The 288,358-nt window shown below is 39.7% G+C and overlaps 2 protein-coding genes across 5 annotated transcripts; both read right to left on the bottom strand.

Annotated features, from left to right (window-relative positions):
- Positions 1 to 6,271: 6,271 nt before the first annotated feature.
- Positions 6,272 to 104,423, bottom strand: SMC5 (structural maintenance of chromosomes 5). Of its 3 annotated transcripts, none has more exons than XM_040250799.1 (25): positions 104,111 to 104,423; positions 98,790 to 98,931; positions 86,687 to 86,739; positions 71,360 to 71,522; positions 70,145 to 70,279; positions 68,529 to 68,669; positions 65,313 to 65,474; positions 64,437 to 64,508; positions 41,105 to 41,360; positions 39,190 to 39,344; positions 36,084 to 36,197; positions 29,224 to 29,318; positions 28,502 to 28,634; positions 25,846 to 26,019; positions 24,424 to 24,593; positions 21,951 to 22,074; positions 21,546 to 21,668; positions 17,473 to 17,598; positions 15,528 to 15,572; positions 14,985 to 15,080; positions 14,450 to 14,554; positions 14,137 to 14,256; positions 12,797 to 12,976; positions 12,622 to 12,717; positions 6,272 to 11,598 (listed from the first exon to the last, which is right to left on the bottom strand). In XM_040250799.1, the coding sequence occupies exons 1-25, from the start codon at positions 104,299 to 104,301 to the stop codon at positions 11,455 to 11,457; spliced, it is 3,315 nt and encodes a 1,104-aa protein (XP_040106733.1). In that variant the 5' UTR covers positions 104,302 to 104,423; the 3' UTR covers positions 6,272 to 11,454. The 3 variants fall into 3 exon arrangements, with proteins under 3 accessions (XP_040106733.1, XP_040106900.1, XP_040106818.1); XM_040250966.1 differs by having other exon boundaries at positions 65,409 to 65,474; positions 104,111 to 104,421; XM_040250884.1 differs by lacking the exon at positions 15,528 to 15,572 and having other exon boundaries at positions 9,500 to 11,598.
- A 12,277-nt stretch (positions 104,424 to 116,700) lies between these two features.
- On the bottom strand, positions 116,701 to 277,527 carry MAMDC2 (MAM domain containing 2). Of its 2 annotated transcripts, XM_040251101.1 has the most exons (14): positions 277,274 to 277,527; positions 276,824 to 276,937; positions 209,495 to 209,766; positions 207,714 to 207,798; positions 204,457 to 204,594; positions 186,288 to 186,544; positions 182,530 to 182,623; positions 173,294 to 173,437; positions 169,692 to 169,957; positions 140,950 to 141,043; positions 139,329 to 139,481; positions 124,582 to 124,841; positions 117,841 to 117,925; positions 116,701 to 117,701 (listed from the first exon to the last, which is right to left on the bottom strand). In XM_040251101.1, exons 1-14 carry the CDS (start codon positions 277,305 to 277,307, stop codon positions 117,637 to 117,639), a joined length of 2,061 nt encoding a protein of 686 aa, XP_040107035.1. In that variant the 5' UTR covers positions 277,308 to 277,527; the 3' UTR covers positions 116,701 to 117,636. The 2 variants fall into 2 exon arrangements, with proteins under 2 accessions (XP_040107035.1, XP_040107120.1); XM_040251186.1 differs by lacking the exons at positions 116,701 to 117,701; positions 117,841 to 117,925 and having other exon boundaries at positions 124,584 to 124,841; positions 139,333 to 139,481.
- Between the last annotated feature and the right edge of the window lie 10,831 nt (positions 277,528 to 288,358).

Here is a 288,358-nt window from a genome sequence, read left to right as displayed (position 1 = left end):
TGTTGTCAGTGCTCCCACCCCTGTGGTGAGCCCCTGCTGACCCAAGCCTCCACGGGGACCCTCCAACACTAGTAAGCTAGTAGTTTTGGTTCAGTCTCTTGTGCAGTCACTGCTCCTTTCCTCTGAGCCTTGGTGTACACAAGGTTTTGTTTGTGCCCTCTAAGACTGGAGTCTGTCTTTCCCAGTCCTGTGGAAGCCTTGTAATCAAATCTGTTGGCCTTCAAGGTCAGAGTCACTGTCTCTTTGTTGCGTCCCCAGGCTGGGAAGCCTGATGTGGGGTTCTGAAACTTCACAACAGTTTGAGAACTTCTTTGGTATTATTGTTCTCCACTTTGGTATTATTTGATCTCCATTTGGTGGGTATTGGATTTGATTTTATTGTGATTGTGCCCCTCCTACTGTCTTGCTGTGGCTTCTACTTTGTCTTTGGACATGAGGTATCTTTTTTTCATCAGTTCCAGCGTCATCCTGTCAATGATTATTCAACAGCTAGTTGTGATTTTGGTGCTCTTGCAGGAGGAAATGAGCCCATGTCCTTTTACTCTGCCATCTTTGAAGGTTGAGTTTTAAGCCAGCTTTTTCACTCTTCCTCTTTCTCCTTCATCAAGAGACTCTTTTAATTCCTCTTTGTTTTCTGCCAAGAGTGATATCATCTGCATATCTGAGATTATTAATATTTCTCCTAGCAATCTTGATTCCAGGTTGTGCTTCATCTAGCCTGGCATTTTGCATGATGTCTTCTGCATATAAATTAAATAAACAGGGTGACACTATACAGCCTTGATTTACTCTTTCCCCAGTTTTGAACCAGTTTCTTATTCCATGTCTGGTTCTAACTGTTGCTTCTTGACCTACATACAGGTTTCTCAGTGGGCAGGTAAGATAGTCTAATATTCCCATCTCTTTCAGAATTTTCCACAGTTTGTTGTGATGCACAGTCAGAGGTTTTAGCATAGTCAATGAAGCAGAGTAGATGTTTTTTCTGGAATTCCCTTTTTCTATGATCCAGCAGATGTTGGCAATTTGATCTCTGGTTTCTCTGCCTTTTCTAAATGCTATTTGTACATCTGGAAATTCTTGATTCATGTACTGCTAAATCCTAGCTTTTGAAGGATTTTAAGCAAAACCTTGCTAGCATGTGAAATAAGTGCAGTTTTGTGGTAGTTTGAACATTCTTTGGCATTGCTCTTCTTTGGGATTAGAATGGAAACTGACCTTTTCCAGTCCAGTGGCCACTGCTGAGTTTTCCAAATTTGCTTGCATAATGAGTGCAGCACTTTAACAGCATCATTTTTTAGGATTAGAAATAGTTCAGCTGGAATTCCATCACCTCCACTAGCTTTGTTTGTACTAATGCTTCCTAAGGCCCACTCAACTTCACATTCCAGGATGTCTGGCTCTTGGATGGATGGCCACACCATCATTGTTATCCTGGTCATTAAGATCTTTTTTGTGTAATTCTTCTATTCTTGCCACCTCTTCTTAATGTCTTCTGTGTCTGTTAGTTCCTTACCATTTGTGTCCTTTATTGTTCTCATCTTTGCATGAAATGTTCCCTTGGTATCTCTAATTTTCTCAGAGATCTCTCTGGTCTTTCCCATTGTATTGTTTTCCTCTATTTCTTTGGATTGTTCACTTAAGGCTTTCTTATCTCTCCTTGCTATTCAGTTGTGTAGATCTTTTTCTTTCTCCTTTGCCCTTTGCTTCTCTTCTTTTTCTCAGGTGTTAGTAAGGCTTCCTCAGACAACCATTTTCCTTCTTGCATTTCTTTTTCTTGGGGACGGTTTCCATCACCACCTCCTGTATAATGATATGAACCTCCGTCCATAGTTCTTCAGGCACTGTCTACCAGATATAGTCCCTTGAACCTTATTTGTCACCTCCACTATATAATCATATGGGATTTGATTTAGGTCATATCTGAATGGCCTAGTGGTTTCTCCCTACTATCTTCAATTTAAGCCCGAAGTTTGCAGTAAGGAGCTGATGATCTGAGCCAGTCAGCTCCAGGTCTTGTTTTTGCTGATTATATAGAGCTTCTCCATCATAATCCATCTGATTTCGGTATTGACCATCTGGTGATGTCCACATGAAAAGTTATCTTGTGTTGTTGGAAAAGAGTGTTTGCTATCACCAGTGCATTCTCTTGGCAAAACTGTGTTAGTCTTTTCCCTGTTTCATTTTGCACTCCACGGCCAAACTTGCCTGTTACTCCAGGTATCTCTTGACTTCCTACTTTTGCATTCCAGTCCCCTATGTTGAAAAAGACATCTTTTTTTTTTTTTTTTTGGTGTTAATTCTAGGAGGTCTTTTACGTCTTCAGAGAATCATTTGACTCCAGCTTCTTCAGCATTAGTTGTTGGGGCATAGATTTGGATAACCATAGTGTTGAATGGTTTGCCTTAGAAACAAACCAAGATCATTCTGTCATTTTTGAGATTGCACCCAAGTACTACATTTTGGACTCTTTGGTTGACTGTGAGGGCTACTCCATTCCTTCTAAGGGATTCTTGCCCATAGTAGTAGATATAATGGTCGTCTAAATTAAATTTGCTCATTCCCATCCATTTTAGTTCACTGATTCCTAAAGCACTGTCTTGCTATCTCTTGCTTGACCACATCCAATTTCCCTTGATTGATGAACCTAACATTCCAGGTTCCTATGCAATACTGTTTTTTTTTTTTTTTACAGCATCAGAGTTTACTTTCATCACCAGACACCCACAACTGGGCTTTATTTCTGCTTTGGCACAATCTCGTCATTCTTTCTAGAGCTGTTTCTCCGCTCTTCCCCAGTAGCATATTGGACACGTACCAACCTAGGGAGCTCATCTTTCAGTGTAGGATCTTTTTGCCTTTTCATATTGTTCGTGGAGTTCTCAAGGCAAGAATACTGGTTTGCCATTCTCTTCTCCAGTGGACCACATCTTGTCAAGCCCTGACTAGCAGGGATATCTGCTTCAGCTGCTCCACATAGCTGGATGACATGCCCGGTGCCCTAGTTGTCCCACTGCTGGTCCTCATTAAGTGTGTAAACCTTCACCAGCCATTCATTGGATGTTGGTCATTGTGCTGTTCTGGTGCTGAGGCAGAAGCCCTGCAGGGGTCGTTGGGAAGGGGGTCCGGCTAAGGCTGGAGTTGATGGTGGATGATGCCCAGGAGCAGAGGGTGCCCCAGCTTTTCTACTGCCGTTGCCCACCCTGGGACCAATCTGCTTGCCCAGGAGCGGAGGGCAGCCTGTGGTTATCCAGGTCATTAAGAACTTCTTTGTACAGTTCTTCTGTGTATTCTTGCCACCTCCTGTTAATCTCTTCTGCTTCTGTTAGGTCCTTGCTGTCTTTTTCTTTATTGTGCCCATCTTTTCATGAAATGTTCCCTGGGTATCTCTAGTGTTTTTGAAGAGATCTCTAGTTTTGCCCGTTCTATTGTTTTCCTCTATTTCTTTGCATTGATCACTGAGAAGGCTTTCTTATCTCTCCTTGCTATTCTTTGGAACTCTGCATTCAGATGGGTATATCTTTCTTTCCCTTTCTCCTTTGCCTTTCAATTCTCTTCTTTTCTTGGGTATTTGTAAGGCCTCCTCAATCACTCTGCCTTGTAATTTCTTTTCTTTGGGATAATTTTGGTCAGCACTTCCTGAATATTATGAACCTCTATCTATAGTTCTTTAGGCACTCTTATCAGATCTAATCCCTTGAATCTGTCACTTCCACTGTATAATCATGGATGTGACTTAGGTCATACCTGAATGGCCTAGTGGTTTTCCCTACTTTCTTCAATTTGAGCCTGAAATTTTCAATAAGGAGCTGATGATCTGAGCCACCCACAGTCAGCTCCAGGTCTTGTTTTTTGCTGACTGTATAGAGTTACTCCATCTTTGGGTGCAAAGAATATAAACAGCCTGATTTCAGTATTGACCATCTGGTGATGTCCATGTATAGAGTCATCTCTTGCATTGCTGGAAGAGGGTGTTATCTATGACTGGTGCATTCTCTTAGCAAAACTGTTAGCCTTTGCCCTGCTTTACTTTGTACTCCATGGCCAAACTTACCTGTTAATCCAGGTATCTCTCCATGGCCAAACTTGCCTGTTAATCCAGGTATCTCTTGACTTATTACTTTTGCACTCCTGTCCCCTATGATGAAAAGGACATCTTTTATTTGGGGGGGGGGTTCTATTTAGATAGTTGCTTTTGGTAGCCTCTTAATGTCTTTTGTATTTCTGCGATGTTGGTAATAACCTTTTTTAATTTCAGAATTTTAATGATTTGGACCCTTTTCTGTTTATTCTTGGTAAGTCTGGCTAAAACTGCATCTTCTTTGGAAAAATGTCTATTCAGATCCTTCATCCACTTTTAAATAGGCAGACTTATTTTTTCATATGAAGCTATATGAGTTCTTTATATACTTTGGATGTTAATCCTTTATACCAGATATATTTGCAGATATTGTCTCCCATTCAGTAGGTTGCCCTTTCATTTTGTTACTAGTTTCCTTTCCTGTGCAGAAGCTTTTTAGTTTGTTGTCCAATCTGTTTACTTTTCCAATGTCATTTCTTAAAGAGATTGCCCCTTCCCCGCTGTATATTCTTAACTCTTTTGTCATAAATTAATTGATCACATACGTGTAGATTTATTTCTAAGCTCTCATTTCTGTTCCATTGATCTGTGTAATTGTTTCTATGCCAATAAAGTTATATATATACACACACACAATAATTTTGTAATGTTAAGTGGACCCTTACAACATCGGTTTTATCTGCATGGATTCACTTATACCTGAAATTTTCACTGAATACATACTACTGTACTACACAATCATTGAATCCTTGGGTATGGTACTGCAAATATGGAGGGCTGGCTGTTACGTTATACACACAGATGACTGTGAGGAAGGTTGGTCCCCTTAACCCCTCCATTGTTGAAGGGCCATCTGTAGTTTGAAAGGAGGGTGTGTGATGCCTCCAGCTTTCTCAAGAATGCTTTGGCTATTCAGTGTCTCTTTTGGTTCTGTATGAATTTTAGAATTGTTGGTTCTATTTCTGTGAAAAATGCCACTGGAATTTTGTTAGGAATTGCACTGAATTAGATTGCTTTGGGTAGTTTGGACATTTTAACAAAATCTTCCCATTAGCAGAGGGTTATCTTTTTATTCAATTTCTGTGATTAATATCTTGTACTTTTCAATATACAGGCCTTTCACCTCCTTGGTTAATTCATTTCTAAGTATTTTATTCTTTTTTATATAACTGCAAAAAGATTTTTATTAGCATATAAAAATGCAAGATTTTTTTGCATTGATCCTATATCCTGAAACATTACTGAATTCATTTATTGTAAGTTTTTTTTTTTTTTTAGAGTCTTAAGGGGTTTCTGTATCATATCATCTATAACTAGTGACAGTTTTATTTTTTTCTTGCCAATCTGGATGCCTTTTATTCATTTTTCTTGGTTAATTCCTCATTAGGGCTTTCAGTACTCTGTTGAATGTAAGTGGTGAAAGTAGGCATCCTTGTCTTATTCCTGCTGTTCAGAGGAAAAGCTTTCAGCAATATACTGTTAAATATGATCATATATGGCCTTTGTTATGTTGAGGTATGTTACTTCTGTCCCTACTTTTGAGTGTTTTATTATGAATTGATGTTAAAGTCTAGATGTCAGATATTTTCTTGCATCTAATGAGATGCATATGATTTATATTCTTCACTTTGTTAATTCTTGCATCCCTGGAATAAATCCCACTTGATCTTGGTGTATGTATGGCCCGCTTATTAATATATTGTTGAATTCGGATTGCTAATATTTAGGTGAGGATTTTTACATTTGTGTTCACTAGGGATACTGGTCTGAAGATTTCTTGTGGCATCTTTGTCTGGTTTTGGTATCAGGATAATGCTGGCCCTGTAGATTGAGTTTGGAAGAGTTTCCTTTTTTTTTTTTTTTTTTAAATTTTGGAAGAGTTTGAAAAGGTTTGGTGTTAATTCTCCTTAGAATGTTTGGTTGAATTCACCAATGAAGCCACTTAATTCTGAACTTTGTCTGTTGGGGAGTTTCTGATTACCAAATACAGTCTCATTATCAGTAATCAGTCTGTTCAGATGTTTCACAACTGACTTGATAGGCTATGTCTCCAGGAATTTGTCCATTTCTTCTAGATCGTCTAGTCCCTTGGCGTATTATTCATATTGGTCTTTTATGATCCTTTGTATTTCTGTGGTACCAATTATAAAATATCTTCTTTCATTTCTGATTTTATGAGTCCTCCTTTTTTTCCTTGCCTCAGGATGCTGTTTCCTTACCTAGTTTAGGGAAGCTTTGAGCCATTTATCTTCAAATATTTTCTTTGCCCATTTCTGTCTTCTGGGAGCCCTAAAATGTGAATGTTAGCCTTACTTGATAATTTCCCACAAAACCGTTACCCTTTTTTTCATTTTTTTTCCCCTCTTGCTGCTCTGATTGGGTGAATTTCACTGCCTTGTCTTCGACTTGGTGATTAATTGTTTAGTCTCCTGGTGAACTTTTCAATTTCATAGTGTACTTTTCACATTCAATTATTATTTTTCAGCTCTGTTATTTATATTTAGTACTTTGTCTTCCAACTCTTCATTGAAATTTTCACTGTATTCATTTATTCTACTCGTTTGGTGAGCATCTTCATAATCATTTCTTTGAACATAAATTACTTATCTCCATTTTATTAAGTTTGCCTCTGCCCCAACCCCTGGAGCTTTTATCTTATTATTTATCTTACTGTTTATTCCTCTCTCTCTTCTTGACTCCCTGTGTTGGTTTCTTGCAGTAGGTAAAACAATGACCTCTCTGTCTAAAAAGAATGGCTTTTTGTGGATGAAACTTGTTCAACCCTGCCCTAGCCTCTTGTTGTCTCTCAAACTTTTGTGATTGTCCAAACAGCCTATCATATTGTTAACAGCTCCTAGTAGTTGAGGGTGTGCCTAGGGAGGTTCTCATTACCTAGATTCAGGCTGATTAGAAGTCAGATCCTCAGGCAGCAACTTTTAAAAGTATGGCAGTCCTATGGGACTGCAAGCATAAACCTTGTTGGCCACGAGAGTCAGGAAATTTGGAGGTGTGCCTGGGTGGCAGTCAAAAAAGTTATGCCTCCAGACACATGTATAAGCTCTTTTCTGGGAAATACCAGCGATCTGGAGCAAGGCAGGAGTGCCAGGATGGCATCTGTAGCCTATATGCCCTGAGAATAACTTTGGAGGCCTCAAAGTGTATGCCAGACCTGAAGCCTGCTTCTCCAGGACAGATAGAAGCTACATCACAGAAAGACTAGGGTGAGGGGTTGCTTCAGTCTGCTCTCTGTGGCCATGCTCTGCCAAGAACCATCTCTATGATAATCACAGTCCTGTGGGACCCAGGAATGTAAGCCCCCTGGCCATCACAGCCAGGCAATCAAGGGGCATCCCCTGCTAGGCAGAAGCTGCAGAGTAAGGACTGGGTGGGAAAACCAGGATACCAAACATGTAAAGCTCCTCTCTGGGAGGCACTGGCACTCTGGAGCATGGCAAAGGGAGAGCCTGAAGATGGTACCCCTCTCCCAGACTTCTGCAAAATATTCAGACAGCCCCAGATGAGTGATTAATTGGAAGACTGTCCCTCAGGCTGCAGACATGATTTTTAATAGGCCCTCATTCTTCATAAAGACTGAGCTCCTGGGTCCAGTGCCTCTTGCTGTGCTCTGGAGATGGTAGCTATTTAAGAACTTTTTCTCCATTCACTACTGTTCATGGGACCCGTTGTCATAAGCCCCATGGTTACCAGAACCAGGGAGTATAGAGGTGCCCACTGGCAGCAGCCACAAAAATCAGAACACAGATTTTTCTGGTGACAGATTGTTATAGTCCCAAGGGTCCAGGAACATAAGCTCTCCTGACCTCCAGAGCTAGGTGGTCCAGAGGCGTCCTCTGGGCAGTAGCCAGCAAAACCAGGGCATCAGATGTGAACCGTCTTGTCCAGGAGATAATTGTGCTCTGGGACATGGGCATGAAAACAGCACCTGCCTGTTCTCTGTCCCCGCCAACTAACTCCTACACGTATATGTCAGAGTAGATGCCTTCTCAGGCAGACTGATGCTTCAGTTTAAGCAGGTGAGCCTCCTTCACTTTATGTCTGGGTGTGATCTGTTGCTTCTGAGCTGGGCCCTGGGTAGGAGAGTCTGAGCAGACCAGCCTCTGAAGAATCACTTCTCAGATCACTAGTTTGGGTCTCAGGACACAAGCCTCAATGGTTATCAAAATCAGATGGGGGCTTCTCTTCCAGGTGCAAGTCTTAAAAGTTGGAGCACCTGATGTGGGGTTCAAACTCCTCATTTCTCATCAAGAAGCTCTGGGTTTTCAGTTCTCTTCCAATTTGGGACCCACTGGGGGTGGGGGTTTTGGGGAGTTTGTTCCAGCCTCTTCAACCTGCTTGCTTGATGTGTGGTTGTCACTCAGCCAGTGATGAGGAATTTTCTATTATATAACTCTAGACACAGTGTGTCTGTGGAAAAGGTAAGTTCAGGATCTTCAGAATGGGGTTTGACATCTTGAACTGGAATCACCACCCTGAACTAAGTTTCTTGACAGTGCAGGCTGTATTTTTTATTCTTCAAAATATACATCATTGTGTTTTGCCAGTGATATATATTAGTGGCTTAGGGATTTTAGATGAGGGCAGCAGGGGGAGATACATAGAAGTCTTGAAGGCTGTGACAACTGGATTTTTATGAGTGTGATGAAAGCCTACCAAGTCTTTTCTCTGAAAACATTGTCAGCAAACCACAGGGTGACTCTCTGGATCATGGCAGAGATGCCTCTTTGTCTCCACTATTCACCCTCTCCCTTTTGAGTAACACAGTGGCTGAAATTTAACTAAGTACACAGCCATATAGGTAAAGATGCCATATTCAAGGCTCTCTTCAGGCCATCTAAGGTTTCAACCTAAAAATATTTATATTTACCTTGTAACTGGTTTCTTTAGATGATTTAAATACTTTTCCTGGAATTTATGGCTTTATTTAGACTAAGATTGCCTTGCAGTGAGACAAGGGACTCAATTTTCTATCCTTTTGAACACAGACTTCCAAACAGTATTCTGTAAATGGCAGGCATTCAATAGACTTTTTAGCAAATCTGAAAACCAAAATGACTCTTACAAAGATTCAAAGTATATAAAAAACAGTGCTCATTTAAAAAGACATACACTAAAAGAACATGAAAATACACATTTATTACCAACAAAGTAGCATTTCCCACAAAGTTTTTTTCCAGTTACACCTGCAGATACATAGTAACAGGACAAAATTACGCCTTTTTTTTTTTGGCCATGCTGCACAGCTTGCAGGATCTTAGTTCCCCGACCAGGGACTGAACCTGGGCCCTTGGCAGTGAAAGCACGAAGTCCTAACCACTGGACCACCAGGATTTCCCCCAAATTACATATTTTTAGACACTACAGATTCATACTCCAAAGAAAATAAACACACGTCCAAAAGACAATTAGAAAGCAGCAAGAAATCTTTCCTTTTAATGCAAAAACCTTAGGCAAATCAATTAAGATTTTGTCATTACAAATAATTGCTTGTCACCTTTTAGGGTTTTAAATATTTTATTCATCAAATAAGACTATTATATGAAGTTTTTACAATTTTTAATTAAAATCAACTTTTTCAGAAAATGTGAAGTTTCAAGTGGCTGAGTTATTGTGCAGGACTTACTATTTTATTAATGTTAAAATACATAATTTATTCTTCGTAGCTCAACTTTCAGTGTAAAACCAAGTATTTGTCCACTAAAGATACAAATGCTTATAAACAAGGTTTGGAATAATTATTGGCATATGTAAACTGAAAAAATCTTCAAACTTTTTTTCACATTGATGATCATTTTGTAGAAATAAGATGACTGGCACTTAGACAATAAATGAACTACACCAAGCACATATTAGTAAAGGTAATTTGATGGAAAACAAAGTATTTAACAACAAAACATTGGTAACAACATTCATTTACTAACATGTTACCAACATTTTCAATGTTTACATGAGTTGTTTGCACTAGTAAAAATGTTATTTTAAAATATTTTCATAGTACATGCATTAGACTTAATTTAAGAGGGGAAGGTTATTTTAAATTTTTTATAAAGAAAAAAATAGCTTTTTAAAGAGAAAATGTCCAAATAAGAGGATGTAGACTTTCATTATTTTTGACTTAACAAGAATATAAATTTCAGTAGCTATTTAAGAACATATAAAACCCAAACTGAATGCAATTCTTCAATTTAGTCAAGCTACCAAGTCAAAAAAATAATTGTCATTACCTCTACAGATCCAATGCACCGTTTAAAGATATGTCCTTGCTCCAGTTCTTTATTTTACAAGATTTTAAAGAATAGAATGTTTTGGCACTGTTAATTAGTATAACTCAGAGATAAACAAATGATTTTCTAATCTGATTCTTCCATGTTCCAAGAACAGTTTAAATTAGATTTTCTAAGATACTGGGCTAGGATCAACACTGTAAATTAAAAGGACCTACATAAGCTTAAAGTCTAAAAATATTATGGTTTTAAACAGATCAATGCTTTTGCTCACTCTATGTAACACTGAGAAATTTCAAATATAAACTGTAGAAACCAGTATAAGAAATGTTAAGAAAAATTTTACTAAAAATAATTATAAAAATGCTTTAGAAATTTAAGATGTAAAAATTGACTTTAAATTAAAAAAAGAAAACAAAAATGATTAAGCCTAAAAAGACCCACCCACATTTTATAGGGTTATTCTTTAAAAATTCTTGCCACTTATTTCTCTGTCAATCTTTTGGTTGCATTTTGCATCATCTAGTGGCCATCTTGTGGCATTTCAAAGAAGTCCTGCTCCCAGTACTTTCCCCTCCTTTGAGATACCAATACAATTACAGTATCAAGTTTCATAAAACTTTTTTTTAAAGGGTCCCTAAAATCCCATTTCCTAGTGGAGTTAAGGTAATCTTTTTAATAGGAAGAAATGAATAGATTTGTCACAAATCATTACTATACATTAGACATTTCCATACCAAATTTTAAATTGTAACACTGGGAGAAACTAGGACTTAAGCTATAGAGGCATCTTTAGACTCTAAAAGTAGTTAAAATTACTTTGCAAGTAAAGCTCAGGGTTCCCATGTCAACTAAACTTCTTGTAACTGATAATCCCTTCCACTGTAGTTCTGATTTGAGTAGCAAATACTGTAAAAGTCAGAGTGCTAAGGACACAATATTTAAATTTTACTACCAGATGATGTTCCACAGAAAGAAGTTATTATGGTCTCTCTTCATCAACCCATTTGTATCTAATAGCAGGTTTCAAAAGTAACTGATCCTTTAGTCTTAATGAATCTAACTTTTATTCAGTTGAGCCACACTTACATATAGGATTTAACAGAAAAGTCCCAAAGTTCCAGCCCTTCACTTTCATTGAGAAGGCTGAGTGAATGTAATACGGCGCCGCCGCCTTTGGAAAGCTTTTAAATTCCATCTGTTTGGTTCCAGCATATGAGGACCATTGTAGACAAACAATACTGTCATCTTTTCAGAATAAGGAAGATTTTGAAGGAGCTGTGAAGTGTTAAAACAAACTGTCATAGAATGCTATATATTAAGCACAACTTTCTGAACTTGCATGTGTAGAGTCAAATATATTTTATTTGTAAAATTAATGAAACTCTTAATGAAGTTCTCAACATACACCCTGCCAGATGGTGATTTTTACTTGTGCTACCATATCTGAAACCTGGCCTAAGGATTCGTCAACATATCTTGGGAGCCCTCTATATTCACAGGCCAAGGGGGTCACACTGCTTCCTAGGTTGACCCTGGAAAAGTATATCGTCCAGAACTTTCCTAGGATACTTTCACTCTTTTATCCACAAAACACCTTTCAAGCAACTTCTATAGTCAGGTACTGTAACAGATTGGTAGCCTGAAAAGTGTATTAACAGGGTGGTTTGATTTATAGGCCAACTAACAGATCTAGCTATTCTACAGAGTATCTGCTGGAATAAGAAGAGATTATACTATTTGATAAAAACTGAATTTAAGATAGGATCTCCAATGAAATTTCTTTTAGAAAATCTGATTACATTAATAAAAACATCTTTGATTACTATACAGCAGTTTCATAATTGACCCATAGCACAAGAGGTAACAAAAGAAAATTTCCCACTGTAATGGTTCTGTAAAGGTAAGTCTGTTTTTTTATGTGAACAGAAGATTTTGAGGATACTTAGGATTTCCTCTGAGCCAGGACAGAGCAAAACAGGCCTTTCTGAGGAAATGAGGAGGACCAGTGCTTTCTGTCATTTTTCAGTGCTAAGAGAGGAAATTCCCTAGAGGAAGAATAAATGCCAAAAAAGTAGAGGAACTCTCAGCTCTGGAACATAATGCTATGCCTACTACTTTCTTCCTTTAATGATAAGGTTTCTGATTAAGTATGTTATTGGAACTTGTCCCCCTTTATTATAATCTATCTTGGGACTGTTCCTGCTCATATTTACACATACTGGGCCAAAATCTGCTACATGTTTTAGCCATAAGGGACTTCCAAGTAAGGTGAGTATTTTTAGATTCCTTATTACCTACCTTTGGTGTAATAAAGAAGTACTGAGATGTGTTTTCTTTACAAGCAGTATTTACAACCATTTCAAACACTCTTCGTTCATTAATTGGGTCCATTCCCTAAAGAAAGACAATAATAATGATTAGATTTAAATCTATTAAAAGATACAGTGAAACCCAATAAAAGAATATCCAATACCTGATTGATTTCATCAACTACTCGAAATGGACATCTATTAAGCTCCTGAAGTGCCATCAAATATAACATAGTAGAAACACTTCTTTCACCTCCACTTTGATGATGAGGAGTTAATTCATGCAGTTGAGTACTACTGCGAAATTTAACTCTAATTCGAATTCCGTATTTATCATAGTCTTCCTACAAAACATTTAAAAAGTTGACGAAAGGTGAGAGTTTTCTCTGGCAATTTTATACTGTTTTTTGAAAATAAATTGAAATTTTTTACTCTTATAATTGACTTATTCATGATATCAGTTTTATCTAAATGGATCTTTGGAGACCTCTAGAGCTTATAGAGAGCAAGTGGTTCTAATATTGTTTCAGTTTATTTATAAAATAGTCAATAAAAAGTACCTGCTTTATAGAATGGTTCTGAAGATTAAAGAAGATAACCTAGAAATGCTTGGCACAGTTTCTGGCACAAAGGAAATATATTATAAATTACAAGTTATTACAATACATTTCTTCCTTCTAGCGAGCCCAGAATATGTAGATGACAATTCTCTTGGCAGGTCTGATATCTTACTAAAACTTACAGTTACATGATGTTTCATAATAAACAGATAAAGGAGTAACGGGACAAAATTCCTAAGGAGAAATAAAGGCACTACCTTGCTTCACATTTCTTCCTCCTTAAAAGAAATGCTGTATTAGGGGAAAATTTCAACATTTACAAAATTAGAACTCCCAAATAAGCTCAATCAACTGGTCTCAACTGTGATCCATACATGACCAATCTTGCTTCATCTATAGCTCTACCCACTCTTCTTTCCCAATTATTTTGAAGGACATCCTTGTTCATCTCTTCATATAGTTCTTAATGGAAATCTTATTTTACCCACAATTGCAATGCATGAAACGTATATAGTTCAAGAAATCAGTATCAAATTTTTAAAGTATTTTTGTTCTTATGAACTCAAATTCTTGATCAAAAGGAAACCACTGATACTATTCTATATTTCAGTTATGTTTGCCAATTTGTATATGACTCTTCAAACTTGAGGAGTAGTGATTGCAAAAAGCAATGCATTTGTTCATCACAACTGAATAACCATTACTTAGGCTGGATATGGAAAGAGTCTATATAGATTAGTGGCTAATCTCAGATGTCACCAAGAACATCCTCAAAACAACAAGGGACCCTGATGGAATCCTATATACGGTCTCTCCTTTCCTTTGGACATTTTTTTTAATAAGAACAATTTTCAGATATAACTTTAGAGTAAATAAACAATTTACACATACTTTTAGCATATAAGTAAAATTCTTGTCAGGAAACATATCAAATGCAATTTTACCTCATTTTCTGTATGGAGGTCAACTTCACCAGCACACTGCATAGAACTAAAAAAATAGCTAAATTTTTCATTAATTTTTTCTACCAGCTCTTTTAAAGGATTAAGCCACCTTTCTTTTACCTGTAAGTAAAAGCAATATAAAAATACAAAGTAAAAGAAGTGTTATTACATTGATATAAAACTTTATATAAAAAAATTATATCAATCTAGTCCTGAGAACATACATTTTTTTCTTAGAAATGTTATCATTTCATTTTGCATTATTCTACATTCCCATATTATTAATGCACATGAGAAAAAGTTCAATAATTACCTGTGAAATGTTTTCTCTATATTTATCCAGTTCAACTTTCTTTATCTTTAGTTCCTCAGTTAATTGCTCTATTTCTTCTTCTCTTTTTGTGTATTCCTCAACAACCTGGCAGAAAAAAAATCTTTAAGAATAATCTACCAAAGGATAAAGGTACAAAAAATTTTGCATCAATTAAAACATTAATTGAAAATGCCACTGTTTGTATGCAGTTAATTTATGTTCTTGCAACATACTAAAGAGTTATTTTTTTATTTTAAAAAACAAAAGACATCTCAGTATTTCAGGTTAGCCCAAGTATTCTTTTTATAATAAAAAGGAACAGAACACTGTGTTCCTTAGGAAGAATCTATTTAAAATTCTAATAGATTCAGAATCTGGCATTTAAAAGTACATTGTACTAGAGTTCTTGGTAATAATAAGCTAGACAGCAGGAACAGAGTGGGAGGCAAGTACTGGAGGGAACTCTGTGTGTGGGGGGTGGGGGCAGTTGTGCTGGTGGTGGCGACTGCCGGAGGCATTAGGGAAAGAAGCATACTGTAGGATTGAGTCCTGTGAAGCAAGACGCTCTTGATCTTTCCTCAGTTAATAAAGCATCAATTTCATCCAAGGTGTTCGGAAGATCTTGGAAAGCCTGAAGAATGAAAAAACTGTCCATTATTATACGTACTACAGTGAAAACAGTTCAATTTAAATAATTAAAACGAAAATATTCTGTTGAGTGTCTGGTATATGTTGAACAGCATGCTAGCACAACACAGTAAGGAATCAAAGGAATTACAAACATGGCTTTTTGCTTTCAAAAAGGGGTTTATACTTTAGAAGAAAACAAAATGTATATACTTAATAACATGAGCTAACACCTTAAGGCAATGTATTGATGTTGAGTATTAAAATAAGCAGTACACATCATACCGGTTATGGAATTTGGAGAAAGGAATTATCAGTTCATGCTACAGGAGCTACAAGAAACAGAATTCAGAGGCCTAGAATTCATCTCTGGGCCTTAAAGCAAACAGCGAGGGAAAAGTAAGGCAGAGGAGAGATAGGAGCTTGGAGAAAAAGAAAGAGCACTGCATACCATGGGGGGTGAGGAGTTGTGTCCATTTGGAATGGTGGGTACTTGCTGAATTGGTAGAATGGGTCCAGAATATGTGGGGCATTGAAAGAGAGCAAGAAATTAGAACTTTATACTGTACTTGTGAAGAACTACAAAAGCATCCTAAGAATCCAATTACTTTGACAGTAGAATTTCACCACAGTACTATTTTCTGAGACCATACCATAGCAACAAATTAGAGCAGTGTGGGGGCAGGCAAGCAGTACAACATTTTGTCGGCACAACTTGCAAAAGTTTATGTACTACAATGTACAAAATGAATCTTAAAACTCTGAAAAAGATCCTAACATGCTACATTAATTCTTAACCTGTCTTTTTTCCCTGTCTGGAAAGCAGTTCAGCTTCTATAAGCTTTCAGATATTTATAGTTTATTTTGTTGAATCTGACTTGTCCTTTGAGCTTTGAACTCATGTGCCACACACTTATTTCGTATCTTCATTTGATTCTAATAGACAAATTTAAGATGGTGAAACAAATCTGCAACTTACCCACCTTCCCCACCAATTTGAGCAAACCTATCTGTCCTTCGATCTTTCCCATCTCAGTAATTCGCAAAATTTAGGGATTCTCTCTCTACCCTTCAATTCAAAACCATTAGTAAGTCCTGCTGGTTCTGTCATTAAAAGATACCTCAAGTCTGTAAACTGCTCTATCTTTTGTGCTTCCACCCTAATCCACACCACAAGAGTCTCTTGCCTGGTCCAAAGCAATTATCCCCTAAATGGTCATCTTCCATTCTTGTATCCCTACTTTATTCTCCAGATTGCAGCTGGAGTGCTCTACAAACGGTTGTCCTACCTCTATCGATCTTCTGTTTAAAACTCTCCAGTGGACTTCATCTCAAAGTAAAGCCCAAATTCCTTCTATGGTCTATAAGGCCCTACAGGATCTGACTTCTGCCCTCCCTGGATAGTAAATTTTAGCCTAAGATTCTTTCTATTCTGAAACAAGCCAAACATACTTCTGCCTCAAGAGCTTTGAATGAGCTGTTTTCTCTACCTGGAATGCTTTTCCCTCAAACCTTCACTTGACTGATTTCTTCTGTTCATTCAGGACTCATCTAAAATAGTATCTTCTCAAAGGGGCCTTCTCTGACACTGGCCTCTTACCTTGTCTTCTTCTTCTTCTTAGCACCTCCTGCTATTCCCAACATAATCTATTTGCTTTTTGATTTGTTTTCCCCACCTTCCAGACTAGAATATAAATTTCAAGACAGAACAAAGGATGTGTTTTGTTCAATGTGTGACAGAAGGTAATCAAGGCATTACCCCTACCTGTCAGATAAAGCTTCAGGTCAAGGGGCTACCTACTCAATGTAGAACTGGCAGGAAAGGGCAGTATCTTCTCATTTTACTAACTAAATGATATGTCAGAATATAAAGTACACATAATGAGAAGAAGGAAAGGCTCTTTTCTTTACCAACAGATGTTAGTCATAAAGAATCCACTCCCAAAGAACCCTAAATAAACACCCTGATTTCCAGGAAAACATTTTCATTTTGTCTTTGTTTTTCTATCACCTCTATGTACTGTTTCTTATATATCAATTACTAGTACTACATTTCCAGGAAAAACTATATCCCATCTCCCAAACCTCTCCTAAAAAGGTGCTTGGAGAAAAAAGCTTTTTATTGGATGAATGTTTTGGTAGAAATAATTTTGCAAAATGATATGCATTATCTGAATAACTTCAGTACTAAGCAATAAGACTAAATGGTGTCCATTTGAGTATCATGAAGAACAAATTTGTTGAGCAAAATTGTTTAAAAATGGCGGCGGGGGGAACTCTCACTTTTTTTGGCAGATCATGTTTTACATGGCCCTGTACAATGCCTAACACACTTTAAGCTTAAAAATACTGTGTTAAATATGTTAACTTGTAGCATTATATATTTTTATACTTACTGTCTGATATTCTTGAGGAACAGTCTGCTCTGCACCCAGGTTACATACTTGCCTGGCTCTCTTCATAAGTTCCTTGCATTTCTGCAATAATCTCTGTCTATTTTCATCCAACTCAATGAAATGTTGCTATTTTAAGAAAAAAGTATTTTGAAAATTTGTATGTTACTGTTAAATCAGAGGGTTCTTTTATGAATAAATATCACCACACTATATCACATGTATTACTGAATTTTGATAATAGTAAGCAAATCATCCAAAAACCATATCTCAAATTATGACTGATTTTATTGCTAAAATTTGAACTTAAACTTCAAAATATATTAGGACATTAATATGGCATTCTTGAATCCCTAAAAGCTTTGAAATTTAAACTTAATTGCCTTTTTATGAAAGTTTAACCTATGTATAATTATACTCTAGTAAAACAATATATATAATACGTAGGCTTCCTATCAGAAAACTCAGCAGAACCTTTCAATGATGTTTGTTTTCCAAGTGCCTTTCATGTAGATCATTTATTCATGGACCCATTCATTCCTTTACCAAATAATTACTGAGAACCTATTAAATATCAGTATTTTATCATGTATTAAGCATAGAAAGTTGAATAATAAGATGCACAGTCATTTTCATAAAGACACAGTACAGCAACATTATCCTTTGTATTTTTGGAGATCAAATAAAAAACAAACTAAACTTGTGTAATCTTATTCACATCCATCATGCAGTGTGTGTCTGGTCCTTCCTCCCTCCATTCCTTGTCAAATTTGGAGTTCAGACATCAGTGGTCTTCACAACATTTAATATACAAGCTTGCAAATTCTATTTCAATCAATCAAATAGTAAACAATAGTAGTGGAAATAATACTGTTTACTTGATAAAGGTCCCCCACCAACCGCGAAATACATATATATCATCTCAATCGAAAAAAAAAAGTCTTTCCTAAAGTTCAGTTTTTGTGGGAGAGTAGCAAACAGGTAGGTTAAGAACATTAGATGAAAGCATAATTTCTAAATTTGACAGTAGGGTAAAAAATAAATTTAACAACTTCCAATCTTTACAACATGAATCTTGATGTAAATCCATACATGTTTCATGCTAGGGAGCACCCTAAGCATCTTGATGTATTATTAAACTTACTATCACAATAGCCCTGCAACTTAGGTATTGTAATATCTGTGGCTGAAGACAACAGGCTTGGAGTGGTCAAGAAACCTGTTCAAAGTAAAAAACTAAGTAACATGTTCATCCATCTGTCTACCTCCATATCTGGATTTATGTGTAGTCAGCTTATTAACTTGTAAAAATATTCCAGATGATAGTGACATACCTCTGGAAATGTTTAGTGGGTTTGGATCCCTTTCCCACTATTTGCCCTCCAATAATTTGAGGAAGTTATTAAACTCAATGGTGTTTCATTACCCCTAAGTTCCTTCATGAACACAACTCTACTAAAATTTTGTGTCAATCTTTTGTGTGTGTGCATTTGTTTTTCATGATCAGGGTAAAAGACAAACCCCAAAGTGGGGTGATGGGAAGAAAAGAAGGAAGGAAATGATCTCCCTTTGTTTCAAATGAAGACCAGCAAGAGAATAGCTAAGAGCAAGCGTGGGTAAGTGACAGAAAACGTGAGAAGGAAAAAGAGCAAATGAAAGGCAAAATGAACTACTATAGACTTACTCTTCTCTGTATCTCTCACTCGTGATTCTTGACTATTTAAAATGCATAGTTGGTGACTATGATCAGTTAGTAACAAGCACTTACCAAAACACAGTGCAAGAAAGAAAAGAGCCCTACAAAAGGGTTGGTAAGACAATTATAACTAAAAAGCATTTAATAACTTTCAGATTAACATATAAAAAAAGAGAAACAATGATATAAAATATTGCCAAGGAAACAGAAAATAAAGTCAAGAAGATCAGTAATGGAAAAACCTGTCAGGGAGTTTGTGTATATGTCCAGGTGAGAAAACCTAGTGTGACAAGTAGCTAATGAGATTATTTCCCTGGATAGTATAATTAAGAACCTTTCTACTCTCCAGAGTAATCAGCTCAACTCAAAAATATTACTGCTTCTGCTGCTACTAACAATATGGGTAGGAGACTCCCCTGTCAGGTTAGGGAAGGCAGCAGGTGTAGAAGTCTTTATTCTGATTATGTATGTATGCTAAACATCCTGCCATTTTTATTTGAAAGATTATTTATGCACAAGTATCTTATATCCTTGTGGCCTGAGTATCTTTGACATACTCAGTTCAGTTCTACTATAAACAGTATTGAAATTCTCCCTCATTTCCCTCTCCCAAAGCATCTAACCTGAGGTAGTATCCTTTTATTTCCTAATAGTACCTACAGGACAGTCAGCAAATACACTGTTTTACTTACTTGTCTCCCTTCTTCTGTGTTTAAGTGTTGTGCCTTTAGCTACCGTGTCAGCCTTCTGACCACATAACACATGCTTGCTGTCTCCTTAGCCTGCCCAGTAGTTCTAGTTTTCCTCAGTAAGCAACTTTGTTCTGCAAGGCAGTTTCATGTGAGGTGCTAATTCATAGGACCTGAATCACCCCAGCACCACCTGAACTTTCTGGAATCTGAAAGTCACCTCCCAGTTTCAGCTGCTCTGAAATTGGTCTGCTGAGCTTTCTACACCAAATGGGGCCTCTCTTGTTAAAAGATGAGAACCTGCTGGTGACTTAATTTTTGGATTCTTTGAGCTTTCCCTCGGTTTCTTACCACATACTTTCTAATACCATACCAGTCTTGCTGCTGCTGCTGATTATCTTACCTACCTATATTCTGGGGTTCATGGGTGTTGTAAAACACAGAACTTGACTGATGTTTGTCCCTGGTTCTTGGGAGGAAGACTCTAAAATCCTAAGAATTTTCTGAGTGATAAGAGTATCTGAGTTTATGCTAAGGAGTGACTCAGGATGGCAGAAGTCAATGCCAGAAAGACAAATCATGTGACTAAAGGGTTGGGGCCCTGAGTCTTATTACTCCCACCCAGTCTCTTAAACCGCAGAGAGAAGGGCTAAAGGCCGAGTTTAACCATATGGCCAATGATCCAGTCAGTCATGCCTAGATAATGCAACCCGGTAAAAATTCTAAACACCGATGTGGTAGGAGAGCAACAAATTATTTCACCAGAAAAGGGCATAGAAACTGTGTGCAGGACCCTCCCCGCCCGATAAGCCTTTTGACCAGTAGGGATTTGTATTGTTTATAAAATGAAACTGTAATTGTTGAGAACAGCCTTTTCTTCAGTTCCGTGAGCCACTCCAATTAATTAATGAACTTGGGGGAGCCATGAGAACCCTTGAATCAGTCACCAGTTGGTCAGAAGTGCAGATAGCATCTGAAGGGCAGTTTCATTAAGGACTAAGCCCTTAACCTAGCCTCATGCTAATCCTGGGCGATGAGTGTGAGAATATTCTGCAGTACACCTACAGGGACAACTTTAAGCTGAGTCTGTTGTATATATTGTCTGTGGGCTTGCTGTTACATCATCATAGTATCCCAGTTGCTCTTCTATTTTGGGGAAAGGATTTGAAAGACTCAAAAACTATGTCACTCTTACGACCTCATTTTGTTGTTTTTTCTTCTTTGGAATTTATGTTAACTTAGTACATCACCCCCTGTCCTCCCCCATTTCAATATTTATCATTAACAGAAGATTAAATCACCGGGATCACACACTAAGGCCATTCTTAGTGTTGACTAGAACTCATCTGTAGTTTAGGAAGTAATATTTGAAGCCCTTTGTGTACATTTTTTATTATTACCACCCTCCCCCAATTAAATAACAAAAAGAGTACCTGATTTAGTCATTTGAAAACCAAAATCTTACCATGTCTGCTTTCTTAGCTGATACAAATTATAGTTAGTACTATTGCCAAGAAGCAACTAGTAGCTTTTATTGCAGTTTGTGTCCCCTAATCAGCAAAGTACATGAAATCTATAAATGAAACAGCATACCCAAAACTGCACACTTCAAGGCATGATATATACATACACGTGTATATATAGTTTTCAAACTGAAGTCCCAAAATAAAAAATAAAAGCAATAATTTTACCTCTGTGATACGTAGCTGTGATGAGGTTGCTATATAATCTGATTCCAATTTGTTCTTCTCAGAGATCACTGTAGTATTTTGAAGAATTAAATCTACTTTTTGTATATGTAAAGCAGTACAATTCTAGGAATAAAAACCTCTATATGAGTTTTATTTTACAACAATATAGTTTCTTAACATTTTTCTAATGTGATTGATACTTCTTTCCAATCTTAAATAGTTCAGCCCTTTGAGTCATTCTAATAAACCAATTTAGCTTAATGAGTACTTTTAATCAATTTACTGATCTATAAAGAGAAATGTCAAACAGAGAAAGCTGAAATTACCTATAAAAATCTCTTGCTACGATTTTACTATCGACTTGCAACAACAAAAAAATGACTAAAATGAAAACGTCTTATTTACCTTTATCAGGTTTGTTAATTCAGTAACAAGTTTTGCTTTTTGAACATTTATTTCTTTGATTTTGGTACTTGCTTTTCGTTCTTCCTCTTCAAGATTGCAAGTATCCTGTTCCATCAGCTTTAAGCTGTATGAAAAGCATAATGATGTAGAAATCAGAGAAAACACAAGGATTGAGCCCAAATTCTCAGGTTTCTTGCTGCTTTATGGTCTATGTAGCAATACTATTCACATGTTAACTGATAGCTTCCTGATTAAATAATCATTTTATGCAACCACTCAGGATCGAAAACTATTTTTTGAGATGTATCAAGTGCCATAGGATCTAGAGTCAGAAACTTGGGTTTAAAATTCCTCTTTGCCACCAAAGAGCAGTATAACTGAACAAGCTATTCTTCTAAGCTTTGATTTCCTCATCTATACACTATAAATAATAATGGTACTTCTGCAGGGCTTTGGTGAAGACTAAAAGAAGGCAAATTATGCAACACACTTAGTATAGTGTCTGGTCCATAAGTGATAAGCACTGTTTATAAAAACAGTCCCTTCCCTTAAGGAGCTTAACTGTGGCAATCTAATAGGTAAAATAATAATGATGAAAAGACAATACAACATTTCTAAAAGTTAATACTTTGCTTTTTAATATGGAGACACTAAGGCTGTAGAAGTTTACTTACGTTACCTAACATTACATATACTAAGTTGTAAGATGTGTTTGACATCAAGGGCCAAGTTCTTTCCACTACAGGGAAAAATCAAAGATGGAAGCAATAAAAACAAGAATAAACAAGTTCAGTGGACGTTGTAGAGAGTGGACTGAATGGTGAGTGAAGAGTGTGTCGGGACAGAGAGGGAGGAAATTAGAATGTGTGGAGTGCAAGATTCTGAAAAACGTGAAGGACAATCTAAAGGAAAGCAGTATTTAAATTTCATACAGTAAAGGTAGGGAGCCACCACAGATATCTTGAAGGGGGCAGGAACATGAAAAGATGATAAACTTGATGACAGTATTCTGTATGCCCTGAATGGAGGAGATGAGTCATGGAGAGACCACCAACCATGTCACCACTGCAGTGTTCCAGAGTAACTGTAGATATGAGTCAGCCAGGATGACAATGGATATGAAAGGATATTTCACTACAAAATTCAACATTACCACGAAAAAGTTTAGTTTCAGACAATGAGTTCAATACAGCAGTCCAACAGTAAAAGGTTGACTTGTGGATGACTGAAGATAAAAGTGAAGGGTTTATATAGAAAAGAATTCTAGGCAGTTAAGACTCAGCAGATATATCTTCTTTTAAGCAACCAAGGTACATACGCTACTGACTTTTAAAAGTTAACAGGCAATTTGCTTTATAAAAAAAAAAAAAAATTTTTTTAAAAGCATTTAAAATATTCAACTTATGTGTTTAGAAACACTATTAAATCAAGGTAAATTTATACTGTACTCAAGGCAATGAGCTGTCATTTATTATGTCTTTAATACCTATACCTTTATTCTATAGCAAAGAAGTATAAAAGAACAATCACCAAAAAAGGTCTGCACTGTGTCCTGAAATGGGCATGGAAAAACTCTGAAACTGGAAATCACTTTCCTCTCCCCTAGACTGAACACCCTAACAGCTTTTATCTGATCTTATATATCAGATATATAAGTTTCTACAAAACATCTAAATTCAAAATAAAACTTACAGTCAGTTCCGAGAACAATTGCCTGGGATCTCACAGTAAGCTAGCATAATGTAACAAAATCATTCATGGGTAAAAGATGTACTTATGGTAATGTAAGAGTATATTCCTTCACTAATGATTTCAGATTCCATGTTGCAGTTAAACGTTAACAAACCACACTTTGGCAAGTTTTGATGTGACATTAAAGAATACATATGCTGACAAGTCTATTAAAGCAGGCTTCCCTTTTCCAGTTACATATATATGTGGGGCAAGATTTTCTTCATATACTTCAACCAAAACTTCTCACAACCAAGTGAATGCAGAAGCACTTAACGAAAAAACAACTAACTTCATCTAAAGAGATTTACAAATATAAAAATAATGTCCCTCTTCTTGCTAAATGTATTTTGTTTGGAAAATTGTTTCTCATAAATATTTTTTGTTAACATATAATGAACTTATCATTTTAATGTACTATTTAATTTCTAATTTGGTAAATAGCAATAGATATAATCCATATAAACAAAACTTCCTCAAGGTCCTCAATAGTTTTTAAGAACAGAATGGGTTCCAGGGATGAAAACAGCTGATCAAGGAACAGAAAAATTCACAATACTTAAGACTCCCCCTGCTTTGTCCTGTGTTTTGGGTAGAAGGGTTTGAGTTTGAGAGAGAAACTCTACACAGCATGCTGGTGGGAACTGTGTTGTCATGACAAGGTACATATAACTAATAATATCCTTATAGTACATTTGTATCGCCCTCCCAACCCCCCAGCCCAGAATGGGCTGAAAGTTACCTTCCTAGTTTGGAACTAATTTTTTGTTCCAGTTGTCTTTTCTTGGTTTTCCTTTCAAGAAGCTCCTTCTTCTTTTGTCTAAGTTCATTATCTTTGTGTTCCAGATGCTTGTTTGTCTCACGTAAGGCAATCAATCCTGATTCTACTGCTTGCAATTTTCTGTTAATTTCCTATGGAATATGCAACATTGTTAATAGATTTAAAAGACTAGTTAAAGTATTATAAACTGAGTTAAATTCTTTTTAAATACTCAAGTCAAAATAACCAATCTTTAACTTCAATAGAAGATGTAACACCATAATTCTCTGACATGAATCATACCAATGTTTTCTTAAGTCAATCTCCCAAGACAACAAAAAAACTACAAATGGACTTAATCAAACTTACAAGTTTTACACAGTAAAGGAAACCATAAACAGACAACCTATGGACTGGGAAAAAATATTTGCAAAGGATATGACGGACAAGGACTTAATTTCCAAAGTATACAAAACAGCTCAGTAACATAAATACAAACAATCCAAACACTAAATGAGCAGAAGACTTAAATAGATATTTCTCCAAAGAAGAGAAACAAATGGCCAATAGGCACATGAAAAGATGCTCCACATTGCTAGTAATATTAAGAGAAATGCAAATCGAAACCACAACAGAGTACCACCTCATACCACTCAGAATGGCCAACATTTTAAAAAGTAAACAAATAATAAATGCGGAGAGGGTGTACAGAAAGGGGAACCCTCCTACACTGTTGGTGAGAATGTGAATTGGTTCAGCCATCATGGAAAATAGTATGGTGGTTCCTCAAAAAACTAAAAATAGTTACCATATGGTCCAGCAATCCCACTCCTGGGCATATATCCAGACAAAACTATAATTTGAAAAGATACATGTACCCCAATGTTCACAGCAGCACTATTTACAACAGCCAAGACATGGATACACTCTAAATGTCCATCAACAGATGAATGGATAAAGAACGGTACATTCAGTGTACCTTTGGTATATTCAATGAATGGTATATTCAATGAAATAATACTTAGCCATAAAAGAATGAAGTAATGCTATCTACAACAATATACTAGGTTAAGTAAGTCAGCAAAAACAAATACCATATCACTTATATGTACAATCTAAAATGTGACACAAATTTCTTAATAAAACAGACTTGGATGCAGAGAACAGATTTGTAGTTGCCAAGGGAAAGGGTGAGGTGGGGTCAAATGGATTAGGGTTTGGGATTAACAGATGCAAACTATTATATACAGAATAGATATATAACAAGGTCATACTGTATAGCACAGGGAATATTCAATATCCTGGATCAAACCACAATGAAAAAGAATATAACTGACTCAGTTTGCTGTATACCAGAAACTAACACAACACTGTAGATCAACTGTAAAATAAAAAATGACCAACCTTCAGCTGTTCTTCTAAGTGTCGTCTTTGCTCTAGATCCACGGTGACTGTGAGAAACTGAGCTACTTTTAGGGATGTGTTACTTGAAATGACTTTGTTTGAATAAATAGAAGTTTTCACCACATACTTTTCTTCTGCTGTATAAAGTTGTTTTAATCGGGTTTCCTGTATTACCTATAATGTAAAATAAACACTTAGTAGACATTTAAGAATTATCGGATGGGGCTTCCCCAGTGGCTCAGCTGTAAAGAATCCACTTGCACTGTGGGAGACCTGGGTTTGATCCCTGGGTTGGGAAGATCTCCCGGAGAAGGGCATGGCAACCCACTCCAGTATTCTTGCCTGGAGAATCCCCATGAGAAGCCTAGTGAGTTACAGTACATGGAGTCGCAAAGAGTCAGACATGACTGAGGGACTAAGCACAAGAATAATTATAACATTTAAAAAAAAGGACTAAAGAAATAAAAATACAGATCAAGTGAAATACAGATCAAAATATATTAGATTTATTTTCATTCTTTAAATGTAACACAACATCTCTAAAAAGGTGACTGATAAATTTCAGGTTATTATTTTGGAAAACAACACTAAGGAAGAGAACTGGGAGAAAACCGAAACAACTACCAAAGTTGGCTATACTTCTACTTCACTATACAACCTCTCCCAAGTAGGTGTACTTTTGGGGAGTCAGCTGCCCAGAAGAATGAAGTCTGTTATCTCAACTAATACATTTACTCTCCCTTCCCCTTAGTTATATTGTTCAAAGATACATAATCTTATATTTAATTCCTATATATTTGGGGAATACTTAATGCACATACTTTTCAAGGATTTCAAAAACTTCTTTTTGCATTTTTGGGGAGAGTTGTTCTCTCAAGAATTTATTAAGGAGTTTCATAAACTAAGCACATTCTAAACACCACAACATTGTTGGATCTGTTTCTGCATAACGAATAGGCTGCTGTAATGTATTTTTTTCCAGTCTCTAAAGGTTTATTACCAGTATTCTTGTGGCTTGTTTCTCTGCAGAAGTTTACAGTCTAAGTGATGAGATATGACATATTTGAGTATACTTAGCTTAACAGGGTATAAACTGGCATCCACAAATGCTCAGTAATTTGAAATGAAAGGAGAGCCCACATGACGTTAGCCTACCCACCACGTGTCATGAAAATAATCATTTACAGAGTCTAAAATGTCAGAATTTGATAATAAAGCAAAACTTACACTAAAGAATGTTATTTTTTCCTAAGGGAGAAAATATGACCATTGTTGTCAGGAGGCAGACATGAAATGTTTAGATAGTAAACTTCCTCAGTGCACGTTTGTATTTTCTGAAAGATGGCCAAGACAATGTTAAGGGCTTTACTAGGTGTCTGACTTTGCTTTTCTATATACCATGTTCTTTTTTCTAGTAGAGACAGTAGAGTTAAAGCTCTCTAGGTGACCTAAACAGAATGTTAAAAAGTAAAGCACATAAAAATATTTCAACTTGAAGAACTGTTCAAAAAGTGAAAGGATTTTCCAAGTGCAGTACTATCCCTTTTTGCACCAGAATAAAGCTATGAAAGCCCTTAGCAAATTTTCTAGTCTTTCTGCAATAGTAAAAAGAATGCCTACTATCCTAACCTTAAGAGGCAGCACCCTACCTAGCCCTGAAGCTATGACAGAAACTGGAAGGTCTGTGCATATTGTCTTCCTTTTTTAAACTCCATCAATGAGTATTAAAGAGAGGTACACACACATGGAGAGTTCTATTTTTTTGGTTTCCCCAAATGATCACCATAGTATGATATGCAACTTAATAATTTGCTTGTCTTCACAAAATGGGTTAGTAATGAGGCCCCATTTCTATCTTCTGTTAATGAGGTATACAAAAGCACCAGACTACAAATGAATATCCTAGGGATACTTGTGACTGGCTGTTAAAAACTTAAAACACATTCTCTAATAAATTCAGTATTATAAATAGCAGTTAGGTCTGTAAATGCACACCAACAGTATTAACACGGTAACTTAGTATTATAGAAAAATCTGTTCTAGAAAGACTTCTTCGCTGTTTCTGCCTATGATGAAAGCACTGAAGGTGGTTTGGAGTCTTGGAGACTATTGTAAGGAAAAGAAAACTCGAAGCAGCATCAGCAGAACACAGGAACCTATGAGTTTATGTGGCTCTGTCAGATAAGAAAAGGAGATCCTCCTAAGAGTGGTCATTCACTTATGAGATAACCTTAAATGGAACTTTAAGGGGAGGGCTTACCAGAACAGTTCTATATCCTAGCCTACCATCCTAAAGTATAATCTGTCTGAAAAATAATCTAGAATACAAGAATTTAAATGAATAAACCATAATGTTTGAACAAATGTTTGTCAAGCAAAGCAGAATTCAGTAAGAGAGTCAGGTGTCTCTTTTCAGGCTTTAATTTAGTTACCCTACAGGTATTAAGTATTTATTTAGGTAACTCCACATCCTACTGTCATGAAGTATTAGTCAACATTCATTGTCCTATGTAATAGAAATGTAAAATATCAAGGTAATTCCTGTTTAGTTAAAAACAATGACACGTTTCTTTAAATTTCTCACAAGTTTTCCTTGCCTTTAAGAAGTTTTAACAAAACTACATTTTTGGTACTGATTGATTCAGTGTTTTCTTACCCGTTCAATTTTTTCTCTGGTTCTTTCAGTTCCTACAGGAACTTCATGAATGTGATAATGGCAGCAAAGGTAACTCATGACAGGGTCAGGGGCATCAAACAACTCTCGCAAATAAGAGAAAAATCCATATTGTCTGAAATGAAAAGCACCTTTTAGGATTTTCTTCTTAAAACAGCATTAAAAAAAAATCTCATAGTTGACAAGTGAATAAACAATAAATAAAATATAAGGAGGTTAGTCACTTAAGTGATTTTATTTCCTGATCAGAAAAGTTTAATATTTATAATTACAAACTATTAATCTCTTCTTTTGTGGTTTCTACCACTGCTTTTATACAGAGTTAAGACTTTATTTACTTGTAGTAGTTTTATAATTGTAGTATTTCCATTTGATCCTTCTGGAAATTACTTTTACATTATGAAGTGATTTATCCTTCTATTTCCCCAATAACTAACCAACTATTTTAGGAGCTCACTAAATAGTCCAATATTATTCCAATGATTTGAAAAATCACTATCATATACTAAGAAATGCCACAGTCTGTTCCTGGGCCTAGATTTTGCTTTTTTAGACTTAAGAAGAGATCCTAAAAGGGAATAATACAGCCTATAACAAATATATTTGTGTGACAAAGAGATAATTTAAATGTATTTAAGACATAAATGATGATTCAATATTCAAAAAAACAGCTTAGTTCTAATACTAGAATTTTCAAGACTTACTTCAGGTCATTCAAAGATCTTGAAGGCGCTTTGTCTGCATATGAATTCTTAGGAGCAATAACAGCATTTACTCTTAATTTTTTATTGTCATGAACCTTAATATAAGGAAAATAAAATACTACTTTAATTACCATATACTTTCAATGAAGATTTTTAAAATTATGATATTATTCTTACTGGCATTCTTGGGATGATCAAAAAATTGAACACTGACTAGATATTTAATGGTACTCATAAAAAAACTTTTTAGTGTGGTGATATTAATAGCTATGTGTTTTCACAGAAAGTACATTTCTTTTATTATTTTCACTGATAAAGTCTATCAAACAGATAAGGAAACAGTGACACCAAGACTCCTTTTCAGAACACAGAAGGACGGGACACTTCCCAAGTCATTTTATGATTCCAGTATAATTCTAACAAAAACATTACAATATCCCTCCTGAACACATATACAAAAATCCTTAACAAAGTATTAGTAAACAGAATCTAGCAATATATAAACACTATACATGACCCAGTCAAGTTTATCCCAGGAATATGAGACTGGTTGACTTTGAATGCTACATCAGTCTAACTTACTGCACTGTCAGAATAAAGTACAAAAGCCGTAAGATTATCTCAGAATTTTCAGCTAACTAGGAACAGAAGGAAAATTCCTCAATGTGATAAAGGGCATCTATGATAAGCATATAGCAGACATAGTACTTAATTGTGGATTATTAAGTGCTTCCCCGCTAGGCTTGGGAACAAGTAGAGATATCAAATCTTACCACTTTTTTTCAGCATTGTCCTAGAAGAGCTAGACAATGTAGTGAAGCACAATAAAGAGGTAAAAGATTGAAAAAGAACAAGTAAAAAGATCTGTCAACTATTCTTCTGTTTGTAATTATGTATGTGGAGAGATTTTAAAAATATTCTGTTGTTCATGGAACTACCTAATAGGTTTAAGAACCATTAATGATTCTAATTGCTCTTTCTGTATTTATTAGTTGGTAGTCTACTATATGAGGAAGTGCTTTTTCTTCTTCATTTATCTGGACTTCACTGGTAGTTCATATGGTAAAGAATCTGCCTGCAATTCAGAAGACCCAGGTTCGATCTCTGGGTCAGGAAGATCCCCTGGAGAAAGGAATGGCAACCCACTCCAGTATCCTTACCTGGAGAATTCCGTGGACAGACCATGGCATTGCAAAGAGTCAGACACGACTGAGCAACTGACACTATGTAAGTCATGACTGGTGGGGCTGTGTTCCCTCCCTGTATTGTGGCCTGAGGCCAAACTATGGTAGGGGTAATGGCAGTAATGGCAACCTCCTTCAAAAGGACTTATGCCAGCATGCCCTGCCTCCCAGAACTTTGCAGTCAGAGGCCCCAACCTGGTGGTAGGCCACCACTGACCCACGTCTCTGCCAGGCTCCCAAACACACATAGGTTAAGTCTGCCTCAGTCTCTTGTGGCGTCACCACTCCTTTTTCCTGGGTCCTGGTATGCACAAGATTTTGCTTGTCCTCCAAGTGTTTCTGTTTCCCAGTCCTATGGAAGTCTGTAATCAAATCCCACTGTCCTTCAAAGTCAAATTCCCTGGGGGTTCTCAGTCCCTTTGCTGGATCCCCAGGTTGGGAAGTCTGTTGTGGGGCCTAGAATTTTTGCAACAGTGACTCAGAACTTCTTTGGAATAGTTGTTCTCCAGTTTGGAGAAGAGGAGAGGAAGGAATGAAGAAGCTGAGCCAACGTGGAAACAATACCCGGTTGTGGATGTGTCTAGTGGTGAAAGCAAAGTCCACTGCTCTAAAGAACAGTATAACATAGAAACCTGCAATGTTAGATCCATGAATCAAGGTAAGTTGGAAGTGGTCAAACAGAAGATGGCAAGAATGAACATCAACATTTTAGAAATCTGAACTAAAATGGACAGGAACGGGCAAATTTAATTCAGATGACCATTATATCTACTACTGTGAGCAAGAATCCCTTAGAAAGAACGGAGTGGCCCTCACAGTCAAAAAAAGAGACTGAAATGCAGTAATTGGGTGCAATCTCAAAAATGACAAAATGACCTGTTTTTCTGCAAGGCAAACCATTGAATACCACAGTAATCCAAGTCTATGCCCCAACCACTAATGCCAAAGAAGCCTAAGCTGAAGATCTACAAGACCTTCTAGAACTAACACCAAAAAAAAAAAAAAAGATGTCCTTTTCATCACAGGGGACTGGAATGCAAAAGTAGGAAGTCAAGAGATACCTGGAGTCACAGCAAGTTTGGTCCTGGAGGACAAAATGAAGCAGGGCAAAAGCTAACAGTTTTACCAAGAGAACACACTGGTCATAGCAAACACCCTCTTCTAACAACACAAGAGAAGAACCTATACATGGACATCACCAGACGGTCAATATAGAAATCAGACTGTTTATATTCTTTGCGGCCAAAGATGGAGAAGCTCTATATCGTCAGCAAAAACAAAACAAGGAGCTAACTGTGGCTCACATCATGAACTCCTTATTGCAAAATTCAGACTTAAACTGAAGAACATAGGGAAACCACTAGACTACTCAGGTATTTCCTAAATCAAATTCCTTATGATTATAGAGTAGAAGTGACAAACAGATTGAAGGGATTAGATCTTCAGGCAGGCAGTCTCCTGCCTGAAGAACTATAGATGGAGGTTCGTCACACTGTACAGAGGTGGTGACCAAAACCATCCCCAAGAAAAAGAAATGCAAGAAGGCAAATGGCTGTCTGAGGAGGCCTTACAAACAGCTGAGTAAAGGAGAGAAGTGAAAGGCAAAGGAGAAAGGCAAAGATATAACCATCTGAATGCAGAGTTCCAAAGAATAGTAAAGAGAGATAAGAAAGGCTTTTAAGTGAACAATGCAAAGAAACAGAGGAAAACAATAGAATGGGAAAGATTAGAGATCTCTTCAAGAAAATCAGAGATACCAAGGGAACATTTCATGCAAAGATGGGCTCAATAAAGGACAGAAACAGTATAGACCTAACAGAAGCAGAAGATATTAAGAAGAGGTGGCAAGAACACGGGCTTCCCTTGTGGTTCAGCTGGTAAAGAATCTACTTGCAATGTGGGTAACCTGGGAAGATCCCTTGGAGAAGGGAACAGCTACCCACTCCAGTATTCTGGACTGGAGAATTCCATGGACTGTATAGTCCATGAGGTTGCAGAGTCAGACACACAGACAAGAGTACAAACAAAAACTGTACAAAAAAGATCTTCATGACCCAGATAACCACGATGGTGTGATTATTCACCTAGAGCTAGACATCCTGGAGTGCGAAGTCAAATGTGCTTTAGGAAGCATCATTACGAACAAAGCCAGTGGAGGTATGGAATGCCAGCTGCTGCTGCTGCTAAGTTGCTTCAGTCGTGTCCGACTCTGTGCGACCCCAGAGACGGCAGCCTACCAGGCTCCTCCGTCCCTGGGATTCTCCAGGCAAGAACACTGGAGTGGGTTGCCATTTCCTTCTCCAATGCATGAAAGTGAAAAGTGAAAGTGAAGTCGCTCAGTCATGCCTGACTCTTAGTGACTCCATGGACTGCAGCCTACCAGGGTCCTTCGTCCATGGGATTTTCCAGGCAAGAGTACTGGAGTGGGTTGCTATTGCCTTCTCGGGCAATTCCAGCTAAGCTATTTCAAATCCTAAAGGATGATGCTGTTAAAGTGCTGCACTCAATATGCCAGTAAATCTGGAAAACTCAACAGTGGCCACAGGACTAGAAAAGGTCAGTTTTCATTCCTATCCCCCAAAAAGACAATGTTCAAACTACTGCACAATTGCACTCATTTCACATGCTTGCAAGGTAATGCTCAAAATCCTTCAAGCTAGGCTTCATGTGAACCAAGAACTTCCAGATGTACAACAAGCTGGATTTAGAAAAAGAGAAACCAGAGATCAAACTGCCAACATCCACTGGATCATAGACAAAGCAAGAGAGTTCCAGAAAAATATCTACTGCTTCACCAACTATGCTGAAGCCTTTGACTGTGTGGATCACAACAAACTGGAAAATTTTTCAGGAGATGGGAATACCAGACCGCCTTGCCTGACCCCTGTGAAACCTGTATGCAGGTCAAGCAATAGTGAGAACCAGATATGGAACAACAGAATGGTTCAAAATTGGGAAAGGAGCACATCAAGGCTGTATACAGTCACCCCCACTTATCTAACTCCTATGCAGAGTACATGATGCAAAACGTCAGACTGTGTGAAACATAACCTGAAATCAAGATTGCTGGGAGAAATATCAATAAAGATATGAAGATGACACAACCTTAATGGCAGATAGCGAAGAGGAATTAAAGAGCCTCTTGATGAAGGTGAAAGAGGAGAATGAAAAAGCTGGCTTAAAATTCAACATTCAAAAAACTAAGATCATGGCATCCAGTACCATGGCAAATAGATGGGGAAACAACAAAAACAGAGACAGACTTTATTTTCTTGGGCTCCAAAATCACTGAAAATGGTGACTGCAGCCATGAAATTAAAAGACACTTGCTCCTTGGTAGAAAAGCTATGACAAAGCTAGACAGTATACTAAAAAGCAAAGACATTACTTTAATGACAAAGGTCCATATAGTCAAAGCTCTGGTTTTTCCAGTAGCCATGTACAGATGTGAGAGCTGGACAATAAAAAAGGCTGAATGCCCAACTGCCTTTGAACTGTGGTGTTGGAGAAGACTCTTGAGAGTCCCTTGGACTGCAAGATCAAACCAGACAATCCTAAAGGAAATCAGTCCTGAACATTCACTGGAAGGACTGATGCTGAAGCTGAAACTCCAATACTCTGGCCACCTGATAGAAGAGCTGACTCATTGGAAAAACCCTGATGCTGGGAAAGATTGAAAGCAGTAGGAGAAAGGGACCACAGAGGATGCCATGGCTGGATGGCATCACTGACTCAATGGACATGGGTTTAAGCAAACTCTGGGAAATAGTGAAGGACGTGGAAGCCTGGCCTATTGCAGTTCATGGGGTCACAAAGAGTCTGACACAACTGAGTGACTGAACAACAACACAGTTGAGCAACTGGTTTGTAAGTTACCAAAGGATGGGAAATGGTATTCTAGAAGACATAATTACAGGAAGAGATTACATACAATAAACTTCATAATTTAAAATATACACCCAAAAAAATCACACATGCAAGCAGTTCTAGTCTTAATAATGAGATGCAATGGATAGTTCTCATAATAGAAGAAAAATAAAAGGTCAAATTTCCTGGAACCTATGTCGTATTATTGGGGCTTCCCTGGTGGTTCAGTGGTAAAAGAATCTGCCTGCCGATGCAGGAGACAAGGTTTGATCCCTTGGTTGGGAAGATCCCCTAGAAAAGGGAATGGCAACCTACTCCAGTATTCTTGCCTGGGAAATCCCATGAACAGAGGAGCCTGGTGGCTACAGTCATGGGGTCACAAAAGAGGTGGACATGACTTAGTGACTAAACAACAAATGTCTTCTTATATGGTTCAAATTCTTAGCACAGAGGAAGCATGAGTTTTTGAGGCAGATCCAGTTACTCAGTGTAGGCTAAGCTGGTGATTTACAAAACAGAAATCATCTAATTACACCTGACTCTAGGCCCTTCACACTGTGCCATGTTTCACAGACTTGTAAACCAAGTAAACTACTTTTTCAGTGACATCAGGTCAAGAACCCAACTGTTTAGACTTAAATAGCTCTAACTACACAAATGCTTAACCTTTTGGAGTCCATTTTATACTTCTGTAGATTCAGCCTTTTTATCTGGTCATCATATATTCATATTCCCTGCCAACTCCCAAACCAGAAGGAGGTCAATATAGTGAAAGTCAAAGAAAGTAAAGATTTTTTCCAGTAACTTGTATACCAGAGAAACAGAGGACCACTTAAGCTGATTCAGGGTCCTGTCCTTACTTAGACTTACTAGAAAAAGTTAAACCAAAACAAAATCTAAACTTCATCTTTCCAGGGTTTTTTAAAAAATAGAAGGCATATTGCAAAAGGAAAAAGAAATCTTACTGACAAGATAGTAACATACATAGCTCACAATATATATTATTATACAGTGAAAACTACAGTACTTAACACTGCTCTTAACTTTTCCATTTGATAATTTAACCATCATGACCATATTTTGAAGTAGATATTATCTCCATTTTATAGTGAAGAAATTAAGATACAAAGCATTGAGTTTTTGAAAACAGCAGCAAAGCCAGAATTCAAAGTCTGGTAGCCTGTCTGTTGAGTCTATGCTCTTAACTAAGTCATGCTGGTTTCTAGTGGCCTAGATTCTTGGTCAGTGGTGTTTTTCTAGTCAGACATAGGATTCTCACTCTTTTTAAAGTTTTATTTACTTGGCTGCACCATGCAGCCCATGGGACCTCAATTCGCCAACCAGAGACTGAACCTGTACTCCCCGCACTGGAAGTGCAGCCTTATCCACTGGACCATCAGGGAAGTGCAGATGTTTTATTTATAAGAAGAAGCAATATTATATTATTTCCCTCTCCAAAGAAAAACTGAGTTCATTCTAATACATTTCTAAAAAGGATGTCCAAGACCAAAGGCTCATCATCAAGATGTTTCTTTTTCTTAATGTGACAGAATTACTTCATATTAATTCCAAATCATAATTTCAAAATATGTTACAGATGGAATTATGGGCTGTTTGTCCTCTTGTAAAACAAATTCAATCCTCAATAATGGCACAAAAAAGAAATTAGTGAATTTGAATGATTTTACACAAGAGTTATTGCTGATAAAATAGGTCATCATCACCTTTTGCTCCAGATTGAAGTTAAAAACTCAAGCACTGGAAAGTAAGTGTGAAGTAAGTTAAAATATTATGCTGGTTAGTACTTGCCTCTTTGAGGAAAACCTCCATATCTTCTTGATTTTCAAACACAAAAGCTCTCAGGTCATTTGATGGAATATGATTTTCAATATATTTGGCATTTTTATTATCTTTCATATTTATCTAAACAAAACAAAAAGAAAAGCTGATTTTCATGAAACCCAAACTGATTACTAGAATGTAACTATATCTAAGTTAGATTTATTTAATTAGGTTAAATTCAATCCTTGAGAAAAAAGATTATAAAAAGAAGTTTGGTATTGAAGAGTCAACATCTGGAAACATCTGTTTAATTTACTGTCCATACATAGTAAAGCAAAAGCTAAGACTTTAACAGCACCTAATGCATACTGTCTTTAAGAGAAATTCATACTGTCCATTGCAAACACTAATTAGTATGAAAACACAAAGGCCTAAATAAAATTTTGAGACTAATGAAAAAAACTGGCTATGGATTAATTGTAACTCTGCCTACAATGCAGGAGACCTGGGTTCAATCCCTGGGTCGGGAAGATCTTCTGGAGAAGGAAACGGCACCCCACTCCAGTATTCTTGCCTGGAAAATCCCATGGACGGAGGAGCCTAGAAGGCTACAGTCCATGGGGTTGCAAAGAGTCAGACACGACTGAGTGACTTCATTCATTCACTCATTAGTGCTTTCAAGAGAAACCTTAGGTTTACACTACAAGTGCATAAACTTAACCACTTATTTCAAAAATATTGACTAATAGACATTTCTGCATGTGAGGCTCAATGCTATGGAAAATACTAAGATATCAGTAGTTCAAGAGCCAGGGTTCTAGGATCCAACAGATGTCACTTCAATTCCTATCCTGATCTTGATCAAGTACCATCTAAATCTCTGAAAGCTTTAGTTACTTTATCTGTAAAATGGGTAGAGTAAAACAGTTTATATTTCATGGGACTAAAAGTGGATTAAAAGAAATAATATTTAAAAATTAGTACAGTGTTTGTCACATAAATTGTTGGTCAGTATTACTTGAAATGACAGAATATCAATCAGTATAGAAACATGGGAAAACTGATACACAAGCAAACAGAAAAAAAAATCACAGCCATATAAAATATTATTACACAGACATAAATGCCAGAGACATTAGATGTCTACTGTTCCACAAACTTTTTGGTATCAAACTACTCTGTTGGAAGGAATGGAACAAATGAAAAAACATAAAGTGGATAAAGTAACCCCAATATCACCAAAGGAAATTTTTTTTTTAAATTGATAAGCCAACCTAGGACTTAGCTCTCATTATCATTCTCCCCCAGGATACACTTATTAGAGATTTTCTGCCATATCAGACTCTGGGGCCCACACATTCTGTAAATTGCTTACATGGACATCTAACTCTTGGATGAATTTCACCTGCTTGTTTAGGTAATGAATCTCAAAGAAGCCACATAAGTAGGGGTCATTTTTGTCACTGGTCAGTTTCTGCATTTCCTGTAGTAATTGACAATTTTTTCCAAGTGTATACACACTCCATTGCTGATATCCTGAAGGAAGATTTGGCCACCCTGTTGGTTTTGCACCTTGATCAGCTTTTTAGTGAGCTCTTATTCCTTATGAGATTGGTGAAGGAAATATTTGGAAAAGTTCTTCAAAGCAACATCTTCACAAAGTACTAAGACATAGACAGGTACCCAAAGAAGGTGTAGCACTCCAAGATGTTCTGGTAGTTAATGGCAGACTCCTGTTTTGCTATTTTTAAAAGTGAAACCTTTCTAGTATCTATCCTGTAATCTGTTTTAAAATTCATGAATGTATCATAAATGCCCCCTTATATTAGTAAACAGAGAACTGTGGCAACACTTTAAGGCCTTTGAAGGTACAGTTAAGTGTGGGCAGGATACTGCTGGAAGGAGGTGGTAGGAAAGGTAAAAGGTTGTTCCAGGAAAAGGATAAAATAACAAGAGTATCTCCCTTTATCTCAGACTCAAATGTAATTTAAAAAGTAAATACATGCCAGCTAGTAATCTGACTTGGTGACTGACTACTATCAGGAAATCAAGTGACAAGAAGATGACAGTATTTTGAGGTTGGCATTTTAATAAAAAATCTGTTGAAAATAACACTTGCATTATAATTTATTATACTAAGAGTCACGAATTTTTTTCTTGTGTTTTCTTTCAATCCTTACTAGATTAATAAAAACAATGATGTCTGCATCCAAAAGAGGTATTCCCTTCCTGATCTGGCAAAAATATTCTAATAATACATATTTGAGCAAAAAGAGAACACAGTATTATGCCTACTAATTTTGCAATACAATGCACGCTCTAATAAAAGACAAAGAACTATATGAAATGATTTTGAATAAAGTGTATCATAAATAGGAGTTACAGAAAACAGAACTTGTCATGAATCCTGTAAGAATCTACAATGAATTCTTTCCTAAAGTTAAGAAAGAATCATCTAGTAAAAATGATTCTTTTATCGTTTTGGGGTAAGTTTTAATGTCTGACATATCGTTAGCAAAGAATGGTGTTTTTTTATTTTTTCATTCCTTCTCATAGCCCAACTTACTATTTTAAATATTTTAGATGGAAATCTTCCTATTAAATCCACACCCACATTTGATTATTTACCAAATACAGCTTGCCCTATTCTTGATGACCCATAGTCACCAATAAGACCTATCAAATGTTTATGAGGTCAATAAATTGTTGGTTTTGACTCTCAGAATCCTCAGAATGCTTCATTTCTGTAGCAGATGATTTTCTTGTTTGTCCTGTCAGATATCCCCTTATCAGTAGCCCATATTTACAGAAATTTTCTACCCCTTTGGCAGAATTTACTATATTGCCTATTATAACCAAAAAATAGCAACTGCCAAAGGAACCAGATAACCAAGTCTATACATGATTCTTGGTCAATAAGCTGCCAGTTTCATACTTTTGTCAAGAAACAGTTCATAGGTTTATTATCAAAGACCCTTTAAAAGGGTACAGATTCAGCAGCATACCAGATGCCACAAGTCTACTAATAGAAAACTAGGGTGTTAATAAGACTAAGAATTCTTAAAACAACAAAATCTACAATGATTATAATAATAAAACTAACAGATATTACTAAGGTTAACAAATTTCTTACCGTGAGCATTATGGGCTCACAGACTCTTTGCTTAAATTTGTCTCTGTTATTTCTTAGCCATAAAACAGCATCATAGGTATCACGATATCTCTGTCTCAGTTTATCTTCTTTTTGATTCATAAGATTGTCAAAACGTATAATATGATCATCTACACCTAAAATTGGGGGAAAAAAACAAAAGCATTATTTCTCTGAAAACTTTTAATTAGTAAAATAACCTATTAATAATACAAAAGAATATCTTAGATCTAAAAGCTATAAATACCACTCAGCAAGTATCCAGCACAGTGAAAAAGACCTACTGTGGACAAATCATTCTCAAATTTCCAAACATCGGGGATAAAAGATGATCTTCAAGCTATCAAAAATAAACAGGTCATGTACAAAACAATGAGAAAACACTAGACTTCCTATCAAAAAACAATCACAATAGGTGTTTAAAATTCTGAGAAAAATTGTTTTCAAGCTAGATTTTTATATACAACAAAAAAGGGAGGTAACAAAGTAAAGATTTTTCAGGGATGCAAAGACTCAATTCTCAAGTATCTCTTCCTAGGAGGTTACCTGAAGATGTACTCTTAGAAAATAAGGAATTAAAAAAAAAATGAAGACACAGAATTCAGCAATAGCTATTTATGCAACACAGAAAAAGTGTGAGACAAGTCCTAGGTATCATTTCATGTAACAGACCTTGAGAACAATCAGTTTAGATGGGAGGGGGAGGATGGAAGTTTTCAGAACTTGAAGATAATTTTTTTCCCAATTAAGGAAATGCCAAACTAAATGGCATTTCTAAAAAATGGTAAATTAAAATCTTAAAAAAAAAAATTATCAATGAATGGAAATAAGGTCATAATATACTACTTGGCTCTGCTGTGAACAAGTTTTACTGTTGTAATAACATAAATAATATTTAGTATTTCTAGCTGTTTGAATTAACCCATAAACAGAACATATAACATTTAATTATGGTTCTCAATAAAATATATTTCAGCCTTTAAACTATAAAAACCAGAGTACACATTACAGATTTAGATTATGAGAAAGGAGGAAAGTAAAAAGAAAGGCTAGGAGTACCAATATTTTTAGCTTATAACTATGCATTCAAGCATTATCAACAAATGCTAAATGACAAAAAAAGAGTAAGAATATTTACAGTAAGTCACATTAATATATGTTATGATTACTAATATTAAAAATAATAATCCCACTTGAGAATTACAACAATAGGTAAGGGAGGTGTCATGAGTTGAAATCCACATCTAAAGTAACAAACTATTAAAAGATGATATCTAAAGTTGATTAACCAAGACATGGAGAAACAAAAATATGATTAAGATATACGAAAAACCATTAGAAAAAAAGTTGCTGAAATAGTTAAAGAGTGCTTACTCTTGACAGTGGATCAGGAAGTTGTCTCATCTAGTTTTGTCTTCTCTTAAAACCATACACCTAGGATTTTGCTAAATACTTTTAAAAATGTTTTTTAACTGATCTTAGTCATATATACTGAGAAGACAGACTGTAAGATCTCCTCTGTCTGAATAATGATCTAGCCATATAATCTACAGGAAAAAAAAATAATTATGAAACTGGAGAGGCTTCAAGGAATAAAGCTAATAGAAGGTTATGAAAGCTAGAATAAAGAGCTTAAATTTGACCTGAGAAGTAACAGAAAACTGAGTGACTGTACAGAAAACAAAGTATTTTTAGGGAATTAAATCAACTTAATCTGACCTAAGACAATGGTCTGCTAGTGGCAAATCATTACACAACAGATACAGGTATTAAATGAGCTTCCTCAACAAGCAGAGCTGAACATTTAGACATGATCAGGGAAAGAAGAAAGTCCATCAACAGAGACATATCTCCCATTTTATAAACATGTCTTCACCCTAAGTTTAATAAAACTTACTCCTCTTCTCCTTCTCTAGAGTTTCCCTCTCTCTTCGCTTATCAATTATCTCGCTTTCGCATAACGCCTTTTCATCTTGAACTCGTCTCAGATCATTTGTAATGGCATCAATTTGGGGTTGGAGGTTCTCACAGTTTTCTGTGGTCTTCAGTTCATTTTGCAGATCTTCTATCATTTTGCGGGTGTTACTTATTCTCCTCTGTCGGTCATGCTCTTCATTTTGTTTTACTGTTAAAGCCTGCTGAAGCTCCTCAATCTAATAAAACAAAAGCAGATTAGTATTAGAGATCGTTTTTTCTCCTGGTTTATAAGGTTTTTACAGTGATAATAGTTTTTAAAATGCAAACACTTCTAAGAATATGGGTTTTTTTTCCTCACTAAAAGGTATCCTGCTAGAATTAGACTGCTACTCCTACCAGACTACTTGTCTCTTTATTTGTTCAGTAATACATACCAAGTATCTAGGGCAGTGCTTAGTATATAGTAGCAGTCATTATATATTTGCTGAATAAGCAAAATATTTATAAAGCCAATCAGCAGATCTCTAAATATTTACAGGAAGATTTCACATACATCATAAAGCTGAAAATAGTTATATGGTACAACAGACATTCAGTAAAGCAGTAATAATAGAAGCGATGATCAAGATTATATCCTACTACTTTTAAACCAAAATAAACCATTTTCTTTCAGTTACTTTCTGCTAGCAATTCAAATTAATATTTTAAGATTTCAATCCTCAATCTATATGCTTATATTCAGGGTACATGCGTGCTAAGTTGCTTCAGTTGTGTCCTACTCTTTGCAACCTTATGGATTGCAGCCTGTCAGGCTCTTTTGTCCACAGGATTCTCCAGGCAAGAATACTGGAGTGGGTTGCTGTGAACTTCTCCAGGGGATCTTTGGAAATTTCGGTTGGTATCAGTTTTCTTTTTTAAAAGTTTAGCTTTGACAGTATCAGACAATGAACTGAATATATGCCAAAATTCGCTCTCCTACAAAAACACACAAAAGTGAAGAAAAAATATTTGAAAAAAATAAGACATATGTATGTGTGTGTCTATGTGACTGAAAATTAACGATGTTCAATGGGCCTGAAAGAAGGAAGCAGACAAGAAGCCATAGTGTTCAGCCAGGAAACCCATGTTTTAGGAGACTAAACTGGCAGGTCATGGGAGACAAGGATGGAATTAAGAATACACCAAACACATGAGGAATTCCAAGTCAATCAAAAAGGGACAAGAAATTTAACAAATATAACTTTTGCAATTCCAACAAAAGAGACCACCAACCTACCAAAAATCACTGAGCTGCTGAAACAATTTTACACCAAGAAGTCTCCTGACACTGACCTGAGAAACTGAAAAGCAGCCAGATGGTACCCTGTCCTTCTAGCTCAGTTTTGAGTTCTGTCTTTAACTCATTCAACACCTTTTCCAACAAACTCCCATAACTGACTAATTCTGTACACCCAAGTTCAGCTCAGGCACAGTAAGTCCAAGCCTCTTAGATAATCCATGTTTGCTAGGATACTATCCACATTCTGAATGTCCTCTCTTCTTGTTCTAAGTAAAATTTGGTGATTGCTGGAAGACACTTCTCCCTGGAGCCCTTTCAAACGGTGACCTTTTCCTGCCATAATCCTTCAGGACACTTCAGGACTCAGGTGGGGAAGGTGTCCTCATTAATCTCCACTGTACTACTTTCTCCGTCAACTGAGCCCCACTTCAGATCTTTTGAAGACCATGTGATCAGACATTACCACCCATTATCTTTGTGATGTTAACTGCCTCCCTCAAAATCTTTCCTCACATCCTTCATTCAATCATGACTTTAGCACCCGACTACGACTATCTTTTCTCTCCATCATTATGCTGGCCATCATGGTATTTCAACATACACACAGAAAACCAGTTTAAGTCTTTGGGCTCTGTGTTCCTTGACATCTTCAACTTCAACCATCTTTTCCTAAACACCACCTCGGCCAACCTCTCCTATGGTTATATTTAATGATATCTATTCACCAAAAAAATCATACCACGTCTGAAAACTGTATTTCCACAATCCTACTCTTTGATCACCCCCTTTCTTCCCTTCCATTTTACTTCCATGGTATTACAACTGTTGTTTGACTATAGAGTCCTGCAAACCACAGAGCCTACTATCTTTTCAACATCAACCACCCCCCTTCTCACTTCTTTCCTTCATCCGCTGAGGTTCCACAACTCAGCATGAGAGTCACTCCCATGCAAAGACCTCCTGACCCCGCACTATTCCTAATTTACATTAGCAAGGGAAAAGGTCAGTCCTTATTAAACCTAAATATATACCTTCTATTTATCTGGATCTAAACAACTGAACTAATTGGAGAAAATTTTGAAAACAGGTCTTACTTCAAATTTATGGCCACATAACTTAAACAGGCACTCAGAACTCCCCCCAAAAACTACTACGTTTGTCTAGTTAATCTATGCTCTCATTCTGAGATGAATTCACATCTTCTCCTCCTTCCTCAATCCAATACTGCTAAAGGCCATCTACTCACTCAGTTAATATGAGACTCTGTCTCAGATCTCATTAACAGCAGTGGTAAAAGCAGACTACTCTGACCAGAGTACTTTCCTCCTTTTAAAACCATCATCCTACCTCCAAGTGTAATCACTCTGCTTTATCTTATACAATATAAGAAGAGTTCTTATAGCTACCTGAATCTAACCCTCCAAGGCTACTCTAAGCAATGTTTCTCAAGTTATTCATGGTGAAAGAACAGTAAAAAAATTCTTAGCAACCACAAGTCACTTTTATCAATTGTTGTTCAGACGCTAAATTATGTCTAACTCTTTGTGACACCATGGATAGCACTCCAGGCTTCCTTGTTCTTCACCATATCCTAGAGTTTGCTCAAACTCATGTCCACTGAGTCCGTGATGCCATCCAATCATCTCATTCTCTATCATCCCCTTCTTCTCCTGCCTTCAATCTTTCCCAGCATCAGGGTCTTTTCCAATGAGTCAGTTCTTTACATCAGGTGGCCAAAGTATTGGAACTTCAGCTTCAGCATCAGTCATTACAATGAATACTCAGGACTGATTTCCTTTAGGATTGACTGGTTTAATCTCCTTGTTGTCCAAGGGATTCTCAAGAGTCTTCTCCAACACCACAGTTAGAAAGCATCAACTTTTAGGTGATCAGCCTTCTTTATGGTCCAACTCTCACATCTGTACATGACTACTGGAAAAACCATAGCTTTAACTATACAGACCTTTGACAGCAAAGTAATGTCTCTGCTCTTTTGTACGCTGTCCAGGTCTGTCACAGCTTTTCCTCCAAGGAGCAAGCCATCTTTTAATTTCATAGCTGCAGTTACCATCCACAGTGATTTTGGACTGCCAAAAAATAAAGTCACTGTTTCCATTGTTTCCCCTTCTATTTGCCATGAAGTGTTGGGACTAGATGACACGATCTTAGTTTTTTGAATGTTGATTTTCAACCCAACATTTTCACTCTCCTCTCACTTTCATCAAGAGGCTCTTTAGTTCCTCTTTCACTTTCTGCCATAAGGGTGGTATCATCTGAATATCTCAGGTTATCGATATTTCTTGTGGCAATCTTGATTCCAGCTTCTGTTTCATCGAGCCTAGAGTTTCACATGATGTACTCTGCGTATAAGTTAAATAAGCAGGGTGACAAAATACAGCCTTGACGTACTCCTTTCCCTTCTGAAACAAGTGCGTTGTTCCATGTACAGTTCTAATTATTGCTTCTTGACCTGCATACAGGTTTCTCGGGAGGCAGGTAAGATGGTCTGTTATTCCCATCTCTTTAAGAAGTTTCCACAGTTTGTTATGATCCATACAGTCAAAGGCTTTAGCATAGTCAATGAAGCAGAAGTAGATGTTTTTCTGGAATTCTCTTCCTTTCTCTATGATCCACTGGATGTCGGCAATTTGATTCTGATTCTTACGTCTTTTCTAAATCCAGCTTGTACATCTGGAAGTTTTCGGTTCACATACTGCTGAAGTCTAGCTTGAAGGATTTTGACGATTACTTTGCTAGCATGTGAAATATAAGAAACTGTGCATTAGTGTGAACATTCTTTGGCATTGCCCTTCTTTAGGATGGGAATGAAAACTGACTTTTTCCAGGTCAAAACACTGTGGGCACCAGGTCCCAGGATAAACAAGCAGTGACCCCACAAGAGACTAAGCCTGACTTGCCTGTGAGTCTTCAGAAGTCTCTGGTGGAGGCGTGGTCAACAGTGGCCTGCAGCAGGGTCAGGGGCACTGACTGCAGCAGTCCTGGGAGGTGTGGCAAGCTGGCATAAGTCCTTTTGGGAAGGTTGCCATTACCCCTACCATAGTTTGCCCTTTGGTCAAACTACAGGGAGGGAACATAGCTCCATCAGTTAGCAGAAAATCGGATTAAAGATTTACTGAGAACAGCCTTGCCCATCAGTTCAGCTCAGTCAGTCAGTCATATTCGAACCCTCTGCGACCCCATAGACTGCAGCATGCCAGGCCTCCCAGTCCATCACCAACTCCTGGAGCTTGCTCAAACTCATGTTCATTGAGTCGGTGATGCCATCCAACCATCTCATCCTCTGTTGTCCCCTTCTCCCCTGCCCTCAATCTTTCCCAGCAACAGGGTCTTTTCCAATGAGTCACTTCTTCACATCAGGTGGCCAAAGTACTGGAGCTTCAGCTTTAGCATCATTCCTTCCAAGGAAATCCCAGGGCTGATCTCCTTCAGAATGGACTGTTTGGATTTCCTTGCAGTCCAAGGGACTCTCAAGAGTCTTCTCCAACACCACACTTCAGAAGCATCAATTCTTCGGCACTCAGCTTTCTTTATAGTCCAACTCTCATATCCATACATGACTACTGAAAAAACGATAGCTTTGACTAGACAGACCTTAGTCGGCAAAGTAATGTCTCTGCTTTTTAATATGCTGTCTAGGTTGGTTATAACTTTTCTTCCAAGGAGCGGAAAAAAAAAAAAAAGACAAAACAACAACTCACTGCCCACCAGAGTAAGATGCAGTTTTCCCCACAGCCAGTCCCTCCTATCAGGAAGCTTCCACAAGCCTCTTATCCTCACTCATCAGAGGACAGATAGAATGAAAACCACAATCACATAAAACTAACCAAATTGATCACATGGATTACAGCCTTGTCTAACTCTATGAAACTATGAGCCATGTGATGTAGGGCCAGCCAAGAAAGATCATCTGCATATCTGAGGTTGTTGGTTTTTCTCCCAACAACACTGATTCAAGTTTGTGATTCATCCAGCCTGGCATTTTGCATGACATATTCTGCATGTAATTTAAATAAGCAGGGTGACGGTATATAGCCTTGATGTACTCCTTTCCCAATCTGGAACAAGTGAGTTGTTCCATGTCTGTTTCTAACTGCTGCTTCTTGACCCACATACAGGTTTCTCAGGAAACAGGTGCAGTGGTCTGGTACTTGCATGTTGTTAAGAATTTTCCTCAGTTTGGGGAGACAGAAAAAGATGGCAGAGGAGTAAGACGGTGAGATCACCAGCCTCCCCACAAATACATCAAAATCTCATCAAGATACAGAACAATTCTTACAAAGAACCTCTAGGTGACAGCCATTACTATGGCTCAGAGGAAAAAGCATCTGCTTGCAATGCAGGAGACCCAGGTTCGATCCCTGGGTTGGGAAGATCCCCTGGAGAAGGAAATGGCAACCCACTCCAGTATTCTTGCCTGGAGAATCCCACAGACAGAGGAGCCTGGCAGGCCACAGTCCATGGGGTCACAAAGAGTCAGACACAACTGAGTGACTTCACACACACACACACACACAGGTGACAGCAGAAGACCCCAGGCCTCTAGGAGGCAGGCTAAGCTCCCTGGAATGAGATAAGAGAGAATATGGGGACACAAAAAGGGAAGAGACAGAAAACTTCTGGATCGGAGGGAGGGAGGGAACAGTGAAGGAGGAACAGTTTCCAAGCACAGGAACTCACAGGTGAGCCCAAGGGGAGCTGCGGAATCTTGGAAAGCCGGGCAAAGCAGGGACCTAGAGGCAGAAAACAGAGAAAGCTGCTGCACTCCTCAGCTCATAAACAGCTCATGGACTGTGGTCCCAACTAGACAGTGTGCTTGGGGAACCCAGAGAAGCCCACAGAAGCCCTGCAGGGAAAAGGGTGCTGAGAGAGGCGCAGCATACAAACCTCCGAAGTGCAGACAAACCTTGCGGTGTAGAGGGTGAGGGGGACGTGGTGTGAGAGGCACAGTGGCACATACAAACCTCTGTAGGGCACACAAACCTTGTGGCACAGAGGGTGAGCTCAGAGAGCTGAGGAAAACCCACACAACTCTCCACGATGCAGAGGGCAGGGGTGGGGAGCCAAATATGATCCACACAAGTCCCTACCTAGAAAGCTCTGGCCTGTGGGGTGCGACTGGGGATGGAAGCACTGGCAATGATTCCAGGAACAGGTAGGGGGCTGGTGGCAGTAAAGAGATGCTGAGAAGGCCACTTCGAGGTGGCTGAAGAAACAGATGTATCTAACACTGCCAAGCCAGAAGGGCTGCCCAAAGACATACCGAACCCAGAGACACCGGAAACCTACTACTGGACACCATGCTGCCCTTCAGAGACAAGACCCAGTTTGATCAACCAGAACACAGGCACAAGCTCCCCAACCATGAAAATATCAGAGGACACTAACCCAACCCCATCCATGGGGGCAGACGCCACAACCAACTATGATCTTGAGAACTTTGTCTTCTTTTTAAAATCATACTGTTTATTCCCCCTACACATTTCTACTTTTAATTAGACTTGTGGTGCTAGGGAGTTTTCCTCTTTTTCTTGTTAAAAAAAAAAAAAGAAAGAAAAAAAAATTTTTTCACCTTTGAGTGATTTTTCTGATTTTGTTTTTTTATATATTTGTTTATATATATAATATATATGTTTTTATGTATATATTAAAATATATAAAAAGTATTTTATATAGTTTTATATATTTGATTGCTTTCTTATAGTTCTTTACCAGCTGTAGCCATTCCTGTATATAAAACTTTTTCACATATGTCTATTTATTTTTGTTTTTCTATTTTTCTCTCCTTTCTCCTTTTTCGTTTTCTTAGCCTTCAACCTTTCTTTTCACCAATTAAACTGTTGTGCTCTCCTGGCTGTACTCCTCAGTTGGCACTCTGCTCAGCCTCAGTTTTCCAGATTGAGCATTAGTTAGCTCTGCTTTTAATTGGCTGATACCTTAGAATACTTTGGTTATAACTGTGCATGGAAGTGTGTGTATATGTCCTATTATTTCTGTAATCTTGATTTTGTATTTACCATCCATCTGGGTTCATCTTTTATTTCATGTCATGTTTTACTTTTTGTCTTGGTGTGTTTGCTGTAGCTCCCTTTAATCCCATAACAAGTGACTTATGGAGGCCCAATCCACTGACCAAGGATTACACCTGAACCAGTGAGGTGGGAACATTGAGTCCAAAATCCCAGAGGCCAGAGAACTCCTAACCCCGGGGGTATTAACTACTGAGAACTTTGACACCTGTACACAAAGCCTAGTATCATCCAGCTGTTGACAGCATCCACCCAGGACACTTTACCGAAACAACAAGCAAGAAAAAAAACACAAAAACAATCATCAACAGACAGGAGTCCCACAGGCACTCCAAAATATACCACCTCACACAGCCCTTCCCATTGGGGGCGGTGCGGGGGGGAACCTCCCCTCTTCCCACTAGAACGCAGACACAAGTTGCCCCTAATAAGTCAACACAAACCACTAAACCAACCTCTATTGGACAAAAACCAAAAGCAAAAAGGTATACAACCCTACAGGCTGGAAAAAGGAGACCTCAATCAGAGCACATTAGAAAAAAATAAAAGGACAGAGAAATACAGCACAAATGAAAGAACAAAGGAGAAACTCACAACACCAAGTAAAGAGGAAATAAGCAATCTATCTGAAAGAGAATTCAGAATGATGGTAGTAAAGATGTTCCAAAGACTTGAAAATAGAATGGAGAAAATGCAAGAAACAATTAATACAGTTGCCAAGGACATAGAAGAAATAAAGAATTAGCAAACTGAGATGAATAACACAATTACTGAAATTAAAAATACTCTAGAAGGAACCAACAGCACAATAACTGAGGCAGAAGAATGGTCAAGTGAGCTGGAAGATAGAATGGTGGAAATAACTGTTGAAGAGCACAATAAAGGAAAAGAATGAGAAGAACTGAGGATAGCCTCAGAGACCTCTGGGACAATATTAAACACACCAACATTCGAGTTACAGGGGTCCCAGAGAAAGAGGAAAAAAGAAAGGCACTGAGAACATGCTGAAGAAATTATAGTTGATAACTTCCCCAACATGGAAAGAAAACAGTCCATCAAGTCCAAGAAGCACAGAGAATCCCTGACAGGATAAAACCAAGGAGAAACACATCAAGACTCATATTAATCAAGCTAAAAGAGATTAAACAGAAAGAAAGAATATTAAAAGCAGCAAGGGAAAAGCAACAAGTACCATAAAAGGGAAAACCCATATGATTAACAACAGATCTTTCAGCAAAAACTCTGTAGGCCAGAAGGGAATGGCAGGATATATTTAAAGCACTGAAAGAAAAAATTCTACAACCAAGATTATTATACATGGCAAAGATCTCATTCAAAATTGATGGAGAAAATCAAATGCTTTATAGACAAATAAAAGTTAAGAGAATTTAGCACCACTAAACCAGCCTTACAACAAATATTAAAGGGACTTACATAGCCAGTAAACACAAGAGAAAGGAAAGATTACAAAAACAAACCCAAAACAATTAAGAAAAAGCCAATAGGAACATATATATCAATCATTTCTTTAAATGCAAATGGATTAACTGAACCAACCAAAAGATACAGACTAACTGAATGGATACAAAAATAAGACCCATTACATGTTGCCTACCAGAGACCCAAGAGACCTAGAGACACATACAGACTGAAAGTAAAAGGATGGACAGATATTCCATGCAAATGCAACCCAAGAGAAGCCAGAGAGGCAATCTTTATTGCAGACAAAATAGATTTTTCAATAAATAACATTACAAGAGATAAAGAAGGGCACTACATAATGATCAAGGGGTCAATCCAAGAAGACACAGCAATTGTAACTATTTATGCACCCAACTCTCATATGTTAGTGTTTATACAATGCAAACACTAACAGGCATAAAAGGGAAAATCACAGTAACACAATAATAGTAGGGCACTTTAAAACTGTACTTGCACCAAGGGACAGATCATCGAAACAGAGAATCAATAAGGAAACACCAGCTTAAATGAAACATAAGATCAAACGGATCTAATTGTTATATTCAGGACTTTCCATACAAATACAGAAAAACACAACTTCTTTTCAAGTGCACATGGAACATTCTCCAGGAGAGACTACATCTTGGGCCACAAGTCAAGCCTCAGTAAATTTAAGAAAACTGAAATAGTATCAAATATCTTCTCTGACCACAAAGCTATGAGACTACAGGAAAAAAAAAAAGCAAAAAACACAAACCCATGGAGATTAAACAATACATTACTAAATAACAAAGAGGTTACTTAAATAAGGAGGGAAATAAAAAAATTCCTTGAAACAAATGGCAATGAAAATACAGCAACCCAAGACCTATGGGATTCAGCAAAAGCAGTTCTAAGAGGGAATATTATATAGCAATACAATCCTACCTCAAGAAACAAGAAAAACATCAAATAGATAACCTAACTCCACATCTAAAGCAGCTGGAAAAATAAGAACAAAAATCCCCAGAGTCAGCAGAAGGAAATAAATCATAGAGATCAAAGCAGAAATAAATGAAAAAAGAAATGAAGGAAACAATAGAAAAGATGAATAAAACCAAGAAAGCCGGTTCTTTGAGAAGATAAACAAAACTGACAAACTACTAGCCAGACCATCAAGAAAAAAAAAAGGGAAGAAAAATCAACAAAATTAGAAATTAAAAAGGAAAGGTTACAACAAACACAGAAATACAAACGACCATAAGAGAAGTAACTATATGCTAATAAAATGGACAACCTAGAGGAAATGGACAGATTCTTAGAAAAGTTCAACCTCCCATGACTGAACCAGGAAGAAAGAGAAATTATGAACAAGACAATTGCAAACACTGAAACTGTGATCAAAAATCTCCCAAAAAACAAAAAGCCCAGGGTCAGATGGCATCACAGGGCAATTCTATCAAACATTTGGAGAAGAGCTAATGCCTACTTTTCTGAAACTCTTCCAAAAAACTGCAGAGGAAGGCACACCTCTAAACTCATTCTACAAGGCCACAATCACCCTGATAGGAAAACCAGGCAAAGACAACACAAGAATAGAAAATTACAGGTCAATATCACTGATGAACATAGATGCAAAAATCCTCAACAAAATTCAAGCAAACAGAATTCAACAACACATTAAAAAGCTCACACACCAGTGATAGCTTATGGTAAACAGTGTTAGATTCGAGATTTCCAAAGGAGAGAACTTTGCTTTGGGACCAAAGACACGGCTGCAGTTACTCAAGACCTTCGTGAGGCAGAAGTTTCATTAAAGTGGAAATGGACAGAGACAGCTGACAAAGACACCAGAAGAGGCTGAGAGGTGCCACTCACTAGGTTTATCAAGATCTTACACACTTTTTCAACTGGTTATTACCAATAGAAACGTCTTACCAGACCCACTCCCACAACATACATCTTTAGATAACAGGATTAGTCAGAAGTTTCTTAAGGAGAAAATGTCCTTCAGCAAGATACATTGTTGTTACATAATCATTAGTACAGAGTTTAAGGAAAAACATACACTTGAGCAACATGAGTTGCTTTGCTGACCATTAGCTCTCGCTTAAAGAAAGTTAAGTCTTAGAAGAAATAGATTGTTGCCATAACAACTCAGGCTTCCCTGGTGGCTCAGAGGGTAAAGTGTATCTGCCCGCAGAGCAGGAGACCCAGGTTTGATCTCTGGGTTGGGAAGATCCCCTAGAGAAGGAAATGGCAACCCCCTCCAGTACTCTTGCCTGGAAAATTCCATGGACTGAGAGGCTCCTCAGAGCCTGGTAGGGTACAGTCCATGGGGTCGCAAAGAGTCGGACACGACTGAGCGACTTCACTTTACTATAACAACTCAGAGCTTAAGAAAAAAATGTCTTAGGTGCTAAGACAAAGGAATGTAGGGAAAAAAAGTCTGTCCCTTTCTCTTCCTCCAGGGTCCAGGACCCCTTTCTCCTTGAGGGCCCCAGACTCCTTATCAACCTACCTAAGAATTAACTCCCTCACCACGACCAAGTCAGGTTTATTTCAGGGATGCAAGGATTCCTCAATATACGCAAATCAATCAATGCGAAACACCATATTAACAAATTGAAAGATAAAAAACATACGATCATCTTAATACACACAGAAAAAACCTTTGACAAAACTCAGCACCCCTTTATGATAGAAACACTTCAAAAAAATGGGCATAGAAGGAAACTATCACAACACAGTGCAGGCCATATATGATAAGCTCACAGCAAACATTATTCTCAATGGTGAAAAACTGAAAGCATTCTCTCTAATATGAGGAACAAGACAAGGGTGTCTATTCTCACCACAATTATTCAACATAGTTTTGGAAGTCTTCACTATGGCAAGTAGAGAAGAAAAAGAAATAAAAGGAATCCAGATAGGCAAAAAAGAAGTAAAACTCTCACTGTCTGCAGATGACATGATACTATACACAGAAAACCAAAAAGAAACTATCAGAAAATTATTATAGCTAATGAGTGAATTTAGCATAGAAGCAAGATATAAAGTCAATACACAGAAATCACTTGCAGTCCTATGTACTAACAATGAAAAATCAGAAAGAGAAATTAAGGAAACAATCTCACTCACCACTGCAACAAAAAGAATAAAATATCTAGGAATAACCCTACCTAAGGAACAAACCTACCTAAGGAGACAAAAGAACTGTATATGGAAAATTATAAGACACTGCTGAAAGAAATCAAAGATAACATAAACAGATGGAGAGAGATTCCATGTTCCTGGGTAGGAAGAATCAATATTGAGAAAATGAGTATACTAGCAAATGCAATCTACAGATTCAATGTGATCCCTATCAAATTACCAATGGCATTTTTCACAGAACTAGAACAAAAAATTTCACAATTCATATGGAAACACAAAGACCCCTGAACAGCCAAAGCAGTCTTAAGAAAGAAGAATGGAGCTGGAGGAATTAACCTTCCTGATTTTGGACTACAAAATACTACCAAAGCTACAGTCATCAAAACAGTATGGTACTGGCACAAAAAACAGACCAATGGAACAAGATAGAGAGCCCAGAGATAAACCCACACACCTACGGATGTCTTATTTTTGACAAAGGAGGCAAGAATACACAATGGGGCAAAGATAGCCTCTTTAATAAGTGGTGCTGGGAAAACTAGACAGCTCCATGTAAAAAAGGAAATTAGAACACTTCCTAAAGCCATACACAAAATAAGCTCAAAATGGTTAAAGACCTAAATGTAAGATAAGAGACTATAAAATTCTTGGAGGAAAACACAGGCAAAACACTGGATGAAATAAATCAAACCAAGATCCTCTATGACCCACTTTCTAGAGTAAAAGAAATAAAGCCAAAAATAAACCAGTGGGACCTAATTAAACTTAAAAGCTTTTACACAGCAATGTGATATGGATGTGAAGTCGCTCAGTCTTGTCTGACTCTTTGCAACCCCATGGATTGTAGCCTACCAGGCTCTTCCACCCATGGGATTTTCCAGGCAAGAATACTGGAGTGGGTTGCCATTTCTTTCTTTACACAGCAAAGGAAACTACAGACAAGTTGAAAAGATAATCCTCAGAATAGGAGAAAATAATCACAAAGGAAATAACTAGTAAAGAATTTCCAAAATTTGCAAGCAGCTCAAGATCAGAAAAATAAACAACCCAATCAAAGTGAGGAAAAAGACCTAAACAGACATTTCTCCGAAGACATACAGATGGCTTACAAAAACTGAAAAGATGCTCAACATCACTGATTATTAGAGAAATGCTAATCAAAACTACAATGAGATACCACCTCACACCAGTCAGAATGGGCATCATCAAGTAGTCTACAAACATTAAATGCTGCAGAGAGTGTGGAGAAAAGGGACCCCTCCTGCATTGCTGGTTGGAATGTAAACTGTCACAGCCACAATGGAAGATGGTACGGAGATTCCTAAAAAAACTAGAAATAAAAGCCCCCATATGACCCAGCAATCCCACTCTTAGGCATATAACCTGAGGAAACCAAAATTGAAAAAGACACATGTACATTGTTCTTTGTACACTGAACCCCAATGTTCACTGTAGCACTATTTACAACAGCTAGAACATGGAAGCAACCTAGATGTCGATTGAAAGATGAATGGATAAAGAAGCTGTGGTACATATATGATGGAATATTACTCAGCCAGAAGAAGGAACACATTTGAGTCAGTTCTAAAGAGGTGGACAAACCTAGAGTCTATCATACAGAGTGAAGTAAGTCAGAAATATGGAAATCTTTTTAAAAAGACAGTACTGATGACAGGGCAGCAAAGGAGAAACAGACATACAAAACAGACTATGGACATGGAGGGAGAGGAGGAGGGAGAAGGTGAGATGTACGGAGAGAATAACATGGAAACTTACAATACCATATGTAAAATAGACAGCCAATGGGAATTTGCTGTATGATTCAGGAAACTCAAACAGGGGCTCTGTAACAATCTAGAGTGGTGGGATGGGGAGGGAGATGGGAAGAAGGTTTAAGAGGGAGGGGACATATGTATACCTATGATTGATTCTTGTTGATGTTTGATAGAAAACAACAAAATTCTGTAAAGCAATTATCCTTCAATTAAAAAAATAAATTAAAAAAAAAAACTTTTCAGTTTGCTGTGATCCACACAGTCAAAGGCTTTAGCATAGTCAATGAAACAATTAAAACAACAAAAAATTGTTAATAATCATTTTGGAAAACAGTTTGGCAAATCCTTCGAAAGTTACATGTATACCTATGATAGCTTACTTATAGGAAATTATCCAAAAGAAATGAAAGCACATCTTGTATTACATAAGAACTTCACAACAGTTTTAGTACTAGCACCAAACCAGAAACAAACTAAACATCTGTGAACAGATAAATGGATAAACAAATTGTGATCTCAAGAAAAGTGGAAAATAAAACCTGAACAAAAATAATACAACATATCAAAATCTGTGGGACACAGGTACAGCAGTGATGAGAAGAAAACATAGCATTAAGTGCATATACACAAGAAAAGGAGAAAATTCTCAAATCAATAATCTGAGCATCAACCTCAGGAACCTAGAAAAAGAGCAAAACAAACCAACATCAAGCAGAAGAAAGGAAGTGATAAAAATATGAACAAACTTCAATGAAATCAGAAAAATAACAGAGAAAAGTCAGTGAAACAGAGCTAGTTCATTGCAAAAAACAATAAAATTAACATACCTCTACCAAGACTGACCCCATCTTCACAATCCACCAAAAGAAAAAAAAAAGTAAGACACAAATTACCAATATCAGGAATCAAACAGGGATATCAATTATCACTACAGAACCCACTGAAATCAAAAGAATAGTAAGAAAATTTATGAATAGATAAATTTAACAACTTAGATAAAATGGACCAATGGGGGAGGGAATCACTAGCACAAGTAAACCAACTGAAAGATTATTTGAACTGCCCTATAACTTTACTAAATTATAATTTTAAAACTCTAAAAACAAATCACCAGACCCAGATAAGTGTTATTTGAGAATTATTAAGAATATTTAAAGAATTAACTCAAATTCTACAGTCTCTTCCAAAACTGGGGAAGAGAACACTTCTGAATTCATTTTAAAAAACTAGTTATTATCCTGTTATCAAAAGCAGACAAGCATGAAAAGAAAACCAGAGTATGTGCCTCATGAATATAGATACAAAAATCCTTTAAATGTTATTTAACAGAATTTAACAGTGTGTAAAAGGAATTATAAATTTATATACCATAACCAAGCAGGGTTTACTTCAGAAATGTAAGGTTGATTTGATATTCAATAATCAATGAAATGCATAAATTTCGATTCATCAAGCTAAAATTGAACATGTGCATGACCGTATCAATAGATATGCAGAAAAAGCATCTGACAAAATCCAGCACTCACTCATGATATTCTCAGAAACACAGAAATAGAGAACTTCCTGATCTATAAAAAATCTACATCTAGTGTTATACTCCACAGTGAAAAAATGAATCCTTTCCTCCTAAGACCAGGAATAAGGCAAGGATGTCCACTCTTACCATCTTTAGTCAACACAATGCTGGAATTTCTAGCCAGTGAAGTAAGGCAAGAAAGGAAATAAAGAGCATAAAAATCAGAAAGGAAGAAATAAAGTTGCCTCCATTTGTAGATGACAAGCTTGCCTCTGAAAAAAAATCCAAGTAAATTATTTTAAAAAAAGAGAAAAAAGAAAATCAAAGGAAAAATTTAGGTGTAATCTAACAAACAGAGAACTTATATGCTGAAAACTATGTAATGCTGATGGGAAAAAATCAAAGATCTAAATAAATGGTGACACGCTGTGTTCGTAGATTAGAAGATTCAACATGGTATTTTCTATTTTCCCCCAAACTGATATATATGTTTAATGCAGGTCCTATTAAAATCCTAGCAATGTTTTTCTGTAGATACAGAAAAGATTTGGATGTCAACAAGATGACAAAGTAAGGAACTCTGAAAATCCTTTCCTCCAAAAAATTAATGAAAACGTTAGCAAAAACTGTCAAAAAATCAACTCTTTCAGAACTCTGGAATTACTCTGCATGTAAGTTAAATAAGCAGAGAGTTAATAGAGCCTAGACACACTCTCCCAATTTGGAACCAGTCCATTGTCCATGTCCGGTTCTAACTGTTGCTTCTTGACCTGCACACAGATTTCTCAAGATATAAGTAAGGTGGTCTGATGTTCCCATCTCTTCAAGAATTTTCCAGTTTGTTGTGATCCACACAGTTAAAGGCTTTAGCGTAGTCAATGAAGCAGAAGTAGATGTTTTTCTTTTCTGGAATTCTCCTGCTTTTTCGATAATCCAATGGATGTTGGCAATTTGATCTCTGGTTCCTATGCCTTTTCTAAATCCAGTGTGAACATCTGGAAGTTCTCGGTTCCTGTAATGTTGAAGGCTAGCTTGGAGAATTTAGAGCATTACTTTACTAGCATGTGAAATGAGTGCAACTGTACAGTAGTTTGAACATTCTTTGGCATCACCTTTCTTTGGGATTGGAATGAAAACTGACCTTTTCCAGTCCTGTGGCCACTGCTGAGTGTTCCAAATTTGCTGGCATATTGAGTGCAGCACTTTCACAGTATCATCTTTTAGGATCTGATATAGCTCAGCTGGAATTCCATCACCTCCACTAGCTTTGTTCGTAGTGATGATTGTTCCATTTCCATTTCCAACTGTTGCTTCTTGACTTGCACACAGGTTTCTCAGGAGGCAGGTAAGGTGGTCCATTACTCCCATCTCTTTAAGAACTTTCCAGTTTATTATGATCCATACAGTGAAAAGGTAACTTGTCAGGGACTTTATATGGCTTCAGGATAGACTGAGTGCCCGAAGAAACAACCACATGATTAAAAGCTGGATTACAATTTTCAGTCCAACTCCATGCCCTCCAGGAGGTGAAAGAGGCTGGAGACTGACTTCAATCACCAACAGCCAATAATTTAATCAATCATACCCAGTTAATGAAATTTCAATAAAATCTCTTGAACAACATGGCTATTGAGCTTCTGGGTTAGTGAGCGTGTCCATATGCCAGGAAGGTGATGCACCCAGAAAGGGAATACAAACTTTGCACCAAGCTACCTTGTCCTATGCACCTCTTTCATTTGGCTGTTCCTGAGTTGTATCCTTTATAGTAAACCCATAATTGTTATGTATAATGTTTTCCTGAGTTCTATGAGTCATTCTAGCACATACTGAACCTGAAGGCACAGGTAGTTGTGGGAACCTCTGAATTTGTACCCAAGTCAGAGAGAAGAGTAGGAAAACTGAGATCTGGGGACTTGAGACTGGCATGAAGCCAGGGCTGTCTTGTGGGACTAAACCATGAATCTGTAGAATCTACTTAAATTCTAAACAGTATCAGAACTGAACTGAATTGTATAGAACAGAGTTGGTGTCAAAGAATCAATAACTGCCACAAAAAATGAAACTTCATAAAGAAATAATTATAAAACTATTTTGACACGCTTATAATGCTTAAAAATGCTGGTATGACAATAACAGCACAAAGGAAGGAGAAGGGAATAGAGGAGGAAAGTTTTCTATACTACATAGGAGGAAAGTTTTCTATACTACTCAAGTACATATTTATATTAACTAGACTATTGTAAATTAAGATGTTATTTATATTTCTAAAGGCAGCCACTAAGAAAATAATTCAAAAAAATATTTTAAAAAATGACATGGGGATTAAAATGGTACATTAAAAAACAATACAAAAGAAGGCAATATTGGAGAAAAAGAGGAGCAACAAAGTCCTAAGACATATGAAAACAAATCACAAAATGACTTAACAGTAATTACATCAAATGCAAATGGTTTAAACACTCCAATTAAAAGGTAGATATAGGCAGAATGGATTAAAAAACCATCATGACCAACTAAATACAGTTTTTAAGAAACACACTTTAGATTTGAGGATAGAAACAGGTATAAAGTAAAAAGATAGAACTCTTCTACAGTCAAATAGAATTCTTTATTTTTCCTCTCGTGGTGGTGGTTTAGTCACTAAGTCAAGTCTGACTCTTTGCAACCCCATGGACTATGTAGCCTGCCAGGCTCCTCTGTCCATGAACTCTCCAGGCAAGAATACTGGAGTGGGTTGCCATTTCCTTCTCCATTTCCCTCTCCTAGCAAATTTCATTTCAGTAAAAGGCACCACTATCAAAGGTCAAAAGGTTAGATCTGATCCTCAATTCTTTCACAATGTATTCTTATATCCACTTCCTGAGCAAATACTGTTGGTTCAATTTTCTAAATTATCAACTGCTACCACCTTAGATGAAACCACTATTATCTCTTGCCTTTATTACTGCAATGGCCTCCTAAATGAAACTCCCACGTGTGGGGCAAAAATGGACTATAGCCTATCTTCCATAATGCAGTCCAAAGTATTTTAACATGTATGATATACTGTTTCTCTATGGCTTAAAAACTTTCAAACCAAAGTTTTCTTACAGTTTCTCACTGTAAGAAAGATTGTATAGTTCATTTACAATCGAGTTCAATTTGCTTTTTCTTCAAAGGTCTACCTAATAGGGTCTCTGTCTACCTCTCATATCTGCTACTTCTTAGGAACAATACATTTGTCTCCTGGCATCCTTGGGGGATTTGTTCCAGCACCTCGCCATCCCTCCCCACCTGCTACAGCTACCAATATCCATAGATGCTTAAGTCCCTTATATAAAATGACTTAGTATTTGCATATAACCTACACACATCATTATTATGGGGTGCAAAAGTACATCATTATTGTAATTTAAATGTTGTCCACAAGACACACCTTGATTTTATGTTTTTACTAAATGATCTATTCTTTATCCCAAAGCAAACATGGATAAAATTAAATGTTAAATATATATATCATCTGTAGTACAAACTAAATGCTATGAATAGTTTCTGGTATACAACAAATTCAAGTTTTGCTTTTTGGAATTTTCTGGAATATTTTTTCCCAAATATTTTTGCTCCATCTTTGGTTGAATCCACAAATACAGAATCCACAGACGTGGCAGGTCAACCATATTAGACCCAGGAAGACACTGAGACAGACTGCCAAAGTCCTAAGGAAAAACAATTTGTAATTTAGAATTCAACATCCAGCCATTTTAATATTCCATAGTGACTGCAAAAAAGATATTTCCTAACATACAAGGACTCAAAAAATTTATCACCCAAAGAAGCTCTCTAAAACACCTACAGAAGAGAGACAGTATGAAAAAAAAAACCTAAATTTCTATCTCTTCAAACGAAGGAGTGACAAAAAATGTGATGTAAGCAGTAACATGATCAAATAAGCCAATAAAATATATTAAAATATATTAAAACATCTAAATATATTAAAACATTAATATATAGTAAATATTAGTTAAGTATTAACAAATATTAATATATCAAATATATTAATATATTAAAATATCTAAAATACAGACAGTAGAAAATAATACCTTAAATAACAGACAAGTAAAATTTCTAATGACACTGGCACAGAGTGGAGGAAGAGGAAATAAAAGTTTGCTAGGATTCTGATCTTTCTCAAATAGAAGAATAAAAATACTAATTAACTTTTTCTACTAAGAAAAATATGTTATTTAAACTTTTTAAGGGTAAGTAGAAAGCAGTGGTAAATGTGAACTGGTTAAACTCCTTTACTGTATGAGCAAGTGTCTCATACCAAATTTTAAAAATTACAAAGCAAAACCCAGTGTATGTTAGTTATAGCAGATAAAGAACAAACAATAAAGCCTTAATATCTAGAAAGCAAAAATACAATTACACGAAAAACAGGAAAGTCTACATTCAAAGAAAAAGGAACTGGCACTTTAAAGTGGATAAATCAGGGTAGTAAGAAAAAAAAAAAAAAAGAGTAGAACGTTTGTATAATATAATTATAGTAAAAGTCCAAAAGAGGTTTCCAAAAATTTTAATATAAAATCATAAAGGTCACATCTATTAACTGTAAAGCAATATAACTGGGACTAAACTTTTTTTATAAAGATTAAAAATTCCATATCCAAGTAAACTGAAATAGTAAGAACTCCTATATAAACTTAAATGAAAACATGTGAATGAGAATTATAAAATCTTACCCAAAACAATACAAGCACATACCACACATGTTAAGATGTAACCAAATGATAATCAGAAAAAATTTATATGCTATAATGAATTATATTAAAAATTAAGAAAATCTAAAAATTCAAGAACTTACAGAAGTGATAAACTGACACAGGAAAAAAAAAGGAAAACACTGGTTCTACGAGAACTACTTAAATGTTGGCTTAACACTGAAATAAATCAGTCAAGGATGGAACAAAAGAAAATTTTAGGTCAATCTTAGATGGTACAAAAAATGGTAAAGACAGGATTTTCTATTTGAATCCACCAATGTATTAAAATACTAAGTGAGATTTATGTCAGAATGCAAGCTGTTCAGCTGCTCAGTCGGGTCCAACTATCTGCAACCCCATAGACTGCAGCACACCAGGATTCCCTGTCCTTCACCATCTCCCTGCTGCTGCTACTGCTGCTGCTAAGTCGCTTCAGTCGTGTCCAACTACGTGCGACCCCAGAGACAGCAGCCCACCAGGCTCCCCCGTCCCTGGGATTCTCCAGGCAAGAACACTGGAGTGGGTTGCCATTTCCTTCTCCAATGCATTAAAGTGAAAAGTGAAAGTAAAGTCGCTCAGTCGTGCCCAACTCTTAGTAACCCCATGGACTGCAGCCTACCAGCCTCCTTTGTCCAAGGGATTTTCCAGGCAAGAGTACTGGACTGGTTTGCCATTGCCTTCTCCCACCATCTCCCTGAGCTTGCTCAAACTCATGTCCATTAGTTAGTGATGCCATCCAACCATCTCATCCTCTGTTGAACCCTTCTGCTTTTGCCTTCAATCTTTCCCAGCATCAGGGTCTTTTCCAATGAGTTGGCTCTTCCCATCAGGTTGCCAAAATATTGGAATTTCAGCTTCAGCATCAGTTCTTCCGATGAACATTCAGAATTGATTTCCTTTGGGAATGACTGGTTTGATTTCCTTGATGTCCCAGGTATGCTCAAGTCTTCTCCAACGCCACAGTTAGAAAGCATTAATTCTTCGACAACCAGCCTTCTTTATGATCCAAATCTCACATTCATACATGACTACTAGAAAAACCGTATCTTTGACTAGATGGGCCTTTATTGGCAAAGTAATGTCTCTGCTTTTTTATATGTTGTCTAGGTTGCTCATAGCTTTTCTTCCAAGGAGCAAGCGCCTTTTAATCTCAAGGCTGCAGTCAATATCTGCAGTGATTTTGGAACCCAAAATAATAAAGTCTCACTGTTTCCAATGTTTCCCCATCTGTTTGCCATGAAGTGATGGGACTGGATGCCATGATCTTAGCTTTTTGAATGTCGAGTTTTAAGCCAGCATTTTCACTCTCCTCTTTCACTTTCATCAAGAGGCTCTTTATTTCTTCGCTTTCTGCCATAAGGGTGGTGTAACCTGCATTATCCGAGGTTACTGATATTTCTCCCAGCAATTTTGACTCCTGGGCTTCACCCAGTCAGGCGTTTTTCATGATGTACTCTGCATATAAGTTAAATAAGCTGGGTGACAATATACAGCCTTGACCTACTCCTTTCCCAATTTGGAACCAGGCTGTTGTTCCTTGTCCAGTTCTAACTCTTGCTTCTTGACCTGCATACAGATTTCTCAGGAGGCAGTAAGGTGGCCTGGTATTCCCATCTCTTTCAGAATTTTTCAGTTTGTTGTGATCCACACAGTCAAAGACCTTAGGCACAGTCAATCAAACAGAAGTAGATCTTTTTCAGGAATTCTCTTGCTTTGCTATGATCCAAGGAATATTGGCAATTTGATCTCTGGTTCCTCTGACTTTTTAAAATCCAGCTAAATGTTAGACAACCTATCAACCTAGCAGTTCCTGTTTGGGGTTTTAAAGATGAATCTTTACGCCTTTTCCCTTCTAAACTCTAAATAAATAAAACAAATGGAGCTAAAAGGGCTCGGTTCCACAAGGACAAAAGGAATAAAGGAACAACTGGAGAATTCAATAAATATTCAGAAGAGTAAAAGTAGTAGAAGGACAATTAATTTAGCACCCTATTATAGGAACCACAGTATAAGGAGTGAATGAAAGAGAAAAAAACAAGAACTGACTCTTCCTAAAGGAAAAAAAAAAAATCGTAGAAGATTCTTACAACTAGGAAATGTCAGGTATAAAGACCTCATATATTAAGTAATATTTTTGCGGAAATTTTTATTTTATACTGTGGAAAATAAAGTGCAGCACTCGGAGCCACTTCTGAGTTCTCTAAGTCATTTAATTTTGTTGAGCCACTATTTCTCCACCAGGTATTTGGATATCATAGTGATTGCCCTGTGCATGCTTTAAAGAGATTTAGAGAAAGGAAATGATTGCTGAGTCTTCCAAAATGTAAAACAACAACAACAACAACAACAACACAGAGAGACATCACATAGAAGAGACTGATTCCTACCTACCCCACCTGGCTTTCCAGGTGGCACAGTGGTAAAGAATCTGCTTCCCAGTACAGGAGACAGAAGAGACGTGGGTTCAATCCCTGGATCAGGAAGATCCCCTGGAGAAGGAAATGGCAACCCATCCAGTCTTCTTGCCTGGAAAATTCCATGGACAGAGGAGCCCAGCAGACTACAGTCCATGGCATTGCAAAGAGTCGGACACAACTGAGCAACTGCACATACACACCACCCTACCTTTTTACTACAATACATCCACAATCCCCTGCACACACCTTGAGCACTACTGCTATCAAGCAAGCTTCTGTCAAGAAAATGTAAGGTTTATCCTCTGGAGAAGTTAAATGAGAGAGGACTAGAATTTGAAGATAAAGATATAGGAAAAGGGATGAGGTTGAAAATGGACAGATTTAACACAAAGCTTTAAACACCAGAAATGCTTCAAGATGTGCATCCCTCTCTAAGAAAGGTAATTCAAGCTCTAGTTTCTGAATGGTCCTGGAGAACAGAACCCCCAAAATATCTGGGGATCTCTCTGAGCCACCAGAGCTACAGCATCTAAAAAGCCCACTTTCTTGCACAATTATCCTAAAATAATTTTGCTATCAAGCTCCATCCATGCACAATGAATTTATAATCAGCTCTGAAATATCCAACTCTTTAATATAAAGAAACAACAGAATCAATCCTTTGCAATTTAATTGCTGCTACGAAGACAACTAAATCCCATTTTACTATCACCCTATTAAATGCATATCTATGAGTACTTTTGAGCCATTCCCCCCAATTATCCTCTGTGCAACTGCTATACTTCCAAATTTTAGTTCTCCTCACAGATTAAGACAAGAAATAGAGAATAAGGAGGATCTCAGGAAATTCAAAAACAAGAAACTCTCTCATAACCCACACCTGAACACAAAAGTTAGGGTAAATTAACATAAAAATTTCATATTCAATGCAAGATCTTACTTGTTTATCTTTTCTTTCTATAACGTCTTGCTTATGTTTGCATTTTTGAGATGTCTCCGTAATAGCTGATGCCTGCAAGATTGAATCAGAAGAAGGGAAGTTAGTTTAAAAAAAAGCAAGGCAATTATGTGACCCTGCTCATCCAAACATAAAATTGCTCTGTAAGTTTACCCACAATGCTCTTCTATGACTTCTTTCAAAGTAAATTCATTATCACCCAAAATATAATTACTTGAAAATTTATGAAAGATTATTTCCTGCAGATATTAAAAGTAGTTGCAGCTATATGCATACATATGTTTCTACATTTCTTCACATTTATTTCCTCATGTTATTTTATCCTAAAAGCAATCATACACAACAGCAGGGTCCATAGTTTAAAACAGTCTCAAAATAATTACGTGACTCCAAAATCTTCCCTAAAGGTTAAAAGCTATGATTGCAAAATTTTTTAGTTACGTTTTCAAGGTATAGAGAATATTCCATATGCCATTATATTATTTATTCTAAAAAACATGAGGTTTTTTACATTATGTTCCTACAAAAGGGAATGTAATTATATAACATGTATAAGAAATTCATAAAAGGAGATCAATGTTTCTGGGAATATTGCTCTGTAATATCCTCCTGTAATTAGAACAATCACATTTCATTTTTTCTCTTTTCATATCTTGGAATTTCTATAGAGTAGCAAGTTTCTATAAAGTAGCAAGTGATGATTAGGATCTTGAAAGATCTGTGGTAGTAGAATTCCTAATAAAAGAACTTAAAGAACTAAAGTTACAAGTAAATCCACAAATTTAAAAACCTACAAAATATTTTTTGTATTTGCTAAAATAAATGACAAGAAACCCAAAACTGAGCCAGAAATATAACCTTCTCTTTGATTCGAGCTTCCAAACTGCGACGCTGCCTTTCCATTTCTTCAATGCGTTCTGTTATAGGAATCTGACTTTCTTTAAGTTTTCTGACCTCTTCCTTTGCTTGGTCCCGAGCTAGTTTTACTTCTTCATATTCCTGACGAACATTTTCATATTCCTTACAATGAATTCAAGAAAGAAAAGTTAATATACTCTTCACTTAAAGTAACACACATACTAAAATCAAGCTACAGGCAGAAACCAAATCTATGAAAAAGACAATTTTGAATCCCTTTAGGAGGTCTATTAATAAAAAAAATTTGCCCTTTGAAACAACTTCAGAAATAGTAAATATCAAATAATGATGAACTCAGTGATACTACACACTTATATCATTAGGCCAGATTCTGTCTTCCATCCCTTCCTGTTTCTGAGACATATATCCTAATGACTACTACAGGGAGGATCTCCTCTAATCTCTCAATAATGAAGGGATTCAAAAACATGTAAAAAACCAAAAGAAACTCACTCATGAAAAATTTTTAAAAGCAAAAAAAGAAAATGGTCCAACAGAAAAACAAAATGAATCATCCAGGTGAAAATGATGCTTGTCACATCATAAGAATAAATAAATATTTGCTAAAAGAAAAAAAAAGTGCTAAGAAAGCATATAGTAAGAATGAATGGGATGAAGAAAGCTTAAAAAAAAAAAAAAGAATACAAATGAACATTACAAATAACTGAGAAAACAAGAGCAGTAAGAGGCAAAGGAAAAAAGGAAAGATATACCCATCTGAATGCAGAGTTCCAAAGAATAGCAAGAAGTAAGAAAGCTTTAAGTGAACAATGCAAAGAAATACAGAAAAACAACAAAATGGGAAAAACTAGAGATTTCGTCAAGAAAATTAGAAATACCAAGTGAACATTTCATGCAAAGATGGGCACAATAAAAGGGCAGAAAAAGTATGGACCTAACAGAAGTAGAAATATTAAGAGGTAGCAAGAATACAAAAAACTATACAAAAAAGGTCTTAATGACCCAGACAACCAAGACAGTGTGATCACTCACCTAGCGTCAGAAATCTTGGAATGTGAAGTCAAATGGGCCTTAGGAAGCATTACTAGGAACAAAGTTATTGGAGGTGATGCAATTTCACTGAGCTATTTCAAATCCTAAAAGATGATGCTGTTAAAGAGCTGCATTCAATATGTCAGCAAATTTGGAAAACTCAGCAGTGGCCACAGGACTGGAAAAGGTCAGTTTTCATTCCAATCCCTAAGAAGGACAAGCCAAAGAATGTTCAAACTACCGCACAATTGCACTCATTTCACATGCTAGCAAGGTAATGATCAAAATCCTTCAAACTAGGCTTCAACAATATGTGAACTGAGAACTTCCAGATGTACAAGCTGGATTTAGAAAAGGCAAAAGAAACAACATCAAATCGCCAACATCTGCTGGATCACAGAAAAAGCAAGGGAATTTCAGAAAGACATCTATCTATTTCTGCTTCATTGTCCATGCTAAAGCCTTTGACTGTGTGGATCACAACAAACTGGAAAATTCTGAGAGAAGGGAATACCAGACCACCTTACTTATATCCTGAGAAATCTGTATGCAGGTCAAAAAGCAACAGTTAGAAACGGACATGGACAACGGACTGGTTCCAAATTGGGAGTACATCAAAGCTGTATATTGTCACCCTGCTTATTTAACTTATATGCAGAGTACATCATGTAAAATGTCAGGCTGGATGAAGCACAAGCTGGAATCAAGATTGCCAGGAGAAATATCAATAACCTCAGATATGCAGGTGACAGCACCTTTATGGCAGAAAGAGAAGAGGAACTAAAAAGCTCCTTGATGAAGGTGAAAGAGGAAAGTGATACAGCTGTCTTAAAACTCACTGTTCAGAATACTAAAGATCATGGCATCCGGTCTTCATGGCAAAGAGATGAGGAAAAAATGGAAACAGTGACAGAGTTTATTTTCTTGGGCTCCAAAATCACTGTGGACAGTGACTGCAGCCATGAAATTAAAAGATGCTTGCTCCTTTGAAGAAAAGCTATGACAAACCTAGAAAGCGTATTAAAGAGCAGACACACCACTTTGCCACAAAGGTTCATAAAGTCATAGCTATGATTTTTTCACTAGGCATCTGGATGTAAGAGTTGGACTTAATGCTGAAGCTTCAATACTTTGGCCACCTGAGGCAAAGAGTCAACTCACTGGAAAAGACCCGGATGCTATGAAAGATCAAAGATAGTAGAAGGGGACAACAGAGGATGAGATGGTTGAATGGCATTACTGATTCAATGGAGATGAGTTTGAGCAAACTCTGGGAGACAGTGATAGACAGGGAAGCCTGGCATGCTGCAGTCCATGGGATCACAAAGAGTCGAACATAACTAAGAGACTGAACAATAGTAAACATTATAGGAAATCAAAAAAGGAAATACTGAAAAATCATTAAACTCAATCTTTAAAGAGAGAAATCAAAAGACTTCAAGATACAAAGATAAAGCAGGTGTCAGAATAATAATAAACAGGAAAAAATTATGAAATTGAGCTGAAAAAAAGAAAAAGTTTAAGAAAAATGGAATTACGGAAAAAGATAGGGTGAAACGGGTGGGACAGGCTGAATAAAGTCACAAATACAGCCACACATTTTTCCAATCTAATAATTATTTCCATTCTGGCATTAAAAGTATTATTAAACTTCCTTATTTTGTTCCACCCACTGAAAAATAATGTACTGAGGGAAATGAATTTTTGGCCCAAACTGTGGTTCCAAATCGTATACATCACAGTGATTAAAAGAGTAAACTCAGTAAACTTATGAACCATAATGAGTAGATTACAGTTAATATCCTTCAGCTCTGTCTGTAGCTGGAGCTGATACTAGTAGCCCACTGCAAGTAAATATTCAGTGACCCGAGGACATTTCATTCTTACATATGTAAATATTTTTAGCTCATTAATATTTTATAAAACAAAACTATCTGTTGACTCAATTCTGGAAGAATTAAGGACACAGACTAAATCAACTGTTACCTGTTATCCAATAACAATAACATAGCACACAGTTGCAAAATAACACAGAGACAGATAAATATTACTATGCACGATATACAAAGCAAAAATGAATAGCACCTAATTTTAGTATTTAGTGTCTCCTATATAATTTTCCTGATATTTAATCACTATTTTACTTTAGTAACTCAGACTTACCACCCATGGCCTTTTTGCTTCAAGCATCTCAATCAAATCTAAATGTCGCTTACGTTCATAGAACCTGTCCACATCTTGTTTATATCTTTCATTCCTCTGAATCATTTTCTCTAGATATTCAGTTTTCTGTTTGCATGAGGTCTAAAATAAATATTCATTTAACAATTAACTTAATCAAAGAAAGACAAAAGGTCAAATCTTTTTATAATGAAAAATGTATTGTGCTAGCAAAATTTCACGATAGGAGTTCTTAAGAACTGTGTAAAAGCACACCTAACTTCTGGTCTAGGCTCTACTATTTATCAATTATGGGACCATGAGGAAGCCTTGCCACATCTTTAAGCTTGGACTCTTCTTGCCTAAAGAGAAGAGAGATATCTGCCCCATTCACTTCACTGGAAGAAGGTACTCAACTACTACAGATGAAAGCTCAAAAGCTGTAACATGACATACAGAAAAGTGGTATTAGTAGTAGTATGTTATGAATACCCATGCCTGAAGGATTTAGAAATGAGATAAAGGAAAGCTAAAATCTAGCCTTTATCTTGTGAATTAACAAACACGTAAATTGTACTCAGAACCTAGAAGAACATGTGCTTGTGTTCTTTCAGAAGTTGGTAGGTAGTTACAGTCTTTCAGAGGGGAGTATAAGACGATTTGATGTGGGGAAAAATAAAAGGACTGACAGGGGTATCTAAAGAAGGATTAAAATAATTACAACTTCTTTCTTCATTCACTCTGAATAAGTATAACAATAACAATAGCATTAAATCAGAACCTATCACATTATCAAGTACAGATAGTTACAGTTTGTGTGTGTGCTTAGTCAGTTGTGTACAACTCTCTGCAATCCCATGGACTGCAGCCCACCAGTCCCCTCTGTCCATAGGATTTTTCAGGCGAGAATACTGGGGTGGGGTGCCATGCCCTCCTCCAGGGGATCTTTCCAACCCAGGGATCAAACCTGCACCTCCTGCACTGCAGGTAGATTCCTTACTACTGAGCCACCTGGGAAGTGCCAGTTACAGTTTAAAATAAAGCATTAGTTTACTAGATTTCTCATTACAAAAATTTACTGAATTGTAGCTGCTGAATTATGAAAAATGATTCATTAAATAAACATCTTTTAATGTGATATACTATAAAAGGACATTTAAATTTATTAAGGGTGAAGATAAAAATTAAACACTGCAACTAAATGTACAGTTCTTTTATAAAGTCTATCCTCACACAACTGAATAAAATATAAGAATGGGCTTTAACAGAGACACTGACTAAATGCTATATATATGCTGTATTACCCAAAATCCTATACAGTGCCTGAAATAGCACAGGTGTTTAGAAAATACTCAATGAATAAAAGCATAACATTGAAACTTCCTCAGAGAAAGAAGTACTTTGTAATACTATTAATTGGCTCTTTAGAAATTCAATTAATAACACATATTTGATGACATGATAGTCAAAACTTTATATCAAACCCATTCTTACTTTTTAGTAACCTAATTACTGAAAATCCTTGCTGAAAAAAAAAATCACAAATATATGAATTTACTCAATGAACTTATTATTCACTGGCCAATGAAAGACAATAAAATGAGTTGACTATAAATTACCTCTAGTTGTTTTTCTTTCTCCCTGAAGTTTTTCAGTTCACAGTGGTATTTGTGCATTTCTGGAGGACCAACTGACTTCTCGGTAGCTTCAAGGAGTTCAATTTTACTGAGTTTAGCAAACTCTCCAACTTTATCCTAGAGCACAAAACTTAAATATCAACGAATATTATCATTTACAAATATCTTCAAAACATTTTTCACTCGATACTTGTCAAGAAGAAACTCATTCAAAAGAAAAAAAAAAAAACCTTTGAGATATGAATCTTAAAATAAATCCTGTCCTTTGATATTATTCTTTAAACTAATAAACTTAGGGTATAAACTACCATATTTTTGAGAACTTTAAAAAAATTTCAATGTCAATATTTCCAGGTTGAAACTTTTATATACATTTAACACAGTTTGGAAATAAAAAATACTGCCCTGGATTGCAATGATCATTACCACATGTCAATTGGAATGAAATTATTAGAACCTTAAAAAAGAAAAGAAGGATGGCAATTTCAAACAACTATTAGTATTTCTGGAGACAGCTTTAAATCAGCTGATAAATGCTTTCAAATTTTAACTTTTACTTAACTTGGACACAGTAATCAAATCACCATTGTTTCTGAAGAAAAAAACTAATTCAGTCACTAGAAGAACATCCAAAGACAACTCTAAAAGATATTTGACTTTAATATTTAACATGGAGTATCAAGATGTTTTATCTTTTTTGAACAAACTTAAAATATAAAATGGTTCTAGAAGGCATATACATAGATTTAAGAGTCTTGGTATATAAAGCATTTTATACAAATACACTGATTAAGAAGTTGTTTATTAACACAATTTTAAGAGCCTATAAATTAAAGCACAGAGCTACTCAAGCTACTTTCTGTACTTATAAATAATATCTTTATTATTTATAAGGAAATAAAGGAGATAATACCTTTATTTCCTTATTAACTGAGTATTTCCAAATTACTAAAAAGTAGTAAGATTTTACTATAAGAGATTGAGATGAGATATTACCTTTTACAATACAAAGAACTGTTAACTATTAAGAGATGAGATATTACCTTTTACAATACAAAGAACTGTTAACTATTAAGACCACTATGCTCCTTTTAAATACTAACAATATCTCTCAAAAAGTATTTATATTCTTATATAACTTAAAGAGGAAACATTATATAGAAATTTTTCCCACTTTTATATTTAATTCTCTCATACCTGAGGTAGAAATTGGCAAAGATTGCCCACTTGAATATTTAAGGCTGCAACTTGCTCTTCTACTATTTTTTGGTTTGCAGATTTTTTGTTGATGAACCAAAGGGACTGATTTTTTGCCACATCAATCTCGCGAGTGATTACAAGATTTCCAGAAGTCCTGAACCTATTTAAAATTTAAAAATCTTTATACTCAAAATACATACATTATTTAAAAAATTAAATTTCTAAAATTCTCTTGCACCAAAGGTTTCCACATAGGATTATTATGATAATTTTTATTTCTTTTAACACTATAGCCCCTCCAAAGAAGGAAAGCCTCGCATTTTCTTAGTGGTAATACATAACTGACCACAAATAAGTTACTTCTTTCAACATCTGAAATTTAAACCGTTAAAATAAAATTAAAACACACTGATATTAACTCCCAAACATTGCCTGAGGATTCACATATCTGGAGTTATTTATCCTTTAATCATTATGCTATTCTCTAATCACATGTGCTCACTGGAATTCAAATTGGGTTGATATATGACAGCATGAAGAGCTCAACCTTGAAACTCTCTCTACTTGGAAAATGTACAAATGCAAACCAACAACTGTGTATGTATTTCCAGATATCAAGTGGAAATGCATACAGGTGGCCCATGGCTTCCTCATCTTATACTCCACCACTGAATTCAGAAGAAACTGTATCACATAACTATCAAAGAACACTGAACAAAAGAAAACTCATCTGAAAGAAGGGTATTTACCTTTTGCTTTTAGAAGCACTACTGTGCCACACCTCCTACCTATTCACCCATCTTCTTCACTGAAAATCAGCAGCATGTGGCATAAAGATAACTTATTGATATCCAATGGCAAAATGACAATGTAAATACTGTATATATCTAGATTATACTGTAATCAGAACACTCCAAACCAAAAGATTTTAGGATGTTAAACAAGGTTATTCTAAACTTTCATTTCCAGGAGCATAACTAGCAAAGTATTTTCTGATTCTCTTACTGAACAACTGCTAAAAAAAACTGGTCAAGTATCTTTATAAATGTATTTATAGGTTAGCATGAAAGTAAGGAATTCTGGCCAAAATACCAGTGCAGATGGGAAACCAGCAGTGGAAAAAAGAAATTGCCTTTTATTCTGAGGGCATTTGGCCAGCCAGGTAACCTGGTGTATTTATTTTTATGATCCCCTGAGAGAGGGGTGTTGAGGACAAAGCCCAGAGTTCTGCAAGGTAGAAACCATCCCAAGGATCGGATCAAGAAGGCAGAAGAGTAGGACATGGGGAACACATTCTCAGACAAATACATCAAAAATACATCTACATGCAGAATTATTTACATAGAACATCTACTGAACATTGGAAGAAGACGTCAGACTTTCTAAAGGGCAAGAAAATCTTCATGTAACTAAGTAGGACAAAAGAAGAGAGGGAAAAAGAGAGAGAGGAACTGGGATGGAATCTGAGTCCCTGGAAGCAAGCTGTGAAAGAGGAAAGGTTTCTGCACACTGCGAAGCTCCCTCATTGGTAGTGAGATCAACTGGGACAAAGGGGTAACTTTGGAGCCTCAGAGGAGAGTGCAGCAACTGCTTTGTGAGGGCAAAGTGGAAAGATACCTTCAGACAGTAGGTGCCACCTGGCAGACCCCAGCCTGAGACACTCATCTGCTGGGGCAGTTAGAGTGAGGCTTGGGCTTTGGAGGTTAGACCCCAGGAGAGGACCAGAGCTGGCTGTGTAGAGACAGTCTGAGGTGGGTAGGGTGTGGTGCGCCACAACAGAGCGAGTATGGGAAGAAGCCTGGGACTGATAAGAGAGGCAAGGCACCACTGTGGGTGGCACGTGAGACGAGCAGCAAGACCATCAGGAAAACTTCCTTCTCTGAGTTCATGCTCTTAGGCAGCAGAGCACTGCCTACACAGGGTCCAAGGATGGGCATGGGCTGCCACCGTCATCCTGGACTCCAGAGATGGGCATGAGCTGCTGAGGGTCCTGTGAGAGGCGGCTGCTTGTGGCCCCCACTTCCTGGGAGCATGTGTGGGCAGCACACTTGCACACTGCCTATCAATATCCAGTATACACTGAGGGAAGATATGACAAGCATCCAAACCAAAAGCAGCCCTCACACCAAAAAATATTAAAGACACACAAGCTATGCAAGGACGCTCCCACATATTAAAAGCCCTCCGAGAGAGGAGAGTGAAAAAGCTGGCTTAAAACACAACATTCAAAAAACTTAAATCATGGCATCCGTTCCCACCACTTCATGGCAAAATAGATGGGGAAAACAGTGGAAACAGTGACAGACTTTATTTTCTTGGGCTAAAAAAAAAAAATCACTGCAAATGGTGACTGCAGCCATGAAACTAAAAGATGCTTGCTCCTTGGAAGAAAAGCTATGGCCAACCTAGACAGTATTTAAAAGCAGAGACATCACTTTGCCAACAAAGATACACAGAGTTAAAGCTATGGTTTTTCTGGTAGTCATGTATGGATATGAGAGCTGGACCATAAAGAAGGCTGATCGCTAAAGAATTGATTCTATGGTCTGTGGTGTTGGAGAAGACTCTTGAGAGTCCCTTGGACAGCAAGGAGATCCAACCAGTCCATCCTAAAGGAAATCAGTCCTGAATATTCACTGGAAGGACTGATTCTGAAGCTGAAGCTCCAATACTTTGGCCACCAGATGAGAAGAGCCAACTCATTACGAAAGACCCTGATGCTGGGAAAAACTGAAGTCAGGAGAAGAAGGGGATGACAGCGGACGAGATGTTTGGATGGCATCACTGACTCAATGGACATAAGTTTGAGCAAGCTCCAGGAGATGGTGAAGGACAGGGAAGCCTGGTGTGCTGCAGTCCACAGGATCGCAAAGAGTTGGACATGACTGACGACTGAACAACAACAATAATATATTCCAGGATGGCGGAATGCTGTTTCCCCCAAAAAAGAATGCTGTAACCCTCAATGTACTAAAATATATTTGAAACATGACTGCATAAATGCATTTCAGAGAGCATTTATTCTACCCACCATTCCTTTTAATGAATATATGACCAGTTATTGCCTCCATTCAATAGCAATGACAGTTTTGACGCCTGATAGCAGCCATTTTGGGCTTGGTATTCTCAAAGCCACAAGGACCCTAACTGAACAAAAGAGCACAACATAACCATGTTGAGTATATGGAAAGGAAATCTTCCCTTGTGTTAGACCTGGTAACAGAACTCTGGTTAACAGTCACTGGTTAGATTATTAGAGCAAGTAGCTACTGAACACCAGAATAGTTAACCTCTTTAGATAACAAGAAGACAGCAGGGCTTTGATGACTCAGAGTAAAAAGTCAGGAGTGCTTAAGACCTACAGCCCTCCTTAATGGACTTCTGAAACTTAAATGTTAATATTCCCTCTGTGTTTTATAAATATACTTAGTTTAGTATACTTTTACAGTTTTGGTATCTAGGAAACCATCATGATCAGTGCTAACCTAGAATTATCTTTGCAATTACAGTCATATCTCAGATACATTGCAGGTTTGGTTCCAAACACTGCAATAAAATAAACATTGCAATAAAGTGTACTGCATCAGTTTTTTGGTTTCCCCTTACAAATGAAAGTTATGTTTATACTATACTGTAGTCTTATAAGTGTGCAAAAGCATTACATCTAAAAAAATAACCTACCTTAGTAAAAAATATTTTATTTCTAAAAAAACGCTAACCATCATTTGACAATGTAGGGTTGCCTCAAAACTTTAATTTGTATAAACACATCTGCAAAGCACAATGAAACGAGGTATGCCTTGTTTTTTAAACTGAGATATAATTCACAAATCATAAAATCCACTATTTTAATGTGTACAATTAATGTGTTTTTTTTTTAAAGATGATAAAATTTACTATTTTAGCCATTTTTAGGTGTCACTTAAGGGTGTGTATCAACAGGGGTTAAGTACATTCACAAAGTTATGCAACCATCACCATCATCTAATTACAGAATATTTTTATCACTCAAAAGAAGAGCCCATACCTGTTAAAACCAGTCACTCCTCATTCTTTCCTCCACTCAAACCCCAGCAACCACTAATCTATTTTCTGTCTCATGAATTTACTTATCCTGGACATTTCATAGAAATGGAATCATGCAATATGCAATCTTTTGTGTCTAGTTTCTTCACCAAGCATAATCTTTGCAAGGTTTACCCATGTTACAGGATCTATCAGTACTTCAGTCCTTTGTATGGCTCAATAATGTGTTATGGTATGGATATATCATAATTTGTTTAGCCATTTTTCAGGCAATGGACACCTGAGTTATTCATAATTTTCATCATTATAATTAGGAAAAAGCTACATTATGCCAGTGAGCAATCATTCTCTAGAACAGTGACTGAACCAAAGAATACTTATTATTTAAAATTTAACATATACTGCAGAATAGGATATAGTGCCTATACTCCCATAATAGTGCATGACAGGATTCTCTTTTCTGTAACTTCATATGATTGAACTTTATTTTAAATTTTTCTGAGAGGAAAACAATCTTCATCTTGATTTCCTTTGTAACTAGTAAGATGTAGTCTTTTTTTTAAATACTTGTCATTTATATTACTTTGTATTAAACTTCTTTGCTTATTTCCTATTAAGTTGTATATAATTTTTACTGACTTAATGAGATATTAAAATCTTAGTCATTTTAAGACATGTACATATTATCTGTGCTGAAAACGTTTCCTCCCATCAGTCACTCATTTTTAACTATGGCGCCATTATTTTGGGCTGAATTTTTATGGAGCCTAAATTTCCTATCTTTTTTTTCTTTTCCAGGCAAGGTTTTACAGAGCTCATGCTGCAGCATGAAGAAGTAAAAACTTGAGTCTGGTACCCATGCTTACTCCAAAAGAGAAGCTGTTTGGGTCCAGGTAACAACAGGGGCAGATTATGTGGGTTGGGCAGGAGGTATAGCTTAGACAATCTCCTCGCCACCCTGCCCACCACCTTGGTGGTGCTGTGTGCAAGAATCACACACAGTGCCCTGCTTTTGCTACTGATTTATGGCTTTTTCTGTATCTTACTGTTCATAATTGTACCAACTTCCATGTGTGTAATTATTTTCAGTCCCTTACAGTTTCTCTGTATTCTGTTGTTTCAGGGGATATTTGTCCATGTTCAAGTATTCTGAGAAACAGTCCCAGGTCCCAGCCTATCTTAAGTGAAGACCAGCTATCCTCAGCCTACCTTTCCACATGGTTGGGCAGAGGCCAAGCAGTTCCGGGCATCAGAACAGCCTTCTCTTCCTTCGAGTTCCTTCCATCTTGCTTTATATGGTCATTGGCTATCCTGTTTTACTGAGTAAGGTCTTTCCCTCTCCTGAGATTTAAAAAATATTCTACACCATTTTTCTGTTCTTTTTAAACTTATATATTTTTTCACTCAGTCTAAAGACTTTTAAAATCAAGATTTTACTTATGTACAGGATTACCTGATAAAGTTATAAATTTATCTGTTTTAAACAACTAACAGCCAATTATTTCAACTCAGTTCGAGTAATTCATTTGCTAAGCCATGTCCAACAGACTCTTTGTGAACCCACAGACTGCAGCCTGCCAGGCTCCTCTGTCCATGGAATTTTCCAGGCAAGAATACTGGAGTGGTTTGCCATTTCCTTCCTCAGGGGATCTTCCTAACTGAAGAACTGAACCCGCATCTCTTTCATCTCCTGCCCTGGCAGGTGGATTCTTTACTACTCTGCCACTTGGGAAAGGGAACCTGAAATGTTAGGTCCAGATATCAAGGTAAATTAGAAGTGGTCAAACAGGAGATGGCAAGAGTGAACATCAACATTTTAGGAATCAGTGAACTAAAGTGGACTGGAATGGGTGAATTTAACTGAGATGACCATTATATCTAGTACTGTGCATAAGAATCCCTTAGAATACATGGAGTAGCCATCATAGTCAACAAGAGTCCAAAATGCAGTACTTGGACGTGATCTCAAAAACGGGAGAATGAGCTCTGTTCATTTCCAAGGCAAACCATTCAATATCACAGCAATCCAAGTCTATGCCCCAACCAGTAATGCTGAAGAAGCTAAAGTTGAATGGTTCTAATAAAGACCTACAAGACCTTCTAGAACTAACACCCAAAAAAGATTCCTTTTCATTTTAGGGGACTGGAATGCAAAAGTAGGAAGTTAAGAGGTACCTGGAGTAACAGGCAAATTCAGCCTTGGAGTACAAAATGTAGCAAGGCAAAGGCAACAGTTTTGCCAAGAGAACCCACTAGTCACAGCAAATGCCCTCTTCCAATAGCACAAGAGAAGACTCTACACACAGACATCACCAGGTGGTCAATACCAAAATCAGACTGCTTATATTCTTTGCAGCCAAAATTGGAGAAGCACTGTACAATCAGCAAAAATAAGACCGGGCGTTGACTGTGGCTCACTCAGATCATGAACTCCTTATTGCCAAATTCAGACCTAAATTGAAGAAAGTAGGGAAAACCACTAGACCATTCAGGTTATGACCTAAATGAAATCCCTTACGATTATACAGTGGAAGCAACAAGTAAATTGAAGATTAGATCTGATAGACAAAGGGCCTGAAGAACTATGGATGGAGGTTTGTGACACTGTACAGGAGGCAGTGATCCAGACCATCCCAAAGAAAAAGAAATGCAAAAAGGCAAAATGGTTGTCTGAGGAGGCTGAGAAAAGAAGAGATGCTAAAGGCAAAGGAGAAAAGGAAAGATAATTCCATTTGAATGCAGAGTTCCAAAGAACAGCATGGAGAGAGAAGAAAGCCTTCCTCAGTGAGCAATGCAAAGAAATAGAGGGAAAAAAATAGAACAGGAAAGACTAGAGATCTCTTCAAGAAAATTGGAGATACCAAGGGAACACTTCATGCAAAGATGGGCACAATAAAGGACAGAAATGGTATGGACCTAAGAGAAGCAGAAGATATTAAGAAGAGGTGGCAAGAAAACTCAAAAGAACTGTACAAAAATACTCTTCATGACCCAGATAACCATGATGGTGTGATCACAAACCTAGAGCCACACATCCTGGAATGCGAAGTCAAGCGGGCCTTAGAAAGCATCACTACGAACAAAACTACTGGAGGAGATGGAACGCCACTTGAACTATTTGAAATCCTAAAAGATGGTTCTGTTAAAACCATATGTATTCAATATGTATTCAATATGCCAGCAAATTTGGAAAACTCAGCAGTGGCCACAGGACTGGAAAAGGTCAGTTTTCATTCCAATCCCAAAGAAAGGCAATGCCAAAAAATGTTCAAACTACTGCACAATTGCACTCATCTCACACGCTAGCAAAGTAATGCTCAAAATTCTCCAAGCCAGGCTTCAACAATACGTGAACCGTGAACTTGCAGATGTTCAAGCTGGATTTAGAAAAGGCAGAGGAACCAGAGATCAAATTGCCAACATCCACTGGATCATCAAAAAAGAAAGAGAATTCCAGAACATCTACTTCTGCTTTACTGATTACGCCAAAGTCTTTGACTGTGTAGATCACAACAAATTGTGGAAAATTCTTGACTAGATGGGAATACTAAACCACCTTACCTGCCTCCTGAGAAATCTGTATGCAGGTCAAGAAGCAACAGTTAAAACCAGACATGAAACAATAGACTTGGTTCAAAATTGGGAAAGGAGTACGTCAAGGCTGTATATTGTCACACTGCTTATTTAACTTACATGCAGAGTTTATCATGTGAAATGCCAGGCTGGATGAAGCACAAGCTGGAATTAAGATTTTCAGTAGAAGTATCAATAACCTCAAATACGTGGATGACATTTATGGCAGAAAGCGAAGAACTAAAAAGCCTCTTGATGAAAGTGAAAAAGGAGAGTGAAAAAGCTGTCTTAAAACTCAGCATTCAAAACAGTAAGATCATGGCATCTGGTCCCATCACTTCACGGCAAATAATTGAGGAAACAATGGAAACAGTGACATACTTTATTTTATTGGGCTCCAAAATCACTGCAGATGGTTAACTGCAGTCATGAAATTAAAAGATGCTTACTCCTTGGAAGAAAAGCTATGACCAACCTAGACAGCATATTAAAAAGCAGAGACATACTTTGATGACAAAGGTCCATCTAGTCCAAGCTATGGTTTTTCCAGTAGTCATGTATGGATGTGAGAGCTGGACAACAAAAAAGGCTGAGTGCCAAAGAACTGATGCCTTTGAACTGTGGTGCTGGAGAAGACTCCTGAGAGTCTCCTGGACTGCAAGGAGATCCAACCAGTGAATCCTAAAGGGAATCAGTCCTGAATATTCATTGGAAGGATGATGCTGAAGCTGAAACTCCAATCCTTTGGCCACCTGATGTGAAGAAGTGACTCACTGGAAAAGACCCTGATGCTGGGGAAGATTGAAGGCAGGAAGAGAAGGGGACGACAGAGGATGAGATGGTTGGATGGCATCACCAACTCAACTAATAACGTGAGTTGAGCAAGCTCCAGGAGTTGCTGATGGACAGAGAAGCCTGGTGTACTGCGTTCCATGGGGTTGGCAAGAGTCAGACGTGACTGAGCAACTGAACTTAACTAAAACCTGGGAGAGTGAAAGTCACTCAGCTGGGTCCTCCTCTTTGTGACTCCATGGAGTATACAGTCTATGGAATTCTCCAGGCCAGGATACTGGAATAGGGAGCCATTCCCTTCTCCAGGGGATCTTCCCAACCCAGGGGTCGAACCCAGGTCTCCCGCATTGCAGGTGGATTCTTTCCCAGCTGAGCCACCTGGGAAGCCTGCAGTAATTTATACCCCATGCTTATACAGCCACCTTTATATACCTTTACATAGCCACCTTACATACCACCTCTCATAAATTAAACTCTTATATGCATTTAGAACTGTTACTATTTTCTTCATTCTGTTCCTCTAATTTTTCTGTACTAATACCATACTATTAACAGCTTTATTAACTTGACAGCTACATGTAAAAAAATGAAATCAGAACATTCTCTAACACCACTCAAAAAATAAACTCAAAATGGATTAAAGACCTGAATGTAAGGCTGAATACTATAAAATAAAACTCTTAGAGGAAAGGAAAACATAGGCAGAACACCCTTTGACATAAACCACAGCATTTCTTTTTGAACTGATCTACAGTAATAAAAATTTAAAAATGGGACCTACTTAACTTGAAAGCTTCTGCACAGCAAAGTAAACTATAAACAAGACAAAAAGACAGTCCTCAGAACGGGAGAAACTATTTGCAAATTAAGTAGCTGACAAGGGATTAACTTTCAAAATATACATTCATGCAGCTCAATATAAAAAACAAACAACCCAATCAAACAGGCAGAAGACTTAGACATTTCTCTAAAGAAGGCATATAGATGATCTCAACAAACACATTTGAAAAGATGCTCAACATCACTTATTAGAAATGCAAATCAAAACTATAATGAGGTATCATTTCACACTACTCAGAATGGCCATCATCAAAAAACTCTACCAACAATAAATGCTAGAGAGGTGTGGAGAAAAGGAAACACTCCTATACTGCTGGTGGGAATGCAAAATGGTACAGCCACTACAAAAAACAGTATGGAGAGTCCCTAAGAAACTAAACACAGAATTACCATATGATTTACACTATTTAGAAGAGCCAAGAAATGGAAGCAACCTAAATGTCCATCAACAGAGAAATGGATAAAGAAGATGTGGTACATATATACAATGGAATATTACTCAGCCATTAGAAAGAATGAAATAATGTCATCTGTAGCAACATGAATGGACCTAGAAATGATCATACTAAGTGAAGTAACTCAGGGAAAAATAAATATCATATGGTAACACGTATGTGTGTAATCTTAAAAAAAAAAAAAAAGTGATACAAACGAACTTATCTGCAAAACAGACTCAGATTTCCAAAGCAGATTTGTGGTCACCAGGTGAGGGCATGTGGGGGAAAGGGATAAATTAGGAGTTTAGGATTAACATATATACACTACTATACATAAAATAGATAATCAACAGAGATGTATTTGCACAGGAAACTTTACTCAATATTCTGCAATAACCTATACAGGAGAAGAATCTGAAAATGAATAGATATATGTATAACTGAATCACTTAGCTATACAGTGATGGAACTAACACAACACTAAATCAACTATACTCCTATGTAAAATAAAAATTAAATTTAAAAAAAGCTTTACTGTTCACTTTAACATCTGTTACACAAATGTCTTATTCATAATTGTGCTTTTTCAAAACCTCTTGGGTTTCTGGCACATTTATTCTTCCAGACGAACTTTATAATCAACTTATAAACTGTTGAGACTCTCACTGGAATTTTATCAGATTTATGCATTAGTGTGGAAATGACTGACATGCTGATGATGATTGCAATTTTATATTTTTAGAACATAATAAGCTTCCCCATTTATTCAGGCCTTAGTTTTATATCCTTCAGTAAAATACTATTATATTTTAGTAAGTTGAACATAATCTCTTAACTGTTTCCTTCTATGTGGGCCTCTTTCTCATCTCTACGTAAGTTTTAAAAATTTCCAACAATTTTTGAATAAAAAGACCATTTCTTTATATCCCATAAAATGACAGGGCTATTAGGTATTTTTTAAGAGCTATTTCAGCTATGAAAATTCAATAACTCTATAAACATTCCAAAAAATGATCCAAAAATCATCTATAGAGTGCACATATTGTGCACATGTTTTTTATGTATAAAAAACAAAGTATATACATGAAGGATATACTGCTTTCATCTTGCAGAGGAACTCTCATCCATCAGAAACTGCTGCCAAGAGCAGTAGACTTGGAATATCTAGTTAAGGGAAAAGAATACTATAATGAATTATTGATTTCTGCCATAAGGGAGGGAATAGAAAATGGTGATATAAATGCCAAGTTTTTGCCATACATGAAATTGACCAAACTACTAACAAAGGTTGTTTCTAGAAGTGGAATTGTCAAGAGGGCCTTCATTTTCATCTTTTTACAACCCTAGATTAAGTTGTTTTTTTTTTTCCTAACAATCAAGTATTTTGCTTTCAAAAATCAGGAAAAAAAAAAAAAATTTCCCTGCTGGTCCAGTGGTTAAAAATTTGCCTTCCAATGCAGGGGATGCAAGTTTGATTCCTGGTCAGGGGACTAAGAACCCATATGTTGCAGAGCAACTAAGCCAGTGCACAACTAGGGAGCTGGAGCCACAAATAGAGAGACTGTGTATCACAGTTACTGAGTCTGCATGCTCTAGAGACTGCATGCCACAACTAGAAAGAAGCCTGCACGCCTTAACCTTGATCCTGTGTATGCGACTGAGATGCAGCCAAATAAATATTTCTGAAAGATAAAAAAAGCGCTTAAGTTTGTAAAAATACTGCAACTTCTTAATGAATAATGAATATCTAATAGTGGTATGGAGATACCATACCACTAGGATATGGTGGTATGAAATAATACTCACATATCTCCCATAAATTTCATTATTTCATTATCTCCCATAAATTTCTGATTTCTTATGAATTTTTCCAGAAAAAAGTCCTTACAATTCAGGATTTAAAAGATGCATTAAAGAAAAAAGAAACTTAGTTTTCTGGATGAAGTATTCCTTAAATATTATTTCTAATATTAATGTCATAATATAGTATTATACCACTGATGCTGAAGAAGCTGAAGTTGAACAATTCTATTAAGACCTCTAAGACTTTCTAGAACTAACCAAAAAAAGATGCCCTTTTCATCGTAGGGTACTAGAATGCAAGAGTAGGAAGTCAAGAGATACCTAGAGTAATAGGCAAGTTTGGCCTTGGAGTACAAAATGAAGCAGGGCAAAGGCTAACAGAGTTTTATCAAGAGAACACACTGGACATAGCAAACAACCTCTTACAACAACACAAGAGATGACCCTACACACACACATAACGACATATGACTGATTATATTCTTTGCAGTCAAAGATGGTGAAACTCTATACAGTCAGCAAAACCAAGACCTGGAGCTGTGGCTCAGATAATCACCTCCTCATTGCAAAACTCAGGCTTAACTTGAAGAAAGTGGGGAAAACCACTAGGCCATTCAGGTATGACTTAATTCAAATCCCTTACAATCATACAGTAGAGGTGATGAATAGATTCTACCAGATTAGATCTGGTAGCCAGAGTTATGAAGAACTATGGACAGAGGTTCATAACCTTGTATACAGGAGGCAGTGACCAAAACCACCCCAAAGGAAAAGAAATGCAAGAAGGCAAAATGGTTGTGTAAGGAGGCTTTATACATAGCTGAGAAAAGAAAAAAAGCAAAAAGCAAGGGCAAAAGGGAAAGATATACCCAACTGAACACAGAGTTCCAGAAAATAGAAGAGATAAGAAGTTCTTCTTAAATGAACAGTGCAAAGAAGTAGAGGAAAACTTTTCAAGAAAAATGGAGATATCAGGGGAACATTTCACACAAGAATGAGCATGATAAAGGACAGAAACAGTAAGGACCTAACAGAAGCAGAAGAGATTAAAAAGAGGTGGAAAGAATACACAGAAGAATTATATAAAAAAGGTCTTAATGATCCAGATAACCAAGATGGTGTGGTCACTGACCTAGAGCTTGACATTCTAGAGTGAAGTCAAGTAGGCCTCAGGAAGCTGTACTACAAACAAGGTTAATGAAGGTGATGGAATTCCAGCTGAGCTATTTAAAATCCTAAAAGATGATGCTGTACAAGTGCTGCACTCAGTATGTCAGCAAATTTGGAAAATTCAGCAGTGGTCAGAGGACTGAAAAAGGTCAGTTTTCATTCCAACCCCAGAGAAGGGCAGTGTCAAAGAATCTACAAACTATTGTATGATTACGCACATTTTGCACGCTAGTAAGGGTATACTGAAAATTCTTCAAGCTTGGCTTCAACAGTATATGAAGTAAGAACTTCCAGATGGGTTTAGAGAAGGCAGAGGAAACAGAGTTCAAATCGCCAACATTCATTGGATCAGAGAGAAACCAAAGCAATTCCAGAAAAACATCTACTTCTGTTTCATTGACTATGGTAAAGCCTTTCAATGTGTGGATCACAACAAACTGGAAAAATCTTAAAGAGATGGGAATACCAGACCACCTTACCTGCCTAAGAAACCTGTATGCTGGTCAAGAAGCAACCTTTAGAACCAGTTAGAACCTTTCATGGACTGGTTAAAACTTGTAAAATGAGTACCACAAGGCTGTGTACTGTCAGAGATCAAATTGCCAACATCCGTTGGATCATCAAAAAAGCAAGAGAGTTCCAGAAAAACATCTATTTCTGCTTTATTGACTATGCCAAAGCCTTTGACTGTGTGGATCACCACAAACTGTGGAAAATTCTGAAAGAGATGGGAATACCAGACCACTTGACCTGCCTCTTGAGAAACCTGTATGCAGGTCAGGAAGCAACAGTTAGAACCGGACATGGAACAACAGACTGGTTCCAAATAGGAAAAGGAGTACGTCAAGGCTGTTTATTGTCACTCTGCTTATTATGGGCATAGTACATCATGAGAAATGCTGGGCTAGAAGAAACACAAGCTGGAATCAAGATTGCCGGGAGAAATATCAATAACCTCAGATATGCAAATGACACCACCCTTATGGCAGAAAGTGAAGAGGAACTAAAAAGCCTCTTGATGAAAGTGAGAGGAGAGTGAAAAAGTTGGCTTAAAGCTCAACATGCAGAAAACGAAGATCATGGCATCTGGTCCCATCACTTCATGGGAAATAGATGGGAAAACAATGGAAACAGTGTCAGACTATTTTTGGGGGCTCCAAAATCACTGCAGATGGTGACTGCAGCCATGAAATTAAAAGATGCTTACGCCTTGGAAGGAAAGTTATGACCAACCTAGATAGCATATTCAAAAGCAGAGACATTACTTTGCCAACAAAGATCCGTCTAGTCAAGGCTATGGTTTTTCCTGTGGTCATGTATGGATGTGAGAGTTGGACTGTGAAGAAAGCTGAGTGCCGAAGAATTGATGCTTTTGAACTGTGGTGTTGGAAAACTCTTGAGAGTCCCTTGGACTGCAAGGAGGTCCAACCAGCCCATTCTAAAGGAGATCAGTTCTGGGTGTTCATTGGAAGGACTGATGCTAAAGCTGAAACTCCAGTACTTTGGCCACCTCATGCGAAGAGTTGACTCGTTGGAAAAGACTCTGATGCTGGGAGGGATTGGAGGCAGGAGAAGGCGACGACAGAGGATGAGATGGCTAGATGGCATCACCGACTCAATGGACATGAGTCTGAGTAAACTCCAGGAGTGGGTGATGGACAGGGAGGCCTGGCGTGCTGCGATTCATAGGGTCGCAAAGAGTCAGACACGACTGAGTGACTGAACTGAACTGATACAGAGTACATTATGAAAAATGCTGGGCTGGATGAATCACAAGCTGGAATCAAGACTGACAGGAGAAACAGCAACAATCTCAGACATGCAGATGATATCACTCTAATGGCAGAAAGTGAAGAGAAACTAAAGAGCCTCTTGATGAGGATGAAAGAGTGAAAAAGTTGGCTTAAAACTCAACATTCAAAAAACTTAAGATCATGGCATCCAGTCACATCCTTTCATGGCAAATAGACGGGAAAAGTGGAAGCAGACTTTATTTTCTTGGGCTTCAAAATTACTGCAGACCGTGACTGCAGCCACAAAATTAAAAGACACTTGCTCCTTAGAAGGAAATCTATGACAAACCTAGACAGCGTATTAAGAAGCAAAGATATCACTTTGCCAACCAAAGTCCATATAGTCAAAGCTACAGTTTTTCCAGTAGTCATGTATGAATGTGAGAGTTGGAAAATAAAGAAGGCTGAGCACTGAAGAACCGATGCCATAGAACTGTGGTGCTGGAGATGACTCTTGACATTCCCTTGGACAGCAAGGAGATCAAACTAGTCAATCTTAAAAGGGAATCAACCCTGAATGTTCATTGGAAGAACTGATGCTGAAGCTCCCATATTTTGGCATCTGACATCAACAGCCAACTCATTGAAAAATACCCTGATGCTAGGAAAGACTAAAGGCAAAAGGAGAAGGCAGTGTCAGAGGATGAGATGGTTAGATAGCATCATTGACTAATTAGATGTGAATCTGAGCAAACTCCAGGAGATAGTGAAGGACAGGGAAGCCTGGAGTGCTGCAGTCCATGGGGCTGCAAACAGTCAGACATGACTTAGCGACTGAACAACAACAATAAACACCGTATTATTACTCTTGACTAAAGTTATCAGGAATGCATGAACATAAACTAAGAAATTATGCAGAAAAAAGTGGTTTCAGTACTTTTAACACTTACAATTCAATTTCAACCATGCCTTTGGAACATCCTCTCTTCACAAAAAAGCCAACCTAAGATATAAAAAAAGACAAAGTGAGTTATGTGGTGACATTCCCAGGTGAGATATAGCAAAGTCATTATTATTTGTCAGATCAAGATTCTTTCAATAACTATTCTGTACGTTCATTCCCTTCACTTTCTAACTGTACCCTTTCCAGATTTAGGCTCCTCCACTGTTTCCACTCACAGATGATAATATTCTAAGCTACCAGTATTTTAATATTCTAAGAGTTATTGATCTTTCTATGTGTCTAAGAGCCTCTTACAAAGTTCATGACAAAGCTAGTAACAGTAAGTAGTGCAGAGCAAAAATCTGAGCCCAAGTTATCAAGCTCCAGACCCAGTACTTCTATGGAACTGCACACATTAAATATTATTAGTAATCACTCTAATAGTACCCATCTTGCTATTAATTAGTATACACTTATCACCAAGCACTTTTTAAATAGTCCAATAAATATAGTAAATATGATTTAAGTGAGTACAATTTATATCATAAAATAGATGTATTTAAGCTGCTTTCTATATGTATATGAGTGTAAAGTATGAAAAAAGACCCTGGACCTAAAAAAATCAGATTGGATCTTAAATCAGGCTATAATTAAGTAATACTCAAAAAAGGTGGGAAATACACCTTGCAAATAATTGTTTTTTAATAACGGTAATGACAATGATGATGACAATTATAACCACAACAGTTAACATTTATTAAGCATTACTATGTTTATGTTCTAAGCACCTGATATACAATTTTCTCATTTAATATTCATGAGCAAATTTATGAGATATGTATTATATCCATTTTATAGATGATGAAACTGAGAACCAGAAAGATGAAAAAGAAAGTCTGTTCCTGTAACAAGAAAGTACAGTTTAATGATCAAGAGTACAGGCTTCAACATAGACCATGTCCAGTTCAAATCTCAGCTCTGCCATATACAAACTGTTTCACCTCAACCAGGTTACTTAATATTTCTGTTTCAGTCTGTTCATAAATAAGGAAAACAATGGCATCTTTTTAGGAGTGGGGCATCTGCTCATTAGGTTGCAATAATTAAAATACTTGGTACCAAATGGAAGAAATGAAAAAATCAGAAGGCAGTTCTTATTATAAAGTATTTGTAAAAGTGGTGCAGAACATGCTTATACTAAATTTTTATATTGCATTTAAATAGAACATTAAAAATTTTTTTGCTAAGAATTTGGACATCCCCTGAACACATCTGTGGATATACAAATGTTTGCAAGCTGTCACCTAAGAAAACCGCACTTCACAGCCTCCTTTAAAAAGCCTACCACTTAAGGGTGAGGACAGATGTATCTTCATGACAAAAATAAATAAGAAGGTTGGTGAAAATTGTTATAGCCCAATCCATTCTGACTATGGCAGCCCTTGGAATAAAATCCAGCAGACCATTACAGAGAGATAGCGATTTAATAAACAATTTCTGACAATTTAAAAAAGTACATATAGGGAATTCCCTTGCAGTCCAGCGGCTAGAATTGGCACTTTCACTGCCAAAGGCCTGCATTAGATTCCTGGTTGGGGAACTAAAATCCCACAAGCCGTGCAGTGTAGCCAAAAAACCAAACACAACACAATATTAATAAAAATCTGAGTATGTCCTTGGAAATTATCTACTCCAACCCCTGTTCTCTGAAATAAAAACTGAATTCCAGACAACTGACTCAGGTTACAAAATTAATCATTAATAAAGCAGTATCTTTTCTATCTCATAAATGCCTCCCTTATGGCATTAAAAATTTTGTTTTGAATAGGTTATTTATAATGTTAAGGGGCATACAAATCAATCTTGTAATCTACATTAAATTTTGCTGTTGTTTATTGGCTAAGTTGTGTCTGACTTTTTTGCACGCCATGGACTATAGCCAGCCTGGCTCCTTCTGTTCATGAGATTCTCCAGGCAAGCATACTGGATTGGGTTGTCATTTTCTTCTACAGAAGATTTTTCTGACCCAGGGATTGAACCTGCATCCCCTGCGTTGGCAGGTAGATTCTTTATCATGGAGACACCAGATAAGCCAGCACATTAAATATTAAGCCTTGCTTAAAAACCTGTAATATCACTTTGATTATATTATATTTACAATAGTTTTAAAAAAATAAAAAGAATCAAGTTTTAAAAATATTTTACAGTGAAGTAACTCAACTTTTAGACTTTCTTTTTAAAACATGTTTTCATGTGAAATATATACCAACAGTATATACAAACTTCATCAACTGTTTAGAAATAATAAAACAACTATATATCTACCAGTTTAAGGAACTGATCACTACTGGTGTATCTGACATTCCTTAATTTATGCTAATTGCATCCTTTTTCTCTCAACTAATGGGGAAGAAAGAGGGAAAGGAATAGTTAGGAGTCTGGGATCAACATGTATACACTGTTATATATTTTAAATAGATAACCAATAAGGTCCTACTGTATAGCACAGGGAACTCTACTCAATGTTATTTGGCAGCCTGGATGGAAGGGGAGTTTAGGAGAGAATGGATACATGTATATGCATGGCTGAGTACCTTTGCTGTCCAGCTGAAAGGTGATCACAACGTTGTTAATCAGCTAAACTCCAATATAAAATAAAAAGTTAAAAAAATGAAACAACAAATGTAATCTCTAAACTGATTTAATTATCTCTAAACTGATAATTCTTTTGTTTTTTACTGTATGAGACTCCAAATGTTTTTGACTGTTCTAGAAACAAAGTCACATGTATTTTTCCAAGATGGCATTTCTCCTTAAAATTATGTTTTTGATATTTAACCAATGAGCCAAAGTTTGTTTTTATTGTCATATAATATTCAATTGTATTTGACTATTCCAGAATTCACTGCAAACAATACTTCTATAAGTATTTCCATGATTTCACCTAGTATAAATGCACAAAAGCTGACTAGCATACCTAGAAAGCAGAATTTTTGAGGCACTGGATATAAGCATTTACAGATTTACTAGGTAATACCATAGCACTTTCCAAGGGGGTTGTACAAATTCATATTCCCACCAAGAATGCATCAGAGTTTCCACTGCTTTATATCCTCATAAGCACATGGCACCAACAGAATTCTGGTAGGTCTAACAGATATACCTTGCCAAGGCTAATGTGCGTTTCTCTAATAATTAATGAAGTTGAGCATCTTTTCATATCTATAGGAATGTACTGGTTGTCTGGGTTGCCTCTTGACTGTGAGACATTTAAGCGGATCTTTTACTCACATGTCTTATGAGTTGTCATTATTTTGCTTATTATATAGTCTGTATATCAATCTTATTATATGTGCTATATATACATGCTCCCAATTTGTGACTAGTCTTTTCTCTACAAGGTGTCTTTTAGATGAACAGAAGTTCCTTAGTTTTATTATAGTTGAAATTATTAACTTTTCCTTTTGGGTCTATACTTTAAGACATTTTCTTAACCCGAAGTCACAAAAATATTCTCTTCTACTACAGATCTCTTCTAAAAACTTCCTGGTCAATCACATTTAGGTATTTAATCCACCAGGAACTAATTTTTGTTAAAGTATGAGGAAAGGACTCAATTTCATCTTTTCCTATACCAATAACCAGTTGTCTCAGTACCATTTATCCATATCTTCCTCACTCACCTACAATGTCAGTTCTGTCATAAATCAAGTTTTTACTAAGCTTTGTATCTTGGCTCTTCATTCTGTCACATCACACTAGTCTACCCTACATCAACACCACAATGTCTTAATTTACCATAATTTTGTATCATCTTGATATCCGGTAGACAAGTTTTTCCACTTTATCCTATTTCTTTAGAAGGAGGTTAGCTATTTTTGGCCCTTTGTTTTCTCATCTAAATTTTAGAACCAGCTTGTAATTTTTATAGACAGTAACAGAATTCTGACTGGAATGACACTTAACATGACATGCATCAAACATTAACATTTTAAAATAAAAACTATAATCTCTGCATACATACCTTTTATTTGCAGCTATGTAACTTATACATTTGTTGCTATAATATCCATTTTAATTGCATTCAATTGCATTTACTGTTCACTGTTAGTGAAAACAGAAATGCAACTGATTTTTGTTAATCAACTTTTTTAGGGGGTTCTCAGTTCTTATTTCTAAACTGCTAATCATTTCTAAGTTTATTATTAATTCTAATCAATAGATATAACTCACAGAAAAGGTTTTGGAATCCTTAGTAAGAATGAAAAAGGTCCTTGCCTTAGTCTGGGATTTTTAACAAAAGTCCCACAGAGTGGATGGCTTAAACATACATTTCTCAGATATCTGAAGGTTAGGATATGCAAGATCAATGCATTCACAGATTCAACATCAGTGTCACACTATCTTACATTTCAGTTCAGTTGCCCAGCCATGTCTGACTCTGCGACACCATGCACTACAGCACACCAGGCTTCCCTGTCCGTCACCAACTCCCGGAGTTTACTCACACTCATGCCCACTGAGTCTGCGAAGCCACCCAACCATCTCCCCCTCTGTCGTCCCCTTTTCCTCCAGCCTTCAATCTTTCCTACCATCAGGGTCTTTTCAAATGAGTCAGTTCTTCACATCAGGTGGCCAAAGTACTGAAGTTTCAGCTACAACATTAGTCCTTCCAATGAATATTCAGGACTGATGTCCCTTAGGATGGACTGGTTCGATCTCCTTGAAGTCCAAGGGACTCTCAAGACTCTTCTCCAACACCACAATACAAAGGCATCAATTTTTGGGGACCTAGCTTTCTTTATATTCCAACTCTCACATCCATACTTGCCTAATGGAAAAACCATAGTTTTGACTATGACTAGATCGACCTTTGTCATCAAAGTAATATCTCTGGTTTTTTAATATGCTGACTAGGTTGGTCATAGCTTTTCTTTCAAAGATCAAGTGTTTTTCGATTGCATGGCTGCAGGAATGTAAAGTCAAGTGGGCCTTAGGAAGCATCACCATGAACAAAGCTAGCAGAGGTGATGGAATTCCAGTTGAGCTATTTCAAATTCTAAAAGATGATGCTGTGAAAGCACTGCACTAATTATGTCAGCAAATTTGGAAAACTCAGCCACAGGACTGGAAAATGGAAAAGGTCACTTTTCATTCCAATCCCAAAGAAAGGCAATGCCAAAAAATGCTCAAATTACCACACAACTGCACTCATTTCACATGCTAGTAAAGAAATGCTCAAAATTCTCCAAGCCAGGCTTCAGCAATACATGAACCGTGAGCTTCCAGATGTTCAAGCTGGATTTCGAAAAGGCAGAGGAACCAGAAATCAAATTGCCAACATCCCCTGGATGATCGAAAAAGCAAGAGTTTCAGAAAAACATCTATTTCTGCTTTATTGACTATGCCAAAGCCTTTGACTGTGTGGAGCACAGCAAACTGTGGAAAATTCTGAAGGAGATGGGGATACCAGACCACCTGACCTGCCTCTTGGGAAACCTGCATGCAGGTCAGGAAGCAACAGTTAGAACTGGACATGGAACAAGAGACTGGTTCCAAATAGGAAAAGGAGTACGTCAAGGCTGTATATTGTCACCCTGCTTATTTAACTTCTATGCAGAGTACATCATGAGAAACGCTGGGCTGGAGGAAGCACAAGCTGGAATCAAGATTGCCGGGAGAAATATTAATAACCTCATATATGCAGATGACACCACCCTTATGGCAGAAAATGAAGAACTAAAGAGCCTCTTGATGAAAGTCAAAGAGGAGAGTGAAAAAGTTGGCTTAAAACTCAACATTCAGAAAACTAAGATCATGACATCCAGTCCCAGTACTTCATGGCAAATAGATGGGGAAACAATGGAAACAGTGGCAGACTTTATTTTTTTGGGTTCCAAAATCACTGGAGATGGTGACTGCAGCCATGAAATTAAAAGACGCTTACTCCTTGGAAGGAAAGTTATGACCAACCTAGACAGCATATTAAAAAGCAGAGACAATACTTTGCCAACAACGGTCCATCTGGTCAAGGCTATGGTTTTTCCAGTGGTCATGTATGAATGTGAGAGTTGCACTATAAAGAAAGTTGAGAGTCAAAGAATTGATGCTTTTGAACTGTGGTGTTGGAAAAGACTCTTGAGAGCCTCTAGGATCACAAAGAGATCCAAGCAGTCCATCCTAAAGGAGATCAGTCCTGGGTGTTCATTGGAAGGACTGATATTGAAGCTGAAGCTCCAATACTTTGGCCACCTGATGTGACGAGCTGACTCATTTGAAAAGACCCTGATGCTGGGAAAGACTGAGGGCAGGAGGAGAAGGGGACGACAAGGATGAGATGGTTGGATGGCATCACAAACTCAATGGACATGGGTTTGGGTAGACTCCAGCAGTTGGTTATGGACAGGGAGGCCTGGCGTGCTGCAGTTCATGGGGTAGCAAAGAGTCAGACACGACTGAGCGACTGAACTGAACTGACTCACCAACTGCAGTGATTTTGGAGCCCCCCAAAATAAAGTCTCTCACTGTTTCCATTGTTTCCCCATCTATCGGCCATGAAGTGACCAGATCAGATGTCATGATGCTAGTTTCCTGAATGCTGAGTTTTAAGTCAAGTTTTTCACTTTCCTCTTTCACTTTCATCAGAAGGCTCTTTAGTACTTCTTCACTTTCTGCTGTAAGGGTGGTATCATCTGCATATATGAGGTTACTGGTATTTCTCCCAGCAACCTTGATTCCAGTTTGTGCTTCATCCAGCCCAGCATTTCACATGATGAACTCCGAATATAAGTTAAATAAGTGGGGTGACAATATACAGCCTTGACATACTTCTTTCCTGATTTGGCACCAGTCTGTTGTTCTGTGTCCAGTTCTCAATGTTGCTTCTTGACCTGCACACAGGTTTCTCAGGAGGCAGGTAAGTGGTCTGGTGTTCCCATCTCAAAGAATTTTCCATAGTTTATTGCGATCCACAGTCAAAGGCTTTGGCATAGTCAATAAAGCAGAAATAAGATGTTTTTCTGGAACTCTCTTGCTTTTCCAATGATCCAGCAGATGCTGGCAATTTGATCTCTGGTTCCTCTGCCTTTTCTAAATCCAGTTTGTACTTATGAAAGTTCACAATTCATGTACTATTGAAGCCTGGCTTGGAGAATTTTGAGCATTACTTTGCTAGCATGTGAGATGAGCGCAATTGTGTGGTAGTTTGAGTATTCTTTGGCATTGCCTTTCTTTGGGACTGGAATGAAAACTGACCTTTTTTAGTCCTGTGGCCACTGCTGAGTTTTCCAAATTTGCTGACATAATGAGTGGAGCACTTTCACAGCATCATCTTTTAGAATTTGAAATAGCTCAACTGAAGCTCCATTACCTCCACTAGCTTTGTTCATAGTGATGCTTCCCCTAAGGCCCACTTGACTTCACATTCCAAGATGTCTGGCTTTAGGTGAGTGAGCACACCATCATGATTATCTGGGTCATGAAGATCTTTTTTGTACAGTTCTTCTGTGTATTCTTGCCACCTCTTACTAATATCTTCTACTTCTGTTAGGTCCATACCATTTCTGTCCTTTATTAGACCCATCTTTGCATGAAATGTTCCCTTGGTATGTCTAATTTTCTTGAAGGGATATCTAGTCTTTCCCATTCTATTGTTTTCCTCTATTTCTTTACACTAATCATTGAGGAAGGCTTTCTTCTCTCTCCTTGCTGTTCTTTGGAACTCTGCATTCAAATGGAATTATCTTTCCTTTTCTCCTTTGCCTTTTAGTTCTCTTCTCAGCTATTTGTAAGGCCTCCTCAAACAACCACTTTGCCTTTTTGCATTTCTTTTTCTTTGGGATGATCTTGATCACTGCCTCCTGTACAGTGTCACGAACTTCCGTCCATAGTTCTTCAGGCACTCTGTCTATCAGATTTAGTCCCTTAAATCTATTTCTCACTCCCACTGTATAGCCGTAGGGATTTGATTTAGGTCATAACCTGAGTGATATAGTGGTTTTCCCTACTTTCTTCAATTTAAGTCTGAACTTGGCAATATTTATTTTCATGATCTGAGCCACAGTCAGCTCCCGGTCTTGTTTTTGCTGACTGTATAGAGCTTCTCCATCTTTGGTTGCAAAGAATATAAGCAGTCTGATTTCGGTACTGACCATCTGGTGACGTCCATGTGTAGAGTCTTCTCTTGTGTTGTTGGAAGAGGGCATTTGCTATGACCAGTGCGTTCTCTTGGCAAAACTGTTAGCCTTTGCCTCACTACGTTCTATACTCCAAGGCCAAATCTGCCTGTTATTCCAGCTATTTCTTGAGTTCCTACTTCTGCTTTCCAGTCCCCTAAAATGAAATGGATTCTTTTTTGGGTGTTAGTTCTAGAAGGTTTTGGAGGTCTTCATAGAATCATTCAACTTCAGCTTCTTCAGCATTACCGGTCGGGGGACAGACTTGGATTACTGTGATATTGAATGGTTTGCCTTGGAAACAAACAGAGATCATTTGTCGTTTCTGAGATTGCATCCAAGTACTACATTTCAGACTCTTCTGTTGACTATGATGGCTACTCCATGTCTTCTAAGGGATTCTTGCCCACAGTACTAGTAGATATAATGGTCATCTGAGTTAAATTCACCCATTCCAGTCCATTTTAGTTTGCTGATTCCTAAAATGTTGATGTTCACTCTTGCCATCTCCTGTTTGGTCACTTCCAATTTGCCTTGATTCACAGACCTAACATTCCAGGTTCCTCTGCAATATTGCTCTTTAAAGCATCTGACTTTACTTCCATTATCAGTCACATCCACAACTGAGTGTTGTTATTGCTTTGGCTACATCTCTTCATTCTTTCTGGAGTTATTTCTCCACTGATCTCCCATAGCACATTGGGCACCAACCGACCTGGGGAGTTCTCCTATGTTTTTGTCTTTTCATACTGTTCATGGGGTTCTCAAGGAAAGAATACTGAAGTGGTTTGCCATTCCCTTCTCCAGTGGACGTTTTGTCAGAACTCTCCACCATGACCCGTCTGTCTTGGGTGGTCCTACATGGCACGGCTCACAGTTTTATTGAGTTAGACAAGGCTGTGGTCCATGTGAGCAGATTGGTTAATTTTTTGTGATTGTGGTTTTCAGTCTGTCTGCCCCATAATGGAGAAGGATAAGAGGCTTATGGAAGCTTCCTGATGGGAGAGACTGACTGAGGGAGAAACTGGGTCTTGTTCTGGGGCCATGCTCAGTAAATCTTTAATCCAATTTTCTGTTGATAGGTGATTTAACCCTATTAAATTTGCATATTAATCCATCAGGAGGCTCAGCTAGAATTTCTTTATGGTTTTTAAGCAGACATTCCTACAATCTGTGATTGAGAGTTTTCTTTCTTTTCAACACCTATCTTTTCTCTTCTACCTAGAACTTCCAACAGAATGTTCAATAGTAACGATAGTAGGTTAACATTGACATGTACATTTTCACAGATATCTCCCAAAATTAAGAAAGGTCCATTCTATTCCTAGTTTACTACGAGTTTTTAATCATAAATTACTGTGGAATTTAACTGACTGCTTTTTATCTGTTGAGAAATTATTGAGTTCTACTTCTTTAAAATATGGTTTATTATGTTAATTTTTTCCTAATAATCAGTCTCTCATTCCTTGAATAACTTCGATTTGGTCACAGTGTATTATATATTATTAAATTCAACATGCTAAAGTTCCTTTTTTGTGTGTGGTTTTTGCCTCCAGATTCATGAGTGAAAGGAGCTTGTTATTTTCTCATGCTATCCTTGATTCATTTGGGTACCTAAAGTCACATTTCCCTGTGTAAACAGCAACTTTTGCTGTTAGGACTAATCCACATTTTGTTTTTGTATGGTGTTCTCTATGAGAAATAACTTACCAGCTAATTTATCTTCTCTACTTAGAGTTAGTTTTGATAATTTAAATAACTGTAGAAATATATACAGTCACAACTTTTAAAATATTTATGCTTTAGTGGAATGATTCTCATAATATTCTTATATTATGAATATATAAACCTCTGCTGCATTCTTGTAATGCCCTGGTGGCAGTCATAATTATTGTGAAATGTATTGTGCATGGATTTCCACTCTTTTTATGTTTTCTAATGATGTCCTTTTTCACATTTCTGTTTCTTTTCTCTTTCTCCTTTCTCAAGACTCCTTCTGGATTGTTTGGGCAGTGGTTATTTTTCCTCTACTTCGCTCCTCCTACTTTAATCTTTCCTGTTTGGAAGTTACATATTTTGACTTCTTTTTTTTTTTTTTTTAAACTGGTTTACTCTACAAACTTTAAAATGCATATTTAACTTAATAAACTCTTAAGCTAACCAATTAACTTTCTCCCAACAATACAGGGAATACTTTAACTCTGATCACAGCTTTGACAACATTTAGTTCTATCTTCTTTGATTTAAAAAATTGACAAATGAGACATCAGTATTATTTTACACAGTTTACACAGAACTTTACTACATGTTTAATAGGCTTCACTGGTAAGATGGTGAAGAATCTGCATGCAATGTGGGAGACCCGGGTTCGATCCCTGGGTTGGGAAGTTCCCTCAGAGAAGGGAATGGCAACCTACTCCAGTATTCTTGACTGCAGAATTCCATGGACATAGGAGCCTGGTGGGCTACAGTCCACAGGATTGCAAATAGTTGGACACAATTGAGCAACTAACACTATGTGTTTACCATTTCATTGCTCACATCTTCTTTTTAGCACTCAGACTTTCTTCTGAGATAATTTTCCTTCTTCCTAAATTAAACACTTTCAAAGTTCCTTTATGAGGATCTCAGACTGTTCTTTCAACCCCTTCGCATTCTGAGACCATATGACTAGCATGTTTGGTATTCTAAAATTTACTACAATGTGTCTATTTTTGTATTTCTTTCTTTTACACCATCTGGAATATATTTAGGTTCAATGGATCTGAGGATTCAAGTTTTTCAACACTTCTGGAAAATTCTTACTCATTCTTTCTTTGAATATTGCCTCTTCCTTAGTCTATTATTTTCCTTCAACTATCAGGTCTCAATCATGATCTCATACTTTTAATTTTTTCACTTTAGCTCTATATTTCATGTTTAGAAAAACTGTCAAGTATTTTGGTTCACATATTCTCAAATATGTCTGCTTTGTTGTTTTACCTGTCCATCAAGTTTCTCTCCCATGTATTTTTATTTATATTCTCACTGATCCTTTTCCAAATTTACCTTATCTTTTTGTTACTTACTCCTTTGCAACCTTCTTTCAGTTCCTAAATAAACCAAATATTCCTAGTTTACATTCTATATATACAAGCTCTATAGGTCAGATGGTATGGCCTGTTGTTTTTATTAGCTCTCATTTTTGGTGTTTCATCTCCTCCTATGCTTTATGATTTTGGGGGGTATGGATTCATGAATTTGTTGGAACTTTACATTAGGTTTCTTTTGAGGACTGTATTGAAGGCATTTTCCTTCAGAGCATTTCATTTGCTTCTGCCAGAGATATTACTAAGTGAGGCCACTTTAAACTAAAATTACAATGTATGTGTTGAGGCTTGTTTGAAAGACTTTTTTTCTTTTTCCTTCTACTACTGTATTCAGAGATAACATTGAGGTAAGTAGCCCCACTTTGCGATTTTTTGTTTTTCCTGCTACAGACAGTACTCATAGTTTTATCTTTTAACTCTTCTTCACCCTCAGGACCCCCAACTCTATGCAACGAATTCAAAACCAGGTTTCAGGGCACAAGGTAAGCAAATAACTCTGGGAAAACAACTTCAGAGCTTGCAGAAATCTTCGGATCCAAATTACTTTGTTTGTGCCCTTTGGAAACTTACTTCTCCTTTTCACAAGTCCATCCATACATTTAAACAGCTGTATCTTACACTATTTCTAAGGCTGAAGGTATTACACACTTGGAGAATTCTCTAGGTATATAGCAAACTACTTCTGGAAATGGAGATCTTCCCTCAGTGTCTCTACCTGCCAACTTCATTATTTATATTCAAGCACAACACATTTGCCATACCCAAGGAATTAAGATGTAGAAATTGATTTGTTACCAAAAGTGATTCATGGTTTTGAATTTTGTTAAAAGTACCTATGTTAACTTACCTTATCTGCCCGTCCCATGAAAGCAGGTTTGCCTGCTAATCCAAGGCAAATGGCACACACGATGCTGGACTTCCCTGTTCCATTAGCTCCAATAATCATATTCAAGTGGGGCCCAGGAGATACTTCACAGACATCATATGTCCTAAATTATAAAGAGGTGAGATTACTACGTAGAAACAAGAAGTGAAGAATATTTTCCTACTAAAGCACTTTTTCTTGCTTTACCCTTATCATTAACTATAGGTTTCCTCAAATTCTTTAAAAACCAACTAACCTTATAAATTTTAATGTAATATTAGTTTATAGGTTGTTAATAATTTAGAGGGAAAAAAATCTGTCAGTGAGAGAAATGAAAAAGTGACAAAGTATATCTAAAATTAGAACATTCATGGGAAAATAAAACTTCACGTAATTTTTCTCAAATATTAAGTCTGCTGAATAGAGTGAAGTTTGATATAATTTATCCTTTAGTAATTCTAATACATGAGCAAGTCCATCAAAGCTACTGTACAAATGGTTTTTAAACAAATTATATGTAAATGAAGTGATGGCTCATTCTAAATTTGTGTATTTTACATTTATATTTCTCTTGAATTAAAATGCTTACTAGTAACTTATCATAGTCACCGAATTACTATTATAATTAGAAAACTGAAGATATATCAACTCAACAGTTTATTACTTTTTTAAAATAACATGAATTTCCTTTAATATGCTGTCAGACATTCACCAAAGGATCTATTTGTAGTACAAATTAAATTTTATTCCTATGGGAGGAAACAAGAGTGCATCATCACCAAGCACTCATACTAGAAAGCAGCATGCTGTCCTGCTCTCTACCTGCAACAGGAGCATCTAACCCATATTAGTCTTCAGGGAGAGCTATGGCAAGATGTGAAGGAAACTGACTCAGTATCTTTGTACCATGTCCTTGAATATCTGGAACTGGACCCCATAAGTAATGTCCTGTGCCCAGAGTTTCAGTTGGCTACCAACTAATTCCCCAAGAGTAAAAGCTTAGCCTATTACTAACTTGCTAAGTATTTAAATAATTTAACCAAGCACACTTCAACTTTAATACTCCAAGAAATTAATAATTCTGAAATTCCAAGTTGTAATAAAATAAATACAGGTGGTAAATAAAAGTATTTTCTGGTAGGTTTCCAACCCCACTTCTCCGCAGAGCATCCACCTGTCTTCAGAAGCTTTATTCTAGTAACAGCAGAGTCTTGAAACAACCCTTTACAACAGTTAAAATAAAACTTAACATATTCAAAACTATTACACTGGTGCAAAACTAACTGGTTTTGCATTGTTGAACTTTGCTGTTTGATATTGGAACAGATTTTTAAATACATCATTTTAATGCACATTTTTTGCTTCTTTTTGCTAATGACTTATTACTCATTGTGTATATTTATTTTAGACTAGGGAAATGATGTTAGACAAAATGCAAATTCGAGCAATTTTCTTATTTGAGTTCAAACTGGGTTCAAAATGGGTTGTAAGGCAGCAGAGATAACTCACAACACCAACCACGCATTTGGCCCAGGAACTGCTAATGAAACTGCACTGGCTCAAGAAGTTTTGCAAAGGAGATGAGAGCCTTGAAGATGAGCAGCACAGTGGCTGACCACTGGAAGCTGACAACAGCCAACCGAGAGGATTATCAATGCTGAACCTCTTATAACTTCACCGGAAGTTGCCCAAGAACTCAATGTCAATCCTTCTATGGTCATTCAGCATTTGAAGCAAATTGGAAAGGTGGAAAAGCTCGATAAGTGGGTACCTCATGAATAGACCAAGAAAAAAAAAAATCGTTGTTTTGAAGTGTCATCTTCTCTTATTGTATGCAACAACAAACCATGTGACGAAAAGTGGATTTTATATGACAACCAGTGATAACCTGCTCAGTGGTGGAACCACGAAAAAACTCCAAAGCCAAACTTGCACCATAAAAAGGTCATGGTCACTCTCTTGGTGGTCTGCTGCCCATCTGATATACTACAGCTTTCTGAATCCTGGTGCAAAGAAACCATTATATCTGAGAAGTATGCTCAGCAAATCGATGAGATGGACAGAAACTGCAATGCCTGCAGCCAGCACTGGCCAACAGAATGGGCCCAATTCATCTCCGTAACAACGCCTGACCATATATCATAAAACCAACTCTTCAAAAGTTGAAAGAATTGGGCTACGAAGTTTTGCCTCAACAGCCATATAACCTATCACCAACCAATTACCACTTTTTCAAGCATCTCAACGTTTTGCAGGCAAATCACTTCCACAACCAGCATGAGACAGAAAATGCTTTCCAAGAGTTCGTCGAATCCTGAAGGACAGATTTTTACGCTACAAGAATAAACAAACTTATTTCTTGTTGGCAAAAATGTGTTGATTTTAATGGTTGCTATTTTGATCAATAAAGATGTGTTTGAGCCTAGCTATAATAATTTAAAATTCACAGTCCAAAACCGGAATTACTTTTTCATAAGCCTTAAAAAAAAAAAAAAAAATCTAAAACCACTCTTGTAGTCTCTTAGTAAAGGATATCATTATTCATTCCTCTGCCCACAGCAGAAACCTCGGCATCATCTTTGATTCTTTTCACCTCCTTCACCTCTGTTCACACTACCCACCCACTCATCATTCCATTTATCACCAAATAATGTTGGTAAACAAGAAAATCTGACATAGCTTACTTTTAAAAAAAGAAACAAATAGGACCCTTCAAGATTTAGGTCTAGATCATCTTTTTCTACGTTCTATCTCCTTTCCCTATTCTCTAATTAGACCTCTAAAGTTTACCTATAAGGAATTTCTTTCAGTTTCTTGACTATCTTATGCTTCCTTCTTTCTCAAAGCCTTTGCATATGCTATTACTTCTACGTAGAAATCTCTTCCCTCTACTCTCAATCCCAATGGACTTGATTAACTCACAGGAATCTTTCCCTTGACTACTCTCTTCCAGGCCCTTTTAGTTCTCTAGGCCTACTCTTCCTACTGCATTCCTAAAACTCAAAGTCCTCTCATAAAAATAAACAAAATCTTACTTAGTTCTGCACTTTCCAGCTACCTTCTCTTTCTCCTCTTCACATCCAAGCTTTACTTCATCACACTTTCATTCTTCTATGACTGCAAAGTTTTCCACTTCCCCGACCTCAAAGCGCCAAAGATTTCCTGACTGCTAAATGCAGCAGGTTCTTTTCTGTACTGTTATCTGACTTCACTGTATCATATGATGTTTTTGAAGCACTCTTTTTCCTTGGGTTCTCTGATAATACTCTCCCACGGTTCTCCCCTTACTTCCCTGAACAGTTTCTTCTCAATCTGTGAGTTCTTCTGCTTACCCTTAAATGTTGGCATTCCTCTGGAACTCTGTACTTGGACTTCTATTTATATTCCCTTCGAGGCAATTTCAACCATTTCTGCAATTTCAACAATCACCTATATGCATGATACTTAAGTCTCTCATGTTAACATTTTCCTATAAGCTCTGAACCCTTATAAATACTGCCCATAGAAGACCTTTTAGATGTCCCACAGGAAACTTCAATACACAAGATACAAAAGGCATTTATTACTACCCTCCCAGAATTACCTCTTCTTTGGCACAGCTCTGTACGAATTAGCCGAGAGAGAGACTTGAGAAAAAATACTCCACCTCTCCTTTACCCCGATGCCTCGCAATTAATCTGCAGACAAAATCCTGTCAAATCTATTCTTTCTGCTCCTACTTCCCACTGCGAGAGACTCAAATCCCGATCATCTCTGCCTTCATACTGTAAAAGCCTTCTTGCCTCCAATCTTGCACCCTTTCTAAATCATCCTTCACACTGCTTCCAAAGTAATATAAACCACATGAGGGTGCACGCGTGTGCGCTATTTCAGTTGTGTCCAACTCTTTGTGACCCTATGGATGTAGCCCACCAGGCTACTCTGTCCATGGGATTCTCCAGGCAAGAATACTGGAGTGAGTTGTCATGCCGCCCTCCAGGAGATCCATCCCCTGTCTCCTAACCCTCCTGCACTGGCAAGCAGGTTATTTACCACTAGCACCACCTGAGAAACCCAAGCCACATATGATGCCCTACTCAAAATGCATCCTGGCTACCTATAGGATACAGTTGCAATTTCTCAGCACAGGAAACGCAGACCCTCAATAATGCTATATATCATCAATATCACTCTATCCATACACTCACTCACATCCTATGTCCTAATCCTACTAGGATACTGGAAACTTAACCAAGTACAGCAAACTGTTTCAGGCAGTTCCATGCTCTTCCCTTAAGACTTTCATATCCTCCAGTACAAGGCCCTTCTCACAACTGTGGAGGAAATTAATCATTTCATCCTTTGCGCCCCCAGGGCATCCTGATACACACACATATATATATATAATTATGGTAGGTACTTCATTTGATTATATTTATCTTTCCTGATTTGAACTAAAACAACAATTCAGCTACTTGTCAGCTGAGTAAACCTGGGCAAATCAACCTCTCTGAGCTTAACAGTGGAGATGCTATAAAGAGTTATGAAGAATGAATGAGGGTACTGTGTAAAGTACCTATTTCTATACCTTGCACAGGATAGATGCTTTTAAAAAACGTCGTTATTGTTACTGTAATTATTTCCCTTAGGCCACTGTGCAAGCTTAAAATATAATAGACAAATGAACTGCAAGGTGCTGGACGGATACACGGTAGTTGTGTTACAACATCCTTACTAAATTCTAAAGCGAATACTATGATTAGTTGTCTGAAGGGTGAGAAAGCAACCAAGGAAGAAAGTCAGATTTGAAGAAGTCAAGGCTCTGCTGGGTAGCGCAACAATTGAGAGCAGGACTTAATTTTCTGGTACATTTCAGGAAATGTCTCCATCCATGACAACCATCACCATCTTTGTCCACCTGGCAACTGCCATCTCTTCACGAAATGTGCCACAGCGTCACTGTCGCACTGATTTAACCGTTGCTTTTTGACTTCCCAGGACCATAGTTTTGTGAATTACAGATTATGTCTACAGGCCGAGACTCCCCGCAGGAGGCTACGTCCACTGCCCGCCATTTGACGCCTTCAAACAACTTTAGCATTAAGAGTTTAAAAACCTGCAATACACAAGGCACACACCTACCACATCAACAAAGACGTCAGTCTCCACGGCCCACAAGTAAATATCCTCACAGCAATCCCCGGACGAATTTACCAAAAGCCAGGCACACCTCGACCGACCCGCCCCCCGCATGCACGCAGCTTGCGGCCCTCGTGTGCCGGCCGCTGGCCTCCCACGCCGCGGCAGGGCCTCCGGTCACTCACAGGAAGTTCTCCATCGCGATGCGGACGATAGAGCCTTCCACGAAAGGCCCGGACGACGGCAGTGGCGCTGGCGCAGCCGGTGGGACCGAACTCTTTTTCTTGCTCGGGACTTCCGACGAGGGATCACTCACGAGAGCTCTCTTGGAGGCCAGGGGGCTTTGAGTGGACGTTTTCCTGCTCGGTGTCGCCATCCTGGCGGTCTCTCTTCCCGGCTGTGGCTTCCGTTCCCACCTACCTACAGCCCCAGCGCGCCGCCATCCCACTCCCGCGCGAACAGCACGGCGCGCGACTGCGCGAGAGCCCGCCCCGGCGCCTGCGCAGTCCCTGCCTGGTAGCGTCACAGGGTAGGCCCCACCCCTCCACCCCACCGCTCCTTGTGGGTCCTGGGAGACCCGAGCTGGCGGGAATCGGACGGGGTGGCACACGGGACGCAGCGGGAAGCGGCCACGGGACTGGTCTGTACGTTTCTGCATTTTGCCAGTTTTTTTTTTTAACTCAGAAAAAACTGTCAGCTGCATTTAATGTTTTGGAAGCCTTTTCAGCGCTCAAGGAAACATCCACGAGGGGAGGGAGCGCGGGACCTCTTCATCTTCTGACTGTGCTTTTAATCAGGTCCCCGTGTCAAAACAAAAACAAAAACCCCAACAGTGCAAGCTTTCAAATGACTCTAGGCCAGCTCTTCCCTTAAAACATAGCGCTTGTGTCTGTTGCGCTCTCCAACAGGTGTAAAGATTGCACCGCACAGGTTTTCTTCACTACCTCCACCACCACCCCCGCTCCCTAGTTCCCTAGTAAGAATTCCTCCTTCGAGCTTTCTAGACATGCCCCAGCGAGCACGCTAGCATCGCTGAGAGGATGCTTCCACTTAAACCTAGTCACGTTCATCTAGTTAACTCCCTTATTAAAGATGAGGTTCACTGAGGCCTCTGCAGGTCTTTACTCCCTCTAATAATGTCTGACCTACAGTAGGCTAGGCTGAGGCAGTGAGGGAGCCAGGCAAGCAGGTCTCAGAGCTTACGTTCTGGTGTGGAAGACAGGAAAAGAACAAGATAACCTACATAGGATCAAGATAATTTCAGGCGGTGATAGGTGTCATGAAGGAAAAAACAGAATGAATGTAAGAAGCAGGGAAGGCCTGTCAGAGAAAGTGATACTTGAGCCAAATCCTGGAGAAGAGAAGGAGCTAGCGGAGGAAATGAGAAAAGAGCATTCCAGGCAAGGACAGAGGCTCTGAGGTGGAAACCAGCAGAATGAGGAACAAAGGGAAGGCAGGCTAGGCTGTACTGACGTGAGCAAGTTTGCTTAGGGGGGCATTGCCCATCATGCATTTTCTTTTAAAAGCAATGGGAAGCCATTGGATGGTTTTAAGCAGGAGAGAGACAAGATCTGATTAAAGTTTTTAAATGGGGCACTCTGGTTGCTGATTCCTCAGAGTCAAGCATGGAAGTTGAGAGGCCATTTAGAAAGCTATCACAGAAAACCCTGATTCCCCACTCCAGGATAAATGCTCCTTTCCCAAGCCCCTGCTTCTTCTCACACAACTGAAACCTGTACTCTTTAAAAGTTGTAACCGAAGAAAGAATAAAATTTTTTTTAAAAATGTAAACATGTCTTGGTTGTTAGAAAATTTTTAGTTTTTTAGCAAATTAAATAATACCTTTAAAATTGTTCAAAAGGCAGGAAATAATCTTTTTAAAAATAGGGCTTAGGAGGGTACTATACCCTCATTTGCTACATTGCTAGTACAAACTTTTTGAGAAGTGACTTGGTAACCTGCTTCAAGAGCTTAGAAGAGTCCAGTTCTTTGAAGAAATCATTACATTTAGGGAAACCTAATGGTAAAATGGCACCCCACTCCAGTACTCTTGCCTGGAAAATCCCATGGATGGAGGAGCCTGGTAGGCTGCAGTCCATGCTAAGGGTCAGACACGACTGAACGACTTCCCTTTCACTTTTCACTTTCATGCATTGGAGAAGGAAATGGCAACCCACTCCAGTGTTCTTGCCTGGAGAATCCCAGGGACAGGGGAGCCTAGTGGGCTGCCGTCTATGGGGTCGCACAGAGTTGGACACGACTGAAGTGACTTACTTAGCAGCAATGGTAAAATAATACATGCAGTGGTAATGAGGGTTGAGAGCAGGAAACCAATCTAATCATTTTATACTCTCATTAGATCTTCAGTGAACCACTCAAATTGTGCTTATAAAGTTGAGTTGGGAAATGTGTGTGTGTGTGTTTATGCTCAGTCATGTCCAATTGTTTGTGACCCCATGGACTGTAGGCCACCAGGCTCCTCTGTCCCTGGGATTTTTCAGGCGAGAGTACTGGAGTAGGGTGCCAGTTTCTCCTCCAGGGCATCTTCCCGACCCAAGAATCTAACGCATATCTCCTGTGTCTCCTGCCTTGCAGGTGGAATCTAACCAGTGAGCTATCGGGAAATGACACCACATATTATGCATACAGATAGTGAGTTCTTGTCTAGACTGTCAGTCAGTCATGCTCTACCGTCATCCTTTGAAAAGAAAAATGTTACTGGTTTTACTTCTAACCACAAGCACAATGTGTTAAATGCAGAAATTTAGGAAACACAGAGAAAAACAAACATACACAAGGGGAAAATTACTCATAATTCCTCTACCCAGACTAATTACTGTTAAGATTTTGGTGTATGTTTTAATATCTTTTTTCTTTGTGTATGCATGTTATGGTCCTTTTGTTGAAAAAAGTAGAATTATGCTGCACAACTTATATATACTGTTATTTAACCCTCTTTTTCTCACTTAATATATTCAGTTCAGGTCAGTTGCTCAGTCGTGTCTGACTCTTTATGACCCCATGGACCGCAGCATGCCAGGCCTCCCTGTCCATCACCAACTTACGGAGTCCACCCAAACTCATGTCCATTGAGTCGGTGATGCCATCCAACCGTCTCATCCTCTGTCGTTCCCTTCTCCTCCTGCCTTCAATCTTTCCCAGCATCAGGGTCTTTTCCAATGAGTCAGTTCTTCGCATCAGGTGGCCAAAGTATTGGAGCTTCAGCCTCAACATCAGTCATTCCAATGAACACTCAGGACTGATGTCCTTTAGGATGGACTGGTTGGATCTCCTTGCAGTCCAAGGGACTCTCAAGAGTCTTCTCCAACACCACAGTTCAAAAGCATTGATTCTTCAGTGTTCAGCTTTCTTTATAGTCCAACTCTCACATCCATACATGACTACTGGAAAAACCATAGCTGTGACTAGACATACCTTTGCTGGCAATGTAATGTCTTTGCTTTTTAATATGCCATCTAGGTTGGTCATAACTTTCCTTCCAATGAGTAAGTGTCTTTTAATTTCATGGCTGCAATCACTATCTGCAGTGATTTTGGAGCCCCCAAAAACAAAGTCTGTCACTGTTTCCACTGTTTCCACATCTACTTGCCATGAAGTGATGGGACCGGATGCCATGATCTTAGTTTTCTGAATGTTGAGCTTTAAGCCAACTTTTTCACTCTCCTCTTTCACTTTCATCAAGAGGCTCTTTAGTTCTTCTTCACTTTCTGCCATAAGGGTGGTGTCATCTGCATATCTGAGGTTATTGATAATTTCTCCCAGCAGTCTTGAATCCGGCTTGTGCTTCCTCCAACCCAGCGTCTCTCATGATGTACTCTGCATATAAGTTAAATAAGCAGGGTGGCAATATACAGCCTTGACATACTCCTTTTCCTATTTGGAACCAGTATGTTGTTCCATGTCCAGTTCTAACTGTTGCTTCCTGACCTGCATACAGATTTCTCAAGAGGCAGGTAAGTTGGTCTGGTATTCCTATCTCTTTCAGAATTTTCCAGTTTACTATGCTCCACACAGTCAAAGGCTTTGGAATAGTCAATAAAGCAGAAATAGATGAATATCTTTTTATGCCATTAAGTATTTTTCTCGGTGAGAAGGAGGTTCAAGAGGAACAGCGTATGTATATACTTAATGGCTAATTCACACTGATGTATAGCAGAAACTAACACAACATTGTAAAGCAATTACCCTCCCATTAAAAATAAATAATAAAAAATATTTTTCTGTAACATGGTTTTAAGTAACTATATAGCATTCCATCAAACAGATGTACTGTAATTTATCTAAATACTTGTTGGGCTCTGTATGACTGGAAGGTAGCATGAACCAGACAGATGCTGGCAGGTTATACGAGCTTGTGCATGCTCAGTCTCTACGACCTATCTGACTCCTTGCAGCACCATTGACCGTAGCCCGCCAGACTTCTCTGTCCATGGGATTTCCCAGGCAAGCATACTGGAGTGAGTTGACATTTCCTCCTTTAAGGGATCTTCCCAACCCAGGGATCAACCGTCTCTTACAGTGGCAGGCAGATCCTTTACCACTGCGCTACCTGGGAAGCACAGTGCTTCCTGCTGCTAAGTCGCTTCAGTCGTGTCCGACTCTGCAACCCCATAGACGGCAGCCCACCAGGCTCTGCTGTCCCTGGGATTCTCCAGGCAAGAACACTGGACTGGGTTGCCATTTCCTTCTCCAATGCATGAAAGTGAAAAGTGAAAGTGAAGTCGCTCAGTCCTGTCTGACTCGTAGCGACCCCATGGGCTGCAGCCCACAGGCTCCTCCATCCATGGGATTTTCCAGGCAAGAGGACTGGAGTGGGCTGCCATTGCCTTCTCTGCCAGTGCTTCCTAGTATTCTTCAAAATTTTCATACACTCATAAATGTATAGACATGTATTTATTAACCAACCACATCTGGTTTCTTTAAGTGCACTGGTGAAAACTGTTGAAAAGGGTAGTATTAAAAAGTAGAAGGAGGTCTTTAGAAATGGAATATCAATTAACCAGAATCTGATGCTAATGAATGAGTAAACCAAAATGGTTAATCCTACACATCCACGATTTAAAGTGCAGTCATCAGTTGAATTCCTTGTGCCGTCCTTGCTAGCTAATAGACATAACTTTCTATTGACCAAGGAATAAGTGAGCAGGGGGAATTTTAGTGATGGCTTTCCAATTCTGCAGAAGCTTTAAAACGGACACAAACAAAAAGCTGGCAGACAGGGTAGGGTCAAGGATTATAAATATATTTCACCTCACCATCAGAATGCCATCTTTTGTTTCTTGGCTTCACTCCAAGCCGTGGATAATGATGCCACGGTAGCAGGAAGGTGGGGGCAAGAGCCATGGAGCAGGACTCCACTGAGCCATCTCTGACTGAGATAGTTTTCTCTTCCAGTTCTAACAAGAACCCTCACAGGTTAACAGGAATATTCTCCTCTGGTTTATATACCAAGTGACAGGGAATATTCCTTTTGCTTTTGGTAAATTCGTAAAGTAGAAGAGTGAAACCTCAGGGCTTGAGGAGGGAGGGAAGTCAGATGCTAAAACCTAAGTCACACACACACAGACACACACACACACAGACACACACACACACACATTTTCTCTCTCTCTCTCATCAACTTAGTGAAGGAACTGATCTGGAGGGCTAAAGATCGCCTTTCTCACAGAGAGCTAAAACCACAGACAAATTCTGCTAGAGGTAAAAATATCTTATCTCTGCAGTTCTTAATTTTTTAAAATTGGCTTCTAACATCATACTAAAGTTGAAAACAATCGAAATATCTGCTGCTTCTTGGTATAGCTACATTAGTATTGGAATGGACTGTAGTAATATCTAACACTAACAGCATTTACCATATACAAGTTGCTGCTCTAAGCACTTTTTCATAACTCATTTTTATATTCTGGATCAATGTCTCAAAAGATTTGTGTCATTCTCGAATTTTCATTTCTTGAATACAAAATCCAACTGAAAGATTCAAGAAATTGTTAGAAATTAATGTCAGGTTTCAAGTGTTCTTTGTGATATGTCATGATAGGAAGCCTAGAGCTAAATGGGCCTTCATTTCTTTGGAGGATATCAACTGGAAAAAACAATATTAAATTACTCCAGAAGGAATTTACCCTCAATTTCAAATCTAAGGGGAGAGTAAGCATTCTCCCTCACACCCTATAGAAAAGAAAATTGGTAATTGTCAGCACTGTTCTAAATCTGTTGATATCAGCTTCATAAATTATAAAATAAGTGAATTTTTTGGTATTAGGAACTGAGAGTGACATTTCATCTCATTATCTCTACAAGCTGGGATGCTGAACTCTCCCATAAGCTTGTTGGTTTTAAGTTCAAAAACAAACTCACAGGAAAAAAAATCAGATTTGTGGTTACCAGAGGCAGAGGGTGGGGAGAGGGGAAAATTAGATGAAGGTGATCAAAAGGTATAAACTTCTGGTTGTAAGAATAATATAAAACTTGATAAATATAAGTAAAACTGCTATGTGTTACATATGAAAGTTTTAAGAGAAATTTTTCGCTCTTAAATTTTATATTTATATGAGATGATGGATATTCACTAAACTTATTGTGATAATCATTTCACGATGTATATAGGTCAATCATTATGCTCTACACCTTAAGCTTAGTGCTATGTGTTAATTATATCTTAATAAAACTGGAAAGAAAAAAAGGAATTAACCCTGAACAATTGGCATAATTTAACTGTCTTTTTAAATCTATTTAAAAAGTTACATGTGAAATAACATGAATACATTCTACTCTTAAAAATTAGAATACAGATAAAATTGTGTGCATTCGACATTTTTTTCTTCAGTCTTGTTGCTGCACTCCTTATCTTCCAGAGTTAACTACTCTTACACTTGTTCAGTGTGTAATGTAATGTCTTTTAAGGCTGTTTCAATATTTATATGCATTCTATCTACAGAAAATATGTAATCATATTTTGAGTGTGAAGCATTATGTAAATGCACTATTATATAAACAATGTATTATGTGCATACGTATCTAAATGTATTAACATAAAAATATGGTATGAATAGTTATGCAACTTCTTTTTTTGTTCAAAAATATATTTTTGTGATGTATCCATGTTGGCAGATATATTGGTAAGTCTGGCTCCCTTTTACCTGCTATAGAGTTTTTGTATGAAAATATCACACTTTACCATCTTTCTAAATTCCATATATATGTGTTAGTATACTATATTGGTGTTTGGGGTTCATGTTTGGGAACTCATGTACACCCGTGGTGGAGTCATGTCAATGTATGGCAAAACCAATACAGTATTGTAAAGTAAAATAAAGTAAAAATAAAAATAAAAAATCACACTTTATCCACTACTTGAATGATTTGACAAGTAGATTGCTTCCAATTTTTCATTTTTACAAGCACTACTCAGGGAATATCCTCAGACCTGTCTTTATGTATATGTACTAACATTTCTCTAGGATAGGTATCAAGAATTAAAACTGCTAGATCATGTACCACAGTAATTACTTTGCTTCAGTTTCTTGAAATTGTTGCTTACGGCCAATTTCTTAGTAACTGTGATTATTTGAAAATTATGTCTAAAAACAAAATTTCTCTCTTCCGCCCATCCCCCTTTCTAGCACTGAGTGACTCAATGATTTCTCTCTCCCCCTCCCCTACCGACACACACACAAACCCTTCCCCTCTATATAGTGCCCTCTTTTTCTCCCATGACGTCCAGGTTCTATGGGGCCTGAAACTTATATAAGTTTTTAAGCCTTCTCTGAAAAAAAAAATGTATTACAAATACAAAATGAGAAGAGTGATTATTACTTCAGAATGAAAAAATAAATCACAGTCTCAGCACCACTGACCATTGACAATTTGGGTAAGGTAAAGTTGTTTGCTGGCGGAAAAGGAGGCAGCTGTCCTGTGTATTGCAGGATAGTCAGCAGCATTGTTGGCCTCTACTCACTAGATGCAAGTAACACCTCCCCAGTTAACCGAAAAGTTCTCCAGACTTTGACAAATGTCTCCTAAAGGATAAAAGTACCCCCAGTTGAGAGCCACTGCTCTAATCCTACCCACTTTTTCAGAGAATAGAAAAAGAAGAAAGATTTTTTCATTCAGCTCCGCTTATGAGTCTAACCTTGTCTAAATCCCCTAATTTCTAAAGAAATTAAAGATAATTCTCTGTCAATCTTACTCATGAACATATTTGCACACATGTAGCAGTGTTTAAAAAAGTAAATATGTCATTACCTAGATGGGCTTATTACAGAATTTGAGGGTGATTAACTAGTCAAATCAAATCAATTAATATGATTCTTCATATTAAAAGACTGCAGGAGAGAGATTGGAACAGGAAAAATCATTTAATTATTTTCAACACACATTGATGGTTAAAGTTTATAGGAAACTATGAGTAGAAAAAAACTTCATATAACCAATAAAGGCAATACCAGAAAACTTCAGCTAATTTATATTCAATGATGAAATGTTTAGAAATATTCTCAAGTACTGGAAAGATGATACCATCACTACTTCTTTTGAGCACTATATTGGATGTCTTAGCCTGCCAGATAAGTTATGAAAATAAAGCAAATAGAGTTGAAAAGGAAAAACCAAAATTGGCCTTTTAAAGAGACCTGACAAAATAGCAAACAAAAACTGTGGTAGGCAGAGCAATGGCTCCCCAAAGATGCCCACATCCTAATCCCTGGAGTTTGTGAATATAATACCTCCCATGGTAAAAGGGAATTTGCAGATGTGATTAAAGATCTTGAAATGGTGTGATTATATTGAACCATTCAGGTAGGCCCAATATAATCACAAAGGTCCTTATAAGAGGGAGGGAGGCAGAGGAGATATGATAATGAAAGCAAATGTTGGAGTGATGACACAGCTGGAAGGGGGCCGTGACATCTTGGGGATCTCATTCTGCTGTTTGTTGACATCTGATTTGTGCTTCTAGTGAATTGTTTCACTAGATGTGTTGTGCTTTTGTATTGTGAGCCCTTCCATGCGGGTTAATATGTAGGAAACTGGTACAGCCTGGGTTGTGTGTAGCCTTCCAAAGAGTCTTTATATTTGTTTCTACCAGGTGCCCCAACTGGCCAGGGACATATTTTTAAGTTAAACTTTTAGTGCATGGATTTCCAGACCATGAAATTTTGATAACCAAAGAGAATCCTTATATCCTTCATGAATCAACATATGTATTTGTACTAAACTAAATGCCTTTATTGAGAACTTGTTTATTTACTTCACCAATAATATTTGTTGAATATGATAGGCAGAGTGGGTACATAACTGAATATGCAACCAGCTTGAGGAGATGGATGTAAAAGCAAGAATTTAGGTTTAGCATGATAAATCTTGTGAGGGGTATGAATACAGGTAAGCAGCACAATGGCTGGAGTAGGAAGAGCAAAGTGGAAGGCATTGCCCACATGCTGAATAAAATGAGCCTTGAATTGCAAATAATAAAAAAAAGATGAAAAATGACAAGAGCATATGGTTGCTTTATCCTTAAGATGGCACTATAAACTCACAATTCCTTTGTAGAGAAATGCTATATAAAAATAACTGTGATATATCCAAAAATCTCAATCAACCCTTATAAACTAGAAATGCTTTTGTGTGTCAGATACTAAGGACTCATATGTATCACCTTCATTTAAATTAATCTTTACAGCACCCTTACAAAGTAGAGATAAGTATTTTGCTGCCCCGTTTTGCAGACTAGGAATAGGAGTCAGAGATGGTAGAAGTGACTTGCTTTCAGTCACAAATCCTGTTAAGTGGCAAAGCCAGGATTTAAACTGAGACAGCCTGAATCTGGAAACCGTGCACTTAATCATTGTATTTCATCTCTTTATAGTAATCCACGTGTTGAAAATACCATAATATTAGAATGGTCAGTTACAAAAATTCTCCCCACTCCCCTGTTCTGGTTAAATCACACTGGAGAACACGTCCCTTGCATGAGAAGTCCAAGAGCCCATGCGTTAGCCCCCAGAGTGAACGAAGACATCCAGACACCAGAACACTGTGTTAGTGTTGGTTCTCTCTGCTCTGCGCAGACAAGCTGGTGGCTTAGCCTGCCCTCCCTCTCAGATGCCCTTCCTAAGCACTCCCTGGGAATATGGTTTCTCCAGTTTGGCACTCTCCTTATGGTAACAGGTTTAGATCTCTATTTTCCTTGCTGACATGTGAGGACTTTTGTGATCTCCATGCTTAGTATAATACCTGGAGCATAGATTTCTTAATAAATCTTTGTTAAACATTTTCTTCTTCCTCATTTAACCAGACCTTGCACCAGAGCCCTATTTTCGTTAGATTCTCCTTTGCTCCCTTCTAAATAATTTCCAACACAAACAGCAAATTATAGGAGAAAAGGCAATCTGTGTGAAAAAGTAGTTTCCATCTGAAGCACTTGTGTGTTTAGGTGAGAACTGGAATAAATGCTAACACTGGGTTTAAATGGTTAAGCAGTAATTATTAGCTAGTATGCCTTTCTCGGGGGCATTTCTAAACCTGAGAAAACTATACTGTGCTTACAATACTTTGCAAATTTTCATCCAGGTGAAATATAGTTAAAATAAAGGCCAAGGGCAACCTGGAAAAGGAAGAGTGGCATCCAATCAGTGAAACATGCAAAGGGGGCATTAGTGAGAGAGGATAAGTAAATCCGCTCACCTTCTATCTCCTCTCTTCGCTTCTATGAACTTCACGTTGTTTTTCAGCAACAAATGGTAATAGTTACTTCCTTTCTTTCTGCCCTAAGTCAATAATTAGCCCCCAACTCCTACCCCCTCTACTTCCCACCCCTACTGTTAGGGGAAGCACACTGATTGAAACCAGCACACCCCCCCACCCCAGCCAGGCACCATAGTAACCATTTGCATGAGTTGTTTTATGACAGGAGGTCCTGGTAAGGAACAGGGGACTAATAAGCCTCCACCAACCAGAAGAGTTCGGGAAAGGTCAAAAGGAGACACCACCTGTCTGACCACCTCCCAGAATCCTTCTCTCTGGCATCCATCTTGACTGAACAAGGTGTGTACCACCAGGAAGGACTCTGAGTCAGAATGATTGACTAAAGACAACCCGGAAACTAATCCCATCACCATAAAGCCCGAGACTGCAAGCCATGTGACAGAGCTGTTTTCCTGGATTCCCTTAGCCTACTGTTCTCCACCCGGGTGCCCTTTCCCAATAAAATCTCTTGCTTTGTTAGCAGATGTGTCTCCTCGGACAGTTCATTTCCGAGTGTTAGAAAAGAGCCCAGTTTCGGGCCCTGGAAGGGGTGCCCTTTCCTGCAACACTACCACCATCAACCCCACCCCCACCCCACCCCCCTTCCAAAGCTGCTATCCCAAGTAGTATTTCTGGTTTGGCAACCTCCAGGGTAGCCAATAAATCCTCCTACCTGTGGGAAACTTGGAACCTTAGGTATTGGGAATGGAGTTGGTAGGGGAGCTGGGAGGTTCAGGAGGAGTTTTGTGAGGATTAGAACACAGGTTTGGCAATGTTGAGTAAAAATTCAACCAAGTCGACTGTAATGATATAATGGCTTTACTGAACAATTCATGAATTGGGCAGCATCCCAACTAGTGAGCAGAGAAGAGTTCCAAGGATTTCTACAAAATGGAAGGTTTTTATAGACAGGAGGGGAAAGGGAAAAGGAGAGAATGGACTACTTCATCTTCCTTTTAGGGATGGGAAGGGCCTATGTGGCTGATTACCTCACTGCTGCTGACCAGAAAATTCCAGACTGATCTGTTAAGACTGCAATCCTAGGGAAGGTTATAACTGCAGTTAGGTTAGCTATTAAGAATTGGTCTGCTGATGTGGGACTTAGTACAAGTAACTACATTTGGGGCCTGTCATTTCTTTTTTAAAGAACAGTGAAACCAAGGTTCAACGCCAAGCCCTACACTAGTTGCTGAACTTGAACAGATTTAGTTTCCTACTTACAAAATGTAACAACCATCACTAGCTCTACCTTATGGATTGTTATAGGATTAAATGAGCAAATTCATGTAAAGCTCTTTGGACAATGTCTGATGATAATAAATATGCAATACATATTAGCGATGTTTATTACCACTTGTGCATGTGCAGTTGCTCAGTTGTGTCCGACTTTTTGCAACGCCATGGACTGTAGTCTACTGGGCTCCTCTGTCCCTGGAATTTCCCAGGCAAGAAAATTGGAGTGGGTTGCCATTTCCTTCTTTAGGGATCTTCCCGACCCAGGAATCAAACCCTCATCTCCTGCGTCTCCTGTGCTAGCAGGCAGATTCTTTACCACTGCTTCACCTGGGAAGCTGATTATTACCATGGGTTTATGTAATCTGTAAGCAGAGTCTGGTGAATGACTTCATTCATTTATGGAATCATTGTCTTCACAGAGTTTACATTCTAATAAGATACAGTTTTGGAGAAAATTGAGATCACTTATGTGAAATGAAACACTTTTTAAAAATTAATTATGGTATCTATGTTTGCAGTGCTTATGCCACTAACAAAAAGGATTAAGAAGCATTTAATTGTAGCAGAGTAGAGATTCAAATTAGAATCAGCAGTTATACAGTGAAGACATTCATTCAAAAAAATATATTGGGACTTCCCTGACAGTCTGGTGGTTAACACTTTGTGCTGATCCCTCATCAGGGAACCACCCATGTGTTACTCAGCCAAAGAATAAAAATAGAAATTTTTTAAAAACAGAGAGAAAAAGATGTTGAAGAAGGTTAATTGCTAGTGAGAGATTTTCAAATTATTTTTTATTAGGTAATCACAATTTCATAATAGCTGTTTGAATATATAAACATGTCTATATAATTTTCTAAACATGTAAATAAAAGATAGTAGTTTACTACATCTGTTTTAATTCATGTAACTCAAAACATTATCAAAATATTTATTTTAAAAACCGGTAAAATTGTTTAACACACTAGAAAAATTTAGGGGTGTGTGTACATAAACATTTTCAAGCTTACTTTACAAAAAAAAAGCGTGCAATTTCTATCCAAGTGTTCAGAATGACTTTCAAAAATAGAAAAAAGAAGGTAGCACTGCTTTGTAATACAGCATTAATTAATACTTATCCCGGAACACTGATGAAAGATCCTTTGTTATCACATATGGTAAACATATTTAAAAATTAATACTCCATTTCTATGAATAAAACATAGAAAAAAGACTTTATTTTCTTAGAATAACTTGTTACCGTGAAAAACTGCATTCATTCTGCAGATATTACTGACATCACACATTATTACTTTTAAAATATTTATGATACTTGAACTTCAAAAGGAAACCCACAAAACCTATTCTCCTCCCAGTACATTCACTGAATGCAGATTTAAGTGAGCACATCTCATTTGATTGTGCCCTTTATTTGTATACTTTAAAATGACTACAATATAGTACATTTGTATTTTTAACTGGTACCAAAGTTAAGATGTATGATCTAGGTAAAACCAGCAGCCTGTACTTGTAGTAACAGTTGTCATACGCAAAAAGAAAAAAAATAAAAAGCCCTGAGTCAGTATTTTTTGCAAAAGTAATGAAAAAGAGTGCTCTGAATTCATTTTATAACTTATGAAATGGTTAAGACTGTCCAGTATTATTTTGTTTTCATTTTGATTGAAGAGAGGTATGGCTTTTGTTTAGTTAATCCGATTCAGATCATTGCTTAATACTCAATTTCATTTAAGTCCTCAGAATATCCTGATGATTGCTGACTTTCATCTTCCATTTCTGTCAGGAAAGACAAATAGACAATAATAGTTTTCTCTATTTTTAATGTAGAAAATACTGAATTTGCATTCTTATGATTTGAAACTACTGCAAATTGTCTTTTCAGTCAAACTTAAATAATCTGGAAAACTATTGTTACCTTCACAGGATCCTGCTTGAAATGTAATATCATCAATGGCAATATCACTTCTTACTGACACTCCCCGAATGGCTTCAAAAATTATCTGAAAAATAATGAAATACGAATTTAGAAATAGAGTCATCCTGCTAAAACAATGCTTGTCAGAGGCAGATCTAGGCTGTGTGGGTTTGGAAGCTTAGATTATTCTCAGGGGCCCACTTTCAGGAAAAGAATACAAAATCACCAATTCAAATTTAGGTACAAAAGGGAATTCTTATTTGGAATGTAAAGAAATTCACAACAAATTACTGGAGCCTTGGAAATTCAAGTTCCTTTCTTCTGAGACCTCTTTAGGCAATTTCCCAGGAATGTCCACCAAGAAATGCCTCTAGGTGGTGACCTGTTTTCCCTTGCTACCTAGAATATTCTACTCCTGTCACTCACAGGCCCTGTGAAAGTGAAGGGCCCGGAAGCTTAAGCTTCCATAGTCTCTCCCTAAATCTACCTTTGTACTAGTTCTAGGTGGGAGAATTAAAACAACAGATGAGACCCAAGTATGAACAGCACTGTATAATAGTTAAATTTACCAAAAAGACAATGGTTCACTGATCATGTTAAATACCATAACATCCAAGACACAGCCCAGGAAAAAGAGGAAACCAGTTTCATGACTTTAGATCCTAGAAGAAAATAACTGATCAAATATTCAGTTCTAGGGAAAATATATTATCAGCTCTAAAAACACTAATAATAGCTAATAAACCATGGAATACTCCAGGGAGGCTTGTGGGTAATGAAAATTGTCTAGAAGACACACTTGCTCTACTAATTTTATGAGCAAATTACTCCCATTGGACTAGTTCATGATTTAAATTAAATAAACAATATAAAGTGGATAATTAATAAGCATATGAAACTATCTTGAATTTAATGACTCAAAGAAGCTTTAAGAACAGAAATGTGGCAAGATAACATTAATAGAAATTCTAAAGATATAACCCTATACAAGAATTCAAATAAATGGTAAGAGGAGGAAAAAGTGTCCTAATACATCTAGATAGGAGGATATATGAATGTAGTTAATAACTGTTTTGGTTTTCTGGACAGCAATGAAATCTGTTTTTTGACCTCCAACTCTGCAGTGGAAGTACAACAGAAAAATCACCTGATGGAATTATATTCTGAATAGTCTTTTGTCAGGCCAAAACCTTGATTTCATACAACCCTCTCCTTTGAATTTCCTAAATATTTGAGTGATAACCATTTTATAGCATTATGATTTCCCCTTTGTATTATTCCCCTATTTGTATTTGTAAAAATCCTATTAAATAATTGCGGTTATTTTAGAATTAGATAAAAATGTAACTTTTTCTTTCAGTTTAAGTGTATTTTATTTTCAAATGGTTACTAAGTCATTGTGCATGCATGCTAAGTCGCTTCAGTCGTGTCTGACTCTGTGCAACCCTATAGACTGTAGCCTGCCAGGCTCCTCTGTCCATTGGATTCTCCAGGCAAGAATGCTGGAGTGTGTTGCCATGCCTTCTCCAGGGAATCTTCCCAAGCCAGGGATCAAACCTGCATCTCTATCTCTTGCATTGGCAGGCGGGGTTCTTTACCACTAGCGCCACCTGGGAAGCTCAAGTCATTAGGACATAAATACTTACAGTTTTGACTCAACTACTTGATAAAGGGAACATTAACTATCTTTTGGTCCAGGGGCACCAGGAAAAAATTATTGAGATTAAGGGCATCATAAGCAAGAAAATTTGAAGACCTGGTCTTAGTTCAGTACCAGCACATAATAATTTCTACTAAATGTCAGACAGTATAATGAACAATATGAATGACAGAAATATTTCACTGAGCTGGGAATTTGTCTAACAGTCTCTTTCAATGACATCAAAAGATAAGAAATCAGGAGGAAAACACCTGAGAGCAGAGGAGGAAAGGTAAGCAAGAATTCAAAGGAAATAAAATCATTCTGTGTTTTTGATCAACAGTGAGTCAGGTTCTGCTTAGCACTTTAATAAATCCCTTAGGAAAGGACATGATTAAAATTTTGCTACTTCATACATTTTTTTCTACAAAGAAAATCTGATGACTGGAATATCATCCAGAGGCCACCCACATACTTCTCCTATATTGGGGGTCTACAGCGTCCAAGCAGCAGACTAGTACCTCCTTTTTTTTTTTTAATTTATTTAATGGGAGGCTCATTACTTTACAATATTGTAGTTGTTTTTGCCATACATTGATATGAATCAGCTGTAGGTGTACATGTGTTCCCCATCCTGAACTCCCCTCCCACCTCCCTCCCCAACCCATCCCTCAGGGTCATCCCAGTGCACCAGCCCTGAGCACCCTGTCTCATGCATCAAACCTGGACTGGCGATCTGTTTCACATATGATAATATACATGTTTCAATGCTGGCAGATCAGTGGTGGCATTACATTAGAAATAAAGTGCACAATAAATGAGCTTGAATCATCCAAAATTATCCCCTGCCCCCCTATCTGTGAAAAGAAATTTCTTCCATAAAATTGGTCCCTGGTATCAAAAAGGTTGGGGACTGCTGCCCTACAAGATAAATCACAAATGGCAGCAGTACCACAGTATTTTAAAAATCAATACCTGCCCACTCTCTCTGGTGATGTACAGATTGACTTGACTTCTCTAGTTCTCTGCATTTTCCTGATCGCCTGACTCAGCCCACTATTCATTCGACATACCCACTTTGGATGTCTGCTACTGCTGCTGCTGCTGCTGCTAAGTCGCTTCAATCGTGTCTGACTCTGTGCGACCCCACTGACGGCAGCCCACCAGGCTCCCCCATCCCTGGGATTCTCCAGGCAAGAACACTGGAGTAGGTTGCCATTTCCTTCTCCAATGCATGAAAGTGAAAAGTGAAAGTGAAGCCGCTCAGTCATGTCCGACTCCTAGCGACCCCTTGGACTGCAGCCTACCAGGCTCTTCCGTCCATGGGATTTTCCAGGCAAGAGTACTGGAGTGGGGTGTCATTGGATGTCTAGTAAGATCAAAAACTATGTGTGTTAAAAACAAAAGTAACTGTTAATTTGCCTCTTGCATCAGCTGCCTTCCTTCTTCCAGGTCTGCTCCACCTAAGGTCTTCCTCATCTCGATAAACAGCAACTCCATTCTAGCAGTTGCTCAGGCCAAAACTTTGGAGTCATCCTGGCTCCTCTCTTTCCCTCAAACCCCACTTTCTACAAGGAAGGAAGTCCTATGGGCTTTCTGACGACATCTCACCGCTGCTGCACAGCCCCACCCACCATTTCTGTTGCCAGGCCCACTGCTGCTGCTGCTGCTAAGTGTCCGACTCTGTGCGACCCCATAGACAGCAGCCCACCAGGCTCCCCCGTCCCTGGGATTCTCCAGGCAAGAACACTGGAGTGGGTAGCCATTGCCTTCTCCAAGGCCCACTGCAGTAGCTCCCAAAGTCTCCTCACCCACCAGCCCCACCACCATAGTCTATGTAGTAAGTAGCTCCAGGTAGTAGCTAGAATGATCATTTAAAAGTATAAATCAGAACATATTACCTTAAAAGCCTCTAATGGTTTCTTATTGCTCTTGAAATAAATTTCAAACTGTACCATGTCATCCAAGGCCTTTCATGAGTATTTCCTGACACTTCTTTGACCTCATTACCTGATCAGCCTGACTTACTCTTTTTCATAGCACTTACTATCACTTGATGTTACATTATATATTTTTGTTTCACATTTTCTACCTCTCCCCTGCCACTAGAACGCAAACTTAAGAAGTGTAAGAACTGTATGCTATGTTCATTGCAGTATTCTCAGCACTTACAAAGAGTAAATGGTCAATAAATACTTACTGAAAAGAGATATTTTGGCCTGAGCTCCTATAGTAGCTCAGTCTGATAACTGATATAGCTATTGAGTATACCAGGTCTGCCATGGTTATAAAGATCAGAAAGATTTGGGAAAGAATATATTTTTAGAAACAATTATCTTTTTTATAGTTTGGTACTTTAAAGTTTATAAAACCCTTTTACAAACATAATCTCATTTGACTGTCACTTTAGTGATGTCAGCATGGCAGGCATTATTACCCCATTTTGAAAATGTATTAACAGACTTCCCTGGTGGCTCAGATGGTAAAGAATCTGCTGGCAATGTAAGAGACCAGGGTTCAATCCCTGGGATGGGAAGATACCCAGGAGAAGGGAATGCCTACCACTCCAGTATTCTCGCCTGGAGAATTTCATGGACAGAGGAGCCTGGCAGGCTGCAGCCCAAGAGGTTGCAAAGAGTTGGACATGAATTAGCAACTAACACAAACAGTCTCAGAGAGACTGACGTTTCTCCAAGATCACCCAGTGCTTGTGACATCCAGGGCAATGAGTATATGTTGGGACATCTATGGCAGGAGAGAGTGTAAAACAGGGACTTAGGGATGCAAACATTGGAACCAGTTAGATCTGGGACTGAGTTCTCACTCTGCCACTTACCAGCTGGACATTTAGTTTTCCCCATCTTTAAAGAAGAGCTACAAGGTCAACTGGAAGAACTTATGCACAGCTCTTAGCACTGTGAGTGCTTGGCACACAGAAGATGGCCATTTGCACATGGGTGTCTCTGTGTTTTATTAGACACTAGGATGTTTTGGAGAAACTAGTTCATCCTGGTCTCCAGATAGTCATTTGGGATTCCTGAGGGAATCACAAAATCAAGAAGAACATTCCTCATGGCAGATTCATATCTGTTCCACTCTAAGCCTAAAGGAATGATCTGGAATCTTTTTTCCCAAATTAGGAGCCAAAAATCTCTCAGGTCATTCTTTACCCTTTGAGCTTAAATATCCCAAGATGCCACCCCAGGTGCCTCACTACTTTGTGCTCAAAAAAATTTTCAGACAAGAAGTCACCTGGCAAGTCTAGTATATGCAAGGACCTATACCCAGGGCTCAGATGCTGTGAAGTCACCTAATCCACAGATCTCAAGTCCTAGAGCTCTTGTGCATCAGCACCATTTGGGGGTTTTAGAAAACATCAAGGCTCAGGCTCTGCCTGAGAGAATCAGATTTGTTTCATCTGTGACACAAATTCTCCATCTTTAGAATGCTCCAGAATCACCACAATTCTTGTTAAGACAGATTGTAGGGCCCTACGCCCCATAGTTTCTGGTTCAGTAGTTCTGAAGCAGGGCCTGGGAGTGTGCATTGCAGGTGTTTCCTTTTAGATGAATATACATTTCAGGTGTTGCTGCTGGTGTCAGGATCACACCTTGAGGACCTTTGAATAGTGTGAGTGCCCTGATAACCTAAAAAAATTAATCCATCATCTCTGAATGATGATCAGTGATATAAGGAAGTTTATGAGTGATCCATTTTCTTTCTGTAAGCAGGCATTAAATCACTATCAAAATTATTCCTGGGGCTATATGTTTTCCTTTACTAAATGTTTAGATAGTTTTATCCACACCAAGATAATGGGCCATCCTTGAATAATGGTGCATCTTCCCTCTGTTATTTGTTCTTAGCAATAGCAACCTAGATGGCACTGCAACCTGGCCGTTCCTATTTAGATCTGTAGAAAATCAATTTTGGTTAAGGGGTGGCATAAAATAATGTCTTTATTTTGGATACTTCTTCCTAGGAAGACTTGCTTAAGCCAAGCAGGCAGTGGTTAACATTAAGGGGTACTCTGGTCCAGAAGCAAGGATGAGGAGGAAGTAGGGCTTTTTTTTTTTTTCTTTTTGGAAGTAGGGCTTTTAGCTAAAGGTCACTCCTGGAATTCTATACAGCAATTTCAGCAATAGTCAAGGGTCTAATGTTATATGCCCAGAACTTTCTGGAGCTTTGACTCGTGGTAGGCAGGTAAAGGCTTCCTTCCTAGTTCAGTGGTAAAGAACCTGTCTGCCAATGCAGGAGACACAGGTTCCATTCCTGAGTTGGGAAAATCCCCTGGAGAATGAATGACAACCCACTCCTGATTCTTGTCTGGAAAATCCCATAGACAGAGGAACCTGGCAGGCTACAGGCCATGGGGGTCACGAAAGAGTCAAGCATGACTTAGTGACTAAAGAAAAACAACAGGCAGGTAGTCACAGGCTTATTAGGAGGCTTCTGGTGATTTCTAGGCTAATTGGCTGCTTGATCTCACCCACTGGAATTGAAAAGCCTCCTCCTTATTGCTGCTCAGATTTCGTTATAATTGGGATCCTGCAGGAAGGAAGTCTTCTACTGCCTGTGAGCAGACTCAAGGGAGGCCCAGGACATAGGATCAAGATTCAGTTTCTTTTGCATCAGTGCAGACAGAGGCTTAAAAATTTACTCTGGATCATGTACTCTGTTAAATAGAAGCCTACAACAGCAGCCCTTGCATATGGCTAATGATGAATGAAAGAAGCAGCTGCAGCAACTAATTAGGTAATACCAGGTTTAGAAAAAAAGAGAAGCTCTGTTTTAGAGGTTTTCAGGACACAGACTATAACTGACACTCAAAATGTACCAAGATGAAAATAGCTACAGTTTCACTATTGAGTTACAAAAATTACTCTCTGTATAAATACCCAAAGCTTTCTCTTTCTAATTTCCCTTTCATTGCTTAAGTTCAATCAATATAGACTAATTATGTTTGCTCTTAAACAAGTACTGCCTCTATCTTTGACCCTGAAAAAGAACAAAACATTCTTGATGGTAGCAAGAAAAAGAAAGAGCATCAGAAGAGTATAGGCACATTTCCCATCATTTGATTCTTGTCTCTCTTGGCTTACCTGGTGCTGCCTCTCACAGCTATATTCAATCAGCGCCCGTAGCCAGGAGATGCTCTGTTCACCTCTTCTTCTCCACAAGAGAGACTCTTCACTGTCGCCTTCCTTTTTCAAATAAACATTCAGGAGGCCAGTCCCTGCTCCATACATGTGGTAGAAAAAGGTCAAGCAGTGTTTCCCAGTGACTCCTCGTAGAGGCCTGGACGAGAGTCTTGCTTTTTGTCCATATACCAAGTGGGAAGCCTCGATGTACATGTAGTAGCCTTGAGAGCAATGGAACATCAGGTATTGTTAAAAAGGACACATCATATTCTCTTCTAACATATATATATGCAGATTATTTTCCATTATAGATTGTTACAATATATTAAATACTGTTCCCTGTGTTATACAGTAAATCCCTGTTGCTTATCTATTCTATGTATAGCAGTTTGTATCTGTTAACCCCATGCTGCTGCTGCTGCTAAGTTGCTTCAGTCGTGTCTGACTCTGTGCAACCCCATAGATGGCAGCCCACCAGGCTCCCCCATCCCTGGGATTCTCCAGGCAAGAACACTGGAGTGGGTTGCCATTTCCTCCTCCAATGCATGAAAGTGGAAAGTGAAAGTGAAGTCGCTCAGTCGAGTCCGACTCTTAGCGACCCCAGGGACTGCAGCCTACCACGCTCCTCCATCCATGGGATTTTCCAGGCAAGAGTACTGGAGTGGGATGCCATTGCCTTCTCCAGTTAACCCCATACTCCGAATTTATTCTGCCCCTCATTTCTCTTCTGAGTACTGTTCCTGGAAACAAATTAGAGTCAATGAACGACTTGACTACAGTACTGATAAAGGAGCTCATAATTTTGGAGAATGTGTATAATCCAAGAAAGATAAATATGCTACAAGATTTTAACCATCAAAATAAGTGTCTTCATGTAATAATTTATAATTCAGTTGAATATACAGGAAGTAATTAATATACTAGTATTGTGCCACTGAGGTGGTAATTAACATGAGGATTTATCCTACTAATCCATGGACAATATTTTGAGCTTCCATCATTGGTTTAGGGGAATAGTCAGGTAGATGAGGTTCAAGTCTTGGTTCTAATAGTTATTGTCTGTGTGACTGTGATCTAATGGATTATCTGGTCTGAACCTATGTTCAGTTTAAAAATTTGTTGTTCAGTTTAAAAATTTGTTGTTCAGTTGCTAGGTTGTGTCTGACTCTTTGCAACCCCATGAACTGCAGCACTCCAGGCTTCCCTGTTCTTCACTATCTCCCTGAGTTTAAAAATAATGGTTAATAAACCTGTGCTACAGAGTTATGAGAATTAAATAATGTGTGACATATGTCCACATGTAACATGTATTCAAATATGTTTTCCGCTCTGCTTTCCTGATATTTTTCTGTGACACTTCTTGAAAATATAATTGTACAATATTTCAGTTCAATTCAGTTGCTCTCATGGACTGTAGCACACCAGGCTTCCCTGTCCTTCACCAACTCCCAAAGCTTGCTCAAACTCATGTCTATCAAGTAGGTGATGCCATTCAACCATCTCATCCTCTGTCATTCCCTTCTCCTCCTGCCTTCAATCTTTCTCAGCATCAGGGTCTTTTCCAATGAGTCAGTTCTTCGTATCAAGTGGCCAAAGAATTGGAGGTTCAGCTTCAGCATCACTCCTTCCAATGAATATTCAGGATTGACTGGTTGGATCTCCTTGCACTCCAAGGACTCTCAAGAGTCTCCTCCAACACTACAGTTCAAAACCATCAATTCTTTGGCACTCAGCTTTCTTTACAGTCCAACTCTCATTTCCATACATGACTACTGGAAAAATCAGAGCTTTGACTAAACGGACCTTTGTTGGCAAAGTAATGTCTCTACTTTTCAAGATGTTGTCTAGGTTTGTCATAGCTTTTCTTCCAAGGAGCAAGATCTTTTAATTTCATGGCTGCAGTCACCATTTGCAGTGATTTTGGAGCCCCCCAAAATAAAGTCTCTCACTGTTTCCATTGTTTCCCCATCTATTTGCCATGAAGTGATGGGATCATATGCCATGATCTTAGTTTTCTGAATGTTGAGCTTTAAGCCAACTTTTTCACTCTCCTCTTTCACTTTCATCAAGAGGCTCTTTAGTTCTTCTTCACTTTCTGCCATAAGTGTGGTGTCACCTGAGTATCTGAGGTTATTGACATTTCTCCCGGCAATCTTGATTCCAGATTGTGCTTCATCTAGCCTGGCATTTTGCATGATGTACTCTGCATATAAGTTAAATAAGCAGGGTGACAATATATACCCTTGACGTACTCCTTTCCTGATTTGGAACCAGTATGTTGTTCCATGTCCAGTTTTAACTGTTGCTTCCTGACCTGCATACAGATTGCTCAGGAGGCAGGTAAGGTGGTCTAGTAGTCCCATCTCTTTAAGAATTTTCCACAGTTTATTGTGATCCACACAGTCTACAATATTTAATATAATTATTTGTGACATTTAACATATTTATATCTTATACTTTATACATCATACACTACATACTATATGTTAATTATATAACACTTTACATTTCCATTTTCCTTTCCTAATTTTAGTTTATTTTTTTTGTAATTTGCTTGTTTTAGGCAGAGGCAGGATTAATCTGCACGTAAATAATGCAGTGGTGTGTTGGAACCTGTTTCCACTGGCTCCAACAGTCAATTATGTGAGTTCTGTTGGTAGGTCCAAATGGCTTCACTTTGGTAGTTTGAAATGGTCTACAATGGAAGTATTCATACTACAGAAATGGGACATAACTACAAGTCAGCCCCCCGCCATAAAAAAGAGGTGGTTGGTGTTAAAAAATTACCATGGAGCCACTAAAATAAGCAACATAATAATAGTAATTTTCAGAATAATACACCCATAATATAAGTCTAGGTACCTGTGGCTCATTTTTTAAAAAAGCCATGGACTCTATATAAATAGTTCTTAACCTTTCCTCATTTGATGAAAAGCTTATGTCTCTTCAACCTGAAAAAATAGGCACAAATTTTTATATCCACTTGCATCATCTTCTTTGCCAATATTGATTTTTTTACATACATGATGTAAAAATTTTTACATAGTGTTATCTATTATTTCACAAGGAAATTAACGGCTGCACTGAGGGAAAAAAAGAGTTCCCAAATATTGCATACAAATGAAATGGCTTCTAGAGCATCTTTAAAGTTTCAAGTTTAGTCAATGAAGTCCATTCATTTCTCAAAAGGCAATGCTTGAGACACCCAAACCAGAATTGATCAGAGGCTCCATCCTTGCTCCTTCAAGGCATTCCTCCTTTTCCTTTCCCTCATTTCCACAGATCTGAGAATCCAATGGGCTATTATAAGAGTGGGAGAAAAAGTCCTGCCCCATTTGGTCTTATCAGATCTTGTGCTGTGCAAGCCCTCCCTCAGTGTTTCACTCAGTAAAGTTACCACCTGCAAAACTGGGCAATCAGTCATGGGCTTTGTCAACCAGTCATCCGCATGATCTACTCTAAACTACTGGGATACTGTCGTGTGCCTGCTGTGCTCGCCAATGACACCCTCATTACTAAAACCAAGGGTCAGTTTTCAGCTCTGGTCGTTCTTGTCATTAGTAGCACTGGACACAGTCGATCACTCCTGCCTCCTAGAAGGACTTTCTCATTTTGGTTTGCAGGATGCTGACCTCTCCTGGTTTTTCTCCCACTTCACTGGTCACTCCTTTGCTAGTTCACCTTTTCTTCTCTGACCTCTTGATCTTGGAGTGCTCCAAGACCCAGTGTTTGAATCTCTCCGTTCTCGCTCACTTCTTTGGTGATCTCATTTCATGGCTTGAAATACTATATGTGTTGTTACATCTCAAATTTTAATTTCCAACCTCTTTCCTAAAATCCAGGCTTGTTATTGAAAGTAATCTCCTCTTATTGTCAAGTAGATATCTCAAACTGAACATGGTCAAAACTACACTCGTAACAGCCTCACTCTAAAGCTTACCCCACCCTTTTTAGTTGTCCAGGCCCCAAACCTGGCCATTCTTTATATCTTTTCACTCTTCACATCCAGATGGTCAGGAATTTCTGTTGGTCCTACCTTCAGAATATGTCCAGAATCCAATCACTTCTCTTCTTACCACCTCCACTGCTACCTCCCAATCTGAGCCAGTATTATTTCTGACTTGGATTAATCCAACAAGTCTGCCTGCTTTTACCCTAGTTCTCTGCAATCTAATCTAAACATAGCATCCATAGTAAACTTTCTAAAGCAATAGCTAAATTTTACCATTCCTCTGTTCAAAAACCTCCGCTAGCTTAGCATTTCACTCCGAGTAAGAGCTGAAAGCCTGACCACATATAAGGCTTACATAACTCCTGCTCATTCTCTTACCTCTCTGATTCCTACTGCCTTTCTCCTCACTCACTCTGAGTCTCGAGGACACACTTGAGTTCTATACCTTTCCTGGAATGGAGTAAGTTTGCTACCACCCCAGGTCCTTTGAATGTGCTAATCTCTGCCTACAGTGGCTTTTCTTTCAGATAATCTCACATCTCACTCTCTCACCTCTAAGTCTTTGCCCAGATATTACCTTTTCTATTAGGCCTATTCTGACTACACTGTTTCAAATAGCAATCGCCCCTCCTCTGGTACTCCTTTTTCTCTATACCCTAATTTATTATTTTCCATCTCATTTAATTGCCTCTTGTTGCTGCTGCTGCTAAGTCACTTCAGTTGTGTCTGACTCTGTGCGACCCCATAGATGGCAGCCAACCAAGCTCCCCTATCCCTGGGATTCTCCAGGCAAGAATACTGGAGTGGGTTGCCATTGCCTTCTCCGAATTGCCCCTTAACATACTATATAACATTCCTATTTTTAAGTTTGTCTGTCTCCTTCCTCTAGAACACTCAAAGGCAGAGATATTTCCTTGTTTACTTTACTGCTATGCCCCCAGGTCCTAGAGCAGTGTCTGGAACATAGCAGATGCTCAATAAATATTTGTTTAATGAACAAAAACCACAGACCAGTCTGACCATTTCCAGAGCACATGGCCCTACCAAGGTTACTCCAGTTGTGTGAAGATCTTGGCAACGAGACATGTACTTGACGAGGATGCTCCAAAGCAAACTGGAACAAGTCCAAGTTTTGATAAAGTCACATTTTAAAGAAAATGTTCTCAACCTAGTTATATACCATCTGACTTTTTTTTTTAGCCAAACACATATTCTTTAACTTCATTACCTTCATTCTTTCATTGGCAAGAAAATTGCTACACAAGAAGCACTGGGGTTTTCACACTTTCAGCAACGAAAGAAAATCTTACTGTTCTTTTCTTTAATACTTTCTAACTTAAGCTAGGCTGGATGTAAACAAATACTGATTCACAAAACTCTAACAAAAGGGTATATTTAATTTAACCCCATGGAAAATAAAGTCAAAACGTGAACATGGTTTATCACCTACTATGCACAACGGTGTTATGTACTATCCTATACATAAATTAGTACAGCACAACGAACTGAAACTCTACCTTAATACATGTTTAAACTAAAAAATATTTCCTCCAAAAATAATTCTTAAAGAAATAAGAAGAAAGTCAAAGAAAAATAACTTTGGTGCCTGCCTTTGGGACTCTCAAAAGGTCCACTTGAATCCCAAGAAAAGGACCTTAGCTAAAGACAAAACACTTAATGGGAGGGGGAGGATAGGGGACAGGAAGGCTCCTCCCAAAGATGCTGTCACTGGGAAACTGGAAAGAAAAGACTATTGTGGGCCTACAACAGGAAGTCTTTTCAGAATGGAAAGAAAGCAATGCGTCCATTTTAAGTGAGAGATGACGCAAGAAGTATCTTCCATCTAGTGATGATAGTATGTAACCCCAGTGATGACCTATGCTGTGCTGTGCTTAGTCGCTCAGTCATGTCTGACTCTTTGTGACCCCATGACTGTAGCCCACCAGACTCCTCTGTCCATGGGGATTCTCCAGGCAAGAATACTGGAGTGGGTTGCTATTTCCTTCTCCTGGTGATCTTCTCAACCCAGGGATCGAACCCAGGTCTCTCGCATCACAGGTGGATTCTTTACTATCTAAGCTGGACCAGGGAAGCCCAAGTCCTGGCCAAAATCATCTGAGGTCCTGCTAGAGGGGTAAACTTCCAGTATTTTCCAACTGAATTCTTCCTTGTGTGAGTACAGTGCACTAATCAGTCAGTCTCAACTGGGTGAAGCATTACTCTGGTAATGCTTTCCTTTCACAAGTCTCTGGGTCTTGGGTATCAAGCTAAAGCCATTACCTAAGGTTTCTAGTTCCAGAGATCATTGTGTTTAGTACCATGAAATATGAAAGGAAAGCTCCTGAACTGTTTGACATGTGTAACTGCTGCTTTTGGAAGAGACAGGGAACAGCCAGGGGAACATTAGTATAATTACACCTTTCTGGGGCACAGGCACTAATCTACTTTTGTTGAGTTTTGACCTTTCTTGAGTTTTGACCTTTCTAAAACTCCTTCAGGATATAGTTTCTGTTTTAAGCCCATACATATATATCCCTTCGGAGAAGGCAATGGCACCCCACTCCAGTACTCTTGCCTGGAAAATCCCATGGATGGAGGAGCCTGGTGAGCTGCAGTCTATGGCGTTGCTGGGAGTCGGACACGACTGAGCAACTTCATTTTCACTTTTCACTTTCATGCATTGGAGAAGGAAATGGCAACCCACTCCAGTGTTCTTGCCTGGAGAATCCCAGGGATGGCGGAGCCTGGTGGGCTGCCGTCTATGGGGTCGCACAGAGTCGGACACGACTGAAGTGACTTAGCAGTAGTAGTAGTAGTATATATATCCCTTAAGGCTATACTGATTTAGACTAATCTAGACCAACATCTATACCTAAAAACAATTGTCACATATTTGTCAACCAATCAGAATCTGTCTGATGCCCAGACCAATTATTCCTCTTGATTCCAAACATGTTTTTCTTCTTGACTTGCACGTGACATTTCCTTTCCCCAGAAAAGATCAGAGCTTCGTGGAGAGACAGTCGGCCTCACATGTGTTTGGAAAGCAGAGAAAAGCCCTGTGTGTTGACAAGCTTTGCCACATTCCAACTCCAAATGCTGTCTGTCTCAGCAAACAAAAGCTCTCTGGGAGCCAGGAGCCCCAGCGATGAAACCTCAGACTGGCTCATGTGTCCCTGCGCATGAAGGATTCCAGTCTGTGGAAGGGTTATTAACTGGAGAAGACAAATTACTCTCTTTCTGTGGATCACTGTTTAACATTCAAGATAGGGGTTCCAGTGGGTCTACTGGGAGATCAGGGTCCCATCTGTTCTTGTTCAGCAACTGTGATGTGTTGAGACACAGCATATTTGTAATTGGGAGCAGTGAAGCAGCTGTTCCTCTAGTCTTGCGGCCCTCTCACACCAGGGCTGGAGTGGGAGGCCATGTGGAATGAACAGCTAGCTGCTTCATTACGCTGGAAGATGATTCTTAACAGTCAGGGGGGAAAGATATCAATGTTTTCGGAAGAACAACTGCTAAATATGTCTCTCTCTAAAATTATTGTTCTTTATTATATCTTTTAAATGATTTTTAAAGTGTGTCATAAATGAGTGGTTATTAACTTATTGGGGACAGAATTTCAACTTGGGAAAACTTTTAACAGTTCTGGGGTGGTGATGGTTACAAAAAAGGTATATGTACTTAATACCACTGAATTATGTACATAAAAATGACTAAAATGGTAAATTTTATGTTCTGTAAATTTTACCACTATTTTAAAAAAAGCTTGTCATAGAAGTCTTCTCTTGGGTAAGTAGGGTCCAACAATACCAGAAATTAGTGTGATAAGATAAATTATGAAAAAACTGAGAAGACTGGAGATTTTAATATTCTAGAGCTAATTGCCCTTATAGTTTCAGACTAATTGAGTAGCATTGTTACATGTCTGGATATCAGCTACCAAAATTCTTAAAAGACAAGGACTTGAATGAGACTGCTATTAAATTTCAGCTATTAATATATAACCAACACATTAAATATATAGTTGTGATTTTCTTTTGTGTCAACAGTACAATTTATAAGTAAATGTCATTATTTGGTATTTTAATGTATCACTCATATTTCTACTATACAAGAAGGTTCATATAAGACTCCTACCTTTATTTAGCAGTGTGTTGAAGAGAATTTAATTGCCAGAAGTACAGAAGATGTACTGAAACACTGAACAGTACCACAGAAGAAATTGATGGTGTCTATTTGGAAATTATTATTTTTTAAAATGATGAATAGCTACTTTTCTAGGACATAGCTGTGGGAAAGAGATAGGGAAAACTGGATGACTTTTCATCTATTCACTGGTGGACTCAGTGAGCTAGGAAGTGGTACAGTTGAAGGCATTTTCTCACTAAACTGGAGTTATCTGTTGATTTATTTATTCTACTACCTCTTGGTCACAAAACCCATGTAAACTCCAGGACAACTAAAACAATTATTTCAGAAGAATTTTGACAGCATGGCATCACATTAATAATATAATATTATTATATAAATATAATCATATATTAAAATTGTAATAACCAATAAAACCCTTAGGACTTTGTTAAGATTTGTCTTTACTGTCTTGCAAAAGAAATAGCATCAGTGTCAAGGAACTTTCTGATTCTGCCAGGATAGAGCTATTCAAATAGATGGTGACAAGAAATGGATAAACAGGTCCTGCAGAGTCCATTTCAGCTCAGTGCAAGTCAAGACTTATCTGTCACAAGTACTTTTATTATTTTATCAAACAGGGAGCCAAATAGTTGAGCTACAATATTGTCTCTGTTGTTGTTCTAGTAGAATGACATGTTCTATTAGAAGACTGACAAACATTGGAAATGTTTCCCCAACTTTAGCCACACAAATACCACTATATATATATTACTTATCCACATAGTACCTGTACTATTACTCATTTGATATATTTCTTTAAATATATTTCACGTTTTACTCCTTAAATCCATTATTCAAAGAGGAAACTGCATATTAGCATGAAAACAGAAAACAAGCTATAGATTTGTGAAATAATGGTGTTTCTGTACTGATTATATATTTTGCTTTTACATGAATAGTACTATCAAATTAAAAATATTCATCCACTTAACCCTTAAATTACCCAGTGGTACTTTGGAAAACACTGGTTTAAGGTCTACCAAATCTTCTGGTTACTACTAAGTCATTTTATTTGTAATCATATGCCATGATTTTCTAGGTATAAAAGCACAAATGACACAAAACACTGAGTCCAAGAAAGCATCCCAGAAATGAACACCAGATGAACATCAGATTTTGTGAATGAGTCACTAACTACAAAAATAGTAATATCATTTTCATTTCAGTGGAGCTTGTATAGTATTAGTTCTTTCAGAAATACAACCTTGGTTAGTCATCACAGCAGCCCTAAGAGATTAGCAGGGCATCCACTGTTATGTGATACATGATGCATAGTAGGTACTTAGAAAATATGGAGTAAATCAAGATCGTAGAAACTCTGCTCTATTTAACATTACAATTGCTCCCAGTTCTAAGATGTTTCATCTTATAAACATGTAGCATATGACACTGGTGGCTTTAACAAACATTCGTTTTAAAGGGGTATTTAATTGCTTTTACTTTACTTTATGAATGGGTGATCCTTGTTATACTGTAATCTGAAAGCCAATATATCAGCCCACATTAGGCCATTAGAGGCCATTGTGTATCCTAACCCTCAAAGGCGAAGCTACCCTTTGAGGGTTTAGGCTACACAATGGCTGTGGGGACTGTGGTCCTGGAGTTAAACTGATGATATTGGTTCACAGATCAGAAAAAATTTAGATACTTTCTGACGGGTTACATTTCAGTGGATGTCTAAAATTACCATCAGTTTGAATATATCCTCTCTAAGAGCAGACCCTTTTCTCTGGTATGAAGGGTGACAGGTATGAGATTGCGTGGCTGGGTGAAGACTTGTGTTTTTCACACGTAAGCCGTCACAGCTGTTTGAAGTCGTGTGTGGTCTCCTCCTATCATGTGGGTTGGAAAACTCTGGTGAGACCGTGTGGATAGAATATGGACATTAGAGCCCAACATTCCTGAGATACAGTCCCTACTCCCCCAATCATTGCTGTGCGGCCTTGGAAAGGCATTTCTCCAACCTTCAGTTCTTTCATATGAAAAATGGATACTTTCACTTGCAAGTCATGGTAAGGGTGTGTTATTGATTGAATATTCATTTCCCCTCTTTCCAAATTTATATGTTGAAATCCTAACCCCTACTATGATGGTAATTAGAGATATGGTCTTTGGGAGGGGTTAGGTCCTGATGGCCAAGCTCTCATAGGTGGGATGAGTAGCCTTATAAGAGTCCTCTGAGAGCTCACTTGCCTCATCTGCTATGTAAGGACACAGCAAAAAGACTGCTGACTGTGAACTAGGAAGTGAGCCCTCAGCAGACCTTAGATCTGCCAGGACCTTGATCTTGAGCTTCTCAGCCCTCAGAACTGTAAGAAATAAATGTCTGCTATTTAAGCCTCTGAGTCTATGGTATTTTTGTTATAGCAGCTCAAACTGACTAAGGATATAAAGGTCCCAGCACAGTGCCTGCACATGGTAAACACTCCATAAATGATCAGTAGATGTTGTTATTTCCCTAGAAGAATAACTGTTAAAGTAATTTAAAGAACAAGACAAAGATAGAAAACTCCAATGCCATATTATCTGTAGGTAACCCTGGGCACAGCACAGCAAAATTTGCAGCCTCTGCATTGTTATACTTAGAAATAAAAAGATATAATCTGGAAAAGATTTTATGTGGTTAGAAAATTGAAAGATGTCCTGAGACCCTTTAGGAAGTTTGCATTGAAACAGGTGAAATAAATGATGGAAAAAAGGGAGACCCTAGAAAAATTTACTGACAAAAAATCAGAATGCTCTGTGTTGTTCACCAGAGAATTTGATACTCTGTGGTCAAGTATTTTCTGGGAATAAATATTGAACACACTAAGAAGTTTTTACACTACAATTTTTGTTATGAAGTTTCACCCCAGTAAGCTGAAATATTCTTCAAAGTTTTCAGAGAGACAAAGAAAACAAAATAACACCATTTTCTTTAAACAAAGCCACACCAAATAAACTAACATGTGCCCCTACATGTAAATAAAGGAGCAAAATTATGAGTAATGGAATATCTACAGCATGTACTTTTGTCAGATTTTCATAGATTTTGTCTTTAGGCAGGAGGGAGAATGTCATCCACAAGTTGATTAAGTTTAAACTCAACCATCCTTTGAAGTACATAAACAGACAAGTAGCTATAGTTATTCTCATTTTCTAGATGACATCACTGAGACCTAGAGATTTGAAGTAACTTTTTCAAGGTCTCATACCTAGTGAGTGGGGAACCTTGAGTCCAAAGTTCATGGGTCTATTATATCCTGGCTTGGTAACCCTCCCTTCCCCTTTTCAGAGACTCTCTCCCTCCACGGCTCCCTATTTTTATTTTGTCCTCTCTTCCGTGTCCAAGACATTGCACAGACTGTTACCCAGAAAATTCCCCTGTGCTACTCTACCACAGCACAACCCTCTTCTCAGATCTGTTGTTACCAGATTTTTTGGTGTCCCTGAAAAATGGAAGAGAAGCTATCAACTCCCTCCCCAGAAAAATGTACATATAGACAACATCGTGATTATAATGGACTCAAACTAAAGCTGATTTATTCTTGATATTTCTCTATTCCTCTCGTAATTTAGCTTCTCCCCATTACTACATTTTCTATGGGTCTTGCTAATTAAGTGGCTATTCTTATATGCATCAGGGAGGGCTTATCAGTTCATTTATTCCTTTCAAGGACTTTTTTGAGCCTCTGTAGTGTATACGATACAACAGTAAGTCCTGCGGGGATTCATGCAGGAATTTGATAGTATTCTGCCCTCCTGAGGCTTCCCTCATAGCTCAGTTAGTAAAGAATCTGCCTGCAATGCAGGAGACCTGGGTTTGATTCCTGGGTTGGGAAGATTCTCTGGAGAAGGAAGTCGCAATCCACTCCAGTATTCTCACCTAGAGAATCCCATGGACAGAGGAGACTAGCAGGCTACAGTCCATGGGATCGCAAGAGTCAGACACAACTTAGTGACTAAATCACCGCCTGCCCTCATTACCGGAGAAGTCAATGGCACCCCACTCCAGCACTCTTGCCTGGAAAATCCCATGGACAGAGGAGCCTGGTGGGCTGCAGTCCACGGGGTCGCTGAGGGTCGGACATGACTGAGTGACTTCACTTCCACTTTTCACTTTCCTGCATTGGAGAAGGAAATGGCAACCCACTCCAGTGTTCTTGCCTGGAGAATCCCAGGGATGGGGGAGCCTGGTAGGCTGCCGTCTATGGGGTCACACAGAGTCGGACACGACTGAAGCGACTTAGCAGCAGCAGCCCTCATTACACTGCCAATCCCTTAATGAGGCTCATTTTTCGTTTGCTGATTTACCTCTTTTCACTGGATTCAGTGTTGAAAGGCCATGAAGCTGCCACTGCAGCAGCCTCTTGCTACCATGAGAGGACAGACTGTGATCGGAGCCAACTCAGAAAAACCAGAGCAGAGAGGTGGAGAGGAAGAGGTCCCAGTGACGTGGTTTTATCCTCTACATCAAGCTGTGCCTCAAGTCAGCCCTAAAATGGCATTTTTTTCCTGTTACAAAGAGCAATAAACTATCTCCAACCAAAATAGTCTTAACATATACACATCTTTTAATTATCTTTTTAACTTCATTGTCTTTCCAGATATAGCCTCACACTCTCTTAGAATCTTCTACTCAGTGCTGGAAGTACAAATCTGATCTACCTTTGAACAAAGGCTGAATCTCTTCAACAGCTACCCTAGCTGATGCAACACTGTCCCAGAATCTCTGAAGCAATGGGAAGAAAAGAGGTCAGCGGTAGGACCAAGCTTCACATCATCTTCTTAGGCAAAAGTGCATTTAGGATCCGAGGCCAAATAGATACTCAAATGGATAGTGGCTAGAACCAGATGTTCTTGAAAAGACCCAAGTCAAAACTGCCAGGAGGGATGCAAGTAGAAAATCTACGTGAGTTGTATCTCCGTAGTACAAGTACTAGGGGAAAAGAGCATAGCCGTACATCATCAGCAGAGAGTACAGTGCCCAAAAAGATGAGATGCAAAAGAGCCAGTACTTAGATATCTGTCATAACAGAAGGTATCCAAGAAAGAATCTGAAGAAACACTAAACATTTTAGAAGTTATTTGCTTTTAATCCATCCTCCACTCACTCTGGCTAAAGGATCCTGATGATGCTGGGCAGAGGAGGAAGTAAAACAAAGAAAGTTCAAACACAGACAGTCTTCTCTTTTATCGTCTCCAAACTATGAATCAGGCTCATGCTGAGGGGGAAAGATGATTCGATTGAATGAGAAACTGAAGTTGTCATTTGAATTGGACATCTTAACACATCTGACAGAATGTGGTCCACTGGAGAAGGGAATGGCAAGCCACTTCAGTATTCTTGCCTTGAGAACCCCATGAACAGTATGAAAAGGCAAAATGATAGGATACCAAAAGAGGAACTCCCCAGGTCATTAGGTGCCCAATATGCTACTGGAGATGGCATCACGGACTCAATGGACGTGAGTCTGAGTGAACTCCGGGAGTTGGTGACGGACAGGGAGGCCTGGCGTACTGCGATTCATGGGGTCGCAGAGTCGGACACGACTGAGCGACTGAACTGAACTGAGCTGAACACATCTGAATGTGTGACTGCTCCACTACCTCAACAGGACTGGGAAACTGTGGGATCTGCCGGGGTGGGAAAGGGAGAATTCTCTAGGGTATGTTTCAAGAGAGTGTTGGAAGGAAAATACAAAACTGTTGCTGATTGCACCCTACCAAGTTTAGCCAATACAGCCAATATTTTTTGTTGTATTGCTGCTGTGTGGTGTTATTCCCTAGGCTTATTTTTGAGGTAGACCATAAGAAACAGCACTATGCCACTCTCTGTAAGGACCCTTCAGGAAATATCTCTTTAATATTAATATCAGGGATAGTTCTGCGTTGCTGGACCAAATGATGTGCTTTTATCCAACTGCTGTTCCTAGAGAAATTGAGAGCCTCAGTGGAAAAGTTCTATTCTTCAAGGAGTATTTTATCTTGGACATTGTTTGCAATCACTGACACATGGTGATAATAGGAAACAGAACAACTTTTAGTCTGGTTTAGTGTAGTTTACACATTTCCTACAGAAAAATGCACCCCTTTATTGCCTCCATCCCTTGGTGGACTGCTTCATCTGTTTCTGTCCTAAGAACACAGTAAATCATGTTTTACAGATGACTTTTCCATCTTTTTCAGCTTCTGGAAAGTGAGGACTCACACTGATATATCTTCCCTGTCTGCCAGATATTTCTATACCAGGCCTCAGTCCTGGGCTTCATTTTAGACCACTGTTTTATTTTTTTCATTTTTGCCCATCTCCCTTTTATTTTTGAATCTTACTTCTAACTATCTTTGTGTGCACATCTTTGTAAGCTCGTTTAAATCCTTTTTGCATCTAGATAATGAGCAATATAATAAACAGAAAGAATGATTTTAAATGCACATGCTGAATTACCTATCCCATGTGTGTAATACCCCACAGGCAGTTCACTCTAGATACCTTAGTTTTCACATATCAGAATGCAGTAAACAACCCCTAGAAAGCTATTTCAGGTTTCTTTAGGAAACAGCCCCATGCGGCATAACTCACCTACCCCAGTAGTGTGATCTCCCTTTGGTCCAGTGTAGGAGGTGGGAGTTTCTCCCCTCCTCCTCTGCCAACTGCTCCGGTTTCTTCTCTCCTGAGTAAATATACATTCATCTTGTTCGAAAGTACACTCTCCTGGTGGAGGTAGGAGCTTCTCTGCAAGGAAACAGCAGGTGTTGTGACTGCTGAGGCTCCTTCAGTGAATATATATTCCAAGGCTCACTGGAGACCCACACTAATGTGTGGTTATCATCTGGCCACATGCGCCACATAGAGAGGCAACCCACCTACCAGCACTTCCTCTAAGCCAAGCTCTTGCCTCTGGCTAGAGTCTGGACTTCACCCTGGTTCTGCCATAGAGGCAGAGAACAATCAGAATACTAGATCCAAAAGTATTGGAATACTTTGAGAAAGAAACTTTCTCTGACTTGTGAATTTATTTGTATGAATGAGATTATAAAACTCTCTGACAGTTGGAGGTATATTGCCTTTATGGAAACATAAAAATAATAAAATTGCAAGCAGGAGGTTTCTTCAGAAATCCAGAATGAGTGAAGGAAATCCTCAGAGCAAAGCTATCTATAGTCGCTTTGGAAGAGGAAGAGAATGTGAAAGAATTAAATGTGATTTTGGAGACAGATTAATACATGTGGAGCAGGTTACTGAATTTTTCTGTGCCTCGGCATTCTTATTTGTAATGTGGGAATATTAATGGTATCCACCTCAGGGGGTTGTGAGGATTAAATGAGATGATGTATATAAAACATTTAGATGTAAAACTCAATAAATATTAGCTAAGTAAATATTAGAACTTGGTGTTTTTCTACCTGGAGGCTTATTTTCCATTTTCAAAAACAAATGTTTCTGTCTTTGGGTGCTATCTTCAATAACTGTAATAATGATTATATTAGAGTGGTGCCATCTCCCAACTTCCTGGGAACTTCTTTGGCTGAACTTGGTTGTACCTTTCTATATCTAGATTCTCCAGTAAACAACCCATCTTTTCCTTCTCTAGCATGATAATTATTTTACTTCATTTTATTTTACATACACTATAAGCTAATGAAGGTTCATTCTCTTTTCTATGCCTTGAGTGTAGAGATTTTTATCTTGTTTTATGTTGTCCTTGCAGTGCCACACAAATCAAGGGACTACAAACAAATTGTCTTTTAATTAAATAAACATGGAGATTATTCTCCAGCGCCAAATAGATACCACAATATGCCTGCTTGTTAAGGAAATGGATACCTTGTGACAGGATGCAGTGGTAATCTGCATTCAAGTAAGGGAACAACAGTAATAACAAGAGTAGTTATCAAAGAAGGTATCTGTTTTTAAAGCACTCTTTGTGCCAGGTCCAAAGCTAGGGTGCTTATATGTGTTATCCTCACAACTCAAGTAGGTATTACCACCTCTCTTATAGATGAGAATATAGGGGTCAAGTCATGTGCAAAGTCATACATTGCATTTAAGTCATCACTTCTAAATGAGAGAGGCACTTCTGGCAAGAAAAGCAAAGGACAGACTAGCAGAGATTAAACCCATGTGGTATATTATTAGAGAAACAGGACATGCCATGAATTGGCCAGGGAAACAAAGAAAGCTGAAATGACAGTCATCTTACCTGGAGACCAGCAGCTTCCCAATTCTATTGTAATGTCATCCAAGGCTACTAGACCACAGTCCCATAAACTTTTGCATAGGCTCATGAAAACCACCTGCAATGAAGAAAAATAAAACTATGAGTTCAGTTAACTGAAAATTGGAAACTCTTATATCCTGGGATGTACATAGCACAACAGGAGTACAGAAACAAACTACAGGCATGTCTTCATTGTCTGTGAACTACAGATACAGTGGCATGAGTAATGGTTAACCATTTATATATGACCTGGGAATCACTTATTTTTTTCAGCAGAGTCAAGCTCACAGTGATATAGTGTATACACTAATGCTGAAATTAGTTTACATTCTTTAAAGAACTGAGAGAGGAAAGCAAGAGGTTAACTGGGTGACAGAGGAAAACCTGTCAGCTTTTAAATATTTTCCCCCAAATAGTCCACAAAGTATATACAGGGTTGGTGGCAGTCCAAGCATTTTTACAAACATTTCCAGTGCAAACACTACTGATTTTTTGGAAGTGACTTTCTTACAACATGGTTCATTCATCTGGTGAATGAAGTCTCAGTGATTTGCCACCTGAAGACTCGAGTTTCATTTCCAAAGTAAATATCTACATCCCTGAGTGTTATCACTAATAAAAGCCCTAAATGCAGTTATTTTATTAAGTCAAACATTTTGCATGTGAAGGAAAAATAAATCTCTACAACAAATTATTAAGTTCATTGTGCCAAAAAGAGAGAAATGTTTTGGATTTCTTAAATCAATTTAAAAGTCTCCTTTTCATATATAGGATGAGCAAAGAGCATTTTTCAAAACATTTTTGTTAGATTTTCACTGCACTTTGCAGTGTACAAAGTTGCTTCACATGTATAACGTAATGTTTAATGAGCACAAAGTCTCTAGTCCATGTTCAGTCCCTCAAATACAAATCTTAATTCAAAAACAAAGAGATACAACGAAAGAACAACCCAAATTATGAGCAATGAGAACATTTGATTTTTATAGGTTCTTAAACCTAAAAAGCCTAAAAAATTTTTTTAGGTTCTTAAATCTTTCTTAGGTTCAGGATGCAATGTCTTCAATTTACCTGTGCTATTAGTAAGATCCCTTTGGTCTTTGATGATGAGAGCCACCAGAATATAGAATTTATTTAAAAAGAAGCTGAAACAATCACATGACAGTTTATCACTATGCAAAATATAAAATGTCTTAGGCCAATATCTTCAGAATAACTAATTATAAGATGTGTAAAAGTTTACTGAACTGGGTTCATATTACTATAAATTATAAGAAAAAGACAGTTTAGAGATGTAATAATACATAGCTATGCATGTGTGTGTTAGTAGCTCAGTCATGTCTGACTCTTTGCAACGCCATGAACGGTAGCCTGCCACACTCCTCTGTCCATGAAATTCTCCAGGCAAGAATACTGGAGTTGGTTGTTATTCCCTTCTCCAGGAGATCTTCCTAACTCAGGGATTGAAGCTGGGTCTCCTGCATTGCAGGCAGACTTTTGACCCTCTGAGCCACCAAGGCAGCCCTAATATATAACTGTATGTATCAATATTTACAAGGAACCAACTAAAAGGGGTGTTTCGGTTTTTTCATTTAACTTTTGTTAATTTTCTTATCTTTATAGATTCTAGAGATGATCTGACTATGTAAAATATATTATTCGCAAGATTTATACATAGGAACTTATTCTCCATTTACAAAGCAGAGGTCTATGTCATCAGCCCTGAGTGCAATTCCATTTTTATCAGCAATTTTTCTTGTTCTATGGGAAGGAATAGTAATCTGCCTTGTAATTTACTGAATTAATTGTGCTGCAGAGAAAAATCTTGGCTTTCTTTCCCTTTGGCAGCTTTAAAGTCTATTTTTGACATGAATAGTGAAAAAGCACTTTTTCAAAAAGATTCTGTGGTACTGAAATGATTCACCATATAAATTATTACCTAAATAAGACTCAAACATATGGCATGTAAATAAATCCTAAAGAGGAGAAATGTTATCATGCTTTCACATGTTTACTACACCATTATTTTATAATAACCATAAAACCAAGGAAGCAAGCAAACAAACAACCCAAGATTTCAAAAACAGAAGAAATACACAAATCATGGTGCTGCAATCTAAAAAACAGGCTATTATTAACTCTGATGATTTACAAATATTATTTAGTAGTAGAGAATATATTCCTCTCATGTTAAGTGATGAAAGCCGCTGATAATAAAATTAAAATGAGATAAATTACATCTAACATCTAAAAATACATAGGAAAAAACCTTGAAAATTTACTAAATATATAACACTTTTATTAGGTTTGAGAAATTATGGGTATTGAATAGAATTTCCTTTTAGTTTCTAAACATTCTTTAATTTTATTATATTTATAATTGAGAAAAAAGAAGGAATCAAGATATCTATAATTAAGTTGTGAAATAATGGGCTACTGTTTTTCAGATTGGCATTGTTTATTGTAGTAGCTATGAGGACACAGGGCTATTGAAATTAAAATTAAGTAAAGTTAAAAATTTTCTTTCCTTAAGTGTACTAACCACATTTTGAGTACCCAATAGCCATATATAACCAGTGATCAAGTGAGTTGGTCATAGCAGATTTGTAACATTTCCTCATTGCAGAAAGTTCCACCGGATAGAGCTTCATTTCGGACATTCCAAACAAATTTGTGAAAGGTCATAGTGGGTTAAGTGAAACATTAAAGATATTCTGGACAACAGCAGGCCGCTAGGTTATTACCGTCTTAGAACTCTTTCCGCACTTAGAGTACTGGCCAGACCACTTGTTGTTCTGTTTGATATCTGAAGAAAGATTCACAGTCTGCCACGTACTATATTCAAACTATGGCCTCAAAGCACAGATCTGTTTGGCAGCTGTCTATCAGCATTCCAACATACAAAAGAAACCTGACAAGATCATTTGTTTGTTCTAACACATTGGATTTCCACCGTGCTATTAATAGCGATGATAATGTCAGTTCCTATTCTTGTGCTGCCATCTTTCATTTTGAGGGCTACTTGAGGTGGAGAGGTTATTTTAGGGTAGTTGATGACTGGGTAAGCTTATGACTGGGCCTGGCTGCAACAGACAAAGAGAAAGTCAAATATTTTGGTCTGTTCTTAAGAACTCTGTCCTGGGTCCTGTTAAGAATGTGACAAGAAAAAAATTCCCCATAGTCTAAATTCTTAAGGGGACTGACCTCTTGTTTAATTACAGATCTTTAAAAAAAAAGAAAAAAAATGTGTTTATTTCATTTTAGGCAGTTATTTCAAAGCAGACAATACCTCTAAAGACTGGGAAAAAGATCTCAGGCAACTCAAATGTATACTAGTATCTATTTGAAAGAGGAGAAGAGGGACAAAGTAAACTGCTGTCCCTTAGACAGATCTTCTTGATTTTATGCAAACCTCTTAAAAGATAGGAGCAAATTAGATTTGTGTAAATCAGTTTATTTTAGTGTACTCATTCACTCCTTTGGGACTAGTGATACATTAAAATTTTTATTTTGTTAGAGATTAATTGTTGAAAAAACTTAGCTAGACTAATTTTGGAAGGCAAATAGGCAGTGAATGGAGAGCTATAAACACACATTTGCAAACAAATCATTTTAAATATAGTCAAGTAAGGTTAAAAAACATGATTTAACTTACTTTTTATCATACTAAAAGTAGACATTATACATGCTCATTTATCTATAGTAAGGTGTTCCAGTCTTAGCACTACTGATGTTTTGGGTCAGATAATTTCTTGTTGTGAGGGATGCCCTGTGCATTGCAGGATGTTAAGCGTTCCTGGTCTCTACTCACTGGATACCAATATCACTCCCCAAATCATAACAATAAAAAAATGTCTCCAGACATTTCCCCCTGGGGAAATGTCATGCCCAGACATGCCCCTTGGGGAATGGGAGGGGGCGGCCAGGGGATTTTGTCTGGCTGAGAACCACTGGTTAAGGGTAGCACAAAACTGTATGAATTATCAAACCCCATTTGCTAAATTCCTATTATGTGTATTCCTATTGCCTCCCTCTGTGAGGCACTTTCAGATCTGTTACCGCCTTGGATTCTCAGTTTCAACCTGTTCATTCTCCCCGGTCAGTTGTTTATATTTTATTTTATTTTTTTAGATTAAGGAAGTATACTTTATTTTTTTTTTTAATTTATTTTTTATTTTACTTTAAAAGCAGACTAGATTGAATTAGTTTGCTCTTCCTCACACCATTAGGTGGTAGCTCTAATGAGCATGAAATATCCTTAAGCCCCAGAAACAAAAGGCAAAGGAACAAAACAGCAAGGGAGATGAACTAACTCTCCAGCTGAATAATCATCACCAAGTCAATCAGGGCTTCGCTGTTTCGATTTCCTGTTTCAAAAAAATTCGAATTGTCAAAGGGGGATAGAATCTCTTCTTTGTTTTCACTCGTCTCCCTTTCAAAAAAGAAAGATCTACTCCCTCAAAATAATATAATGACAGGGAGCAGATCTGAAGGGTTAGGGTAACTGAGCAAACATTCCTCATAGTATACAAATTATAATTCTCTCTTAAAGTTATCTTTTTTTTTTTTTCCCCAAGGAGTGGGAACAGTGGGGTGGAGGGAGAGTCTGTACAGACATCCAGCTACAAGGCTGCCTTAGTCAGATGGTCTAGACTGCTGCTAAACCAGTAAAAGTCCAGAGAAGTTCCTGGTTAAAGCATGAGGGAGAGAAAAAGTAGAGAAACAGATAAGTCAGGAACTTATTTTCTCAAACCAAATCAAGCTGGATTTTTAAAAAATAATTAGGATTACTAATTTTAACTTTATTAAGTGTCATAGTTTAAGTGGTACCCAACACAATAAATAGGATTTTGCTGAGGGAGGGAAGAAATGAAGCTTTGCAGGGAACTGTGGAATATATAACCACAAACTTTTGTTGTGTAGTTAAAAAAATATGGTTAGTATTAAACAGCTCAACATTAGCTGAATTGACTGGTTTTTCACTGTCTTTTAAAGTACTGGGTTGGCCAAAAAGTTTGTTCGGGATTTTCCATTGGAAAATCCTCAATGAACTTGTTGGCCAACCCAATAGTTTCATGGCTTTCTGGAGACACATGGTTGGCCAGATTGCTGGATTAATCCACCACCTACTTTACCAATTGAAGAGCCCAAATCGGGCCTATAATTAGAATGTAAATGATAGTTTCTAGAAATGGCCTCCTATCTTCACATAGAAACATTTCAATCCTACGCCAACAATACCATAAAATACTCAAGTTCACAAAACAAACTTAGGTTGTTATAAGTGGTAGACCTCAATAATTTACCAGAGGGTTTGATCCTGGGTTAAATTTAACTTCACTTCTGATGAAGTTTGAAGTCTTTTGGAATCACTTGCACAGATAAATGTGGAAATGGTGACTACAGAGTTGGTAGAATAATTATTCACTAAATTACTATAATCCAGTCAGGAAGTTCCAGAGCCCTTCATTAAGATGGTATTGATACAACTGCAGGATATACGATACTGTATAATGCAACAGCATTCATTTAACAATTTGACAATAAATTGTGAGAGAATTAAAACAAAAAAAAAAAGCAAAACAAAAATTCTGACATTAGACACTTGGCTAAAAAGATGGAATTTTCACAGATCTCTAAGGACAGACTGAGTGGAGCTTTATCTAGAAAAATGAGTGTAAGACTTTAATATTTTTAGAATCCCAGCCAAGTTTGGGGAAATAGTTGCTGAACTGTAATAGCATGCCTCCTGTAGATACTATATTTGGTCTTCAGATCCCACAAAAGGCAGAATGACCATGTGTTTTTAAATAAGTCTTTAGCTGACCAACCCTTTTTCTTAAAAGATCCATCTGGTTTTGGTTTTGTCTTTTTTAAAAGACCCATCTGACTTAATTCTGCTCTAGGCTTTCACAAGCAACAAAGGTTGAGCAGCTTCCAGCTTTACCCAGCATGAGTCCTTCTGCTCATGGAAGTCTTGTGTTTTAGGGTAGAGGGCGCCCTGTGGTAGATTTGCAGCCCTGCAGCCAAAGATTTTCATGGCTGTTTGGGTGGTAAACACCCACATAACTCAGTTCACTGATTTTAGAAATCGACATTATTTTCAAATCATTTGGTCACAGAAAAGGGAAAGGAGACCTCAGAAGAGACCTCAGAATCAGATATTTTTTAGAATGAGGAAAAGAGAGACCCTTTGATATGAACTCAAGGTCATACAATAGCCAGCTGTAGACCTAAGCATGAAATATCATATTCTGAATGTCTGATAGAGCATATTTCATTATACCAATCAGCTCATTTTCTCCTTTTCACTTTAGGTATTTTAAAATATGATTATGAAAGGCTCAAAACTCCCCAGTTAACAGCATAATTAATAGCAATGGACAAGTATGTCTCTGAGCAGCATTTAAAACTAGCTTCCGGTCATTTTGCCTTATGTATGTTATAAACAGTTTTTGGTCACCTGATGCCAGAACCTGAATCTTACATCAGTTGGGACTAAATTTCATGGCTGGTGATTGGTGAAACCTGTCCTCTCCACAGGAGATGCTCCCTCACCTCAGTGATATCCTTCTCTCTCTTAGCTGATGACCTTACATTTGCTCCACGTGGAAAATTTACTTCACACAGAAAAAAATGAGGAAAAATGCCCTCAACTCCCCACATGTACACCTTCAATCTTATCTTCATTTGCACTCACTTTCACTTCCTTTCCTTTGTTTTGAAAGCAAGGTCTGTCTGACTCCAAAGTTCATGTTCCTCTTTTTCTGGGACATAGATCCTGTACAATCCTGACAACTAGTATATTGGGGGTCTAAATGGAAAATAAACATGAAAAGCCTCTGAAAAAATGAACATCAGACAAAAGCAAGATTTTTAGTGTTTTAAGGTCTAATTCCACACCAAAGTAATGAGGACATAATTACGTATAATATTCCTATAAACCTTTCATCATCAGTAAAGGAAATAGGTGTGAATGCCTTCCTCAACATACAATGTGGTTTATCTCCGGTCAACCTTCCTTAGGGAGGACCTCAAGTTAAACACTTCCCTGACCAACATAATGTAAGAACCAATTTATTTATTATGGATGGAGATCAAAATACAGACCTATTGTGACTACTTGGATGGAGATATAAAATGTCGGTCCTTCCAGAAGACTCAGAGAATACAATCAACTGCAAAAAAGATGGAATCTATGTTTTTGTCTTGACTCTCAAGGGCTCACCCCTGCTCTGTATGAATTTTTCTGGGTCAGGAGAAGACAGTGACTTTAACTAATACCCAAATAATGACTTCACTCTGCTTGTGTATGAACCATAGAGACAGTTGTGGGTCTAATTTTCATTGATTCCCAGGGCAAAGTGGAGATCCTTGATGCAGAGCTGTGACTAAAAGCTCATATAATGTTAAGCCCCTTTTAGCTGTGTCACAAATTATTTAACCAACATCTACAATTACGCTGATTTCACAAGCTAGCAAGGGAATGCCCCAAATCCTTCACGCTAGGCTTCAACAGTATGTGAACAGAGAACTTCCAGATATACAAGCTAAATTTAGAAAAGACAGAAGAACCAGATATCAAATTGCCAAAATCCATTTGATTATAGAAAAAGCAAGAGAATTTCAGAAATGTATCTCCTTTTGCTTCACTGACTACACTAAAGCCTTTGACTGTGTGGATCACAGCAAACTGTGGAAAATTCTTAAAGAGATGGGAATACCAGGCCACCTTACCTGCCTCCTGAAAAACCTGTATGCAGGTCAAGAAGCAACAATTAGGACCAGACAAGGAACAATGGACTGGCTCCAAATTGGGAAAGGAGTACATCAAGGCTGTATATTGTCACCTTGCTTATTTAACTTATATGCAAAGTACATCAAGCAAAATGCCAGGTTGGATGAATCACAAGCTGGAATCAAGATTGCTAGGAGACACAGCAACAACCTCAGATATGCAGATGACATTTCTACCCTAATGGCAGAAAGCAAAGAGAAACTAAAGAGTCTCTTGATGAAGGTGAAAGAGGAGAGTGAAAAATCTGGCTTAAAATTCAGCAAGCATCTGGTCCCATCACTTCATGGCAAATAGATGGGGACAAAATTGAAACAGTGGCAGGTTTTCTTTTCCTGGACTCTAAAATCATTGCAGACAGAAACTTCAGCTATGAAATTAAAACATGCTTGCTCCTTGGAAGAAAAGCTTTGACAAATCTAGATAGCATATTAAAAAGCAGAGACATAATTTGCCAACAAAGGTCCATCTAGTCAAAGCTATGGTTTTTCCAGTAATCATGTAGGGATGTGAGAGGTTGACCATAAAGAAGGCTGTGCTGTGCTGTGCTTAGTTGCTCAGTCAAGTCCAACTCTTTGTGACCCCATGGACTGCAGCCCCCCAGGATCCTCTGTCCTTGGGGATTCTCCAGGCAAGAATACTGGAGTGAGTTGCTATACCCTCCTCCAGGGGATCTTCCCAACTCAGGGATCAAACCCAGGTCTCCCACATTGCAGGCAGATTCTTTACCAGCTGAGCCACCAAAGAAGCCCAAGAAAAGCAGAATGGGTAGCCTATCCCTTCTCCAGTGGATCTTCCTGACCCAGGAATCAAACTGGGGTCTCCTGCATTGCAGGCAGATTCTTTATCAGCTGAGCTACAGGGAAGCCCAAAGAAGGCTGAGCACCAAAGAACTGTTTTTGAACTGTGATGCTGGAGAAGACTTTTAAAAGTCCCTTGGACAGCAAAGAGATCAAGCCAGTCAATTCTAAAGGAAATCAATCCTGAATATTCATTAGAAGGACTGATGCTGAAACTGAAGCTCCAATAATTTGGCCACCTGATGTGATGAGCCAACTCATTGGAAAAGACTCTGATCCTGGGAAAGATTGAGGGCAGGAAGAGAAGGGAGTGACAGAGGATGAGATGGTTGAACAGCATCATTGACTCAATGGACATGAGTTTGAGCAAACTCCAGAAGATAGTGAAGGACAGGGAATCCTGGTGTACTGCAGTCCATGGGATCACAAGGAATCAGACATGATTCAGTGACTGCACAACAACAGATAGATGGGCTTTCCTGGTAGCTCAGTTGGTAAAGAATCCACCTGCAATGCAGGAGACCTAAGTTTGATCACTGGGCTGGGAAGATCCTTCGGAGAAGGAAATGGTAACCCACTCCAGTACTCTTGCCTGGAAATCCCATGGACAGAGGAATCTGGAGGGCTACAGTCCATGGAGTCGCAAGCACAACAGCTGGACATGACTGAGCAACTAAACCACCACCACCATACCCTACATAGCAGCTTCCAGTTTCTCAATATTACTAACAGTGCTTGATAAATGTGGTAGGTAAATCTTTTACATAACTATGATCATTTCCTTATGATAAATTCCTAGAAGTAGAATGGTTATCTCCAAAAATTCGCATAATCGGGTCTTTCTTTTTGGTACATATAATTTAATTGTCATCTAGTAATATTATATTGAGCTTCCCAGGTGGCTCAGTGGTAAAGAATTGACCTACCAGTGCAGAAGTCTCAGGTTTGATTCCTGGATCAGAAGATCCCCTGGAGGAAATGGCAACCCATTCCAGTATTCTTGCCTGGAAAATTCCATGGACAGAAGAGCCTAGTGGGTTACTGTCCATAAGGTCACAAAGAGTGGGACATGTCTTAGTGACTCAACAATAGTACATCAATTTACCATCACACAGAGCTTATGAGAATTATTATTTCCTTGAATTCTCACCTCTCTATGGCAATACTTTATATATCATATATTTAAATATGTGGGATCCCCTGGTGGCTCAGATGGTAAATAATCTGTCTGCGATGTGGGAGACATGGGTTCAATCCCTGAGTTATGTAGCTAAATACATAAATATTTAATAGATGTCTATAACTCATATATTATATATATATTTTTTGGGGCCTAAATGAAAGATCAACTTTTAAATTGATAAATTGAAAATATGAATATGAATGCAGCTATTAATACAAATATACTTCTTCAAAGTATTATATTTTTAAAATATCTTTATCCATTTGATGGACAAATGTACTGTTTTGCTATTTTTCAGATTTCTTTGGTTATAAATGAAGTTGGACATGTTTGCATATTTATTTTCTAGTAATAGCCCTTTTCTTCTGATTTGCCTGTATATATTCATTGTCCACTTTCCTATTGCTTAGTTCATCTTTTGCTTATTGATTTATTAGAGAAAATTTAAATCTTAAACATATTAGGAGTTTGTCATATATGTTGCAAACTTTTTTTTCTGGCTTGATATTTGCCTTTCAGACATGTTTATTAGGCAATCCTTACTTGGAGAAAGAAATTAAGGGAGAACTAAATGCCTTGGCTTGGAGACTGAGATGAACTAGGCAGGCCACAAACAGTAGTGATGCATCCTTGAGCACTGCATGCATTCCCATGTAAGCTGATGGTGAACAGAAAATAGGACTTCATGACCCTTCAGGGTGTGGTGGCTGATGCCATTAGGAAGAGGCTTGTAGACTGCCTGGAGAGAGACTTCCACTGGAGTTACGCACTGCAAAGAGAGACCACACAGCTCCCAGAGAACGCCATACAAGAGAGGGGAAAAAGATGGAAATATCTATGCAGAAGGAAATCAGGTGTTCTTCCATGCAGGAAAGCAGAGTCTTCACTAATGTGTGAATTGTCAATTTCCAAGTAAGTGAATTGAGCTTATACCTAAAGTGTACAGGAGATACCTAAATGATCTGTGAGTTCAGAAAATCAGAGGATCTCCAGAGAATCGCAGTGTGAGCATTAAAATCAATATTGTCTCATCCAAAATACTTGCAAAAAGGTAAAATGGTTGTCTGAGGAGGCCTTACAAATAGCTGTGAATAGAAGAGAAGCAAAAGGCAAAGGAGGAAAGGAGAGATATACCCATTTGAATGCAGAGTTTCAAAGAATAGCAAGGAAAGGTAAGAAAGCCTTCCTCAGTAATCAGTGTAAAGAAATAGAGGAAAACAATAGAATGGCAGTTGCCAACATCTGCTGGATCATCGGGAAAGCAAGAGAATTCCAGAAGAACATCTATTTCTGCTTTATTGACTATGCCAAAGCCTTTGACTGTGTGGATCCGAATAAACTGGAAAATTCTGAAAGAGATTGGAATACCAGACTACCTGACCTGCCTCTTGAGAAATCTGTATGCAGGTCAGGAAGCAAAGTTAGAACTGGACATGGAACAACAGACTGGTTCAAAACAGGAAAAGGAGTACGTCAAGGCTGTATATTGTCACCCTGCTTATTTAACTTCTATGCAGAATACATCATCAGAAACACTGGGCTGGAAGAAGCACAAGCTGGAATCAAGATTGCTGAGAGAAATATCAATAAGCTCAGATATGCAGATGACACCACCCTTATGGCAGAAAGTGAAGAGGAACTAGAAAGCCTCTTGATGTAAGTGAAAGAGGAGAGTGAAAAAGTTGGCTTAAAGCTCAACATTCAGAAAAAATGAAGATCATGGCATCTGATCTCATCACTTCATTGGAAATAGATGGGGAAACAGTGGAAACAGTGTCAGACTTTATTTTGGGGGCTCCAAAATCACTGCAGATGGTGATTGCAGCCATGAAATTAAAAGACGCTTCCTCCTTGGAAGGAAAGTTATAACCAACCTAGACAGCATATTCAAAAGCAGAGACATTACTTTGTCAACAAAGGTCTGTTTAGTCAAGGCTATGGTTTTTCCAGTAGTCATGTATGGATGTGAGAGTTGGACTGTGAAGAAAGCTGAGCGCTGAAGAATTTTGAACTGTGGTGTTGGAGAAGTCTCTCGAGAGTCCCTTGGACTGCAAGGAGATCCAACCAGTCCATCCTAAAGGAAATCAGTCCTGAAAATTCATTGCAAAGACTGATGCTGAAGCTGAAACTCCAATACTTTGGCTACATGATGTGAAGAGCTGACTCATTGCAAAAGACCCTGATTCTGGGAAAGATTGAGGGCAGGAGGAGAAGGGGACAATAGCGGATGATGACTGGATGGCATCACCGACTCACTGGACATGAGTTTGAGCAAATTCCAGGAGTTGGCGATGGACAGGGAGGCCTGGCGTGCTACTGTCCATGGGGTCGCAAAGAGCTGGACACGACTGAGCAACTGAACTGAAGTGACTGAAAATACTTGAGAAAAGATTCCCTAAAAATCCACCCATTATGAAATACCAGATTAGGAATTTGGAAGTGTGGAGGGAGGTAGTGTTCATAGGCTCATAAACAACCTTTGGAATAAATATTTGCCTAAATTAAGCTTATTTATAAGACTATGGGGAAAGAATATCTCAGATATTTCCATGTTGCTGCAAGGATGAACATGGTAATCCAGCAATATTCCATGAAATTAATTCCTTGGGAAAGTCAAGTAAGAATGCACTGGCATGAACATCACCCTCATGTAAGCTGTGTTAGCAATGACCAGTTGTGCTAGTCAGCCTTTCCAGTCATTCCCCTATAAACTGATGTGAAACACAGTAGCCCAACAACGAATATCTGAAAGGAAATGAAAGAGAAGGAAAACCAGAGTAGATTAACTCTGCCTTACTCGTATTTAAAATAATTTATAATTCCTGTACTGACAACTGACACTGAGTTTTGCTTGGAAAAACTCAACAGTAGGCTCCTTTCCCATACTTAGCTCCTCTATCCAATTTCACATTAAAACTTATTCCACTTGACAGTATAATTTTCCTGGCTCTGTATATGGAACTATCTTAATCTCTTCTAAAATGTGTTGATTATCTTGTCAGAAATTAACAATCCTGCTATTTCTACTTTGCACTCAGCTGTCCTGCTTTAATTATGCTGGAACATTAATATCCTGGAGCAGCCATTTCCCAGTGTTCCCAGATATCATGAAATACGATAGGAAATTTATCTTTTCTCATATATCTTGCCTACACATTGGGTTTCTTGTTCCTTAGTCCCTTTATAGCAGGGTGTCTTGTTATTAAATAGGCATCTAAATCTATCCAGAAATTTACTAGACCTGCTCTCCTATCTGAGTGAACTGCTAAGTGTCATCTTTAAAAATTTCAGAACCCTAGATACTTTATATCTAGTGGCATTTCCATTATTAAAAGGCAAAGTGAAAAGGAAGATTTTAAGAGCAGAAATCCAAAACACAGACTTAAATTTCATTGATGTTTTGCTAAAACAAAAAGATTGTGAGAGAAAATAAACAGAGAAAGCTATGCACAAGGACAGTGCTGCACGATATTAAAAAAACATTTTTTGACACTAAGATGCTTAAAAATATTCTTAATGAAGGTAGAAGAGACTTAGCAGACATAAGGAAACATGTTTTCATTTCACAGAGAGGTGACATGGCATTCTGATTTGCCAAGTATGTGCCTGCATGCTCAGTTGCTCAGTCATGTTCAACTCTTTTGTGACCCCCAAGGACCAGAGTCAGCCAGCCTCCTCTGTCCAGGGGATTTTCCAGGCAAGAATACTGTAGTGGGTTGCCATTTCCTCCCCTAGGGGATCTTCCCAACCCAGGGATGGAAATCACTTCTCCTGCACATCTCCAGCATCAGCAGATTCTTTACCATCTGAGCCACCTGGGAAGCCTCCTGATTTATCGTGACTTGAAGCCAAGTCTTCCTATTCCTGACTGGGATCTTTTATTTGTATAATCTCAATCTGACAAAACACAAATTAATGACTTGTACAAGATTCAAAGAGGAAGGGACTCTTGAGATGGACTTTGAGAGAAAGGTGATTTTCTCAGGTTGGTTCCTACAACATGATCAATGAAAAATATTTGCTGTTGATGCATCAAAATCCTCCAAGCTAGGGTTCACCAGTACGTGAACTGAGAACTTCCAGATGTTTCAGTTCAGTTCAGTTCAGTCGCTCAGTCATGTCCGACTCTTTGCGACCCCATGAATTGCAGCACCCCAGGCCTCCGCGTCCATCACCAACTCAAACTCACGTCCATCAAGTCGGTGATGCCATCCAGCCATCTCATCCTCTGTCATTCCCTTCTCCTCCTGCCCCTAATCCCTCCCAGCATCAGAGTCTCTTCCAATGAGTCAACTCTTCGCATGAGGTGGCCAAAGTATTGGAGTTTCAGCCTCAACATCAGTCCTTCCAAAGAACACCCAGGACTGATCTCCTTTAGAATGGACTGGTTGAATCTCCTTGCAGTCCAAGGGACTCTCAAGAGTCTTCTCCAACACCACAGTTCAAAACCATCAATTCTTTGGTACTCAGCTTTCTTCACAGTCCAACTCTCACATCCATACATGACTACTGGAAAAACCATAGCCTTGACCAGATGGACCTATGTTGGCAAAGTAATGTTTCTGCTTTTCAATATGCTATCTAGGTTGGTCACAACTTTCCTTCCAAGGAGTAAGCGTCTTTTAATTTCATGGCTGCAGTCACCATCTGCAGTGATTTGGAGCACCAAAAATAAAGTCTGACACTGTTTCCACATCTATTTCCCATGAAGTGATGGGACCAGATGCCATGATCTTAGTTTTCTGAATGTAGAGCTTTAAGCCAACTTTTTCACTCTCCTCTTTCACTTTCATCAAGAGGCTTTCTAGTTCCTCTTCACTTTCTGCCATAAGGGTGGTGTCATCTGCATATCTGAGGTTATTGATATTTCTCTCAGCAATCTTGATTCCAGCTTGTGCTTCTTCCAGCCCAGTGTTTCTCATGATGTATTCTGCATAGAAGTTAAATAAGCAGGGTGACAATATACAGCCTTGACATACTCCTTTTCCTGTTTTGAACCAGTCTGTTGTTCCATGTCTAGTTCTAATTGTTGCTTCCTGACCCACATACAGATTTCTCAAGAGGCAGGTCTGGTGGTCTGGTATTCCCATCTCTTTAAGAATCTTCCACAGTTTATTGTGATCCACACAGTCAAAGGCTTTGGCATAGTCAACAAACCAGAAGTAGATGTTTTCCTGGAACTCTCTTGCTTTTTTGATGATCCAGCGGATGTTGGCCATTTGATCTCTGGTTCCTCTGCCTTTTCTAAAAACAGCTTGAACATCTGGAAGTTCAAGGTTCGTGTATTGTTGAAGCCCTGCTTGGGGAATTTTGATCATTACTAGCATGTGAGATGAGTGCAATTGTGCGATAGTTTGAGCATTCTTTTAAGCTGCATTTAGAAAAGGCAGAAGAATCAGAAATCAAATTGCCAAAATCCATTAGATCATAGAAAAAGCAAGAGAATTCCAGAAAAACATCTACTTCTCCTTCATTGACTATGCTAAAGCCTTTGACTGTGTGGATCACAACAAACTGGAAAATTCTTAAAGGGATGGGAGTATCAGACCACCTTACCTGCCTCCTGAGAAATCTGTATGCAGGTCAAGAAGCAATAGCTAGAACCAGACATGGAACAACAGACTGGTTACAAATTGGGAAAGGAGTACATCAAGGCTGTATAATGGTCAACTCACTTATTTAACTTGTATGCAGAGTACATCATGTGAAATGATGGGCTGGATGAAGCACAAGCTGGAATCAAGATTGCTAGGGGAAATATGAATAATCTCAGATATGCAGATGACACCACACTTATGGCAGACGTTGAAGCAGAATTAAAGAGCCTATTGATGAAAGTGAAAGAAGAGAGTGAAAAAGTGGGCTTAAAACTCAACATTCAAAAAACAAAGATCATGGCATCCAGTTCCATCACTTCGAGGCAAATAGATGGGGAAACAATGGAAACAGTGACAGAATTTATTTTGGGGGGCTCCAAAATCACTGCAGATAGTGACTGCAGCCATAAAATTAAAAGATGCTTGCTCCTTGGAAGAAAAGTTATGACCAAGCTAGATAGCATATTAAAAAGCAGAGACATTACTTTGCCAACAAAGGCCCATCTAGTCAAGGCTATGGTTTTTCCAGTAGTCACACATGGATGTGAGAGTTGGATCATAAAGAAAGCTGAGCACCAAATAATTGATGCTTTTGAACTGTGGTGTTTGAGGAGGCTCTTGAGAGTCTCTTGTACTGCAAGGAGATCAAACCAGTCCATCCTAAAGGAGATCGGTCCTGGGTGTTCATTGGAAGGACTGATGCTGATGCTGAAGCTCCAATACTTTGGCCACCTGATGCAAAGAACTGACTCATTGGAAAAGACCCTGATGCTGGGAAAGATTGAAGGCAGGAGGAGAAGGAGGTGACAGAGGATGAGATGGTTGATGGCATCTCTAACTTGATGGACATGAGTTTGAGCAAGTTCCAGGAGTTGGTGATGGACAGGAAGGCCTGGCCTGCTGCAGTCCATGAGGTCACAAAGAATTGGACGTGACTGAGCAACTGAACTGAAATCCTTTGAGGAAGCAGTGGGGGAGTAAGGCAAGGATTTGAAGGATGAGAAACTGCACTGGATCCTAGACAGTAATTGAAAACATTTTCCAAAGAGTTTGAAGACTAAAGGAATAGGATAGGGTGACAACTTAAATGGATAAAAAGGTAAAAAAGAAGGTTTGCTGTTCATTTGTATGATCAATATTTGCTGGCAGTATGCAAAGAACTAACAAAAATTAAAAATTTATGAGAAAGAGAACAATTTATGAAATCAGGGTGGCAAGATGGTGAAATCAAATAAATGACTGGTTGGTTTTGAATGAGAAATCAACTGTCAGAGTTAAAGAGACACAGGTGAGGATTTGGAGAGAAACAAAATTGAAGGGGCTTGTTCTCAATGCCTTCATTCTTTTGGGAGATGAACCCATGAGTTCACATCCTAAGAATGAGGCAGAGAAAATCAAGCTGGAGACTTGTGACTGAAATGGATCTGAATATCTGGGGTAAGGAATGGGAAAGGAAGTCAGTGAGAGATGATCTGAGTAAAAGACTTTCCCAGCAGCTTGGATCCAGTAACATGGAGGGGAGAGTGGAAACTAATCTCATTTTCTCCAGCTGTGCTGAAAAGCTCAGGGCAAAAAAGATGAAAATAGTTGCTGAGGTTCCCAGGGGTTCAGAGGACCAAGGAGGAAGAAGCCAGAGGACCTGTGGAAAGGAAGACTGATGTGGAGGTGAGTGCTCCATGGACCACAGCACAGAATGGAGGCTCGAGAAACATGGAGGCTGTGTTGGGAGATAGGAAAAGGATCAGGAAAATCAAGAGGGCTGGGAAAAACCTCATATCTGTCTTTGGGAATAGGGAAATGGAGTGATGTAAATTGTTCCAAAGAAAAGAGTTACAGCTTTTGGTCTTAATAAAAATCATCATAAGAAGCCTCAAACCAGACTCAGCATATATGTGTCTGTGTGTATCCTTATATCTACTCCAGCAGGTTATTCCTGCTTTTAATTGTTCATATTCAAATTCTTTGCAGGACCCATGGCTCTGGGCTATAAGAGATTACGGTTTATATGATTCAAAAGCAGAAACAGTTAATCTTCCTTCTTCCTGTGATTGATTTACATTGTTCTTCCTTGCCATCAACACATTTTCCTTGAAAGCTCAGTACCCTTTGAGTACTCACTCTGTTCTAGAAATTGTGTTACATTAGAAATAAAAAATAAATAAGTAAGATATAGGTCTGTTCTCCAGAAGCTTACAGTCTGATGTAAGCTAACAAAGATAGGTACGTAAGGAGATAATTTCAGTACAATGTATGATGCTAGGATAGTTCAGTTCAGTTCAGTTCAGTTGCTCAGTTGCGTCTGACTCTTTGTGACACGAGGAACTGCAGCATGCCAGGCCTCCCTGTCCATCTCCAACTCCCAGAGTTTACTCAAACTCATGTCCATTGAGTCAGTGATGCCATCCAACCATCTCATCCTCTGTCATCCCCTTCTCCTCCTGCCTTCAATCTTTCCCAGCATCAGGGTCTTTTCCAATGAGTCACTTCTTTACATCATGTAGCCAAAGTATTGGAGTTTCAGCTTCAGCATCAGTCCTTCCTATGAATATTTAGGACTGATTTCCTTTAGGATGGACTGGTTGGATCTCCCTTGCAGTACAAGGGACTCTCAAGAGTCTTCTCCAACACCACAGTTCAAAAGCTAGGACAGTAGTATTTCATTAAAAGGTGCTACACAAGGGTCTATGTCATGTACTCTGAGAAAACTGCCACCTTACACAAGGTTAAACAGGATTCTTTAATGTAGAACTTACCAGAGCTTCTAACATGTTACTGTGCAGGGCAAACCTTCCTATGTGTATGTGGAAGAGTAGAGATCTAGCATGCAAAATTTCTCCAACTCATTTGACTACATAACCGGTTTTCAATAGAACAATTCAAGGGATTTGTACTCCATGGGACATACTCTGATAAGTGCTGATATGTAGAAGCACTTTGAGACCCCAAAGTGACTCTTTGTGACCCCATGGACTATAAAGTCCATGGAATTCTTCAGGCCAGAATACTGGAGTGGGTAGCCTTTTCTTTCTTCAGGGCATCTTCCCAACCCAGGGATCAAGCCTAGATCTCCTGCATTGCAGGTGGATTCTTTACCAGCTGAGCCACAAGGGAATTCCAACAGTACTGGAGTGGGTACCCTATCCCTTCTGCAGTGGGTCTTCCTGACCCAGGAATTGAACTGGAGTCTCCTGCATTGCAGGTGGATTCTTTACCAATTGAGGTATCAGGGAAGCACGCTGACATAAGGTTCTTGCCTGGTTAAAGTAGGAAGTCAAGAAACACCAGGAGTGAAAGGCAAATTTGGCCTTGGAGTACAGAATGAAGCAGGGCAAAGGCTAATAGAGTTCTGCCAAGAGAATGCACTGCCCATAGCAAACACCCTCTTCCAACAACACAAGAGAAGACTCTACACATGGACATCACCAGATGGTCGACACCGAAATCAAATTGATTATATTCTTTGCAGCCAAAGATGGAGAAGCTCTATACAGTCAGCAAAAACAAGACCAGGAGCTGACTGTGGCTCGGATCATGAACTCTTTATTGCCAAATTCAGACTGAAATTGAAGAAAGTGGAGAAAACCACTAGACCATTCATATATAACCTAAATCAAATCTCTTATGACTATACAGTGGAAATGAGAAATAGGTTTAAAGGACTAGATCTGATAGACAAAGTGCCTGATGAACTATGGATGGAGGTTCATGACATTGTACAGGAGATAGGAATCAAGACCATCCCCAAGAAAAAGAAATGCAAAAAAGCAAAATGGCTGTCTGAGGAGGCCTTACAAATAGCTGAGAAAGATGGGAAGCAAAAAGCAAAGGAGAAAAGGAAAGATATACCCATTTGAACGCAGAGTTCCAAAGAATAGCAAGGAGAGATAAGAAAGCCTTCCTCAGCGTTCAATGCAAAGAAATAGAGGAAAGCAATGGAATGGGAAAGATTAGAGATCTCTTGAAGAAAATTAGACATACCAAGGGAACATTTCATGCAAAGATGGGCTCAATAAAGGACAGAAATGGTATGGACCTAACAGAAGCAGAAGATATTAAGAAGAGGTGGCAAGAATACACAGAAGAACTGTACAAAAAAGATCTTCACGACCCAGATAATCATGATGGTGTGATCACTCACCTAGAGCCAGACATCCTGGAATGTGAAGTCAAGTGGGTCTTAGAAAGCATCACTATGAACAAAGCTAGTGGAGATGATGGAATTCCAGTTGAACTATTTCAAATCCTGAAAGATGATGCTGTGAAAGTGCTGCACTCAATATGCCAGCAAATATGGAAACTCAGCAGTGGCCACAGGACTGGAAAATCTGTTTTCATTCCAATTCCAAAGAAAGGCAATGCCAAAGAATGTTCAAACTACCACACAATTGCACTCATCTCACATGCTAGTAAAGTAATGCTCAAAATTCTCCAAGCCAGGCTTCATCAATACATGAACCATGAAATTCCAGACATTCAAGCTGGTTTTAGAAAAGGCAGAGGAACCAGAGATCAAATGGCCAACATCTGCTGGATCATCAAAAAAGCAAGAGAGTTCTAGAAAAACATCTACCTCTGCTTTATTGACTATGCCAAAGCCTTTGACTGTGTGGATCACAATAAACTGTGGAAAATTCTGAAAGAGATGGGAATACCAGACCACCAGACCTGCCTCTTGAGAAATCTGTATGCAGATCAGGAAGTAACAGTTAGAACTGGACATGGAACAACAGACCAGTTCCAAACAGGAAAAGGAGTATGTCAAGGCTGTGTATTGTCACCCTGCTTATTTAACTTATATGCAGAGTACCTCATGAGAAATGCTGGACCGGAGGAAGCACAAGCTAGAATCAAGATTGCCAGGAGAAATATCAATAACTTCAGATATGCAGATGACACCACCCCTATGGCAGAAAGTGAAGAACTAAAGAGCCTCTTGATGAAAGTGAAAGAGGAGAGTGAAAAAGTTGGCTTAAAGCTCAACATTCAGAAAACGAAGATCATGGCATCTGGTCCCATCACTTCATGGCAGATAGATGGGGAAACAGTGAAAACAGTGGCTGACTTTATTTTTCTGGGCTCCAAATCACTGCAGATGGTGATTGCAGCCATGAAATTAAAAGATGCTTACTTCTTGGAAGGAATGTTATGACCAACCTAGACAGCGTATTAAAAAGCAAAGACATTACTTTGCCAACAAAGGTCTGTCTAGTCAAGGCCATGGTTTTTCCAGTAGTCATGTATGGATGTGAGAGTTGGACTGTGAAGAAAGCTGAGCACCGAAGAATTGATGGTTTTGAACTGTGGTGTTGGAGAAGACTCTTGAGAGTCCCTTGGACTGCAAGGAGATCTAACCAGTCCATTCTAAAGGACATGAGTCCTGGGTGTTCATTGGAAGGATTGATGTTGAAGCTGAAACTCCAATACTTTGGCCACCTGATGTGGAGAGCTGACTCATTGGAAAAGACCCTGATGCTGGGAGGGATTGAGGGCAGGAGGAGAAGGGGACAACAGAGGATGAAATGGTTGGATGGCATCATCAACTTGATGGACATGGGTTTGGGTGGACTCCAGTGGTTGGTGATGGACATGGAGACCTGGCCTGCTGCGGCTCATGGGGTTGCAAAGAGTCGGACATGACTGAGTGACTGAATGAACTGGTTAAAAAAAAATGTATATTTTTTTCAAACTGGCTATATGAAGGTTTTCTCTATATTCTTAAATGACTTTTGAAGTTTGTTCTTTAATCTTACAACAGAATAAAGATGTAGATTTTGAAGGGTTTACCATGCAGATGTTAATGACTAGTGATCTGATTATTAAGCCAGACCCAGATGAAAAAGTATATCTGGTCATGCTCTCATTTATGGGCCATTTAACATTTTTTTCAAAAGAAATATTTAATGAGCATGATACTGAGTTTCTTCCAGTGCCTCTAATTAACAGACTACTTAATGATTTTTGTTAAAAGGAAAATTTTTTTCCAGTCAAAAGATATTACAGGACCTAACATAGGTTCTTTAGTGACCAAGCACAATGTCACCCCAAGGATTTGAATATAAAGGCTAATGTTTGTGCTTCATCATTACAGACTTTCTGACAACGACTCTAGTCTGTCCTGACTTTTGGCTTTCAGGAAAAGCATTCTGGAGTGAGTTGTTCGCTCTCCTCATGACTATCTCTGGTGTGTGAAAGTTTCAATGTAAGTCTTGATTACTGCTCTATATTTAGTAATGTGCTGAGAACAATCAGATCAAGAAAACCCATTTCATAGGACTTCTCTGGTGGTCCAGTGGTTAAGAATCTGCCTTGCAATGCAGGGGTCTTGGGTTAGATCCCTGGTCTGAGACTAAGATCCCACATGCTGTACAGTGACTATGTCCAAGTACTACAACGAAAGTTCCTGCATGACAGAACGAAGATCCCACAAAGGCCCAAAGCAGCCAAATAAATACATTTTTAAAGAAGGAAAAAGAAAACCATTTCATGATTCATGGTTTTTCAAAATGTTTCTAAAACATTAACAAATATATTAGTTGATAATTATGTAAGCATAGCAGTCTGGTACTATCAAAATGAATATTTAACTCGGACCTGATTTTTAATTTAAAGAAAAGTTAAGGTACAGAATTAGTCACATACTAAAGAGATGATACTTTGGCCACCTCATGCGAAGAGTTGACTCATTGGAAAAGACTCTGATGCTGGGAGGGATTGGGGGCAGGAGGAGAAGGGGACGACAGAGGATGAGATGGCTGGATGGCATCACCAAACGATGGACATGAGTTTGGGTGAACTCCGGGAGTTGGTGATGGACAGGGAGGCCTGGCGTGCAGCAATTCATGGGGTAGCAAAGAGTCAGACACGACAGCGACTGAACTGAACGGAAAGAGATGATGCCTATGAATCCTTATGAGGATCAGGACCTAGGAAAAAAAAAAATCCCTGTAGTCTCTTTGTTCAAAAGAGACTAAAGAATTCTCTTTTCTCTTTCACTCTTGCTCTCTCTCCAGCTACATTTAATCAATGGCAATTACATGCCAGGTGCTAAGCTGAGGGCTTTACATGCACCATAAGCCTATGAGGTAGGTACTACTAATACATCCATTTTGTATAAGAAGAAGAGCGAGGCTCAGAGACTCACAAAACTAGCCTCAAGTATAAAGGCAAACAAGCCAGAGAATCCACAGCCAAGTCTCAGCCATGATGCCATTCTTCCTTCTACCCCACAGATCTCCTTTGTCTATGTTGAAGCACCTTGAATTTTGACCTTTGGAGCCAAAGTTTTGACCTTGTAGTCTTGAATTTTGGCTCCTTGGAGCCAAAGTGATTTCTAAAATAGAACAACTGAGAGTCAATAATAAAGTCCCAGAACTCTTTGGAAGTCTTGAGTTAGGGCTGGTTTCTCCTCACGTGATCCTATAGTTTTGACATAAGCCAGAAGAGAGCTAGGGGCATAAAGGCATAGTACAAAAGGCATGGCTTCTGGATTGAAAAAGACTTGGATTTCCCTCTCTGCTCTGCCTCCTAGTAACTGTGTGATGTTGAACAAGGTCCTCAGTTTCCCTCATCTGTTAAATGGGGCTATACAGCCTTCCTTCCTGAGGTGTTGCGGAACCAAATAAAGCAATGCATGTCGAATATTTAGCATTGCTCCTGGCACGTGGAAAGCACTCAGTGAAAGTCCCTCGTCCTGTTGGCAGCTGTGACGCTATACATAATCCATCCATATGGCCATTTGGCTAGAAAGATCTCAGGAACATTCTTATCATTGCTACTATTCCTTAAATTGAAATATTAATATATATTATAGTTTCCATCAAACATTAGACTATGTAGGGAGCTAGCAGGGACTTGTTAATCAAATCAACCCATTGTCCTTAAAATGGTCTGGGTAAGAGCAAATGTTGAAATAAAGGTAAAGAAGCATCCAGAGTGGAAGCTACCTGGGAAGGTACAGATGAGGTAACATGTAGGGAGAAACAAAAGGAAAGAGGGAAAAAAGTCCTGACTTTTTTACAGTTCTGTGCAGGCTGCCCTCACTCAGCTCATTTCTAGTCTCACAAGCCAACTCACTGAGAGGTGAAGATAATGTTCATGAAAGCAGGTCACACTAAGGAGCAATGTGAAAGTAAGAGATTATTGTTGTTATTATTTTGACTATGCAGCACAGATACTCAAACATATGTACCAAACACCTCTACCAATGAAAATTAGGCTGCTGCTGGTGGTGCTGCTAAGCGTGTCAGTCGTGTCCAACTCTGTACGACCCCATAGACGGCAGCCCACCAGGCTCCCCCGTGCCTGGGATTCTCCAGGCAAGAACACTGGAGTGGGTTGCCATTTCCTTCTCCAATGCAGGAAAGTGAAAAGTGAAAGTGAAGTCGCTCAGTCATGTCCAACTCTTTGCGACCCCATGGACTGCAGCCTACCAGGCTCCTCCATCCATGGGATTTTCCAGGCAAGAGTACTGGAGTGGGGTGCCATCACCTTCTCTGGAAAATTAGGCTAGGTGTATTCAAAATTCACATACAAGGCTTTCAGCCAGGGAACAGGTATGAAAAGGCAGCCACTCACTCTCGGTGACTTGGTCCCTGACCACTGGCCCTTGATTGGCTTAGGGAATGGGGGCAGTGAGGACTCGAAGCAGAGGCAGGGAAGGGTTTTCCTCACAACAGTAACACATATGCAGTGAACTCTGAGCTTAGGCATCCGTTTCTAGTAGGATGTGACCCAGGGTTGGTATAACTTTGAATTCTAGAAGGCCAAGGGCACTAAAAGGAGATACTTCACTTCCCTTAGAGGAATGTTGTGAGAATTAAATAAAATAGAAGATGGTGCCCATGCCCCAAGGCACATTTGGGAGCCTCACATTCTCCAGCTACAGAAGAACAGGCCTTCCCCAAGACTGGATGGAAATCCGGAGCACCCAGGATTGCCATACCAGTGGCAAAGGGCGGGCTTCTGACAGTTTATAGACCATGGATCAAACCCCAGCTCTGTCAGTTACCAGCCTTAGAAAGTCCACTCTCATTCTTTTACTTACTCATTTTTCAGTGTCATATTTTTATGGGAAAAGAGATGGACAACGAACAAGTGGACAAACGAGAAAGTTTCAGATCAGGGTAAATGCTATGCACAAAATAAACTAGGTGCTATCTTGTAGAATAATCTGGGGATGGAAAAAGCAGTTGCAGACCAGGTGGTTGGGCAGTTCCTGTCTAAAAGGAGACACCTGACCAGGACAGAAGAACAAGAACCATCTTGACATAGGATAGGTGGGCGAGGGGACTGCAAGCTTGATGTCCCCAGTGAAGGAAAGGCCTTGGGACTCAGGAGACCGAGAGAAGGCCAGCGGGACCATGGGGACAGTGTGACCATGTGATCATGGGCAGAGCAAAGGAAGGTGAAGTTCATGAAGGACGCAGGGGCCAGATGGTACAGGACCTTATGAGCCACAGGAGGGAATGGGGCTTTATTCTAAAGACCATAGCACAGTTTCTGGCAGGAGAGTGGCCTGATCCTATTTCCATTTCAAGATGATGATTCTGGTGGCTGCATGTGAGTGTAGAGAGCAAGGTGGAAGCAGAAAAACCAGATAGAAAGATACGGAGCAATTTAGGTAAGAAATGATGGTGGCTTAGACTAGGGTGGTAGTTGGGGACACAGAAGTAAACATATCTGAGATGTATTTTAGAGGCACAACTGTAAAGGATTTTGTCTGGGGTACAGCGGCAAGGTAACAGCAAGAATAGTACTCTATTAACTTTTGGAAACTTCAGTTTCTTCACTTTTAAATTTATAAAGAGCAGCAAGGTGAGTATATTTCTCGAACTGTATTGTATATTTGAAAGTCGCTAAGTGAGTAAATCTTAGAAGTTCTTATCACAAGAAAAAATACTCATTAACTATGTGAGGTGATGGATGGTAACTAGATGCAATGTGGTGATCATTTCACAGTATATACATATACCAAACCATTACACTGTGCCCCTCAATCGCATGTCAATCATATCTCAATTAAAGGAAAAAACTAAGATTGCAAAGTCATTTAAGTGGTAGAATGGAGATTTGAAAACAGACTCCTCAGTCATTTCTTTTAATTGCTGTGCTATCCTGTCTCCAGAATGATGGAGAAGAGGCCTAGGAGGCCCAGGGAACACTAATCTATTCTGAGGAATGAGCCAGAAAAGGAATCTCTGCAGAAGGGAAGTTCAAGCCAGTGACTGAATTAACAAGAGTGTAGGCAGAGGAAGCTGGGTGTGCAATGGCCCAAGGTGGAAGAGAGCAGTGTGTTCCAGGAACTGATTGCAATGTTATTAGAATGGGGGGGAGTAAGAGGCGAGGCTGGGGAGGGGCTGATGTTAGAGCAGGCAAGCCTTTTCCCAGAAGAGCAACAGGAAGCCAGAGGGTCATTGAAGGGGAGGCTCCCTCATTACCACTATGCTGCTCCGCAGAGCACAGATCCAAGCAGGCAAAGATGGATTGTAGGCGGGCCTAGCTCTTAATTTCGATTTTCAGAATCAACTTACAAAGCCACAGTTCTCATCCAAGGATGGCCTGGCACCTCTGGGGCCATATGGAAACATGTGGAAATAACTTGGGTTGTTGCTGTCATTGTAGATGACAAAATCCCAATCATGTGAGGTATGGCCGCCTACAGAGGCAGCACTGTCCCTTCCAAATTGCCAAGGGGGCCCATATGGGGAAATCCTGCTATTGGCAAAGCTCAAAGTCTTCACTGGAGGAATAGAAATGTTTTAAGCCATTTCTATGTACAAGCAAATGTATTGCTGAGAAAACTGAGAGGTGGAGAGGGTAAGTGAGGGGAGGGGGAACAGAGGGGTGAAAATGTATTCACCATACATATTGGAGTGTCATAGGATACGACCTGAAGTCGATGGGAGCAGAAACAGATGATTAGGTGTATCAGAATCACAAGGGAACCAAGTTAAAAATAAAAATACAACTAAAAAATTGTAAGGAGGATAGAGAAAATGAAAGGAAATAGTATAAATAAGCCAACTTTCTCTTTATAGAAAGGAGTCAGCAAATACTGCTAAGGCTAATGAATCAAGAAATGAGGCAGAAATAGAATATCTGGAATTATAGAGAAAAACATCAGAAAATCAGGGGTAAAAACATTTAGAAAAAGAAGTAGAATTGGAATTTGAGTACAGGGGTGGTAAGGGAAACTTTGACTTTTCATATTATTTCTTCTCTGAAATACCATATGTATGTTTGTTTCTACCTATATATGTTACATATTAGTTTCCTACCTTACTCAGTGCAGTCTGTATGAATGTCAAATGGTTCTCTCACTCTCTGAGAAACTGGTTCTGTTTAGCAAGGACCTTCCAAAAACTATTCACCTCTTTCAGACACGTGTCCAGAGTTTGCTTGTGTTGAACTGTACCGTCTCCTCATCAGCTCTGGGACTGAATTCATACTAGCTCCTTCTGAGGCTGTAAGAACTTCTCTGTCCCCACTGGGTCTAGATCAAATTTTCCTGAAGTAGGTGGGTAGGATTTGTGTGGTTGTTGGGAGGGTTGGAAGTCAGTCAAAGAAGAAAAGGGCAAATTCTCTGGGGCATCCTTAGTTGCTGGGTGGCTTCCTTCCATTCCATGGGAGTCAAATAAGAGCAGGGACTGACACCTAGGAGCAGATAAATTACTAACAGCCTATGTTTTGTGAGTAAAGTTGAGAGGCTCGGGGCAGGGAGAAGAGAGGAGTCAGGTGGGTAGTGCATGAAAGGAGTTAGAATCTGGCATGGCCTGAACATTTACCCTCCAAACACCAGCTCAGCTGGTCCTCTATTCATCTTTATTTTTATGTGTCCAATAGGTAGAACTACTCCTCTATTTTTCTATATAACCTTTCTGTGAGGCAGTGAGATTGCACTGTTGTTAGTTGTTTACATATTTGTATCTTAACATTCTATCATCTGTGATCTCATTCTCAAAAGTAGAATCTGAGCCTCATTGATCTTTATATCCCTTACACTGAACTTATACCTAATAAAGTATGGTTGAATAAATGAATAAATAAATGAAAGTCAAATAAGTGAATGAAAGGCTTGTTATACTTTCCCTCTTTTAAAACATTAGCAACAGAGGGTGTGGAGTACAGTAGAAATTTTATTATGTGCATCCCTGATCGTATGGATTAGGTACCTGTTTGGAGTGTGTGTCACCATAACTACTTGAGAGTCAAATAATTGGTAATGGGGACTACCTTTAGTCAGCATGAAAACAATAAAAGCAGTGCCTATGAGAATGTGGTAAGACTTCTGTGCTTATATTCTACTACAGGTATCATAAATTGGTTTGACTCTTTTAGAAATCAGTAAGTTAAGGAGGCTGTCATGTCATTATAATCATCATTTTTTCTTGCCTAGCAATGGGGAAAAATTTTTTTTGTAAATATTTTCAAAGATCTTTGATTAATCATTGTAAAGATTTAATCATGCCCTGGTGTGTATTCTCATGGACTAAGAGTAACCAAGCAACATCATGATGGAAAAGGTGGGCAAAATTTCTTTGCCAGGAAGTTATAGACAAAGCTATGTTTCTGTCCAAATGGTGTAACCAAAAGAAATTTGGACCATTAATGTGTGTGAAGAGCTCTGCTGTGTATATCCTTGCTTCAGGAGCCTAGTTACGAACATGATCAACTGAACAGCCACTCTTCAGTGATGTATCTATTGAGCTCCCATTGTGTGAGGCATCTGCTTGAAGGGAGGGACCTTCTTTCTTGCACAGAGGGTGCATGAGAGAGATCTCACCAACTGGCAGGTGAAACAAAACAGGTTTTCCCATTCTAGTTGTAATCTGGGTTGTATTAATAGTTGACAGAATTTATCATATCTGTTAAGCTTCCTTAAGTTTATGAGCTGTAAAATTCAAGAGATCACAATTTTCTTTTGCATTTCTTTGCGATAAAGATCTCTGTTTTCTTACTTCTATCAATAAGCTTCGGATGGTTCCCTTATGTAAATTCTTTTTGTCTGAGTTGGCTTTCCTATTTTACTGAGCTTCCCCATCCTGTGTTCAGCTAGAGGTTTAGGGTGTTGACCCTCAGTGTAGAACTTTATTCACATATTCTCTCTCTTTGGACTACTCTCAGGGAATCTAAGAATTAAACAACAAGCAAATTCCCTATGTGGCCATGATTCCGAGAGAGAGAAAACTGAAAAGAAGTGAAGGCTATAACTCACACATGCCTGGGAACAGGATGTGAGGGTGGGACTTTCAGCTTGAACAGAAGAAAACAATGCATCATCAGTTGAAAATAATTAAACAGAAATTCACTAACCCAGTCCAGTGACTGGAAATTGCAGAAAGATTCCACTGTACCTTGGTAGGCATGGGCTTCCTAAAGGTGATTTCAGCTTGCATCCAAACGCCCCTTGGGGACTCCAGCACAGACCAGATCTTGTCTTGAACCACATGGTTCTCTTCAAAGATATAAACTGCTAGGGTGTCACTCATTTTTAAAAATCCAGAGATGGCATAATAAAAACGCAAACAATACTGCAGGTTTCCTGGCAGGGAGGGACCGTAGAGCCTTCCAATGTAGCCAGGCTGTGATGTAAGCTTTGTGTTGGCCAGCAAGAAATACCCTGTGAATAGGACAAAGCTTTCAGTGCATCAGCAATGAAAAACCTAAAATTCAGCCCAGATCACCAAGTGGAAAAATTTGGTTAAAGTAGTGGAATTTGCCAAAAGAGACTATTCTATAGGCTTTAAGTGATAGCATTTAACAATGTCTGTGGCTTGGGTGATAGAAAATATCTGTGTGACTCTTTTGCTAATAAACCTCCAATTTTAAGGTAATTTCATAAACCAGCATAGATTTCCAACTGCATATGCTCAGGTTTTAGCCATCAATTAGGATGTACACTTTTTTTTTTTGCCATGCCATGTGGCTTACAGGATCTTAGTTCCCTGATCAGGGATTAAACCCTAGCCCTCAGCAGTTAAAAAAAAAAGTAGCGTCCTAACCACCAGACTGCCAGGGAATTCCATAACCTTTCATGAAACAAAAAGGATGAAATCATCTTGTGGTTCTCTACTTTTTAGACAAAGAGCTGACAACTAGACTGAGTAGTACTGGGTCGCAGAGAACACAAGGCCCAGAGCGGATTTTCCTATTATCTCTGTATTTTTACCAGGATCTCCTGTCATAAAACAACTCATGCATATGGTTACTATGGTGCCTGGCCAAGGTGGGCGGTTTTAATCACTGTGCCTCCCCTAACAACTCCCTGCTGAGAGACTTCATACTCATACAGAACTAATAAGCCACCACCAACTGGAAGAGTTCAGGAAAGGTCCAAAGGAGACACCACGTGCCCATCCACTTCCCAGAATCCCTCTCGCTAACATCCATCTTGGCTGAGCAATGTGTGCGCCACCAGGAAAGACTCTGAATTAAAATGATTGGCCAAAGACCACCTGGAAACTAATCCCATCACCATAAAAATGGAGACTGCCATGCAGCAGAGCTGTCCTCCTGGGTTCCCTTACCCTACTGCTCTCCACCTGGTGCCCTTCCCAATAAAGTCTCTTGCTTTGTCAGCAGATGTGTCTCCTCAGACAATTCTTTTCCGAGTGTTAGATAAGAGCCCAGTTTTGGGCCCTGGAAGGGGTCCCCCTTCCTGCAACACAATGACCAGTGGAGTGGGAGAGGTTGCAGGGTCTGGCAGTCCTTGAGGGGTGAAGGATAGGGGTGGTTTATGTATCCAGGCAGAGCTTACTCTCTTGGTCATATGTTAAACTGGATCCTAAAAAGCAGATTTTTAATCAGATAGACCCTCTCAGGTGCTGAATAGCTGATTTTCCCCTACTTCTTTTAAATAACATGAAAAAATAGGATCAAGAACCTCCCCTACCACCTGCTCTACCACTCCTATGGTAAACTTAAAACAGGTCCTTGTGTCTTACAAAGATGGGGCAGAAAGAAAAAGCCTAATACCTTACTTTTTTTCCCCCTTTCCTTTTTCTGAGCCTCCTCCATCAATTCTCTTTTGGGAGCAGTCTTTGGTATACAGTTTAGTTTCATTTAATCTGGCAAAAGCTTCTTTGGTAATTTTATGAGTGTTGTTATGGACTGAATTATGTTGCCTCCCCAACCCTAATTCATATGCTGAAGTTTTAACCCCCAATGTGACCATATTTGGTGATGGGGCATTTAAGGAGGCAATTTAAGGCTAAATGAGTTACAAAGTCGAGGATTTAACACCTGTGCAACTGGTGTCCTTGTAAGAAGAGGAAGAAACAACATCTCTCTCTCTCTCCTCTCCCAACCCCTCCGCCCCTGCCCCCATCTCCCCCTGTGCACACACAGAGGAAAGGCCATATGAAGACATAGTGAGAAGGTGCCTCGTCCAAGTTAGGAAGAGATATCTCACCAGAAACCAACCCCAGTGGTGCCTTGATTGCGGACTCCCCAGCCTCCATAACTGTGAGAAAACAAGTCACCTAGTCTGTGATATTTTGTTATGGAAGCCTGAGCAGACTAACACAGGTAGCCATACACCAGCCAGAGCAATCTTTTTAAGTCTAAATTTAATCCTTCACTGCTCTACTTAAAACCTATCAATAGCTTCTCATTTCCTTTATAGTAAAATCCCAGTTGCTTACTCTGGCCTGCCGCATCTATGGTCTACCTCCCTTTCTAACTTCATTTTACTTTACTTTCCTCTCAATGGTGCAGCCACACTAACCTAATTCCTGGTAGTGTCTGGCTCTTTCCAAACTCCAGGCCCTCAGAGATGCTGTTCCTTCTGCCTGGGTTGCTCCTATTCTTCCAGCTAAAACCCACTTCTCTGAATCTTCAACCGAAAGGAGGTTCTTTATTCTCTCTCAGCTCACTCTTTCTTTCTTTCACAGCACACACCACAGTTTGTAATCACGTGTCTATCTGTATATATGTTTGTCGTGTTTTTCTTGCCACTGAAATAATGGTCAGCCAGTGAGGGTGGGATACATACCTGATTTGTTCACTATCATATCCCCCCAGGGGTTAGGCTGGCCAAGGTCAGAATAGGTGTTTATTCTGTAATTCTTTAAGTTTTGCAACCTCTAAGCAAAGAATATAAAATTACAAGTATAAAATTGCAAGCGCCTGGTGAAAGTGAGGGGGCCCTGAAACCAGCTTCATCAGCTTTCTGGTAAGTCACCCCCATACCCAGTATATAAATATTAATTAGACAGTAACCCTTTGAGAACAAGCCCTTTCCCTCCATCTCTACTGGAGTGGACTTCACAAGGGCTGTCTTTATGGTGATAGATAATCCTTACACTGTGGGAGCTTGTACTGATTTCTAAGAGCTTCGTGTAGGCCCATCCATCAGTGCCCACCCAATGCTTCCCAACAGCTGTGATAGCTTTTATATCCCACTATGTATTATTTACTGCAATAAAACACATATAACGCAAAATTTAGCATTTTAACCATTTTAAAGAGTACAATTCAGTGGCATTTAGTACTTTCACAATGACTGTGCAACCACTATTACCCACTTCTAGAATATTTTCATTACCTCAAAAGAAAATTCTATACCCATTCAATAGTCATTCCCCACCCCTTCTCCCTAGCCCCTGGCAACCGTTAATCTGCTCTCTGTTTCTATGGATTTGCCTTTTCTGGATATCTCATGTAATTGGAATCTAATAGGTTTTTAAAGGTACTTCTCTATCTAAAGTGAAGAGCAATTTCCAAAGGTTTGACTACTTAATTAACCGGTAAATACATCTGCTAGCACAGCAACTTGAATTCCAGTTTTGAAAAACAGTCAAACCCAAGATTACCTATTGTCTTTGCTTCTTCACAGCTGTCCCCCACCCACCCCCCTCTTTCAAGCTGGTGTCTTGGTGAGAACAACTGGAAAATGGAGCATGAATACTAACCCCCACCCCCACCACAACATCCCACATAACAGACTCTGATTTACCTAGGCCTGAAGTGTGGTCTCCTGCCCGATACATGTTTGGTTTTACTTTCACTCGGGTCCAGCCTGAACCTTCTTTGTCTTGGTAAAAGTTGCAGAGGTCTTCCTCAAAATTGCAGCTTGCTTCTAGGGCACTAAAAGGACGCTCTGAGCAAAGGAAAATCAAAGTTAAAGTAGGCCAAACCCAAGGATCTCAAAGGATGACAACTGATTGACAAATATGTACACATTTGTACTAGGGGAGCTTGGAGAAGCAGCACACAACAAAAGTATTTTTACCCTAATGGCATGCTGACAGGTTAGCATCAAACCCACGTTTCAGCATGACAGGAAAATTGTTCTTTTCCTCCCTTAAGGGGTAGAAAGAAGGAGCTCTGTTCACATTCTCTACAAAAAACCCAAAGTACCAGACTTCAAAAGAAATTTCCTTTCCTGATGTAAAGACTGAGAGCATTTATTCACATACTTCTTCACAATTCAAATTTCACTCATACAAAATTAAAAAGAAAGAGAAAAAGTAAGGATTTTATAGAATTCTTAATTTCTTTCTGACAGATATACAGAAATAATATTTTCCAGAAATAATTTTCCTATGTTGATCAATCTCTATGTCAGAAGCACAGCCACTGTCTATTTATAATTGACGTTAGTAGCAGGAGTTGATTTGCTGGAAGAGAATCATTATTCAGTATAAATCACACTGTTCAAACACCGATTCTGTCACCGGTTCTGCTTTTATTTTGGCTTTTGATGAATTCTGGTGTCATTTACTCTGGTCTATAAACATCACCTCATCCCAGATTACCTGGAGGAAATGGAACATAAAAGGTTCCTGCTCTTTCAAAAATAATGTGGTCCTGGCAACAAGTAACTCTAAACCTCACTGTTCATATTGCCCAGTGAGTCCAGAGGGGATGAGACTGCAGCAGTCTGGGACACACTCACTGTAGCCAAATATAATCTTATTTTGCATGCCGACATATACTGGCTTAACCTTTTAGAGCCAGAGACAGCACTGTTTTGAATAAGCAGAAAATTATCTCTAGACTCAGTGGTAAAGAATTCGCCTGCAATGCAAGAAATGCACGAGGCGAGGGTTTGATCCCCAGTCCAGAAAGACACCCTGAAGGAGGAAATGGCAACCTAATCTAGTATTCTTGCCAGGAAAATTTCATAGATGGAAGAGCCTGACAGGCTACAGTCCATTGGGTCACAAAAGTGTTGGACATGACTGAGTGACTAAGCACACACAACCTTTTAGGGCCAGAGGTAGCACTGTTCTGAATAAGTGGAAAATTATCTCTGGAGAAACACTTGAGTTCTAGGCATGGGAATCTGATGAAACAGAGAGCTGTTTAGGGACAAAGACTCACTATTCTCTCAATTTGTCAATATTCAAAGCAAGAAAACATTCCAGTGGTCTGAGGAGCTGGCCCAACTAAGTGGATGAAAGACACATGACAACCAAATGCTACAAGGAATCCAAGACTCCATCTTGGTCTAGGAAAACAAACAGCTATCGAAGACTTTATTGGGGCAATTGGTGAAATTAGCATATGGACTATATAGATTAATTTATAATATTGTATCAGTGTTAAATTTCCTGAATTTTATAATTATCCCATAGCATGTTGGAGAATGTCTCTGGTTTTAGAAAATACCTAATGAAGTATTTAATGGTAAAAGGACATAATATCTATAACCTATTCTTAAATGGTTGATAAAGCAAATATAGATTTGGCAAAATCTACATTTGTAGATCTGGGTGAAGAGTATATGGGAGTTCCTTATCATAATCTTGGAAATTGTGTCAGAGTTTAAAATGATACAAAAGTAAAGAGTTTTAAAAATGCTAAATTAGAAAGAAAAGTAAGTAACTAACCACAATACAAAAAAAGAATAGGAAGAAAATGTTCTTACATAACTGGAATCTGATCATATCTGAGACAATATGCCTTAGCAACTGTGCAAGGAGAGGCCCCTGAAGAGCTAGATAGAAGGAAAGAAAGAGAATTTTCAGTGCTCTAAGACTGGTGGTAACCCACTGCTCTGCCTGACTGTCGGCGTCAAGTTGAATCTTGAAGCTGTGCAGATAAAGTCATGAAGATATACATTTGAAAATGATTATGATAACATGTAAACAAAGATCCTTTGACATCCCCCCACAGAGATCTGAGCCCATGGGAAACCCCATAATGGTCTTCAGTCTTAGTCACCCCTCTGCCACCTGGTAATGAAAAAGCAGATGGAAATTCAGACCTACAGATAGCCACTCAGGTAAGAAAATAGGGCAGCACTCCCGAAAGCCATGGATAGAGAGAGTGGAAGGTCAGTGACATTATGCATCAGGAATATATCCCAAGGATAATCTTCTTGGTCATCCAAAAGAGATCCATAACCCATTTCCTAGGTGTGTGGGAGGAGGTGAGAGGTGATAGTAAAACTTGTAAGTAAGCAAGGCTCCATTGTCTCCATAGTGACAAACTGAGTCACACAGAGAAGATTTTTCTGAGGACAGTTATATTCTTTTGCTAAACACTTAGTCCTAGCAGTGGATTTGTCGGGGGTCCGGAGACAGTTTTCTGATAAAAAGAAAACCTCAAAAGCATAACTCAAAACCTAAATCTTTTTCAACTAGAATGCTTATTCTAGCACGAGACACTGTCTAATTCCTGAAGATGGGGGCCAGAGAGCTTATCATATATGACCTAAAGTGAGATCCCCAAACACAGGAGGTGAATGAAAAGCCTTTGCTTCAGGCTTGTTTCAGAAGTATGTGTCAAGTGGCGACTGAATTTGAGGAGTGTTAATAACATATCTGAAGCACAGGAAGGAATCAGAGGAAATTGGAAGCTCCTGAGCATCAGTTGATCACCCTGTCTCACCAAAAAAAAAAGAAAAAAAGAAAAAGTTCTCTTTGAGCCTCACAATGTACCATTTAGTTAATTATTTGATTTCCAATGTTTGAACTTTTTAGAATCAGGAGGCTCTGAAGATAAACTAATCTGATAGAGGGAGAAGATAAACTAGTCTTCTCCGTTGGAGAAGAATGGTTGGGAATATTTCTCATCTTTTCCTCTGCTTCATGGAGTTCATAGAGATGAACTCAGTATCAGTCCTTGAGATCTAAGAGGCTTATCAGCCCCTGTAGTGCTAGAGAGACTTTGGGTGTGGTGCTCTTTAGACTGTTAGACCTGCGCAGTAGCTCTTATTTTAGCATAGGCCAGCCTAAAAGCAACCCACTCCAGTACTCTTCCCTGGGAAATCCCATGGATGGAGGAGCCTGGTGGGCTGCAGTCCATGGGTCGCTAAGAGTCAGACACGACTGAGTGTCTTCACTTTCACTTTTCACTTTCATGCATTGGAGAAGGAAATGGTAACCCACTCCAGTGTTCTTGCCTGGAGAATCCCAGGGATAGGGGGAGCCTGGTGGGCTGCCGTCTACAGGGTCACACAGAGTCGGACAGGATTGACGTGACTCAACAGCAGTAGCAGCCTGAAAGCAGGCTGGGACAGCTCAAAGCTGGCAAGGGAATACTGTGAGTGGGACCTAGCACCAGACTGAGGAATCATGACGAAGCAGGGCTGGGCCACTGATCAGGCTGTGGAGATGCTTGAAGGCCTCTGAGTTAAGGAAGACTGTGACACCTGCAGCTGTAGCCTGGGCAACAACTGGAGCCACATTTCCAAACCAGACAAGAGGTCTAGGCAGTGTGTTGTTGGTGAATGGTCAATTTTGGGACTTAGGCCCACACAGACATCCTTTTAGAGGTATATCTGTGAGTGTTAGTACCCTCCCAGAGCCTGGCCTGGGTGTGGGGTGAATCCAAGGCCAGAGAGGAAGCTAGGTCTGCATATGGCAGAGACTGGAGGTCTCTGTTTGGCAGCTGGGCATTAAGGCAGTATTTCTAGACATGAGAAGTGAGTGGAATCACCTGTTAGGTATTCAAGGACTCACAGATTAAAAGGAGAGCTTATTCCTATGGTCTAGGTTCTGGGTCAAATGTGGTGGATGGGGAGTTTTCAGATGGAAGAGGCCTGGAAAGGGAAGGGCTGTAACTCAAGCTGGGAGGGACGGGGTAAGGTCTCACTATCCTCTGTAAGCATCCTCGGGAAATATCTGGGAGGATGACAAGCAGCTGGTGCTTAATACCTGTGACTCTGAGATGGGTCTCAGGTCTGGGAAACTAGATTAATCTAAGAGCAACCAGATGGTGGAAACAAGATGCTTCATATGTTGAAGTAATTCCTGTCTCAACCTACTAGGGAGATGAGGGAAGAAAATGTCAGATCCAGCTGGGAAAAGCAGAGACAATAAGTCTGGAGGTAACCAAGATAAAGAAAAAAAATGTTGGTACCTATTATGAAACAGAAGGACATAAACTATTTGTGAAATGTAAAAGGAAGTAGGAAAACTAGAGGGCTCAGCCTCTAAGACTCAGAATCTGGCCCACTGGTGCTTAATGAAGGGCACAAAACAGGCTCCAGCTTACACATTCATCAAGGCAGTGCCCTTTGCTGGTTCTCTTTAGTTTCCATCTGACTCCCTGTTCTCTAGGGAATGAATGGGAGTATTTTGAAAATTAAGTAAATAATATTAGGTCTCATGACCAAGCATTTTCTGTGTGCCATACTGTTCCAAGGCTATCACAGACATTATTAAATCATCAATCTTCCTGACAATTCTATGAAACAGATTCTTCCATCCTTGTCCCATAAACGTGAAAACAGTCTCAGAGACATTAGGTAACAAGCTGAAGGTCACACAGCTTGTAAATGGCAGAATAGGGATGTGAGTCCAAAGTCCTGGTTCTTAAGCACAGTACTTTGATTATGCAGTTAAACCATTTAAAGGAAAGCTGGTATACTAGGAAATTCTGAAGACCAATAGGGAACCTTGGTTAACTATATAAAAATGTGAATCCCTGGTAGTTCCTATGGAGGAAGGGTCTTTATCTGGGCTGGATTTCACAGTCTAAGGGGTCACCATCTCTCTTAACAAACGGTCCTTATTTTGCTGGAATCTTTCTTTTCTTTTCATCAGTCAGTAGAAAAGAGTTCACATATATTCTGTATCTTGGTGGTTCAGTAGATTCTATCACCTTCCAGCTGCAGCTTTACTCCACCTGCTATCCAGTATAGATGCTAAATAAACACCTCTTCTATATGCATAACTTGGAAATATTTTTAAAAGTTCAATGTAAATGTCCAGTGACTGAGAAGAGAAACTTTCTAAAAATAATGTTAAAGAGGTTGTAAAACTATTATTAACATCACTGAAACATTAACTGATGGAATTAGGGAGCAATCATATTTAGAGAAGTAAAACCACTTTGGTTTCTGTGTTCTGCCAAATTTAGAGACTCTTAATTTTTGATTACTGTTAGGATTAAATCATTTTAATTAGAGCATATAAATATGTAAATCAAGTCTGTTCTGTTTCACTAGTTTTGTTTTTTTAAGTAGAATTAGTTAAAACTAATATTTGATTTCAGCTAATTAGTAAGTTTCTCTGTAATTTGGAGGTAACAATTTATCTTGAGTGAAAAATATTCTAAGCTCCTTTGCTTATAGAATATATTCAAAACTGGGGGCACTCTCTGTCCCCCTTCTGATGTCTGTGTCAGAAGCTTTCTCTGTCCCTTTTTATCCTCTAATAAAACTCTGCTTCACAAAATCTCTTGAGTGATCAAGCCTGGTCCCTGGTCCCGAAGATAAATCTTCTTTGGAGATCAAGAATCCAATACCGTTCACCATAAGATATCATCTTGGGGGCTTGTCTGGGATCTTCAGGACAAGCTTTCAGCTTTTCAACCTCCTCATCAATTGAAGGCTTCCCATGGTGGGTTTCTCTACTTCAAGGAAAGGACTTTCTTCAACTCTGTAAATATCTTCACCAACAGCAATCGTATGTGACACCTCTTCTTGATCTGATGACATCTAACAATCCTAAGATGGACTGATGTAACTATGGACATAATATGAATTTGTGATTGTTTTGCCCCATTAAATCCAGAGGAAGTGATGGTATGCAACTTTTGAGGCTGGGTCATAAAAGATGCTACAGCTTCCTCCTGGTTCTCTTGGAACATGGCTTCGGCGGAAGTCAGCCAGCAATGAAGTCTGACAACCCTGAGACCACCTTCCTGGAGAGGTCATGTGTGAGTGGTTCAGGAGACAGGCCTAACTGAGCTCCCAGACAACTGCCAGCAGCAACTGCCAGTCACGTTTATGAGTCGGCACCAAAACACTCTTTTCATGGTTTTTTAATCTTTTCTGAAGAAAAGGCCTTTTGCTTAAGAAGGAAAGGGGAAATTTTATGGAAACCTGTGAGGATGTAATAGAAGAGGTCAAGAAGGCTGAACAGGAAGGAGGCTGGCAATTCCAGAATGCCTTGGTAGAAGGAACTGCTCAACTATCTCCCCCTAGAATTTCTTCCATCTCTGGGTCACTCCAGATAAAATTAAAACTCCTGAAGAGAGTTTGGTTGGCCCCAACTTGAGGCATCTGACAGCTCTTTGGTTGATCCAGTGTGATCAGATTTGCAAAGATGTAAAATTTACTGAGACCCATGGTTGGTATAGGTGTGTAGAAACAGGCATTCTCACATGTGACTGTTGCAAGTAAGTTATCTTGGCTTTTTCTGGAGGCTGATAGTACCCTAAGATACACACACACACCACACACACACACACACACACACACATATTCTTAAGGACATACTCTTACTCTTCAATCAAGATATTTCACAATGTAGAATTTTTCTAAGAGAAAAAAAATTTAGTTAATTGAGTGATGATGTAGATAATTGGTTATTTTATTATTGCTTGGAATAGCAACATTTGTTATTGTTGTTCAGTAGCTAAGCTAAGTCATGGCCGACTCTGCAACCCATGGACTGCAGCATGCTAGGTTACTCTGTCCCCAACTATCTCCTGGAGTTTGTTCAAATTCATGTTCGTTGAGTCAGTAATTTTATCCAACCATATCATCCTCTGTCTTCCCCTTCTCTTCCTGCCTCCAATCTTTCCCAGCATCAGGGACTTTTCCAATGAGTCTACATTTCACATCAAGTGGCCTAAGTTTTGGAGCTTCAGCTTCAGCATCAGTCCTTCCAATGAATATTCAGGGTTGATTTCCTTTAGGACTGACTATTCTGATCTCCTTGCAGCCCAAGGGACTCCCAAGAGTCTCCTCCAGCACCACAGTTCAACAGCATCAAGTCTTTGACTCTTGGCCTTCTTTATGGTCCAAATCTCATATCCATACACAAGTACTGGGAAAAAACCATAGCTTTGACTATACAGACCTTTGCTGGCAAAGAGATATCTCTGCTTTTTGATATGCTGTCTGGGTTTGTCATTGCTTTTCTTCCTAGGAGCAAGCATCTTTTAATTTCAAGGCTGCGATCATTGTCTGCAGTGATTTTGGAGCCCAAGAAGACAAAATCTGTCTCTGCTTCCACTTTCCTCCCTCTGTTTCCCTGAAATGATGGGACTGGTTGCCATGATCTTAGCTTTTTTAATGTTGAGTTTCAACCTAGCTTTTTCACTCTCCTCTTTTACTCACATCAAGAAGTTCTTTAGTTCCTCTTCAATTTCTGCCATTAGAGTGCTATCACCTGCATATCTGAGGTTGCAAAATTGGAATGTCCTAATTGTCCAACAGTAGGAAACTGTTTAAATAAATGATAAAGCCATATGCTAGAGTGCTTTATAGCCATTAGAAATTACGATGTAGTCCCATATTTGTTTACATAGATACATGTCCATTATGTACTGTTATATGAAAAAAAGCAAGTTATATATAATATGTATAGTATGACCTTATTTTTGTAAAAATACATACATACATATATGCACATTAAAAAAAGAATATATTCAAAACTATATTAAATTAGAGACCAACTCTATCTTAAGTGAAAGTTATACTACCAAAACCAAATTCAAAAATTTACTTCCCACACTCCAAAACCCAGAACAAAGTCTCCTTAATAAGATGGATGACCGCTGTGTCTCCCTGGGGCCTCTCAAGGGAACACATTCATTAAAAGGTAAGGTCAACTGCATTTATTTGTGCATGTGTACATGCTAAGTCACTTCAGTTGTGTCCAACTCTTTGCGACCCTATGGGCTATAGTCTACCAGTGCTCTGTCCATGGGATTCTCCAGGCGAGAATACTGGAGTGAGTTGCCGTGCCCTCCTCCAGGGGATCTTCCCGACTCAGGGATCAAACCTACGTCTCTTATGTCACCTGCATTGGCAGGAAGGCATTTATCTGGGTTATCAATTATAGTGTCACCCTTCTAATTCTAAAATATTTGTTTTCTAATACACTTTGAATTGATTTGCTTACCTATTTCCCAGGAAATAAAAATTCCCCCTCTTTTTACAAACACAAAGTTTATGGAAATTACAAAACTGGTCATGATAAAATTATGTGAGCATTCCCTTAGAAAGAGAAATTGAATACATACTCTGAAGTCAAAACCATCATATAGATGTATGCTCCTGCTGCTAAGTCGCTTCAGTCATGCCCGACTCTGCAACCCCATAGACGGCAGCCTACCAGGCTCCCCCGTCCCTGGGATTCTCTAGGCAAGAACACTGGAGTGGGTTGCCATTTCCTTCTCCAGTGCATGCAAGTGAAAAGTGAAAGTGAAGTCGTTCAGTTGTGTCTGACTCTTAGCGACCCCATGGACTGCAGCCCACCAGGCTCCTCTGCCCATGGGATTTTCCAGGCAAGAGTACTGGAGTGGGTTGCCATTACCTTTTCTGATACAGATATATACCAAATACTAACATCTTTAAACAGGAGGACATTTAAAAATTAGATTCATAAAATTAGAAAGAGTTCTTATAATTCTACTCAGTAGATTTTGAGAGTTTTTTCTGTCTACTCTACACACATGTCTATGGACCCAAGATTTCCTTTAAAGAGAAAGATGGAGTTGGGGGGAAGTTATTTAATTTTAATTTCTTAGTACATAGAGAAGATAAAATCTCCTTAACTCAGGAAAACTGACTTCTGGTGTCAGGAAAATCAGTTTCATTCTGTGAGAGGGAAAAAAAGAGTAAAATAACAGAGAAATGACTATTTGGCTAAATAATTTTTTAAGGATGAGATAAAAAAGGAAAAGAAGAGGAAATTAGAAGGAATTAAAGCAAGTCCTGACCACAGGCATCTGTTGAGAAAGGAAAATCCCAGATGGGAGGAAGAAGAAAAAGAGAATGCTTACCTGTCTGATTTTGGCAGTGAACAGGAGAGAAAGAAATATCATCCAGGGCTACATATCCTCCTTTAGGACCATTGAAGGCAACTTCAAAAATAACCTGCAGAGGAGAAAGACATGTTACTTGTTTACATATTTTCTTTTAGGCTTAAATGCTTGTAACTATGACTTAAAATGGTGTGTTGCTCAAGCCAGGTATATAGGTATTTGAGCAGCTCCCTCCTTAACTCATAGTTTCTTCTGGGGAGAGTGACTACTAAGCCCTAAGTTGCATTTTATTGGTGGAATTTCCCCCCTCCCTTTTGCGTCAAAGTACCTATATCACTTGCTGATAGAACTGCAGACTCAATCATCTGTTTTATGAACTTCAACTAAAGAGGCAACATGCTGCTTGCAGAAGGCAATCCTGCCCTTCACAGAGCCCTAAGCCCTTCCCAGGTTCTCTTTCTCATGCATAAAATTCTATGTCCATCTGGACAAAGATGCAGCAATCAGAGATGATTACCTGATGCCTAAGGCAGAATCAGGCCCAGAACTCCCGTGTACAATGTTAGGATTTCGGCATATCCTGGCATGCTCAAATAGAGAGAACATGGGATTATTAATGAGTTCAGGCCCCTTTAGTTACACTGTCTTCTCTGCTACCAACTTTGAGTTCAATGGACGACTTTCTGCTTTCCATGGGGATCAAGTATGGTGAGCACAACACTCACCTGTGTTGGGAAAACCACTGAAGTGTGCAGACTATCCTGCTGGATTGATAACATAAGATACACCGTTGAGCAGGGGTGGAAATCCAAGTGCCCACCCAGGCCAGTTACGTAATGTAAATGCGTGATATGGGTTTCACCTGATGCAGCAGGAAATGGTGTGAAATGGAGAGCCAGGCTCATCGACTGGGGGCAGCTGCTACTTAGCCTTGTCAGTTGCTGGCAGGTGCGAATTTAGGCCTAACATGCCTGGACTCACCAAATTGTCAAGAGGACTTGATCGCTAGATTTTTGACAATTCATTCAAAAACTAAAACAAATATGTGTGCAAAATAAAACCAAACAAATACCACTATAGCAGCTAGACAAATCACTATAGGCTAGATCTGACCCACAGGCCTCTAGTCTTCACCCTCTGCTAAGGAGAATGGTGTCTCAGAGGCAGACAGACCAGAGTTCAAATCCTGTTGCGGTCACTTTACTAGGTGACCTTGGGGACATAGCTAACCCTTTCAGAGCAACACTTTTCTTGTTATAAAATAGACATTTTAACATCTTCCTTGTAGGACTGTAGATGTGATTAAATGAGATACTGTGTATATAGATCCTATGGAGTCAGGTGCGCAACAAGCTCTGAACTAAATCCATGCCTTTTTCTCCAGGGTGACCCCCTCCTGAACTGGTATTCATATTTGAGTCTAGTTGGCCACTATTTAACTCTAGTTTGTCCCTTTTATCCTCTAGGTCTCAATTTCTTAATTTTTGAGAAAAGACTTTGGATAAGATTGTCCGTTTCAGTTTGACAACAATGGTCCTTAGACACTTGGCCTCTCCAAAATCTAAGACAACCCTGGAAGTTTGTCTCTGGCAATGGAGGAAGGGCTGAAAACCAAGGGGACAGATTTGGGTGAATGAGGAGGAGCAAATTCAGTTTACAAGCTCAACATAGGCCTATGACATTTCATTTTCAAGGTGATAAAGCCAACAACAGATTGATCTTACTGACTGATCTAAATATCGTTACTGAATAAGGATATCTCCAATCATAATTTGCAAATCACAGCCTCTGTGTCATTGTGTTCTCTATTGTTCAGATATTTGTCTTCCTTTAAAAAATTCATTTGAGAATATGGGGACATTAAATTCGCTGATTTCCGCAGGGTAAGTTTCTTTTCTTGGAAATTACCAGGAGCCAATAATCCTGATGTAATGAGTCCCAAATGCCAGGGCAAAATCATGCATGTGTGACTCAAAAGGATATGTACTTAAGTTTAGTAGTAAACTTAAGCAGTAAACAGAAATGGTAACTTTTCAAACATTGATTAAAAAGAAAATTCAGCAAAGTCTCACTCGTATAAATGTTGCCCCAGGAGTTTACGGTTGGATGAAAAGAATTTGCAAGGACAATGCCTTCACTGTGCATGTGACTTGTTACTCTAATAGAAGGAAAACTTTCTCAAGCAGCATGTGCATTTCTTTTTCTCCTTGTAACCCACACTCACAGAAACTTTTCCACTGGGCTGCAAGAGCAAATCAAGGCCTGGTTAGACTCTGGAATAGGAAATAGCACACATACTACAAAAGTCCCCTCTCTGGGGCTGTCTAGGGTAGGGGGAATTGGAAGAAGGAAAGGGAGTGGCAGGCACACAGTCCATGGACAGAACACTTCTGAAACCAAGACCCCACCCCAACACTCACTGAAACACCACATCAGGTGAGCAGATGGCACTACCGAAAAGCAGCCAGAGGATCATCGGCCTCTTTTGCACTCTAAACGGAACTCGGCAAGATACTGCAAAAAGTGCAAAGTGAAAGAAGGGGATGCTCTCAACCTGTGGGGACTAAGACTCTCTTTAGAGCCCCAGATCTGCAACCACAGAGCTCCCCTCTTCCTTCAGATTTAAGTCAGATTTAGTGCAGGAAACTTTCTTAGCACCCTGGCACTCCCCAGTGGTGTGACCTAGAACAAAACAGCAAACATCTTGCACTTTCCATTTCCTCCTCTTTCATCTGGAATACGGGGATAATTTTATCTACTTTGTTGGATTGTTGTCAGTACGGAAATACATGTGCGCGCGCGTGTGTGTGTGTGTGTGTGTGTGTGTGTGTGTGTGTGCTCAGTTGTTTCTGACTCTTTGCGACCCCATGGACTGTAGTCCGCCAGGCTCCTCTGCCCATGGGATTTCCCAGGCAAGAATACTGGAGTGGGTTGCCATTTCCTTCTCCAGGGGGTCTTCCCAAATCAGGGACTGAACCGGAGTCTCTTGCGTCTCCTGCACTGGCAGGCAGAATCTTTACCACTGTGTCACCTAGGAAGCCCAGAATACATGTATAGATATGTATTAACATATGTGCTTACAAAAAGGTCTTCAAGGATGAATACCAAGATGTTAGTTCTTTTCTTTGCAGGGCTGGTGTAGGGTGTTTTAGTTTGTTTTGCTTCTCTGAATTTTCTAATTCTTTTGCACTCAACATTTACCACTCATGTAAATGAATAGTTTTAAACCATAAAAAGTTTAGAGGCCCCAAGGCTTGTTTCAAATTAGGGCCAAAATCATGTTTATTTCTGACTTTTATGACATTATTTGTACTGAAAGGAGAAAAGAAAAAATTAGTCTTTTTTTTTTTTTTTAAATTTAGAAGGAGTGTTCCCTCAGGTAAGGGGAACCTTCACAGCTGCTGTCAGGAGCTGAAGTTTGAGAGTGAGATTCACGTAGAAGGAGTTTCACTAATCTCATCTGAACTCACACGACCACAGTGCAAGTTCAGAGGGAGAGTGTGGGCAAGAAATCTAGTTGGTTGACTGGCTTTCCCATATTTGTCTTTATTAAGAAACACTCTTCTAGAAAATGAAGTGATAGAGGAGGAAGGCAGAGAGAATACAGAGGAAGGGAGAAAAGTGGAAAAGGCCAAGGAAGGGAAAAGGGAGATTAAGACTGAGACCCAAAGGAAAAGGAGGAAGGAGTGTGAGACGGCAGTGACTTCTGCTCCACGTCTGGGTGCGGGTGGGGTCTCTGCAGAGTGGCCAGGCCAGGGCACACCAGGCACACCTACCTCCTTGGGGTACGGGGCACTGAACTCCACCTCAGCAAGGTTCCAGACAGCATTCCCTGGGTCGCCCACTTTCCAGATCTCCTCATAGAGGCCAGCTGCATCCCTCGTGTACACAGAGAAGATGTTGTCATTCCTCTGCTGGAGTTGGTAATAAAATGACAGGCAGCCAGACATGGGGGCTGTGGTCATCGGGGAGATGAGCTGGGCCACCTCCTGGAAGTGCTTGATATAGACAGAGTCCACGTACATGTAATGGCCTGAAATTGCACAGAGAAAACAACCCAAGACAGGGAGACAGATTCTCAGACGCAACCACACAATTTGGGATTTACTTCAAAATAACCCGGTGGGGAGAGGAAGAGCGTGAGCTGTAGATGAAAGAAGTTTGGCAATAGGTTGATGAAAGTTGCCGCTGGGAGATAAGTAGTGGAGTTTACTGTGCTCTGCTTAATATAAGGACCATTCTTTCTCTTTCCTTTACCTTTGATTGAAGTAAAACACACATATAGAAAGGTAGGTATGTCATCTGTAAAGTGTTTGAATGTTTATAAGCTGAACACAGTTGAGAAAAAAAGCAGAATGTGACCCCAACGGCTCCTCCAACAAGCCTTCTTTGAGTGATAAGGTTTCTAAGAGCACGCCAAGCACACCATCTGTTCTCCTCTACATCTTTGCCACATACATGTAATGTCACTGTGTGTTCTTTAAGTGAAACAAAGATTTCGAATTCAAACTAGATGACAATTTGTACCTCTTTAATAGAGCGTGTAGGTCAGTCAACACCATTGACAGGGTTAGGATTTGGGAAGTTGAACTTGGGACCAAGCCCCCTTCCCTCGATGGTTGGCAAGGCCTTGATAACAGACCTAATAGCTGATCTTCATTAGAGGCATTTTGGTAAAATAAAGAAAAAGAGAGGTGGAAGTGGAAGAACCTGGATTTTGGCATTAAACACGTTGGCTTTGAACCCAGCTCTACATCTTAGGCCCTGTGACTTTGAGCAAGTTACTGAATATCTCTGGACTTCACTTTCCTGATCTCTAGAATAAGAATCAAATATTTCTCTCACGGGGTTGATCTGAATGTTAAATGAGATTATGTATGTGAAGTGGTTAGCGCGTACCTGGCACATTGTAATTGCCTAAGATAATTATAATGAAGCAAAGGAATGCCATTGGTGTTTTTATACCATGCTCCTCCCTTATGGTACTATTAGTATCAGCAATTTAATTTATCTTTAGTCTAAATTTATTTGAGCTGCAGTGACAGAGGCGTGTGAGGCAATGCAGCTATGATAGAATGGCCTTTCTATTTATAAGCTCAGAACAATTATAGCTTAATGTTTTTGCTTTTATTACATGGTACCTGGTTTATAATCTTTTCTTTTATCACCAGCAAAATAGCAGTAAGTATATTAGGAAGAATATATGCATTCACATGCTGGACACTTGCTTTGCAGCTAACACACCACCTGGAATGTGGTGGGCCCTCAACAACTGGTGATTCAAAGCAGAAACATGGTCTCAGAACAATCCTCACTGCAATATGGCAGAGGGGAAAGGTGGATAAATCAAAGCTCCTTTCTCCCGGTAGCAAATTGTTCAACCCACTCTGAAAAATCTCCCTGGCTTAAACAGAATTGTCTGACTATCTTGCCAAGCCATGCGACTGTGAATAAACAGAAATTACAAACTCAGATGATCAGAGGAGTCAGCCATATCAAGTATATGACTGAAGTGGAGTGGGTCAGGGAGAAAATGGAGAGTGATGGATTAGCCACCAACAGTGGAAATCACATTTCACCAGCAATGGGAAGCAGATATCAAACTTCCCTGAAAAAAATCAGAAAATCTGATAGTGCTGGGTCTGTATTCTTGGGCTGTGACAACCAGTTGGGGGTGAGGGGCGCTGGCCCTGTGCGTGGACCCATGCTCCTCCCTGAGAACCCATCCCTCTACTTCCTGCCGATGCCCTCATATCAGCCAGGGGCTGCAGGCTTCTCCTGCTGAAACTCAAAATCCAGATTTTTCTGGCAAATCCATTGATTTAAAAATGATACCACCCCTATTATTTTCTTAAGGTTACCATAACAGTAACCTAAACTGGATGGCTGAAACTAAAGAAATTTGTTGTTCCACAATTCGGGGGGCTAGAAGTCCAAGGTCAAGGTATGGGAACAATTAGTTCCCTCTTACAGATGTCAAGGAGACCCTGTTCTATGCTTCTCTCCTAGCTTCCATGGCATTGGCAACCTTTGACCCTGACTGATAAATCTCTGCCTTCAGAGATCACATGGTCACATGGTATTCTCCCTTCTAAGCTTGTATCTCTCTGTGGCCACATTTCCCTTTTCTTCATACCGGACTTGGGCGGGGCCAGGGCCCACCCCACGCTAGTATGACCTCATCTTAACCAATTAATCTTCAATGACCCCATTTCCATTCCCCCATTCTGAAGTTCTGGGGGTTAGGACTTTAACATATGGATTTTGAAGAAATACAATTCAACCTGTAACACCTGCCATCACAATTTTTTAAACTTTGTGAGTGCCAAATAAACGTAACTGCAAGACTGGCAGCAGCTGATGAGCTCCCAGTTGGCTGCCTCTGGGGAGGGATTTTAAAGGAAGAATCAGAGTGTTGGACTGAGCAGAATCCAGGAACTTCTGATAAGGAGGCAAGGCCATGAGCGCCCCTCCTAAGCTCAATGTCCTCTGAAGCACTGCTGGTGGCCAGACAGACATGAAGAAGGTATTCAGTCTACCCAGGTGAAGCACACCTCCAAAACTCCAGGAGACCTCAGGAAGTCTAGGAGACCTCACAAATCCACTGGAAAGTATTTGTTCTGTTTCCAGAGTACATGTTTAGGAGCAATGTCTCACACTCCTTCCCATTATGAATATATCTTCCTCACAGCTGACAGATATCTAACAGTGTTCTTGAAGGCTACTTACTCACCTCCTGGGTGGACAAAATTTAAATACCTGAATTTGCAGCTAGTGCCTAGTTAACAACCCATGCACAAGACATGAGGCCAATGAACCACAGTCCCACCCCTGATCCCAAACAACAGCAAACACAATGTGACCTGCCCAAAGTGAGTCAGAGAGGCTGCTGGGAATCTGACCAAGACTGCTGACACCAAGTCTCGTATGGAACCACTAGACCAGACCACAATGTATTGCCTCCCCACCCTTTCCTCTCTGTCATTCATTTGTTGCCAAAGTTGGGTACTATTTACTGACTATCTGAGTAAGACACTTTCTGACTGGGGAACAGAAGGTAACTCATCAGAAGCGTATCATCTCAGTTGAAGGAGTAGGGATGATTCAGAAATCACCAGGTGTCAGCCCCAGGAGGCTGGGCCAGAGGAATGACCACAGCCCGGCTGAATAGGTGTCTTCAGGTACAATCTGCTCTGAGGTTGGGAGCAGGTGGTGGTGCAGGCACTGTTTTGTGTACCCTTCCAAGGGGAATGAAGAAGGTAGCCTGGAGTGCTTGGAAAATTATGGCCAGTGTCTTATAAGAACTTTTCTGCCCAGCTCAATGAGGCCAACTCCTCAACTGATCCAGGGTTCTGGAACCTCCAGAATCTCTAGAAGAAGCCTTTTAGAAAGAAAAATCAGATCCTTTAACTCTGAGTAGATTAAACTAGGTATAGATAGATCTTAGGTGGAAAGGATCCTTATAATCAACCAAACCGTTGGGGATCCTATTAAAAGAGCAAAACTCTCTGTGACCCAAGCCAAAGCTCAGGCCCCTCTGGCAAAATGCCTGCGCTAAGAGCACATGCACACTCTCTTCTGAAGAGGGCTTCCCTCCTTTCTCACAGCAGCTCTCTGTATTAGCTCAACTTTTCATGTGGAACCAGTGGCTCACTGGTAGTCAGCCATTTTCCCTTGAATTAGGGAAAGAACTTTGAAGGCAGCTCCTGAACATCTATTTTCAAAACAGTCTGGCTAACCAGCATTCCACAGAGATTGCCCTTGGCTTGGCTGCGATGCCAATGGCATCCTCTGACTCAGCTGTGATCCGGTCCTGTTGGCCACATTTGTGCTCCAGTTGCGGTGTCTGCATCTGTGTCATGGTTGTCTGGACGAGCTGTCTTCTGGGTGTGGGGGAAGACCCAAAGAAAGGCATGCCAGTGGGTCTGCTGCCACTGTGAGGAGGCAGCCCCCAAAGGCATCTAGTTACCATGCCCGCTCTCCAGTCTACAGGTCTGGCAGTTACCTGCGAAACCTTTAGTTCTAAGGGTTTGGTTAAGTTTTACTATAATAGAGTCTGACTCTACAGTAGAGTCAGTCTGTGAAGTGGGACTTCTAGTTTCTGCTAAGATCTCAGTGATAAGAACAATGAAGCACAAGTCCCTCTATTTTCTACACAGTGCTGCTAAACTATCCCTGTTGTATATGCTACATTGTGGCAGACCTGGAATCTAAACCTGCTCTACCAGATTAGACCCTTTCACCTCCCCACTGATCCTAACCCTCCCTCCTCACCTACCTCTGCCGGCCTGTATATATGAGAAGGCCAAGGAGGGATCAGAGAGACTGGAGGCAGAGTTTCTTTGAAGAGACTTATGGAGCTGACCTGCCACGTGTTTCCTTTTGATCCCCCAAGGGAATGGGAGGGGATTGCTTCCCCTTTCTTACCTTTACCCAAGGGAGGGGGTTTCAGAGAACCACTTGCAGAGAAGGTAGGGGAGGGAAACTACCATCTAATCTCATCCCACCCACGCTTGCAAGCTCCTGGGTTCTGTGACTACCTTGGGCCTTGAGAGGAGGGTGGCAGTTACTGAGAGAACTCTAGGGGTAACTGGAGTTTGTGGGTTGCAGAGGCTGGGCCTCTGTATCAGAGCCTTGATGGCATACAGCTAGAGGCTCTAGGGACCTGGGGGCAGAAAGGACAGAAAGGATTTTTGTTGCCAGTGAGCTGGACTTCTAGAGTTTGATGGGGGAGACATCTGAGTTTTCCCGAAGCCTAGGTGGAAAACTCAGAAGGTAGCTGGGCTAGAGTGTCTGAAAGGACTCTTCTCAAAAGGACTGCATCCAGGGCGGTAACCCTAACAAAAAGGGGCTGGTGGGGTCTACCTCATAACAAGCACTAAGGGGGATTCACCGATGGCCAGTCAGAGTGCATCATTTTTGTCACTGGCTGTGAGAGACATAGCCAGCATCCAGCCACCTGCAGCATGAAGGTCATCGACTCCAGATTAAACAGCACAGGTCACATATGACCTTTCGTCCCCTTCCCTTTCCCGTCTTGCCTCCCCCATCCCTGGAGAAGCCAGAAGCAGCATCGTGAGTGGCGGAAGACGAAGAAAAGACCAAAGGGAAGAAGTATGAAGAAGTAAAGCCCAATCCCTTCTCTACAGCTGATCTGTGTTCTGGTTGAAGGATCAGAAATTGGAGTTCCGGATCAACTGAACTTAATCCTTAAAAATGAGGCGGTTTGTTAATATCAGAAGGTGCCTGGAAAGCCATGGTGAAGTCACCCAAGGACAGAGAAAGGAGATCCAGCAGAGCTTGCACAAAGGTAATGGTGAGAAAATTAATAAAGCTGCTTCCCTGCTGAGTGCTTTTGCGATGACCCAAATGGATCGGTGCAGAGAGAGAATGAATAAGTGCTATGAAGATGATGCTTGAACTCAATCCAAAGTGAAATGAGGAAAGAATGTTGTGAGTTATGGAAAGATGATCCATCCATCTCAGGGTCTTTGATGGAATAAAACAACTCTGACCTTATTCTACATTTTGAAACTTTGTTCAGCTCCTTCTGTAGCGGCACCGTATGCAGACCTGATTTTTAAAATTTTAGCAAAGGAACAGATTTCCCTCATTATCTTTCCAGCAATTATCTTCTTTTTGCTAAGACAGGTAGGAAACAGTAATGATCTGAGCTGTCAGTAGCTTATCCCCTGAAGGATTTGGTTTCACTTCATAAAATATTAACAAAGGAGAGAAATCCACATGTGATGAATGCAAATTGAGTAAGAAAAAGCAAGATAATATCCCAGCCCCTCCAGGAGTCTATCACACTCCTACTGCATTAGTCATTTCCACCGTAAGTCAAGAATTTGAAGACACAGTGCTCATTTGAAAAATCTGACTCACTGTTTGAGGCTGTTAAAAACATACAGACAAGTGAAGGAAAACTGACATCCACACAATATTTTTCAGATATTACTTTTACTGTTCTCTTTTCTAAAACACATAGGCCAGAGCCCTCCAGAGAAGACTTCCTTCGGCATCTCTGCAGCTCTGAAGTTTCTGAGCAGGCACATAGCTTCCCTCACCCCTGCTGTTTGTTTCTCCAGTTTTTACCTGAAAGCAAAAGCATAACCTGCTTCCAGGATACGAATGAACAGGAGATGAGTTTATATAGAGCCAAATCTGCTGCTGCGGGCAGACAGCTGAACCATTTAATCTTTCCTCTGCCACCCAAATTGACAGAGCTCAGGGAAAATCAATATACCTGGTAGAAGGCAAATGTAATAAGAAAGGCAGCCTTTCTCTTATTTAGAGCATTGGAGGCTTTTTTCCCAAGAGTAATCCTGGTCAAACCTTTGAGTCATATGAGCAAAAAGTGTTTCAAATAAAAAATTTAAGAATTTTAACTCATCTTTTTTAGCCCCATCCTATGTAGGGAGAAGTCTAACCTAGGAGTCTAAGTGTGAGGAGTGTGAATGTGTGTGTGTGTTGAGTGGAAATGAGAAGGCTCTTTGGTTGTTCATTGGGCAATACCTTACTCCAAAAACAGAAGTGAAAGTGAGACAGCAGAGAACAGTTGGAAGAAGTGAATGGAAGGTAGACATCCAGGCTTCCTGCTGATCACAAGCAGAAATACAACCTAGGATCTAGGCCCTACTCTGCCATTATCACACATGCCACCATCTTTAAACACTCTCCAAACATCAAAGAAACTATCTATTCTCATGCCTGGACACCTCTGCATACACTATTCTTATCTTCTCCTTATCCATCAGGCCAAGTACCAGTTCTGATATGACTTCCTGTAGAAAGCCTTCCCCAAATTCCAAAACCAAGGTGGTCTTTCATTTTTCTGTGGTCCCATACCATTTATTTCATAATTCTACTAATCATACATCCCTATGCATATTTACATAGTATCTCAGTATTTGAACATTTTGAGAAAGGCCATAATATATGTTAACACAGAAGTATATTAAAGGCACTGAGAAGCCATCAAATAGAGGTGTCTGTTTAGCTTTCTTTAGCTCAGCATTTCCCCAGTTTACTTGATGACATCTATAGCCCTTCTTCTCACATAAAGATTATTATACTCAAATAGTGGCATTCTAGGGAACAGTTGGAAGTTTTTGTATCACTAGGTTATGCAAGAATACCTAGTCTATAAAGAGGGCTTATTATGTATTTGTTGAATGAATGAATGAGCAATCAATGAAAAAGCCTCATTGTGATCAATGAAGAAGGCTCTGACTAGCCTGATTATAATTCAGGATTGCTGGAAGCAGGTAAAAGTCTCCCTAGAGTTCGTCCCTTCAGTTCAGTTCAGTTCAGTCGCTCAGTCATGTCCGACTCTTTGCGACCCCATGAACTGCAGCATGCAGGCCTCCCTGTCCATCACCAACTCCCAGAGTTCACCCAAACCCATGACCACTGAGTCGGTGATGCCATCCAACCATCTCATCCTCTGTCGTTCCCTTCTCCTCCCGCCCTCAATCTTTCCCAGCATCAGGGTCTTTTCAAATGAGTCAGCTCTTTGCATCAGGTGGCCAAAGTATTGGAGTTTCAGCTTCAGCATCAGTCCTTCCAATGAACACCCAGGACTGATCTCCTTCAGAATGGACTGGTTGGATCTCCTTGCAGTCCAAGGGACTCTCAAGAGTCTTCTCCAACACCACAGTTCAAAAGCATCAATTCTTCAGTGCTCAGCCTTCTTCACAGTCCAACTCTCACATCCATACTTGACTACTTCAGGCTCAGGCTCAAATACTTCGTTGGGCCTTCATACTGACATCAGAGGACTAAGCAAAGCTAGAGGGCAAAGCTGCCTCTCTCTGGGAGCAGTTTTAGAATAGCCAAGGAAGAAGAGAAAAGATAGGAAAAACGGAGAGGAAGAGATGGGACGGGGAGAGGGAAGGAGAGGAGAGCAGTGAGTGCTGACGGCAGGGCTGACATGCTCTGCCACCAAGGCTTTGTGCTCCTCAGGGGTGACCACATCATCACGCCTTGATACAGACAGTAGAAAATCTACTGGTCAGGATATTAGAAAAGCCAGCTCCTCTTTTTCTCATTCCTTACTCCCTTTAATCCTCCTTTTTCTTTTTTCTAATGCCAAATACAATGTGTTTATACATATTCAGGAGGGACTCAAGGCATTTTATTTTTAAAATTAATTTTTATTGGAGTATAGTTGACTTTAAGCCAACTTTTTTTTTTTTGGCTTAAACTTTGAAAAAGTTGGCTTAAAGCTCAACATGCAGAAAATGAAGATCACGGCATCTGGTCCCATCACTTCATGGGAAATAGATGGGGAAACAGTGGAAGTAGTGTCAGACTTTTTTTTGGGGCTCCAAAATCACTGCAGATGGTGACTGCAGCCATGAAATTAAAAGATGCTTGCTTACTCCTTGGAAGAAAAGTTATGACCAACCTAGATAGCATATTCAAAAGCAGAGACATTACTTTGCCAACAAAGGTCCGTCTAGTCAAGGCTATGGTTTTTCCTGTGGTCATGTATGGATGTGAGAGTTGGACCATAAAGAAAGCTGAGTGCCAAAGAATTGATGCTTTTGAACTGTGGTTTTGGAGAAGACTCTTGAGAGTCCCTTGGACTGCAAGGAGATTCAACCAGTCCATTCTAAGGATATCAGTCCTGGGTGTTTTTTGGAAGGACTGATGCTAAAGCTGAAACTCCAGTACTTTGGCCACCTCATGCGAAGAGTTGACTCATTGGAAAAGACCTTGATGCTGGGAGGGATTGGGGGCAGGAGGAGAAGGGGACGACAGAGGATGAGATGGCTGGATGGCATCACTGACTCGATGGATGCGAGCTGGAGTGAACTCTGGGAGTTGGTGATGGACAGGGAGGCCTGGCGTGCTGCAATTCATGGGGTCACAAAGAGTTGGACACGACTGAGCGACTGAACTGAACTGAATTAACCTCTGCTGAAGAATAAAGAAAACAGCATATAATATCAGAAGGATGATGTAAGTTGAGAAATGAGAATTCTAACAGAGGACCAAAAAACAAAGCTACAGTCAAGTACACTGTAACTGAAATGAAGAATGACTGTGATGCATATATTATTCATAGGCTGAACACAACTGAGAAAAGGATGTTTAAGCTTGATGTTCTCTTAGTAGAAACTTCTAAAACTAAAAAGCAAACAAAAAAATGACAGAAAATAAAATGAAAAACACCAGAACATTCAAGACCTGTGGGAAAACTGCAAAAGGTTTAACATACACCATATGGAAACATGACAAAGAGAAAAAGAAAAAAGAACAGAAGAAACTCTTGAGGCAATAATGATGAAGAAATTTCAATCAAATTAATGTTAGATTACTCATTGGAAAAGACTCTGATGCTGGGAGGGATTGGCGGCAGGAGGAGAAGGGGACGACAGAGGAAGAGATGGCTGGATGGCATCACAGATTGATGGACGCAAGTCTGAGTGAACTCCGGGAGTTGGTGATGGACAGGGAGGCCTGACGTGCTGCGATGCATGGGGTCGCAAAGAGTCGGACACGACTGAGCGACTGAACTGAACTGATAGTTGACTTACAGTATAGTTTTTGCTGTATGGCAAAGTGAATCTCACACACACACACACACACACACACACACACACATATATATACACACACATGTATATCCACTCTTTTTTAGATTCCATTCCTATATAGGTCATTACTGAGTACTGAGTAGAATTCCCTGCGCTATACAGTAGGTTATTATCTTTTTAAATATAGTAGTATGTATGCGTCAATTCCAATCTCCCAATTTTTCCCTCCCCTATTTCCCCCTTGGTAACCATAAGTTTCTTTTCTGCAACTACGACTCTATTACTGTTTTGTAAACGGGTTCATTTGTACCATTTTTTTTAGATTCCATGTATAAGTGATATTGTATAATATTTGTCTTTGTCTGACTTCACTCAGTATGACAATCTCTAGGTCTGTCCATGTTGCTGCAAATAGCATTATTTTGTTCTTGTTTTAAATGGCTGAGTAATATTCCATTGTGTATATGTACCACATCTTCCTTATCCATCCCTCCATCGAAGGACATTTAGGTTGTTTCCATGCTCTGGCTATTGCTAATAGTGCTGCAATGAATATGGGGCTACATATATCTTTTTAAATTATAGTTTTCTCCAGATATATCCCAGGAGTAGGATTGCTGGATCATATGGTAGTTCTATTTTTAGTTTTTTAAGGAACTTGCATACTGTTCTCCATAGTGGCTGTACCAATTGACATTCCCACCAACTGTACAGGCTGGTTCCCTCTTCTCCACACCCTCTGCAGTATTATTATTTGCAGATTTTTTGATGATGGTCATTCTCACTGTTGTAAGGTGATACCTCATTATAGTTTTGATTTGCAGACAGGAGAATGTTGGATCCCACCAAAGATAGGCCATGCCCAGGGGCAAAGGAGAAGCCCCAACAAGATGGTAGGAGGGGCGAAATCGCGTTTAGAATCAAACCCCATACCCACCAGAGACACTCAGAAGGCTCAAACAAAACCTTGTGTGCACCAGGGCCCACAAGAGACTGAGCCAGCTCTTTCTTTGAGTGTCTGAGTGTCTGCTGCAGAGGAACGGTCAGTGGTGGCCTGCCATGGGGACAGGGACTCTGGCTGAAGCAGACCTGGGAGGTGCGCCACGTGGCATAGGTCCTCTTGGAGGAGGTGGCCACTGACTCCACCACAGAGCCACTGAGCGGACGACCCACAGACCGGAGAACAATTATAACAAAGAAGTTCTCGTACTGTTGCGAAAGTTCTAGGGTCCACAACAGATTTCCCAACATGGGGATTTTGACTTTGAAGGCCAGTAGAATTTGCTTACAGAACTTCCACAGGCCTGGGGAAACCTTCCCCAGGCACAGGCCTTGCCTTCCAAGAGTCTTCTTGGAGAGCACAAATAAAACCTTGTGTGCACAAGGACTCAGGAGAAAGGAGCAATGACCCCAGAGGAGACTGAGCCAGACTTGCCTGTGAATGTCCAGAAGTCTCTGGTGGAGATGTGGGTTGACAGTAGTCTGACGCAGTGTCAGGGGCACTGAATACAACAGTCCTGGGAGCCACAGCATACTGGGATAAGTCATTTGGAAGGAGGTCACCATTACTGCCATTACCCCTACCACAGTTTCGCTTCAGGCCAAACTACAGGGAGGGAACACAGCCCCACTCATCCACAGAAAACTGGATTAAAGATTTACTGAATATGGCCCCACCCACCAGGCAAGACCCAGATTTCCCCACAGTCAGTGCTTCCCATCAGGAAGCTTCCAGAAGCCTCTTTTTTTTTTTTTTTCCCCCACAGAAGCCTCTTATCCTTATTGGTCAGAGGGCAGACAGAATGAAAAGCACAATCCCAGAAAACTAACCAAACTGATCCATGGACCACAACCTTGTCTAACTCAATGAAACTATGAGCCGTGCCATATAGGGCTACCCAAGATGGATGGGTCATGGTGGAGAGTTCTGACAAAATGTGGTCCACTGGAGAAGGGAATGGCAAACCACTGCAGTATTCTTGCTTTGAGAACCCCATGAACAGTATAAAAAGGCAAAAAGATATGATTCTGAAAGATGAACTCCCCAGGTCAGTAGGTGCCCAATATGCTATTGGAAAAGACCAGATAATTAGATCCAGAAAGAGTGAAGAGGCTGATTCAAAGTGAAAACAACACCCAGTTGTGGATGTTACTGGTGATGGAAGTAAAGTCTGATGCTGTAAAGAACAATATTGCACAGGAATCTGAAATGTTAGGTCCACGAATTAAGGTAAATTGGAAGTGGTCAGACAGGAGATGGCAAGAGTGAACATCGACATTTTAGCAATCAGCAAACTAAAATGGACCAGAATGGGTGAGCTTAATTCAGATGACCATTATATTTACTACTGTGGGCAAGAATCCCTTAGAATAAACGGAGTAGCCCTCATAGTCAACAAAAGAATCTGAAATGCAATATTTGGATGCAAGCTCAAAAATGACAGAATGATCTCTGTTCTTTTCCAAGGCAAACCATTCAATATCACAGTAATCCAAGTCTACACCCCAACCACTAATGCCGAAGAAGCTGAAGTTGAATGGTTCTATGAAGACCTACAAGACCTTTTAGAACTAACACCAAAAAACAATGTCCTTTTCATTATAGGGGACTGGAATGCAAAAGTAAGAAGTCAAGAGATACCTGGAGTAACAAGCAAGTTTGGCCTGGGAGTACAAAATGAAGAGTTTTGTCAAGAGAATGCAACGGTCACAGCAAACACCCTCTTCTAACAACACAAGAGATGACTCTACATGTGGACATCACCAGATGGTCAACACTGAAATCAGATTGATTATATTCTTTGCAGCCAAAGATGGAGAAGCTCTATACAGTCAGCAAAAACAAGACCAAGAGCTGACTGTAGCTTGGATCATGAACTTATTGCCAAATTCAGACTTAAATTGAAGAAAGTAGGGAAAACCACTAATCTATTCGGGTATGATCTAAATAAAACTTCTTACAATTATATAGTACAAGTGACAAATAGATTCAAGGGATCAGATCTGATAGAGGGCCTGAAGAACTATGGATGGAGGTTCATGACACTGTACAGGAGGTAGTGATCAAAACCATTCCCCAAGAAAAAGAAATGCAAACAGGCAAAATGGTTGTCTGAGGAGGCCTTACAATAGCTGAGAAAAGAAGAGAAATGAACAGCAAAGGAGAAAAGGAAAGATATATCCATCTGAATGCAGAGTTCCAAAGAATAGCAAGGAGAGATAAGAAAGCCTTCCTCAGTGATCAATGCAAAGAAATAGAGGAAAACAACAGAATGGGAAACACTAGAGACCTCTTCAAGAAAATTAGAGACACCAAGGGAACATTTCATGCAAAGATGGGCACAATAAAGGACAGAAATGATATGGACCTAACAGAAGCAGAAGATATTAAGAAGAGGTGGCAAAAACACACAGAATTGTACAAAAAAGATCTTAATGACCCAGATAACCATGATGGGTGTGATCACTCACCTAGAGCCAGACATCCTGGAGTGCAAAGTCAAGTGGGCGATAGGAAGCATCACTACCAACAAAGCTAGTGGAGATGCTGAATTCCAGCTGAGCTTTTTCAAATTCTAAAAGATGATGCTGATGATTCTGAAAGTGCTGGACTCAATATGCCAGCAAATTTGGAAAACTCAGCAGCGGCCACAGGACTTCAGTTTTCATTCCAATTCCAAAGAAAGGCAATGCCAAAGAATGTTCAAACTACTGCATAATTGGACTCATCTCACATGCTAGTAAAGTAATGCTCAAAATTCTCCAAGGTAGGTTTCAACAGTACGTGAATCTGGAACTTCCAGACTTTCAAGCTGGATTTAGAAAAGGCCAAGAAACCAGAAATCAAATTGCCAACATCCGCTGGATCATTAAAAAAAACAAGAGAATTCCACAATAGTACCTACTTCTGCTTCATTGACTACACTAAAGCCTTTGACTGACTGTATGGCTCCCAACAAACTGTGGAAAATTCTTAAAGAGATGGGAATACCAGACCACCTGACTTGCCTCATGAGAAACCTGTATGCAGGTCAAGAAGCAACAGTTAGAACCAGACATGGAACAACAGACTGGTTCCAAAATGGGAAACGAGTATGTCAAGGCTGTATATTGTCACTCTGCTATTTTAACTTATATGCATCATTGGAAATGCTGGGATAGATGAAGCACAAACTGGAATCAAGATTGTGGGGAGAAATATTAATAACCTCAGCTATGCAGATGATACCACCATTATGGCAGAAAGCAAAGAGGAACTAAACAGCCTCTTGATGAAAGTGAAAGAGGAGACTGAAAAAGCTGGCTTAAAACTCAACATTAAAAAAACAAAGATTGTGGCATCCAGTCCCATCACTTCATGGCAAATAGATGGGGAAACAATGGAAACAGTGACAGACTTTATTTTCTTGGGCTCCAAAATCACTGCAGATGGTGACAGCAGCCATGAAATTAAAAAGATGCTTGCTCCTTGGATGTAAAGCTATGACCAACCTAGTCAACATATTAAAAAGCAGAGACATTACTTTGCTGACAAAGGTCCATATAGTCAAAGCTATGGTTTATCCAGTAGTCATGTACGGATGTGAGAGTCGGACAGTAAAGAAAGCTGAGCGCTGAAGAATTGATGCTTTTGAACTGTGGTGTTGGAGAAGACTCTTGAGAGTCCCTTGGACTGCAAGGAGATCCAACCAGTCCATTCTGAAGGAGATTAATCCTGCATATTCACTGAAAGGACTGATGCTGAAGCTGAAGCTCCGATACTTTGGCCACAAGATATGAAGAACTGACTCATTGGAAAAGACCCTGATGCTGGGAAAGACAGAGGAGGGGAGGAGAAGGGGATGACAGAGAGCAAAATGGTTGGATGGCATCTCCGACTCGATGGACATGAATTTGAGCAAGCTCCAGGAGTTGGTGATGGACAGAGAAACCTGGCTTGCTGCAGTCCATGGGGTCACAAAGAGTGGGACATGACTGAGTGACTGAACTAAGTAGTAATGTTGAGCATCTTTTCACGTGCCTTTTGGCCATCTTTATATCTTCTTTGGAGAAATGTCTATTTAGATATTCTGCTCATTTTTTGATTGGGTTATTTGCTTTTATGATATTGAAATGCATGAGCTGTTTGCATATTTTAGAGATTAATCCTTTGTTGGTTGCTTCATCTGCAAATAATTTTCCCCATTCTGTGCATTGTCTTTTCATTTGTTTATTGTTTTCTTTGCAGTGCAAAAGCTTTTAAATTTAATTAGGTCCCATTTGTTTATTTTTGTTTTTATCCAAAGCATTTTTGGAATAGATCTCAGTGGGTGGTGAATTTGGAGATTTTGATGTATAGCATTAGGTAAAGAAAAAAGAGTAAAATATTAGAACTCAAAGGCATCTTAGGGATCATTGAATTCAAATTCCTCATTTTCAAACAGGCTGGTGGAGACCCTCAGAAGTTAAGGGACTACCCAAAGCACTGAAGGACATTTGGTCCTGTCTAAAATGTCCCTAAGACATTTAGTCTGTGCACAAAGCTCCTTGATATTTGGTCCTGTCTAAAACCATTTGACACAGACCAAATAATGCTCGCAGGTGTTTTAGAAGGGACCAAATTTCACGGACCTTATGGGATAGACCAAATACCTTATAGACATTCTAGACAGGATAAAATATCTGCAAATCACCTAAAGTAATACAGCACTCTTATAACTGGGTCTGGAGCACAAGCATTCTGACTCCTGGCCTGGTCCTCCTCTTTATCCCTTGTTGATACAAACATGGTTGGACTGTTCTGTGGTCACAAATGAGAGAGAGGAAGAACTAGTGGTGATGCATTTTTCAAACAATGGGTTACATGCAATTAACATAGGCTTCCCTGGTGTTTTAGATGGTAAAGAATCTGCCTGCAGTGCAGGAGATATGGGTTTGATTCCTGGGTCAGGAAGATCCCCTGGAGGAGGATATGGCAACCCACTCCAGTATTCTTGCCTGGAGAATTTCATGGACAGAGGAGCCTGGTGGGCTACAGTCCATGGGGTTGCAAAGAGGTGGACACGACTGAGTGACTAACACACACACACACACACACACACACACACACACACACGTCAAAGGGATGATTTGACACTAGTCCATAGGTCTGCTGCCTCTCCCAAGAATATGTGTTCCCCCAGCCAGCTGGTCCTTGCCATCACTAAGAATGAAAAATTATGCGCTGAACAAATAATCATTAGATTATGACATTGGTTACCCAGAGGATCTGACTTTAGAACTAATTTTTTAGTGATTTGTGAAAAGTTCTCTAACACCAAAGGTTGTATCTCTGTGGTAATCACACCAAGGATTATTACAATTTTAATGCACTAGTCTTTCAAGATTCTCTCTATTCCTTGCACTAGAATTTTAAAAGATGGCAGAAAACAATCTCAAAATCAGCCTACTTCCATAAATTAAGAAATGTCATCTGGCTTTTCTTTTTGAAACCCCAAGACAGTGTTCGTTGTTTTATTCATTTAAACAAAGGTTTCAAGATGTAGTAACATTTTATTATTTTGAGCTAACTGCATCCGGTCCCATCACTTCATGGGAAATAGATGGGGAAACAGTGGAAACAGGGTCAGACTTTATTTTTGGGGGCTCCAAAATCACTGCAGATGGTGACTGCAGCCATGAAATCAAAAGACGCTTACTCCTTGGAAGAAATGTTATGACCAACCTAGATAGCATATTCAAAAGCAGAGACGTTACTTTGCCGACTAAGGTCCGTCTAGTCAAGGCTATGGTTTTTCCAGTAGTCATGTATGGATGTGAGAGTTGGGCTGTGAAGAAGGCTGAGCGCCGAGGAATTGTTGCTTTTGAACTGTGGTGTTGGAGAAGACTCTTGAGAGTCCCTTGGACTGCAAGGAGATCCAATCAGTTCATTCTGAAGGAGATCAGCCCTGGGATTTCTTTGGAAGGAATGACGCTAAAGCTGAAACTCCAGTACTTTGGCCACCTCATGCGAAGAGTTGACTCATTGGAAAAGACTCTGATGCTGGGAGGGACTGGGGGAAGGAGGAGAAGGGGACAACAGAGGATGAGATGGCTGGATGGCATCACTGACTTGATGGACGTGAGTCTGAGTGAACTCCAGGAGTGGGTGATGGACAGGGAGGCCTGGCGTGCTGCAATTCATGGGGTCACAAAGAGTCGGACACAACTGAGCTACCTGAACTGAACCCTATTGTCATTTAAAATACTCATGCAGATTCCTGAATTAATCTGTCATAACAGCTGATCATTCACTCTATACATAAGACTCATTATAGGTGTGGCTCCTACAACGGCCACAAGTAGAGAGGGCTTGTGTGTCTCTGGGACCAAAATATGTATATACATTTGGAAACCTGAATCTTTTGTATAACACCTAGGAGCAAAGAGAACAGTAAGGACAGGATGAAGACTGTCCAAGGCCAAGATAAGTAACAAGATGGACACTTACAAAAGTTGGAGACGTGGTTAAAAATATTCACATGAAGAGAAACTACAGCAAATGAGGAATGATGTAAAGTTGCCATAAAAAGTTGCCATGTGTTCAGGCAGCTGAAGGGGACACACTGTCATCGTCAGCCATTTATTGTGACTGAGCAGATCACCTAAATATCCACATGGCAAAGGATTAAAAGGGAAAATGTTACTGTTTGTAGCAGAATCAACATTCCTATTCTGTCCCTGATGGAAAGCCAGTCACCAGAACCTTCTCTCTGGTCAACAAGAACTTGGAGTTGACAAAAGGAATGTGCTGCAACCGTGAGGAGACCTAGGTTTTCATGAAGCCACCAAAGTCCAGGTGAGAGCTGCCATAATCCACAAGGAAGCAGGCCCTTGCCGGGTCTCCCTACGTAGGGTCTTTCTCCCCGAAGCCCATTGATTACTGATACTCTCTCCTCTCCCTTTTCCCTGCAGAGAACCAGCTCACTTGGCCACTAGGGGGCCCAGTTGCTCACCATATTCAGGACTGATCATCAGTAGTGGCTCACCTCCCTGCCAAGAGAGAAGTTCTTACAGACTCCTTCGCACCATTCAATCTATTTTTAGTGAAAAGCAACCTAGGGTTATTCCAGCCTTGACTTTAGAAATGCTGAACGATAAACAGAAAAGAAAATAAAGCATAGTATGGAAATGTGAAAATAGCAAAGCCCAGTCAGAGGGCAAGAAAAGCCCTGAACCCGGTGGCCCTCTCGGTTACAGCGCTCGTGTCTGCAGTTTGTCCCTGTCTCAAGGCTTACTCTTCCCTACTCTCCTGCCAGGCCTCTCCGTGCCTACTCACCCTCCTCTCACTGCCTCCTTTTCTGTTGACAGAGCCATGGACAGGTCAATATAGTGGGGAGATGGCAAACAGTTACCCTGGAAAAAGGTGTCCCCAGCTCACCCAGTTCACTCTTCAAGGTGTGATCCTGCGGGAGAGCAGACTGGGAGTTCCGCATATTTCCTCCTCCAACAAACCAGTTCACGTTGGGGTTCCAGTGGTTCACAAAGCCACAGAGATGGTTTTCTTCAAAGTCACATTCTGGCAGAAGAGAAATAAAAACAGACTTGATGGAGATGTAGTTATGCCTGCAGCTGCCCCGGCTCACTGCCGTTTGCTCTTACTCAGGTATGCTTCTCACTCCCTTCTACCACTGGGGCTTTGTCCCACGAGCCCTGGACAAAGTCGATCAAGAGGAGAGATTCTGTAATGAACAGAGATTATAATTCATCATTGCTTCTTTGGATTGTGGCCCATGTGGCTTGCAGGGTGACCTCTCCTAGTCTCCATTTCTTCCTATGTAAAATGGGGGGACACTCCCACCATGCAGGGCTGTGGTAAGGGTGGACAGCTGCCAGCACAGTGCCAGGCATGTGGTTAGTGCTTGGTGGATCAGCCAATTCTGTGTCAGAGCACTATTCAGAGCTACACTTTTAGCTCCAGAAATTTTATCCACCAGTTTTCTGGGAACCCATTCTTTCATTCCCTTCTCTCTTGATGGTAGACAAGGTACTAAGCTGAGGGCTAAGGCACATGTTTCCTAGATGCTAGAGTTCTCTGCTTTTCTTATAAACAAGATCTTAGAATAGTCGAGACAGGAATATCTTAGGCACTGGGCCCTTTGGCAGCTACTGAGTAGAGAAAACAAGAGAAGACAAAGAGACCCTTTCTCCCATTTTTAAGTGCATTGACATGCTTGCACAGATAAATTGTTCCCAGTCAACAGACTCCTTTGGGGGAGCAAGAAACTCATAAGCCAGTTCCTCCATTGACCCCCATAAACAACAGTTAAAAATACGAAATTGTCATTGTGCTGGTCATCTCCTGTTGGCTCCTCCAGACCCACCCACCTTTCTTCCACCCTACTGCATCCTCCAGAGATTGATGTGTATAAACCTATATGAGCTTCCTTGCCTGCTGGCTTCTAAAATGAATTCAACCAATGGAAGATAAGAGGTGAATAAGGTTGGGGTTGTTTATTCCTGCAGTTCCCTTTCTGCTAGGATGCCATGAGTTGGCTGTGCCCCTCTACCGAGGGACCACACAGCTCTATGTTCTGGTAAATCCTCCTTTCTTGCCCCTTCAGACCTCCAATGCTGATGGTTCATGAGTCATCACTCTGACTAGTCTTGGATTACTGCATTTTGACAGGCTTCCTTCACCCGCCCACACCTTTGTAGTCCCTTTGGTGAGTTTTCCTCAAATTACTAAGGTTGAATGTAATCTGTTTCCACTTTCTTGCCAGGGTCCTGACTGATACAGTTATCAGTGTGCTTTTGCGTTAGCAAGCACTCAACATTTTTAAGATTTTCATTTTCAACTTTTCTACTACAGGATCCACTAACCTATGTCAGTGCTAAAGGCTGCTGCAGAGTAAAAGAAAAAAGCAAAATATTCTTCAATGCACCAGGCACTAATCTGAGTACTTTATATGAATTAAATTATCTAATCCTCAAAACAACCCCACAAGGTATGTGATATTATTAAACTCATTTTACAGATAAGGAAACAAGAGAGGCAAAAGGAGTGTACAGAAAGAAAGATGAGGTGAGAGTAAGATCATACAGTTCAACAAGATAAAATATCAGGGCTCCTTTTGTGTTTTGAAAAAAAAAAAAAAAGAAGCCATCTAGTGATTTGAAGAAAGGAAATTAACATTTTTGACTGCCAAGCACGGTGACAATCACCTTCATATCCGTGATCTTACTGGTCTCTACAACAGTCCTTTCCTATGAGGGAAATATTTGAATCCCCATTTTGCAGGTAATGAAACAGAGGCTACGGGGCACAGTGCATTGACTGAGCCAGCAGGTGGCGCTCCACCAGGTGTGTCTGACTGGCCTACAGTTTTGGCTCACTGTATCTTCATGAAGTGGTAACAGTCTAGGTCTGCTTTCTTTCACTTGCATTAGCATCATCACTAGCAGGTCAAAACAGAGAAGGAAGACTCAAGGAATTAGTAAAGGCTCCTTTTTTTTTTTTTTTTTTTCAGAATTGCCCTTGACTCTTGTCTCTTCCTTTCCACAGCCATTCAGCCTCCAGTATTGTCAGTGCTGGAAAAAATCTCTCAAACCTACCACCTTTATCCCATTCCACTGCCGACCTCAATTTTAGGCTCCTATAGCCCCCTCTTGGAGGGCACAAGCACTTTCAAAGGGTTTTCCTATCTCTTATATACTTTCCTTGTTTCCAGCTCATTTTCCAGGTGGCAGCCAGAGTCAGCATCTGAAAGCCCAGCTGCAGGCCCCTCCCTGCTGAATGACTTCTGGTGCCTCCCAACCACATAATCCAGGAACTCAGGCTCCACAGCTGGGATCCAGACTCTTTCGTAACAGCCTCCCTCGGCACTCCTGACTCTCACTTCAAACACTACCCAGCCCCTGGCCTTCGCCTGGACACGCACTGCACTGTCCCTGCAGTGGGATCTGCCCACTTTCCTTCCTGCCCTGCTCCTTCCCCGACTGAATTCCTAAACTTCCCCTTCTTGAAACAACAGCTCAAATGCATCTCCTAGATTCAGCCCTGTCTGGTTTCCTCCCCACCCCTCTCGCCTGCACAGCATGGTGCGTCCTTCACCTGGAGAATTGATCATTTATAGAGACAGTTTCAGTAGGAGACAATGGAAGGTGAGCGACCTCAAGCATAGAGAATGTCTGCTCTTGATGCCCTCCAAGAAGCTGGCACATAGGAAGCACCTCACAACCCTGCTCAAGTGGAATCTAAGTGACACTGTGATTGTAAAGACAGAGCAGTGGTGTGTAAGAGAGGAATGCAAGAGAGTGAGGAAAGGAGGCAATATGGAGGTAAACAGGATGCCGCCTTTCTGGCAAATGCTACAAAAAGCTGAATCTACAGCCAACTGGAAATTATGTTTATTGGAATATGGAATATGTTGAGTTTAAGGCAGCAACTCAGTTTACAGTCACTTCACCTACTTTTCTTTCATCAACCTAGTCAGTCCAGGCAAACTCTTAATGACCCTTCCTCTGCTAAAGACAGAGAAACATCATACAGCATTCAAATGATGCGAAATTCAAAATGCACTACAGAGTGTAGTTTATAAAATACTCTGCCTTTACAATGGATTCAATTACTTCTGGCAACAGGAGATTTTAGAAAAAGATGCATGTTCTGATACAATGAAAAGGAAACCCACTTACCAATACAGTAGCCGGTTGTCATCTTGATTTCAAAGAGTGCGATGCTGGATGTATTTCCATGTCCTAGCACACCTTCTATTAAAATCTGCACAACACATGGGGTAGAAGGGAGTTAGACTTTAAAACACCATGTGTCCATTTTTAGTATTTCATCTACTAGTTAGAAGCTGTTCAGCAATTCAAGGCAAAATGAGATTGTCTCAGTTCATTGCTGTTGGATACTAATCCCATGATGGACTTTACTGAAAGAAGGCAAGTGTGTGCATGTGTGTACACAAACTCATACACATATTCTCAGAACTTTGGTATCCAGTAAGAGCTCAGTTGTCTTCCAGTCAGTTGCCTTCCATTGTAACCCCAGCCACCACCTTCTCCCGCACCTGTGGTGACACCAGTTGGCTGCAGATGGAAAGGAGACTTAGGTCCCTGGGCAAATCCATTCTGAACATGGCCAGGAACTGAAGGCAGAGTCCTTAGAGGGTGAAAAAAAATCCCTTGAGAGAGGAGGCAGGTATGGCAATTTGACCAGTGGTGGGGGGATCTTTGTATGAATGGAAGAGGCTCAAAACTCAACTCAACTTTGTAGTTTCTATATTGATGAAAATTTGATAATTTTACATGAAGAATAGAGATTTTTTTTTGCTTCAGTAGTCTCTGACTCTGTGCAACCAGGATCCTCTGTCCATGGCATTCTCCAGGCAAACATACTGGAGTGGGTTGCCATGCTCTCCTCCCAGGGATGTTTCCAACCCAGGGATCGAACCCAGGTCTCCTGCATTGCAGGTGGATTCTTTATCATCTGAGCCACCAGGGAAGCCCCAAAGAATAGGGAGAAGCATAAACATGTATGTGGCTGATTACAAGCACTGTTTACCTTGGGTCTTGCTTCTGAAAATATTTGCCTTTCCTTATGTGATTTTAGTCCAATATTTTGCAGCTATTCTGGTAGATATCAGGTGTGATATACTGTTGGGGGGACACTTTATAATAGGGAACTCAGGCCTCCAGTGCTCCTTCCCTCAATCCACCCTGCTGTCTGATGGGAGGACCATATGCAGATACGGAATGTAGAGTACTGTATTCCAAATCTTGTTGAGGAAGAAGAGATATGGGATAAGGAATTGAAAAGAGGATTAGAAATGGAGAAAGTTTTCTGGAAGCCTCTGCTTTGTCCCTCATGACAGGTTTTCACTAAATGTCATACTTCATGGCCAACTGAGTCCAGGCTTCATCCTCCTTCCTGCTCCAATCTACATCCAACTTTCTGTTACATTCTCTACCTAACTTTCCCAATACTTTTGATGGAACAACTTTCATTTTTGAAATCAGAACATGTCCTTAAGTATCGTTCCTCTTTCAATGTATTTTCATTTTTTTTTATCATAGTTACTGTTTTGTTAAAAATTATAGCAAAGGAAGCATTAGGAAGACAACACAAACATAAACATACAACTTAGGAGAATGAAAGAAAATTATAAGAAATGAGAATACTCCCTAAAGCCCATTGGAAAATAAATTTTCATTGAAGAGGTTGGTTTAAGCCCCATTTAGATTCTTACACAAATCCCATTTAAATAGACAGAAAACAAATCTGGGAAGAAACTCTTCTAAGGAGTAAACAATATTAACTTCCATTACTGATGTTTTTCTGTGATGCAGCTCCTTCAAAATGTCACATCCTAACACAGGAGATAACTAACTGCAATGAATGGCAGAAGTTTTCATACGATCTCAGAATAGTATAATGTCAAACAATAAGCCTGCATCTAAATTTTGTCTACCTTGAATTTTTTGGAACTATTTTGCAAATCCAAGCTGGCTATGAGCCAGCTGTCTGAAGGGTTCTTGGCTGACCAAAGCAAACGATCAAAGCTTTCATCTTCAAATCTCATGTAGAGGTTCAGCTGGCTGGGATCTGATGGAGACCCTGAAGATGTGGTTATCTGGTAGACCAATCGGAGGCAGCTCCATTCTTCAGCCTGCAAATCAGGACTCAGCAGCACGGCTTTCTCCTCTTGCTTGGCAAAGGAGGTGTCCACATAAATATAATGGCCTAGAAGAGAAAGGGACCCAGGGAAGAAATCAATCTCCTGTTTGTGACTCAGGAAAATGCACAACTGCAGTCCAATAAACCTGAGGGCAGACACAGCCAGCACATGCATTATGTGGACCCACTAATGTTGCCTGAACACTGGATCTCTGCTTCTGGTGAGAAATCAGAAGGGCTGGTGACATGGAGGCTACTTTCACACAACCGCAGCAGCCCGGAGCTCAGCAGTGCTGCCTCTTGAGAGCTGGCGTGTGGGCTCTATTTGCCATTATCCCCACCTCTCCCTATCACCTCCTGACCTTGAAGCAAAACTAGTACCTACCATCACCTTATAACAGGCCCATCTAGCACCCTGCTTTCATCTCCCTGGCTCCCATAGGCATATGAGTTTGAGAACAGAGGCTAAGGAGCTTCCGAATCTGGAGGAGCAGTATTCCTCTACTGGAGTCAGAATACCTTGGTGGGTTCCTTCCCCTTCCATCGATCCCCTCGTACCTAATGATTCAATCTGTATTTAATGTGCCTCATTATATTAAATTGATTTGGTTACTTCAAACGTGGGGCTCAGGCAGAAAAAAGTTTATCGCAAGCTAATTGTTAATTAGTATAGAACTCTCCTTCTCTGGGTCAGGAAGATCTCTTGCAGAAGGGAATAGCTACCCATTCTGGTATTCTTGCCTGGAAAATTCCATGGACAGAGGAGCCTGGTGGGCTATAGTCCATGGGGTCACAACTGAGTGACTGAAGCTTTCACTTTTCTCCTGCTCTAGACTCTTCCTCAACTGAATCTTCTAGTTCTGATAGCTAAATGAGAAAGCACACGTAAAACAAGGCTTGGAAATCAGCAGAAGCACTGGTTACCCCCACCCCCACCCCCTGCCCCCTTCCTCGCCCTCTCTTCCCTTCCCTTCCCTCTGTCTTCTCCTTCCTGCCCCTCCCATCCCCGTCACCCCTCCTCTTCTCCTTTCCCTCTCTTCACTCCTCCCCACTGCTCCCTCTCTCCTCATTCTCCTGATATTGTCAAGGGCTCCACTGGCTCCTCTAGGACGTAAAATAGCATTTCTATGAACAAAAAAGGAGGTTGGAACCAAGAACTCTCACTTGAGCTTTCCAGATCTAACTCTGGCCATTGGCTTCCTGTAGCAATGATCTGATCTGCTGATGGGTCTTGAGGACCCTCTGCCCTTCTAACCTGCACCCTCATGTTTGCTCAGAGGTTCCCACATTCATGGCCAGCATCTAACGTGCAGTCTTGTATATGTGACCACCCACCTCACCCCTTGCATTTGGGACTCCCCAACACTAAATTCTTACTGGAAAGGCCCTAAAAGGCCTCTTTGCTTTTCATGATGTTCTTCAGCCCCTTCTCCCACACTTGCTTTCCCAAATCTGATCCCAGCCCGAATCCTGTGGTGAGTGCGGACAGGCTAGTGGTAGCTCGGTGGACGGCCATCCTCACAATCAGGACACAGTTAGGGCATTATCTTCAAGGAGCCTCACCTGCCTGCAAAAGCTTTCAAGATCAAGATCTATCTCCAGCTGGCAGTCTTCTCAACATAGCAACCACCCACTAGGTGCAAATAGCAACTGCTTCTAGATGCCAACCCAGGCACTCTCTGTGAATAAATCTGGTCCTTGCAGTAATCACCAGCAATTCCACTACCTCCTACATACAGCAAACACTCATTATGAACCAGGTGCTGCTCTAAGGCCTTCATATATATTTACTAGCTGCGGGGCCTGTCAGGTTTAGAAGCACTAACTAAGCTGGGGTTTGTACTGTTGCTTCATTGTGACATGAAAGAATGTATAAACACATCCTCCTTGTCCCACTCTGCCACTGCCATAAAGGAAAGGATTCTAAAAAGACTGGTAGTGGGGTAGGGCAGGGATGGGAATTGAGGGAGATCCTGAGAGCACTTCAAACCTTTCCCGAGGAAGCAGAGAACTGAAACACGGGGTATAAAAGAGGGAAGAAACAAAGAAGGTCCGTGCTGTGTCCTGTGACTGTTTACATCGCCTGCCAACTTGGCTGCCGAACAAGGCCCACTTCTCCCTGGATACTTGCCCAACTTCTCTCCCTCCTGCCTTTCCCCTTCTAGAAGGGAAACAACTCACAGCAGGGGCTCTCAAACTTGAGCTAAGTCACTTGGAGGGCTTGTTCAAACCCAGTGGCTTGCTGGACCCACTCCTTGAGTTTCCAGTCCAAGTAGGTCTGGGGTGATGCTGCACTTCTGACAGACCAGATTTCTGAAAAGTTCCAGAGAGTGCTGATGCTGCCGGCCTGGGGATCACAACCTAAGAACCGCTGATTTACATATCGGACAGAGAAATAGGACTCACTCTCAGGACACTGCTAATCTATCAGAGAAAGCATGCAAAGGAGGGAGGAAACAGTTTTACTTGGAGGTAAAATTCAGACATACGTAAATGTGTATTATAGGACGCTAAATGAGTATATCTACTGGTGACTATGTTGACTTTTCAGTGAATGCCATAAAAAATCTTTTGCGACATAACCTTTTATCAGGTCAGATTTTATTATAAGCATATGCTAATACTCTTCTGTTAAAAACCTTTGAAAGCACACAGTATATAAAATGTATTATTTTAAACACCCTGATATTATAAGAAAGCTAATGCTATTTATTCAGTGATTTTGACATCTTGACCATAAATATTAGCTATTTAAATCATAAGATTTTACATGTAAATTACAGACCTCAAAATCACTCTTAGGTCATGCTGCGTGGATATGTGAATTAGCTGTATTACAATCCATCCAAAGATTTATCCACCCAAGTGATTTTGTAGCCACTGAGTAGAATAATGTATTTTCCTAGATCAAATAATTAGCCCAATTGCTAACTACCTCCACTACCGCTGTCAATCTCAAGTCAGATTTTCTTAATTAATTGTATGCCTAGCTTGGATATAGCCTCAGAATCCTTTTAAATATAGTGTTCCATATAACTACTACCAATCAATCTGATCTGGGATCTAAGCTGGAACATCCCAGCTTGGGGTCATATTATATCTTGCGGTCATGTTAGAGCTAAGTTGAACCAGAAGGAATGTGGCACATTATGAAGACATTTTAGAAAATTAAGAAAGAATGAGGAAGATACTGATATCAGGATGGTGCCTTTCCATGGACTGCCACTAATAAAACTGCCATTCTAGAACAAACTGATAATGGTTTTGGTGCGTTTCTTACTTTATTAAAAATCTTTTCAATAAACAAATGGGGCCTAGTGGAACTTACAAGCTTTTGCACAGCAAAGGAAATGATAAACAAAACAAAAAGACAACCCATAGAATGAGAGAAAGTATTTGTAAACAATGCACTGGAACAAGGGCTTAATTTCCAAAATATACAAACAGCTCATACAACTCAACAACAACAAACAACCCAATCGAAAAATGGGCAGAAGACCTAAATAGACATTTCTCCAAAGACGACATATAGACAGCCAATAGGCACATGAACAGGTGCTCAACGTCACTAATTATTAGAGAAATGGAAAATCAAAACTACAATGAGGTACCACCTCACACCAATGAGAGACATTACTAAAATGTCTACAAATAACTAATGCTAGAGAGCGTGTAGAGGGAATGGAATGTTCCTACACTGTTGGTGGGAATGTAAGTTGGTGCAGCCACTATGGAAAACAGCATGAAGAGTCCTCAAAAAAACCAAAACCAGAATTACCAATATGATCCAGCAATCCCACTCCAGGTCATATATCTAGACAAAACTATAATTCAAAAAGATACAGGTGCCCTTATATTCATAGCAGCAATATTCACAATAGCCAAGACATGGAATTAACCTAAATGTCCATCAGCAGATGAATGGATAAAAAAGGTGTGGTACATATATACAATGGAAATATTACTCAGCCATAAAAAGAATGAAATAATGCCATTTGCAGAAACATGGATGTAACTAGCTGTGATCATACTAAGTCAAGTAAGTCGGAAAGAGAAAGACAAATACCATATGCTATCACTTTTATGTGGTGATATGGTAAATATTTTAAAATATGGTAAATATTTGGTAAAAATATGGTAAATATTTTTTCCCATTCATAGGTTTTCATTTCACTTTCTTAATGGTATTCTTTGAAGTGCACACTTTTTCATTTTGATGAAGTCCAGTTTTCTATTTTTTCTTTGTGTGTGCTTTTGGTGTCATGACTAGGAAGTCATTGTCTAATTTAAGGTCATGAAGGGTTTACAACTCTTTTCTTCTAAGAGTTTTATAGTTTTAGCTCTTTAGGTCTTTGATCTATTTTGAGTTGATTTTTGCTCATCGAATTGTCTTGGCACTTGTGCTGAAAATCAATTGACCGTAGATGTAGAGGTTTATTTGAGCTCTCAATTCTATTAGATGGATTTACATCTATCCTTCTGCTACTACCACGTAGTCTCGCTTACTATAGCTTTGTGGTAGTTTTGAAACTGAGAAGTGTGAGCCTTCTGACTTTATTCTTCTTTTTCAAGACTATTCTGAGTATTCTGGGTCCCTTGCATTTCCATGTGCATCTAAAGATCAGGATAGGAATAGAGTAAGTTAAAATACACACAAGTTTCAGTGTCCTTGCTGATATTCAGTTGTTTTTCTTGAATAAATGCTCCCAAATATTGCAAGTCTTTGGTTAATTTCAAGTTCTTAAAAAGCTGATTGTGACAATTGTTGCCAGTGCTTCCATGCTTTTGTGGGGAGAGGATTTTCTGAAGTCCTTACTCTACCATTCCGACAGACACCACTCCCTTTCCCAACTCTTTTATTGGAAGAGAAACAAGTAAGAAAAAGGCAAAGGATGGCAGAAATCACATGTGGACAGGGCTGTTGATTGTGACACATGGGGCAAAGGGTCTGGGGGAGATTTAGAAGCCACGGTGTTGAAAACATGATGATAGGAAGAGAGGGAAGGGTCTCTTTCAAATAGAGCTACTTAGGTAATTTGATCTAATTTATGAGACAATTATTGGAAATGATAAAATCTTTATAAGGGGTCAGAAGAGGGCCATAAACTTCCAAATAGATTCTTAAAAAGTAGGATGGCAATCAAAACCAGTAATTAAACCATCTTGCCAAAATGGTTAGGCTCCATATGCCTCAAGGGTCTGAATGTGTCTTCTGGTCACATGCAGGCATTTAGAAAACAAAAGAAAAGGCTTCTCTGTTTCAGTGAAGGCAGATTAAAGAACTGACTTTGAGGTTGTGCCCCAAAGCTAGACATATCTGCACAGTTTGAGTTCAATGTATTATTAATGACTTCTAACAGCCAAGGCACAGTGTATGAAGTCGCTCAGTTGTGTCCGACTCTTTGCGACCCGTGGACTGTAGCCCACCAAGCTCCTCCATCCATGGGATTCTCCAGGCAAGAATACTGGAATGGGTTGCCATTTCCTTCTCCAGGGGATCTTCCCGACCCAGGGATCGAACCCAGGTCTCCCACATTGCAGGCAGACGCTTTAACCTCTGTGCCACCAGGGAAGGCACAGTGTGATGGGTCTAAATCCCAGGCAATCACTATGGGAGACTTCTTGGTGACCCTTGCAGTTCTTTTTGCTAATGAATGTGCTGTCATTCAGATGTAAAGATCATGGTGGGGTGATGATATGGGGTGATCATGGACCCCACCCAGGATTTGTATAACTTTGGCTTAAAATTTCATCATGCATATGCTAACTGTATCATCAATTTCTTTGTCTACAAAATGGGAATAATAAACAGGGAAGTCCTATTACATACACATTCAATATTTGAGAAATCACTCAATGTACTTAGAAAAAGACAAACCAACAAAAAAAAATCCAATCACTGCAATACATACTTACTTGTATGAAATAAGTTTTTTATATGAATACCCACTAAGTGGAACTTATGTATTTCAACACAAAAAGGAAAATCAGCTGTGTTGTACATAAAAATGGTAATAATATATAGAAAATCATGTATACTACATTCCATCTGTAATTTAAGGAATTTTCAAGGGCAATTTTGATGGTGTTCCATTTTCATTTTTCATGTTGACTTTAGAATACAAAGCTCAGGTGAGAAATGACTTCATATCTACAGAGTTGTGAGAACCTGATGAAAATGGCATATATAAAAATGCTTTGTAAAGTATAATGTTAATTGTTAATTATTTCTCTTATTATCAGGGGAGGAGTCCTTTAGTTGTTCCAGAGATAGAAATTTCTATTGTCTTACTTCCGTTATGGTTCAGAGATGCTATTTATTCAGGTAACAGACCAGCAGCACATTCACAGTGCTGATATGAGAACAATCTTCATTCGTTTCATCTTAATTGACTCTTTGGTGCTGAAATCTATACCTTTGTCCTCTTGAGTACTGGGGTTCTTCTGGCTGCCCATCCTCAGCAGTTCCCTTCCTCGCAGCTAAGACCCCATCTTGCTCTCACCCAGGCTTAACCACCATCTGCAGTACTGATAAAATTCAATATATTTACCCCCAGTATGATTCTGGCTGAAACCTCTGGTGACCCAGGTTTGATAATGATGCCTACTTCTCTATTTTTTTAGCTCTCAGCATCTTGCATGTCTAAGGCAAGGACACTGCCTTCTTTTTGGCAGCTTCCTTCCCAGGGCTGAAGTCCAGTCCCTGACCTAAGGCAAGGATCTTCTTGCCAGATTTCCTGAATGCCTTACTGCCTGCCCATCTGGACTGGGCCCTGTCTGTGGAAGCAGAGTGCTTAAAACTTGGTGGTCATCACCCCAGCCAGATGTTGGTTGAAATCCCAATTATACTACTTACAAATCATGTCACTTTCAGCCAGTCGCATTTGCTGTCTGAGACACTTTCTTCACTGGTAAAATGAGGATGCTAAAATACTGACTTTGCAGTTTTACAAAAGATTATATAAGATAAGTAAAGCTCTTAGCACAGTGCCCAAGGGCATGTGATAAGTGTTTAATAAATGTTAAGTCTTATTTTTCCAAATGTTTGACCAGCACAATTTTCCTGATGGCTAGCCCATGTCATCATCTCAAATTGGCCCTCCTTGATATTAACTGCTACTAGCTCTGCCTGCTGCCCTTCATCTTGCCCTTCTGACATCGGTTTCTGCCCACTATTTCAAAGATCTGTATGCATCTGTATTCATTCTCCCTTGTGCCTGCCCTACTCCTCTGGGCACAGCTTTTTCTATGTCCCAGCCCCTCCCAGTCTGTCCTGTCCCATTGCCGAACTATGCTATCTGTTGACAATCAACTTTACCCTCCACCAGCTGATCAAAACAGCCTGGACAATAACACACGCAAGGCATCTGGCAAGTGCTCATGAAGTGTTTTGCAAAGAACCCGATTCCTATCATGGAAAGAGGAGGCTTCCAAGTAATTGCACCCTCAATCATGTATAAGCCACCAGTTTATATTTTGAAGGAGTCTTGCTTTCTTTGCACATCAAAGACTTTTCAAAAATTAAAAAGTATAGAAAATGCAATGGGCATAGGGGTTCCCCAAAACAGCTGATTGTGCTGTTAGAAAATGTCATAGCATTCACCAAATGTAGAAATCTGTATTAAATACTTGTTAATCAATCAGATTGATGACAATTTATAAATGTACTGGTTACCTCTGGCAGAAGAATGTTTTGTTTTGAAAATATCTAAGAAAAATCGCAAATTTCTATGACTACATAAAAATAGTCTTATCCTCTGTTTGAAGTTTCCAATTTTACTATTATCCTCTAGTTTATTGAGTAAATCACTATATGAATATAATTTTGATCATATGAAAATGAAGACAGCTTTCAAGAATTCATCTTAAACCATCTGTTAACAATCAAAGATTCAAAGGGAACTAATACTCATTGAGCTGTAGGCATTAGGTTCTCAACATAAGAGAGATTCTTCTCTCTTAATCCTGATGAATGATCCTGTCACGTGGGAGTTACCACTTTACAGGGGAGGAAACAGATACTCACAAAGGCTAATTGAGCAGTCCAAGGTCACAGCTAGTAAATGAAGGTTTGGCTCCAAGTCTACTTAATTTCCTCAGCTCCATACTGTTTCCAAATACTTTCTTGTATGCTCTATTAATTTCTCTATTTACAATTGTATCAATCTTCCTATGGCAGGAGAGCAAAGTTTCCCTCCTTTTCCTTACTCCGAGATCCTGAAGGTGTGGATGCTTTTATATGGAAGCCTGTATAGGCAGGAGAAGAAGAGGATGACAGAGGATGAGATGGTTGGGTGGCATCCCCGATTCAATGGACATAAGTTTGAGCAAGCTCTGGTAGTTGGTGATGGACCGTGAGGCCTGGTGTACTGCAGTCCATGGGGTCGCAAAGAATTGGACACAACTGAGCGACTGAACTGAACTGAACTGACAGGCTTTTCTGCACATACTGTTTCCGTCGATAACACAACAAGCAGATTAACTTTTCTATCACATTGCCTCACATCTGAAAGAGTTATAAATACATAGTTTTCTGAAATTTCTAAAATTAGGGTATGCCTTGTACTTGATCCGCAGTAGGGCACCTTTCCCCTACCTAAAGGACGTTAACAAGTCAATGGTTAGAATTAATGCATACAGAGGAAGTTTTTGCATCCATACTTTGGTTAGTGATGGTGGACAGAGACCTCACAGTCTTGGGCTGAGAGAATCCTAGGCCATACCCCAGCAAGTACTGCTGGGAAGTGGGGAATGGGGCAAGGTGGAAATGACGAGTTTTCAAGTCACTCAGAATGAGGGCAGTACTGACAGATCAGAGAACTGTAAGTACAAGAACAGCCCAGAATTTCAACCCAGTGTCTTAATAAGTATTTACTAACTTGCATGGAGCAGAAGGCACTGCATGTGCTTCTCATGGGTAATCCATTTCCAGACTGGATTTGGACCCCTACGTGCCAGACACCAGAGTGCTCTGTGCTGTCCAACATAAAACAAATCCCCCAGATTCCCAGTCTCCCTGCTGGGTTAGAAAGAATCTCTCTACAGAGTTTTGCAAGGCACATCTGCTTTCAGTAAATGTTTTGATGGGAATGGCTTCTTTTCTTCCTTCTTTTTTGCCATATGAGGTCCTTAATAATGACAGTTTCAAGAAATTTCTCATTCTCATTCAATAAAACTGAATGAATCCCCTGGATTTTGGTTAGCTTCCATGGATAAGGAGATGAATGAGATTTAAGAAATATGAGCTTAAATCTAAATCCCCCCAGAAATCAGTATACCGAGGGTGGTTGATGGGTAGCACAACTTTATAGGCAGAACCCACTTCTGAAATGCAATGGAGAGAATAATTGAGAAGTGAGTGCATTTACAGTTCTGTTTTGGTTGCAAGGAGTAAGAAACCCCTGCCAGAATGAAACCTTTCATAGTGCAGTGAAGAGGCTCTCAAGTCGAGGAATATTTCAAATATCACCTTGCTTAAGGAAAAAGGAAAGCCTGCATTTAAAGAGCAGCATAAAATTGCCACATACAGGCTTCAGTGACATCCTAGCACACAGGGCTGGGGAAGGGCGAACCCTATTCCTTGATGTGGAAACTGACTTTTCAGTTTTCCCAGTATTCGTGTATAAACAAGAATTTGCTCCTCTCACCAAGGGAGCCAAAGCGATGTTTTTTGACTTCAAACATTTGTAGCAAGTTAACATGTGGGGCTGGAAGGAACCCTGATGTGCATTAGTGGCCGTGCAAGGCTTTTTCACTGATGTCACTTTGGATTAAAATTGAAGAAAACTGTGAGGCCCAGAACAGACCCACTGAACTGTATCACTATCAGTCCTGTCTGTGCTGGTCATGGGAGAAGGCCGGTGGAGGGGGCAGTTAGGATCCCACTTTATCCTTTAACTTACTCAGCAACTTCTCCCACATGTGGGGTGTTTGGCTTTCGGAAAGGAAGGGGAATTTCCACAGGAAGCTTGTGGCTCTTTTTTCAAAGTGGCCCTTAATAAAATCACACTGGGGCAGCATTAACCTCTGGACCCTCTCTCGGTCTTAAAGCACTTTCTCCCTCTGAATTCCCTGATACCTGCTGTAGTAGCTCGGCTCCTACCTCTACTTCTGTGTCCTTTCTGTGGGATCTTCTAGCTTTGTCTGATCTTCAGTTTGTACTTCTCCGGGTCTGGGTCTGGTTTCTCTGCTCTGAGGAGTCTTCCTCATTGGGGCAGGAACTGATAATTGCCCACCCAATATCCATTCTCTCCTTCTTCCTCTCTAGAGAACCATACTTTATGATGAGGCTGTCAATGTGCCCAGCCACGACACTGCTGTTGCCATTCACCCTTGAGAGGAGAGGTGGCCAATGACAGTTTTAGACAGAGATGTAAGAGAAAGTTGTCAGGTGGGGCTTCTGATAAAACTCCTTAAAGAGGGGCTCAGTCAGCTGGCCTGTCCCTTTTGTCCTCCTCTCTTCCTTCTTCTTCCTGCCTGAAGTGTGGGTGCAAAGGGCTGCAGTTGCAGTGGCCATCGCAAAACCAGGAGGTGCAGAGGTAACCAACTCATCCCAGGTAGCCTGGGAATTTCCTGGTTTTCAAATGGAAAGTCTCATGTCCTGGGATCCCCTTCAATCCCAGGCAAACCAACACAGCTGGTCACCCTGGCAGGTGACCCTGAGGATGGAAGCCATTGTAGTGGGCAGGGCAGAAACCCAGAATGAGCTGGATTACTACTCATGTTGTGGAGTCTTATAACCAGTTTAACTTCCTACCTCTGCACTGTTCCTTATGAAAGAGCAAAACAGATTCCAGTTTTAACCACTGTTATCTTTGTTTTTTTTTGTTACAGGCTTCCAAACTACCTGATTCACCACCCCTATGTCTTCCAGAGTAATTTTTATACAAGTGTTTCCCAAGTCTAGTTCACCAACTGGATCCCTTATTAACCTCCAGACCCACGCATCTACCTTCCTGTTGGTGTCTCCATTTGTACCACTCATAAACACAAATGCCTCTCTTCCCTCAAAACCCTGCTCTTCTTCTGTGTTCCAAATTTAAGTGAATGGAGCTCTGACTATCCAATGACCTGACTATAGATGACTATTGATATCTGACTAGCCAATATCAAGAAATCTTAATATTTTCATTGATTCCTTGACCTCCTTCCTTCTCCAAAATTGTATGGATCTTGATGACTTAATTTCCTAAATTTCTCTCATAGCCATCCATTCCACCAAGTTCCCTCCACTGCTTCAGTTTAGACCCATCTTTTATCTAGACTGTTGCAAGAGATTCCCAATAGGTTTCCATGCTTCAGTCGATCTTGCCCCACTAGAATCTGATCTCCACACTGTGTCCAGAGTGTTACTTCCACTGTGCTAAACTGATCATATTATTTTCTGGCCTAAAACACTTGAGGGGTTCCCCACTGACCTTGATTTACAAGGCCCTGTTTTGCTAACCCTCATATTTAGCCACTACACTCTTTTCACAGTCTACACGGCAGACACAAACTTTCTTTTAGTTCCTCTATGCTAAGTTATCACATACTTTCTTGTTTCCAGGACTCACATGCTTCTCCTTTACTTGGTATGCCTTCCTTCACATGTTCCCCTCCACCACCTCCTGCCTCCTTTCCTAGGTCACTACCAAGTGTCATTAAGGTCTTAACAGAGTCAAAAAGTATAGTTGTGCAATGTACCACTTAGACAACTGGACACAGTGGTCCTGTTGAATACTGCCTTTGCCAGTAGTCTTTGCTAACCTCCAACTCCAAACTTGTTTAAATGTCTCTTCTAAGTCTCTTTTTATCAGTATTATAACTTTTATTCTTAATTTTCTGATCACTTGTCGATATTCCTCGCTAGGCTTTAAGCATCTAAGGACATATATCACATCTACCTGGCTCCCAGTAGCTACTTTCTATATTTGAAAATAAGGTAAACTCCTTCCCAGATTTAGTTATGTTTACACATCAAGGACACCTTAAGACTCGTTTTTATTATGGAGGTTTCTCATTAGGTTTGGATTTCATAATTGACTCAGTTTACTATTATTCTGGAAGCTGTGACATTTAATGAGAGTTGTAACTTTACTGGAAACTCACAGGACACAATATTTTCACATATACTTCCACTGTTAACACTTTCTGAAACACAAATTCTCATTATGTCAAGGTATATAAAGGATTGTTAAAATGCATAATCCTTTGCCTTTCTGGAATGCAGAGTTTAGGAGACAGATTCAGGTAATGTTTCAGTGTGTACATTTCTACATTAAAGAGAGCTATAGTTTTATTAGCTTCACATTTTAAGGAGTTCTGTAAGTGCAGGGGTCAGCGATACATCAGGAAGTGATGAGGTCAGCATTGCTCAGATGTCTTGAATGCCATTTTGGTTCCCCGTGACAACGGGGAAATTATTCTTATACCCTGACTAACACTGCAAAAGTAGTCTTAAAAGATTACAGAGCATTAAGCCTAGCAAAAAGAAAACAAATGCCGGGAGGCAATCTCCAATGTAAACAGTACACCAACATTTGAAACCACTACTGTAGATGTTCACTTCACTGTTTTACACAGGGTCTGGGAAGGGCATAGCTTTGAACCCTGTTGGCCCCAGTGGCAGTTTTAGAAGAAAAGTTTACCTTAGCAACTACCAATGCAAAAACAAGTGATAAGTCCACAGTGAAAGGTCATGGGGTATTTGGAAAGGGAGCTACACTTTACATAGTATTTAACAAAGTATGAAAATTTAAAAAAAAAAATGGCTGCATCACCAGATAGTGTTTATTCTACCAAAGACCAGTTCTCCGAACATATTTTCTACTACACGAACTTCCAGGTGGGGAAGATATTTCCTGGAAACTTGGAAGTGCCCCTCTATTTAAGATAAAGAAGGCAGAGGGTGATGACATCAGGGGATGGTTATGCATAGGTAACTGAATTCTCTCTTCAGTTTCCCTGGGTGTACCTGGAGGGAAACAAGTACTGTTCTTCCATGGAATATGCATTCATTTACAAGGAAATTTTCCTTTTTTGACTTAAAAGAGACCCTAACTCTCTATCTTACCAGTTTTGTTAATACCACTGAGAGCACAGCTGAATATTTTTGCTTATGCATTATGCAAGGCAGTTCTGTCAAACAAAAGGAGTTATACACATTTCAGCTTCACTGAAACTGAAACTGAAGTCGCTCAGTCGTGTCCGATTCTTTGCGATCCCATGGACTGTAGCCTACCAGGCTCCTCAGTCCATGGAATTTTCCAGGCAAGAGTACTGGAGTGGGTTGCCATTTCCTACTCCAGGGGATCTTCTCAATCCAGGGATTGAACCCGGGTCTCCTGCACTGCAGGCAGACGTTTTACCGCTTCATTCAAATCAGAATAAAGTAGGAGTGACTATGAAAATTTCACCATGGTACAGGTAAATAAATCTGAATTTAAACAAACATTTATACACATGTATATATATGTGTACATAGATATATACATATATTACATTTATTTGCAAATTCTCATTTCAAATTCTGCATTTTATGCCTATTATACAGTATACAAACTAGTAGGAACCAGAATGTTCAACTTGAAAATATATCTAGAGAGGTAAACACATTTATTTTGTTGCCTTACAGAGAAGATATAACTTTCAACGGTGTGAGCATAATAATAGAAAGAGGAGTTTAGATAGAAGCAAACCCCATAATATCTGTAAAATGACTGATCCAGATTTGTGGCTTCTTCTGGTTTTTCTATCATAACTGAACACAGATGTCTATCTATTAACAGGTCAAAGAAAAGAGGCTGTGACTGCCAGGTGGATTCAATAGTTTTATGCAGTTATTTGTGGTCCAGGGCAATCTTGCCTCCCAATCAACCTCCTTTCCAGGAGCTCTGAAGCTTACTCTCAGGACCAGATTTAGATGGTCTTGAGTCTCCCCAATAGGGGAGTCTAAGTAGATCACTGAACTGCCCATTCCAAGCTGGACTCTTGCTTCTTTCATGTCTGTTTTATCCAAATCACTGGGTGTTGGGTCTAGTACATGCACTCACTCTCTACATGTCTAGGTAAGTAACCACATTCTTATTGGCTGAGAAGTCCTCATTTGCCAAATAGATTCTATTGAGTTTGAGGGCCATCATGCTCTATACTCCTAAGTCAGGCATTCTCAACTGTGGTACTTCTTGAAATCACCGAAGGAGGCCTTGGTCTGCAGTGCAGACTTGACATCAGTCCACATCCTCAGGAATCCCTCCAAACTAGATGCATTGGCCTGGCTGGTCACCCTACTAATGGTAGAGTTTTCAGAATCCCTCCCCAGGTGATCTAAAGTCAAGCCAGTCTTGAGAGAAACACTCATCTTACCTATCAACCTCCTTTTTTGGGCCTACCATGGAATCTCAGCCAGCCCATGCATTCAAGGAAGGCAAGATCTAGGTCTGTTTCTTCACTTCTTTCCTTCTAACACTTGCCATATACTGGGTGTTCAATAAATATATGCTAACTGAATTAAGCCATACACTATGCCACTCAACTTAGGGTAAAGGTGGTTTAAATTAAAGGCAAAAATTTTATGTCCCAAAACAATAATAAAGTCCCTGTTAACATATTTTAGAAATCTTTCTTGCACCTAATGAACAGCCAAGTTCTGGCTCCCACTAGGATAAATGAAATGTATAACTAAATGCCTATGGCTTGTAAGAAATCACAGCAAAATTGGCAGAAAACAAGACACTGTGTTTCAGTAAGTTGTCTACCATGGAGACTAGGGTTTTGATAACAATAACATAGAAAGCAGCTGTGTTCATTCTTTATAATTTTAGAACACTTAGTTATTCAACAAGCACTGGGGCATATTTAATCCTCAAAACAACCCCATGATAAAGCTGGAGAGTTATTATCCTTCATTTCACAGCTCACGAAAGGCAGGCTCAGAGAATACATGCAGACTGATGAGCATCTGGGTTCTGGATCCCACTCAAACTGCCAGATTAAGCAATTAAAATACTTATTGTGTCCCAAATTCTGCAGGGGACATACTTATGCTAAAAAAAATTACCTTTTTAATTGAAATTCAGATTGAACTGGATTTCCTCTATTTACCTAGTAACCCTAGGCTACAGGCCAATTTTTTTTTCTGTGAAAATAGAATATTTGATTGGAGGGTCACTGTGGACCTTCTCAGATAAAAGGGCTCAACTGTGGCTCTTTCCTCTCCCATTCTGACTGCTCTGGTATTAGGCCTTCCTGAAGGTTCCGTGCCTACTGGCCTGAGATGTGTGCCTTACTCCAGTGCAGCAGGGAGCCAGACCAGGCAAAAAGGACACGAACAATGACTCAGGACTCCAGGGCCACACTCTCCCTGTGGACTCAATGCTTGATTATTATTTGAATAGGTGATACTGAATGGTATAAAACTTAAAGATATAAGATAGTGAAGGGAATCCTCTTGCTTACTCTCAGTTTCTGGGACATCCTTCCAGAGACTTTATTAATATATTAATACCTATATGTATATTTAAACATAGCTTTTTGAGTTCTTATACAAATGGTTAACAAAAATATTCCTCTAACATGCTTTTTTTTTACTTAATAGATCTTGAAGATGATTATATTATTAATATCTATCAATCTATCTCTATGTATCTAAAGCTGCCTCATGTTTTTAAACTGTTCCACAGCTTTCCACTGTATGTGTGTGTGTGCTGAGTCACTTCAGTTCAGTCCGACTCTTTCCAACCCTATGAGGTACAGCCCACCAGGCTCCTCTGTCCATGGGATTCTCCAGGCAAGAATACTGGAGTGGGTTGCCATGTCCTCCTCCAGGGGATCTTCCCAACCCAGGGATCAAACCACTTCTCTTCTGCCTCCTCCATTGGCAGGTGGGTTCTTTACCACTAGAGTCATCTGGGATTCCATTGTATAGCTATGCCATTAATTTAATTATTGGTGCCCTAGTGGTGTACATTCACAAACCTCCAATCTTTAGCTATTAAAGCAATGTGGCAATAAATCTCCTTGAACCTATGACTAATGCACATTTCTAAGTATAGCCCCTGGGAGAAAATCCTAGCAAGGGAATTGCTAAATAAAAGGGAAAATGCACTTATACTTGATTTACATAATACCCAATTTTCCTTCTTGAAGTACAAGTTGGTGCTTCCAGCCACAATAAGTGAGAGTATTTTTCCTGTCCTCATTAATCAAGTGTGTATTACTGAACTTTTTGTTATTTATCTCTTATAGAAAAAATAGGATAGAATTCTAGTTGTAATTTGAACTTTTCTCACTATGAATGAAGTTGAACATATTTTTACATGCTTTAAAACCATTGATATTTCCTTTTTCTATTGTCCTTGGCCCATTTTTAGTTTTTTTGTTATTAATTTACAGAAATTCTTTACATATTAAGGCCATTAACCTGATATCTGTCATATGCATTGCAATGCTTCCCAGTTTACCATTTGTCCCTTAACTTATGACTTTTGTTTACAAAGAAATTAATGAGTTTTCAAACATCTTATATTTAAGGGAGCATAAGATATATCAAGGTTAGAAAAAGATTTTCAATGGCACATGATATTACACCATAACTATGATTGCTACCATTTCCAGGAGGGATAATTATGGGTCAAGCCCTGCGCTGACCACTCAACGTTTATCTCTTTACATCATAAGAGCAGACCTATGAGGAAGGCACAATCAAGTCATTGTACAAGTGGTTCCTAAGATTTATTTTGGACCTAGAGGTAGACTGAGGAAAAATTATAGAACCACGTGGGAGTTTGTCTTTGGTATCATCCCAAGTTTTTCATCAATCTTCTTCCTTCACCATGGGATTTCATTCTTCTCTCTCCCTCCACCATCCCCACTCCTCTCCTCACATCTCCTGTGTACACTCTGAGGAACTGCCTATTTATAATTCCCTGGGTTTTCCTGCCAGCTCTCAGCTGTTTCCTACTAGGGTATGAACTATATGGTAATCCAAAACATGTAGAGCAGGGAGACAATTTTTTGAGATGTAAAAAATTCATATATATATATATATATATGTATATATAGAGAGAGCTATAATTATGAATTGATAGGATAGAGGGCAGAGAATTATCACAGAATCAGACAAAGTAGGAAGCTTCATATTCTGTCTGCTCATATGTCTAGCCCTGCCCAGGCTGTAAAGAGCTTCAGAAAGCCCCTCCTGAATCTGAAGCAGTGAATTTTAGAGAAAAGTCTGCAAGGAGTTGAAATCAGAAGATACAAGGTTCTGTCCTGGTTTTACTTCTCGATCAACCATGAATCCTGAAGAGAAAGTGTGGCTAGTGGAAAGAGCATGGTTTTAGAATCAGCTAGTTCCTACTTAAATAACAACTCAGCCAACAACTTCCTGACTTCAGGAAAGTTAATTAATCTCCTCCAAGCTTCAGTTCCTCAGGTGTAAAATGGGGATAAAAATATGTGCTTTGAAGGATGTTTGTAGAAATGGATATTCTCATGCTTGGGAAGTACCTAGCATAGCAACAGGTGTAATGTAGGTTCTCAAAGTATAGTCTCAGATTTCATATTTGTCAAATCATTATTATACTACTGTATCAATTTTTTTTTTTTTTAGTTTTGATGTTATGTATAGCAGAGTTTTCAAACTGCATAGTTCACATACCATGTTTGGGGTTTTGCCGTATCTATGTACCAATGATACTAATATTTTTTTTCTTTAATTGTACTCATCTTTGAAAAAATATATTGATTTTATCTGGTTCCTTAGTGATACTATCCATGCACCTGGGGAGTTGCTGTCCTGGCTAATCAAGTATACATACATAAATTGCCTGTCAATTATACCTCAATAAAACTGGGAAAAATAAATACACAATTATAAAAATTCAAAAATACAGCCACATGCCATCTAAAATAATCTTATGAACCATCATGGTATGCATGGTAAAAACTCTAATTTATGTGAAAGTTAGTTGTTATTATATTTTCAACCTTTCCTTTCCAAGGCTTGGACACTAAGGCCCAGAGAGGGTAAGAAATTTAATCAAAGTCAACCCAACAATCTACTGTAGAATTGAGACAAGACCCAAGTGTCTGCATTTCCAGGGCTACATTTCCATTAGCCAGTCTCCTGGCTGGCTACAGGATTAACACTGTAATATCACAAAGCAATATTGTTCTTCTACCATTGTTAATATTTTGTCACCTAGGAAACCTGAAAGGCAGGCTCTCCTTCTCCGAATGTGCTCACCTGAGCTGACCTAGCCAAGAGCTTTGCTCAATTTATAGCCTTGCTTGGTACAGGAAAGCATTCCACCTGGATGGGTGGTGATGGAACAGAGGAGAGCAGAACAACCTGGGGTTGTCAATACTATGGGCTGTTAAGAGATTTTCTGGAAGTTTTCTGACTTTGTTCCATCCTCTCCCAAACAAACACTCACAAATGTATCATGCCTCTAATAGATTATCTGGACATTTCTACCAACTGTCTCCAAAAATAAAGGATATACTTAAATTCTGTGCTTTTTTAAAAAAAATCAAGAAATCCCTGTATGTTCTCCAGTTGCATAATAATAAAATAAAGAGTCCATAATAAAGAGGAATTTGGGGTCCTACAGAAATAGAAACTGAGCAGGCAGCTCTGTGGTGAGCCCTCTCACCTCTGATATCAGTCTCACAAGCCAACTAAGAGTTGAGGGTGTTTCAGTAGAACGTATTGTTTTTACCTTCCCAGCCTCCATTTCCTCCTAGTCCTGATGAACACCAGCCTGTTTCTTCCCTCAAACAGAGGCCCTTCCTTATTTTCATGTATCAATGATACTAATATTTTTTTAATTGTACTTTTTATGAAAAGAAGGAGATTGAACTGGATGCAATTTTAAAATCTTTTAGATGCACCTGAAGTCAGATATCCCTGCACTTCTAATTTATATTAGGCAATAAAGTCCTTTAATTGAAGCCAGTTTAAATTAGAGTACTTTTTCAGTTCAGTTCAGTTGCTCAATCGTGTCCGGCTCTTTGCGACCCCATGAATCACAGCACACCAGGTCTCCCTGTCCATCACCAACTCCCAGAGTTCACTCAGACTCACGTCCATTGAGTCGGTGATGCCATCCAGCCATCTCATCCTCTCTCATCCCCCTCTCCTCCTGCTCCCAATCCCTCCCAGCATCAGAGTCTTTTCCAATGAGTCAACTCTTCCCATGAGGTGGCCAAAGTACTGAAGTTTCAGCTTTAGCATCATTCCTTCCAATGAACACCCAGGACTGATCTCCTTCAGAATGGACTGGTTGGACCTCCTTGCAGTCCAAGGGACTCTCAAGAGTCTTCTCCAAAACCACAGTTCAAAAGCATCAATTCTTCAGCGCTCAGCTTTCATCACAGTCCAACTCTCACATACATACATGACCACTGGGAAAACCATAGCCTTGACCAGATGGACCTCTGTTGGCAAAGTAATATCTCTGCTTTTGAATATGCTATCTAGGTTGGTCATAACTTTCCTTCCAAGGAGTAAGCGTCTTTTAATTTCATGGCTGCAATCACCATCTGCAGTGATTTTGGAGCCCCAAAATATAAAGTCTGACACTGTTTCCACTGTTTCCCCATCTGTTTCCCATGAAGTGATGGGACAAGATGCCATGATCTTCGTTTTCTGAATAAACTGAGGACAAAAAAGCCCTGTTAATACAAAAGGCAGAGTGAATGCATGATGTGCTGCTTTCAATCACAGGACTAAGGAAAATGGAAAGGAAGCAGGCAGAGGTTGAGTACTGGGCAGTAGAGGATGGTCAGGAGACTATTTTTTTTGTCTCATCTTTACTCCTGCTTAGCAATGTAGCCTTGAACAGTGAGTTAATCTCTTCAAGCCTGAGTTTATCCATCTGTAAAGGAGCTGAATAATCAGCAGTTGTCAGAGCTTCATGGAGCCCTGAAGTGCCTCAGGTGATGGGACGGTAATGGGGAGACAAGTTCCCAGACTTTCATTGTGTGGAATTCAGTCTCCTTTTATCGATATTATTTACCAGGCTCTTTAATAAGGTTTTGGGTTTCCCTGATGGCTCAGCCGGTAAAGAATCCCCCTACAATGTGGGAGACCTGGGTTCAGTGCCTGGGTTGGGATGATCCCCTGGAGAAGGGAACAGTTACCCACTCCAGTATTCTGGCCTGGAGTATTCCAGGGACTACACAGTCCACGGGGCTGCAAAGAGTTGGACACAAAAAGAGTCAGACACGACTGAGTGACTTTCACTTTTTCTAATAAGCTTTTACTGGAAGAATAGGCTCTACTACTACAATGGATTAGTTGACCATTAGTTCTGTTTATACTGAAGTTTAAATTGAGTTAAGACTAGCTCAGGTGGATAAGGAATGTGGTCCCTCTTTGGTAAGAGTTGGTCAGAAGCCAAGAGCAAGAGCTCAGTCCCTGGAGGACTGATTAGCTTAATGCAGACATACAAAAAATTTAATAGCAATGATCTGCATCCCTAATCTTCAGAACTGTCTTAGAGATGTGGGTCATTTCTCACACAAGGACTGGGAAAAGGAATGGGCATTGTTCCATATAGTCATTAGCTTTTCCTTAAAAGCCAATACAAACACCACTGGTAATACTCAAAGCAGACAATCTCTTCATAGCTAGAAAACAGAGAGTGTTGTGCTTGAGGGTTTGTTTTTCTTTCTCAAGACAGTGTGATCATTGTAGAAGAAGTGAAAGAAATACAGAGCAATTGTTACACAATCAATTGCACAATACCTGATGTGTGTCCACAGTGCTCTAAGTTAGTATTTGATTTTCCTTATAGAGACAACATACACATGTAGAGGAAATCAAAGGAAACAATAATTTTTATGAAAGCACATAAAATAATTTTTATGGGAATATAAATTATTCTTATATTTAAAATATATTTACTTACAGGTAAATTTGACACTGCATATAAATTTGGAGTGTTCCAAGTATTTTTAAAATGCATCTTAAAAATACATTTTAGCACCAATTGCCAGAATGGGTTGTCTACTACTATAGTCAAAACAATTTTCTTTGTTTTATTTCACATAAAAACTGAAAATGTGACTAGAGTCTTTATAACAAATACATGTTTCTGGAACAGTATTTATTGCTGCTTGGAAGGAAAGCTATGACAAACCTAGACAGCATATTAAAAAGCATAGACATTACTTTGCTGACAAAGGTCCATCTAGTCGAAGCTATGGTTTTTCCAGTAGTCATGTATGGACGTGAGAGTTGGACCATAAAGAAAGCTGAGCACTGAAGAATTGATGCTTTTGAACTGTGGTGTTGGAGGAGGCTGAGAGTCCCTTGGACTGCAAGGAGATCCAACCAGTCCATCCTGAAGGAAATCAGTCCTGAATGTTCATTAGAAGGACTGATGCTGAAACTGAAGCTCCAATACTTTGGCCAATATTTCCAATACTGATGTGAAGAGCAGATTCATTTGAAAAAACCCTGATGTTGGGAAAGACTGAAAGCAGGAGGAGAAGGGGACAACAGAGGATAAGATGATTGAACGGCACCACCAACTCAATGGACATGAGTTTGAGCAAGCTCTGGGAGTTAGTGATGGACAGGGAAGCCTGGTGTGCTGTAGTCCCGGGGTCTCAAAGAGTCAGACACAACTGAGAGGCTGAACTGACTGACTGAGAATAGCATTGATCTTGTCCGCAATAACTGAATATTGAATTTACTTTAGCAAACATGCTGGAAGATAGTTAAGAATGAAAATTATTTTTCATTGTGTCCATCTAGTCTGTACACTTAGAAGTTTTCTCATTAGGGAACTTTTTTCAACTGTATATAACTTAGGCAATTTATATTAATACAAAAATAAAAACATATACAATGGGTTTTAATTTCTTTTATCGACTAACTTCTGATTTATATTACTTTGCTTATATGTGCTTATATGTACTGAAAGCCCAGATGGAGAACAGGGTGAGAGAGGACAAGTGTTAAGTCAGACTAGGCAGAGTCAAGACAAAATGCGGGCAAAGGGTTAGTTGAGGGCAGGCTATGAATGCGTCACAACATATCTCAGGATTTGGAAGCAAGTAGTGGTCAGGAGAGATCCAAATTGGGAAAGACAAATGGTTTCAGAATTAGGCAAATGCAGAAGGGTGAGGCTCAAGAGAGGCAGAAATATATGTCCACAGGGGGACAAAACATTCAGATCTACCAGAAGACAAGGAGTTTCAGATAGCACCTTGGATAGCTCCCTGGGCAAGAGGTGCACCGACAAAGCTAAGACCCTAAGAAATGAAGGCTTGCCTGCTCTCCGCCCCAGAATTCTCAACTGGTACCTTCACAGATGGAATGAACTTGGTCTCTGGAGGTTTAGGGAGCCAATTGCACAACACTCCACTGAAAGGTTTGGCTTAACGCTCTAGGGATGATGTCTGTGCCTTCTGGTAATAGTCTCTTTGGTTATGTGCCAGGCAAGCTGAAGGGGTGGGGAGCAGATGAAGTAGTGATGGAAAGTACTGTCCTCTCAAAGTGCAGATAATTTGTTTTCCAAGAGTCTATCCCACTTGATTGGGAACAGAAGTTCATCCCAGTACTAACATTGGTGTGAACAACAAGGGGCTTTGTGGTGCAGTTTTAATGTGTTAATGTGTAACCTGTGCATATTGATTCTCCTGAGCACCTATACTGTAGATGAGAGAAAGTAGGATATAGTATCTATTAGATGTTATAAAGTCTTTTATTAAAACAAGTTTAATTTTTCCCATTACTTCAACTTCATTTATAGTTTATAATAATAATGGTTCCTGGGTGTGACTTTCATGCAGGCAACTGTTCCGAGACTATTTTCCCCTCTGACCGAGTACTATTAATAACAGAAAAATTTGCTCCAGTTGACTCTTTACTAGTAGAGCCCAAAGTCTCCTGGGTTCAGAGACAAGCAATATCAGTTCTCTCAAAGTTCTCTGGATGTATTCACTTTATGCAGCCAGCCAGTGGATCATAACAATAATTGGGAAACCAAATTTAATCCAAATGGCTTATTCATTAAATGAGAACATGACATTAAGATAATAAATTAACTGACTAGGAGATTTTTATAGATTAACCTAGGAAAAGAATCAAGTAGAAGGAAGAAAAAAAAGTTTTAAGTAGAGTGATGGTTGGGCAGGGGTTGAGGTGGTAACAGAGAAGAGACTGACTGGTAATGCCCATCCAGCATGTGATTGTGACTATGTGGAGCCCAAGGCATTATTACGTGATGCTAGCTCTGAGTTTAACAATATTGAGATACTCTGTACAAGACATGTTCTAAGATCCTGGAGATGTAGCTGTAAACAAAATAGATGCGCAGAGCATTATTTACTCCTTTCTGATGGCCTTAAGTCCAGTCACTTTGATTGAAAGCTGTCTGAATGGCAACCCTTCAAAGACTATAGCCAAGATATAAAATAAGGAAGAGGCAAAATAAGGAATAGACCTGGATAATAAATTTAGGAGCTGTAAGTCCCTCACAAAAACCAGCCCACATTACATAAGTTGAGAGTGTGCAAAAAAAGAGAAGTAGGTTCCAGTTGGTATTTTGAGCTCAGGGGGATTTGACATACTAAAGGAAATGTTGGTAATATCTAGCTGGGTTTCTTTATATGGTTTCTTTGAGATCACAAAATATTGACATTAGGAAAGACTTAAGATGTCATTGAGTTCAACCCCCTCTTTTCAACTCTTAAGTTTCTCAGCTAATTATCATTAAAGGCAAAATGTGCTCATGTTTATTAAAATAGAATCAAGATGTTTAGCTGTATGACTTTTACATCTCAACTGTCTCTGGCTAAAGAATCTCCTTACTAACAATAACTAACTGAATCCACATTAATAAATATAACCTTGAGGGAATACAAGGCAGTTGTCTCTGTTGCTTCCTCCGGTCCCTGGGAGGCTGGGCTTTGGGTTGTGATGAGGGTTGTGAGAAAGAAGAAATCATGGGTAAGGAGGGAAAGAGGAACAAAGCCATGGGAATAGGATGCAAGGTCTGACCTGGAGCTCACTAGCTTCTCTCACTGAGACAGATCATCCTTATTTTTGGTTACAACTCCCTCTGCCCTGGTGATTGTTACAACTTTTTAACAAAAGAGACTGTCATAAGTGATCCATCAGACATGACTTGCTTTGTCTTAGAAGACATATTATATCCATGTATAATACTGCTGCTGAACTATGGAGCCCTCCATTGCTTTGATTATAGAACAAACAACAGAAAAAACTGAAATGTGCACTATTTTCCAAAAACTCGGTCCAGATGAATATAATATTGTAAGACTAAAATTAGAGCATCCCTTAGATATAAACTTATAAATGAATTGGACTAGATAATTTATGGCTAAACCAATGGTACAACATGAATATAAAGAGAGAGGTGAGGGCAATAACAAGCAAACCACCTGTTCATATCTGAAATTGTTCTGATTCTTGGGAAAAGACAACCAAGCCACTGTTCACTTTCACAGTTTTCAAAACTTGGTCACACTGGCTATTCTGGGGATTTTACTCATAAAATAAAATGCCTTATGTTTCCTTTTTGTTAATTCAATTCAATTCTTGGTGGAAGATGCTAGGAGCTAAAAAAACAAAACCATGCTTTGAAATTTCACGATGATAGTGTCTCCTAGAATATTCCAATGGTAGTTTTAAATATAAATACTTAACATTTTCAACATTTCTCCGGTGCAAAAAGGCTGGCATTTATCAGAAAGTTCCTATTTGCAGGTAGTGTTATATTAAATGCCAAAAGTAAATCAGGTAGAAGAAATTGCTTGTTAGGTTTGCATGTCTGAAAGAAGGGAATTCTCTCTCTTCAAAGAAAAGTAACTTCCATGATTGGCACTATTTCCTAAACAGGAATGACACCAGAGAGAGACTGAAATCTGGACTAACTTTACACTTGTCATAGGCTCTTTAGATATATGGCTGCAGGAACACTTGAGTTGCCTTTCAAAGAGAAGCCCAGCCACTTTGAATTTTTGGATTAAAAGACAGGATATACATACAGACAAAAAAGTATATCCCAATATTTTTTGCAGAGATTAAAAGAAAACACTAAAAATCAGAAATAATTGAGGCAAAGGCATAAACAACCAGTGACATTAGATGAGAAAACATACTTTTCACCAAGTTTTCTCATATGTGGATAACAGACTTTCATGGGGAAATTACAGTAGACTGAAGCTAGACTTTTGAAAACAGCTTTTTTTTTTTAGAATATTTTACCTAATGAATTTTGCATTCTAGAACAAGTAATAAGTATAATTCACAGAGCTTTCCTTCTTTTTTCACAGTTTTCTGAAGTTTACAGAGAACTTCTGCCCACACTCTTTTATCTGAGTTTTGCAACACTCATTTGAAGTTTCTATCATTCCTTCATGTTCTTCATATATTAACTCTTCATGGTCTGTATCAAGGAGCAAGATGGAAAGTACTATTTATCTTTCTCTTTGCATTTTCCCCTGCCTGTTAGGCTTAAGTCACACCTATCTCATGGGCCTCACTAGATCTGGGACAGCCTGGTATGTCCGGGTGTCCAGGCAGAATATCTTTTATTTTGCCTAGAAATTAGGTCATCACAAGTAAAAACATACAGAACGGGCATAGTAGGACAGAGGCAAGTATTAGGTAAATCAGTTTAAGTTGGTTTTATATATTCCTGGGAGGAAGTGTTGGCCTATAAGGACCTCCAAAAAAAAAGAAAAAAAGATGATCTTCGAAGCTTGTTAGTGAGTTGAGTCTAAGACTAGCTCATACAATGAGTTATATTAATAGCACGGCTCCCCAACCTCTGGGATCTAATGCCTGATGATCTGAGATGGAGTTGATGCAATAATAATAGAAATAAAGTGCACAATAAATATAATGTGCATGGAAAAATTGTCTTCCACAAAACCGGTCCCTGGCACCAAAAAGGTTAGGGACCACTGAATTATAGGACTTCCAATGTTCTGAATCTATCCCCAAGTTTCTACAGCCTTTGAGAGGCTGGCTAAAGTTTTGGAGGCCACCAAGAAACTCAGGAGGATTGAGGACTAGGAAGGACGTTTCATCATTCGTGAAGGGTTTTTTAATTGTTCCCCAATTTAAAAATTATATTTTTAGATAGAATATAAAATAAAAATTTTATATATAAAATTGTATAAAAAATAATATACATAAAAATTATATTTTCTTGATGCATTTGTGGAAATGAGTGGTATGTATGAAAATCAGACTACAGACCAATTCACAATATGAAAAATTAGAGTTTTGTTTCTATTGTTACCAATATTCTTTGGTGTATAGAAACCTGGTAGAACAAGCTATAAAAATAAGGTATAACAAACTCATTCCATGCAACGGGCAGGAGAGAACAATCCCAGGTCATCAATCATAATGACACGTAAAAAGCCTCAGTCAGCTTCTCCACTCACTGATTCGGCCATTCCCTCCCCATCTCCATCCCCCCAGAAAGGTTCTTGTGGCTTTCCATTGCTCTCAGGCCCAAGATAAACATCCTCAAGATCTGATTTAGCATCTATCACTAGAGCAAACCGCATTACCTCATTTTCCTGGTCTCTCCTCCTACTCCCAAACAGAATCTTATGCCAGGGCTGGCCTTTCCCTACTGTCTTACTGTTTATGTCTCACATTACACAAAAATACATAAAGAGGCCTACCTTGGTAAGCTAACAGCCTAGTGCAGAAGCTCTATGTTAAAGACATTCTCAGTCTTTGCATGCAATGTAAATACTTAAAGGGAATTTTTTAAAAATTACGTGTTTCCAGGCTATGTTTCACAAAACAAAAACTAGGCCTTTCTTGCAATTAAAACCTTCCCGACCATTTAGAAACTTTGCAATATTTTCCATTCCTTGACGTCCAGTCTGCATTTGGCCACAAGACGTGGTTTAGGAAGAGCTATTGGCCGCCAAGTCACACAGATTGGCAATGACACACAGAAACCTAGGAAACGACCATGTAAACAAACAATACTCCCAAATACTCATGCAACCAACCAACTACCCTGTAAGCTCTACCATTGTACAGAAAGGCACTTTTCTCTTCCTCTTTTCTTAATAAAGGGTACTAACATGAAAATACACATATTTTTAAAAATCACCTGCCATGTGATGGAAAATCTAATTAAGAGGAGCTTAAAACAATCTAAAACTCAAAATGAAGTACATGACAAAAAGTCACAAAGCCAAGATAACAACCTTTGCTTTTGTTCTTATCACTTAAGAATAGAGGAAACACTAGAGTGGCCAACTCTGGGGAAATGATTAAACAAATTATGGACCACATTATAGACTATTAGGCAACTACTAAAAAGAATGAGGTATTGCTGTATTGACTTGGAAATATGTCTGTAAGAAATACGTGTGTATATATATATACACACATACATATATATATTTGTATATGCATATAGCCATAGCATATTAAAGGCATATCAGTGCTTTCATAAATGAGAAAAATAAGAATTTATATTTCTACACACATAGAGAGATTATGAAAAGTTACCTGCAGTGCATTACATCGATAACATTAGTTACCTCAAGATGATTCAGTCATTTATACAATTCTGTACTACTTGAATTGTTCTGATCATTTAAAGCAAAAACAGGAGACTGGGAAAATATCCTTTTTTCTAGAAAATGCATGATCAATTTTAAGTGTTTTAACATATACAGAATAAATCAGGGTAATATTTAGCAATAACACTTGTAATTGCATAACATCTAACCACCAAAAAAGTCTGTTTGCAGACAAACAGTCATTGGTTCTAATCTACTGCAGCTGCACACTTTCCCACTCAGCCAGATAAAGAGCAGGTGTGTTTTGCTTGTGTTGGGGAAGACAGAAGGTGCACCTGGCCAAGACTTTCTCAAGGTCCTGCCGTGGGCTGTGGATCACAGGGAGGGCCTCTAATCTCACCCCAGAGTCCATTCACATGTCCATGCTGGGGCTCTGATTTATAAAGGGTGGGTATATTATGACATCTGAGAATAAACAAGTAGCCATTTTCCTATCAAAAATCCAAAAGTGGCCATTAAATGTGCAGTTTAGGATCAATTAGTCAAGTGCTCACATGTAGAGGTCGACCAAAGAACAAAACCTTTTGGCTTTGATTCATAACCCCCAGCAGACCACCCACACTGTAGGCGCAAGGACCATGTGTGCTCATCAACAAAACAATAAGATCTGAAATTCCAGGGCTGTTTATATTCATGGTACTCTGCTGGGTGGCTCACTCAGTAGGAGAGGAGAGTAGTTAATGTCATTGTTACAGCAGCTTGTAACGCGTTATGAATTTGTTCCTTGAATAAGCCGTTTGGAGAGTTTCTATGTCTCAGTGTCACGAAATCATCTTAGGTCCATGAGATGTACATAGCAGTCTATGCCAAGAGGATTCCCTCTTTCAGGAGTTCTAACAACTGTAGTTGTTACTGCTCTAGAGTATTTCAAGACTTCCTCTTAGGGGAACAAGTAAAGCATGGCTTATTACCAATGGACGTGCATCAGAAGACAAGAGATGGTGGCCCAACACTGGGCCCTGACTGTAAAGCACGCAGGCTAAGTGGAGGCTGGAGAGAAGACTGGTTCTGGAGGATGGTTCCCTGTGGGCTAACCCTGAAGGTCTTGGGATTCCCAGAAGGACAATCTTAGGAATAAAGATCAATGGGACTGAGGACCTGAAGCAGACTGGGTTTGCTTTGGGCCATCCAACCTCCCTGCTTCCTAAGGAAACAGAATTCCTAGGGGAAAAAATGATTAGACTCATCTCTTAAAAATTCTGAGTCTAGGCCTAGAGATGTGAGTGTATGGGGTTGAAGATGAAGACTTTTGTTGATAGAACCTCGTGGATTACATGATGGGAGGCTCAACTATGCATTGTTTTTTAACCAAGCAGCATAAAACAAAATATTAGGTACCAGGTGATTTGGAAAATACCACTGATTAGACTAACATATGGAGAAGACAATGGCAACCCACTCCAGTGTTCTTGCCTGGAAAATCTCATGGACGGAGGAGCCTGGTGGGCTGCTGTCTATGGGGTCGCACAGGGTTGGACACTACTGAAGCGACTTAGCAGCAGCAGCAGCAGACTAAGATACAGAGAAGGCAATGGCAACCCACTCCAGTACTCTTGCCTGGAAAATCTCATGGATGGAGGAACCTGGTGGGCTTCAGTCCATGGGGTCGCAAAGAGTTGGACACGACTGAGTGACTTCCCTTTCACTTTTCTTCTTTCATGCATTGGAGAAGGAAATGGCAACCCACTCTAGTGTTCTTGCCTGGAGAATCCCAGGGACGGGGGAGCCTGGTGGGCTGCAGTCCATGGGGTTGCTAAGAGTCGGACATGACTGAGCGATTACACTTTCACTTTTCACTTTCATGCATTGGAGAAGGAAATGGCAACCCACTCCAGTGTTCTTGCCTGGAGAATCCCAGGAACGGGGGAGCCTGGTGGGCTGCCGTCTATGTGGTCGCACAGAGTCAGACACGACTGAAGTGACTTAGCAGCAGCAGCAGCAGCAGCAGCAGACTAAGATAAGACATGAATACTCTGAAGGGAGAAACAGGAAGTAGGAAAGAGTGATCAGACTGACTTTGGGTTAGCAGGATACACAAGAATGAATCATGTTTGCTTTTACAAAGCCACCTTGGATATCTACTTTACATACAAGATGGTTTTATAACAATAAATTGGTCCCTAATTGTTACAACCCCTAAAACTTTGCACTATGGCAATTAGTTCTTTTCTATTTCCTCGTAAAATTTATAAGCAAGAAATGGGTGGAGTTCAGTTTCATGTAAGGCAAGGTAAGTCCCTGAAATTAATGAACTGATTCTGCTTTGAAGGAATACACACACACGAAAGAAGAGTTCTCACTTGTGATTATCAGGTGCAGTGTTGTGATTTCATACCTTCTGCTGTTTGAGCATGCTTTCATATCAGTCTGCCTCTCCAGGACTGAATTTCTTGTTGAGTTCTTGCATAAGGACCAACATAGTCAAAGAATAGCTTGGCATTGACATCTCTGGTTCACAGAACCCAATAAGGAAGTTGGGAAGGCCCACTCTTCTCAGAATATGCAAGTGGGGAGGCAAGGGTCAATTCTATCTATTCTAGAAGATGAACAATGAAGGCACAAGGCACTAATATGACAATACATTTTAATTTTGGCATACAAACTGGTTTCAAATAGGAAAAGGAGTACATCAGGCTGTATATTGTCACCCTGCTTATTTAACTTATATGCAGAGTACATCATGAGAAATGCTGGGCTGGAAGAAGCACAAGCTAGAATCAAGATTGCCAGGAGAAATATCATTAACCTCAGATCTGCAGATGACACCACTCTTATGGCAGAAAGTGAAGAGGAGCTAAAAAGTCTCTTGATGAAAGTGAAAGAGGAGAGTGAAAAAGTTGACTTAAAGCTGAATATCCAGAAAACTAAGATCATGGCATCTGGTCCCATCTCTTCATGGCAAATAGATGGGGAAACAATGGAAACAGCGACAGACTTTATTTTCTTGGGCTCCAAAATCACTGTAGATGGTGACTGTGGCCATGAAATTAAAAGACACTCCTTGGAAGAAAAGTTATGACCAACCTAGACAGCATATTAAAAAGCAGAGACATTATTTTGTCAACAAAGGTCCGTCTAGTTAAGGCTATGGTTTTTCCAGTGGTCATGTATGGATGTGAGAGTTAGACTATAAAGAAAGCTGAGCGCTGAAGAATTGATGCTTTTGAATTGTGGTGTTGGAAAAGACTCTTGAGAGTCCCCTGGATTGCAAGGAGATCCAACCAGTCCATCCTAAAGGAAATCAGTCCTGAATATTCATTGGAAGGACTGATGCTGAAGCTGAAACTCTAAAACTTTGGCCACCTGATGTGAAGGGAGGCCTGGTGTGCTGCCGTTCATAGGGTTGCAAAGAGTCAGACATGACTGAATGGCTGAACTGAACTGAACTAAAAGAGTTCAGAAATCATAATTCCTGACCCCTGTTCCAGGCTCTGGGAGGTATGCTATCCAAATTGTAGCCACTAGCCATTTAAATGAGACTATTTAAAGTAGTTGAAAATGAAACTGAAAGTCGCTCAATTGTGTCCGACTCTTGGTGACCCCATGGGGCTGTAGTCCATGGGATTCTCCAGGCCAGATTACTGGAGTGGGTAGCCTTTCCCTTCTCCAGGGATCTTCCCAACCCAGGGATCAAACCCAGGTCTCTTCTCATTGCAAGTGGATTCTTTACCAACTGAGCCACAAGGGCAGCCCAAAGTAGTTGAAATGAAATAGAATTAAAAATTTGGTTCCTTAGTTACACGATCTACAGATCAACTGCTCAGTGACCACTGGCTACTGGACAGAACATATTCACAACATTCTCATCATCACAGAAAGTTCTACTGGACATGGGTGGTCCAAATTAACCTTGGATATAATTCTGGGCGTTTGTAACAAGAATCATCTACCAATTAGAGTGCCAAGGTGAGGCCTGAGGGGGTGGTGAAGGAGAGCTTTCCCAACACTGTCCATCAGCTACTCCTTCACTCTTTGACACAGTCAGTTTATACTTCTTTGATCTTACGTAAAGGGCCATGAAAATGCAGCTTCCAACTCTCCCACTCCACAGTCTGGAACCACTACTAGCCATGACAGTACCCAGAAAAAAATTAATCCAGGCCCCAACACAGGAAGCAACAGAAATTTTATTGTGCTAACAGATCATTTACTATTTATCCACTTCCTGATGCTAGAGTGTTTTTTAATCCTTATATTTTAAGTAAAGAAAAAAAATTGCCCTGGCATTTGGGTTTCTCTCTGCTTAACTTGTGAAGATTTCCAAGTTCTGCCTTCCTGGGGTTTCACGGCCATATATGACAATATCCAAGGGAACACTCTGTGCTGCTTTTCCTCGAATAAACTGCTCTAACTCTGAGCTTTGACACCTAGTTTAATCGGAAAACCTGAAGGGGCTATTTTTAGAGAACAATCTGTTATTGAAACTCCCTTGTGTTTCCAGTTAAGAGTGTAAGCCTTCTCTTAGGTACAAAAGAAAACAACCTAACAGGAGAGAGCGGTCCAAATGCAAGAGGATACAGGCATTGTACAGAGCTAGAAGAGCAACGATCATCCAAATGCATTTAAAAAGTAAATACAAAATGTCTGTCCCCCTGAAAGGTCTGAGGCAGCAGCCTTTCCAGTGGGAAGTGATGAAAAGGTTAACACAGGCTAGGAATCATTCAACACCCAAGAGCTAGGTTTACTGTTTCCAAGAGATGTGACAGAATGGTTTTCTTTTGCCATGGAACTGATGAACAGGACCTGCTCTGCCTAGGGCACAGAGGCCCTAAGTACCTCCGCTACTTCTAAAGACAGTTCTCAGGGCACCTTTAAGAATCTAAGCTTTACTAAGAGGGGCCACAGCTGATGGTACCACCCCCACCTGCCATGCCAGCCTTGAGATCAGAGTCTGTAAAGAGATCACTGTTTGTGGGAGCACTGTTCCTGCTGAGAGATGATTCTCTGACCTGTCTGTACTATGTACTCTGTTGGCACTGTGCTTTCTTCACCTCCCAAGATGTCCTGGAATCTTCCTACATCAGAACTCAGTGCTCTTCCTCATTCTGTACCACTGTGTGGGTGGACTTGGCCACCTCTCCCCTGGATGCTCAGGCTGCTTCCATTATTTTGCTGTGGTGAACAATGCCACCATGAAGAATCTTGTACCTCTGCCATTTCATACATGCGTAGGTCTATTTGTAGGATACATGTCAGGAATTGGGAGTGCTATAACATAAGGCCAATGCATCTGTAGTCTCCATAGATATTGGCAAATTCCCTTTCATTAGGCTGTAATATTTTGCTTTCCTGCCACAATGTATTACTATGAGTATCCATTTCCTCAGCTTCCCTGGTGACTCAGTGGTAAAGAATCTGCCTACAATGCAGGAGACTCAGGAGATGTGAGTTTGATCCCTGGGTCAAGAAGATCCCCCAGAGAAGGAAATGGCAACCCACTCCAGGATGGAGACTTCTCTCTTGCCTGGAGAATCCCAGGGACGGGGGAGCCTGGTGGGCTGCCGTCTATGGGGTCGCACAGAGTCGGGCACGACTGAAGTGACTTAGCAGCAGCAGCAGCATTCTCCTTTGGGCACACAGATATACTGGTGGGGAAGGGGGAATACTCACAGGCACCAGGACAGTCCAGGGGCTGCTGGGTTCCCCTTCCTGTTCAACACTGGGGGCCGGAAGTCAGGCTAGACATCTGCTTTCTACAGTCTCACTGCCCCACCCACTGCAGATGGAGGCCTTCTAAGTATGTTATGACCTCCATGTACTGGCATGGTCTTGGTGTTTATGGGTGAAGGTGAGTGAATTACTAAGTCTCCAGTGAGTCCTGCTTTGTGCACTCTGACACTGGCGCCTCAGGGTAGGGACTGCAGTAGCCACGCCCTGCCCCAAGTCGTCTTGGGACATCTCACCTGACACCAGTTGTCCATGGGTGCACGGGCCACTGCAACTGTGCACAGAGGGCCACAGAGCTGCTGGGTGGAACAGGCGATGGGGAAGCTGAGACGGCCCAGGGTACTGGGGGAGAGGGGCTAACTGTGGAGAAATAGTCCTGGGGGAATAAGAAGAGGCAGAAAGTGGACATTCTCCATTGTTCCATTTGAACTTCACTTACAAAACACAAATTCAAACATGAATTTATTAAGAAAGTCAAGATGGTGGCTATAGAACACTAAACCCAAGCCAACAGGCCTCATGTAACTGTACTGGTTGCATGCTTATGGAGCCAGTCCTGCACAAAGCATATGTGTTTAGGCAACTTTTGGGAGATGCCCTTAAAATTAGCTTTGTCATCTACCTTCTTTACTACTATCTGAGACCATGAGGATAAGGGCTACAGCTGGGGATGGCAAAGTGTGAGCCAGGAGGAGCCTGGATCCCAAAATAAAACATTTCATTTAAAGTTATCAGGGCCAAGATTCCTACCCTGGTTACAGGAATGGTTTCAGAAGTTCATGACATTGTAGACATCATTATATGCCTGGATATTTTGCTGGGAGAGAATCCGCGACTTTCATCAGATTCTCAAGGAGGCCCATGACCCTAAGAGTTTAAGGATTGAGCTTTGAGCAGCTGCAGACAGAGTTCTCTTTAGCTGTTTACATGTTGAAGTAATACCAAGGCATTAACCAGAGCCATGTAAGATATTGAAGTGAGTAACATGGATAAGACATCAACAGGACTGGAATGATGAAAGAAGGGGATTCTGGCCAGGCCAGAAGAGAGATTCTAACCCCTTTGTTCCCAGCACTGTTTTGGAGAGACGAGATTCATGATTTACACCAGAAATATAAAGGACTTCCACTTGATCATGATCTGAAAATTGCCAGGTCCCTGTGTATAATTCATTATTCAAAAGCTGCTGCACATTGTCTATAAATCACTGCAAAGTAGTCACTCTTTCCAATAAGTCTTTTCAATGTCCTTGGCCAAAGGCCAAGGTTTAAGAATCTCTCCTGTAAGTTCAGTGGCTGCATCTGAGCTATAGGGACCATAGCGACACTTGGAGTGGCCAGCATGGCAACTGGACAAGTCCGTTGCCACCTCTCACATGAATTTTCTGTTGCCTGGATGGAAGTCTTCCCTTTGGAATAAATCAGCTCTGACACCAACTCTTGGGTTTATTTTGGTTTTAAACCAACTAGGACACTTTATTACAAATATTCAGTGCTGCTCAGGTACAAGATGTACAAGTACTACAAATTAAAACAAACTTGGCTTGTCAAAAGTACAGCCTTCTCCCTTCTAAACCACATATTTGCACATACTTAAGCTTGGAAATGAGAGCCTTACCCTTTTTTAGCTGATTTTTCATTCCTTACATAAATCTCTGTTGCATCTTAAATAGAAGTAATAAAAATGTTATCATCTTTCCCCTTAAAATGTGCCCCTCTTGACTTCAATATTTAGTGTAATTTTGTTTAATTCTTTGTTTCTCCCGTCCTGAACCCTCTCCTATCTCCCTCCCCATAGTGTACATTTTTATTTCAGACTTGTCCATTATAATATGGAAGAGATAGGAAAAAATACTATCTTTTAATCTTCTAATATTTCAAAAGTTTGGGAATGCATATATTTAGAGACAATAGTCTATAGGTCAAGAACTCAGTTGCCTAGATTTAAATCGAGTTGAGTATAATTAGGTTATTTAACTTTTTCACTGTGCCTCAATTTCCTCATCTGCAAGTGGGAATACTAACAGTACCAATATCTAGCTCATGGATTTGTTGTGAGGATTAAATCAGTTATAGCTGGTATGTAGAAAATGTTTCATAAGTATGAAACTACCACTATTATTCTAGCACATATATAATTCTAAAATGAAGACAATTTATAATCTTCATTGAAAGGGACTAGAATTCAGGGTCTTTTATTGAGAGCTTATCCTGAGGAAAGGGGGTCTCAGCTAGAAGCAGACATTTTTCCTTGGGAACTTGGGATCCAGGCAGATGAGTCACACAATGGTGGGACCAGTAAAACTGTAAGCCAGATTTCTTTGAGATTGGTTGTATATGGAGATGGTGTTGCTGGGTAGATAATCTCGATACCTTGTTCTTCTCAAGAGAATTAAAAACAAGACATATTAGATGAGTCAATATCTTCTACCCCCTCTAACTTACCACAGCACTAAAGACTTCCTAATAATAAATGATTCTTAAGCTATTATCATCAGTCATAATATTGATGGCATCTACTTAACGGGCAGTCAATCTGTAATATATTCTATAAGGTTTTAATCCCAAGCAGTTCCTAAAATAGTTGAAATGAGGGCTCTTTTAAATATTCCACATTTATATTTTAAATTCAAGCTTACAATATGACCTCCTTCATATTGCATAAGTTCTCTTTGAAATGTATCCCTGGAAATTTTTGGCAAATTAAAAGAAAAAATGTCAATTTTATTTTGATCCCTTCTTTTGGCCTCTTTATTCATCGATTTATAACCAATCTTCTCTAAGCCCTTCTACTCCCTAACTTATTAGTTTCTCTAATATCATCACTTTGCTTTCCTTCTATAAGTTCTGACTCTTAATTCCTTCCCCTATCTGCAGTTCCCCAGATGGAAATGATTTCAACTTATGCTGGAGCAAAAAATTACCCAAAGGTTATTCTTTCCTTGGCAAATAAAAAATAAAAATAGTAAGACCTCAGGTGCCTACAGAACATTTTATATCTCCATTGTCTCCATTTTTTTTCACAATAATCCTAGGAGGAAGGGAGGGCATATGATAATTCAGAAAAATTAAACAAGCAGGCATTTTGATCTTATAAAATTTGAGGGTCATAAAAAGAAAGAACATTCTCACCAAAGTCCTAGAATTATGACTCCTGTTAGCTTCCTTAGCTAATTATTTCTACTTGAACGGAAAGAAAAACAGAGCAATCTCTTAATTCTGAAGCCCCTGGGATGTAGCATGGATCCCATCAATGGATTTTCTGGTTTTTGAAAAGAACCAATGACATCTTGGGTAAATCTGGTAATGCTTTCCAGTTTTCCTTCATCTCACAGTTGGTTTCCACCTTGAGGAAGAATGGGTCAAAGTGTATGGTAAAGTACACACTATTAACCCAACTTAATCCCAGTTAACTGTCAAAACTAGTGTCAATAAAGGCCACTCACTCTGGTAAACCAGTGCTTTCCTTCTGCTGAAAATCACTATTTACAGAAGAATTCTAGTAAGTTCTTTTTTCTTTCCTGCAGGTTTATAGCATTCTAGATTTGGGATATCTAGTGTTAAGAGATTAATAGAATTGACCATTGGTATTCAAATATTTAATTGGTCATGATTTTTTTGAACACCTTGCAACATTGTTTATTGAAAAAGTATTTTACTGACATATCAAATGTCAGAATATTTACCATAAAAAGGCAGGAGGAGACAATTGAGTTTGGAAATGGTAGAAGAATATATTCTGCTAAAATGGGCAAAAGAGAAAAGGGATAAGACAGTGAGTATATTAGCCAAGGATCTATGGCAAATAAACGTCTAAAAAAACTCTAGAAATGGCCTGGAGTTTGAATATAATTTACTACTCAAGGTCTGAGCCAGAAGACCACATCATACGTGAAATATATCATTGGAAGATCTTTTTGTCTCTCTAATCAATTAAACATGTGGTCAGCAGGAAGTTACTAGACATCTATGGTGTTGTCAGCCCCATACTTTCAGTGACTCAAGTCCTGGATATTGCTCAACACTTCCAGCTATTTATACCACACTAGCAATGTGTGTGTGTATGGGAAGGGTAGAGTTGAAGGTACAATCTCCTTACCTCTTACTTTCCTTATTCCAAAGGATTAATGAAAGTAAAGAGAAAGAAAGTCCATTCTCAAAAAAAGAAAAAAAGGGCAGCTCCTCAAATTGACATTATATATCAAATGTCAGAGAATGACTGAGCTACAGTTTTTTAGTGGTGGAGCTTTCTAAAGTCCATACGCCCATATTGGCTTAGTCTTTCTTCCCTTTCTTCCCTATGCTTGTATTAGAAAAGATCTGGGCCCAGTCATCCATAGGATAAGTGTAGATTTTGTTTCCTTTCCTCCCAAGGAGCAGTCAGGTCAATGCCCACTGTGCACGTATATGTTTCTCAGGAACCTCAAGAAGTCAAGTGGTCACTGAATAAGGAAGGTTACAGTATTGGTGCATCTCCCAATTAGCATGACTATTTCTAACAACATACAATGAAACTCTCACCCACCAGCAGCCCTCACTCACCTGACACCATTTCTCAGCTTATCCCTTTTGAAACCACTCCCCTGTGAGCGACAGCAGAGCAGTCTCAGACATGGCTTCAAAAAGGTACAAGATGATTATTCTTAGTTGAGGAAAATGTTAAGAGGAATAAATTCTTTTTCAGCCAAGATCATGCTGACATGAAAATAATGTCCTAGGAAACGAGGTGGGAGTGACAAAAAGGACAAATGTTTCTGGCTAAAATTCTTCTCCAACTTTTCCTGTAACTCTTCAGGAACAAGAGGTTCTGGAAAGCAAAGCAGTTCCCTTCCAGGTGCTACAGTGTGGGTCAGTGTGCAAATGTTAAATATTCCTGATGATTTTCAAAAAGTTCCCCACCACAGGAATAAGAAACATTGTGCTAGTTACTCAGGAACAAACTAGTGTTCAATTTATACAAACTTGTCAGGTAACCTATTCTAAACAAATTACCAGAAGGCGTTGTAAATCCACAGTTTGCTTCTGACCCCATCATGTATGAAATGTTTACAAAAATATGTCCCAACTCTTTGACCCACAAAAGTATGGAGGATCCTGAGGTTTAGTTCAGCCTATTAGCCAAGAAAGAAGATGGGATAAGCAAGAAAGCTGTGCTATGATTAGAAAAACACATTAAAAATACCTTTGGATATACTAAATATAATTTCTTACAGTTATTTTCAGTAATTATATGAGTCTTTAACTTGACCAGTAAAATAACAGATACAGTAACAGAAAAAAAAAAATTCACAGGAACAATAAGAATAAAGATTTTTTCTGGTGTGCATGGGAATAAAATGCCATATGAGACAGAACAAGTGTGGAAAAAAAGAAGGTAATGTCCAAGAGACTCTTACCCAAGAATGAATCTAGGGTTTATTTCATTCAGCTCATCCCTCTTACTCTTGCACTCACACTTCTTCCATCATTCGCTGCCCTTCCAGGCAAATATTAAATCCTACCCATTCTGTCTAGGGACTTCCCTGGTGGCTCAGATGGTAAAGTGTCTGTCTACAATGTGGGAGACCTGGGTTCAATCCCTGGGTTGAGAAGATCCCTTGGAGAAGGAAATGGTAATCCACTCCAGTACTCTTGCCTGGAAAATCCCATGGACAGAGGAGCCTGGTAGGCTACAGTCCATGGGGTTGCAAAGAGTTGGACACGACTGAGCGACTTCACCCATTCTGTCTAAAAATGTCTCCAAAAGGGATCATCTGCATCCTGGCTCCACCGGCCCTTGGTCCTTCCGTAATTACTCCCTGAGAGATTAAGGCTGGAATCCCAGCACTGATGCTGATCATGGGTGGGCCTTTTTGGCCTCCCCTTCCCTGGCTCTGCATTGCACCGACTGTGTTTCCTACTTCAGCCAATGGGAGGTGCCAGAGGGAGGAGGTTAGAGAGTTGGGTGGAGGGAGAAGCAGGAGGATTTCTCCCTGTTCCTCTCTGCCTTAGGGTCTTCCCTGGTGGCTCAGAAGATTAAGACTCCTCCTGCAGTGCGGGAAACCCAGATTTGATCCCTGGGTTGGGAAGATCCCCTGGAGAAAGAAATGGCAACCCACTCCAGTATTCTTGCCCAGAGAATTCTATGGACAGAGGAGGCTACAGTCTACAGGGTCTCAAAGAGTTGGACACGACTGAGTAACACTCTCACTCACTCACTTTGCCTTAAGATGTCACCTGTAGCCATACATGTGTAGCTCCGATGTGATTCCAGTTTTGCCAGTGACCTTGATCCCTGGGGGTCCAGCATGACCTTTTCCCTTTATCCCTGTAACCTAGGGGTGGAAACTGCTTCTTGAGCTGCTGCAGTATACCCACGGTGGCTCCTCAGCTCCTGTATCACCTATGTAACCTAGGCACTCTCTCCACTAAATCTCCTTGCTGTAAAGACTTAGAAGGACTTCTGTCTTCTTGGCTGAATACTGACTGATAGAGTCGACTAAAACAGGACCCCACCTCTTTCACTGTTGGACCTTTTAATCAATCCTAAATGTTGGGACATAATTAACTTCCCATAGAGGATGTTTGACCATTCTTCTCCCTTTTCTAGAAACTAATTGCTTGCATTGCCCATCCAGTGCATGCTCAAACTTTCAGCATTCAAATGCTACTTTCATGGTTTTTGACATATCTGTACATCAACTGTACTATTATTTACTTTTTCCTTAATAAATTTCTTTAATAAAGTTTTTCTTTGACCCATCTTAAAAAATATAGCATCATTCTAAGTAAAAATTTCCATGATCAAGGTTTTGACATGCAAAATACATATTAAGATAAATACATAACTTCTTAAAACTAATGGGCAGTGTCTGAAGTATCATCTCACTAGTAGCCTGTGTGCCAATTTAGGGAAACACTGGTCTTTGAAATAAGAGCACACTTGTACCTGCTCCTAATATGTGCATGTTAGTATAACCCCAAAGGAGATATTCAGCCTCATTTCATTCTCGTTTCAGCTTTTCATCTCTTAGAATCTGAGAATGTGACATAGCACAGTGGTATAAAGTTTAGACTCCTGAATGACATTTGGAGTTCTAGTCTTGCTTCAGTCACTTACTAGCAGGGTAACTATGGTTATTTACTCAACCTGCCTGTGCCCCACTTTGCTCATCCACTCAATGACATCAATATCTATCTCATGGGGTCACTATGAAAATTCCTGAAGAAGCATGCATAATGCCTTTAGGACAGCCTGACATGCAGTAAGCGCTCAGTAAACATTCACCGTTAAAATTTTTCCATTTTGACCTTTGCTCCTTTCATGTTGGACCACTGTTCAGTTCAGTTCAGTCGCTCAGTCGTGTCCAACTCTTTGCTATCCCATGGACTGTAGCACACCAGGCCTCCCTGTCCATCGCCAGTTCCTGGAGTTTACTCAAACTCATGTCCATTGAGTCAGTCATGCCATCCAACCATCTCATTCTCTGTTGTCCCCTTCTCCTCCTGCCTTCAATCTTTACCAACATCAAGGTCTTTTCAAATGAGTCTGTTCTTCGCATCAGGTGGCCAAAGTTTTGGAGTTTCAGCTTCAGCATCAGTCCTTCCAATGAACACCCAGGACTGATCTCCTTTAGGATGGACTGGTTGGATCTCCTTGAAGTTCAAGGGACTCTCAAGAGTATTCTCCAACACCACAGTTCAAAAGCATTGATTTTTCAGCACGCAGCTGTCTTTATAGTCCAACTCTCACATCTATACATGACTACAGAAAAACCATAGCCTTGACTAGATGGACCTTTGTTGGCAAAGTAATGTCTCTGCTTTTGAATATGCTGTCTAGGTTGTTCATAACCTTCCTTCCAAGGAGTAAGCATCTTTTAATTTCATGGCTGCAGTCACCATCTTATACTGGCATAGACTTTGTAACATACCTTTGTGTATTTGCCCTGTACCTGGCTTGCCTTACCCAACTTTCAGCATTCTATCCATCCCTCACAGCACATCAGAAATCCCACTTCTTTAAGAAAACTCCTTTGCTGCCCTCTCTTATCTAACAAAACTGCTCCACTCTTTGGACTTTGTGAACCTTCATATCTCTTCTGCTACACATATCACATTCTGTCCTGGAATTTGGATGTTTGCCTCCTAGTCCCTTTTGGTTTGAAATCTTTCATAGGAAGGATCCTTGTCTCCATATTGGCTAAATCCTACCTAGCCCAAAGCCCCCCACCCCACCCCCACCTGCAGAAGAGATACACAATAAATGCTATTTCCCTTGATCCCCAGTTCCAGGTAGTGCCACAGAATACAGGCTTTCCTAGATGCAGAGTCTTTACTGTGCCTTTTAAGAAGTAGGCATGTGTGCCTTTGCCTAATTCACAAGTTAACTACAGTAAATATTTTCCTTACTTTTATAGTCTCTCATACTTTTGAGATGTCAAATTGTCAAGCTTAATTTGGTTCTGGATTCTCTTTGTAAGTCTTATAACAGCTCACAATTGTATAATGCTTTACAGATTATAATATGCATCCACTCAAATCAGTTCATGTGAGCCTCACACATTCTTTATGGAAATTCTCCTCCTTTTGTAGATGCTGAAAATAAGACTTGGGATAAATGCCTTATATAGACTACATGGCTAAGTATAACCAGACCCCAGATGGGGCTGTGCCTGGTGGTAGGTTGAGATCTGGTTCTCTGATCCAGCTTCTGGTAAAGAACTGTCACCACAGTGATAGCATACTGGTGAGCCTAATAGGCAGGCAGGTCTATTAGAGCCACAGAGGGAGGCTAAGAGGTGTTTTCCTCACACACAAAGTAATTTTCTTAAGGTATCTGAAAGAGCTACATCTTTCACTTGAGTTTTCCACTTGTATTACCAAAGTGAAAAATCCTATCTTTAAGTAATAAACTCATATAAAGACCATGCCAGTCAATGACTGGTGCTGAGGACCACCTGAGTGTCTTGTCAGATCAAAGATCTCTGAATCCATTATTCTCTTGTTCAATGTACGGTTTTCACCATTGTACATTGTAAGCTTGCTAAGGCTAGGATCATTCGCAATTTCTATCCAAAAAAAAAAAACAGGCTTCACTCAGTCATGTGAGATGTTTGTCGGTATCTGCCTGGAAATCTGCATGAGGCTGTATCTGAGCAAGCAGGAAAGAGTATCTTAGTAGTGTGCATGCCATAGACACGGGACATGGAGTGTTTTTCAGACTTTCATTAATGGAGTCTTCTGTAATACCCTAAAACATGACCAATCAATGAAGCTGATTCCATTTGATAAGTACCATCTCAGATCAGAAGCAATCTAGAAGGTAGAATGCCTGTCTCAAGCTACTTGGGACCACTGTTCTAATATTATTCAATTGGGTGCATTTGGGAATGAGGGGTAGAGTTATATGAATCATAAAGGCTACATATAGTGAAGCTGAAAGATTCCTGGATTCTACCCTGCATCTATCATTCTACTTTTCCAAGCTTCTTGTTTCCTCATCAATAAAATAAAGGGGTTACCAACATCCTTACCTCTGGGCCCCTTTATGAGCCCCATAATTTCAAAATTAATAGTCAAATAAAAAAAAGTACAAGTGAAGAAATAAGACTTTTTTTTTTAATGAAACAGAAGATACCAAAAACTAGTTAATTCTATACCAGAGAATGTAACCATTTTCAACAGTAGAAGGAAATTGGTATATTTCTCTGTACTCCAAGAGATAAAAATTTACAAGTGACTTCATAGAGGGGTCATGAAGCCTACCTTCAGCCAAAGGGAAACTACTCAAAACTGCTTTCTCTATTGTACTCAAGCTGATCTTGCCAAGATCACCAAAAATGTTCAGTGGTCTCCAAATCCAATATTTTCTGGTTATCTTCATCTCATCTCTCCACTGCATTCAACACAGCTGGATATGCACACCTGGAAACTCTTTTCCTTTAGAGTCTACCACATCCCTCTGTCTCGGCTTGCCTTCTGCTTACCTGTCCCTCTTCTTAGTCCTTCTGGTTAGCACCTTTTCCACATCGCCACTCTAAATTTTGGAACATCCTTAGGGCTTAGTCTTCTACCCTCTGGCTCCTCTTTATATTATTTCCCTAGATGACCTTCTAGTCCTGGGCAATAAACACTAATTGCATGCTGACAATTTCCAAATTTTTGTCTCACCCTCAGACCTCTATTCTGAACTCCAGAAACCTATATCAAATTGTCTGTTGGACATCTGCACTAAAAGCTCTATCAGGGGTCTCTCTCAAATGTAACATGTCAAATGAGAACTCTTGATTCCCCTTCATTATCCTATCTGTCCCTCTTTCATTCTTCTCCATCTCTATAAATGGCACACCTCTACTCAGTTGCTCAAATCAATTACCTAGAAGTTATTCTTGATTCCCCATACTTCCCACATCCATTGCATTAATTGACTGTTGACTTACTCCAAAATATATCCCCAATCCACTCTTCGACTCCACAAGCTCTACTAATATTGAAATCACCATTATCTCTTACATATATTATTGCAAAGGCTGGTGTCCTAATTTCCATTCTCAGGGCACATTTATTCTCCACAAAGTAGAAGAGAGGCCCTTTGAAATAGAATTCATACTTAAATACCTGCAGCAGCTGTCCATTTCAATTGGAATAAAATCCAAACTCCTCACTGTCACCTGAGTGTCTCTCCAGGGTCTGGCTCTGCCGCTCTCTTGACCTCTCTCCCTAGTTCGCCCCTACCTCAGGGCATTTGCACTCACGCACCTGGTATACTCTGTGCCCTCCCTCACTGGTGCATGATTGCTCTTCCTCCTTACTCTGTTCTCAGTTCAACATCACCTCTCTAGGGAAGCTTTCCTAACCATTAACTACAGCAGACAGTCCCATTCTTCCTGATTTCCCACCACCCTCTTTCATTTATTTAGAATGTACCTGAACTGACTTTATTTCTTTGTTTATGTGCCCATTGCCAAAATTCTCCATCAACTTATAAGCTCCACAAGGGCAAGATTATACCTGGCTTCAGGGTACCCAGGGTCAAAGTACTGGCTCTTCTCCACTTAAAAGTCAGAGTGATTTTTATAAAACATCATATCAGGTCATATCAGGTCATATATCATATCAGGTCATTCTAAAAACCTCCAGAGGCTTCCCATCTCTCAGAATAGAGTCTTAAGTCCCCATGGCCAGCACTAGGCTGACATGATCTGGCCCTCAGACTTCTGTGTGGCCTCATCTCCTCTCCCTACCCTCCTCTTTCACCAGGCTGCAGCTATACTGACCTCCTTGCCTTTCCCAAACACACCATTCCAGCCTTAGGTCACACGGTCCTGCCCACTTGAGCCAAAACAGCTATCCTTACTCTGACTCATTTCCCTCCAAGAAGCTTACACCATCTGCCATATCACACTGTTGTTTGTTGTGCCATTTATCTCAAGCTCTCCCTGCCAAGATGCACACTCCCTGGGACTATTATTTTGTTCACTACTGAATCCCCAGCACCTGGCATATGTAGGTCCTCAGTAGGCATTTGTTGAATGAATGAATGATCTGCTCTTCTGAAAACTGTGAAGTCTTTCTGAATTGAGCCTGTCTAGGTAGATTATACCTAAGCATAGAAAGATTTATTCTGATGGCAATTGTTCCTTCTTTTCAACAGTCTAGAGCCCAGAGCAACAACAGCCAAGCTACAGATCAGCCAGCCACACTCGAGGGACAGAGCCGCCTCTCCCAGTCCCTCACTGGCACAGCGGCAAGGGCACCTCTTTCCCCATTTCCAGTCGGTCTGACCATTTGGGGCTTGAAGCTTGTTTTCAACATTTTAATTCTATGACTTTGAGAGATAAGCCTTTGGAGAGACTAAAGTTCCCCTGAAAGTGGTGATTCATTCTGCAATGAAGCCAGTTTACTGAGATGAGAAGCTGCCCAGTGGGCACTTAGACCCTAGATTTCTGACTTATTAATTGCTACTGTGAATGACAATGCAACTGCATTCCATTTACAGATTCCTTGTTTGGCTAAGTCTTCAATGTTCCTAACACAAACAATGAAAACAGCATGAAAGAATGGGCTTAACTGAAGTGAAAGCAAATTAGATCTGCCGGTCTTTTTGGAATAAAGCTTTTTGTCAGCTATAAGATGATGACTTCAGATGAATCTAATATACTCAAAATTAAACTATTCTTTTCCTACAGTTCATATCCTACAATCCAATTGATAAATTCACACATATTTACTGAGCTTCTTAGTATTTACTGAGCCCTGGTGGAGCTCAGTGGAAACAGTGAGAGAGATATCAATACATACACACAAAATCTATATATCTCACACACACACACATATATATATATACAGACACACACACACGTACATCTTACAGTGTGTCTTTCAAAATAACTATTCCAATTTCCTTAAACAAGAAGAATAAGGAAAGTGGGAAGGTAACAAAATGAAAGAGAAATTTCAGGAACTTCAGTATCTTAGACAACCAAGGACAGTTTTTAATTTAGAGTTGTTAAGAAAACTCCCCCTGTTGGGTAGACTGCTGCTCAGGCTAGTAATGAAGCATGACTATGGCGGTTTTTCCAGGCTGGGGTGAGCATGACCAGTACAGCTGAATCAATATCTTCATGGACAGACGGACAGCAAGAAAGACCCAGAGCTTTAGTCCACTTGATTCACCAATGAATTCTGAACAGTAATACGTCACTAGATCATTAATGGCACACTTAGCTTATGTAAGCCAAACACCAATTCTACAAAACATTCATTCAATATGTTTTAAGAGCTCTTACAGGGCTGGGACTAAGCAAGGGAGGCCAAGTCCAGGATCAGGGCCTATCTTTATTTAATTTTTTTTTTAAATTTCAAAATCTTTTATTGGCATCAAAATGAACAGAATTTTGTGGTTTTCTGTCATACATCAACAAGAATCAGCCATAGGTACACCCATGTCCCCTCCCTCCTGGACATTCCTCCCATCTCCCTCCCCATCCCATCCTTCAGCCTGTCACAGAGCCCCTGTTTGAGTTCCCTGAATTGTAAAGCAAATTCCCATTGGCTATCTATTTTACATATGGTATTGTAAACTTCTATGTTACTCTCTCCATATATCTCCCCCTCTCCTCCCCATCCAGATCCGTAGGTTCTGTTCTCTATGCCTGTTTCTCTATTGCTGCCCTGAAAATAAATTCATCAGTGCCATCTTTTTAGATTCCATATGTATGTGTCAGTATATGATAGTTATATTTCTCTTTCTGACTTACTTCATTCTATATAATAGGCTTTATTTAAATTTTAATATTTTGCTCATCATGGAATTTTTGTATTAATTTTACATTTTTAAAATAGACATTTTTTTTCCAAAGAAGACATACAAATGGCCAACTGGTACATAAAAAGATGCTCAACATCATTAGTTATAAGGGAAATGAAAATCAAAACCATAATTACCTCACACCTATCAGAATAGCTATAATCAAAAAGAACACAGATAACAAGTATTGACAAGGATGTGGAGAAAAAGGAACCCTTGTACACTACTGGTGAGAATGTAAACTGGTATAGCTACTGCAGTATGGAGATGCCTAAAAAGTTAAAAACAGAACTATAATCCATATGATCGAGCAGTTCCATTTCTGTGGATTTATATAAAGAAAAATGAAAACAGTAACTTGAAAAGATATATGCAGTCCCACTTTCACTGCAGTACTCTTTACAAAAGCCAAGATTTGGACGCCCATCAATGGGTTAATGGATTAGGATGATGTGGTACATATATTCATACACAATGGAACAGTATTCAGCCATAAAAAGAATAGAATCTTGCCATTTGTAACAATACGAATAGACCTTGAGAGTATTATGTTAAGTAAGTCAGACAGAGAAAGACAAGTACCATACCATGTGATTGCTGTTATATGTGAAATATGAAATATATATTATATGTGAAAGGGGGAAATAAAGCAAGCTCATAGACAGATTGGTGATTGCCAGAAGTGGGGATGGAGAATTGGAGCAATGTGTAAAGGGCCAAAAGACAACAACAGCTTTAAAAAAAAATAAGTAAATAATGTTTTGATGACTGTGTTTTTAGAGTGTTCCCTTAACTTTTACACTCAAAGTGAGTGCCTCATTAACTTCTCCCCAGCCCTGGCCCTGATTTATTATGTGCAGAGCATTTGGTAAGGTATATAGAGGATTAAGAGAAGGAAGAGACATGGATGCTAATTTCTAGTGAAAGTGTTAGTCGTTCAGTTGTGTCCAATTCTTTGCAACCCCATGGGCTGTAGCCAGCCAGGTTCCTCTGTCCCTGGAATTCTCCAGGCAAGAATACTGGAGTGAGTAGCCATTCCCTTCTCCAGGGGATCTTCCTGACCCAAGGATGAAACATGGGTCTCCTGCACTGCAGGCAGATTCTTTATGGTCTGAGCCACCAGGGAAGCATAATAGAAGGGAAAAGATAAATTCTTGAATAAAGCCAGTGAAATGAGAGTAATAGGTGCTTTGCCTGCAATGCAGGAGACCTGGGTTCAATCCCTGGGTGGGGAAGATCCCTAGGAGAGGGGACTAGCAACCCACTCCAGTAGTCTTGCCTGGAAAACCCCATGAGCAGAGGAGCCCAGAGGGCTACAGCCCATGCTGTTGCAAAGAGTTGGACATGTCTGAGCAACTAACATTTTCACTTTCTTTTCAAGTGCTTAAAGAGAGGTTTGAAAATACTGCCAGGGCTATGGGAGTGCTATGACAGGGTAGATACCATGATACCTCTTGCCACTTCTAGCTATGTGACATCAGGCAGGCCGCTTAGCCACTAGAGACTTCCATTTCCTCAACTGTGACCTAGAAGGAATGCCACCTACCTCAGAGAGTGATTGTAAGATGAAATGAGTGAAGCACACACGGGCCCACAATAAATGACAAAGATCCGTAGTCGTGATTCCAAAGGGGCCTGGGGAACGCAAATCTAAAACGTTGGTTGTGATACTGGTTATCACATACCTCCAGAGAGAGAAGGTGGAGAGATGCAACACGCTGTGTGCATTTTTACAAGAATATATGAGAGCTATGGGCAGACTTCATGTCCACTATTTATTAATTTCTTTTCAAACTGCTTCAGGGGCTCCACACTGAGGTTTCTGTTTTGGGATCTTAAAAGAAAAATCTGTGATAAGGGAAAATCTTTTCCATGTGATCTGGAGTCTGATTACCCTGATAGATTTCAGGTATCAGCTTGGATCTTAGGGGAAGAGAAAAAAGTTACAATAGTTGCTTGAATAATATACACACAACCAGTACTAAGAGAAACTAGCTAGTTTTCTGAAAAGTCACTCTCACACCACAGACTAAGGATTTATTGTTCACACGTGGGCACATGCACGCGCATGTGTGTGCACGCACACACATACACACAGCTTCTTATTCTTGTTTGGGCAATGTTTTAGAATTTAGTTTTTAAATGTTCTTCCATATTTTTTTTTTTGTTCCACAAATTGCTTACTGTATTTGTTAAAAGAAGAAAATACTATCCTGTATCTGGGTGAGAAATCTCTGTTCTCCCAGTAGAACACTCACTCCGACGGGCAGACAAAGAGGAAGTTGGTGCCTCTGTAAGAGCAGCACCAAAATGTAACTGAAAAATTCACCTGTTCTATGTGAAGTCTCTGCCTAGACATACCCTAGAGATAGTCGCATCACTTACACAGAGTGTCTCTGTGATGCCCAGGCTCATCTGGCATTTCTTTTCATTCAACAAATCCTGATAATGCGTTGGCCTTTGTACGTTTCCAAGGCAGAAGTTCCACAGTGACTAAGATTGGTTCATCCACTTATCAAATATTTATTGGGTTTCTGTCTGGTTGTAGACACTGCTTTGGGCATGGGAGAATCCACAGTGACACAAGTGAGACAGTTTCCTTGCTGTTGCAAAGCTTACAGTTTAACAGGTTGGCAGACAATAAATATTTGATTGGATAAACAAGAAAAATATCAGAGCTAATGTGCTACAAAGTGAATTAAAACTGGGCAATGTGGTAGTGACCATGAGGGAGGTCAAATGGGAACTGGGGTTCTCTGGGAAGAGGGTAACATTTCAGCTGAGCCTGGGATGATGAGAAGGAGACAGCTATATCAAGGTCTGAGGGAAGAGGGTTCCAGGATAGGAAATGGCACTAGAGCACATTCCCGCCTATTTTAATGATCAGTGCCCTGAGTACCAGGAAAGGATCTTGTGAATTGGTATTAGGTATGGAAGGGCAGGCTTCACGGGGACAGAACTGTTTAGGCTTGTAAGCATTTCAACTAACAGAACTATTAGTCATCACACTGTCCCTGGAGAAAGGATGAAGAAATCTGTTTTTAAGGATTGAGGAACAAAAGAATTAGTGGGCAAAAGCTTTCTTTCCACTTGAACTTTACCAAAGCTGGCTTTGGGAAGTGGGACATGATGTTGATTTTGTGATAATGACACCAGGTTCCCTAAAAGACTGAATTTTTAGGTTTGGAAGAGCAACATAAATGACTGAGAACCAGCAGGAGGGAGCAAAAATGGGAGAGGATCCTGGAAGCTGAGCTTACAGGGAGGGAGGGAGAAAGATGAGTGGCACTGCTTCCTGATAACTCAGTTGGTAAAGAATCTATCTGCAATGCAGGAGACCCTGGTTTGATTCCTGGGTCAGGAAGAGCTGTTAGAGAAGGGATAGGCTACCCACTCCAGTGTTCTTGGGCTTCCCTTGTGGCTCAGCTTGTAAACAATCTGCCTGTAATGCAGCAGACCTGGGTTTGATCCCTGGGTTGGGAAAATCCACTGGAGAAGAGAAAGGCTACCCACTCCAGTATTCTTGCCTAGAAAATTCCATGGACTGTATAGTCCATGGGGTCACAAAGAATTGGACACAACTGAGCAACTTTCACTTTCACTGTTGAGTCTAATAAGCCCTCCCTAAATGTCTAACCATGATGAGGTCAGGTACTAGGAAGCAATCCCTAGTCCAAGTGGAGTTTGGGAGAGACGTTCATGATGGATGATGGCAAAGACCAAGAGGTAGAGAGGCTGGTTTGGGAGAAGAGGTTGTCAAAACAGTCAACCTCGGAGAGGCTGGAATCCTACTCCTTCTAGAAGGCAGAAGTTAGGTATTGCCCTTCTTTGGAAGCCCCTGCAGCATCAAATCCAGTACCAGACACCCAGTGGCAAGACAATGGAACAGACACTGGCTTTGGCACAGACAGACCTGGACCCTATTCTGCTATGGCTGTGTGATCTGGGGCAGGCTGAGTCACCTTGCTGGTTCTCAGCAGCTGTGTCTTTAAAATGGAGATGGCCACACGGATCACGTAAAATTATAATAGGATTTGGAGATAACATGGCCATAGCATCTTCAGCATAGAGACTAAATGGTCATTATTATTTCATGCCTGAGGATCTCATTGACAAATAATTTTCCATACTATATATTATAGCACCACATAAATAACTGACCCATCATCTAGGAATTGAATACTGAGCCTCTTAGTATAATGTCCATCAGGCCCTTGCATTTTATAGACAGATATAAACTCATTGATCAACTGCCTAGGGCTATGCTTTCACTGCTAACTACTCATAAGTTCTTATATTTTCAGTCAAAACTCAAAACCAAATATCACTTTTATGTGGAATCCAGAATACGACACAAATCAACATATCTATGAAACAATAACAGACTCACAGATATAGAGAACAGACTTGCAGTTGCCAAGGAATGGCAGCAGGTGGGGGAGCAGAGGGAAGGAATGGGAGTTTGGGAGTAGCAGAGGCAAACTGTTATATACAAGATGGATAAACACCAGTATCCTACTGGATAGCACAGGGAACTATATACAATATCTGTGACAAACCATAGTAGAAAAGAATCTATGTATCTCTCTCTCTCTACACATAGATGTATAACTGAGTACTTTGCTGTACAGAAGAAATTAACACAACATTGTAAGACAACTGTACTTCAATAAAATTTTTTAAAAAGTAATTAGACATTAAGAAGTAAACAAATAAATATGTAGCCATGACTGAAAAGAAAAACAGAAAACCTCGAGACTGAGATGCATGTATTTCTTTATCTACCTTACAAAGTAAGTTTGATCAGGGGGTCATTTGTTGCCTTTGTTCCCAGGATGAGTGATTTTCATTGTCTTTCTGCTTATATGGTGTCTCCTGCTTATATCCCTACTGATTTGAGTTCCTTGCTCCATAACCCAAGAAGACAAATATTACACTTCTCTTTCTTGTTTTTGGTATGAGGATACTTGACATATTTTCAAAACAAGACCATAAGATTATCAAGGAACATAAGTTCTACTGGAATTTGTCCAGAGAATGCAGGGCAGTCATGGGGGTGCTTGGAGTATGAGTCTCTCACAGGAGTTCCCATCGTAACCTCATTTAGAACTTGGAACCAGGCAGGAATTCTTCTGTTGTCCCAGGGTCCCATGCTATTTCTAAAGAAAAGGACTGATTAAAAATTTCTTCAGATTAGAATTTATTTGGTGATAGGGCCCTTGTGTATGAAAGAATCTGAAAGAATGTCCTTACATGGTTCTCTTAGTCATTCACATCGGAACTTAAGGAGAAAAGTTTCTCACCTCAAAGTGCAATGGGAAAAAAAAAAGAATATTATAATTGCTATATCCTTCACAGAACACAGACTGGAGCCAGAAGACCTGTTACAAAATATAGTGTTGCCACCTGGGATCACTGTGACCACAGGTATGTTACCTGTGGATGCCTCACTTCCCTTAACCCTAAAATGAGAATGAAAATAAGACTCAACTCATTAAGCTGTTGGGACAATTAAATTAGTTAATAACATCAAAGATAGAATAGTATATGCTGCTGCTGCTAAGTCACTTCAGTTGTGTCTGACTCTGTGTGACCCCAATAGTATATAGATGAGTATTTAAGAGTTAGCTACTTATAAGTATCATTATTATTTCTATCCCAAAGATGCTTTGAGGCTCCATGTTAAGGGAGAGTGTGGAAACAAACTGGCAGAATGATTCTTTTCCCAGTCTTTGGAGAGAAATGTAGGTTAAAATCCAGGCTTCATCATTTACCTGCTCTGTGACTTTGGGAATGTTAAAAAAAAAAAACAACTCTAAATCTCAGTTTCTTCATCTGTAGTGAGTATCTCCTCATTGGGTCACTGTAAGAATTCAGTGAGATTATACATGCAAGGCATCTAGCAAAGTGCTTGGTATATAAGAACTGCCCAATAAATGTTGGATAAAATAGTTGTCATTATTCATCTACTGGGTCTTCTGGCTCAATGCCAACATATTCACCCAGTGCTTAGTAAATGCTTGCAAATGGTCTTTATGAAAAAAGATCTATGGGTAAACATTAAAAAAAATGATTAAAAAAACATTTTAAAAAGTTGATGAGTCCATTCTTCAAAATATTTAAATAAAATACACCAGTCATCATCCTCAGTGCCTGGCTAGGGAAACCTTGATGGCAAGTCATTCAGCTGGTGAGTGGTGATCAAGGCTAAAAGAGATTGGAACTCTGAGTCTCTGCTGTTTACTCTCCAGGATCTTTCCTTTGTCCAGTGTTTCTAAGGAGAAGTTCTTAAATCACTTGAGTGTCAAATTCAGTGTCTACTGTGCTTGCCATGATTCACTGCACATTTGGACAGAATGATGGTGAATGTTATCTATTTTTCCAAGACTCATTAATTTTCTAAGAAATCTTAGACTACTAGGCTAATATTATGCTCAGCAAGAGCTCGCCCATTAATGTGTCCAAACTTATTTTATGACAGAATATTGTCGCAAACTTGTGAATGACTTCCTGCTTGCCAAAATGACCAATGAATGGAATTAATTAAAGATATAAACCATTTCACACCCTTTTCATCTCCCAGCAATTCTTATTATAAGTAGCTGAGTTCGTAGAAAGGCAAGAGGCATGAGAGATATTCTGAGAGACCGAGAAACTTTTTTGACAACTAAGCTGTCTGTTTTCAGCTGTTATGAAGCAAACAGGTTGCCTTCATCCTCTCCAAAAGTTGCTTAATGACATACTTGACAGACAAGAGGCCCATTTGGATCAAAACTGAACATGACATCATTGATAATTATTGACATGTTTTTTTAAATAATGGGAGTGGTTTAAAAACCTGGGATTTATGCTCTATAGCTTTCAGAGTCTCATTTTACAGAACACTCTTTAGAGTTTATGTGTATGTAAAGCAAATAAGTCCTATTTCACAAGTGCAAGATTAAAAATGAAACATGCATGCCATGCCTAGTAGCCAAGATATGAAAGCAACCTAAGTGCCCATCAATAGATGAATGGATAAAGGAGATGTGGTGTATACAGAACGGAATACTACTCAATCATAAAAAAGAATAAAGTAATGCTATATGTGACCACATGGATGGACCTGGAGGATATTATGCTAAGTGAGATAAAACAGAAAAATACCATATGATTTCACCTATATGTGGAATCTTAAAAAAAAATGAATAAACCTAACAAAACAGAAACCCATTTATAGATACACAGAACTAACAGGTGGTTGTCACAGGGGAGAGAGGTAAGAGAATGAGTGAAATAGGTGAGGGAGATTAAGAGGTACAAACGTTCAGTTACAAAACAAATACGTCATGGGGATGGAATGCAGAGTGTAGAGTGCAGGCTAAGTCACTTCAGTCCTGTCTGACTCTGCAACCCTAAGGACTGCAGACCCCCAGGCTCCTCTGTCCCTGGGGTGGGATTCTCCAGGCAACAATACTGGAGTGGGTTGCCTATCCTTTCTCCAGGGGACCTTCCTGACCCAGGGATAAAACCTGTGTCCTGACTTGGTAGGCAGATTCTTTACCACTAGCACCACCTGGGAAGTACACTGTACGGAATACAGTAAATAATACTGTAATATGTATGTACAGTGGCAGATGGTAACTAGACTTACTGTGGTGATTATTTTGTAATATAAAAAATATCAAATCACTATGTTGTGCAACAGGAAATCACATAGTGTTGTAGGTCAATTATACTTCAAAAAACAAACAAACTCATAGAAAAGGAGACTAGATTTGCAGTCACCAGAGGTGGGGTTTGGGAGGGAGAGGGAGTTGGGTGAAGGTAGTCAAACCTAGACAGTGTATTAAAAAGCAAAGTCATCACTTTGCCACCAAAGGTTACGGTCTTTCCACTGGTCATGTATGAATGTGACAGTAGGATCATAAAGCAGCCAGAGTGTCAAAGAATTGATGCTTTTGAACTGTGGTTCTGGAGAAGACTCTAGAGAGTCCCTTGGACTGCAAGGAGATCAAAACGGTCAATCCTAAAGGGCGACTTTCACTTTCACTTTCAAAGGCAATCATCCCTGAATATTCACTGGAAGGACTGATGCTGAAGCTGAAGCTCCAATACTTTGACCACCTGATGCGAACAGCTGACTCACTGGAAAAGACCCTGATGTTGGGAACGACTGAAGGCAAAAGGAGAAGGGGGTGACAGGATGAGATGGTTGGATGGCATCACCGACTCAAGGGACATGGGTTAGGGTGAACTCCAGGAGTTGTTGATGGACAGGGAGGCCTGGCGTGCTGCAGTTCATGGGGTTACAAAGAGTCAGACACGACTGAGCTGCACTGAACTGATTCAGTAAAGAACCACATGTAGGTAGGTTATTGACTATTTCATGTTGACAATGAAGATGAAAATCTTCAAAGATAACATGTAACCTATGATATATTAGAGCTTTTTAAATGTGAGTTCAAAAGGTTCTACTCTTCAGTGTTTTCTTTTTTAAAAAAGGTACCAATGTATAACTCACATTTTCCGCAACAGAATTTGTGGAAAAGGAAAAAGATTTTCATATGCTTATTCCCAATTTTCAGGATTTATAGTGGAAAACCAAAGGCTTTCCATACAGCTTATATTTTAAAATGGGCTAATGCAGAGTCACAAAACAATTTAAACACACTCCAGTCTATTACCCATTTTTTTCATAAAGTCAAAATTAGAAGAAATCTGCAGAAGCTTAAAAAAGAAAACATTAAGTTATGGTATCAGACAATATGGTTTTAGTCATAAAACATTGGTAAGCCAAGAATGTAGCTTCTCGGTGAAGTTAAAGCATATTAAAGTCATCTTCATTACAAGCATGGCCCCAAATAACACTTCAGCTCTCTTTGGCAGTGAGGCAAAAGTTTTTCAAATAAGGAATGGAAATTTTTCTGAGCGTAGAGCTAAGTTATATATCACAATATTGTATAATGTTGCTGGATAGCAATATTGCCATTCTGTTAAGAGTAATGGAGTAAGTACCAAAGTGCTCGTGTAGTGTAGTGGGGCAACTGGCTTGCAAAAACACATCTATCTGTATACTCTTTTAATTTGTTCACAGTAGGAATAGATGAATTTGAAGTTGAGGAGTATTCCTTAAGACTGCCAAAGTATTTTAGGTCAAGTCGTAAATTTTCCCTGAAGTTCTCTGCCAAGATTATGCTGAGGACTGAGAAGAGAATCCTCAAATGGTTCCAAAATTAAACTTTATAATCTATTATGGAAAAAATAAGTAAAAGTATATTTCCCTATCTTGGCTTGATTCCAAAGGCTTACTACCATATAGCAGGCACGCCGGCTGTAGCTGGGGCCTGAAACCCAGGGCAGAGTGGGAATGCTGGGACACCATGGGAATTTTGCAGAGGATTCCCACGGTCTCTAGGGAAGCACGAATCTTTCCGGTCTGTCTTCCATGGTGATGACCTCTGGAAGTATGAAGGTATCAACCTATTCTGATGGGAAGGTGCCCAGGGTCCAGTGAGGCCGCAAGTCTTTTGAGTTGGATGTGCTTGGGTCCACATCCTGACTCTCTGTATCGCGCTGGGCGTGTTACCTCCATCTCTCTGTGTCTCCTACTTCCACATCTGTAAAATGTTGATAATACCACCTCCGGGATGGTTGGTTGTTATGATAGTTACAGACAATGACAATAAATGTACTAGACAGGCACCATGATATGCCACCTATGGGTCACAAACCATGGCGGCGCAGGAAGCTATCGTGTAACCATTTCACTAGATATCTATTGCTTCACACTTCTCACTGGGAACCGTTCCTAATACAGAAATACAATATGCTATGCCGTTAAAGTTTCCCAATACCCAAACATTCTGTAACTTCTAAAGGTTTGGTTTTGCTTTTTATTAAGTAAGTTCCAGGATGCATCCTGACTACCACAGATTCAGCCCAATTTCCTACACCCTCTAGGTTTACAATAGGAATAAAATGTCACACATTTTGAAGCTGACACAAATGTTATCAAGCCACTCATTGGAGGGTTCTTGGGTTATGCCAGTTGAAGAAATCTGTATGTTCTTGGGACTTCCCTGGTGGTCTAGTGGTTAAGAATCCACATTGCTTTGATCCCTGGTCAAGGAACTAAGATCCCACATACTGTGGGGCAGTTAAGACTGTGACAGAACTAGAGAAACCCACGCACCACAATGAAAGATCCTGTATGCTGCAATGAAGACCTGATGCAGCCAAAAATAAATATTTTTTTTAAAAAAAGAAATATTCTTGAGGTTTCCAAATTGTCAAAGTGGAAACTGGGTCTACTGTAGGGCTAGTGAGGAGGTCCTACTCTCTCCTGAACCTTCTTACTTGACTAATCCTTTCCTCTCACTCTACAAACAGGCACAAGTCTTCCTAAGAAATAAGGAAAAGAAAAACAAAAACTCTTTCATCACAAGTTTCTTCGAAGGTATGGTTAAACCTCTTTCTGAGAAAGAGGGAACATTGAACTTCTTTGCTGAGAGCTCCGCTGTCAACACTCTCCCTTCATTCTTCCACCAGGGCATGTAGGGTCTGTCCTGAGCACGTTACTGACGCTTCACTCATGTGAGCACCTAACCGTTATTTTCAACAGACAAGTTGTAGAGCGCCCATCTCTCGGCTTCCCTGGGCCCTGTTGATCACCTCCTCCTTTTGACCCTACAAAGTCCTTTGGCTTTTGTGGCCCTGTATTTTCTTAATTCTCCTCCTCTATGTCTAAAGTTCCTTCTGTTTCCTTTTTTCCACCATCTCCTTCCTATGCCTGATCCTTAAACATGAATTTAAGGCTCCTCCTTCGGCTTCCTGCTATCTTCACTTTCTACATTCTCTTTGGGGGAATCTTGTCTATACTCAAGGTTTCAACCACCATCTTTACACTGAAGATTCCCACAGCCATAGTGGGAATGGTGCTACCCAGACTCTTCCTGACTTTCAGCTTCTTGCATCAAAGTCCTGCTCAACACCTCCACCTGGATGTTTCCCAGGTAACCCAGAATTGAACACACCTTCTTCTACTCTAATACAACTTTCCTTTTGAAATTCTTCAACTGTTGACGCCCTCAAACATATGTCTGCCCAAACTAGAAATCTGGAAGTCACTCTCTATCTGACTCATTACTCCCACCCAATCAATAAGCAAGTCCTGCCAGATTAGTCCCTGTTCTGATGCTTTATTTACTCTCCCTTTACCCCTACTCCCTTTTTCCTATTTCAAGCCTCATCGTCTCTTAGCTGAACCACTGCATAATTCCCTATCTAGCCTTCCCATTATCATCTTGTCTTCCTCAAATCAACCCTTTTCTCAGCTACTGAATTGGAGAGCAGGTTGCATCACACTGCTTCTTGTCTACAGTATAATGAACAGGCAGGTTCAGAGGTGCAGTAGTAAACAATCATGGCAAAGTCACACAAATGGTTCCTTCAGTGGGATCTCGCCAACACATTATGTTTCTATACTCTTGCCCAAATTTAACTCAGATCTCTAGACTTCCTGCTGATTCTAAGAGCTAACTGATACCCTTCCAATAAACTTCTTTTGCGCTTAAACAGTCTACTTATGCTGTTTGCAATGAAGATCCTGGGCTAGTATACAATTCCTTTTGCTCTCTATCATAATTACAGATTTGTGTTTGCTCCTGTTGGTCTAAGGTGACTGCAAATGGCAGGGATCATGACTGTGAATGTATTCCATATACTATCTGTACTCCAACAACCAACACAGTGCCTGATGGATAGTGGGTATGCAAATATGTGTTGACAGAATGAATATTCTTTAGAAGTGTTTTCTGTAGAAGATATGACTCATTCATGATACTATGAAATTATGGCATGATACCACTTGTTTTATTTTATTCATAAACTCAGAACCCTCCCTAAAAACATAGATAAATGTCTCACAAGGTAGAAAAAGCAAATATTTTTGCAGATGTCACTGAATTTCTCCATAAGTCACACCAGTATGGAAGATTCCTTTCTTCAAGGAGCAGACAAATATCCCTGTATGCTTTTACCCATCAGGGTGGGTACTATTAATATCTCCCACGTGAGTTCCTTAGAAACAACAGCTCTCAATAGCTAGTCCAAAGTTTGATCATCTTTTGCCAAAAATACTTTTTAGACCATCAGTGTCCCTCTCCAGGTTGCACTGTGATTGTTTGTGATGACAGAAGATCAAAGGACTCAGGCAGTCCTGATGGGTAAATAATCCAAGGGCTATTTGTCCATTGGTATGTCAGGGATGAAACAGATCATGTATTGGTGAGGCAAACTGAAATACTGCTTCGCTGTTATATTTGGAAATTGCAACAGAAGACTCCAGAGTCTTTGAAGTCTTATGGTAGGAAGGATTATTAAACACAACCTCTTTCTTTACAGGGGAAAATGTCAAGAACTCTTTTTTTTTTTTTTTAAAGAAATTGATCTCAATAAGGGCTTTAGAGATTGATTAAATTCAAAATGTTTGTTGATACCACACACTGCCAGGTGCTGTGGGAAGTATGTGATCCCTGTTCTTAAAGCATAACTCAGATGAGGTGAAGAGGTGGGGACTCCAATAAGGAGACAAAGAGGAAAGGGAGAAGTTTATTTACTTGGGAAACTCAAGGACTGTTTCAAAAAAGAGCCATACATTAAAGCGCAGATAGATTTAAATAGGCCAGGATGGAGCCAGGGAATGAAAAAGCAGGATAACAGTGATGTACAGAACAGCATAAATAGAGCAAGGAGGCGAGAAAGTAAAGAGCTCATTGAGTGAATAGCATGTTGGGGTTTAACGGGAGGGAGGAATAAAAATATAACTGAGGGTAAATTACAAAGGACCCTGAGTGCCAAGCTAGGCAGTTTGTACCTTATTCTATTGGCAATCGGTAATCATTAAAGGATCCTTAGTAACAGCACGTTCCTTCTTTCTACATCTGGCTGGGGAGAGGAAGGAGGAGTTGGTCATTCTTCTTGTCACTGTCCTCAACCCTGGCCACGTATCAGAATCACATAGGGAGTTTGTTCATCTACTAATGTCTATTTGTTAACAGTGCCAAGTCTGGCCCTGTATGTGGTCAAGTAAATCAGAATCTCTTGTGGTAGGGCCTGCGTACGACTATTTTTAAAGAAAAATTAGGCGATTTTAATGTCCAGTCAGAGCTAAGAACCATTGGCATAGGTGTAAGAATTTCTCTATACATTTCTATTTTTGTCAGAAGCGCTTTGTTGCTATTAGGTGTGACATTATGCTTTACTTAATTAGGTATGGCCTAATGGGTATAATGGGCTCCCCAGGTGGCTCGGTGATAAAGAATCCACCTGCCAATGCAGGAGACACAAGAGACGCAGGCTCAATCCCTGGGTCCAGAAGATCCCCTGGCATAGGAAATAGCAACCCACTCCAGTGTTCTTGCCTGGAAAATTCCTTGGACAAAGGAAACTAGCAGGCTACAGTCCACGGGGTTGCAAAGAGTTGGACAAGACTAAGTGACTGAACACACACACGATGGATACGATAGAAATTTCTGATATACTGTGGAAGTTCTTTGCTCTTAAATAACTTCCTCATTTATCACCAGCAATATGTTCTGTGTTCAGTACCACCTTCTTTCTCTAGATATTTCATACACATACCTACATATGTATAAAATTAAACATATAATCAAACACTCCAAGAGCCTAGATCTGAATGCATGAATACACTTATATGATTGAGTTGATTAAGACAGACACAAGAGAAATTGAGGGAGAGTGGTGGGATAATTGGCAGAGGTGAAAATCAGGGTTGCAACCAAAATGCTCAGTTCAGTTCAGTTTAGTCATTCAGTTGCATCCAACTCTGTGACCCCATGGACTACAGCACGCCAGGCTTCCCTGTCTATCACCAACTCCCGGAGCTTGCTCAAACTTATGTCCATCGAGTTGGTGATGCCATGTCAAAATGCCCAAGACACATTCAACTGTCTGCTGATCTTATGCATCGAGATACCCACCACTTCTATTAACATAAATGTATTTTAATCAACTTCTTAAAAATCAAATGCTATTTAATAAGACAGAATTAGGACTGTTACTGAGATGACCTACCAAAAAGGTTCTGTTATTTTAAGAACCAGGATTTTTTATGAATACCATATCCCCAAATGCAAGTTATAAAACATGGGGGTTGCTTGCATGCTAAGAGATTTGAAGATGACAATAAAAGCACAAAGTCCTAGGACAAGAGATTACTTTTTCCTCCCAATATATTGTGACCATAGCTGACTTCTGTGATTATGAGAAGGCAAACATCCCAAATCCAGGACACCTTGTTAGGGATCAGGCCAGGAACTAGGTAGCAACTTCCCATTCAGCAATTCTAACCTGAGTAGAGAAGACCCAGACTGGGTGTTGGCTTTGATAGGAAGAAGGCTGGCTAGACAGTGCCTATGTTCAGAGAAGTGAGTCATGGCAGGGAGGAGCAGGGAGAGATTACCAGCCCAGGTAGGTTAAGTCCCAAGTGGAGGAGCCAGGTAAGACAACCTGGGAACTCAGATTGATATGGAGGCCAAGGGTTAGGGACATGCCCCAAAACTGAGGGGTTGAGAGCTCCGGGGCCTCCTAGAAGGCACCAGCAGCATCAATATAGAGCCTGATTAATGCTGAGCCTTTCTGGGCTCCAGTGTGCTCCTCCATAAAATGAGGAGGTTGTACTGGGTGAACTCTATGGCCCAGCCCTAGGATCTAGGATGCTGGGCAGAGCCAGGACAGAACTGAGGTCATGCTTAGGCACAGATCACAAGAGCCAGGTTCGATTGGACATCAGTTGTAGCCTGGGTGGGCCCAGGAATCCCTTGTGGCACTGCAGGAAGAATGTGGCCTGGGGTCGACTGTTTCTTCAAGAGGCATACAGGGAACACCTCAGTCTTGTGCTGCTCCCAGCCTTTGCACAATGTGGGGGCTGTGCTTCAGCAGAGGGAATGTCAAGAGACCAACCAGCAGAGATGATGCAGGTTCAAACAGGTCCAGAGGGTGGGAATTGCCTGGATGAACTCAGGGTGATGTCAGAGTGGGATGCTGAGCCATTCCCCCAGCATCAGGAAAAGAGCTATAACCTGCAGAAAGGGAGGACTGATCAATACGTGAACCGTGAACTCCCTGATGTTCAAGCTGGTTTTAGAAAAGGCAGAGGAACCAGAGATCAAATGGCCAACATCCGCTGGATCATGGAAAAAGCAAGAGAGTTCCAGAAAAACTGCTTTATTGACTATGCCAAAGCCTTTGACTGTGTGGATCACAATAAACTGTGGAAAATTCTGAAAGAGATGGGAATACCAGACCACCTAACCTGCCTCTTGAGAAATCTGTATGCAGGTCAGGAAGCAACAGTTAGAACTGGACATGGAACAACAGACTGCTTCCAAATTGGAAAAGGAGTACGTCAAGGCTGTATATTGTCACCCTGCTTATTTAACTTATATGCAGAATACATCATGAGAAACGCTGGGCTGGAAGAAACACAAGCTGGAATCAAGATTGCCGGGAGAAATATCAATAACCTCAGATATGCAGATGATACCACCCTTATGGCAAAAGTGAAGAGGAGCTAAAAAGCCTCTTGATGAAAGTGAAAGAGGAGAGTGAAAAAGTTGGCTTAAAGCTCAACATTCAGAAAACGAAGATCATGGCATCTGGTCCCATCACTTCATGGGAAATAGATGGGGAGACAGTGGAAACAGTGTCAGACTTTATTTTGGGGGGCTCCAAAATCACTGCAGATGGTTACTGCAGCCATGAAATTAAAAGACGCTTACTCCTTGGAAGGAAAGTTATGACCAACTTAGATAGCATATTCAAAAGCAGAGGTCTGACTAGTCAAGGCTATGGTTTTTCCTATGGTCATGTATGGATGTGAGAGTTGGACTGTGAAGAAGGCTGAGCGCCAAAGAATTGATGCGTTTGAACTGTGGTATGGAGAAGACTCTTGAGAGTCCCTTGGACTGCAAGGAGATCCAACCAGTCCATTCTGAAGGAGATCAGCCCTGGGATTTCTTTGGAAGGAATGATGCTAAAGCTGAAGCTCCAGTACCTTGGCCACCTCATGCGAAGAGTTGACTCATTGGAAAAGACTCTGATGCTGGGAGAGATTGGGGGCAGGAGGAGAAGGGGACAACCCAGGATGAGATGGCTGGATGACATTATGGACTCGATGGATGTGAGTCTGAGTGAACTCCGGGAGTTGGTGATGGACAGGGAGGCCTGGCGTGCTGCGATTCATGGGGTCGCAAAGAGTCGGGTACGACTGAGCGACTGAACTGAACTGACCTGAACTGATCCTTCTCCTTCAGGTAGGTCTTTGGGATCCTGACCAGACTTTGGCTTTAGCCAAGAAATATCACGCAGGATTTATCACTATTAATAATAACTAGCACATGACTGAGTAAAGAGCTGAAACTCAGCTGACCAAGTGACTGTAAGTGTCCTTAAGAGAGAAGTAAGGTGTTTGGTGAAGAAAGGAGGGTGACAGGAAGAGAAAAAGGCATGTACTTACATTGAGATTTCAGCACACTCTACCACCACCCCACCACCCTACCTTACCCCCTTGGTTAATATAAACATCTAGCTGGCCAGCCTGCCACAGATACTATCACTTGCTCTGAGGTACAAATACCATCCAAATTCTTCCTGTATTAGGCATTTCCTCAAACCTTGACCCCCACTGTTGTAGGAAAAAACCACCTCCTCTACAACAAGTGTTCTGAATTTCCTTTTGTACCTCCTCACAACCTGACATTTGCCTTACTCTCTGGGGTGCTTTAGTGCCCCCAACTTCTAATGAAGGAGTAGTACCTGGATTTGGATTTTACTCTCTTCCTCCTGCAGTTCCTCCAACGACTTCCTCACAGAGCCAGCTTAAAGATACTAAACCGAGGTGCCCAAAAATCAGAACAAAGCCAAAATCCATCCAATGGCTAATCTGAATCATGACTATTCTGATGTGAGGCCAACTTTACAGTCTCCAAGAATCCTCAGCCGAAGGGCTTTGGCCCCCACAGCTGGCACTGGGCAAGTGGAACTGACAATCTTGATTTCTGCTGAGGACAACTGTTAAAGGGGTTCCAATATTCTCTGAACTGTGAATAAAGATTTTTTGAGATAATGAATGAAGACTTTTATAGGATAAAATAGGTCTCTTCTTTCCAGGATTTAATTCAAACCTAAATCTTAGAAGCAATTTCAAAGTTTGATTCTGATACAATCTCACTTGCCTTGACAAGTGAGAGAAAATGAAAATATTCTACCAAAAACATGGAGGTAAATCAAGAAAACAAGGCCACATTGCCAAACCTGGAAAGTAGATGAGACTAAGTTCTAGTACATGCTCAGCTACTCTGATGCCATCCTCTGTTCCCCAGGGGCACCCTCCATGGTGGAGTGCAATCAAGTCAACACATTGCCTTGTCAAAACTCATCCATTCTGTGAGAGGAGATCAAGCATATTTCAAAATGGCCATGAGCTAGGGATACTGGAATTGTAACTGGAAAGGCTTAGAGACCTAATACACTAAATAAATCAAAGGGGTGGACCTCACATACAATTTTGGGCAGCTGGGAGGTATTTTGAGACAATTCCTGATGTGAATCTTCTATCTTAAAAAGGCAAAGGTGTTCATCGCTCAGTGGTGTCTGACTCTTTGCGACCCCATGGACTGCAGCTCACCAGGCTTCTCTGTCCATGGGATTCCCCAGGCAAGAATACTGGAGTGGGTTGCCATTCCCTTCTCCAGGGGATCTTCCCAACCCAGGAATCGAACCCAGGTCTCCTGTACTGTAGGCAGATTCTTTACCAACTAAGCTATCAGGGAATAAAATTCTAATTGGCAGATTTGTTTCTCCACTTAACCCTCTTCACTGGGCTTTAGCATCGATTGCTCCACCATAAATTAACCTACTGACCAAGGACATCAAAGAAAGTGCTATTTGCATTCCAAATTCTTGTAGGCAAAAGTCACTGAAACTTACAGCTTTCTGTGCTACTATGCAACACACAGAGGTGGATGGAACTAGTTTCAAAGGGTTTTTACAGCCAGCTGAAGTAAATCTGCAGAAAGGCTGGCAAACAGCTTGCCAAATTTCAGCTTGGAACAATTTCATTATCTTTAATTTACCAACCTAGCAATGGGTTTATAATAGAAATTCTTAGTGGTGGCTTCTCTGGAGGCAACCACGGCAGCTGGCACACACCTACCTCACTGCACCTCTGGAGTGGACTGCTACGTCCAAGTTCTGGCCACTGAAACACACGATCTGTAAGGACAGAAGCCTAATGGGCTTGCTCCCATAGAAATGCTCAGAGGCGACTGAATTACCTTCCCCCAGCCAAGTCAGGAGTCCCAGCCTTGAACCAGAAAGCAGTGAGTGTTAGATGTTAGAAAGAAAGCAAAGAGGAAAGCAACAGTGCCTTCATTATACGCTGTAAACCACGATCACCTTTCCCTATAAGCATCTTCCTGTTTTCCTGGAGGGGCACTGTTAAACTGCCACTGCTGCAGAGGTGCCAGCTCAGCAGAGAGCACTTCCTGTGGGTCTGGACAGCAGTCGAGTGTGGCAGGATGTGGCCTGCCCACTGACCCAGGAGAAGGCTGCCAGGGGGCCACCATCCTGACCGAGGCCTGACAATGGCGGCACAGGACTGAGGCTCCTGGATTAAGGGGTGATGCTGATTTCCTTTTCTCAGTGCCAGACTAGGGTGAAGCAAAAGGGGTGTCTAGGGCACAAGATTGAAGGAGGTTTTCACTCTCAGGGTCATGCAAGTGGCTCTTTTACCCTGGTCCTAGCCCTGCGCAGAGCCACCAGTAGAGGTAGGGGGATGTGTAAGGTCAGTGGTTCTCAAAGCGTGATCTCCTGACCAGCAACATCACCTAAGTACTTACTAGGTATGCAAATTCTCAGCACCCTTCCAGACCCACAGACCCTGAAACTCAGAGGTGGGGCCCAGCAATCTGTGTTTTAATACCACCACCACCCCATCCCAGATAATTCTGATGCAGCTAAAGCACTGTGCTAGAGAATAATGCTCTCCAAAGCCCGTTGTGTGGCCCAGGCCATTGCTCAACATGCTTCACACACAATCAGAACAGCGAAAGGAGTAGGGTGATGAGATGAAAGAGATTTCCCTAAAGCAATCCGCAAGGTAGGAATTCCTCAAATAAATCAGGAATTGATTTTTTTTCCAGCTATCCTTAAGTATTTGGTACTGAAGACTTAGCAAGTGTTGGCAATAAATAACGTTTACTACTGAGTAGTTTCCTCCTGTTTTTTTCCCTGATCTAGTCAGTTCAGAGTTGGCCACTGACCGATTACCTTGGTACATGGGCCAGTCGTCTGAATATTCTAAGACTGAGATTCCCTCCTCTGGAAACTGGGGTTAACACCACCTCCCTGCCAACATCAGAGAAGCTAAAATATGCAAAACCCCAAGGAGAAGCCTGAGGGAGAAAAGCTGTGATGACAGTTTATACATCCTGAGCAGGGGTTCTGGGCCCCCACCTTCTCCAGGGAGGTTAGATAATCTGGGGGCCTGAAGACAACTGAGAGGGGAAGGAGATTAACTGATCTCTTTTACGCTGCGGCATTTTTTAAAGGAGGCTATTTCCCAGTCCCGGTGACCTGGGACATCAGGCTTCTGAATTGGGGTGGCACAAGCAAAAGAAAAGAAAGAAGTAGAAATATATATATATATGTTTACTAAATAAAGGGCAAAAAACTGTATCACCTTTAAGATCCCACATTTAAACCTTGTCACTAGAACCCAAACAGTATAAGCGGTGAGGCAATGACCAGTGCAAGCCAGCTGAGTGACCTCAGACACACAGCCATACCCTTGGTTTCCTCTTTTGCCAAGTGCTGAATTATAAATCAACAATAATATGAGGATGATGTCATGCAACAAAACGCTGTCAAGCACAACACAAATGTGAGGTTCACAGTGAGGTCCCATCACAGAGGAACAGCACCACCGTTTCTGCAGGATGAAAGGAAAACTTATCTTACCCAACTTGCCCAGCTCACAAAGGTGTCTACTGAGGACGAGAGAACCTGTTGACCTGCAGAGGGCACATAGCTGGTGGGAGACAAGCATCAGCTGTGTCCCCTTTCTCTCTTTCATTAGGGAGTAGGGGGAGGGGCGAAATCTCAGCCCTTCTCGCCAAGGGCCAGGTAAACAAAGGACGCCCCACCCAACCCCCATCTCGTCATTGGCCATTCATGCAGCACAGCTGAGAACTAGAAAGATGATCCATGACACACTTTTTCTCCCGAGAGTAGGTAACTCCAAGATAATAACATTATCCATGCGAAAGGGCTTAGCTTGTGGCTCCGCTGGTAAAGAATCCGCCTGCAACGCGGGAGACCTGGGTTTCATCCCTGGGTTGGGAAAATCCCCTAGAGAAGGGAAAGGCTACCCACCCCGGTATTCTGGTCTAGAGAATTCCATGGATTATATAGTTCATGGGGTCACAAAGAATCGGATACGACTGAGCAACTTTCACTTTCATGCAAAAGAGCCACCCAGCCAAAAAAGTTCAGGTTGGGCCCCTGTGTACGAGCCCCTTACCTTCCTCATTTAAAATCCACGGCAGGAACTCGAACACCGAGTCAAAGCCGCAGGTGTTCTCCTCGAAGGTGCAAGACCCCGCGGGCAGGTCCAGGGTACCGGCAAGCTGCAGTGCTGTGGATACAAAGCGGGTTTAATTCGGGCTGGGTCTCGGGAGCGTTGGCAGCAACTCAGGGCACCCTGGGGAACTACCTGGTGAAAGTGGAGGAAGGCGTCCAAGACGGGGCGGGAGAGGGATGCGCTACTGCCGCCCCCGCCCCGGGAGCTTCCGCTGCAGGACCTGTGCGCAGCCGCTGGGCTGGGGAGGGACGTAAACGGCTGCTGAGACGTTGTCCGTAGGCACCCTTAGATGGCCCAGCCCAGGACCGCAAGCTGGACTACCAGGGCTGCAGGATTGGGAGAGGGTTACGAAAGCGCCCCACGGGGATAGCCCCCGGGTCCAGGCCTTACCTTGCACTGCCAGGAGGACGCTCCTGAACAGCATGGTCGGGGAGGAGGACTGGACAGAGGAGCGAACAGCCAGCCCGCCGGGACAGGCTGCTCCCGGTGGAAGGAGCGTGGGAAGCAGAGGCACCTCGAACCGGGGGAGGGAGAAATCAGAGGCAAAGCGCACTGGAAGCTGCCCAACTTTGCACCGCGGCTCGGGAGCCGAATTGAAGGTGCCTGAACTGGGAGCGGCGCTTGCTGAGCTGCAGCCGGGAGGCAGCTTGCGTCCCAAGTGAAGCCGGCCGCACAGCTGGTCCTGCGCGAGGATGGGGCTGGGCGGGGAGGAGACAACTGCACACTTTTGAAAAGCCAGCCAGGACTGGCTGGGACAGGAGAGGTCGGGAAGCAGTGACACGGTTCGGCTTCTTCTTTTTTTTTCTTTTTCTTTAACCTTTGTATTTTTTTTTTTAACTTAATTTTACTTTACAATACTATATTGGTTTTGCCATACATCAACATGAATCCGCCACGGGTGTACACGTGTTTCCAATCCTGAACCCCCCCTCCCACCTCCCTCCCCATATCATCTCTCTGGGATTCTTAACGCTTGGGACCAGACCCCTGTCAGCCGCTGGAGAGGGCAGGCGTCCCAGGAGCCCCTCGGGATGAGTTGGGGCTGGAGGCGCCCCGCCCCTCCCATCCGCAGTGGGAACTAGCTTATTTCTGGGTACAGCCTCTCTCTATCTGGAATGCCAGTCCTGCAGGGCTGGCCCTAATTTTAACCTTTTTTCCTCAGGATGGAAAAGGGTGGAATTCTCTTAGGAAAACCTAGAGGAAAATTTGGAAAGTGTTGTGTAGAGTGGAATAAGGTTTATATCTATCTAGGAGTTCAGCATTTATGGCCCATTAAGGCTAACCTTGGAATACCCACCCCCCATACACACACTTTTATTTAGCCATGGAATGTCTGGCATGCCTGGTGCTCAGCATTGCCTCGGTCCCTAAAATGGGGGCATTCCTCCTCTCCAAAGAGCCATGATAAATTAGTAGAAAGTTTCTAAATTGGGACATGAGATATGGGAGTAGTGATGTTAGGGAGGGGGTTACTCCCTCCCTAATACCCACTGGCAACACATTTCCCTTAAGCACTAAGTGGGTCTTTAAAAATATTTTCTTCCAGCAAAGAAAGTGGTGATGGTAATGCTGTTTATAATATTGGGTAGGCAACTGTATGACTAAGGCAATGGTTCTTAAATCTTTTTTTAAAATATAAATTTATTTATTTTAATTGGAGGTTAATTACTTTACAATATTGTATTGGTTTTGCCATACATCAACATGAATCCGCCACAGGTATACATGTGTTCCCCATCCTGAACCCCCCTCCCTCCTCCCTCCCCGTACCATCCCTCTGGGTTGTCCCAGTGCACCAGCCCCAAGCATCCAGTATGATGCATTGAACCTGGACTGGCGATTCGTTTCATATATGATATTACACATGTTTCAGTGCCATTCTCCCAAATCTTAAGGTATATCAGAAACCCAGCATCAGAGTTTCTGATTCAATAGATTAAGCTTAGGGTGCAAAATTCTGCACATTCCTCACAAGTTTCTATATGTTGACCCTGCTAGTCTGGGACCACACTTTGAAGACCACTGGCCTAACAAACTCTTGTTTAACCACCAGAGCCCTGCACATGCTTCCACTTGGTTTCCAGACTCTCCTTGTTCTTCAGTCTTCGTGCTGTTTCTTTCTTTCTCTCTCTGACCCCTTGGATATTAGGTTGCCTCCAAGTTCTGTTATTTCAACTCCTGTGGCCCTCTCTCTTCACTTCTTCAGTGATTTCATCCAGTCTTATAGTTTGAAACACCACCTATAGCCCAATATCTCCCCAACAGACATTTCTAGTCCAGATGGCCCACTAACTCCCCTGCATCTTCCTCATCTCAGTTAAAGGAAATTTTCTCCTTCAGTTGCTCAGAAAAAATATTTAAGAGTTATCCTTAACTCTTCTCTTCTTCTCAGGACATAACCAAATTCCATCAGTTCAGGATTCAAAACATAGTAGGTACTGACCATTCTCCATTCCCGTGGTGACTGAAGCTGCCATTGCTGTTTGCCAGGGATGCTACAGTAGCTTCTGGAAGGTGGTCTCTTGCTTCTTCCGCCTCGTGCACCTCCATTCCATTTTTAACACAGTTGTCAGGGCATCCCTTTAATACAGAAATTGGGCCATGTCACTCCTTGGCCCCAGACTCCTAACAAGTCCATCAATTACTTAGCAAACCCCAAAATCTTCACAACGGCCTACCAGGTCTACAGAACCTGTCCCTACCCCTTTATATCTCTAACTTCATCTGCCATGCTTTTTAGTCCCCTCCAGCCACATGAATCTCCTGGCTGGTCCTTTTTTTTTTTTTTTCTGGCTGGTCCTTAAATACAGTCTAGCTGTCCTCTCAGAATTTTGCACTGCAGATGGTGATTGCAGCCATGAAATTAAAAGATGCTTACTCCTTGGAAGGAAAGTTATGAGCAACCTAGACAGCATATTAAAAAGCAGAGACATTACTTTGCTGACAAAGGTCCGTCTAGTCAAGGCTATGGTTTTTCCAGTGGTCATGTATGGATGTGAGAGTTGGACTATAAAGACAGCTGAGTGCCGAAGAATTGATGCTTTTGAACTGTGGTGCTGGAGAAGACTTGAAAGTCCCTTGGACTGCAAGGCGACCCAACCAGTCCATCCTAAAGGAGATCAGTCCTGGGTGTTCATTGGAAGGACTGATGCTGAAGCTGAAACTTCAATACTTTGGCTACCTCATGCGAAGAGTTGACTTATTGGAAAAGACTTTGATGCTGGGAGGGATTGGGGGCAGGAGGAGAAGGGGACCACAGAGGATGAGATGGTTGGATGGCATCACTGACTCAATGGAGGTGAGTTTGGGTGAACTCCGGGAGTTGGTGATGGAGAGGGAGGCCTGGCGTGCTGCAATTCATGCAGTCACAGAGTCCGACACGACTGAGCAACTGAACTGAACTGATTCCCTCTGTTTGAAATGATGTTCCTGGGGAAGCCACATGACCCACAACTGCACAACCTCAAGGTCTTGACGCAGATGTCACCAGGAGAAGAAAACTTAAAAGCCTTCTCTCTAATAAGAAAAACACTTAAAAAATATGTTTAGACAAGTTTTTGTGTGTGTGTTTGTTTTGAGTTTTCTGTAGGCAGTGACATAAATGATCTAAAATGTGCTTGGTGTATTTATATGCTTTATGTCAGGAAGTACCTAATAATAATAAATTACAGTTATCATGCTTACTAGCATAAACATTTTAGATAGATAATCTTATCTAATTTTCTCAAAAACTCTATGGGGGTATGCATCATTATTATCACCATTAATAGATGAAGAAGCTGAGGTGCAGAGATCAGTGACAGCGAATGGTAGAGACAAGACTCAAACTCAGATTTATTCAAAACGTCTATCTTCTCATCTTCTCAATCTATACAGTAACCTGTCTCCTTTTTCCTTCTTTTTTTATTTCTTGCTCACAGATGGTGACAAATATCAGTTTCAAGTTACTTAAACATTTAAAGATGGATATGAATCCAGTTGAAACTTCAAACCACTATTTTCAACTAAATAAATTTTCAGCAACTATCAAACTAGTGTTCCTTTCCCCCAAGTACATATAGAATCTTTCAAAGCTTTAGAATTGCCTTACAGTCATCTGCATGTCCTCGGTGTTAACAAAATGAAAAACTGCAAAGCCCTAAAGAGATCTCCAAAAATTTAAAAATATAATACTTAAAGGTGACATCATTTATTGCCACCTACAGAAACTGAATCGTTACACACAAGTGCAAAATTAGTTGGAGTAAAATTTCTATTCACATATAACTGCATGATCCCAAGAACAAATGACCCTTTGACATGGGCACAGCCTGGGAATTCTGAGCAGCAAGAGTCTGAGTTGGAGTTTAGTGCAGAGAATGTTCACTAGGGGGCGCCTTTGGGCTCCATGTCTGTGGAAAGTGGAAGAAGGATTTGGCCCAGGGAGAAGTGACAACGAAATGCAAGTCCCTTGAAGCCCTTCTGATCCCACAAGAAATTTTGGGGTTTAAATGGCCCATTTGACTTACCCTAAGCGTGAGTCTGAGTGAACTCTGGGAGTTGGTGATGGACAGGGAGGCCTGGCGTGCTGCGATTAATGGGGTTGCAAAGAGGCGGACGCGACTGAGCGACTGAACTGAGCTGAACTGAACTGAAGATTAAAAGGGTGCGGCTCTTTGTACCACAGCCTTCGTCTGTCACTCGATGTGGCCCACATTGGGACAGTGAACTCCTATGAGGCAGCCCTCCTCATGGAGGCCAACCTGAAGGTGCTAAACGGTGAAGGCTGTTTGATGACAACACTCCCAGCAGCTGGGACAAGTCCTTTCTGGAAGACATTTTGCAGAGAAGGGAAAAGATATTGTACACGGAGAGGGCCAAGAAGGGAATCTGGAAAAATCTAGAAATTATGTGTGTCAACCCATTCTCTTTTGTCACTAATCATGAAGCCATAGGGCCATTCACTGCCACATTACTTGGGAAAACAGTATAAGGCCCCAAGGAAAGAACTTCCTGGGCCTCTCTCTCCAAGATATAGCTTAATTGAATAATCAAATATCACACATAAAGCTCTGATTTTAGAAAGCACTCAATAAACATTAGGTAGGATAGGGGCTTGAATGGTAGTCCCCCTAAAAAGACATGCTTATATCCTAGGTGTGGATGTGACCTTATCTCCAAAGAGGGCCATATAGATGTAATTAAGTTAGAGATCTTGAGATGTGATAATCCTGGGTAATGGGGTGGGCCTAAATTAATGGCAAGTGTCCATATAACATGGGGCTTCCCAGGAGGCTCAATGGTAAAGAATACGCCTGCCAATGCAAGAACACACAGGAGACACAGGTTTTTGTTTTTGTTTTTCCTACATACCTATAAAAATTTTTTTCTTTTCTGTTTTATTTTTTTTTCACTTTACAATATTGTATTGGTTTTGCCATACATTGACATTAATCAGCCATGGTTGTACATGTGTTCCTCATCCTGAACCCTCCTCCCACCACCCTCCCTATCCCATCCCTCTGGGTCATCCCAGTGCACCAGCCCCAAGCATCCTGTATCATGCATCGAACCTGGACTGGTGATTCGTTTCACATAATATACATGTTTCAATGCCATTCTCCCAAATCATCCCACCCTTGCCCTCTCCCACAGAGTCCAAAAGACTGTTCTATACATCTGTGTCTCTTTTGCTATCTTGCATACAGGGTTATTGTTACCATCTTTCTAAATTCCATATATATGCATTATTATACTCTATTGGTGTTTTTCTTTCTGGCTTACTTCATTCTGTATAATAGGCTCCAGTTTCATCCACCTCATTAGAACTGATTCAAATGTATTCTTTTTAATGGCTGAATAATACTCCATTGTGTATACGTACCACAGCTTTCTTATCCATTCGTCTGCTGATGGACATCTAGGTTGCTTCCATGTCCTGGCTATTATAAACAGTGCTGTGATGAACATTGGGGTACGTGTGTCTCTTTCAGTTCTGGTTTCCTTGGTGTGTATGCCCAGCAGTGGGATTGCTGGGTCATATGGCAGTTCTATTTCCAGTTTTTTAAGGACTCTCCACATTGTTCTCCATAGTGGCTGTACTAGTATGCATTCCCGCCAACAATGTAAGAGGGTTCTCTTTTCTCCACACTCTCTCCAGCATTTATTGCTTGTAGACTTTTGGATCACAGTCATTCTGACTGGTGTGAAATGGTACCTCATTGTGGTTTTGATTTGCATTTCTCTGATTATGAGTGATGTTGAGCATCTTTTCATATGTTTGTTAGCCATCTGTATGTCTTCTTTGGAGAAATGTCTATTTAGTTCTTTGGCCCATTTTTTGATTGGGTCATTTATTTTTCTGGAATTGAGCTGTAGGTGTTGCTTGTATTTTTGAGGTTAATTCTTTGTCAGTTGCTTCATTTGCTAGTATTTTCTCCCATTCTGAAGGTTGTCTTTTCACCTTGCTTATAATTTCCTTTGTTGGGCAGAAGCATTTAACTTTAATTAGGTCCCATTTGTTTATTTTTGCTTTTATTTCTAATATTCTGGGAGGTGGGTCATAGAGGATCCTGTTGTGATTTATGTCAGAAAGTGTTTTGCCTATGTTCTCTTCTAGGAGTTTTATAGTTTCTGGTCTTACATTTAGATCTTTAAATCTGTTTTGAGTTTATTTTTGTGTATGGTGTTAGAAAGTGTTCTAGTTTCGTTCTTTTACAAGTGGTTGAACAGTTTTCCCAGCACCTCTTGTTAAAGAGATTGTCTTTAATCCATTGTATATTCTTGCCTCCTTTGTCAAAGATAAGGTGTCCATAGGTGTGTGGATTTATATCTGGGCTTTCTATTTTGTTCCATTAATCTATATTTCTGTCTTTGTGCCAGTATCATACTGTCTTGATGACTGTGGCTTTGTAGTAGAGCCTGAAGTCAGGCAGGTTGATTCCTCCAGTTCCATTCTTCTTTCTCAAGATTGCTTTGGCTATTTGAGGTTTTTTGTATTTCCATACAAATTGTGAAATTATTTGTTCTAGCTCTGTGAAAAATACCATTGGTAGCTTGATAGGGATTGCATTGAATCTATAGATTACTTTGGGTAGTATAATCATTTTCACTATATTGATTCTTTGGATCCATGTACATGGTATATTTCTCCATCTATTAGTGTCCTCTTTGATTTCTTTCACCAGTGTTTTATAGTTTTCTATATATAGGTCTTTTGTTTCTTTAGGTAGATTTATTTCTAAGTATTTTATTCTTTTCGTTGCAATGGTGAATGGAATTGTTTCCTTAGTTTCTCTTTCTATTTTCTCATTATTAGTGTATAGGAATGCAAGGGATTTCTGTGTGTTGATTTTATATCCTGCAACTTTACTATATTCATTGATTAGCTCTAGTAATTTTCTGGTGGAGTCTTTAGGGTTTTCTATGTAGAGGATCATGTCATCTGCAAACAGTGAGAGTTTTACTTCTTTTTTTCCAAGTTGGATTCTTTTTATTTCTTTTTCTGCTCTGATTGCTGTGGCCAAAGTTTCCAAAACTATGTTGAATAGTAGTGGTGAGAGTGGGCACTCTTGTCTTGTTCTTGACTTTAGGGAAAATGCTTTCAATTTTACACCATTGAGGATAATGTTTGCTGTGGGTTTGTCATATATAGCTTTTATTATGTTGAGGTATGTTCCTTCTGTTCCTGCTTTCTGGAGGGTTTTTATCATAAATGGATGTTGAATTTTGTCAAAGGCTTTCTCTGCATCTATTGAGATAATCATATGGCTTTTATTTTTCAGTTTGTTAATGTGGTGAATTACATTGATTGATTTGCGGATATTGAAGAATCCTTGCATCCCTGGGATAGAGCCCACTTAGTCATGAGGTATGATCTTTTTAATGTGTTATTGGATTCTGTTTGCTAGAATTTTGTTAAGGATTTTTGCATCTATGTTCATCAGTGATATTAGCCTGTAGTTTTCTTTTTTGTGTGGCATCTTTGTCAGGTTTTGGTATTAGGGTGATGGTGGCCTCATAGAATGAGTTTGGAAGTTTACCTTCCTCTGCAATTTTCTGGAAGAGTTTGAGTAGGATAGGTGATAGCTCTTCTCTAAATTTTTGGTAGAATTCAGCTGTGAAGCCTCTGAAGTCTGGTCCTGGGCTTTTGTTTGCTGGAAGATTTCTGATTACAGTTTCAATTTCCGTGCTTGTGATGGGTCTGTTAAGATTTTCTGTTTCTTCCTGGTTCAGTTTTAGAAAGTTGTACTTTTCTAAGAATTTGTCCATTTCTTCCACGTTGTCCATTTTATTGGCATATAGTTGCTGATAGTAGTCTCTTATGATCCTTTGTATTTCTGTGTTGTCTGTTGTGATCTCTCTATTTTCATTTCTAATTTTATTGATTTGATTTTTCTCCCTTTGTTTCTTAATGAGTCTGGCTAATGGTTTGTCAATTTTATTTATCTTCTCAAAGAACCAGAAGGCTTTGTTGATTTTTGGCTATGGTCTCTTTTGTTTCTTTTGCATTTATTTCTGCCCTAATTTTTAAGATTTCTTTCCTTCTACTAACCCTGGAGTTCTTCATTTCTTCCTTTTCTAGTTGCTTTAGGTGTAGGGTTAGGTTATTTATTTGACTTTTTTCTTGTTTCTTGAGGTATGCCTGTTTTGCTATGAACCTTCCCCTTAGCACTACTTTTACAGTGTCCCACAGGTTTTGGGTTGCTGTGTTTTCATATTCATTCATTTCTATGCATATTTTGATTTCTTCTGTGATTTATTGGTTATTCAGCAGCATGTTATTCAGCCTCCATATGTTGGAATTTTTAATAGTTTTTCTCCTGTAATTGAGATCTAATCTTATGGCATTGTGGTCAGAAAAGATGCTTGGAATGATTTCAATTTTTTTGAATTTACCAAGGCTAGATTTATGGCCCAGGATGTGATCTATCCTGGAGAAGATTCTGTGTGCACTTGAGAAAAAGGTGCAATTCATTGTTTTGTGGTGAAACGTCCTATAGATATCAATTAGGTCTAACTGGTCTACTGTATCATTTAAAGTTTGTGTTTCCTTGTTAATTTTCTGTTTAGTTGGTCTATCCATAGGTGCGAGTAGGGTATTGAAGTCTCCCACTATTGTGTTATTGTTAATTTCCCCTTTCATACTTGTTAGCATTTGTCTTACATATTGTGGTGCTCCTTTGTTGGGTGCATATATATTTATAATTGTTATATCTTCTTCTTGGATTGATCCTTTGATCATTATGTAGTGTCTTTGTCTCTTTTCACAGCCTTTGTTTTAAAGTCTATTTTATCTGATATGAGTATTGCTACTCCTGCTTTCTTTTGGTCTCTATTTGTGTGAAATATCTTTTTCCAGCCCTTCACTTTCAATCTGTATGTGTCCCTTGTTTCGAGATGGGTCTCTTGTAGACAACATATATAAGAGTCTTGTTTTTGTATCCATTCAGCCAGTCTTTGTCTTTTGGTTGTGGCATTCAACCCATTTATGTTTAAGATAATTATTGATAAGTATGATCTCATTGCCATTTACTTTATTGTTTTGGGTTTGAGTTTATACACCCTTTCTGTGTTTCCTGTCTAGAGAAGATCCTTTAGCATTTGTTGGAGAGCTGGTTTGGTGGTGCTGAATTCTCTCAACTTTTGCTTGTCTGTAAAGCTTTTGGTTTCTCCTTCATATTTGAATGAGATCCTTGCTGGGTACAGTAATCTGGGCTGTAGGTTATTTTCTTTCATCACTTTAAGTATGTCCTGTCATTCCCTCCTAGCCTGAAGAGTTTCTATTGAAAGATCAGCTGTTATCCTTATGGGAATCCCTTTGTGTGTTATTTATTGTTTTCCCCTTGCTGCTTTTAATATTTGTTCTTTGTGTCTGATCTTTGTTAATTTGATTAATATGTGTCTTGGCGTGTTTTGCCTTGGGTTTATCCTGTTTGGGACTCTCTGGGTTTCTTGGACTTGGGTGATTATTTCCTTCCCCATTTTAGGGAAGTTTTCAACTATTACCGCCTCAAGTATTTTCTCATGGCCTTTCTTTTTGTCTTCTTCTTCTGGGACTCCTATGATTCGAAAGTTGGGGTGTTTAACATTGTCCCAGAGGTCTCTGAGGTTGTCCTCATTTATTTTAATTCATTTTTCTTTTTCCTCTCTGTTTCATTTATTTCTACCTTTCTATCTTCTACCTCACTTATCCTATCTTCTGCCTCCGTTATTCTACTGTTGGTTCCCTCCAGAGTGTTTTTGATCTCATTTATTGCATTATTCATTATATATTGACTCTTTTTTATTTCTTCTAGGTCCTTGTTAAACCTTTCTTGCATCTTCTCAATCCTTGTCTCCAGGCTATTTATCTGTAACTCCATTTTGTTTTCAAGATTTTGGATCATTTTCACTATCATTATTCGGAATTCTTTATCAGTTAGATTCCCGATCTCTTCCTCTTTTGTTTGGTTTGGTGGGTGTTTATCCTGTTCCTTTACCCGCTGTGTATTTCTCTGCCTTTTCATCCTGTTTATATTGCTGTTTGGAGTGGCCTTTCTGTATTCTGGCAGTTTGTGGTTCCTCTTTATTGTGGAGGTTCCTCACTGTGGGTGGGGTTGTACAGGTGGCTTGTCAAGGTTTCCTGGTTAGGGAAGCTTGTGTTGGTGTTCTAGTGGGTGGAGCTGGATTTCTTTTCTCTGGAGTACAATATTGAAGTATCCAATAGTGAGTTATGAGATGTCAATGGGTTTGGTGTGACTTTGGGCAGCCAGTATATTGAAGCTCAGGGCTATGTTCCTGTGTTGCTGGAGAATTTGCATGGTATGTCTTGCTCTGGAACTTGTTGGCCCTTGGATGGTGCTTGGTTTCAGTGTAGGTATGGAGGCGTTGGATGAGCTCCTGTCGATTAATATTCCCTGGAGTCAGGAGTTCTCTGGTGTTCTCAGGATTTGGACTTAAGCCTCCTGCCTCTGGTTTTCACTCTTATTCTTACAGTAGCCTCAAGACTTCTCCATCTGTCACTTCCAAAGCAGTTCCCTCTGTTTTAGCTTCTTCTGTTTGCTGGTCTCTTCAGTGTCTAATTTCCACCCTGACACAAGGGGGCGGTGGTGGGCGCTTTTTTAGGCTCCTTGTTCAGTCTTGCTGTGGGGAGGGAGGAACACTGCAAACAAATAACACTGGCGTGTGCTCTCAGTATCTTGACCACACTGGGTTTGCCGCCAATTACTGCGTGTGTGCTTTCCCTGTCTACACTGCTTAGGCTCTAGGTTGCTCTGCAGGGAACCATCTGAGGCTGGCCCTGGGTTGTATGCACTTCCCAGGTCTAAGCTGCTCTGATTCAGGTACTCGGGTACTCCTCAAAGGCGCAGACAAGGTTGGGCCTGCGTTTTGTGCCCTTCTCAGGTCCGAGCAGCTCATGGTGACCAGGTGCTTGGCAAGCACAGTCGCTGCGACTTATTGCCTCCCCTGTCCCTGCCACTTGGTTTTCTGGGTGTATACCTTCTCAGGTGTGCT

Source organism: Oryx dammah, unplaced genomic scaffold (assembly GCF_014754425.2).
Source record: "Oryx dammah isolate SB20612 unplaced genomic scaffold, SCBI_Odam_1.1 HiC_scaffold_1, whole genome shotgun sequence".
Lineage (NCBI taxonomy): Eukaryota > Metazoa > Chordata > Mammalia > Artiodactyla > Bovidae > Oryx > Oryx dammah.
The sequence above is the reverse complement of the archived record's forward strand: the minus strand, read 5'-3'. Positions and strand labels throughout refer to the sequence as shown.

Excerpts from the sequence above, each read along its gene's own strand:
- SMC5 (XM_040250799.1), bottom strand. The coding sequence starts at position 104,301 with ATGGCGACACCGAGCAGGAAAACGTCCACTCAAAGCCCCCTGGCCTCC. Across the intron at positions 17,599-21,545 it reads CACAGCTACGTATCACAGAG|CAACATTTCATTGAGTTGGA; the intron begins GTAAAATTATTG and ends TTCTTAAAATAG. Across the intron at positions 14,555-14,984 it reads TCACAGGACTCAATCCTACA|GTTGTTGAGGAATACACAAA; the intron begins GTATGCTTCTTT and ends TTTTTCTGCCAG.
- MAMDC2 (XM_040251101.1), bottom strand. The coding sequence starts at position 277,307 with ATGCTGTTCAGGAGCGTCCTCCTGGCAGTGCAAG. Across the intron at positions 207,799-209,494 it reads ATAGTTCCAAAAAATTCAAG|ATTTTAATAGAAGGTGTGCT; the intron begins GTAGACAAAATT and ends TGTGTTGTGCAG. Across the intron at positions 169,958-173,293 it reads AGACCACACTTCAGGCCTAG|GGTATTTCTTGCTGGCCAAC; the intron begins GTAAATCAGAGT and ends TCCTATTCACAG.